This window comes from Neodiprion lecontei, chromosome 5 (genome assembly GCF_021901455.1).
Source record: "Neodiprion lecontei isolate iyNeoLeco1 chromosome 5, iyNeoLeco1.1, whole genome shotgun sequence".
Taxonomy (NCBI): domain Eukaryota; kingdom Metazoa; phylum Arthropoda; class Insecta; order Hymenoptera; family Diprionidae; genus Neodiprion; species Neodiprion lecontei.
Window position 1 is genome coordinate 29,300,098 of NC_060264.1, and position 267,364 is coordinate 29,567,461.

The 267,364-nt window shown below is 40.5% G+C and overlaps 8 protein-coding genes and 1 long non-coding RNA gene across 18 annotated transcripts; 7 read left to right on the forward strand and 2 right to left on the reverse strand.

Annotated features, from left to right (window-relative positions):
* Positions 1 to 214: 214 nt before the first annotated feature.
* On the reverse strand, positions 215 to 188,958 carry LOC107220350 (lachesin-like). Of its 3 annotated transcripts, none has more exons than XM_046739729.1 (10): positions 188,893 to 188,958; positions 155,433 to 155,573; positions 53,438 to 53,544; positions 41,420 to 41,627; positions 40,927 to 41,088; positions 33,804 to 33,932; positions 26,479 to 26,763; positions 25,831 to 25,893; positions 19,425 to 19,577; positions 215 to 3,817 (listed from the first exon to the last, which is right to left on the reverse strand). In XM_046739729.1, exons 2-10 carry the CDS (start codon positions 155,503 to 155,505, stop codon positions 3,708 to 3,710), a joined length of 1,290 nt encoding a protein of 429 aa, XP_046595685.1. In that variant the 5' UTR covers positions 155,506 to 155,573; positions 188,893 to 188,958; the 3' UTR covers positions 215 to 3,707. The 3 variants fall into 3 exon arrangements, with proteins under 3 accessions (XP_046595685.1, XP_046595684.1, XP_046595686.1); XM_046739728.1 differs by lacking the exon at positions 188,893 to 188,958 and adding an exon at positions 168,955 to 169,448; XM_046739730.1 differs by lacking the exons at positions 19,425 to 19,577; positions 188,893 to 188,958 and adding an exon at positions 168,955 to 169,448.
* On the forward strand, positions 54,795 to 58,800 carry LOC107220351 (alpha-(1,3)-fucosyltransferase C-like). 2 transcript variants are annotated; one of them, XM_046739731.1, is made up of 3 exons: positions 54,795 to 56,750; positions 56,844 to 57,242; positions 57,528 to 58,800. In XM_046739731.1, exons 1-3 carry the CDS (start codon positions 56,371 to 56,373, stop codon positions 57,880 to 57,882), a joined length of 1,134 nt encoding a protein of 377 aa, XP_046595687.1. In that variant the 5' UTR covers positions 54,795 to 56,370; the 3' UTR covers positions 57,883 to 58,800. The 2 variants fall into 2 exon arrangements, with proteins under 2 accessions (XP_046595687.1, XP_015514399.2); XM_015658913.2 differs by having other exon boundaries at positions 54,796 to 57,242.
* Positions 188,959 to 200,631: 11,673 nt separating the features above from the next.
* Positions 200,632 to 206,338, forward strand: LOC107224195 (major facilitator superfamily domain-containing protein 12). Of its 2 annotated transcripts, XM_046739478.1 has the most exons (8): positions 200,632 to 201,465; positions 203,056 to 203,442; positions 204,093 to 204,375; positions 204,611 to 204,725; positions 204,816 to 205,196; positions 205,279 to 205,532; positions 205,656 to 205,782; positions 206,048 to 206,338. In XM_046739478.1, the coding sequence occupies exons 2-8, from the start codon at positions 203,256 to 203,258 to the stop codon at positions 206,336 to 206,338; spliced, it is 1,638 nt and encodes a 545-aa protein (XP_046595434.1). In that variant the 5' UTR covers positions 200,632 to 201,465; positions 203,056 to 203,255. The 2 variants fall into 2 exon arrangements, with proteins under 2 accessions (XP_046595434.1, XP_015519650.1); XM_015664164.2 differs by lacking the exon at positions 205,656 to 205,782 and having other exon boundaries at positions 200,634 to 201,465; positions 206,048 to 206,185.
* LOC124294448 lies at positions 203,655 to 204,615 on the reverse strand. Its single transcript, XR_006904315.1, has 2 exons — positions 204,452 to 204,615; positions 203,655 to 204,361 (listed from the first exon to the last, which is right to left on the reverse strand). It is a non-coding gene; the product is annotated as an uncharacterized LOC124294448 (long non-coding RNA).
* A 2,055-nt stretch (positions 206,339 to 208,393) lies between the features above and the next one.
* LOC107224189 (tryptophan-rich protein TspO) lies at positions 208,394 to 210,604 on the forward strand. The gene is made up of 3 exons (XM_015664157.2): positions 208,394 to 209,112; positions 209,587 to 209,802; positions 209,950 to 210,604. Exons 1-3 carry the CDS (start codon positions 209,002 to 209,004, stop codon positions 210,112 to 210,114), a joined length of 492 nt encoding a protein of 163 aa, XP_015519643.1. The 5' UTR covers positions 208,394 to 209,001; the 3' UTR covers positions 210,115 to 210,604.
* Positions 210,605 to 212,626: 2,022 nt separating this feature from the next.
* On the forward strand, positions 212,627 to 215,222 carry LOC107224193 (tryptophan-rich sensory protein). Its single transcript, XM_015664159.2, has 3 exons — positions 212,627 to 212,784; positions 213,522 to 213,734; positions 214,890 to 215,222. Exons 1-3 carry the CDS (start codon positions 212,674 to 212,676, stop codon positions 215,052 to 215,054), a joined length of 489 nt encoding a protein of 162 aa, XP_015519645.1. The 5' UTR covers positions 212,627 to 212,673; the 3' UTR covers positions 215,055 to 215,222.
* Positions 215,223 to 216,614: 1,392 nt separating this feature from the next.
* On the forward strand, positions 216,615 to 217,714 carry LOC107224192 (tryptophan-rich protein TspO). Its single transcript, XM_015664158.2, has 3 exons — positions 216,615 to 216,746; positions 216,882 to 217,097; positions 217,340 to 217,714. The coding sequence occupies exons 1-3, from the start codon at positions 216,636 to 216,638 to the stop codon at positions 217,502 to 217,504; spliced, it is 492 nt and encodes a 163-aa protein (XP_015519644.2). The 5' UTR covers positions 216,615 to 216,635; the 3' UTR covers positions 217,505 to 217,714.
* A 948-nt stretch (positions 217,715 to 218,662) lies between these two features.
* Positions 218,663 to 237,419, forward strand: LOC107224194 (protein enabled). Of its 4 annotated transcripts, XM_046739477.1 has the most exons (10): positions 227,211 to 227,722; positions 228,055 to 228,376; positions 229,185 to 229,354; positions 230,486 to 230,740; positions 231,821 to 231,882; positions 232,108 to 232,423; positions 232,940 to 233,105; positions 233,488 to 233,676; positions 233,788 to 234,040; positions 234,211 to 237,419. In XM_046739477.1, the coding sequence occupies exons 1-10, from the start codon at positions 227,670 to 227,672 to the stop codon at positions 234,237 to 234,239; spliced, it is 1,815 nt and encodes a 604-aa protein (XP_046595433.1). In that variant the 5' UTR covers positions 227,211 to 227,669; the 3' UTR covers positions 234,240 to 237,419. The 4 variants fall into 4 exon arrangements, with proteins under 4 accessions (XP_046595432.1, XP_046595431.1, XP_015519646.2 ...); XM_046739476.1 differs by lacking the exon at positions 227,211 to 227,722 and adding an exon at positions 218,663 to 218,876 and having other exon boundaries at positions 232,108 to 233,105; XM_046739475.1 differs by having other exon boundaries at positions 227,205 to 227,722; positions 232,108 to 233,105.
* A 12,201-nt stretch (positions 237,420 to 249,620) lies between these two features.
* Positions 249,621 to 266,410, forward strand: LOC107224186 (protein stum). 3 transcript variants are annotated; one of them, XM_046740592.1, is made up of 10 exons: positions 249,621 to 250,032; positions 253,485 to 253,816; positions 255,372 to 255,780; positions 257,080 to 258,306; positions 258,624 to 259,077; positions 263,258 to 263,533; positions 264,373 to 264,589; positions 264,977 to 265,103; positions 265,200 to 265,394; positions 265,706 to 266,410. In XM_046740592.1, the coding sequence occupies exons 3-10, from the start codon at positions 255,426 to 255,428 to the stop codon at positions 265,834 to 265,836; spliced, it is 2,982 nt and encodes a 993-aa protein (XP_046596548.1). In that variant the 5' UTR covers positions 249,621 to 250,032; positions 253,485 to 253,816; positions 255,372 to 255,425; the 3' UTR covers positions 265,837 to 266,410. The 3 variants fall into 3 exon arrangements, with proteins under 3 accessions (XP_046596548.1, XP_046596547.1, XP_015519640.2); XM_046740591.1 differs by lacking the exon at positions 249,621 to 250,032 and adding an exon at positions 252,747 to 252,781; XM_015664154.2 differs by lacking the exon at positions 249,621 to 250,032 and adding an exon at positions 252,747 to 252,781 and having other exon boundaries at positions 255,398 to 255,780.
* Positions 266,411 to 267,364: the final 954 nt, after the last annotated feature.

Consider the following 267,364-nt stretch of genomic DNA (forward strand, 5'->3'; position numbering starts at 1 on the left):
TACGATTTATAAATGTTTGGTTTCAAACGTATAAAATTTGCATATGAACAACTATCGTAAGACGTCCACCAAAAACGTTTAATAAACCGAAATCACGGCGGACATTCTTCGCAATAAAATACGTAGGTGCTGCACGTTTATTCTACAGAATAAAACGTTCTTTTTTGACGAATTTCATACGCTTTATATACTGGCATTGTTTATTGGGTATTAACTCGGGGGTTGTGAAAAATAAAAACATAACGGTCTGTTATTATCTATCGCCAGTGTTTTACGAAACACACTGAGCTGGAAATTAATGATACTGGATTGTTTTGTTTTCATTTGCTTGCGTGGTTTTATTTTTGTTATTATTTTTCAAACGGTTATCCGTACAATATGTTTGAGCACCGAAGTCTTCTGTGTACATATCTTACATGCAATTTTTCTTATTAGGCAAAACATACTCTCACATTATTGTAATACGTTATAAAATATGTAGTAATACTTTCAACTTGTTTTCGTTTTGGCTTCGTTCACGCGGTTATATTATAGTTAATTTTCCTTACGTCTGTTTTTCAAAGTTTCAAAGTTGTTTTTTCCCATTCCTTCAATTTCCGTACATACACGCGATCGTAAATGACGCGCGTGGACAGATTTTTGCGCCCTTTATACACAGTCCATTGCACTTCACTTGAGAGTCTGTCGGGAACGATAATCAAACATGGCGCCGCGCAATAAGAACACAGAGAGTAAGGAGCGTGGAAACTTGTCGGCCAACCGACGACCGGGAACATGAACATATTTTGACTTTGTCAGTAACGCGCAAGCGGTTGAAGTCTGAATTTTCGCCAATTTGAAAGGCAGTCGATAGCACGATTGGACCAAAGTCGCGAGGTGGAGCGCGAACCGAGCAGCCGAGGCCGCCATGTTATCAGCTTGCATGCGCGCGATATTTGTTTTCCGTCAATTATCGGTGTTTGCACATCGAACTTCATGCACGGGAAAATAATTCCCCGATATTAAACGAACCTCGAGCAGCAGCGCAAACACCTGGAGAAACGGCAACACGATACCTGTCCAGCTATATCGCAGCTCTTGCAGTGTGGAAACGAGATTCCGACACTTGAAATGCGAATTTCTGGTGCAGTGCAGTGACGCGAAACGCCGGGGCGATTCATTAAGGACGTTATATCAATCGAGCGATTAATGCCCGGGGACACCTCGTGGATTGTCGGTAATTTTAACACTACCTGCGACACGGACAGTCGCTGCTCGCACACACAGGCGAACACAGATCCGCCATAACGCATAATGTCAAACCGGTTGTCAACGCTCGGAAACCGTCTCTGTAGTACGGTATTATATGCACTGTGTATTACGGCGCATAAACTGTCCGGAAACTTGGTATCGTCGTTCACGTTAGGCGGTGACAAAACTACGCCAGCCGTCAACGGTTACAAACGGCTGCCTCGCGTTCAACCAACCAGGAAAACCTCCCTTGCTGATGCAAGCTTTACCCCCCTCCCTGCACGCTACCCCGCATATCTATAGGCATGTTTGTAGCCGTCGGGAAACTTAGGGTGAATTCCATCCGGCTCTTATCCATAATCCATGATCCTTGTTTCTATGTTCAAGGACAAGTTCCTATACAAGCTGTGAATGTTGAAAAAATTTGATTGTTACAATTTCTACAAGTTTTTATGAAGGAGATAACAGAAAGAGAGGGACAGTGACGATAATTTATTCACCGTTACTATATACTATCATCGCAGCGTTGGTCTGCTAACCACGATAATTTTTCATTTCGTATATGGCGCGAGTACCAGATACACGTTATTTTATCTTATTCAGTTTGGTATGGTAATTAATATGCCGAGCGATGGAAACGGCATAAATGATTAGCGAATTCTCGTCACTGCTAATTCCCGGGAGACGGGTAAACGGTCGTTAGAACGAGAAGAGAAACCGAAAAATAAAACAAACGAGAGAAAGAGAGAGAAATGGCGAAGAGATGTGGAGGGGCGCGGCTAATTTCCCCCCGTTTTAACCCATCCCTCGGCCGTGTAAGGTTCTTTAGATTAGGGAAGAGCGATTATTAACGCGGGTGGGTGAATGTGTGCACCCTTGCCTGCAGGTGCCCCCTTCGTTACGATGTAATGTCGGTATAATACAGGCGCTACGTGGGCCCGGGTCCTTCGCATATTAATACACGCACACACAGGGTGTATAACCCGACAAAATTATCCGTTTTCCGCCGCTGTTCCCTCCGCTAAATTCTCCGCATGCAAAATAAGAAGGAAAACGAGAAATTCAACGCATTTACAGCGCCCAAACAAAAGCTGGATCGAACGGTGCGCCAACTAGCGGTGGCGTCCTGTATTATAGAGAGAAAGCTGCGGTCAGCTGACCACGCATCGATTGGCGCGCAATTTGAAACGGCTTTTGCTTGATTTTTGATCAGATGCCCATAGAACAGTTGAATATTGAAGCAACGAAGAAAGGTGTCAAGGTCAATGTTATCAAAAGTAAGACTCTAGTTGATTGAGTTCAGTCACAACCTTTGAACCTCTGAATTTAATTTAGCTTTTACTTTTGGATTCCTTTTGTGTACGAGTGTCTATAATAGAGACCATCAGAGCTGGAATTAACGGGTAATTACGGCCCACCGCCATGCGCGCAGGTCACATAGACGACACTCCTGTCTGTGCACGACGGTATAATATAATACACGCACGTGAGGCAGGGGCGTTAAATGATCTAATGACGTCACCAGCCAGTATCTCTCTCACGCTTCGGTTAACCGGAACTGTGGCGGATTCCTCACGCGTGGCTTAACATACCTGTATACCTTGCGCCACACCTCCACCCCCAGCTTTACCTCCACCTCCGGCCCCCGGCGGCGCGACGCAATCCTCAAAAGTTCGCGGACGATCATTCCGCGGTTTACAGCCGTTGATAAAATTGGCGTAGTACATTCTCTCACGTCACAACGGATTTTTTTGGGGATGTTTCTCCGCGGCTGCCCGAGGAGTGTAATTATCTTTGCTACTGTCTTCTCTTCCAACTCATTCCCGCACCTCTGACTAGTCTCGCAATCGTCCCTGCTTACGCATAGCTGGAACAGTGCGTATAACACGAACCCCCTGAAGAAGTTCGAAATGACTAGCAGAAAATTAACTTTCAACACTGCGGAGGGGTTAAACGGATTCCGGGGTGCTACAAAGGGTTACACAATAACGATTAGCGACAAGCTATTAGCTACGAGCGATTAGCCCGGTTGTGCAGGCTTCGCTCGGTTTCCGCCTTTCCCGAAAGCGGTTTCCCATACCGGAGGCATGCTTCTTGCCCCATGCCTCAAACACATATCCCCTTTCTTAACGCCCCGGTCATAACCCTTTGCGATTCCTGAATTAACTCGCACTAGTTTCAATAAACTACGGACTCCAATTTGCCCCAGTTTTTCATCCCTTATTCCTGCAGGCAGGTTGAGGTTCCCGAGGAACTTCAACCCCGACATCTTATCGGAGGTCACTCAGCGTTCGTCGTGTCTTTACATTAGCTAAACAATTTACAGTAGGTATATAATGGTATTCATTGTCCATCAACGTCAAAAGTTACTAGCCAGCCTTTCCACAGGGTAGTTCTTTTATTTACACGCACGGAGACGGTTCAAGTCTTGGCTCGATCAGGTGGTAGCTGCAGTTCCATTTATCCTCCGTTTCGTCCTAATTCCCGTTCTGCGGTATGTACGGCGGCATGTAGGGACCCGTCAATATGTACTGAACAGCGACTATCATCAGCTGCGGAGCACTCCATCTCACGATGTAGGCACTACCTGAAACCAGGAAGAAAAAAAGCACGACTTTAGAGAGAACAGCTGATCCCGCGGATCGTGTTCGGAGCAACGTTGGTACATCGTTCCTTAATTTGTTAGTTCTTCTACCGTACGGTCTTTCATCCTAATTTGTCTGATGTGCTTCTGAAGCATAAGTAAATCGTTGTGTCAACAGGGTTCTTTCGGTCCGATGGATCCTGACCATTCCGAGCTAGCGTTTTCCATTTTGGAAGTGGTCAGCACGATTCAGGCAAAATATCAGCTTATCGTGCAGTGTTCACGATTGGGACGATTGATTGAAAGGAGTCGCGAACGGTTCGATGCAGGTCTCGGGGAAATTTGATAGAATATTGAATGTCCGGTGGATGTTTTTCGACCGTGGTATTAATGAGATTTGGTAAGTTATTTGACGGGGGTCATAAGCCGATTGCGTGCCATACCGGCGTCATTAAATTTGCATAGCGTAGTGTGTTCATGGATATCCGTGTAGCCTGAACTCAGCTCTGTTTCTGGAAATCGAATATTGGAATCGTTTATTTCTCTCCGTTCTAACAATTCAGCGTTCTTTCTCAGCGGCGCAAAATTACAAGTCATTCGTTTGTCAGTAATTGGATCAACTATACTCTGTGCGTGTATACGACCATCCGGTATAAAATCCCGACTACTCCTGGAACGTGAAGAGAAAATGTCAATCCCGCACGTGTGTCTGCGTTATTTTTCCTTCTCTTCGTATCCTGCAGCAGGCGCGATATAAGAGAAGCCGTATTTTTTCCCTCAGTCAAATATCCCTGCAGTCTTAGAATCGCGATAAATTTTTTTTCTTCATCGATTCCCTCACGATCGGCGTGGCGGGCGGAATTATTATGGAGGGTTTGCTGTTCGGGCATCCCTTACGCACCCACATAATACGCAATGCGATACGTTTGTATATAATTTTTCGAAACTACAACGTATTTTACCCGACGACTACGCTGTATATCAACTGTAAAATATTCCCTTTCTATTGGCCAATATAATCCACGAGTTTTCCTCCCTTCTGCTGCTGTTGCCCAACGTGACTCTGGCGCTTGACTGACATATTGGCTCTGATAGAGCGTAATCTATTATGCCGATACCGGATGCTGCGTTTTTCAGCTCGGCCGACGGACGTCTCCATATTGAAAGTTTTAATATCACATGTATAACGCACCAACGGAAATTTTACACCTCTGAAAACGGTTCATCTCTTGTTCTCAAAATTTTCTCCAAAAAACACGTATCTTTTTACCAATCCACGAACTCAAGAAAAAAAGTCATTTAAATTTACGAATAATCATAAGCAGCTACTGTTTATCAAAATTGGACGAACAACGGAATAAAAAAATCAGTTAGTAAATGGTTTTTTGGATAAAAATTCATTCATCCAAAATTTTTTCCCTCGATCACAGGGATTTCCTATCAATTATATTCAACCTGAAGATGTACGGTCAGACTTTCGAAATCTTTGTTTAGTCTTGTTTTCGTTTCAATACATTTTTTAGCTGACTATATATCCTTGTAAGCTCTGCCGGCTCACAAGCACACTAACATATTACATGGAAGCTTTTTTGATCGTTCCACATATCGTGACGCGGAAGAATGTTGGACCACTCGAAAGATTTGATTGTATATGATGAAAATAAAAATAAGAGGGTTAAGAAGAAAAGAAAAAATGATAAAAAAAAAAACACGAACGAGTGGAAAAAAGCGCGTGGCAAGGGAAATGGATAAGGGCAGGTAGGGCTAGTGGCCAGATCAGCTATTTCCGGCACGTATCGCGTTCGCTTTATGTTATGGGGTAGACCGGGGCTGTTCCTATGGTTAACTGACTTTGCTGTTATTGAAAATGGATTTTCCCCTCACGCTTGCTTGCTATTTCTCGCGTCTGGCCTAACGACGCGTTCCTACGTCGTGAAAGCTCGTTCATTCCTCCGTTGAAACTTCCATGAACGACGTGGGGCTTGAGGGACCGAGAGGCTTGTGTAAACGCGTAATTGCGACAGAGTCGTCAAGCCGATCGCTGCCTTCAAAATGCCGATTTTCGTCGCTCCCCTTTACGCGGGGCGAATTTCAAAGAGCGTAAAGCGCGAAGCGGAACGCCGGATATAATCAGCCGTCAAAGGAAGCCAATCTCTTACTCTTCGCGTTGGAATCTCGATAACTTTCCGCAGCCGGGGTTGCGGGTGATGAAATTCGGGCGAAACGGGAACTGGAGTCCGGGTTTTTTACATCGCGTTTTTCTTCGCCCTACCGAGGTCTCTATAACCTATACTGGCAGGTGTTTTGCGGACGTTGGATTTATCAGCGCGAGAAGCATTTGTATTCGCGATATAAAAATTTATTTATATACCGATAAATTCACCCTACCGTTGGTCGCGTGGCCTAGCCTCAGACCTCGGCACCTCAGGACTCTTTTTTCCTTTCGTTTTCTCACCGAGGAAGGGTCCGCGACTTCGCGGGGAGAGACCAGCTGAGGTTTTTTCTTGAAACGATCTATAAATTGAAAGTAACAGCTCTATGCGCCCTCCGAGCTCGATCGAGACCGGATGAAAAACTTGTCTCCTTCCTATAAGGGTCGCTCGGTAAAATATATATTTCTCCTTCGATACACTTCCTCGATGCAGGTTTATTATCCCGGAAAAATGGGGATTGAAACAAAAATTGGATCCTGAATATCGGAACAACTGTATTCTTTATTTTTTAAAAGAGTTCGGAGTGAGAATGACCGGGCTGTTTGAAACAAAATTAAGGAAATACTGTTTCAGATATCTCCAGAACAAATTCGAACGGCGATTTTAGGAAAGGTTTAATTACTAAAAGGTATCCAATTATTGAATTCTGGTGTCTTTGATTCTATTCAAACGGTTTTGAGCTTATTTTATTGATCATAGACATCTCCAGGAATTGTTTACGGTACAACAGACGTTCGTTAGCAATTCTATTTTCGTGTTATAACTATTATTTGACAATTTGAGGTGTTCCAGTCAACGTGCAAAAACGGGTCCAAAAACGTCAGTATTGCATAAAAACCGTTAGAGTTCCTAATTGTAAAATCGTTTCTCAAGTTATTGACACATTACATTGCGTTATTCGAATTTGTTCAGATTTATTTCTTATAAAAAATAGGGATGTCGTTCCGATCGTATCGGTAACTATCATTATTGCAAATAACATTGCTGGAAAATTTTTAAGTGATTTCTTGTTCTCCTCGTTCATTCACAAATGTCCGACGCAACAAATCGAGACACTTTTCCATCCTGTACTATTTTCGTTTGGAAAAATTGCCCCAGCTCTAGTCAACCTGAAGAAAATTAAGTGCTGCAATAAATCTCAATGCAATGCGTGCTACGTCGACCAAAAATCAGAGCTTTCTTCCTCCACCCTCCACTAGTTCCCAACGTATTTCTATTACCGTGTCCCTCTCTTAATACATTCCGGAAGTTAGGTAGAAATCAGTCGACGGGGTTCCCCGATACTCCGTCGTTATATCTATATGAAACGACGTCGCGTGATGAGTGCTCGCTTTCCTAATGTCCTCATTAGGCTCTCGGGTGATTCGATTCCCTGACATAACGTTGGTTCATCGGTAAACAGAACAATATCGATGAAGCGCGGGGAAACGAGACGATAATAATGAGAATAAGAAAAAAAAAAAAAACAAAAAAGACCAAAAGAAAAAGGAAACGGAATAAATAATAGTGAAAAAAAACAAAAAAAAAAACAAAAACGTCGAAGACGACGAAAAGCTACAAATTTAGATAACGTCAAAAACCGCGGCTCATTTTCCCTTCGACCCTTCGCAACTTTTCACGCCGACGAATAACCGCCGTGTCGGCGTTCGCGGTTGCGTTACTTCTGGTCTGAACCAGTGGGGTCAAAGCAGTGATTAATCGAGGAGCGGCGGCGGGTACGAGGGCGTTAAAATCTCCCGCCCCCGTGTTTTTACTTCTTTCTTTTTTTCCGTTTCCCCCTCCTTCCCTCTCTCTATTCCGCTTCCCTCGGTAACCGAGGCGGGGAAAAACGGCTCTCGGAATTATTCCAATGACCGCAAATGTGTCGCACATGTGAATATGATATTTTTTCCTCGGCCAAAGGGGGAAACGAAGATGCGAAACGGTGCATGGACACGAGGACGTGGTGTTAAGTTTGGCGGTAGAATATTTTGCCGGAAGTAGCTCAAGTCAAGTGTCGCTGACTTAGGAGAGGCGCGGCTTATGTCAGGAACGGATTATATATACAAGTTCGCTAATTTTCTCGTTGGGAAAAAAGTGGAAGAGTAAAGGGATAAAGTGGAGAAAATAAATGAACAGACACGGAGGAAAAGGATACAGCCAGTTTAAACGCCTCGATTATTTGACGAGTGCATCGCTGCGACGAGATTTTAATCTCTCGTGTAGTGCGGCAGCTTAATTTCAGCTCCAGCATTTTTTTCCTCGACTACTTTTCTTGATACATACCGCGACTAAACTCGATCTAATTTCAGCACCGCCACCACTTGACCAATGTCGCATAAGTACTTGGGAATAGTTTTTACCGAGGGTTTTATTCCGGGTAAAGAATTCGAGGCTGAATTTTGGTCAACGTATTTTGGGGTAAAAATGCTCGAACACTCGATCCTTAATTGCATTCACTTCGTATAGTCTGTATGGTGTTTCTTAATTTTGAAATGGGGGAGTGTTGAATAGATTTAACTTCACTGCTTATATTACATTGGCAAAGTGTGCGGAGTGAATGAGGGTCTTATTAAGATAATTCAATGACTCGCAGATAATGAACTGTCGAATCGTATAAACTCGATAAAGCATGCTATTTCCTCTAACGATGTTATCGCATTCGGAATTTTTATTTTGTCCACAAGAAATTTCATTGACAATATTATTTCTGCCATTACTAGCAATCCTTTCATGTTTACACGGAAGCAAATTGGCTCTTTCGATTTCAGTAACCGACATGATAGCAAATAAATTACAACGTTATATTATATATACTTACAACGTTATATTACATCCTAATATACATGTACGTAAATCACTTTGACGTAAAAGCCAGCTTTCCAATATACAGGATCAATAAATAAGACCCATTACCGAATTGCAGTACTTTACGAATATTGATCGGCCAAATAAAATTCATAAGCTCTAAATTACTTGAAATCAGAAACGGCAGCAGGACAACGGATCGAAAAAAAAAAAATTTTCCCCCAATTTCTGGCGATAATTAACTTTCTGTCCCACCGTCGTTACGTTGCTGAATTTCTTGGACTCTCAATTTTTATATTCGTGACAATACAAAGATATTTGAAGTAAGCCTTCGCAGCTGAAATTTCCGGGTTGTGTAAAAACGTTTCGAGATTGCTAATCGACAACGGGTCTGGGCACAGCGTTTAGATGTCACGCACTTTGACATGGGGGTAAATTTTTCGTTTCACTTCAGGTGCGCACCTGGAGCTTGAAGTCGACGGATCGTTGTAACTTTTGCGCCAGATCCGGGTCTAATATCGACAGAGTGCTCGGCTGGCTGGTGCGTATCAAGGTTCCCAAATCAGAATAATTTATGTTTCTGTTCGCTAATGCACGCTTACTACCTTTCTCTCTCCCCTTCTCGCTCTCTTTCTCTCTCTCTCTCTCTCTCTCTCTACCTGTCTTTCTTCTTCCCTCCCTTGACTGACTAGATGAAGGTGCGATACTCTGTGTGTATCGCGGAGTGAACAGTGAAGCCTGCAAAAGGGCGTTGCGAGCCGGAGTTGTTTCTGTAATTAATGGCCAAGTGCCGCGCCGGGTTGTCTGTCATGTCTCACCCACAACGTGGCGCAGCTCCACGTCCCGGGGTATGCTGATGGCTGAATAAGAGCCCGATTTCACCCCAGCGCCACCTGACTTCTCCCTTGACGGAAACACGCCGGCTGGCTTTTGCATCAGCGACATCTCGCGGCAGTTCTTATGCACCTGGGATTCATGCGTTGCAGAGTTAACCTTGATGAATCGCAACTCGATATATCTCCGCTCGATATATTGCCTTTCGATATTTCTCCGCTAGATATATGGCCTGTGAATTTTCCCGCTATATATATGGCCGCTGGATTTTTCCGCTTGGTATATGGCCTCTGGATTTTTTCACCAGATGCATGGCCTTTGGATATTGCCGCTCGATATATCTCCGCTTGTTTTATGTCCATTCCTTCCAAGCCCCGAGTTCAAAGATCGCAGGTGCGTTTTAGCCTCGTGAGTGTTCCGTTTCAAGGATCAACTGCTTCGTCCGGATACTTCAAGGGGATTATGCTAAGCGGCATTGTGCTATTTTCTGTATCCATCTCGATCCGAACCGATATTTACAAGTCACAGAGTGTATAATATTCGAATGGCTCTACATTGCCGATCTCTCTTCGCATGCCGCTACCGCTTCAGACTCAACGAATTTTGATTTCGTTAGAGACACTCCGAACGGAGGAGAGTCCCGGAGGAGAGGTGAGTTTTGGGTGAAAATCCTGAGAGAGGATAGGGGACGAGATGTTTTTTCTCGTGTCTACCATCCGCTTATTTACTCATGTACTTTATGCATGATATATTGAATTTATCTATATATAAATATACGTATATACATACAGTCGCCGAACCATAGAGCAAAGCGAGCAAACAAAGTGGCTTTGTGAATGAGGAATGAAACAGAAGGGATGCTGCATGAATATAAAAATAAAGAAATTCGTTCGCCGAGAGTGAAAATTTGACAGTGCGAATAAAGCAAAATGAAAAACCATGGAAGAACATGAGAAGGAGAAAAAAGAAGAAGCGGATTTCACACGGTTTCGAGACAGCACGGCGCGTTTCATTTTTCGTCATCATTTATCTCTGAATCTCATGCACTGGCTAACCCTTTCATAAGTCTGTATACAGCTCTCTGCAGCTGTGATTTCAAAAGGGGTATAATATACGTACAATAACGTGCGAAGTTGATTTTACGTTTTTGTTTGCGACACTCGAGGCGTTGTCTGGTGAAATAACGGGGAATCTTTGACGAGAAAAATATGCAGATATCCGTGTCGGGCAATAATGAAGAACGACAAAAAAAAAAAAAAAAATCCAGTGTCAAATGAAAGATGTGCTATTTTCCCCCTTCCTCTTCTTCCTTTTCCTTATTTCCATCCTTTTCCAGAGTGTAAACGTATCTGAAACGCATTATTTCACGTCAACGAAGTTATAATTAGTTATAACTTATAACTTGTACCTCTTGTAAGTTATAACTGCAGGCTGTGGGGAGGAGAACCGTGAATATATAAGGGCTGGTAAAGAGCGACGAAAGTTCTCCGGCGATGTTGAAGCTGGATGGGAGGAGAGGCCTCGGCGTAAATTCCCAACAAACAGCGCCGGCACATCTCCTCCGAACTTTCTCAGTTGCCTGGGGACTGTCTTCTCACTAAGTATAGACATTAGCATACTGTTCGCTGTATTGCAATTTACTGCATTGCCAACTATATGTATATTATATGTATATTGTGCGCATTATATCGTCATATTTATACACCAGTGCAACGGACGATACGCACACAGTAGCCTGTATAATTGCGAGAGTGCTGCAGAACCCGAGTGCCTATAAGCTATACGACGGTACCTCGGTGAACTTGATATGGATGAACAGAGTTTGGTTCTAGGATTGAAACAATCGCAGTTATGATTATCATCGCGGGTACAAGGACAATGATATCGACGCACGAGGCGTCGCTGATGCTGGATTCTACTCGAGAGAATGTTCCAAGAAGGATAACCAGGCAGCACACTCGTCAAATTGTCGACCATAATTTGACTGATTAAAACCGAGATGATGGCAACAGATGAAAGATTTGACAAAGAATTGGCAGATGGTCGATAAGACGGTACTGTCACCACCTGAGAAGCGGACAATGACTGTCAATAAAACGAAAGTCGAAGATGAACCAACCAATGTCCTTAAAACCGTCAAGACCAAGCCAACGCCAAAGTGAATGATGGATATCGTATAGAACTCACCATGGTGAATGCGACAGAGTTCAAAGAATTTCTTGATCCTCCATATTTTAAACTTTTGCTTGACCATTTTTTGATGACAATGAGTCAATTTACAGTCGACTTGCACACTATTGACTAAACGTATGGTTGATGGGTAGTCAACTATTGGCTTCAGATACGACATTTTTATCAGTCTGCGATTGGTGGACTGCATTTTCTACTGGCAATAAGTCGAATGTAAGTCGAGCGTGACCTAGTTGAACATTATCCTGCAAGTTGAGGATCGAGCTTCTTCGCAAAATGATCCCCGTTTTTAGTTCAGTTCCTGGTCGCCTCGTCAACCCGACAAGTCGATCTTGCATCGCTTTTGCAACGCAGGAGCGAGTCGTTAGAGTCGTTGCAAATCCTTGGAAGATGCCCTTTTTGCTCCCCGAATATCCGCAACTCCCTGCAGAAAGCCCACAGCCGGCGCAGCACTAACTCAAGTGAAATCTACTTAAGTCCGTCTTGTTTTCACGCTGTCTTCAGTTAGTCGCCTAAGTCTTGGAAGCTTAACGGATACGGAGTGCAGCCCTGCGCTCCTCGCCGCCCGGACCGCTACCCGCTATCTGTATCCATAAAGGGTATCAAGCCGACCCCCGGCTTAGGCGACCCCGAACCCCTGCCGACCTCACCCCATATGCCTCCTGCGATATTTCGCCAAAATGAACCTCGAGGTACATGCGATTCAACCCAATGCGCCTGTAATGCGATTTCGACTTATCGCCGATCGATAAATGCACCGATCACAGGCGGTTAGTCGGTCGTTCATCACAAAAAAAACAGCAACCAATTTGATTTCTGATCTTCAAGTCATGGACATCTGAGGTTATTCACCATCCATGAAGTAGGAGATTCGGTCTGGACAGTTAGCATTTCTGTTGATGAAAATCTCTATTGGTAACATAACGTTGTTCTAAATTAGAACAGACCAGTGAAGATATGATTCGGTTAGTCAGCCATGTTTTTCAAACTTACGGTGCAAATGGACAACCCGGCGTGGATTCCACAGCGTCTCGTTGTTTCAGAACAAAAAGGTGATCAGTCGACCCTAAAAAAACGTAATTTCGACAGTGTAAATGCGGTAAATTTTCAATGTCTGCGTCTAAACTGCAAACAGGTTCTCTAAAATGATGTCTTGTAAGTCAGCACCGGTTTATCCTGTCACTCACGCCTTGACGATTGTCGAGCAATTATGGTGTACCGAGGTTCCATCTCAGAGTGCATACTCTTAAAGATCCTACACACTTGGGAGCAGCTGCAGGCGAACCCGCCCCTCTAAATCCTAGTCCATTCCTGAAAGTATCGGAGAAATTTCAAAGTATTAGCACAGAACTCTTATCTCGGTGGGGCACACCTGGCCGACTCCTCGAAGCGGGTAGTTTACTCGAGATGCTGTGGCGGGTTCTGGGGGCACTTGGCGGGTATCTATGGCCGCGGTGCATAGATACGTCTGTGTACCCCGAGCGAGTACATAGACGTAATGTACGACTCTGTTCGAGAAGAACCGTATGGGAACTCGCGAGATCCAGCAGCTTCGACCACCGTCAGTTATGGCGGGTGGTAAACCCGCTCAACCAGGGGATGCGGCGAAACCAAAAGGAGCATGGCTCCATGGTATATAGCCGATACGTGGATGGCGTTCAACCCGAAGCTGACTGTGCTCTCTCCTCTTCTCGTATCCTGGCAACCTATTGGTTTCACCTTATCCAAGCCTCACCCCCATGCAGGCTGTTTCTCTCTGAGCTCACCTGCCTCTACCTCCATCTGTTTTGCTCCCCTTTTGCGTTCTCGTTGTTGTCGTTGTCGCGTAACCGCATGCCTAAGCTCTGGCTTAGCTCGGGCGGATGCGGAATTCGCGTTAAAAAAACATTCAGCTGGTACCCCGGCTGACTTGAAGTTTCACCAAGGGATGGAGGAGGCGGCCCGTTGGAATTACGTATTCATTCGTCCACGTAGAATCCGAGCTAGCTGGAAGCGGCGCAGTGTTGGAATGACATGCGCGAACTTGCCGGATCAAAAGCTGCAGAGTCTTGGCAGCTATTAGGTACTTGACTTTCCAATTTCTTGGAAAACGGAGGTCGTAGTCTCATAATGCATTTGGAGATTTTCAGTAGCCTCTGCAGGAAAAATATTGAGAAGAGTCACGCACTGCGCATCTGTGCGTTATTGGCTCCGTGAAAATGACCTCGAATCTGTGTCAACCCTACACTTTTCTTCGCTAATGATTGTACGTTTTGTCGCGAGAATTCATTTTCGTACGTGCTTTCACCGGTGAACTACTTGGAATTGAACCTGGACACATTCCCTTATTTATTGATATGAACAAATGAATTGGTATACGAATCACGCCCGAACGGAAAAAAGCCAATTGTCGTTTTATTTTCCTTTTGACTTGCACGTCTGGTGCGGAGTAGTAAAAAAAAGGCGAAAAAATTCAAAATGTAATAGGGAAAGAGGAACAAAAAGGTGGATAGAAAGGTGACGCCAATCGATAACAGAGATGATGAACTGAACAAAATAACAGAGGTAACCGTAACCATTACAAATTTTCACTCGTCAACTCGCTTGCCATCTTCTCGTAGTTTGATCACCGCGTACTTGGAGATTCCAGTGTTAATCACGCTGGCTTAATGATCACGTAAATAAGGAAGACAGGTAGTTGGAAGCAGTTAACTCAGGTGAACCCAGACACGAACGCCGTAATTATTAAATTCCGAAGTCCGTCGACCACCGTCGGTTCAACATCGCAGCCGATTCTGAAAGCGAATTGCGAATCTCGTGACTAATTAAAGTCCCACACGCCTAGAGCGGGGAATTATAAATTCGACTGGCAACAGATAGGTATGGACAGAAATAGTGCCGAGGGGAGGGTTGTAGCTGCAGCTGCAGCATACGGAGCATCTTTGGGAGCGGGTAGTAGTTTACCGAGTTAACCGGGGCACCATCGTAACTCGAAAGCAACGACCATTGCCGTCTCTCTCTCGAGTCGACCTAGTCTAGCCTTCCAGTCACTTAGTGAGCGGCGGCAGGTGCAGCGAGGTTGAATCGTTATTCGGGGGCTCAGACAGCTCGCGGAAATCCGCCCTACCGGGCTTTGACGGCATGCTTTACCACAATTCTGGTGACAGCGGGGTGGGACGAAAGTGTTGGATGAGAGGGGAAAATTTATTCCTTACTCTGATCCTTCGCGGCGCCTATGATAGCGCCAATTTCCTCCGGGGACGACGACTCCGGCTTCTCTCCAACCTTCGGCCACTGTAAGCCGGGTCGACGATAACCCGGTTAACTCTTTGAACGCTCCGAATCACGTCGCAAATCGAGACTTCCGGCTCTAATTTACCGGCCCGCGACCCACGCGCCGCGCATTTCTCAGACCCACATGCTGCACACCGTCCGAGATAACTTGCCCTCGGCAATTGTTTTTCAGTTTTCTTACCTTCCGCAGTACTAGGTTCGACCGGTCGTTCAAGTCGATATTGGAAAGTATCCAGATACGAGTGTAACAAGAAAGGTATCCCGGATCGATCTCTCCGATTTGATTTGTTTTCTAATGTGTTATAGTAGACTAAAAACTATGTGATACGTATTCTTTTACACCATCTCGCCACCTTTTAAAAGTATGCTTCACCAACACCGTTTGAAGTACCCCGGTGAGTTCATTAGCTTCGGTTGGATTTTGTGTCCGGTGATTAGCTTAGCACTGAATTTCTCCTCACGCGTCGACGTTCAAACTGTTTTTTTACAATTTTAGTATCTCCCAGGAAACCATGATCCTCAATTTGGCTGCAACGTTGGGGTGAAAAAAAAAATGTCCAGAAGTAAGGGACGCTGTGGAGTTGTACAGTTTGAACCCGTTGTAGCAGTTGAGGTCGTCGAGGCCCGTGGACGGGTGACAAGGGAACGGTTGAAAACCGTTTCGACCCAAAGAAACTTGAGCCCGGAAATACCGCACCCAAATAGTCACACCTCAGGCCGCTTCTGTTGTGCCGGACTCCAGCAGCCGCATTGTTAGGCTTAACGTATTTCTCCAACCCTTATCCACACTCTAAAAAATTGGCCTCGGCTTGGCATCGTTCGATTGTTATCATGCTCCACAACTTCATCTGGAACTGCCCTTCGCCCTTGGCTTCGTGGGTTTATAATCAAGGCTGAGAAGAGGGGTGAAAGCAAACATCTGTCAGGCCTCCGATTGGCGTCTCAATCCTTCCGTTATCCGGATTCCAGGGCAGTTCTAGCGTTTGTTTGAGATCACGGGAACATTGAAATTGGTTCAATTGGAAACGAACCTCACAGCACTTTCCGTCATACCTTTTCATTATTTATACCGGATCTTCTTCGTTGACCTTGAGAATCGTCACCAAGGACTGACGTGTGATCCGAATGGCAGGAGAATCGGTTTGCTGGAAAGAAGACGTTTATGAAGCTCATAAATAAGCGCCGGGTGCCGGTTGAATCGTTCGGAGAGGGAGGCGCTCAGGGCTTCGGATGGTGAAAGTAGACTGTTCGCATCCACCTGGTCACACGAAGAAATGGCCTAAGGATCCTAAAACCAAGACGTGCACCGGGCGAACGGGGGTGCTTACTGTGTGTGTATGCGTACATATTGCCCACCTAAGGGCGGAGAGGCGGTTATTCCTTGCGAACCTTGAGCCGGCGAGCTGCGAGAGCATGGTAAGGAGAGGGAGGGTGGACGGCTACTGGTGGGTCGGCGGGTAATACTCGAGGGTTGTGTAGTTAATATTAACAGGCTGCTATACGGACCGCGCGTGGTACTCCTACGTAATTTCCTACTAAATGTACCGACGGCCTTGCCATACATATTTCAGCCTATGCAAATGTACGAAACTCAGCGACCAGTGTATTTAATATTTGCCGAGACTCGGTCCCGATCCAGGGTGCACCCCGACCCCAACCACATACCGAGATGCAGTCGACCGTCAGCTGAATGCCACTCTGAGAAATGCCTCGCCTTATATTATTCCACGTCCCATCACGCTCCAGGCATTGCTGAAAATGAGCGCGGGCAGTTTAGGCCGACCCGAGCTTTCAATTTTGAAGAAAGTTCGGAGCAATTGGAACGTCTGCAGGGATCAGAATCCAGTACTAAAATCGATTTACCGGTTTTCTTCATTCTGTGACGTGATGTAGTACATCAAAAAACGTCAGACACGTACCGTTTGTCACTTGCCAATTCAGCCGTTGAAGGGGTGAAAAATATGCCAAAATTTGGCCTCAAGAATTGATTTTTTGGGATTTAATGATAATGATGTAAGATTTTTTTATGAAACCAACTGGACATTATTCACCATCAACAAACGACGACATGCGCAGTGCTTTCACCATCCGGAGTTGCATTCCTTATTAATGACGGTAAACTTCAGGGTTGGTTTTGACCTCTCGCATGGCGCGATTGGCAGGTGAAAAAACATAAGTATCTCGTGTTTCTCGACGTACTAGAACATATCGCAGAACGAAGAAAATCGGGGAGGTACACCTCGGGTGGTTTCCCTTGTCAATAAAGATATCGAAACGCTCTATTATATTTATAATCCATAAGGTCTGAGTTTGCGAAAGTAATCAGCACTGCGGCGGCGGCGGCGGCGGCAGGGAGAAGGTGTCATCTTTTATTCGCCTTACCCCAGGAATAAGCCTTTGGGCTAAGGAGCCACGGTACTCTTGAATATTATATTTAATCCCTGGTAACAACACGTCTTGACACTAAACCAGGAGTGGATCAAGCGTAATGGAGACGCGAGCGAAGCAAGGAATGATGAGATTAATGAAAACGGAGACTGAGAGAGGGACGCGGACGCGAGTGAAGGGGAACGGAAACACGATCAGGGACTTCTGCGTCGCTGGCTTGTGCCTTCGGCGTTGTTGCAGCCCGTAGGGTCACCCCATGGGGCAGCGAAAACTGACCCATAACAGCGAACCCGCAAACAATGCCGACGGTCTTACACCCACTACTCGAGCACCTAAATCTCCCGTGCTATTTGCCCCTCGGCATTTCTGGCGACAGGCTTTAATTACTCGCTGAAAAATTCAATCGGTTTTTCAGTGATTGTGTTTCTTTTTCTTTTTTTTTCCGTTTTTTTTTTCGCCGAAACGAAATAGGAGGAATCACACCCGAATCGCGGTGAAGAGAGTTATTTGAAAAAAAAAAACAAATAAATAAATAAATAAAAATAATTTTTGTGTGAAAGATGAAACGCGGAATGGAAAGAGCGGTGTGTGGGCTAGGTCCCGGATGCTTTGATCTCGAATGAAGAATGAAATGAGAAAAAACTGCGTCACAATCAAAGCAATTTCAAACCGGTCAAAATACAGTCTGACTTCTGATTTCGTGTATTTGATATTTTTCTTCCATCGTTCATTCTCGACGTTTCTCATTTTTGTTTGACGTACTGCCCAATTGCTTGTGATCCCAGTTTTTGATGATACATTTTTGGAATAAAAAACTACGGTCAATTTGATCGAACGAGAATCCGCTCTAGCTAACTTACCAGTCTAATAGCCGGATGGTATATAATTAGTATAAAAGAAAGTCGGACGGTTGAAGAAGAATTCAAGTGAGTTTTGACAAAATATTGCGCATCTGACGTAAAGTATACCACGGTTGACCCGTAAACCGAATGGGATTGAAACGCGTGGGGACAAATGAATATTAAAGTGTATAAGCGAATGAATAAGTAAAGGAGCGAGTGGGTGGACGATAAAAGATACGGTCCTTTATATAGCGCGGTTCCGGAGTTGCCTCGCGGTCTTATGACTCGTGAAAACGTGCTTTCTTTTACCCTGAGAACATGAACGCGAAGCGAGTGGTCGTTGACGAAAAGCTGTAGGCGAGGATTGGATGGCGTATACGGTATGGATCCGGGAGCAAGAAGGAGAAGAACTGAGAGAGAACCAAGGGGTGAGACAGAGAGCGAGAGCGAGCGAGAGAGAGAGAGAGAGAGCGAGCGAGAGCGAGAGATACAGATGGAAAGGTAGATAAGTAGACACACAGACAGACAGACAGACGGACAGACGGATAGATAAATGGTGCATGGTGCGGAATAGCGAATAGATGTGTAACTGGCAGAGTATATTGACTGCAAAAATTTAGCTATATACATACGTATTTATATATATACATAAATATTTTGTACGTATTAGCTGGGCTTGGTGAAAAGAGGGGAAGACGCGCGTCGCGTATATCCAACTACCCTTGGATAAACGTGTATTTGGGAACATTCATTCGTTCATGAACAAGTTTTTCGAAAACAGTGGCGTCGGTGATAAAAATTGAAATGTCAAGCACGTTTGTCTCGCCGCGGCGAGAAGAGACACAAGGAAAAAGTATTCGAAAAAAAGGTTGTCACGTTCTAAATTGTTATTTTCTTTTCTTGTTTTTTTTTTTTTTGGTTTTTTTCATCCCTGTGATTCGCAGGGCTAAACAGGCGTGCGCGGAAAAGATGGATTTGGTATCTCCGGGGAAAAGAAAACGACGAAGGGTGCAAGCTGAAAGTTGAAAATTTGATTAAAAAGCGGCGCGTCATCCCCTCGCGGTGATGGAATCTCTCTCTCACCTGTGCTTGCGTCACCCCTGGGCTTCTGTTCGGCCCGTACGATCTGCTCCTCGTTGGTTGGCGGCCTCTCGGTTCGCCTTGGATACTGGGGGTTGTACGGTGCGGGCCATATAGTTGTCTGTCTTTTTGGCGGCGCGGGGGTGCTCTTACGTCCTGCAATTACACGAGGGCCTCATCCACTACGGGTTAACTAATTACTTAAGCTTCCCCAACCTCTACCCTCATATTATTGTACATTACAAACAACGCTTCTACGCCTATGCGTCTATACCTATACGTACGATACACATACAATTGCATTGCCCGTCCGGGCTCCGGACTCTTCAACCCTGAATCCTAATTACGGCCTCGTTTCTCATCTCCTCGTTTCTTTTCTTTTTTTTTGTTTTTGTTTTTTGTTTGTTTTTTTTTCTCTCTCTTTACGGCTCAACGCTCTACGTCTTTTCATCAAACGCAACGCGCCCCGGCTTACTCGCGCTATTCCACACCATACAACGAGAGACAGACGGATGGATGGATGGATGGATGGATGGATGGATGGATAGACAAAGGGTAAGTATAGAAAAAGGAAAATAGAAACTGTTGGAGAGAAATGTGACCATGGCAAGGCGGCTAGAGGATAGGATATTAGGCTAGTTGATATGAGGACGGCAGTTTGAACGATGCAGTTTTTTATTGTGGCTGCAAAATATATCTTTGCATACAGTAGAACCTTGATTATGCGAACCTCTGCTCAAAGAATGGATTTTTGGTGCGAAATATAGATGGTTGCTCGCTAAATAATGTGGAGCGGCTGTTCGTCAATTGGCAATAGATGACCATATAAAACGAAACTAATAAAATTATCGTTCGGTGTTTGAAAGAGGTTCAATGTGTATTTAAATGTTTAATGCTGACTGTTTTTCTATTTCAATTTTTTTTTTTCATAAATTATTAGATCTCAAGATAGTAATTGCATTTTGGTTATCCGAATTTATGATCATCCGACCTAGGCTTGGTCTCGGATTCATTCGGATAATCGAGGTTCTGCTGTACTTTTTCTTAAAAAATAGTGTTAGGAATTAGGTGTGATCGATTTAGAATCAATTTTCGCACAAGGTCGCGCATTCCGTCAGTTGACGTTACGACAAGTCGTAGTGAGCCTACAGCGCAGGCGCAAGCGCATGCGCGCGTACAAAATACAACATAACCTCAACTACAAAGTACAACAAGTCGATAAACCCATAAGCAAACATGGTGGGTTACGCATGGCGTTGACTCGCATCGTTAACGAATTCAAGAAAATATTTATTCTAATCTACCCCGGAATCTTTGAAAAGTTTTGAATTAACCGCTTGTCGTGACGTCAACTGGCGGAACTTTTCTATTGGTTCGTTTGGAAGGCTGCGCATTAGCGCACCTAATTCTTTACACTATGTCTGAAAATATACGTATATATCTTTCACTATGGCATGTTGTTACAAGTCGAAGCTCCCAAGTCTCTCTTTGTCGGTAGATAATCATAAAAACGATCAAACTACCATGAAAATACAAGTAAGGAATTAAATACCAACCGACCGAACACCATGTGGGGGGGTCAATTACGAATTGATACGGTCTTCGAAACTACGTTCAGAGAACTCTGAGTGGTCACGTCCACAATTACTATTCAGTAGTCAACAGTGTTAATAATTCCGGGATACTCTGTACCTATAATGGAAATTTTAGGCTCTGCCATTATACATATACCGGAGTCTCTAACAACTGTTCAACAATTGAATTTTTCATGAAGTGTGTGAGAATGAACTGTGATAATGGATAATGCGAACGCGATACCGAGAGCCTTAAAAATGGACAGCTGCCTCTAAGGATGGATGAATATCTTTGGACCCTTCATTCCAGTCAATTTTCTCTGACCGGAGCAAACATCCACGTGACTCAATCACTTTCATGCGTTTATTTAATTATTCAATATCAATCATTGGATTATAGTTTTCTGTCATATTTTGCTTCGCCGCAGGAAGGAAGTCGGGAGTTTCCGTTCGGACAAGTCGGCGAGAGTTATCTCGCATGTAATTCTCAACAGGGAGGCAAAATACATATCGCGGGGTTAAATTCGCGCCTGCCTCAAGATGGGTTGATACACGTTCCGTCGTTATGTGTACTCTTGTATAATATTTATTCCGCACGGTGCATGCCACGTAATTGCCGGGGCTTATAACGAGGTTGTTAAGAGTCGGATTACAAAATGTAAAAAAAAAAAATAAAGAATGTCTAAAATTTTAACACCATTCATCGCCGCCGGCTGTTTGTCTACCGGCGAAAAAATCCCCCTGTGGGCTCTTTCCTTTTTATCCAACCAGATTGAAAGTTTTCATCGCGATAATTCCGCACTCTCGACTCGGGTCTACTTTAACTTGACGCTCAACTTGGGGCCCATACCGCAATCTTTGTACCCCTGCAACTTTTGGCCCCCGAAATAACTGGGCATCAGTTTTTTTTTTTTTTATCTTATTTTGTCTCTTCAGCTTGTTCATTTTCTCGTACAGTCTATTTTTTTTATAACCGATACTTACGCAGAGTGAAGTAGGGGAAAAGTAAAGACCGAAAGAAACAGGTATGAAAAATGAAGATTGTACTTAAAGTCTAGACGTCACCATAAATTTTGAGCTTGATTTTATATGACGGTAAATATGTTCTTACGATTAATCCGCGAAATAATTTCACGTCAAGTTCTAGACTGAATTTCCGATCAGTCAAGTTTCATTCAAATCTAATTATCGTAGGGATGAAATTTTTTTGAAATATTTTCTATTTCTCTTACACCTTCGGACCACTCCGCGTTTCAGTTTATGACTCAAGTTCAGCAATAATCGGTCTCGATGAAATCTTTCACGATCGCAATATCGCAAACCAAATTTAAACGACGCAATGTTCCTTTCTAATCTTCTCTCAGCTTCCTAAAAAATTATTTTCACTCAGTCATTCCCCAATTCGTTTGAAACACAGCCCGTTTGCGTCGGCGTAAAATCGATGCAAACTAATTCATTCAGATTTCAATAATCTCTTAAGCACTCATGGGAAGTTCAGAGGGCCGTGTGGCGCTGGTTGACGAACGTATCGTAAATCGATTTCAGTCGACACGGCGGCAAACTAGCTAATTAGTTACGAATCGGGAATTACGAATACCGCATCAAAGGCAGCGACTCGAATTTTCCCGCAGCTAGGCGTGCCTGCACAAGGCCTCGTTTCGCACGTGGCCTAATTAGGTGCATTTAAAATTCAATTATCTCGAGATGCGGCCAACGGCACGCTGCCACGCGATAAACCAACGACTCGACTAGCTTTGCTCCGACATAGAGGCAACAGCCACTCGCGCCAACCAGTTATTACTGATCGTTGCATACTTTCGTCATGCACTCGTAGCACTTTCGCAATTCTGGCACACCAACGTATTGCACTCGTGCGTCTGAACGATATGGAAGGTTCTTCATAAATGCTGCTGCACCCCGTGCATGATACATTTCTGTTGTTCGGGAATTCATGAAATTTATATTTTTCGCTGATTACGTGTATATATATACATATATATGATTAATCGATCGTTTGTGATAAAGTTTCTTTTATTTTTCACGCACATTTCAGAGTCTGTATCAATTCCATTTGAATCATACGTTTTACAATTTATTGAATAGTAAATATATGTGAAACGATTAAATTGAGAGGAGAGAAAAAGAAGATATTACGTTCAAGGTAAGGGACTGAATTCAGAGGGAACAAAAAATGCGAAGAACATACTTTTATTACATTCTCTTTCGCTCTTATGGAGAGTCTGTACATTGTACAAAAATCGTCAAATCAAGAAGACAAAAAAGCGAGTAAAAAATAAAAAATAAAGAGAAGCAGAATAACCGAACGAGCTATGTGATACAGAAGGAGAAAACAAATGTCGTCGATCTTAACCCACCTGTTCCGCCGAGAAAGAGAGAGAGAGAGAGAGAGAGAGATAGATAGACAGATTGAGTTTATTGTGTGTGCATGTGTGTGAGAGATAGATAGATAGATAAAGAGGGAAAGCGGAGAGGGAGAGAGAGAAGCGGACAGCAGTGAATTATCACGCATATCTAAACTTGTGAACTAACCTCATCCAGCGAGCCGAAAGACAAAAGAGAGTGTGAAATATGGTTAGGTGTGATTGCTCGGCGGGCGAATGTAATATATTCACATATTCTTAGCCCGGTGCAGAGACAGAGAGGGTGGGGAAAACGGCATATTGTTGGGACTTGGTAAGCTCGGGGGTGGTTGCAGGACGCGGGGGGGGGGGGGAAAGACGGCTGCGTTGAACGCGAGGGTGGCATTATACGTGTATGGTTATATACACAACAAAGCAAAGTTTCACTGCCGTATTTAAACTTTTATTTGAAAACTTTTTAATACTTTCCTTTTACTGCGCGAGGGGTTAAGAGCCGGTTGTTTGTGACCGAGAGAAAAGCACGCGAGGTTTTCGTCGGTGGTTACAGGCATTAGCCAGCTAGCCGTACCGACACACAAGAACCGAGCCTAACTGCTCTGAGGGTCTCTTGGATTACAAATATTTCTTTCTCTCTATGTTCATTCAAATCCGATATATCGGAGGTGTATCGCCATCTCGTGGCGAAAACTAAGCAACTTCAAGATGGCTGCATATTTAATTTAAAAACTCGTTTTTTTCCCAGTTTTTTAGGCTCGATCGACTTGATGAGGGAAAATGGAAGCCTGATAGCTTGCACGGGGTTATCTGTTCTCTGGTAATCGCGTAATTGGCTTCAAACGATCAGCTGATTATTCTTTCGAAGCCATATTGATTCATCACGCCCAAACGGGTTCGGTTGTGGTGCATAAGTGTTTTATTTTTTAATCACAACGGTGGCAGTAACGAGTAACGAGCATCTAGAGGGGTTAAACTAAACTCGAAGAAATGAAGTTGGCTCCAAGTGTCTTTCCTGATGCGCGTCCGCGGACCTGCGACACTTTAAACTTTCGAGCAATAAACGGGAAATAAAACCGCCAGTTTCAGTCGATCACGTCTGTGCACATCGCGGGTTACTGTTCATCATTGAATTTTATATCTCACTGGAATGAATTTCTCTCCGTGACAGCTGTGTACTAAGAATTTAACCTCAGAAAATTCATTATTCAAACTGAATCAATATGCTGCGGTTCGGCGCACCGAAAATCCTAACTCTCGAATGAAAATCGACTGATCACGGGCATCGGCAAGAGGAAGGAATGAAATTTCGAGTTTGACACGATAAGAATTAAACAATGAAATCAAGTGTACGATTTGGTTTGAATGATGAAAAACTTAGTACTGACGAAAAATTACGAAACGAATGTCATTTATCGTTCACCGAATAATGCGACGCAACGGAAAAACTGGGATCCACTTTAACCGCGGAAAAATTCTATGAGGAAAATTTCATCAGAGAGAAGAGATAAAAATGCGAGGGAGTTGGGAGCCGCTGTACCAGAAATTGCAAAGCTGGCCTGCATGTAACGTATTAACAATGTACAATATTGAGATTGGTTTTCGGTCGGAGCGGCTGGCGAGAACCATTGGGACCTGACCTAGACTGGCTATCTACAACCCTTGTTCGTTCCCTAACAACACACTTGCATACTGCAGGCGAGAATAACGCGATCAGACCCGTCCTTTGTTCGCTGTTATGCATTTTCCTGCTCATTACTTAGTAATTCCCCTTTTCTCCTTTCTTTTCTCCGCGCGACTTCAGGCAATAGGGAAGAAGTTTTTTTTCCCTCCACTTCTTTGGATCGGAATTATTAATCTTTCTCGCGGCAAGCTCAAACCGAAAGTTTCATAACCAGAATATCCCCTTTTTGGGATATACCCAGCCTTTTTAGCGTGCGGGTGTATCAGGCATCATCCGCGAGAAAACAAACAAAGGCATTCGAAGCCACCCTCTGGTCTCTGGTCCGCGTTCTCATCCGGCTTGCTAGTCTTTCAAAATCTCAATATACGTCGAGGCATGGCCGAACGAGGCTAGGGCGAACCTGCAGTGAAAAGAAACTACGGAGTTTATACCGTTGTAACCATAACCGTAACCAAGTTTCTTTCTGAATTCTACTTGCGCTCTCTGCGGCCTCGCTGCAGTTCAGAAACTCAACTTTGCGTCTTCCTTTCAATTAATGGAAATGTTTACCGAGCTAATTTCAACGCCGGCGTTCTCTTCCTGCGGTTTAGCTAATTTTCTCGACTGTCGCGACATCCTTCCCGCATCTGCCACGCCCCCTGACTGCATCTGAAATACGGCGTGGAAAGGGGTGGGGGAAGCTCGAGTCTCAGTCATTCGCGAGACGCCGAACGATCATCATCTAACGCATCGCGCTGTAAAACGCGTACTCGCTGCAAACTATAAGCCTAGCTCACCTTCTTTATTCGCGCTGCTCTTTATCTCCGTTGCCTTTGGCGGTGCGGACGGCTTCGGTATCTCTGGAAAATTAAACGAAATATCGTGATAGTCGATTGTTTCGCATGTGTTCTCGAAAATTATAGAACTAGCTCTTTTTCAAGTTTTTAACAGTATACTTGAATAGTTCACAAGCCGTTGAAGAAATTTTTCATTCTATTCTACAGGTGAAATTTTTGTCTAATATTTTTTTCTACAAAGTCCTGCGAACTGAGACTGTATACAAAGCAATATTTGAAACGATATTCAGAAAATACTAGCTAATTTATAAGTTTCCCAAAGAGACTTGGCGTTCTGACGAAGAGTCGTGATTTCTCTGCCTTGTCTAAGAGAAGATTTCAAATTTTTTTACTCTTCTCTGTATACCATTGTATTAGACGAGAAGTTTGATAAAGTAAATTCAAAAGGACGAAAAACTGAAAATGAAAAAAACTCTAGCCAGGCAATAATCTCAATGAACCATTCGTCGCAGATTATTTCTTCTCCAATGACAGGAAATAAAAATCTGTAGACATTCGGAGTGAAAAAAATTTACCGGGTTTGTCAATTGCTTGATCGTGATTTCTTCGTCATCGTACATCCGCAGACATAAATTATGATCAACTTACCGTACAGCCTGATGGAGCCCTCGGTTTCTCCGAGTGAATTCTTGCTGATGCATCGATAGCTGCCAAAATCGCCAGGCTGAAGATTCCTGATGGTCAGTTTCATGTCGGCACGATAACTGTTCTCCGTTGTTTCGGTTGAGTATTTTTTCGTTGGCAATACCATCACGCTGTTAAAGACCCAGTAACTTATCGCCCTGGGGTGCGCCTCCGTTTGACAGTCGATAGTAACGTCCGTTCCAGCCGGCGCTCCGACCAACTGATTTGGCACCCATATCATCGGCGAAACTAAAAGCAACGAATAAAAATTGTTGAAAAATGGAGAGCGTGAGGAGCTTGAAATAATTGAAAAAGTGTAAAAAAACGAAAGAGTGTGTTTTTTTTTTTAAACCAAAATTGGGCTCAAATTTGATTATAGAAATTCGCAAATTTCATCTCTTTCGTCGTTGCCTATTTTTCTTACTGTTTTCTTTTTTGAGCATGCAGCACGAAATTCCGTAGAACGGAAGCGAAAGAACCGACGTGTTTTAATTTATTCAAAGAGACTGATTTCTTCGAGCCTCGAGGCCAGCGCTGCTGGATCGGGGAGAAGTATGCGTTAATTATGGGTCAGCACAGAGCCAATCTGCGAAACTGTGGCTCACCGTTGGCACGCCGCATACCATGGAGCTAATATACAGAGACGCATAGCTCGCGCGTTTGGCATATAGAGTCCTTCAAGTCACTAATCATCTCCTACGACTTGTATCTCTCTCTCTCTCTCTCTCTCTCTCTCTCTCTAGCTCTCAACCATTGTCTCTCGACGTCTTTTGTCTCTACCGCCACATTTCTCGTCTTGACTATGTCAAAGATTGATTAAACAAAGGAACGAAAGATCAAGAAGAGTTCCAATTTTCGAATTTCAATTTCATCGCGAGTTTAGTATCTAGTATTAATTTTGTTGTTTATTTTTTTTTTTTTTTTTTTGCCGATGTTTCATCGTCGTCAATATCCTTCCATCGAGACCAAGCGATTAACCCCTGGTGGGAAGATTATCGTTTTCACAACCCAGAAGGCCGATTTTTGCCGTTTAGTTTTTCACGAGTCCTTAACACCGTCTGACCCCGTGTATCAATTCAACTTCGCCTCTGGGTATCCGGAATATAATTTCCCAGAGGTCATTTCAGGGATATAAGAAAATCAGTTTCTCTTATCCCAAATACCACCCTTCTTCATACCTCTCTAAAAATTCTGCAAACGCGACTTCGGTAGAGATTTTTCTGGACTCAAACCACGTTCAAGAAATTGTACGAGGCTTTTTTTGGGTGCGGATATAAATTGACTCATAGTAATCAATGAATTTTGTCTCCAAAGCTTTTTCCACAAGGTCCGATTAAACAACAGATTCGCAAATGGTAGAAAACAATAAATTATAGAGTATCATATGGTTATGGAAAAAGGTATTCAAATGCCAAAATAACATGACTGATTGAATCGAAATGGAACTGAATCAATAAGTTATTGCGCCTTGGCGAAGTTCAACGAATCGTGAAACTTTTTACATGATACTCGGCAGGCTGACAATGAAAGAAAATCTTCTCACACGGATTTTCTCATTGAAAAGTCTTTTATCAATTACTCGCGAAACTTTGAATTCACCCGTTCATTGCACACATTGTTCCCATTATAAATCTATTATACATAAATAGACGACGATATCATTTTTACGTCAAGTTTCGTTACAACCCACGATAAAATACCGATAATTTTAAGCGTATGAAACGAGGCTGGGATGAAAAATTTATGACGAATCGTAAGAAAAATGCGAATAAAAAAAGACAAAGAGAAGAAGAAAAAAAAAAAAAAACAAAAAATCCACCAGGTCAGTAAAATTAGTTTCGTCGCCGAGTTTGATCAGATTTCATTCCAATTCCAGTATTCCTGTGATATGTTTGTTCGAACTCGTACCGACACGGTTCCCGTCATGTTTTTCCTGCTACTGCCGTTGAAATTGGTGTATTTATTTATATATATAGCTATCCTAGGTAATAGCTATGGCTGCCGGAGGAACGTCTAGATGCAGAAATACACGGAGGCGAATACAGTACACACGGTGATACAGCGCGATTATCTACTGCAAGCGTATTTGCATAATACGATAATAATCACGTAGCGTTGCGGGGGTGAGAGATTGAGAGAGAGAGAGAGAGAGACGGGGTTTAACGCCTGGAAAACTGGGCTAAGTGAGAGAGAGTCTGCGCCGGATATCTTGGAGGTAATCCGATGCACGTCGCATTTCGAGGATGCAGGCACCTCCTCCTCGGAGTGACGGTAGTCAGTTAGGCAGCTTATTTAGCGAGAGAGATCCTTACACAGCGCACCGTCTTCCCCAGGGACTTTCTGCACTTCCACAATTCCCGACGATCAAGAACACGTGTAATGAAAATTTGCATTTAATCACCCGCTGATGTTCAGTTTAAACAAAAGCATCGTTTCGCATTAATATCAATGAATCGGCGCAATCAAGCAATGAATTTATTCGATGATAACGGATCGTTTATCCGTTTACAAATATTTATACAACAAGATTTATCTCGAAATTCACAATAGGGAACCTGCATGCATCTGATATCTCTGTATTCCTCTATTGGACTCGAAAGTAGGATGAAAAATGATGAATTTTCCAATACAGTTTCTTTTTTCGAGCAACATTAACGCTGCAATAATTTTTTCTCTTACACTAATTTTTCTCGGTAAATTTGAACCGGCAACCATTTTTTCTGGACCCCTCTATCAGCGCCACCAGGTGACACGTTCGGGCACTATGCTCGGCTGTAAGCACCGTCTGCTCCGAGCAAGCCGGAATCCTAACCTGCAATATTAATATTTGAAGCTCTGAAGCATAGTTGGCGTTGTCGAAATTGTATTTATCTCTGTAAATAACTATTGGTTTGGTTAAAATAAAAAGACAACTATGGATCCATCAGCTCCGCAACCAAATTTAGATTGGTACATGTATTGTTTTGTACCATCTTGTAAAAATACAACAAGTTCAACTCCAGAAAAGATATTTATCCGAGTGCCAAATAATGTATTAAAACGGAAGGCTTGATGCGATTCAAACTACATTTACATGGTGTATAATAAAGTTAGGATTCCGGCCTGCTCGAAGCAGATAGTGTTTACAGCCGAGCATAGTTCCCGAACGTGACATCTGGGGGCGCTGATAGAGGGGTCCAGCAAAATGGCTGCCGATTCAAATTTGCCGAGAAAATTTAGCGGACAAAAAATAATTTTCTGGCGTTAATATGGCTCGTAAAAAAAAACTGTCTTGGGGAATTCATTATTTTTCAAATTTTTTTTTTCATAAGAAACAGAGAAAATTCTCTTACCCGTCGAACAAACTATTCGATTCTACCTGCGAGGTCTGTAAATAAATTTCGGACAAATTTTTTTGCCAAAGCTTAAGCAGCGTGGCGAGTTTATTTAATCACGTGCAATCGCTTCGCAAATCGGACGGTGCCGAGCGTGTCTCGTTTTTCGATCACATTTTTTATTTTATTTTATTTATTTTTTTTCCATCGCCGCAGACTGATTACATATGCAAATAAAGTGACGTTCGATGCAACCGCGGTACGAGATATAGGGCAGATAAAATCAGAGTAAAATGTTGAAAAAAGAAAAGAACCGAGCGTAATGCATGTGAGAATATTTTTCACCCCGACGACTGTACGCTTAATTCTTCGTTATTTGCGAGGCGTAGATTTTCACGTACAACTGAGTGTGCATAAAAGCGTGTAAAAAGTGTTTTCAAATATAGATTTATCACGCGTCTGTCGAGCGTTGTTATAAATCAATCATCGGCGTAAATGGTACCTGCAGGATGGAGGGATATCTTTCACAGAATCACCTGGACTGTGCAACACGATTTTTCCTCTCCATCTCGCTTCGGATCTCTCATTCTTCGCAATATTACACAAAGTGATACGTATGTTCTCGTTGAGCAAACTGTAGCAGCCATCAAGGGTGTAAAATTCGGAAGGGAGTTGGAACTCCTTGTGTAAAGAAATTAACACCGCAGAGTGTATAATTTTACCACACTGAGAAAAATTTAATTTGTTATAGTACCTAACTAAAAGAATTAAGTCAAACAAAAATTGCAACGCAAAATCAGTTTCTGAGGTTTACTCTACTTTTTCAGTTAAACAAAGCTGTAAGGTCAATTTATTCTTGGACAAGCGTTAAATTTTCGCAACAGTTGCAAGAAAATATAGCAACAGTGATCGTAATGAGAAAGAATAGTAACGAATAACAGAATAATTTTCGTGTATACATGCATGTATGTATATTACGACTATAACCTCAAAAATTTTGACAGTTGTCGGTGGCAGTTGTGCTCAACACGGACGGTTGTCAAAAATTCTTAGGTTAGATACATCGCGGCGTACTGTCATCTAAATTTACGACGGTTGGCCAGCCTGGAAAGCAGCCGCTTTCGAATTCTAGCGTGCGCGCATTGAATCTTAGCAAACGACGAATCGTGAGGTCGTTAAGAATTCACTCTGTATAATAAAACTTGGAACAATGATAAAACAAAAAATAAAAATATTCATTTATAAGTCCAAAACTACCGAACCAATTTTGATTTTTGTTTTTTCCATGATAACTGCAAAATTCTGGCCAGATTTTAGGTTAGGTTATATTTCGTTACAACTAGATCAATACTTTTAGAGATATAACGATATTTGCGAGCCAAGTCGTAACGCGATCACAAACCCTATTGCGAACGCTGACTGAACTCTTACGTATAGAGAAAAGTTACGTTGAAGAGTTTTCAAGGTCTCGACAAGCTTCGCGAAAAAGTTTTGCGAAAGTATACGGCTTGTGTCTAACAGTTTTTCCACAAGAATGATCGGGAAATATATAGTTTAGTGCAATAAAGTTTTTCATTTTGTTGTCGATTATACAAGAACGTGAATAGTTTTATGCAAAATATTACGCGTTACATATATTTCGAGGAAAAAAAAATTCAACGTAATATTCGTTCTTCGTAGGGTGCAAAAAAAAAATTTAAAAAAAAAAAAAAAAACTAGGAGAGTTTGGCTATTTCATTAACCCCTCTGCTACAAGGTTGGCCATATTCCGGTTCTCTTAATTCTTTGTTCATCCTTCTGGAAGCTCGGCAATATATCTTTCTCCGGGAATATGCTTTCTTCGCCCTGTTGATTAGCCCGAAGGATGAAGCGAGCGAGAGAGCGAGAGAGCGAGAGAGATAGGGAGAAAAGGGAGAAAAGCGTGGGCGAGAGTGCGTATAACGCGGGTATAACGGCGTCTGAGAATAGCGCTGGGGGGATGAACGTTGCGGAGAATAAACGAGGCTCTAACCGCTTCTATTCCGGCGCACTAGTAGGTATATACATACACACACACACACATATATATATATATATATATATATATATATATATAGGGTAAATAAAATATGCCTCGGCCCTCCTAAATATTCAAAGGGCGACGCCGCGCAGTCTCGGTGCCGGTGAACCAGAAGCAGAAGTAGAACCTGGAGCCGAAGTTGAAGCTGAAGCTGAAGGCGAAGCCGAAGCCGAAGCTACGGCCATCAGGGAGCGAGGGGGCAGCTCGTGACGCCCCGTATAAGAGATCCTACACCGCCTTTCACGCATTGTGTGTGCCGCAGTTACCACTGTCGGTGAGGGGTGTACGCGATACGTGTAAGCGAAGGAAGTGACGCGAACAAATGGAGGGCATAAGAGGGAAAAATGACCAAGAGCCTCGGGACCAGAGCCTGGGCTCTTGCCTGCGGGTCGTTCTGTATTTCCCTTGAGTATCAGGCGAGTGATCCGTGCCGCAGGAACTACGCACGCCTGCCTGCCTTCCGTATCGCTGGAAAGTGGATACATCCGAGGAACGGCCTCGGCGGGGATGCGAAATTTTTTTGCAATTTTTTTTATTTTTTATTTAATTTTTTTTTCAAGAGGAAAGAGGCGGAAACGACGAAAGCGTACCGGGGAAAAGTATCATTTTTTCACAGGTTTGAAAGATAATTTTGTGCAGAAATGGGGATCGTCGCGATGTGGTTCGAATGTTGTCCGAATGTTTTTTTTTGAAAATTTGTCTGTAGGAGAAAAAGGGCGAAAGCGACGAAAACATACTGAGAAAAATTTAATTTCTTTCATACGTGCGCAAGAAAATTTTACAACAAAGTGGGAATCGTTGTAATAATGCGATCGAAATATTGTCCGATCGTTTTTTTTTTTGAAATTTGTCTATACGAGGAAAAGACAAAAGTAATGAAAACATAGCGAGAAAAATTTCATAGTGAAATGGATATCGTTACAACAATGTGGTTCAAATGTTGTTCGAGGTTTTTTTTTTTTTAAGATTTGCATTTGCGAGTAAAAAGGCGAAAGCGATGAAAACATGCTGAGAAAAAATAATATTTTTTCATAGGTATGCAAGAAAATTTTATAGTGAAACGAGCATCGTGTAAAAAACGCGGTTCAAATATTATTCGAATTATGAGAAAAGGTGATGCTAGTTACTATATTCATCGTTAATGTGATTATAGTCGTCAATACTGCATTTTGAGGTTATTTTAATTTTTATATCCAATGGTTGATATTTTATTTTCGACAAGTCCATCATTTTCGACGTTCAAATTACTTTTAAGGACATATAGAATTTAATTATTTTTTTTTCAGCTAACCCTTATTTTTAAGACCTTTCAATTTTTTCATACAATTGCATAATGTTTATACGACACATTTACGTCTAATTTTTCGGACTCTTTGAATCATTTTTCAGATCGTTCAGAATTCTTGAAACGACTACGTTAACGTTTATGGACATATATTTCTCCAACATCATTGTGTTTTAATAGATTAATCACTTCTGAAACGCTCAAGAATTTGTCAAGTTTTCAAAAATTCTTCAAACCATCAGATACATATCTAATATACCGTCTAATTTTTAGAAATTTTTTATATCAACGATTTTGTTCCAGCCCCTGAAAATTCGAAAACATTCAATCAACGCGTCTAAAATTTCCAATAAAAATCTTCGATAAAATTCGTAAATACGAACGACGGAGTATTAATTCAACTAAAAAATAAAGAAATTTCTACGACTTTCGATACAGTGACGCGTGTTTCAAGCTCAATTTATGAACTCGTAACATTGATCCGCGAAACATGAGCGATCGGAGAAAGAAAAATATCCTATGTCTAAGAAAGGATGAAAATAAATGAATCGACAATAAAAAAAAAAAGATAATGAAACTGTTGCGTCGGTTAACCGACAAGGAGTTACAGATATTAATTAAAGGCACTTACATTCGACGTCGACTGTTATCCTTTTACTGACAGATGGAGGCACGCCATTTGTAGCGATGCAGAGATAAGCACCCATCTCGGTCCGCGAAATCCTCGTCAGATTCAGCTGCTCGCCTTCGTACGCCAACACTGTTTGACCAATAAAACGACACTTAAACATTAATTAACAAATAAATAAACCGGCACAAGCGACGCGTTAAATGTTACAGTTGGCTGTAATATTATCGCCCGGAGGAAAGTGTATATCCTGTTTGATTAAATTTATCACAAACCGCTGTAGGTAGATTATTATCTAACTGTTTTTTTTTTAATTATTGCCGCGCATTTGCTTTTTTTTTTTTTTTATCTAATTGTACGAAGTTCATTCAAAGACTCCGTGTAACACACGAGTCATTGAATTATTTCCCGATACTCGCAGACATTGCTCGAGAGTGAAGAAAAAGGCTTGGTGGAAAACAGTTTTGTGATTAAAACGAGTAATCGTAGAGTTATAGGTAATTTACAAACCTTCGTTTATAATTGACGAACAAATTAGAGGATGAGAAGAACGGAAATCTTGATTGACGAGGATGATCGACGTACGTCGTCAGGGATACAAATCGTTGGAAAAAAAAAAATAAATAAAAAATAAACTGCGACAGATTGCATCGTGCGATTGTGTAAACGATTATTTGTCGCGAATAAATATACGGGGGAGTTGAAATGGGGGGTGGGGGGTGAAATATTGAAGGAAATCGATTTTTTTCGCCGCTCACCTGTGTATACGCGTGTACGTAGAAATTGCACACTTTTACGCACACTCGCGTGGATCATAACGCGTATTTATACCGCAGGAGATATTAGATAGGTATAAATAGCCGTTGCGCCGCTAATGTCACCCACGAGGAAAGCCCCGCAGCTATCGCCTTGCAACAATGGTGTAACGAGCTTTTGATCGCGCATCTACTATACACTCGGCCTATCGATTTTCGATGGATATTTATGTACATGGTGGCAGGTATTGTATGTATATTGTACATAACGAAGTGCAGGGGCGGGGGTTAAAAACTAGTAGGGCTGAATGATGGAAAGAGTGAAACGTAATTGCGAACTTTCAAAAACGCGATAATCTGATTCGTAGAGTTATTGAAATGTGGAAAGTTCGAGTACGGTAAATTTGGAAATGTCAAGACACGGAAGGATCAAAATATCGAATTTTCAAAGGCGTGGAAATCTAATTGGTAGAATTATCGAAATTTAGAAAGTCCAAATGTGCAAAATTAAAAATGTGGAAATGTGAAAACAGAGAAGGGTTAAAGGATTAAAAAAATTATCGAATTTTCAAAGACGCGAAAGTCTAATTCGTAGAATTATTGAAATGTAGACAGTTTGAGAACAAAAAATGGAAAGTATAGAAATGTCAAAAAAGACAAGAACCAAAATATCGAACTTTGAAAAACGCGAAAATCTACCGATTCTACATTTTGGCATTGTCCTATCTTCTGACCGTTTAATTTTTTTTCTCCTCTCCATGCTTCGACTTTTCTGCATTTTCAAATTCTATAAAGAAAAAACTTTGTTCGATATCGCAGCAATTTTACTTTTTTCGAGTGAATGAAATAAATTTTCACCGGTAAAAATACGTGTAGCATAAAGTCAGGTGAGTATTTCTTCCATCGGGTGAATAATATTTTATTCTGTAGCAAGTTTATTTGTTAATAAGCAAAAGTTGACCAATCGATTTGTACTTGGGTGACGAAAGAAGTTTTTTCCAATCAATTTTTTCGAGTACAAAGCCGCGGGGATGTTGAAAAAAATCGTCGATGTAATAATAAAGTTTCTTTTTCGTCTGGTGGTGCATATTTCCATAATTCATAATCGAAGTATGAATAATTTTTCACTCGTAATTTTATCGTGAAAAATATTCCCCTTGACGAAAATTGGTCTTTCGTGAAAGTAGTCGAAAAATCGAGGACTCTATTCTCGTACCCTAAGCGTTCCTCCTATTCGTGCGATATTCGCACGTATAATTTTTCGGGAAGATTTTTATCCGGATTTTTTGCAGGAAATCGAAAAAAATTCCGTCAATACCAAGTATCGGAAATTAAAAAAATACCTGTGAAGAGTTGGATATGATTTTTTCCATATGGAATTTCCTCTTAGGATTGCACATATGGAATTTTCTTTGCTCGGAAAAAGTTAGCGAACCATCGTTATATACGTGTTATGTAAATGCGTTATATATTTGTTGAGAAAAATTTGCGCTAGTGACTTTCGAACTCATTATTTGCAATACTTCGTTCAATACAAAATTCAAAATAAAACTCCACTATGCAACGTTGCAATTTCCCAAGTTTCGCAAACTTTTACCAAGAAATTCATCTGCTATCGACACCCGATCAAAAACATTCAAGCTCGAGTATATAAATCAGCAATCCGGAGTTTGGGAGAAAATTGAAGGAAATCGATAATACTCGAGACAAAAAAAAAAAAAAAAGAAAACACTCGAATATGATTTTCGTATAATTTTAATCAAACGCAGATATCCGGAGTGTTTTTTTTCTCTCGGCGACGTTTCTTTCTCCTCTTCTTTCGGCGAAGCAGTGCCTTTCTAGAATTTTGTGATCCGTTATTCACAGCATCCGGAATTCAAAGTCGAATATATTCTACGACGCGACGGGCGGTGTAGCAAAGCTATTTGGCGCAAGACGCTGAAACCAATTAATCTAATGAAACGTTAGATGTAAGGGATGTACCTTCAGTCTGCAATTCTAGTCTGATTGTCTTGTCCTTCGCGTGTCTGTATCAACAGAATTCAACTACGAGTACAACTGACTGAAAGACGCCACGGGCCAACTTTAAACCTTTCAGAACTGAATTAAATCTGGCGATGGAAAAAATTCATTTTCAACGGAATTAGTTTCTGCATCTTTCGAGATATCTCATTTTTCCCAAATTTTATTACACTCATATCAAAAGTTGTACGTATATCCATTTAGAAGCATAAATGTTTTTTTTATAGGTAAAAAAATTAATTTATGTAGCCTATAAAATTATAAATTACACGCATTCTTTCATTTAAGAAGCATACTTGAATGAAAGGACAGACTTTGATATATTTTTTTTCAGATTGGTATTGGAATTGTTGACCAAACTAATTCCTTAAAAAAAAAAAATCCGACGAGTCAAACTTTTGCTATGAATTTTTTAAACGTATTCTCACTGGAATGGAACAACTCGCGGAACAAATTTTACCGATATGGAAAATGAAGAGTAATTGCGATCGATTGGGTCTGATATTTTTTCCAAATTTCAATCTCCGCGAAAGATATTTTACGTAGAAATAATTCTCTGTAAAAATTGATCGAAAAATTCTATTCAATTCTTTTTACGTAATTGCGTTTAAAAAGATTTTTTCTTCTTTACTCTCGTCGTTAAACAAGAAAAAGAAAAACAGTACGGAAAATTTGCAAACACGATTAGTTGATGTTCTGCGAAAATGAGCTGAAATATATAATAAAAAAAAAAAAAAAAAAACGGGTGAGTTACAAATAAAAGGCGCGCTAGAATTTGACCAAATTGCGAAAAACTTGATGAAATTTATCGAATTTCAGCACGCATTTAATTTGAAGTCAACTCACAGATTCTGGTTCGGCCTCGAATTATTCTAATTCATGAGAGAATTTAATAAAATTTTATAAAAATTGTACGAACGGTTTCGTACCGTGGTTTGAAAATTATGGACTATTTTTCAGATTTCAATGCTTGAGATAAAGTCCAAGACTCGCAGAAGGTATCATTAACGATAAGCCGTATGATCGTTGGCTATTTCCCGTATAAATAACAACTACTGACCACCGTCGATTCTTAAGGCGTTTATAATTTCACGGATAACGAACTTTTTCAGAATTTCTTTCCGTCTTCGTTTTTTCTCCATTACGACTTGAGTTTTATTGCTGCTATTTCAGGCATTTTCCTCTCTCACGCGAAAAACCACATACATAAATACGCGCGCACTTTCATGCTGTGAACGCCTACGTAACCGGCTTGTATAGGGCATTCCGTGAAAAATCGATCTGAATCTGACCTTTGACCTTTCCCGTTCGACTCGCGACTTTCCTATACGTTTATTTTTAGTGTCGAATGCCCTGATTTTTTTTTTGTATCGATTTAAATTATCAACAATTTTTTACAACGAATATATCGATCGATTCGATTTAAAAATCTGAAATACATCTGAAAAATCCCGTGCCGTACATAACATTTTTCAAGTTTTTTCGACCTTTCTTCAATTTTTTCTACAGTTTTTTGTAATCAGAAAGAAGAGCTTCAAAATTTTTACATCCGACACATGGCTTTTCAGCCATTAAAATTGTGTCTATCAATATGGTCGTATTAAGAAGTTGTAGATAAATTGAATAGATCAAAAAAATTAGTGCATTCGACACTGGAAATAATATAATAACATACCAAAATCAGGAGCCAATCGGAGAGGTCAAAGGTCAGTCCCAGGTCGATTTGGCAGGGAATACCCGATATACGTACGTACATGTATGCGCGTTTTCACGCAGCCATGAACCTCCCTCAGGAAATGCTTCACCGCATCTACTTCGCACGGCTCCGTAGCCAAGTACTAATTATATATTTAGAGCTCGCGGAAAATTAGGTTTTTGGACACCGGAGGAAGCGTCTGCTGTTGCTGTTGCTGTTGCTGTTGCTGCCTTGCCTCTCAATTTTCGGTCGCTCTTTTCCCTCCCGTTTCCCGGCTATACTTCTATAATAAACCCGGCCACCCCCCCCCCAACCCACCCCAACCCACCCCCCCATTCCATTTTCCGGAGCAATATATCAAACGGGAGAAACGCTTCGAGTCAAGTAAAATTCTGAGAATTCTTCGAAGAAAATTTGAATCTTCGTACCTGTTTACGAGGAAATTTGAAATCTTTCAAAATTTATCACAATCTTTTCAACGATCACTGAAATCGAGTTAAATTATTCCTTATAGCTACGTTAGACTTGTATTATTGCGAAAATTTGATTATACTCGTTATTTTACACAAAAATTCACCTGACTTGATCAACCCTGCGTAGTCAGGCTGGAGATGAAACGACATCCAAGTAAATCCTGACTCCAAGGCTTTCCGATGTATTTTTATTTTTGTTTATTTTTTTTCCTAACAAAAAATTGCTTCTGCAGAGTCTCAATCGAGTTGCCGAAATTGTGATAAAAAAAAGAAACAAAAAAAAAAAAAAAAAAAGAACGATCCGAAACACCTTGTATCGACGAATAATGCTGTAGGCTTGGGAATCGAATGGGGTGAAAAAAGAAACCCTAGATAGCAGCTACAGAGTGTTGAGAGTACATAATAAAATATTAACGCGATGGCTCGTAAAAATCGAAGTTAAGGTTCACCGGTGCGACAAGAGCAACGTGGTATCAGCTCGAGGTATCTTTTCCGGGCTTTTGCAGCACTTGCTGCTTCGCCGTTCCAGAAACGCCCCGAGATGTATCTGTATACAGGTTGACTTTTACGGCTACAAGGGAAATAAAATATCGGCAAATACGGAATCAGACTTGAAGCGGCTGCGGGGGAAAAAAAAGTCCCCAAAATCTTTCTCCGCAGTTACAAGAGAAATGAAAAGGCAAAAATTTGGTACTTCCGAAAATGTAAAGTGTGTAAGTTTGGAAAAGCTTTCGAGAAATTGGCGCGACTTTCTCGTAAACGTCGAGGGAGTGTTCAAAATATCGATAAATTTCGACGCCCTGTAATCGTGTTTCTGCAAAAAAGAAGCAGAGCTTGATTTTGTGTTTATTAGTCTGGTTAATCCTTTTAATCACGCATTTTTCAAATCGATATTTTGGCCTGAATTTTGTTACTCGGGGCTCTTCTTGGGACGCTAATCACGAATCTGAAGTATGTAGAAATTTGATCATTTTTAAATCCAAGATGGCGGATACGATATGGCGGATGTAAAATCGAAAAAACTATCACAAAATTCGATGATTCTGACCGAAGCCTGCTAGTCGAGGATTTTTCGGGTCGCTGATCACGAACCTGAAGTCAGATTTTGACAATTTCTGAATCCAAGATGGCGGATCCAATATGGCGGATTTAAAATCGAAAAACCTATCAAAATTCGATGATTCTGACCGAAATTTCTTACCAGATGAATTTTGGGGTTATACGAAGTAACAAAGATCATTTGAAATTGTAAATAAACTGTGACAAGGCTAGGACGTGGAAATTTTTGAGATGCGACGCTGAGCATCCCAGTGTGATTGAAATGGTTGAAACGCGCGTTGATCAGTTCGGCAGTCTTTCATTGCCTACCGTGAAGAAATGATGATTCGACGCCTCGAGTCGCGGCACAAACGATCCGTCTCGTTAAATAAATCCTTGCATAATTTGCTCAACCCCTTTGAATATTTTATCGCGTTATCGTGTGTGCGCATAATTTCGAGGAGACCCTTCCGCGTGTTTCAGGTACCCATAATATTCTCTTTTGTAGGGTGAGTTGCGCGGGTACAGGCACTCGTCAAACCCGGCTTGATTAACCCCTCTCAAATATTTAAGGAGGATGAAAAACTAAGGAAATGCTTCCGCCTTACGATTACTTTAACGCAGACTCTCCTCGTGAGATTGTCGAAATTTTCTGCTCCTCTCTCACACCCGAAATCGATTCGTTACTTTCGACTCGTGAAAGTCAGACCCCCAACCCCCCTCCAACCCCCTTACAATGTCATGACAACTGAATTACCAAGGCGATTAAATAAAACGTGATGATCCTGATCGTACAGCACCTTTTTAATCATAATAAATTCTGTTTAGGTAATCAAGATTCAAAGCATCGCGATACGCCGTTTCCTTGCAAAAAATTATACGCCGCATCCAACCAGGTCGTGTTTAATTATAAAACTTGTTTGTTATCGCATATTTTACCCAGCATCAACTCAGGGTAGCTAAATAATAGCCTCAATGCTTGCACGAAGATTGCAAGGACCAGACGCGCGTGAAATTTACTAAAAACGATCAGCTGATCACGGTTTTGCCGCCATGTTGCCTAAGTCATGACCGTATCTTGGATCTCAGTATTACAAACGATATGCTTATAATTTTCCTCCTTCGGTTTCCGGATTGCTCACCTTTTTTGCGCCGGTCTACGGATATCCCCTGCCCATCTTCTCGCTTCCACCTGAGCTTCGGTGTCGGAAATCCGTCCGCCTTGCACGTTAAGGTTATGTTCTGATTCTCCCGAACGGCAACCGTGCTCTGGGTGGACATGGAGTCCAAGATGTTGGGAGGAACTGCGAGGAAATAGTCGAATAATTGAGAAGAGAATGAAATACCTGTTCGCTTTATACATTCGTTTCGCAACTGTGTGATATAATTAAACGAAGTTGGAGAAACTCGCGAATGTTATCAATGTATAATACCTGCAAAAGATTGTCCCTAAATTTGAGGTTATGGTACCATACCCCGATATCTGAATCCGAAGTTATCCGTGTTTTTACATCAATCTTCCGAAGTTCCACGAAACAAAACACAAGCAGGACGTCAGACACTATCGTTTCAAAAAAACCTGAACCATGTTATTCCGGGAAGAAACAAAGAATAATACTGTGACTAGCGACTCACCGACGACCTGAAGATAGCCGACTTGGCTGATCATCGGATTGGTGTTGACCTGGCACATGTAGTAGCCCCTGTCCTGCTGCTGAACGCCATTGACATGAAGCAGCCAGGTTTTTTGATTGTCGTAGGAAACCGAGAATCTAGGAATCCTCGTTATCACGTGTCGATGAATCGTAACGATCATCTGACGGTCGATGTGGATCCACGCCACCTGAAATCAGTCAATTTCGCCATGAAGTCAGGGGATTAAAAAGTCGAAACTTCAACTTTCCCAAAGCCTTTCATAAGCTTTTCATCTTTACTCTGCGCATACAGAAGTAAAAAAACTTTCAGGTTAAACTCGGAGACAACTTCGACTCAATTCTTATTTACGCCTGTGTAGAATCTGCGTCGACGCTTTCAATAACTGGAAAAAGCTCAGCCTGACGTTTTCGGTCTTGTTACAATCCCAAAGCGCAATTGTGCCTAGGAATGCAAGAACGAGGTTATACGGAGGGTAGAGTAGTAAGGAACACCGTCTCGTATGGCTGTTTAACTCACAAAATGTCCACCGAAAAGCGTTGAAAAAACATTTCAGGATTGTGATATTAATTGGCGCGTAGCAATCAGGGTTCAATCGGGTTAAATCCGATTGTTCTTTTGCGGAATTTTTGCCGCGGCAACGCGATCTCAATTTCCCTCTACTTTACGGACAATTTCTATACACGAAGATAGTCATCCTAACCTCTACCATCCATAAACGAAGCGGAGACAAAGCGGGTTCTAATGGAGTTATACTCGCAATGTCGCTGGAACACTCAATCCAGCACAGTGTACAACTTAAGTCCTTCTCCGAAGACGAGGACGGTTGATATAATTGTCCAAGACACGCCTATGCCTTGGCTCAGGCTCAATTTAACACCTCCCTCGACTTCTTCCTCTCACGTATTTAAACACAACTTCTCCAGGTCTCGATTAGAGTTGGCTATTGGCGTCATTTCTCACCGTCACCATTAAGCTCTCCCTCATAATTTGAGTTCACTTCAATGCCTCCTTGTTCTTCAATTCCAGTTTTAAGTGTCACGGCATGAATTCCGTCGTCGTTATTGTGTTTTGAAAAATTAACGGACATGTTTTAAAGGCATAACGAATCACTCGATTCAACGTCTCGCATTCCGTTTATTAAGGTTAAAACCGTCTCCGTTCGAGTCTGGAATTTCAGTTGCATTAGCGATCAAGAAAGTGCAACACCGTCCAGTTTCCCGTACATCCGCTTGATATTGAATAATCGACGGTAATAATAAACATGATTCGACATTCCAGGCACTTAACAAGACCTCGCTACACGTTTATGACATAACGTGGATCACCGAGTTGCCTCTACTATATACACATTATAACGGGGAAAAGTTGAAGCTTGAATGAACTTTCAAAGTTCCGTACAAATAGGATAACGAAGATGGGGGTCAACGTTAGAAAACCGTTCCGTCAGAGGTTGAATAATTCGTTTCGGTCCTACTGCGATAATTTCCCTTGTCTACGTTTGCCAAAACTTTCTCCGTGAAAAGTTAATGTTTTGCGCATAGTTTACGCATGGAGTTAACGCCGAAATCTATTAACGACTTGCCTACTAGTAGAGTTCTATGTAAAGCAGGAGTACAATTGTTGATAGAAACGTCAGTTAAACTCCTGATTAATTAGCAATCTTGTACAGTTTGTCTTCTCTTTCGGTGTCATTAAGTATGTTCTTCAAAATTATTTATCAAACAAAAAATTAAGGATAACGAAGAATTAGCGACTAGAAATTGTAAGTTAACGAAAGTTTGAGAAATCGGTGTAATGATAATAATGGGTTGTAAAAAAAAAAAATAATAATAATAATAATAATAATAATAGTAACAAATAAGAGGCAGCACTGAGGCGGGGGAGAAAAATGAAACGAGCTACGCGTTTCTTATATTCAACCCTCTTGGTGAACGCGCACGTGGCGCCACCCGAGATTTTACCCCGTGGATAAAATTGCGACGAGGTGGGTTGGTTTATATAACGTGTATATATATATATGTGTGTGTGTGTGTGTGTGTGTGTGTGTGCGTGTGTGTATAATGTATATACACGTATATACACAACCAGAGTTAATGTGTGTTTAAGGACGAAAGTTAAAGGCACTGAACCGGATTTAATCAACTCCATGTGAATTTTCTATGGAAAACTACCGCCTTAAAGTAATCTTTTTACTCTGTCACCGAGTTCTTAGGTTAATAATAAGCCGTTATTAGGTTCACAGAAGTACCGTGCCGAGTTCAATGCGGTTAAAAATTGATAAGCTCTACGTAGATTGTGAAAATAAAATAGTTTGATTGATGATGGTAATTTAACTGAAAGTAAGCAATTTTTTGTCGAAAAATATCACAAAAGTATGTTATTTACTACTCATTTTTACAATCGTTGACTTATTTTTATATGTTTATCGTTTTCTTGAATTTTACAGGGTTTCACTTTCTTCGTTTTTTTTTTTTTTTTTTTTTTCTCTTTCGAGGAAAGAATAAAATCCGAGAGTGTCGTGGACGACTTGAGTGAAATTTTTCTGACACGTTTCTAGCTTCAGAAGAATACCGTTTAAGCAGTGACACATAAAAATGACGACTAGAATTGAAATTAAACATGGCTGGTAATTAGGTTTGATCAATTTTCACTATACGTAGCAGAGAAAAGCGAAGATCGATCGAACTTCCTTGACGGTATGATAATTTCATTCCAAGAACAAACGATTAAAAACTAACTATACCAAATTAAAAAAAGAACGCTCGAAGAAAAAAATAAAACAAATAATAAGCACGGTTGCACGATAGACATTATTTTTTAAACAATCTGTCTAAAACGGACGAAATTTACGTGTATACGAATTTCCATTACGAGGTGTTCAGTAAGAGTCCATGAAATCGGTGGTGAGAATTCTTTTGTCAAAATACAATATTCCGATTTTGTTTCTGTAACGTGTACCGGAAACGCGTCTTTACCCCGATTTTCGGAAGAAGCGAAGAGCGGTAGAAAGGTGAGAGTGAAAGAACAAAAAAAAAAAAAAAAACGAAAGAAGAAAAAAAAAAATATAACAATAAATAAAACCTCCGCTAAGAGATGGAGAAATAGCTCGGTGGGTGTGAGCAGTCGTCGTGAAAAGTGCGCGGGGGGGGGGGGGGGGGGGGCGGCTTTTTCCTGATAAAAGACAGCGGTAAATTCGAAGAACAATTTCACCCCCTCCGCCCCGCGTTGAAATCGGCGGGCGTGTAAACCGTGACGGTTTTACCCACCCTTTTTACATCGCGAATAACAAAAAGCTGCTTCTTCTTCTCCAATACAAGACACCGCGGAGGCATATCAGCAACGCGTTTTTCGCCGATTCTTACGTAGCTTCTGCAACACTTCGAGCCGCGATATATGTATAACAGCGGCGCGATTTCGCGTTACGAAAAATTCCGCGGCGAGGAGGCGGACCGGAAACTTGATATCTTTATGACCGCGTACGGTGCCGCGGGTGCGGAACAAATTTCAAACAAAGCTGACTCGAAGCCACGATTTTTTTTTTTTTACCCACTTTACTAATGTTTTTCTCCAACCTCAAGAGCAACTGGACCTCGACTCGTTTATGTATTTGAACAACAATGCGCGCGTTTTTCGCGTTTTCAGCATCAACCACCGCACGGTCACATTTTCGGGTCGAATAATTTGGAAGAATAAATTAAAAGCTCTTTTATACTTTTCTTCCTTTTCCCTTTTCCCTTGTCTTTTTTTTTTTTTTTTTTTTAATCCCCCCCCGCCACCTTTCTTTGTTATAATAACAAGAAAGAGGACCGCATTTTAAACTCAGGGAGCAATTTTAAATCCGACGCTTATCTCACGCCCCGGTGACTGTAAGGTCTAGATATTGGACGACTATGTACCGTGGCAAAAAGTAAATCCGTGCACAAAACTGCGCGATTAAATTTATCTGATTTTAACCCAACTGTGAATTGTATAGGCTTAATTTCGTTTAATCGTATCAAAGATTTTCTTATCCTTAAATAAACTGTTCAATCGAATCTGATGGAGTTGTTTCACCGAACGACGAATATTTGTCTGGCTGGTTGTGATGCAATTTTATTGATCGTAGTTTAAAGATTTTTTTTACTTTTAGAAATACAAGAAACAAAATGCCAATGACCGTTCATCCAATAATTTGACATTGCTGAATGGAGGATCGAAAATTTGATCCTTTATAATTGATCTGAACTAAAAAATATATTTGCGTTCGTAAAAATTAGTCGAATTTAGCCAGTCAAAAATAATATTGTTAAACAAATACGAGAATGTGTTAGAAAAATAGGTTCATGGATTTAACTAAAAACTGTTTAGGTGAATCAATTGGTGAACGCTTTTTTGTTTAGTATATTTGTAATTGGATAGAATTAATTTTTTTTTCTTTGTTTATTGCGTAACTCCATTTTTTTTAAGTTCTGTAAAAAATCAAGTTCTGTAATCGTTATATTATATTACTGACGATCGAAGAGGTGAAGCAGATTAATATATTACACCGAATGCGAAACGATTATATTGATTTTTTTCACAGATCGATTCTTCCACCGTCGTTTTTGAGTTTTTCCTTTTTCCAATCGCTTAGTTCCAACTTTTCCGCCAAAGAGAGACCAAGTTTCTAAGCGCGTCTGAGAACGAGCGAAGCAATTGACCTGGAATTTGAGAGAGGAATGCTTTTCACCCGTTTTCACCCGAGGCGTGAAACTGTCGGGTTAAAAAGTCAATCTTCTAATCCCGACTAAAAAAAGTTGTATAATTACAGCGACATTTCAAAATTTCTACATCAATTTTTATTCGCCTACAGATGATAAAAAGTAGGGAAAAATAGAAATCGTGAAGTTAGGTACGAGGAAAGAAAAATCGGGTAAAATCTCGAGTGTATATGTACGCACAGCTTTTTCAAATTGTCAATTCGCCGTGATAAAATCGAATGATGGAGAGTGATCTGCATCAGGTGCGACTTCCAATAACTCCTCACGTTATTATAACTTTCGCCCCGTCTCGATTTTTTTTTTTCTATTTTTCATCACACTTGCAAATTCGGATCAAAAACGCTTCGTCAAAAGGTTCCGAATTAATTTCACCAGTCGTGATGGCGATCGGTTTTGCAATTTGAAAAAAGAAAAGGGAGGGAGAAGAAGCGTTCTGTCGCAAATTCGGTGGACAATATTTTACAATTTATAAACGAAGCTGAAAAATATTTTGATATTACTTGCAGAAAGTTTACGATAATTTTTGCATCCTATTTATTTTACCCGTTATGTAAATCAGGGTGCTCCTTTCTCAGATCATTTTTGAATTTCGACTAGCTTACTTCTTAAATCTAGCTTCAAGTAATTCAAAAATAATTCCCTAATTTTTTCAAATTTTTTTCTCTGCTTTAACCCGTGCCCGCTAAACGGTGGAATTCCTTATTTGACCCTCTAGGCGGCACAATAAGTCCACCGAACAGATTTCGATCAAATTTGATACAGTTAGGTTTTTGAAACCGCCAATTACGAATCTGAACTCGAGATCTCAAAATTTGAAATAGCGGATTCAATATAGCGGACCGAAATCACAAGTCACTTGATGTTGCCTTATTGGATCCGCCATTTTGAAATTTATAATTTCAACTTTAGATTCGTAATCACCGACGTCAAAAACCCTCGAGTACCGAGTTTCGCCAAAATCGAATGATTTTTTGGATTTTGGTCCGCCATATTGGATCCGTGATTTTGAATTGTAAGATTTTGAGTTCAAATTCGAAACCAGCGACCCAAAAAACCTTCCTACACCAAATTTGATCTGATTTAATGTGAGCTTGAAAGTGTTAAATGGAAAAGTCCACCTTTTTGCAAGCACGGGTTAGAGTTGTGATAAAATTCTGAAAAAAATTAGGAAAACATATTTTAATTATTCGGAACCGATTCGTAGGTTGAGCCAGTCGAAATTAAAAAATAACTTTTTGAAGGACCAATTTAACGCACATACATACATTATATGAAATTCGACTGAATTCAAGTTTCACCCTGAAGCACAAATATAATTCGCGCCACGCGTATACAAGTCAGAAAATCGATCGACGCCGCGGCGAGGCGACCGCGGAATTTGATATTGAAGCAAAATTGCGGCAATCAAATAATTCCGTAAACCCCAGAGGTTTTGCCGGGGAGTTGGATAGGAAGCCGCAAAACTTCATTTGAATTAGTCTTTATCAAAGTCTAGGCTCTTTCCGAAGCTGCAAAAGCTCCTCTCCGCATTGTCCATCCCCTTTCCCCTTTCCCCTTCCAACCCCTCTTCAACGAGATGAAACTCCTCGTCTAGGATACGCTTTGAGAGGATAAAAAGCGCATCGTACCAAGGCAATAACAATGATAAAAACGACAGGGGAAGGGAGTTTGCAAAAAAAAAAAAAAAGCAAAAATGTTGTACGGGCGTATAAACAGTGTAAAAGGACAAACGAGACGTAAACGCGATGTAAAGTAATGTCGAGACAAGTCAAACATAGACGGAAGAAGTTTGTTGACGAAGCAATTAACTGGATTATTTTACATCAACGTTCTTTACACAATACCGTTTATATGAATCCATTGTTGTTCGATATAAAATGAATCAGATATTTGCAAAGGTGTTTGCGAATGAAAGAAGGTGATACATTAAACGTTGAAAGAATGTTCAAATCAATATTCGACAATTGAAAATAAATCGTTGATTTAGCTCGATTACTCAGTCAAACAATTTTTCTTTGCGATAATGCAAAAGAATGAAATTAAAACTGCGAATCCAAATTTGTATCCAATGTAATATAATGTAAAGATTTACGATTCAACATGAAAATCAATTTGACTAATTATTTCAACTGCGTCTTTGTTACGATTACGATTTATCAAGTTGGATCGAAAAATTGAATTTCACTTATGCTTCGCAATCCGCGATACTTTGCACGAATTGACAACGAAGAAAAAAATAAAATGTAACGCATTTCATGATGTTAAAAAAAAAAAAAAAAAGAACACAAATATTTCAGGGTGTTAAAATTTCACAGGAATCACAGCTCATTCCATTCGAATGTACAACCAATTACAAGTATAATTTATGACAGTATTTTATTCGACCGTGTAATTTTTCTCTCGCTGTTGTTCTTCCCCTCGCAGTAAAGAAGGAAAAGAGACACAAAAAAAAAAACCAAAAAACCAGCGGTTATCAATAACGGAGTGAAATTGTCACCGTTTCGGCCACACGATTTTCGACAGTATGTAGAGGGAAAGAGGGGAGGAAAATAGAGGAAAAAGAAATCGAAAGCAAAGGAAAAGGGGCAAAAAAAAAAAAAACGGAGAAAAGAGGGGTGAGAAATGAGTGTATTATCACACGGGGAGAAGGCGAGAGAGAGAGAGAGAGAGAGAGTTGGGGTAACGAAGGGGTTTGGAAGGACCGGGGGTTGGAAAAGCGTTCAACTCCCGGTGGTCCCCTTGGAATTACTTTCATCCCGTTTTATGATTCCTGTCTTTCCACCGCCTCGCCTGTGGCGACCGGAGTCGGAGTTTGAAGTGGAGGAGGGTGGAATTCTCTCTGGAAGATGACAATGTCTGCAGGGATTTAATGCCCGGTGAGCAGGGCAGTTTTCGCCCTGCGCGTTCCGCTCGCACCGACGGGATCCTTTTTGGCCTCGGAAAAACCCTTTCAACGCTACGCGATCGTCCCGATTACGATTAAAATTACTCGCAATTAGTACCTCGTACCTAAGCCTGACCCCTCGAGTCACTTATTAATTGCCAACGAATTTTCATCCCCTCAGGAATAAGAGAAACCAAGAGAAAAAAAAAGAAAAAAAGAAAGGAAACGAACCGCCGGAAATTATTTTGTGGGCAATTTGTACAACGTGTACGATGTGTAAACAAAATTATAAATTATAATAACGATAGATAAAAAATTTTTATATGTACACTTGGGGACAACGAATCTGATACGGCTAATTTCTCACACTAGACAGTTACGTTGGCTGCACACAGAAACCTACAGCGCCACAGTCGGCCGAGTGCGAAACTAAATCAATCTCAATAAATTTAACGTAACCCATGATCGTCGAATCTAACCTAAGAATTGACGTGTCAATCCAACAAGTCATTATGTGTCATTATCCCCGCGGTATTCTAAGGTTAGATTCGACGGTCATGTGTTACGTTACGTTTATTGAGATTGAATTAGTTTCGCCCTCGGCCGACTGTGGCGCTGTAGGTTTCTCAGCGTTGCCAACATAACTGTTTAGTGGAAAAAGTGAGCCGTCTCAGATTCGTTGTCCCTGAGTGTACGTACGCAGGTTATTCTAAACTTGAAGAAGAAAGAATCATACGTAGAAGAATTTCAGATCTAAACATTTCACCTGCACGTTATATTCTTACTGGTACTTGAAGAGACGAAAATTTCTCAACACATTAGTCATTCGACTTCGATGATGAGTGAATTTTAATCTGAAAATCACAACATGAACACAATTTTTTTAACGCGTTTAAGAAAAAAAGAAACTCTTGCCCTTTTGTTTGAATAATATTTGAATGAAGTTACGTAGTTTTTGGGTAACTCGTAAAATAATTTGTTGCACCGTTCGCCTGGAATTTCGACCGGGAAAACGGTATCGCTGTTCTAACAGCCTGCTGCGATCGTTTCGTCCCGTTTGTTTGAATGGAGAATTATTTGCATAAATGACGTAAAAAGGCTTACGGCAAAACGAGCGGAGTTCTTTCGGCGGTTGGCTGGATTCGCCGTTTCAGCAATTTATCCGTGCATAATGCGCAAGCCAACCAGGAAATCAACTTTTATGATGTATAAAGCGGTTGGCGATCTTTTTATTACGAGATGAAATTATACACGACGATGATGATGATGACGATGATGATGTTCGGGAGCGCTCCGACGGCAATTATTATGTACACGGGGGAATCCTCGTCAAAGGTAAAAGTCAAAGGCAATATTCATCCCCCTTTTCAGTCACCCGATGTATTATCCCCTTAAAATTAAAAGCAGCACGCCACTCGGACTTTGACTAACTGTATTACTCGCAACGACGCGGAGCGGCAGTCGAGTCGGAGATATTAATTATTAGCTTTGTGTAAATGAAAATTCGCCGAATTATTTCTACCCCTCAAAATTCCATCCCCCCCCCCCCCCCCCCTCCTTCCCTCCTTCCCTCCCTTCCCTCGACGAATTGGGACAATGAATTTATCACTGGCGTAGAATTGAGCCGACGGATTTTCACCCCCTCTTCATCCGCCACTCACCGCACCTCATTCTCTTATCTCGAACGATTATATTGTCGGGATTTCAAAGGCGGTTGTGCATTCTCTTCCCTTTGTGCTTCAGCCTCCGTTATTAATTATAAATAAATATAAATTGAAACGAATAAGGCGCTCCGCGATTTCTCCAATTATTTTAATAAACAATTTTTCCCTACTGCAGATTATTTCCGAGAGCATTTTTTTTTTTTTTTATCACCGAGAGAGATGCCGTATCGAATTAGTTATATATTTTTGCCGTTTTATTCCCGGATGTGGATCCTCAATAGAATTCCTTCTTCCTACGCCCGAGGAGAAATTTTTCAATTTTCATAACGCCAGGGAGAATGAGGGAGAGAAGGGAGATGACTCGGAGAGTTAACGTCAAAGAGGAACATCTCGAACTGAAGCTAAGCGACCGGCTTCATGTGCTCGGTAGAATTTTACCCGCGCCACAGCTGCAGCTGGACTGATGAACCGGAAGCCGATGCTCCACTTTTATCCAAAGACCAAAGGAACGACGAAAAAAATAATCATTACGTCGCTTGGTCACAGGTTTAAGACGGAAACTGAAATAAATTTCAATCTTCGGCTCGCTTTTATAGATCTTCAAAATGAACAAAATCGATTCGAAGTGCTTTTTTTTTTTCTTACTAATCTTGGCGGGAAATTGATTAGATCGTAACGAGTTGAAAATAAATTCAGCAACCACAAGTATGAAATTTGTATGTTTAAACATTCCATTCGTCAGTTTTCGTGGAAATACAAACCATCGATTTTCAATACGCCCAAGTTATTTTTCACCACTATTTAATTGCAGACTAGAGTTTTTCATCCACGTAGTAAAAAACTGTTCGAAGCGCAGTGTAATTTCTTTTTCGTTTTTTTTTTTTTTTTTTCAACCCTTCGAGTCAAATCTTATAACAAAATAGTATTCGATAGTTTTTGAGATCGCTGATTACGAATCTGAGATCTGATTTCAAAAATTCAAGACGAAAAAACTTTCAAATTTCATTGAATCTAGTCAAAAACTCTACGCAATGGTTTTCGGGGTCCCTGATTAGAAATCAGAAAACAAATTTTTTAAATTCAAGTTGGCGGACCCGATATGGTGGATTCAACATGGCGAACGAATATTTGATGGAATACGGTCAAAAAATTCCATGCAGTGGTTTTCGGGGTAAGCTGATTGGATTTGCCATACTGAAATTTCATCATCTGATTTCAGATTCGTAATCAGCGATCCCAATAACCTCCGTGCAGAGTTTTTTCTTCGGATTCGTTTGGAATTTGAAAATGGGTATAAAATAAATGACAAGAATACTTACCGGACTAACTCAAAGGGTTAACACGGCTTGGATTCAAATGAACGAAAATCCCTGTTTGAAGGATCGTATAAACATTGTTCAAACGAGAACACATATTTCCCAGGGTGCAACCGCATCGCGTTTTATTAACATTAAACGAAGGAATTGGAAATAACGTTGCACCCACGCCACGCCGGCGAGTATCGATTACAATCGACATCGCGCCGCGGGGCTTTTATACTTCCTACCCAAGCTCCGATTTTCGCACAGCAATGCAAGCGAATAAAGCTCGTCGTACAATTTATTTTTCTCAAAGAACCGCACTGATATCTTTGTCCCGATGTAACTTTGATCGGGCGTGATCTTCCCCCTCGTTTCTAAGGTAGTTGATGTCTTTCCAATACCACGTCAACCGAGAAGCGTCGCTGAGGGAATTCCCGCTCTGGTTACCCGCCCTCGCGAGCTGCGACAGACCTCCACATGTCCCTCGAATCGCCTACCCACATCCCTTTCGGATCCCGCAGACCACTCGACCTCCCTCCTCCTCTTCCCTCGCCCCGCTTTGAGCTACAGCCGAGACTTTGGGGAGCGTCTGTCTCGACCCCCGGAAGTAGGTAGGTTATGAAAATTTGATAAACCGGACAAAATTGTTGCTCGAACAAGGAAGAAAGTACTTTTTTCCGAAAATGGAATTTTATTTTTTTTTAAATGATATTCATTTTTTATTATAATAACTAGTCAACGTTCTATCGGGACAAACTTGCAAGGCGTTTACTTTGCAGAAAATAATCTCTTCCGAGTTGAATGAACTATCCGTTGAGTATAACAAAGACGATGGAATTTACGAGATTTTTGACTGTTTTGAAGCGATTTGAAACGAAGCATCGACATCCAAAGTTTCACTTGTAATTCTAATATTTTAGATTTTCATTCCCTCGAAGAGATTTGAATAGCTTAAGAATACAGTAACTCGTTAATACTGAGGAAAACTAATAAAGATTATTATTTTTCGACAATTGCGCGGTTGATTTTCAAGTTTCAAGAGATTGTCCCGGTATAAATGCGACAGGTTACGTATGAGCGTAACCACAACCTTCATGCTGGTCGTGTAACATTCTTCTCGAATTCAACGATATTGTAACGTACGAGTTCGAATCGCATTTCAGATTTCCCTTTTTCTCCGATTTTTCTCATTAGTTTCCATCTTTATTTCGTTGAAAAAGATATGGGGTTGGTCTATCGTACTCCTTGTTTGTCAGCACTATTTGTCAAAACTTTCAACCACTCGTATATATACCGACAAGATTCCTTATAGGCAAATATCTATAATCCATATGTACAACAGTTTTACCTGTGAGGGATCGTGAAAAAATTATCGTTAAAAAAAATGGGTAAAAAATTTATCCACTCACCTTGTGCTGTCCTAGGTTCTCCACGACGCAGGGGAGATTCGCGTCCCTCCCCAGGGCGACCGTAACATTTGGAATCGGCTCAGCGAACCTGGGCTCATCCGTCAGCGCTGCAAGCAAAAGCGTAAGAAAAAAAAAGAAAAAAAAAAACCAACTTTAGTCAGTGTGAAACGAGTGATTAAAAAACGAAAACTCTTCCAGTCTTTCATGGGAAACAGAATTTAAGGGGGGGAAGGGGGGGGGGGGGGTAGGATCGGAGTTTAATGGCGAGAAATGAAAATTGAGGGTAAAATTTGGTCGTTGCATGATTTTGGGAATGTATATATATATATATATATATATATATATGTATATTGTATTTCACGCGACTCTGGACCATATCCTAAATTTGAAAAACGGTTTAAATATTTTTTTTCACGCTTTTTCGTTTTTCGTATGAAAAACAAAAAAAAAAAAAGCATCTGAACCATGGTCGGCCGTACGTGGAAATTTCGTGTACGGATATTGTGTACTAGAATAGAAAAAAAGAAAAAATATATTTCTTCAAACACACACCACGTGTTGCAAGAATTTTGAAGTACCGTAAATATTATGCGAATTCCTTGACTGATTAAAAAATTTCGGGACGCTGATATGCGTTTCGTGGTGAAAAGACGCTACGGACTCTAGAAACTGCAACAGTGCAAAACTATGTGCAGAGTGCAAGGACGTCGCTATCTGTGTACCAGGATTACGTATGTGTATACATACATATATATATATATATATATATATATATAGCTAGGGACGGAGCGTGCCGGTGAATTATCGCGAGTGATAACGAGCCTGGACATACCTGGCTAACGAACCATGAATTTTAAAATAATTACCCAGCTGCAGCACTTGCACACCTACTGGAAGAGTATGCGACTGCGCCGTGAACGAGGCTACTCATGCAATGCCGTTAGCGAATGATAAAACAGCACGACTCCGACCCCGTTGTTTTGCTGATTGCTAATATTCCGTACAGTCTGGAACTCAATTGGTCTCGCTGAGAAGACGTTTCGCGTAGAACGCAGACGAAGATTTTTAGCTACAATCCGGTGCAGCCGTTAGTGAAAATGGGATTTTACGTTGAGTAAAAAAAAAAAAACAAAAAAAAAAAAACAAGTTGAATCAATCAAATGTGCGGTTACGGTCGGCGAAATTAATTTTCATTTGTGTCAGTTCAAAATCTGTAAGTCTAACGAAGTGTTTATAGGTGGACTTTTTGAGGTGTAGCAGTGGATATCGGATGGAGGTCGAAAGTGGAACGTCACAATAACTTTACGTTAACGTTTATGTTTTTTAATAAGGCTGAAGTGAGTAACGTTATTGTAACGATTATCGTTTCGAAAAATCGTTATTTCACAATTGCGATAAACTTGAAAATTAATATGATAACCGAAGTCAGAGCCCATTGATTGAGGATCAATTGCCTCAATTAAGATGGTGAAAAAACACAAAAATTTATCCAAGCGAGATATTTCCAGGTGATTTCATAGATAGGTCTCATTGGTTGGCATATCGAAAGCATTTTCTCATACTTATACACAAGGAACGGATATATAAATTATTTACAAGATTAGGATCTGTCTGGATATGAACCCTTTTGGTTATACGACAATTTCCTTGAAAATATGCTTTACGAGAATTATTAATAAATTTACAACCATTTTGTTTTTGCATCTTGCAAAGGCATTGTGAAATAATTAGACACAATAGATTGCCAAAAGTTGCCCGCACTTTTACAACCAACTATTCGAGTAACAGAGCAGGGAAATATGGTCCACATGCAAAGTTGACTGTTTTGAAGCTGCTCAATGTTTCTCATCCGACTGAAACCAACTCCTAGATCATAACACGTAACTGGTCAATGGCAGCGTTCTCGTTATCCTGAAGGAGATTCATCCGAGTTATTCGACGCGGGAGCATCTGGTTCTTCGTCATTGTCCTCGGGGATCAGGATACAGCAGTTCGAGCAGGCATGTGAAGGGAACTCGAGTAAGAGATGAGACAAGCCGATGCCCGTTGGGCGAAGGAGATCGATCACGTAGTCGACAGTGTGTCGAATTCCGTTTGACGTAACTTCTAACTCCAGAGTGACCCCGGAGATCACCCACACTCTCAGGCTTGGCAAAGTTTACATCGTTCCCCTGCAGACTAGACAAGAGTGTGTATAAGGCAGGTAGTTGGCTGCTCGGTGAACTGGAAGAATCCGAGGATCGATTCAACTTCAAGAAGCTGCTTTATCCACTGACCGAAAATGTACACACGGTGATTCATCTCGAGTCTGCTCGCTCGATTCGATTTTCGGTGTAAATTGCGCACGAGTTTTGATAACGCCGATTATACCACCGTGTCCATGATTTTTATTGTTGAACTACAACTTGGAACGGTTATCGGGGTGCGATGATTTCAACACTGCCTTGGTACCATTTCGGTTATCTTATCGGATTAATGACACCAATAGTCCAATAGTCACCCCCGGAATACACCTGACGAATAGTCTTCATCCAGTGTTCAAGCTAATCTTGTACTCTGAAGTCTGTACACACCGTTTGTATCGAATTTAAAATATCACCAAAACTTGAAGCTATTTGAAAACGAACCAATGATATGGTAACGGAGCTCAGTCGTACAGGCTCATTAAATTATTCTCGCGGTTGTAATTTTTTGGAAAAATGCTCAGACTTCAGTTGCCTCTAAGGATCAAGCGATTATGATATCATCTGTCAAATCAGTGGTGTAAAATTGAACGAAAAATGGACTAGAAGCATTACACAGAGTTTCAGGAATGAAAATTTATCTCCTGGTGTGTTTTGTTGAGGAAAGTTTCATCACAGTGAGCAATACGGTGAAATAGAATGACGAAGATTTTTAGAACGTGCTTTCAGTGATCCGAGAATGAAATCAAAATGTCGAGATCAAAACAATGGATGATGGTAGCTTTGTCAATAATTTCCCTCGCAGTGACAATGTGGAATTTAGAATCGCTATCAGCAGCGTTCGAAGAACACATGGTTGCCACAATTAGCGGCAGCTTGTTGAATTCGGAAGCCGCTCGAGGCGACGGAAGCACTAAACGACGTATTTTATTGTGGACAGAGTTGTTCGGTGACGAGTGGTTCTACATGGGTGAAACCGGCCACTTCGATGGATGTTCGAAAAGATACAAAAACTGCGAGTTAACGCGTTCGAGAAACTTCACCGAGGTGACTAAATTCGACGCGATACTCTTTCATGGCAACGAACTGCGCCTTGACGACCTTCCGGCATACAGGGAGCCCCACCAACGGTACGTGTACGTGAACCTCGAGAGTCCGGCCACGCGGACATTCCAATTTGATACCTTCTTCGAAGACTTTTTCAACACGACCATAACCTACAGACTCGACAGCGACATTCCTTGGCCGTACAAAGTGATGCGGAACATCGATACCGGCCAGGTGGTCGCCCCTCTTGAACATCCAGAATGGTCCCAACCTTCGGACGACCCGATGAGGCTCAGGCTCGACGTGACGTTTGAGGGGAAGATGAAACCCATCGCGTGGCTCGTCAGCAACTGCGACACTCCGGGCAAGCGCGAACGCTACGTCAACGAGCTCCGGAAGTACGTGCAGGTAGACGTAATCGGGAAATGTTCGAAAGTCTCCGATCATAGTCCCAAGTGTCCCAGGTCGAAGGACTGCTTCGCCGAATTTATTGAAAAGGACTACTTCTTCTATCTATCGTTCGAGAATTCCTTGTGCACGGATTACGTCACCGAAAAATTCTTCAACGCTTTCAGGTATGATCTTATCTTAATATCTGTCATTGGAACGAGTCGTGAATAATTGTTCAAGGTCAGCGGTGCTCGAAGTGCGATGCGAAATATTCCGTGATGCGTAGGATCGTTTCGAGTCTCGTGAATTAGTGATTCCATTACGTCCCACATAATCTTGGAAGGTCCGTTACTGATTGCCTCTGTGATGTATCAAGGTCTTCCGAAGTCCGTCGGTTCACAGATGCCATCAAATTTTCCATGATAACAATGAACGTCGGCATTTCAAATCCAGATTTAATTCTGTTTCAGTTACCACATCATCCCGGTGGTTTACGGCGGTGCAAATTACAGCAGATTCGCGCCGCCGCGTTCGTACATAGACGCCCTGGACTTCGAGAGTCCAAAAGAGCTTGCCGAATTTTTGACCAGCTTATCGAAGGACCGTGAAGAGTACCTGTCCTACTTTTGGTGGAAGAAGTTTTACGAAGTGGCTTCTCCGAACCATTGGACTCTCTGTAACATCTGTCGATTACTCAACGAGCCTGAGGGGAAATCAAAAACTTATTCGGGTATCAGCAGCTGGTATGCGGAGGATCAATGTCCGATTCAGGACAGGTTCAGCAACGAAAAGTTTGCGACGAAAGCGTCGAGAGCTCGTACATGAATGAAAAAGAAAAGCGGAGATGATGCAGATGCTAGAGGAAGATACGGAAAAGGTAAAGTCCAGCTTGACACTTGCACAGCTGGTCGGCGATATCGCGATTCGTTCGGAAATGGGTCTCAATTATCGATCATCAGAACAGTGATCATCGTAATGTCCGTCGACCGTTTGTCATACGTTCGAAATTTTCCTCTCGGACTTATTGTTGTTTGAGCAAGAATTCGATCACTTGAGATCCTGAACGCCCAGACTGCAGTTGAGTGTCACCTAATTACGTTAAAAGGAGTGCTTCAATTTTCGTTTGAGTTATGTCCCTCAGCTTCAAAGTGATCTAATGGTGAGAGCTCGTTCTCCGCTCCAAGAAATGCCAGAACCACCCGACTCTACGAGACGCGAAGCTTTCGTTTTGCACTAGGCAAACGTTACTTATGAACGCTTCAATTCTTGGTAGCGATTATTTATAGACTGTAAATTGATAGAACTTTCGCAACTGCATTTTTTTATTCGTTGCAAGTGCGCCAAGCTGCAAGGAATTGGACTTTATTAAAAATACGTTGCCACAGGTTTTTGATAACCGATAACACAGATGAGAGTTTAGTGGGATCAATAGTTCTGGAACTGAATAATGATTTTGAGTTTCCTACATAAAAATTGGTATAATTCTGTGCATACTACATATTTACGAATTCGTCGATCAAAGAAGGAATTAAAAATAGAAAAACGAAAAGTGCTAATAAGGATGAAAAACTTACATCGTTATCTTGGAAAAATAAAGTTTTCAGTATTATTACGAAGAGCAAAATAACTAACTGTACTCTAAGAAAATTGTCCAGATTTTCGAATGATGTTAATAAAATGTGACAAATAATAATATCCACGAACGAATGAATGAATGAATTAGAATAGTACACAATTATTTTACAACTGGATAAAAATAATTACTCACGACTAGTAAAGTAATAAGACGGAAGCTTTTTGATTCGGCCACTCCCACGCCCTGATAACGATTAAAATTTCGACCTCAGGGGTTGTAATGTCATTTGAAGATTCGCCGGATGAGATTTAACCTTTCAATTTGCACGGAGTTCGGAGGAACGAACGTCACGAAGCGAGTGCATGAAGGGATCGGATCGAGGATAAACTTTTCCACGGGGGTGTAAGGTGTGGGGGGTTGGCGAGCACAAGGGTGGCTGCGTGGCCAGGATGTTAACCCCGAGGCGCAACCGGCACGGCGAATAATCAGCCGTGTTTCACACGTTCTCGTCACGCTTTCAGAACAGCTTTGCCCCGCGAAAAGTGGCCAACCCCTCCTCGAATGTTATTTTTCAAAATATAATTCGCCCCTGACTCGGCTCAAAACACACATCGAGTCAATTTTCAAAACGCCCCGAGTGCTGCAGCTTTGCACCCTCCGCGTTTCTTGGAAGTGAAAAAAAAATCAGTAATAGAATAAAGAGAGAGAGAGAGAGAGCGAACGGGAGAAGATCAAATGAAATTCGAAAAACGACGTTTATGAGGGTAAAAATCCAGAAAATTCACATACGACCCTCAAAATTTGTGCCGAATTACTTATATCGGATCACGGATGATCGGATTTTATCAACCTACCAATGAAAAATGCCCTGGAACAAATTTTGCGAATGACAATCGTCACGAGAATCTACGTCTATGTATAGCCTGGAGCCTAGACCGAAAGTTACAGCAACGCGCACAACCGATGGAGAAAAGCTTTGCGCTCGTAGCTCTCTATTTAATCGCTATTTTACGTTCGTTCGTATATATACAGCCACCCATTTACGATTCTTCGGTTATTTCATCGGTCCCTGCCAAACTGAACGTGGCCAGTTTTTCCGAACGAAAGTCCGACCGGAAACTTAGCTAGTTTTTGTGTCCACAACCGTTAAAATATGCGTTATAGGAATTTTTCCATTTCATTACCGGGCTACAAATAGACCGGGAAATTCATGCGGATTTACCCAGGAATCTCAGTTACACCAACCCGAATTTTTGGCCAGTTTGTAAGAGTCTGAAAAACATGACAGGAGACTACGAAAGATTGGAAAATTTTTTGCAAAGCTTGGAGAATAAGGTAGCTTGATGGGTTTGGAAGTTATGAATTATTCACCAAATAGTGATGACTCGATTTATTCTTCTAGATTTTACAGGACGATCTAAATAGAGAATTATAGAAAATTCCAGGAAATATTGAAAAAATTTTCTAAACCCTGCAAAATATTGTAGCTTAATTAGCTTGCAAGTTGTGAGTTATTTACCGAATAGGGGTGACTCGATTTACTGTTCCAGATATTTCAGGACGATTTTAAAACAGAATTATAACAGATATCAGGAAAAATTGGAAAAATTTTCAGAGTCCAGCAAAAGTGATTTCTTCCTTGTTCAAAAGCTGTACAATTTTGATCCCAACTATTTATAATTGTTTTCTGATTCGTGTGGTATATGAAATAACACAAATCTATTATATTCGATTTTCCACCAAGGCTTGGCGGAAATGCGATCAAGGTGCTTCATTTTCTTGAAATTCAAAAACGCTGACGCGGAGGTGAGGCGAGGTGAGGCGACGCAACTCCGTCGAGAAAGGCGGTTCTTTTAGAGCTTCCGCGTCGTAATATCGGCTCCGTCCAACAAGTCTAGTTTCTCAAGGTAGAAAGATATCCTACGAAAACCCGAGAAGCTTTTTCTCGTACTATATGCATGATGCGCGAGTAACGTGTGCAGGGTAATGTGGAATACACACGGTCTGCGTTCGCTTATACAGAACCTGCCACTTCGACCGAGAACCGTCTTCGTTCCTCGAATTTCCGTTCCAGTTAACGTCAAATTCCCAGACATTTCCGCACTCCCTGAGAAACGAGATAAGCAAAATTTCATTCAACATTTTCGAAAAATCTTCAAGTGTAGCTTCACCTCCGATCGTGTTCGTGCAAATTTCACTTTGAGGAAAGAAAATTTTTGTGAGGATAAAACAGTCGATTCGTTAATCAATCGTTCATATATTAGCTTAGGTGTATCTGTACGAGTATTTTTTTAATCCAACCGACCGAAATTTTTGTTTTTAATAATAAACGTAGTATAGATATTACGAATACAATGGAAGTCGAATATCGTTTAACGCAACAGCTCATTAAACATTTTATTGATGATTCTTTTCCATCATTTTACTCTCGCATTAATAATTTTTCTCACCAGTGTTGGTTCAGTTGAAAATTGCGACGGTTTTTATTTTGTTGGCCAAATTTTTCGGGTAAGTAGTGTTTGCTACTAACCTCCTCCTCAACCTTCAATACCAGCTATAACTTCGGAGGCAAAATAGTTGGCGTCCAAATTCAGAGTCGATTCTGCGCCATTGAACGGATGCGATGAAAAAACGTCAGATTCAGAGTTAAAAGTCGATCAACAGCGAAAACTATTGGACGCCAATCGCTGGGCAGACAGTTTTTGGGTAGCTTTATATTTCGCTTTTATCCATCCGACGTCAACGAAGTACAATATTTTCATTACTGCAACATCCGGATTTTGAACTTGTATGTGAAAATCGGAGATTCCACTGTACACACTTTCCGAAGCAGATAAAGCTCCCGGGGATCGTTTCGATTTTCACTGGATTTAAAAAAAAAAAACTTTTTCAATACCCTATAATCAAGTTGCAGATTCGGTTCTCAAAGTCCGTATAAACGTGGAGCGTAAAAAGCAGATCAATCCGTGAGATTCCGGGTGTAAAGAAGAGCGTGAAACGAAAAGCGTTTCGTTTTTTTCGACATGTGCGTTACACTCAACGGTGGGTCAAACGTCGAGGGTGAAAGCTGTGAAAGCTGACCGTTCCAGTTTGAAGGGTGAGGAATAAAAGAAATAAAAAAAAAAAAAAAAAAACGTAAAAATAAACCCAACGAAATAGAAAATGGAGAGATCGAGAAAAGGGTGTCGAGGGATGAAAAAGCCACCGTCGGTGAGAGATCGCGTGTGCAGGATATTATAACGTCGTACGCAGAAGCTCAAATAGAGAGTCGAAACGAAGAGGGATGAGAGAGTAGAAAAAAAAAAAAAAAAAAAAAAAAAATAAGGGCTGGCCGCTTGCAGCAGTAAGTCAAAAAGCAATTGAGCCTCCGACAAACGGCTCTATCACCCCCTCCCTTCCTCCCCCCCCCCCCCCCCGCCGCTCCCTCCGCCAGGGGTGTTAGGTTAGGTATTTTTCAGATGAAACTCCATAAAGTACGTCGCGGCCAAATATCACCAGAATTTATCCGGCAGTCCTGTAGTAGTCGGACAATCTTATGCCGGCCTTAGGAAGGACGAAGGTTTCGGCTTTCCAAGGTATCCAATATACCCGAAGCGGGACGGTTTTGCCACATGTATGTACAGAAGCGTGGAGTCCGTGGTATATTTATATATATATATATATATATATATATATATATATGTAAGGTATAAGGTCTCAAGGATTCCATCCTTCACGCGAAGATGGGCCGATGGGTCCTGCGAAGGACATCTATAATTCAGGTTAAGAGCACGGCGGAGACGCATGGTACGAGAGGGGGGGGGGGGGGGGGGGGAGGTCGAGAAAAGTGGAAGGGTGACTGGTGAAGGGTGTTGGTAGGGGATTTCGAATGCCTCTACCCTCGGAGCCAAGAGAGCAAGAAGATACGCTGAGAATGATCCGGGGAGTCGAAGTGCGTCTGAGAGGCCTGTAATTTCTTTTTATCTTTATTCGCCCCGATTCGATACCACCCTCTGCTTCACCCCATATTTATTGCTTCGGAAAGTTGGGCACGTGTGCGTGCGTGTGTTCGCGGGGATGAGCAGCGGACCGGGGAGAAAGGTAGAGGAAGAGGAAGAGGAAGAGGAAAAGGAAAAGGAAAAGGAAAAGGAAAAGAGAGAAAAGGGAGGGGAAAAAGTGTGTGGGGGGGGGGGGGGGGAGGGGGGAAGAAGGGCGGAAAGGTGCCGCTGATGGAAACAAACTGCCCGTGTCCCACCGACCTCACCCAGGCAATCGTAGATATCTCCTTCCCCCTCCCCACCCTCCTCCCTCCCTCCCTCCCCCCCCCCCCAACACGTCTGTCTTCCTATCGTTACCAATAGCCTTCGAAAGCTGCGGCTCACGGTACGTCATTAGTGCCTTGTTTGTTTGGTTTCTCTTCTTCTTTTTTTTTTTTTTTTTTTTACTCATTTGCTTGATTTTGTTTATAATTTTTATTTTCATTTTTATTTTTTTTTTTATTTTGCGCGCGCGCGAAAAAATCGAGATTACGACCGACTGAATTATTATTCCTCCCGTGCAACATTCCGAAATGTTTTTTTTTTTTTTGCTCTTTCAATCTGGCGGACGTTTTTACGAATCGTTAGTTTTTACGGACGGTGAAATATCGTGTGCGAATGTCAAGGTTTGAGAGGAGAAAAAAAAGGGAAAAGAAGAAAAAAGAAAAAAAGAAAAAAATATTCCAAGCCGGATAACCAGTTTTTTTTCTCGATACTTCTTATCGACGTGAAAAGGAAAGATTCTGTCGGTCTGTCGGACAAACTTTCGGAATGATCTCAAAAAACGGACTCGGCGGGCGAATGAAAAAAGTTTTGAAAGCAAGATTGGAAGATAAAAAAAAAAAAAAAATGTTTTCTGAATATTAAAAAATTTCAATATTTTTTTTGTTTTTTTTTTTTTAAATAAATATGTAAATTGGGTAAAAAATAATCGTTTATTGAGAGAAAGTATTTAAGAGGAAAAAGTATAGGTTTTACGATAAAACATTGAGAATCGAATTCATTTCCGTTAGAATTGCAATGGTAGTTGAAATTGAATCGAATTGTTCAAAAGCACAAAACTTCGTTTCATAGAATTTCAAAGCGTGGTCACAGTCAAAATATATAACTAATTATATACCGTTGTAAATTTTCACTTTTCCATGTTTCGACTTCATGGATATTTTAAAATTCTATAAAACGTATTTTTAAAACGTAATCTATTTAATAATTAGAAAATAAAAAAATACACAACCGCTTCGCGACTCTCTTCTACTTGTTCCTTCAAAAAATTCTGCGAGAAAAACCCGCGAACAGGGGTAGTTGGAATAATTTCGAATTGCGGTGAGCCTGAATTTATATGAGAAAAATGTTTGCAGAATAGAGACTCGTGCTGTGTCTTCGAGGCGATAAACGTGGTCGTTTGAACGGACCATTTCGCGCGATGATAATACAGTCGCGTTGTAATAATACAAGGGTTGAAAATACCGGGCAGTTGTTACGGTGGAAAAATAGTAATCTTGAGGAAGTACCGACTTGCGCAAGGAGAATATGGTCATCGTATCGAGACCGTAAAACTTCTCGCTCGAACGGTCACCGATCCCGTGATTATGCGAAAGTGTGTCTGGAAAACAAGTTCGAGTCGTCAACCTGAGCTGAGTTTCTCATTTCTGTTTTCACATGGTCAAAAGTGTCGCTGCTGAATGGAAAATAAAAAACGAGGAATAACGCTGAGAAAAATTTTCGCAACAGTTGCAAGAAAATGTAGCAACAATGATCGTAATGAGAAAGAATAGTAACGGATATTAGACTTTCCGGTAACGGCTAGAAAATTAATTTTCATTTTCTACCTGGAACAATATTTTTCGATCGTGGTAAAGAATGAAAATATTTAAGGACTGACCGGTAATCGGAACTAAAAATTTCTCTCAGTGTGAAGCAAAATATTAACAACAATTTCACAATACTCGCATATTATTCGACGATTGCCGATCAAGTTTGTACAAGTTTGAAGAATTGTGTGAATAAATAAATTATCGACACATTACCAAGGACCTGCTGTTTGATAAGTATTTTCACTATCGTCGCAACGATTATTCGAGTTATTCATAATCTGTAAGACTTCTGCCGATACGCATTTTTCTATGATTGAAAAGAGAGAAAAAAATGTATGTAAAAATGTCAGACGATTTGTGTAAAATTAATTTCCACAAACTTGTCGCAAGATTTCCTGACAATTGTGTTTTGTTTGAAAAATTTTACCTTCCATGACAAAATAACGTTGCAGTAAATAAACCGAAGACGATGAATTTCGGTTAAAATTTTTGAATTCTGTTCGACAGTTTTTTCTTTTTGCCTTTTGTCTTTTTTTTTTTTTTTAAAGTCGATCGATCATTTCGGAAAAGCTTGGGCAGCGATCTTGTTCGAGACCGAGTTACCTGGGGATCATAAATGTCGGTGTCCGGCGTTCGGTTCAATTAGCAATAAACACGGAGCAATTGGCAGTCGACGAGGTTGTTTGCATCCAGACGCGTATGCAGCTGCAAGAGGAGCAGCTGTTAAATTCCATCCGGTCCTGATAACGGAATAGGAATTGGCCGAAGTCTATCGCTGCCAAGCAATACGATAACGGGAGGGAGTATCGGCCATGAGTCAGGAGCCGGAAGTGAGCTTTTCCAGGAATTCGATAGGGAGGCAAAGTTACGGATATCGCGTTCCACGCTCAAAGAAGAACCGGGGGAAGAATAAGTGACCGAAACTGCACTGGAACTGTTTTCGCTAACGGTTTGTTCACCGGAGCTTACGTTTTATCTGCGCAGAAAAGTCGAAGGATATCGACCCGGCAGTTCTTATATCCACGCTGAGAGAAATTTTTAGTAACGGTTATCGCTCGGTCCTTAACTATTTTCATATTTTACCAAAGTCGAAAAATATTGTTCTGGTTAGAAAATGAAAATTAGTTTTCTAGCTGTTACCGGAAACTCTGGTATCCGTTGCTATTCTTTATCATTACGATCATTGTTGCTATATTTTCTTGCAACTGTTGCGAAAATTTAATGCTCGTGCAACGATAAATTGACGTTAAAGCCTTGTTTAACTAAATAAGTGGAGTAAGCCGAACAAACTGATTCTGCGTTGCAATCACCAAAAAAGGATCGACGATAGCGCAAAATTACAAAATTACAAAATGAGTAATTAAACAACGCAGTTTCGACGCAACGGACAATTTGTATTGAAAAAAAATTATAAAATGACAAAGAAAAAAAAAAGAACGCGCACACGCGGTTGAATGATTGAATTCAAATATCGGCACGTTTTTTTATCCACATTTTCACGTGTCAGATATGTAATTTAAATATGGCTGACTGATATTTTCGTGAATTTTTGATCATTTGGATTAAAATATTAACAAAACTACAGGTGAAAATACATTTTTTTTTAAATTATTTTTTCGTAATTGACGAGAATTGATTATTACAAATTACAGTTTCCAGTATTTCATCCTTACGTTTCAAATGTCAATTTTTAAATAATCAGTTACACAAAAACATGTTAGATATATCTCAAAAAATTATTTTACACGTATTTATCATTTCACATACGTATCAAAAACTCAGATTATTATCTTTACGTTTCTCCGATATCCGAAGAACCTCAAGTTTCACTTCGACAACTGAAGTTCTTTTTCTGACAATTGTTTTCACATCGAATAAAACGATGCATTTCTATGAATGAAAAAAAAAAAAAAAAAAAAAAGAAGCAATCCTTTCCCCCATAATTGGTAAAATCAATAATATAAAACCATTTTCCCTTCACATAAAATATCGTTATATACTATACGTGTATATATGTATACGTGTGTAAGGTATTTATATGCAGACTGTTAGGAAATTTATCTGACGGATAAACGTGCCCGCCGAAGAGTTTATACGGAGGATTGAAGGAGGGGGAAAAGGGGAAGGGTGGAAGGAGGACGAGTGGGGATTTCAATAAAATCCCCGATTGTAAAATACGGATATACAGAGAGAGAGATAGAGAGAGAGAGGGAGAAAGACTGTTCGGACTTATCATGGGTCAGTGGATCTCAAAGTCGGGAGGGCCCGATTCACCTCTCTCGCCTGAACGGCTGTAAATTGAACCCCGGACGCCATTTTGATGCCTCCTGCACCGTGTTTATCTTGTCCCTGATCAAGCACCGTGTTCCTTAAACTCGCGGGATTTTCCTTTATTTTGTTTTTTTGTTTTTTTTTTTTTGTTTTCACATTTTATTTTCTTTTCTGCACTTTTCCAGTGCCCTTTCTTCTCCTCTTACACCGCTCACGGAATACCGTATGAAGCGATGGATATCCGTCTATACACATAACCGGCAAGGTGCTCCGATATCTGGAAACCATCGACGTCTATCTGTGACCCTGATTTCCGGTCCGTTGGTAAACTATCGACCGGCTAACTCGGCGTGCCCCGAGAATCATACGCGGCTTTTTTGTAATCCCTTTTCTCGAGTTGAAAGAAAAAAAAGCTCTGGTTGAAACGTTGGAATTATATTGACGAGACGAGGAATCGCTACTTGATTTAAAATCTGCGATTACTAAAGGGGGGGAAAATTTGATACGCTAGGTGTAATTTTGTAAGCTCGTGACTTTGTAGGATTTTAGATCAGGTTTCTAAATTGTAACACGCAAAGTCTGGCTTCGAACTAACGAATTATTCCAAGTATCGGAATGTAACGTGTATCAAATTTCATCGAAATCATAAACACACCGGTTTGAACTTATTGTTTTGAAAAGCGTTGAAAAAGCTCGTCGTGAACGAATATTTAATACAATTAAACAGTTATGGAACATTTTCAAATGTCAAAAGTGAAAACGAAGGTATAAGATTATACGTGTGGCATATTTCAGACGGTTCAAAGTCGGGTTAAAAGTCGAGCGTAAAAGGTCGACGACTCCCTGTAAAAAACCGTAGAAGGTGAAGACGAGAATTAGAAAAAAAAAAGGAAAATAAATAAATAAATAAAGATGAAAAAAAAAATTAATCCTCCTTCCCACTTTTCCAGGTGACTTGGATTATCGGGTGAGAGAAAAGGACGAAAGCAAAAAGGAAGAAGAGACGTCGAATCCTTGCGGAGCGAAGGTTTTCCATGGTTGGTAAATTCACCCCCGGCGTACCGTCGTGAGAATTTTCCGAGTTTCTTCGGCGCGTCGTCGCTCGGTTTCTCGAATAGAGTCGATGAGAGGGCACCTTTTGTAGGGGGAAAAGTAGTCGGCAATGCCGCGTTACCTGCCCGCCTACTTTACTGGCCGAAATGGAAGCGAAAGCACGAAAGGCGAAAGGCGAAAGGCGAGAAGCGAAGACGAGGGTGCGAGAGCTGGATGTTTCAGACTCCATTACTCGAATTGGGGTGGGAATTCCTCCCGGTCCCTAAGCATCCAGTTATATTTTGGTACCGAACTACCAAAGACGCCGAGGTCCGCTGAACGTTGCGTTTCTGTGTTTACCATCCACCCTGGAATATATATCGTCGGTATATTCCCGCTTATTCGCCTATGCACACGCAACACAAGCGTTAACAAGGTTGCATTGTTACCAGGCCCGAATTAAGGGGGCGCCGTATCCGAGGCTAAACTACAACAAAAAAAAGAAAAAAGAAGAAAGAAACAAAGAAAAGAAAAAAGAACTCGTGCAAGCTGGTTGAATAGGTTAAATTCAAAAAGTGGCGACAGAAAATCGAATTGACTAAGGTTGAGAAAAATATTTTTTTGTTACAATATTTCTGTCACGGAATTAAGTTTGTGTAAAATGGGATTACACAGGGAACAGATTTTATGTCACACTTTTTATCACGATATTGAGTATTGGGTTGAGTTGTGTTTCGTAGCTTTCCGTCCCCCCCCCCCCCGCCCCCCCCCCCCCCCCCCGCCGCATTAAAGCTGGTGAAATGAGCTTTTACATTTTTTGTGTTCCATAGTTTTGTGTTTCTTGCTCGAGGTCTGTTTAGTCTGGACGAGTGTTAATCGAGTTGTGGTTTGATAAAAGACGTCCTGTTTTGACGCGTACTCATTCGGACAAAATATCGCGAACTTTTGAAAACTGTTGTAACAACTGACAGCGCCAAAAATTAACCTTTCGTTCTTTTTTTTTTTTTTTTGCACCGTAAGGAGGCGTTTTCTGGGTACGAATTTAGAGCTAGTCCCGTCGATAGGGAAAAAATTTGGCGACTCGTGGTATTGATGACTTCTTATATCGGATACCAAAGAGAAGAAAAAAATAAATAAATAAGAAATAAAAATAATCGAAACAATAAATTGGGCTTCGTGATTTTTATTTTCTGCAATTGCGTATCAGGATCGAAAGCCCGAATGACATTTTTATGATGAATTGTGAGAACGTAAAGAAATTTTGTAGGTACCTCGATCACCTTCCAATTCCAACATCAATTAATGCTTGTAGATTAAGTTCGGTTTTTATACCGAATTCCAAAAAAAAAAATATATATATATATATAAATCATTTTCAACGACCTTGCGAATTTTTGCCCGAATGCAATTAACACTTGTGAAAGGTAAAAGACACGAGCTGTTCGTCAATTCAAGCGAAACGTGGTATGTATTTAGGAATTATCGCAGATTCCGTGTAATGAGTTGGTTATGTAATTAAAATTGAACCGTTCCATCAAGAGCCAAATATGATTAATTCTCTCGCGTCTAGTCCTTGTTTATTTGTTTACAAGCCCTCGAATCGGCTTATTTTTAATCACCGACATTATATATGTATATATTATATACATTATACAGGGTGTAGCATTATTGCCATCATTAGGTAATATCGACGTTGTTGTTCGATAGTTTAAATTTTCCCCGAGTCACTTATGCATGCCTATAGATCCAGCTTGTTCATCCCTGACTTCCCTTGTCTCTTCTTATCTCGCGCAGCGTTATGGGTGGATAGTTATAAGGTATAAGGTATAAGGTATAAGGTATATATGAGGTATATATCAGCGCGAGTCTCAAGTTTCTCTTTTTTCCTTACTCTCTCTCTCTCTCTCTCTCTCTCCTCCGCTTTTCTATCGGCAGCAGATGTTACCGCCATTGGACAATGACGGGGGAGACAAAGAACCCATGCAGCCGGGATATTCTAGACGTAAGTGAAGTCTGTAGAATATTCAGATGTCATCCCGTTACTTTCGAACAATGAAAACTGCCGATCAATTTCTGACGCGAACATCGTCGGGTAAAAAACATCGACGTTGTAGAAAAAGAAGAAATTAAAGGAAGGCAGGAGACAAGAACGTCCCTCCCTCCCTTTTACTCTCTCTCTCTCTCTCTCTCTCTCTCTTTGATTTCGACCAAATTATTCCTTGACGTTTCCACACACCTATCCCACATATAAACTTTCTCAAAATCAACATTATTACTCACCGATTATGCGGCAAAATTGGAATTGGATTTTTTTTTTTCTTTTCTTTTCGAGAGAAAATCTTTGTACAACTCACTTCGAAATTATTCGTTCTAATAATTTTTTTTTTTTTTTTCTTCTCGTTTCCAGTATCAGAGATTATTACCAGCCCTTGTTTGGTAAGAAATTTTTGTTTACTTTTCACTCTGTAAGATGTTGATTACTTATTTAAACAGGTTAAAATACAGAGATTACTTTACAGAAGGATTTGAGACGGAATTCGTTGCGTGTAGCGCTTTTTTTTACCTTTTTTCTCTTATATCACATAGTTTTTAAAAACGTCCGATATCTCCGGAAACAGGAATATTAATTGGTTGTTTAATTTCACTCTTTTCTAAACCCCACCCCTCCTCCTAAATTAATCTCTTCCACTGTTGCGCCTTGCGTGAGATTAATCTCTTTCGGTGAAAAAATTACCATCGACGCAAAAATATCCACCCACTTGAACAATGCACTTTGCGGTCTTATCGCTACCCCGGCATTTATTAAAAGGGCTTGAAGGGCGAGGGGGGGGGGGGGGGAAAGAAAGGCGTTTTGAAAAACGAAGAAATTACCATTCGCAGATGAGCGCGATGAATCTTGAGCGGAAACGCTGAGTGAAAAGAAGATTAAAAAAGGAATTGAAATATTCGTCTGCACCTCTGTACACACACATACATATATATATATATATACACGCGATGTGTCCTCGTATTATACTTACGGTATAAATTTCCTGCGGTATGGGGAATAAAATTGTTCAAAAACTGCAGGGAAAAGTAAACAATATATCTGAAATAGTATACATGAAACAGTACGGTATATATATCTGAAATATACATCTGACTTAAATCGGGAATATTCGTCTCGTTCCTGTCTTTTGCTTATACGTGCGTTTTCTTCTTTTTCTTTTTTTTTTTTTATTTTTATTCCCTCCTTTTTCTTCTCCCAACCGAGTTGTTTTGAGAGAAAATAACGCCTCTCGTAAAGCACGTTTTTATTTTTATTACAAAGTTCGATCACAGCGACGCTTGAGGAAAATATTCTTTCTCCCCGGGCGGAGAATATTGTCGACTTTTATACACACGATCGGTATATGTATGCAATAATACAGCGGGGTGTACATTATGCATGTCCGCATACAGCAGAGACGCTGCTCTAAATCGAGGAACTCGATCCTGACGCTCGAGTTTGAGTATCCGAAAGGCGTACGGTTCGGGAGAAAAATTTGACGGAACAAACTAACGATACAATTTGCAATTTTACTCGAGGAATCTTTCCTCGGGATTTAAATTAATCACGAGTCACGAATTTTAGCGTAGAATGATCGCGTTCTAGTTTAAAATTTTTAGTAATCCAATTTCTACAGATCGGGGTCAATTTTGCTCATCAATGAATTCTCCAGTGTTTGTATTCGTACATATGAAATCAATTCTTAATAAGATCAATGAAGTATAAATTCACCGATCTAAACATTCAACGATTTTGTACCATACTATTTTGTGATTTACGGAAGAGTTGAGTGAAAAATTCGTAGATCAGTTACAGTTTAACTACATTGGCAAATCGAATCGTTTCCATCGTTAAATTTTATAAAATTACTAATGGCTTGGGTTTCTTTTTTTTTTTTTTTTTAATAGAACGCGTTTAAACTAAATTTAACTCGACCTACTTCAGTCGGAATTTTTAAATCTTTGTTTCGCCCTGTTTACCATTTCAGCACTTTCGTATTCATGACTATGTAAGGAGCTTTTTCGAAACGATAAGTATACAGTGTATTGTATGTTCTTCCGTTATGCGAAATATTATGTTTGTCGTTAAATGTAACGTTATTTCACCCGCCATTAATACTGAACTGCGTAGGAACGCATAGCGACGATAAATGATACCGCTGCTGCTGCTGCTGCTGCTGCGATGATTTCAATGGTATACCGCTTCGTCCGCATAACTCGGTACCTTGGATTTTTATTCCGGCCAAATCCAATACCGTGGTGTAATATGAAAGCTTCAGAGATGAAGAGGCGAACCGCGCCGCAGAGAAATGAATAAATTTCGAAGCCGCAAGGCGCAGGAGTCATAAATAGTCCTTGTCTTGGAAAGGAAGTGGTAAGAACTGGGAAGAAACCATGCGTGGAAACGGTGTTAGGTGAAAATGTACCGTTCACTTATCGACAGTTATCAAAGATCCAATCAAGCTTGCTAGAACCAAAGAAACAACCAACCAGAGCAGCCCCAGATCGAAAGCAGAACTTCGCAGTAAAACATACGTTAGAATTATTTCTGAATATGTTGTACTACGGTAATCAGTCGAAACTAAAGTTTATTTATTGGGCCCTCAGGGTTATGAGAGTAAACAGAGATTCGTAGTGCGTTTACTTTTGGGTTTCGAGGTTCGCCGAGGGGAGATAGAGAAGCTGGGGAAGTGGAAGGATGAGAAAATATCGGCGAGCAATTGTAAAACAAAAGGAGTGAAAGTCTTTGAACTTCTCGCACTTCACCGACGAATCCAAATAATCACCCCACCACGGCGATGACGAGAGCTACCGAATTTCCTTAATTGGATGAAATCCTCCTCGTGGCCCTTCGGAGCTTTCAATTTTGTCCTATACACACCGCTCTCACCCTTTCGAAGTTCAAATCTTTACCCCGTGAAAATTGACAGCAACAAACACGATCCGGTGCTTATGAAAAGGCTTTTACAGGAATAGTTGGCTCACGGCATCGTCCGTAATTCACTGTACGATGTCGTTTCAGGGATCGATGTGGTGGGACGGTCGGAGTCCGAGCCTCTGGAATCGCAAGTGATCCATTGGAAATGAACGATAACTAATTATCCTGAACAGCGATATAAGCTGACTCTCCGAAAAGCCTAAGGACAGTACATCCATTAAAGGATCTTCGAAAGGATTGGACTCGTATTTTCTCTGAGTCTATTGAAATCTGAGAAGAGATTCTCAGAACTCGTTTCAATCCTTCGCGAAAACCCAATTCAGCCTAAGGAGAATCAGTGAAATCCTCGGAACAAGGATACAGTAAAATCGTCGGCTCACTGATCAACGGGCGAATTCGAAACTGGCCTGAAGAATGATCCGGCAGCAGGGTTTAAATCTCGAACGCTGGTTTGAATAAATGAAACCTTCTGTTTCCTGATTCCTTCCATCGGGATATCCGACAGGGACTCGCAAGGTCCGAGAATATGTTTCCAGTAATATCCGTGCGACGAGGCTGGTTAGAAGAGTGGATAATGGTGAGTAATATGACGCCTTCAAGGACTGGATAGTTTCTTTTATCGAGTACGACATTTAAATGCAAAGTATTATTCAAATGGCTCTCGAGTCTCTGCAGGCGCGAGGCGGTAGGATAGGATAGGATAGGTAGGAAGGGTGAGTCCTCCCGGGATCGGTGGCTTCATTTCCTGATATTCAAATGCGTTCAAACATCATCCAAGCAGCGCGGCGACGCCTGGATATATAGGCAAGGATTGTTCGTCTGTATATATACATAGGGAGAAACGTGGGCTCAATACATTTATCCGCACCTGTGCGAAGTAGCGAGCGCAAACGAAATCCGCACACCCAACCGCTTGGCGTGCCTTTCCGCACGGGAATACCAGCCGCCTCGGCGCGGGATGAGGATGCAAATTGACGTAATGCTCCCCTCTCGCGTACACTCACCCCTTCGAAAACCTGGTTATTGAATCGTATCAAACGAGAAAGAGAGCCGAGAGCCCGCGAAGACGAGAGAATGAGACATTTCAATTTATAAGGAGCCGCACCGTCACTCGATGGAACATTTTCAAGACATCGCCCATTATAATGTATCTACTCTAGGCCAAAAGTGGGACTCGAAGTGGAACTCTTCATTTCGAAACGACTTTGAACTTGGAAACGAAGTTCAACTACATCGTCACATCAATGGAGATGTTATCATTATACATCTCTACCGGTCCAGAAGTGGGACTCAAAATGGAACTCTTCATTTACAATCGACTTTGAACTTGGAAACGAAGTTCAACTACATCGTCACATCAATAGAGATGTTATCATTATGCATCTCTACCGGTCCAGAAGTGGGACTCAAAATGGAACTCTTCATTTGCAATCGACTCTGAACTTGGAAACAAAGTTCAACTTCATCGTCACATCAATACATATGTTATCATTATACATCTCTATTGATCCAAAAGTGGGACTCAAAATGGAATTCTTCATTTGCAACGACTTTGGACTCGGGAATGGAGTTCAACTATAGTGTTACCTCAACAGTGAAATCGTTATGTGTGTCTATACAACGTCCGTAAAATGTTTCCTACGTTGGCCACGATTTCCCGCAAACTTGAACATCAACCGTCCTCTGAGAATCACTAAGCATTATCGGAACACTTTCATTTCCTGCACGAATGCAGTTTGCAAAAAGTCCCAGATTCTCGAAGGGTTCCAAAGTCGCCGTCATCTTCAATGTCCAGAGTGACCTCAAATCGTTTGATATTCGTTTCTACACACAGCGATTATCGGTGTAGCGATGAAATTGTGGAAGCCCAGAAACCGTTATTTCTGAATAATAACATCATTCACGGAAGTTAGCATAGTATCAAGTTGGTGGACATACGTATAATACAGTGCATATAATGGACTTGTTTGCGAAAGTCCAGAAGCCGAGCTAACAAAGTGGGAAGAAACTTTTCACCCGCAAAGCAAACGTTTTGCCAGCTGACGCACACTTCCTCCAGTCCCTCTCCTCTCTTGGATCTTGAACGGTTGGAGGCTGAGCCTCGTGACTGGTTCGAGATTAGGTATCCCATTGAGATGGCTATAACTGCTCCTCGAAATATAACGAGACGGGAAAGTTTTTCCTTTCGAAACTGCAGCAAGGTTGTTGGCCAATAAAAATCCATAAACGGCGGAGCCGAAACTGTTCATGTACGTGAAGCTGTACACACGTGCAGCCAAGGTGTGCCGTAGTCGAACGCCTCTACCAGGTGTCATTAAAACTTTAGCTCGTAAAGGCTGGAAAGTGTCGCCTCGCGAGGCTCGTTCGGAAAATTCCTTCCAGGAACTTCCTAATTTTCAACATACACACACGCATCCACACACACACACACACACACAGGGAGCACGCGTCCGCCAATGCGCGTGCGGTTTGTCATTTGATTAAAATGCAAGGCTCATCGACGAGTCCCCCTCTCCCATTAACGGAGCACGCTCGTCCTTTAAGGTGGCGTGTTACTGGCAGAAAGTTTCAGGTCCGAAGTAAGTGCCCCCAGTTTCCACCTTGGTTCGCCTTAAAAGTACCGGCGCTACGAAGGACCCGAAACTGGCTCCTGTGGAGCTCATTAGACAGATAAAAGTCGTAAGGGAAGCGTCAATAAATCGATGCTCAATGATTCTACGAGGATAGAATGGGCCGCATCTTCTGAATCAAAAATTTAGGAGGGAGAAAAAAACGTTTACAGAATCTCGAATAGTACTATCGGTGTCACTCGTTGTGAATACAAATACTAACAGTATTCCTACTATCTAATATAGTAAAGTTGGAACACTTTAAACGTTTTAATTATACATCCTTGTGTCAAGATTCTTGTAGACAAGTGTTTTGAAAATTCCTTTTAACTCGGTCGTGCAATCTTGATGTTTGTGCTTCTCTTTTCCTCGTTATCTTTTCTTTTTATAATAGCGAGTAGATTGCGGTTAGCAAAACGTGGTGGGGCGAGATGAAAATTTTCTCTAAGCCATTTTTGCGAGTGTGTATCCTTTTGTGAAAAGGGTTAAACGACGTTGCGTTTTGGTGGTAAAAACATGAGGCGAGAGTCAGAGGGAAAGGGGGTGAATGTATTCGGAGAAAGGAGACAAGGAGAGTGTGAAAAATGCGGCCGGAGGCTGGCGAGAGAGGGAGTGAAATAGAGAATGAGAAAGAGCGAGGGAGAGCAAGGGGATGAAATAAGTTGGGAATGATAAATTGGCAACGAGAAGAAAGTGAGAACGCGTATTACGAGGTGCGAGGGAGAAAATATAACCGAGGGAGAAATAACGGTGAAGGTGGAGCGAGAAGGGAGGGGCAAGAAAAAAAAAAAAAAAAAAAAAAAGAAGACGGGTTGCTCTCCGGAGAGAGATGGGCTACCTGTTTAAAAATGCAAATTAAAATATTTTATTCCGTATAAATCTGCCGCCCGAGAACCTCCACGTACCAGGTACGTATAACCAACCTCTCACGCACCCCGGTTCCGAACTCTACGTCCTTCAACTCGTGTTTCAAACATCAGAATTCACCGTTTGAATGGTTTTAATCAAAGGGGCAAGGGGGTGGGGGGAGTGTTGTTATGGATACCAATTCAACGGCCTGCTCGGCCCAATTCACCATAGTTTTTCTTCTTTTTTCTTTATTCTTCCATCATGGCGCTTAGATACGTACGATACTTTTGTTTCGGTACTCTACCTTGTTAGTTTTTGACAGGCAATTTAGCCATTCATGCATTTTACTGTAGAAAAATTTTTCGAAGTTAAAATTCCGATGTTGAGTGACATGAACATTTCAACCTCCAGTCGCACACTAGGTTTCGAATAATGGTTGACTATCCTCGGTCTCTCACTGGAAAGGTTAATGAAATTTTGGTGTCTTACGATCGTTCATGTTGTTCTTCATGAAAAGTACTTGAACGATTTTCTCTGATCATATAACGAATTGAAATTACTACGAGTGGCTCAAGGCGAGTTGATTTTTGTGAAATGGTTGCTCATCAAGTGTGTAGATACTTGGTTGTCGAATATATGGCTCCTGCTTTTGATCCAACGACAATTTTGGCTCACAATCAGTTATCCCTCCATGATCCGACATTTCAGCTCAACCCTGCTATCTTATCTCATCATCGAGCTTGTATCAAGCGACGGTAGCTCGAACACGTCTTCATTAGATGCACTTAAATTTGACCCTGACGTTTAGTTGCGACCGAAGAGAATCGTTTGCAAGAATGTTACACGACCACCGGGAGGATCATAATGAACTACATAATGAATTTTCGAGTGGAAGATTGTTATTATCTCGGGGTTGTTAATTTTCCCGGTGGATTCAGCAGCCACGAGCCAACCCCGTACAGAGATTGTCCACCCTGCAGGTATACAACGGGGTGATGTACATGGACTGTATGTATATGTACATGTATATGTATATGTATATATTATGCATGACAGGGGGTTTATGTATCAGCACGGTGGGATGTACATACATAAACGGGTGTAATGCGAGATTAGGATAGTTTTGATAATTTATGCGTACCGCGAAAGGAAAACCGCTATCTTTTAATTTATGCGCAGTCGAGAATTTAATATTCTTCAAGCGTTGTCGGTGCGCGTGCCAGGAAGAAAGGAAAGACTTCGGTATCCCCCAAGAACGGAACGCCTCTCTCTCTCTCTCTCTCTCTCTCTCTCTCTCTCTCTCTCTCTCTCTGCCTCTCTCGTCTCCTCTGCATTTCAACAAGGTTTAACGACTACGCAGTCGACAGCATGACTTAGGAGAGTGACTCACTCACCCCGTTGCACATAACCGCAACCCTCTCTCTCTCGCAACTTCTTCCATCTTCAAGCCTCTCTCCTCATTCTTTCTCTCCTTATCTCTCTCTTCCTCCTCTTCTGATCGGTCTCTATCTCTCCGCCTCCCAGCTCCCTGGGTATTTCTTCCCGGATCGATCCTCGAGCCGGCGAACAGCACGCCCGACGTTAAACTGTATAGTATCAATAAATTCGCGAGTCTCCAAAGAGCGATTACAGTCGACGAAGGGCCACTGCAGTTGATTGGCCCGACGGCCTTAAAACAAACGTTATATCCCCACCGAGGTCTGTATCTGGGCCGGTTATACACCGTGCCGTTCGGGGGTATAGTTCGTGATTCGCAATCCCATAAACCGCCACTGATCGATGACGATTCGACCCTCCTTCGAAAGAGCCGGGGGGATGAAAAAAAAAAAAAAAAAAAAAACAACAACCCTAAGATGGCTGGGTGGTGATCATCGTTGTTACTACCGCTTAATATCGTCGCCAGGATAACTTCCTTATTACATAGTTATATGAAACTTCCATGGGTTCAAACGAACGGTCTGATATCCGTGCTGGAAAAACTCTATTTTATCCGTTAAGGTTCCGGTTTATGAAAATTTTGTTTCTCCTCCGAGACGGTAGAATGAAAGGACGGAGAAATTTCAAAACGTTAGGGAAAAAAAAAAAATATTAAAAACTCGCAAAACTTTTCGCTGGTAGCAATAATCCGGGATATTAAACAAACCTCTTCAGGATTCATTAGAAACTTGCGTTTCGACGGGGTTCAGAAAGTACTTCAACGAATTTTAGACGAATGTTTTCATCAAGCTCAAGAGTTGAGGGTCTGACAAACAGGCTTCACCGAATTTGCCCGTAGAGATTCAACAAAATTGTTACCAATTCTGCAAGGACAAAAGGCATGGATCAAGGATTCAAAGTACAGACATAGAGAGGTCGCCTCTTTTCGAGATTGTTTGTAAAAAAACATTAATACATCGGAGATCGCGTAATGAATTTATTTTGAAACATCATACTCGTCTCTTGTCCTGAATATTATATACTTTTGATGAGAACATTTCTAGAGATTGAAAATCTATGCGATCAATTTTACACTCCGTGAGTTTGAATTAACGTTCTTACGTAAAGGACTCGAAAATATGGTTTTGGTTTGAGTTCGATGAACGACGAGACTGGCAATAATTACAATAACCGTCTGGAGTAGATTTGATCGCGAAAATGCCCGACGAAACGTTGATAAGAAGTCGAGTGTTGGGAGAATGGTAAAATGGGGGTGTTCGCCTACACTGAGAGCGTGTAATAAAGGGTGAGCATCTCGGCATCTAGCATTGGCGCAATAGTCGTTCAATTAGGGTGCTGAGCGAGGAGCAGTGCTGGCCGAAGTGCTTTCACGGGGTGTGGGGAAGAGGGCGAGTTACTTAGTTAGACCCTTAATCAGCAAATTATGAACTCGTAATTAAAATGTACGAGCATGTACCCTGAGCAACGGGACCGAAGGGCAATGCACGCTGTATACGAGAGAGAGAGAGAGAGAGAGATAGAGCTTCCGAAAGATGCAGGATACCAAAATTGCGAATTCATCGTTCAAATTGAATTCAGGGGGTGAAATTTAGACCACCGTAGTTTTCTCTTCGTATGTTCGTCCGTTTGTTTCCACTGAATTCCTGTATTTTATACAGGTATATTTGATCAGAACGAACTCGCGTTTCAGAATTCAAGCTTTGTGTTTCGTGTTTCGAGTTTCAAGTTTCGTGTTTTGACCGGTGCTCAAGTTGGTGTATACGAAAAAAAAAAAAAAAAAACGAAAAATAAAGAGAGAGGAAAAGCAATCGGGAATCGGGGGGGGGGGGGGGGGGGGGGTTGGTGTTTTTCCTAAATTGTGTAGGGACAGTCTGCGCTGGAAGAGGAAAAGGCGAAAGAGTAAAGAGGAGAAAAAAAAAAGTGTGCTTGGGAAAATGAAATGAAATAAGGACGAGAAGGAGGAGGACAGCGGTATAGATATTGCATAGAGTGAGGCGACGGAGGTGGGAAATAGGGACGGGGAAAAATATAATAATAATAAAATTGCTAATAAACATCGCGAGGACACTTATAGCGCGTATAAAAGCAAATGCCCCGAGGGTTAGGCCGGCGATTGCGTCGCGCATCAGAGCGCCGCCTGGTGGTGTAAATTGAAAGTATAAATTACAGATAAGGGACGTCGCCTCCTCGCCCCCCCCCCCCCCCCCTGCCCTCTTGCGATCTGGACTTCGGACACCCGCCGTCCCTCGCAACTCCGTTATGCCGCCTGCGTGATCCTCCTGCCGATCAGCTATCTGTCCGCCATCCCCTCCGATATATAGCCGCCTGCAGGAAGGAAAGAGGAAAGGCCGCAGTCCAACTTTCGCCCCCTCTCCTCACCCAAGTTCATCGGCATCCCGTTTTCTCGATTTTCAAGTTCCTCGGTTTACATTTTTCATTTTTTTTTTTATCCAATATTTTCCTTTTTTCTTTTTGTATGCAGGAACTCTGAATTTATACATCTAAGACAAATGTTTACTGCACAGAGAGTCTGGGGAGACTTTCTAAATCTGTTCTACTTACGACAAATGATTGAGTACAATTTTTCATCAAATTTAGAGGTATTGTTGGAAAACGATAGATTTTCTGAAAAAATCGTTGTTTCACTATGAGATGTACGGTAAAACTTTTCTCAACAGTTCATTTTTTATACAAAATTTCAGTTGTACTTTTGAGGAGAGTTTTTCAATGATTCTCAATGATAAACTCCGAAAAAACCTAGTAATTGCAAAAATTTTTGGAACCTCGGGAGAATCTTAGAAAAAAAAGTATACAAATTTTCTCCGACAAACCTCTTAAATTACAATAGATGGTACAATAAAGATGGATTTACATGTTCGTTGAAAAAGTAGTATGTTTACGAAGTTCTGTTATATCTACAATGTTGCTTAGATTGAAAGAATTGACTCTACAAAAAAAAAAAAGGCCTCGATTTTAGTTCAACCGCAAAATCTACGCTAGGCTTCCACATTTCAGCGTGATTTTATCATCATCTGATTTTTTCCCCCACCAATTTTAGAATCGGTAGAAACGGTGGGATCGCTCGGCTCAAAATCCAGGCAAATAAGCAAACTTCAGGCCGAGGGATAATTAAAAATACAGAAATAAAGAATAAAAAAATATTCAAAACGTTGGACTTCTGTTGACTAGTACCTTAACCGTGTGTGTGAGTGAAAAATTTTCACTTGTGTATCGAGTTAATGGGAACCGAACGTTTTCTCATCCTCCTCTTCTTTCTCCCCTTCGTTTAACAGTGGTACGCACATACTACAGGCTTTTGATCTTGAGAGAGAACGGTGATTTGCACGTATTAATCACGGACCGCTGCAGACAGATCGTTTATATATATTTGAAACCGTTTCTACCATTGATCAGGACCCGTGTGATCAGCCCAATTGCGCAATTAACGAGAGTTACACAGGGGAAAAATCACAAACGCGAATGAGAACATACTTTGCCCCGCGAACATTTGGGGATGAAACACCGATTTTTTGGCTTCGAAAAATATGAAATCAGCCTACTTGAGACAAAATCCCCCAATAAAAGGAACGAGGTGAAAAGGTTTCAGTCATTCTTATAGTTCCGTACCACAAAACGGAAAAACGAAACCCTTATAGGATCACTTCGTTGTCCGTCCGTCCGTCTGTCAATACTCTTTTTCTCAAATACAAAGATCTACGATCCCTTGGAGGTGTAAAACAACTGAAACTTCTGAGTCACCGCAATAAAAAGATGGCCATTTATGTCACAAATTATGATACTTGGAAATTAACTCATCGAAACCTATAGCGTACTTCCCGTTGACATACGATCATGAAATTTGGAGAGAAGTTAAAAAAATGGGGTTTAAAAAACGGCTTGAAAACTCTTATAAAAAATTACGTCAAGTGCAGTAACTATGGAATCATAAAGTCGATGTAAAAACTTTGAGGAACAGTACACAGATTGAGTAGCTAACGATTTAATAGTCTAACGCGCATGCGCTAAAATTGTTTTGCCAGGTTGACCAACCGTCCCAAGTTCAGATGACAGGTCACCGCGATTTATGTAACCTGAAAATCGTTGGTAGTCGTGTTTTCAGCGCATGCGCGTCAGCGCATTCGACCATTAGCTATTAACTCTGTACAAAGCCCGTTTTGAAATATACCGTGTTTCAAATACGAATAATGCGAGAGGTTTGCGTGTGATCCGAGCACTTTAGAAGACACTCAGGGATCAAACGCAAAGGGGTGCCCGTGCACTTTTAGTTTCGCCTTGAATCGGCCGGCTTTCTCTCACCGCGTGATAGAAGGCTAGGATTATAATGGCGTGCAATTATCTCAGGGTTTCCGATTGAGACAGCATATCCTGATTCTCAGGGACCTAAGAGCCTGCGGAGGATTTCTCTTTCACGTGCCATTTCCCCGACGACATAATTGCCCGTATCTTCGCCGCCTCGTCGAGCAAGACAATTCGTGTAATAAGAGATGAAGATGAAAAGAAAATGGGGGCTGGAGGGCGGGGAAAAAAAAGAAGCTTGGGATTGAGGTGCGCGAAGTTTGAGGGATGCTGCGGTTCCGTGCTTTTCCTTTTTTCCTCCATGTATCATCGATTTCGAGCTAATTCATGACTGCCAGTGCCGAAATGAGACTAGCGTAAGTATTAAAGCGTTGGTTTCCACCCGATGTTTACTCTCGTTCAGCTGGGGGTGAAGAAAAAAAATTTGAGAGCCGAATTTGACGAAAAAAAAAAAAAAATACGTAAGAGAAGAAAAAATTACATCCAAACAAGCGACGGGAAAAAAAATATATTCACCCACGTTCACTTGTAAAAGGGGCAAAAAACATGCGACGATCGGGGATCCAGAGCGACAACTTCAAAGTCTCGATTTTCAATATACGTGCCTGCTGTTTGTATACCTATACATGTACATATAATGCGGCACCGAAATATTTGAATTCCTGAGAAAAATAATAAAAAAGAATAAATTCAAAGTATTTCGCACACTTCACAAAGGGTTTCGCGCCATTCCACCAATACCATGGCCATCAAAGGCACTCAATTTCCACTGCATACAGCTGCGTTACTTTTTACTCTCTCGCTTCGCGAACCTTTTCACGTAACGCAAAATTATCAATTACACAGCTGCTTACGGTATCGCTATTTCTCATCCGGCGATTTCAGTATACTGAATTCGTTTTCTGCTCCCGTCCGAATGTCTACGTGACCGAAAAATGGGGCTTGCAAGCTTACCTCGTTTGTTATATTCCTATTTCCTATCGGACTGATCGCTCAGCACGGAAAGCTTGACTGCAGTTTCTCAGTTTCACTGCAGCCAAATTACAAATCAACGAAAACGCTTCTGCACTAGAATTTATTTGATTTCAAATCAGAGATGAATTATCCTCGATTTCACATCGCTCTTTATTATTACACTGGAATTCTAAACGTTGAATAACACATTCTTCTTCATACAACAGTACACGGTAAATTCTCGATAGCTATTTGCGAATATTTGTGATCAAGGTAATATCGAATGCCAGATGATACGCAGGAAGGAAAATAAAATACACCCGTTGCGCAGATTCCAGGACCTTTGAAAAATATATTTCTTTCGACACGTCTTTTCCTCTCACTTGTCAATTGGTAATAAAACCGAGTTTTCTCTATAACCGATTTTCGCGGACGCAAAATGCCGAAGCTTGAAAGTAACGAATGAAAAATGTTCGCGCAATTCTATAAAAATAAAAAAAACCAAAAAAACTACACCATGTGGGTGGATAAAAAGTGGAAAAAAACCAAAAAAAATTCAGAAAGATGTGAAAAAAAAAACGTAACGTAGCGTTGCCGTCTCTCTCGCTAAGAAGCCGGCAATCAAACATGTCTCGGTGCACAGTATAACTCAAGTACCCACTTTGAATCCTGAAAAATCTCTTCTGAAAAATGTTGTACACGCGGCTGAAGCACGACGCTAGATACACGCGGAAAGATTTGCTTCTGCTGCACACAGCTGAGGATGCGATTTCCACCTCGCGAGGGAATACCGCCATCTTTTCTACGTTTTTTTTTTTGCCCCGACTCTTCCCCTCGTTCTTTATTTTTTTTTTTTTTATCTTTTTATGTCTTCGTTTCTTCTATCTTTTTGCTGAATCCACATACGAATCTTCAAGTAAACCTTCCGGCCGACTTCCCCGGAAAACTCTTCACTCCGTTTACTTCCCGACTCTAAAATCCACCTCGAATTCATGCATAAACTGCATTTCTCGATTTTACGTGGTCGAGATTCTCGTATTTCATAAGAAAATAAAGAAACAAATAAATGAATACAAAATAAAAAATAAAAATATGTATATATACAAATGTATATGTATACTAGGTTAATTAAAAAAAATTGTTGTGTTCTTCGCTCGTATACCTTCACATGTTACTGATCAATAGAAAAAAGATTTGCCCAAAAAATAAACTCTCCAGCTATCAAGTCCAGCGGGTCGCTCTTTTAATTTTTATTTACGATTGATTTAATACGGAAAAATTTCACTTTCACTTTTCATTAAAAGTTATAATATTCGTGAACCATTCAATATTTTTCGAATTCATGCATAGGTCCTTAAAGCTGATTTTTCAAGCTTTGTGAACCTGTGTAACAAAGCATAGTTATCATTATTAGAAGATTACCATTTTTCATTTTTTTTTTTTTGGTAAAAATCGTTAGCTTTCAAATGATTCTAATATGTGTTCTGATAATGATTACTATGCTATGTTACATGGGTTTGAAAATCTCGAAGAACCAGCACTAAGGATCTATCCATGAATTTAAAATACCATTCATTAGTTGAACGAGTACTTTGACTTTTGACGAAAAGTGAAATTTTCCCATATTAAACAAATAGGAAATAAAAATTGATAAAGCGATCTATTACAGATGAGCTTAGTAGAGAGCTCATCCGTTAAAAGGGTCTTTTGTCTACCAAAAACTAACATTTGATGGAGTTGGAATGTAAAAATAAAGTGTTTTCTTCCACCACCCTAAGACATATGAGTAAAAAATTAGTGATATATTTGTGATATGTATCCAAAATGTCTCGAGCGATTATTTCTGGTCGTGCTCGATACCTCGGGCGACGGATGAGACGGGAACTGAAAGGGCGAAGAGCTTCTGTCCGGGTAACGACGTTGCCGCGTTTCCGGTTGAAGCGGAGCTTTGTTCGACGTGGCGGAAGCGGATACCGCTCATCAGAGAACCATCGCTCGGCGATCGTGTTCTTTTTTTCTGGCAAAAATTCACTCCGCAGGGGCGGGCACCCTGCGCGTACAAGCGTCCTCATATCCACCTCTGGCTGCTACCATCCTCCACGAAGTCTTTCGGAACGCAAATCCCGCCTAACCACCTACGGGATTAGAATAGTTTGCACTCGCGTTCGGCGAGCCAGCGTGGAAAATTCAGAAAATGTCACCAAAGTCACCCGGCAGTTGCTGCTGGCTATAGACATTTATAGGATCAGTCATTTCGGTGCAAAAAACGCAGGATGAAAGCATAAAATAAAAGTACCAGCAGTACGAACGAAAAAGAGGAGAAAAACTTTTCTGCTTTTCTGCACAACTACGTCGGGATTCATTATTGCAAGAGTTGTTCATTTCGCTGTCGTATTATTTGTCGCCAATATTTGATCCTAATCGATCGACCTGTTACGCACTAAGCATGGTCGTCGTTAATCTGAAGTTGCAAAGTTACACGTCTCCTTTTGGCGATAGCTGACTGCGAGTAGAGCGCCAGTCCCTTAAACGAAAATGCAATTCGTTTGTGATCCGCGAAAGAAGATCACCTTAGGAAAGTCTGTTGCCAAGGTTTACCGATACTTGGATCGTCGTGTTCAGCCTGAACGATTCGGAGCGTCCATCCGTACCGGTGCAGTAGAGTATAAGGTATTCCATTCGGTGGGCAAAGCCCATTCGACTTCCGAGCCGTTACCCTCATTTGAATTCAATATCAACCGTACCCGCAAGAAAACTAGTGGTTTCTTATATCCAGGCTCTCAAAGGCTTGGCACTTCTGGAGGATTCACCGCGTTTTTTCAACTACCAACCGTACCCTTGATCCCACGAGATCCCGCGATTCCCGAATATTACTTGCACCTATATACCCTCTTATACACGGCACTGGTTCAGGATTAGGATGATGCCTCTATACAGCGGTTAACCAGTCTCAAGAACCCCCAAAAACCGCGTTAACTTCAAGTGGGTGTACATTCTTTGAAGACGTTTTTCTTTCTCTCCCTTTCGCCCACGCTACTTCACTCTCGAGGGGTTGACCATTCGGCCATCGAGTGCGCACTTCGGTTTAGGAGTTCAAGTGACTTTGCGAATTCAATGAAAACTTCAAAAAGACTCGGCAAAACATTTCGCGTGAAATTCGTACCTCGACTTCCATTGCTCGACTCACGTTTCGCGAATGCGGCTTCATCCGATGACCTCTTCACCTGACGTCGAAGAAAACTCAAGATTCGGATGAATTCAAGCCTCAAACCTTTAATTTGGCAAATGTGCAAACGAATACGGTGGGACTTCCGTCACGCCGGTTTTAAAACAAATTGTTCGAAACTGAAATTACGACAAAAAGGACAAAAATAACAACAACATCGCGGAGCGTGGAAACGAGAACGACAACGAAACTGCGAACCGAGGACCGAGGGATGATTGATGGATCGGGATGTTATCCGGGGCGTTAGGAAATTTTTGTCGCCAAAATCCGGTGCAGGTTCCCTCACGACTCGCTCAACTCGAACCCGGGACATTCGCCTGCCCCTTTCAACCCCGTTCCACCCGGGACGACAACGTTCACCCACGGGCTTCTCGAGGATTTGTACGCTTTTAGCGGTAATCCTTCCTCCGCCTTTCCCATCGCCCCTTTTATTTCCCCCGCCGCCGTGGCGCACCTGCGTTCCTCGCGTCTCTCATAACCTTCAGACAAGAGACTCTTCACCTGAGGGCGGATCGCACGAGGGTCTACACTGGGCCGGATTATCGGAGTCAGGAATTTAATTTAATTACTTTTCGCCCGAACCCAAAAGTTTGCACTTTTTGGGCTAACCCGTTCACCTTACGGACCGGTCAAAGGACTCCGGCTCAAAGCGTGACTGAAACTTCGATAAAGCTGCAGCCCATAATCGAGCAGGTACTACAGACGCGCGAGCCAAAGGTTCCTCGTATATTCAATTACAGCCTTAAAGAGAACCGAACGATTCGCGGAATCGTTCTACTACCCGAATTCTTGCTACTCGACCCAAGAGACCGGAGCCCAACCTCGATAGTCGCGCATGGGAATGTGAGGATATCAGAAGGATATCAGCAAGAACTGATCTAACTCTGGCGAAAAAAGTTTATCGCATTTATTCCTCCTGCTCATCTTCTTCTTCTTCTTCTTCTTCTTCTTCTTCTTATCCCTACTTATTTACATTTTTTTGAAGCCTCTCCAGAACCCTCGACGGGCTTTATGCCAACATTTTGGGACCCACTCCATCCCCCGATTCCTATATGCAGAATACAGATCAAGCACACTCTGACGAAATTGCTGAATTCAAGACGGCACAAACTCAATGTGCACCTTCAATGACTGGAACTCCTCTTACTCTTTGCGCCCCTCAGAGTTCACCGTTCAGAAAGTTTCGCAGAGTTTTCTCTCGTCTTTGCAATCTTCGCGCAATCCGATTTTTCGATCTGTGTATCACTCGTCGACTCGTTACCAGTTTTTCTCGATATATTATCGAAAGTGATGACTGTTGTAGCGTCTGATATACCGACACATTTTCCTCCTCCGAAGTGCGAGTTGCGTAAAAAGTTTTCATTATCATCAGGAACCTCTCCAGAAGAAAGTTTCGATCCATGGTCTGTTATTTATGGTATCGATATGTCCCAAATGAATACTTTTATCGTGCAGGGGTGAAAATTCCGCAATGTACGGTTCGACATTCCTATCCAACACAAGGAAGAAACGTCCGCGGCTGACGTTTATCATTATGGTTAGAAGGTTGTGTTTTCCCGAGGGATCGTGATAATGAGAGTGGCGAGGGATGCCACTGATTGTTTCTCAAATCCATAGCGGTGTGCCTGCTGACTCTTAAGGGTGCCTCGTCATCGGCGGAGCGTGGAGAAGTGGAACAGTAGAGGGTTGGAAAAGCGAGACTGAAGCGGATGAGACGATAGCAGCGTAGAAGACGGAACGACGACGCGACACGAAAGGACGCGAGGCGACGTCTGAATCCCGAGCTAAAGATAGAGTCTGGAACCTGGTACGAAGCTCCGAGACGTCACGTCACCCTACGACACCCGGGGATCGAGGAGGATAAGAGCTGACGAATGGAATGAAAGGTCCACGGTTCGAGAAAGTGGATATTTGCGTAAATAACAATGCATAAATAAACAGTCGCGAAGATCGCTCAAAGTTCGGTCGAGGGGCGAAACTTGTGAATTCCACAATTTTTAATCGGGTTATGAGAGTTTATGAACTCTCGAAGAAGAGACTCTTGACCGAGAAGCGCCCCGGCTTGAGTAATACATAAAATCCTTTTGTTTCAAAGAATTTTCTTACAAGGGTTGTACACCGGTCCTGAATAAACAATGATCCCGATATTTACTTATTCATGCCTCTTGAGCGATTCTTGTTGTTATCATTATTCCCCCAACGAGCCAAAAACCAGTCTGCGTATCGCATTAATTTATACATCTGGAAAATTCCCGAGTTATACGATTGACAATTGAATTACGTTCCACGTATAATTTACCCCGTTCAGCGTTTACAAGCAAAAACCCCTTTAGAGATTCCACGAGCACGAGCGATTACTGCTCATAATTAACAACAGTGAAGGAGATGACCCAAGAATGATGTTTCACTCGGCGTCATTAGATCGTCTCATTGACGGGGTCCTCCAGACTACCAAGAATTCTATGAAGTCCTGAGTAGCAAGATAATGTGAGATTGGACGATACCGTGTCAAAGTGAAACCAATGAATTTCTTGGAAAGCGCCAAAACGGGTACATGAGGGAGAGAATTAATCAACGGTCGACAGATTCCCTTATTATATTGCAGATATCGGCGACTCCTCAAAGAGAGTCTAATTTGGCAATGAACTTTCTTTCAGTGTCGGCAAAAAACCACGATTCCCACCGAAAAATGAAAGCGCAACTCTCTTCAAAGGAAGGTTACACGCGAAGGTAGGTACGCACATATAGCCGGGTTGTTGATGCGGGCAACTGTACGCAGTCCTACATACACAGGTGTATAGTGCCCACCAACGTAGGCACTAAACTGGTGCGTGGGTAAATTTTGGGGGATGACAAAGGTGGTCTGGTTCTTGGGATTCTAACTCCTACCAGCACCACCACCGCCACCATACCTCGGTGGTAATCTCAGAATTATACGGGTGTTCGGCGAGGCGTTCAGGGCGCAATATCCGCGGGGAAGAAGACGGGAACCGTGAATTTCGTTCGGTCCGGTACCCGGTTGGCCCTATTGCCACGGTCTGAGGAGAAACGGGGAGCGAGCTGGATGTTTCGCCGATAGATCGAAAAACTTTGGACATCCAGCGATCATCGTCCGTTGCTGTTTCCTTCGCCGAGCCGAAGATGGAGAAGAAGAGGAAGATGAAGGAAAAGAGGGTAGGAGCTCCGACTTATCCACCCCTTTCCCATTTCACCCATACTCGACGAGTGACAATAGCCATGGTCCGGTTGAGGAGCCGAGACGTCCTTCACGAATTTCCGGATTAAGTGTAAGCCCGCAAAATAAGTCGGCATCGATTTCCGGTACGTCTATTCTATACATTGCGAACCATTATTGCGACGTTCAAACTGAATCGGACATTAATCCGGTAACTTTTCAGACATTCATTTTCAATCGGGAATTTTCTTTTCACTCCTAAAACCGACTTTCATTGCACTGATATCACTATCGTTCTGTTCCACTACAGTTATCATGACTGTTACTGTAACGCTGAGTCAATCAATCGCTGTTCGGAACTCTTTTAAACTGATCAGATCGCGTGATTCTGACCAGTATCTGATCGAACGTACGGGTTCTTAACTAGAAGCGTAACGCAACTGTTCAAACGAGGTTCATACCCTCTCAGCCAAACCAGCAGTACCTTCACATGACGGCACATGCCGTTTTGGTAAGTACGTCCAGGTCTTGGTTGAAGTGCGTATTACGCAAGAAGGGTGCGATTCAGGGTTGCGCAATATACAGTTCATCGGGTAAGAAGGTGGCATCGCGTTCAACTGACGTCACGACGGACGGATGGTTCGGAGGATCCAGTAACGGAGAGCATCCAGAAAACGACTTTTGCGTTGACACCAGGGGTTGGAGTACCAGCCATCCCATTTACGAGTCCAGAAGTAACTCGGACGGATTGACGTCGGGCGAATTGGGGAGACATAGGTTTGTAACAATCCGTAATTTAGCGTCCCAAATGCGCCTCAAGTTTTCGGAGGATGCGAAACGATTTCGTAGCGCAATCCCAAGTATTCCATCTTGCGGTCATCCCACGTAAAGTTTTGACCAGCGAACAGCCGGGGGTTGTGAGCGAGTACAGAATGCCCCAAGTTTGTCCTGCGCGTTTGTCTCAGCGAATCGTATATTCATCACAACCCGGAAGTCGTCATCCCATATTCGTATAATCAAAGTTGTGCAAGAAAGGAGGACAACAGCTATGTTCAGCCGTGTGTGCGGAATTGGATGTTTGAATTACAGTACTGAAAAAAGGAAAGAAAAGAGGAAAAATGAAACCGCTGTGCTTCGCACCCCCGGTGAAACATGATGTTTAAAAGGGAGGGACCTACACAGCCTTTTGCATATTTAAGCGGGAGCGCAGCGAGGTTAAGACACGAGCTTTGTTTGGTGCGGCGTTTCTGCGCCAGCAGGTGTGGGGTGGGTGCCGTATACTTTCGCGGAAAAGTCCTAAATGCAAAACAGGCTCCCGAGATCCTCCAGCCGCGAGTTGTGACACCTACCGGCTCATCCAACCCCTTCTTCACTCGCCGAAAGCGCGTCCCCCTTCAAATTCAAACACCACCCGAAACTCTTGATCCCTTAGCTTTCAGCCTCGATTTATTTTCTTTCTTGCAAAGAGATGACGAAAAGAAAAAAAATAAAAAAAAAGAGGAGAAAGGTTGAGTGCATCAGGTTGGATCATTATTCCCAAAAGCTGAACGCTGTGAGAAGCTGTGTGTTATTTTGTTTCGCCGATGTCATTTGTTTCCAAGGAGCCAGACAAGAAGGGAGAGTAAATGGTGTCTTGAAACGTGAAAATAATATCATCAGGATGAGAGGAATGCGCGTGTTCGTCGTGTCGCAGTGCCGCCGAGGTGTCAGGGTGGTATTTTCGAGCTGGATGTACGATAACCAGAAATTCCTCCCTAACGACATCGAGATCCTCTACACGAGAGTCAAGAAACGTTACGTCAACCGCGTGATAATTACATGAAGGTTTATATACATGTGTACATATATACACGAAGACACACACATAATAATCTAGAGTACGTCAGACGACAGCCTAAATCCAATGTGTGAATGCCCCTATACGCGTACGTGATATAATCCAATCTGGCTTAACTACGATTCTGAGTAAGCTGTTTACTTCTCGCTATTCCCGAACATAACGTGATAATGAATCCAACTCCCAGTGATCGAATTTCGGGTTTCGAACAGCAGTACAAATATCATATATTGAATAACTGTCGATTATTATAGGCAAACATGATTGTGTAGTTTAGAATTTTAACGACGCCTTAATTGTCTTTAAGTGTCATGTACTGATTGTTAAATATCGACAATAGTCACGATGACAGAAACGAACGAAATGATCAGTTGTTAAAAGGATGTTTCAGTTGTTTTGAGGTTCAAGTAGCTACTCGTCCATTTCTCAATATCAATCCAAAATTCTGGTTCAATCTAAGCTTTTTTCTAATCTTCATAAGTTTTCTACAGTTTTAAATGATGGAGCATTCCTAAGCTCTTGCTTTGGTTTCGTTAAGTGTTTAATATGTTAATAAGAGTTGATTGACTTTTGTGTGTAGCGTAAAATAATTTGAGTCTTCACCCGTTAGTGGTTTGAATTTTGTACATCATGGTAAATAAATTTGTGTCCTGATGAGGGCCCACACCAAGAGCCAAACGGTTGACAAAAATGATGTTTCTGTTTAATCAAAACTTACAATTCCAAGATTCCGTTCTACATATAAAATCTAAGGTCAAGATGATTCCTTCATATGTTACGATTCGTTCATAGCTGTCCAACCATGACGGACTGCAGCTGAATATGGACAAACTACAACGAGTATGGATCCTTCATCGTGACACTTGTCTAAATTTGTCCAACCAAGATCATCGAAACTTGAAAATTTCCCCGAGTCTTTCCGTCATGACTTTTTGGACCGAGCTGTAGCTACCTTCCACACGAAATTCCCGAACGCATAAGACCGACTTCCACTTCCACCGCAGCTACGAGAGTGCACTGCATTTTTACCACCTCACGCGCAAGTCGTAAGGCGTCGTCTGCTCGTCCTGATCAGGAGCGAGCGTCTCGTTTTGACAGCTGCGGTGTGTCGACTCTAGGTGAAAATGACGCAGGCTTTCCGAGCCCTTGTCGTCTTCTTCTTCGTCTGCAGCTAGAGGTGCGTCTGTACCAGGTCGGGCACGTGCTACTCCGGCCATTCTGACAGGCCGGTCGATGCCGGGTTCTCGGTGAATATGTACATCGCGTTGCGCACTCGTAGGTAAGACGCGTAACGGTGGGACGGCGGGTTTTATCTCCGTGGACGTATGTAAGTCGGCGGTGCCATGACTGTCGGTTCTATGGCCGCGTGTTTCCAGCCGAAGATTGGATTGCCTCATTAAAGATTAAGAACTCGGGCCAACCCAGTCGACCGACCGTGGGTACCGCTTCGCGCTGCGTTTCAGCCTTGGCCCTGGGGAGGCAGACCCGTGATGTATTTTCGTATGTGCGAGCAGCCCCCTTCTCATATCCGTCCTACCGAGGAACCTCCAACCCCCTTCTTACATCTCCCCCACACGTGCCTCAGCTCGCCGGTAATTGATTCCTGACTCGATTTCATATCCAGTCTGGGTACACGCGTGCATTACCCCCAAGTGGAAGTTGACCACGAAAGAGAGAAAAAAAAGAAACAAATATGAGACTCAATGATCTACGCGACTCCAACTACTTTTGGTTCCGATACGAGCCATGCACTCGAAATTCGGAATCGGCATCCTCGAATGATATTTATTGTAAAAATTGTAGTGGTCAGTTCGGACATTCAACGTCGGATAGTGTTAGATTCACACGATACGATAGTCTACAGAAGTCCATATGTATGGTTTGAAAGTGATAGGATAAAATGGTTGAGATACAGTTACAATACCTTCGAAAACCGTCCTGTACATCGAGCTTTCGAAGCATATACGAGAGTTCGTGGAAAATCGGAGGTTTGAGTGACATGGATCAGCTTTTGAAACTGGTTTGATCGCAAGTCTTCATCACGACAAGTCGGTAAATTTTGAACGAACGAGTTCATTACACGATAAAATGAAAAAGAGGTAATAAATTTGATCCCTCGTCTTCCCAACGCCATCGAAATGACTCGAAGGTCTAATGAAAACTATACGTCAAGCTTGAATTTGACAGGTTTTGAAGCTTAGATCTGGCAGAGTGTTCGGAGGTGGAGGGCAAAGGTTGGCCCATACCAGATAATGTCAGTCTTCGACTAGCAATAAAGTTGGTCTCAAAAACGAGGGTCTATATCCAAGGTTGGCGTGTCGCGTCTGACTGTTTTACGTCCGACTGTCCGGTACCAGGCGGAGCGATCCGACTTCCAGGCTAATAAAGTGAAACGGAGCTCAGAGAAAGAGAGAGGGAGAGAGAGAGCGGCCTCGTCTGGCTTCGATGCTCGCCGAGTAAGCTCGGCGAACCCTGAAGAGTCCGTCGACTGAGGAAAGACGGGGCAGGGATCACGGAACGCACACTGAATTACTGAAAACACGGAGAACGGGGATGAGGAAGATATGCGAAGGAATGAGAGAGGGAGGTAAACCCTTGTGCGAGTCGCGAGGTGGTACCCGTTCCATTCCTCGCTTGCGTCACACATAAATTCGCCGTTTCCACGTATAATTCTGTGCGAAGAAACACAAGGCAACAGAGACAGCCGTCCCTGGTCTCACGGAAGTTATCTTTCATTGATAACCGCCGACCGACTCTTCAAGTGTCAAGTGGCAAATGGACGCCGAGGGCTTTCTCGCCCCAAACTGTTAGGTACAGTGGAAAATCCACTCGCTTTCGACCTCCGAGGGACTAACAAGACGAGGAAAGGCCGAATGTAAAAGACCTCACGACCCCGATAGAAACCAACTTGGAAGAGACAATCACTCTTGAAGCTGCTTATTTCTTTAGTGTCGCGGCGGGGCTTCGGCTCCCCAACCTTGACTCACATCAGCCCCACGCAGTGAGAAAACCCGCTTCTGCTGTCAATAAATTTTTGGAATCTCAAGTAATTTACTAATTCTTTTCTTTTCATAACTTCCTCGATTGGAATGATCAGATTTTCTAACGATCGGATACCTAGTCTGAATTCTTAAACCGTATCCAACAATAAGCATACATTTCCAAACAATGTTCCAAACGAGCAATGTGCACACATGTTATACTGTCAAAAATAAAATTGACCACAATTGATGTGAATTATTGGACAACGATTTTTATGATCAATTCGTAACTTTAACAACAGGTAGCGTTAGATTGACACCGAATTTTAGTGTAGAAAACTCTACTCGCTACATTTGTATCAGGTAAATAGGATATAACAAGAATACACGAACGGTGTTGGTTACGCGTGAATATATAATAACGTTTTTTGTTTTCATTTTGTTGACATTTGTCGCCCGAGAGAAGTACGTTTTTTGGTTGTATTTTTTTTTTCGTTTCCTTTTCAAGTAAAGAATGAAAAGTGTGCGTGTGAGAGTAATAAAGAGAGAGAGAGAGAGAGAGAGAGAGGGAAAGGGGATAAAAAACGGGGTAATAAATATTAATGGGATTTTTTGTTTCTTTCTTCTTCTTCTTCTTCTTCTTCTTCTTCCTCTTCCTCTTCTTCTTCTTCTTCTTCTTCTTCTTCTTCTTCTTCTTCTTCTTCTTCTTCTTCTTCTTCTTCTTCTTCTTCTTCTTCTTCTTCTTCTACTTTTTCTTAAACAGTTGTAAGGTGAGTAAGAAAAGTTTACAGCAAAGCCGTGGGGCTAGGCTACGCGGGTACGTGGATACATATACCAACTTATAAATGACAGTGCGTCTGGACGGTGCGAGAAACAAACAGGTAAAAAAAAACCGATCTAAATTCCCCCGAGGGAGAGGTGGCGGCAAACGTCTTATATACCTTGGCATTTTGCTTCCAAGTTTGCAAAAACTTTTCTCCCTTCTTTTCGCCCCTCCACTGCGTTTTTTTTTTTTTTATACCTTCCCTCCTTTTCTTTTCTATCTACTTACTTCATTCACAACCCGGCTCACCGAGTTCTACAGTAATACCTCGAAGCGGGCGAAAGTTTGGACTTTTAATAAAGCCACACCGACTAGTATTATAATAAACCCACACATCATACACCGCGCCTCTCATGCAGCTCGGGGTAAGGTGACTTCTTACATTATTATTCCAGTCCCGAAAATCCCCCAGGACATAATTTACTACCCCTACTTTTTTAACGAGGCAATAATAGTCGAGACGCCGGATGCGATGAAAAGAGGAAAACAAATGTCAGGTTTTTGACGATTGAAAAGCGATTTGGGTTTAATGGAAACAGGCGATAGGCACTCAAAAATCGTTATCACACCGACAATATTATTCATGTATGCGATCAATCGAACCTTCGCACGATTTATACGCGGCACTTGATCATGTAACATTTAAATAAAATTCACCAACCGCCACGTCATCTTTAAAAATGACTTTTCAACTGAAGAAATATGTAACATATTACCTAAATCGACGACCAGCACGAATCGTTTACCTCGTTCTACCGTCTCGTGGAGAAAAATGAACATGCACATTGACCCGCCGGTAAGAATAACGGGGGTACGGGAAGTGGTGTTATATTGCCCGGAAGTGAGGTGAATTTGGAAGTAAAATGTTAGCGGGGGGGGGGGGGGGGGGGGGGGGGTGAGAATATACAGCCAATAATCTAAACACGACCGAGGTATACGTAGGTACGGAAAAAGACGAGGATCCGTTCCTTACGCGGCTGGCCTTAGCGGGTATTTATCAACCCCGGGACTTTACAGTCACGTATGGTGAAAATGTTCGCATACATGTACCCACGTATGGTATTATATATACATGAATGCGGTATATGGCTGCCATTCCATAAGCCGAGGTAGCGCGAGTGGCCTCGTCACTCGTTGCAAAAACGAGAGTCTGCCGTGCAGCACCCTTCTTCATTCGCGTCTCAAACGCGATTTTATTTCGCTTGAAAACTGTAGGTAAGATATACCTCCGAGCCACGCGGTTTATATTCTGAAATATCCGTATTTCATTCCGGTTGCTTTGCATATGACGCGGTTTTCTGTTTCACGCTTTTTTGTTTGTTTCTTTCTTTTTTTTTTTTTTTTTATCTCTTTCGCCACCCCCCTCAATTCTTATTCCTCTATTTTTCTCCCCGTTTTTATCTTTTCTTTTTTTTATTCGCATATATTATATACATATACACATGTGTATATATATGTATATGTATATATATATACATATATGCGTGCTTCTACGAATACACTTGTCGACGTGGTCGTAAGTTCGTTCGGCGATCACCGCTACCGCAGGAATGCCGCGGGAAATGGCTAAAGAGTATTCCAAACACGTGTGGGAAATTTCGAAAAATGGCACGATTTGCAGGAATATAAAGGCGATCGGAATTTCCGACCCTCATCGCACGATATGCATTCGCGCATGCTTCCTGACGAGTATACGTATGCATGTGTGTATATATACATATATACTCGTATATATACACATTTGCGTACGTACATTTACCAGCTACAACGAAACACGTTACGGTGCACGCTCATGTCTCTATGTACTGTACGTATGTAGACATGTCATGACCAGCTTCTAGTTAACGCGTGACGTATTTCGCGGATGCAATTTCTCTGGCCCGTGTCGCACTCTTGCAATATATATATATACATACACATACCGCATATACATATATATGTATATGCCAGATTTCACGTAGTTACTTTTTTTTCACCTTTTTCATTTTTCCTCCATTCCACCGAGCGAAGCAGGGAAAAGTTAATAAACGAGGGGTAGGAAAACAAGCGTATAATCGGGATCGTTCAAATTCATTCGTGTAATATAAAGCCGCATTAGTTTTTGTTCCGCATTCTTATTTCGTGCGATAAGATAACGCGTTGTGGTTGGAAAGACGTTTGTCATACTGTATTTGTTGGAATATCTGGGACGAAGGGTGGAAAAAAAAAAGTCATTTCACCTGGTAATCGGTTACGGTTAGGTGTTTCATAGATCTATTCGAAATCTACGATTTGTAAAGTCTTGTTTTTGGGGGTTTAGATCCAGCTCAGTACCGGTAAAAGATTATTCTGCCATGTCTCTTACGCGAAAGCATACTGTAAAATTTTTCGCAAAGCTTCCATATCTGTACGATGTTTCAAGCCGTTATAACACCATGAGTCAGTGTACTACTGCAACTTTACTTTGTGGTTTCATACATTGCTGTATTCACACACCCATCGACTGACGATATACAATGGAAGGTAAAAGGTTCCGTGAGCGAACCGTGCGCTTTAGCCGACTTGTTTGATACCATTATTTACGATACCCCTTCAGTCTCGTTGTCAGTTTTAAGGCTGTGCAAAATCAGTCACCGGTTCTGATACTATAAAAGCCAACTACACAGTTGGCGATGTCAGTATAAAGAGGAGAGAACCATGGACCATAAAGCTTTGCACCGATTTAGATTCAGTTCAACTACATGCATTCTACAACGTAGCCATCGCATCCCCATAAAAAACAATTCATGGAAGCTTTAGTCCACAGTCAAAATTCTTTAATGTTCCATCGAACGTGTCTAACTGCGTTTGATCCGGCAACTTCAGAGATAGATAGGTATGACGATCAGTGGGTTCTTAAACCATGGTAATTAATTTTACCCAGATTTCATTCGCGTTGTTCACTTGTCAAGCTACCAGGTGGGTACGTGAAGTCCTTACTAACCCTGACCACATGCGGCTGCTTTCTATGTGTAAGCGTCTCATCAGCCCTCTGCAAAGCAGCACAAAGTGTGTTAACGCGAGTTTGTTTGCACGTCTATGTGTATAGGTACGTATATCATGTGTGTTTGCACTCCTTACATAACTCCCCGGGTCACCGTCGTGGTTTCGAGAAGATGAAGAGAGACAGGGAGAAAAGGAGAGAGAGAAACAGTGAGGACCTTGCACCACCTTGTCGGTAGTTTCATGAACGCCATCCGCGGTGCTTGATCAGTCCACAGATCTTGGTTTGCTACTCATCCAAATGCTGATGGTCTCCAAACTCATCGTTTGATCTTTCGTGAGAACCAACGAATCTTGAACAGTGAAGAGTTAGTTTCAAACGACAATCTGCACTATATGAGGTGTGAACCGTTCAATCGTTCGGGGCCTTGTACCGTCTCTGAACAACCAACGTAAGCGATCGCAACTTCTTGGCACATAACTGAGAAATGATAGGTTCGATCTTGACCCCAAATTCGAGTCCTTCTTGCAACCTGCAGGTCTTAAATTCTTCCCACATAACTTTCTCCGTACAGTGGTGGAGAGTTCATTTTACCGGGTTGAATACGTCCTCCGCAAGCTTGGTATATAAGAGGCGACGCCTCCTCCGTCATTTCTCGAACACCGGTGGCCCTTCGAAATGCAAATCTAGGAGGCGCCATAAGACTCGCCATCTGAATATATCCGGCGAGGATGCGGGGTTATAGGTTCCATATACGGGCAGAGAGATTTTAATAATGTGAGATATGACCCGGGGCACGATGTACGTAACACTCTAGGATCCCGTGATATGAGCTGATCCCGACCCTCGATGCGGGGGTGGGCCTCGGATTTCCTCGACATGTCCGAGAATAAAAGGGAATCAGCATTTCCCCGAATTCACTCGGCAGCGGGGCGCGGGAATCACCGGTTGACCAGAGTGGAAGTCCCTGATTCGCGTCAAGGAGTTCCTGGGGGATGAAAAGGGAAAATAAATCCCGGAGTAAAACGATCCGGGAATTTTCCAGAAATCGAACCACAATCGGTCCGATTGTGTCCGTGTTTTGCCTTCTTTTTCTACCGCGGTACTTCGGCTGCTCGTCTCTTCGGATTGCGCTTTCGAGCGAACTTTGAAGAGACGCGAGGAGATGAAGCACCTCATTCTTACGACGAGTCCTCGAGGTGTCTGAAACCTCAAGAGAGGATGAGGGATGGGGGGGGGGAGGGGTGAAACTGTACGTGTTTGTTTGCGTCCGTGTGCAAGAGGGTGGAGGAATCGTCGGACTGGGGAAAATAGGAAGACGAGAAGCGATCTCCAATTTCAGTTATTAGGTCCTAAAATCCCCGCCCATGGCCGGCGCTCCCGATCGAAATTGCTGTGCAGGACGGGCGATGCGGATCGCCTTCGGGAGAGCTTCGAATCATCCCTTCGAAAACACACATCGCCGCGGCAAAATTCGTCCCGTGACGCTGCAGCCTTGTTGAGAAAATCGGCAACGTTTAGTAGAAACGGCAAATCCCCATAGAATTTATACACCCCGTTTTTCATCCCTTTACAGTCATTCGAATAAACCTCGATTGCGGTATACCATGTACGCGTTACTGGAGCGTTGATTCTCAAGTGTGAATCCCAGAATTGGTGCGACGATTTATCGATTAAACTTAAACCTTCAAAGTTCGGTAACCGCAATTGTTCAAGCGCGGAAAATTCACCCTGTCAGTCAATGTTGCACGATTGGTGGGCAGGTGAAACTATTCATTCGCCACTCTGAAGCGGAATAATTACACCAGACGAATGGTTGCGAAATGGTAAGACGGGGGAAAATTTGCTGTCAACGGGTTTAGGGAAATAATCAATCCTAGTCTTTCATTCAACGTTAACGGCAACTGTTCCATCCAATTAGCAAAGCTCAAGTACAGCAACGAATCACTGGAAATGCAGGCTCTCACGCGTGTCCGGATGGTATGTTCCCGGCTTGAATGTACCTGGGTAAACATACGTTGCACGATGGAAACACAAACTGCAAAGAGAAAGAGAAAGAGAAAGAGAAGGGGGATGACAAAGACGGGAGAGAGAGAGAGAGAGAGAAAGGGATGAAATTCACATTACGCAACGTACTCGGCAAATGACGTTAACGCGAGTGCCTGCGAGTGACGCGAGTTCTCTTATACTCTCATCCCATTCTCCGTTCTCGGTAACATATCCATACGCAAACAAACATGCAGGCACACAGATGAGGAGGAACCTCTTTCTGCAGCGCGGAGTACCAAACCTGATGGGCACATGCGATCCATCCCACTTACAGTTCCTCTGCACTTTGTACATGTTGACAATTTACACCCACCCCTGCACCTTGACAATGCGAAAGTAGAGGTAAAAGAACGGAGGATATTGTAGACAGACGAGAGAGGAGATGATGGTAGAAAATACAGCAAGCGTGATATGAGGAAATGAGGATGGGAAAATTAAAGATTCATCAAACGAATGTTTTTTCAGGTCTTTCATTCTTGGAATACAGTTTTTTGGAAAAGCTGAACGTCGTTATCGGACAGTTTAAAAATCGATACTTTTTCGAAATGGTACTTTTCTAAATTTTTTTACTTCACAGCGCAGATTTTTTTCACTTTCTGCGTAACGATTTTCTACTCTTTATCACGATATGATGATACGAAAAATGTAGGTGTAATTGATTTCGGTTAAAAACGAAAGGGATGTCGCTTGTGAATTCTGCTGAAATCTTTTGAAATCCTTAAAAATATTTTGAAATCTGCGAAATCTTTTGAAACCTTCTCAATTTTGAAATCAGGTGTACATCAAATGGATGAGTGATCTCAAAAGACGTTGCATAAAATTATGAAATACACCGAATACAAATGAGAAAATCCGAAGAAAAAAATACATCAACGCCAAGAGATTTCGATCGTACTTATGACAGCACATTCGGTAATTCAGTTGGTTCCAAAGATGATGAAAAGTTTTGCAAAAATTACCGTTCTTATGTCTTGTTTTACGCCGATCTACCGCTTAAGAAAAAATCCAAAACTTTGTACCGGTAAATTTTCTTGGACGAAACGAACAGTCGAATTGTTATTTTCGGAAACGAAATTGCCCTAATTTCTTGCTTGGAAATTTTTAGGTTTCGTGGTGTAAGGGTAGTTCGGAAGAAATGAAAAAGAGTCGTTGAAATCATTGCCGCTAGAAAACTTCTGTTTGGTTTGGGTAAATGAGGATTCGGGGCTATATTTTCTCAGGGACAAATCGCGAATATTGATATTCCGTAAGCATCCGCAGCCGCAGCGAGAAACTGAATAATCTGCAGGCAACCGTGGTTCCTCGGTCGGTAACTTACACACAAACACACACATATATATATATCTATAAGAGGGAAACTTACGAAACTTTCCAGGCCATCTTCTTCCGCGGTCTCGCTGCTGGAGATTCTGGCAAAGTAGTTCGCGCGGGAAATTTTGAAAACCCTTTTGTCGCCGGGAAACGAAATTACGAGCAAGGCGACATTCCGATAAGAAATTCCACCCGCAATTACGGCGGTCGAGCGTGTTTTTTCGCATTTCTCTATTCCATGAGAAATCTACAGCATTGTGATACTGTAAAAAGCTGGTTGTGAAGGAGTCGCTCGTATTTTTTCAGGCTTCTCGTTTGTTCATTTACAATAGTACATATACGATTGTATTGTCGTATCAAAATCGTTTGATCGAAAAGCTCGTAAAATCATGTGTTACAGAGTGTTAAAAAATTTCTAAAATTTCTGTTAGCAAGAAATCATAATGGAAGTGAGAAGATATAACCGGTTCTCTGTGGCTTCTAACGTTTCGTGAAGTTTGTCTGATAAAGTCTTACGAAATTCTACGAAATCTCAACAAAGCCAATAAAGTCCACCGAAATCCTATAAAATTCCGTCGATCAGGCTTCATCTATATCAAATACCGCGAAGTTCGAAAAGTTCTATGAATTGTTTCGCGAAGCATGTTCTCTTACCTTGTAAAAAAAAAAAATACCAAATCTTCTCAACGAATCTCACGAATTTCTTGATTTCTCCGAATTCCGACGTACGTGGTAAATAAATTTCAAACCGGTTAATAAGGGCGAAAACGAATGGCGATAATTTGCGATGCGAAATCGTGATCGGAGGGGGCGAAGGGTGGGTGAAAGGTGAGCTCGTGAGCTCGCGAGCAATAATATAAGAGGGTTGATCGAAATCTCGCGGTATAGGTTGGTCGGTTGGCAGGCAAACAGCGCTCTCCTTTCCTGAGTTATGGCCCAATGCCTATATACTTAAGGTTAAGGTGCGATCTAAATGATCTGTAACGCTCGGCTCCCATGTTTCATCGATCAGACCGTAAAACCAACACACTGAGCCCGACGAATTTCACCCCCGCTTCTCTAACGTCGGGCTTTCAACCCCCCCAAAGCAGCAGCAGCATTCAGACGTAATAATGTGCGATATTACCAGCGATTTGACGATCCGAAATCATACGACAAGTCACGTGCTCGATCACGTTTTTCTGCACAGGGTGGCCCGAAAATTTCGTTAGCGATATTTTTATGTCCTCTTCCGTTCCTTTCTTTTCTCAATTTTTGAGAAAATTAGTTACAGAATTTCTTTCCATTACGAATTTAGTGTTGTGTTGTGCAAGTTTTTGGTAAAAATGAAATTTCATCAAACTTCTCATTTATTCTTACTTTTTTTTTTTTTTTTTTTATTCGAACCGCTATTTCTTGAAACTGGCTTGCTTCCAATTCCAGATCTACAAGTAATAGATAATAAAGAATCATCCGAATTTCAAGTGAAATTTGACATCTATCATCGTCGGCGATATTCCATACATCTGTCGAAATTCAGGATCCAAATTATTATTCGCATTCATAAAAGGATTGTCTATAAATTTTGAAAAAAAAAAAAAAAAACAGTCAAAAATCATTTTATGTTGTACGTTTTTATATATGATGACATTACGATCGTGTTTATTTCTTGATTCGTTGCTGTCTCTGCAAAAGGGTTTACCCCTGTTGAACTTTTAAATAAATAAATAAATAAATAAATAAAAACAGTCATACGCACAGTAATAAAACGTTTCTAATTAGCTAAAAGAACCATTCGCCCGTTCCTCTCGCGAAGTGAAGTAGGTGCAGCGTTATAAAGCCTCGTGCAGCCGGTTAGATAAAAGATCTCGCGAGAAAGCGAGAGCTGCTGAAAAAGAAGCAGCTGCCGAGTAAAAAGAGGAGAGAATGAAAAATGAAAAAGAATCAGAGCAGCCTACCGAGGTTCCTGCTTCCTCATTGTTTCAGCTGTACAGTCACGGTATTTGTTAGCCCCTCTTGTGCGCATGTTGTACAAAGTCAAAGCTGAAGCTAAAGAGGGCTGCGCTACGAGCAGCCAAGGATCTCTGTCTAGAAGAGTTGGTGATAAGAGTTGGGTCCAGGTTGAAAAAGTTCCTGGCTCACGAAAATTTAAATTCAAGCATCGCGAGCTGGTCATTATGCGATATTCAAAGAGGGGACGAAACGCCAACAATTTTTTCACCCCTCAAGGTCCGTGGGCTTGAAAGTCACGAAAAGAGATAAATTTGCGCGAAGAATCGACGCAAAAATCAAATTCATGATCACAATCTGGTTAAAGGGGCAAAATTGCAGCTTTCATTTTGTACTAAACACTGCATTTTTCGGTTATGCTAAAACATGAGGACTGTGCAGTAAACCGAACTAGAAATTTTCTTCGGCCCAGCAACGAATTTTTTTTTTAATATGTAACAAAGGGTTCGAATTTTGGTACGGAAACTGAGGAAAACCGAAAGAGGTGGAAAGTTTCACGCACGTCGACTCGACTGGATCATCCGAGTCTATATTGTAAACTAAAACAACTGTGCGTTAAGGAGAGTTTAACGCTGTGTTCAGACTTAGCTGAGACACCTGTTGGGCATCATCAGACACGCGTCATGTGGGGTTAATTGCCACAAGGTTTCATTTTGTTCCCCTTGGAGTAAGCTGTGAAATATTTTTATTCGGACTCGGTTTGAAATTTAGACGTTAAATTTTCTCGTTGTTGAAAATTGAAAATAATGGACAGAAATTATACAGGTCTGCAACCAAAATACTTCACAGGTTTCTTATACCGCTCCTTATAAATTTTTACTCATTGCAACAGGGAAAAATACGAAATAATTTAGATCGCGTGAAATTTTTTCTTCAACTCCTGTTTGCAGTTTCACGTAGAGCGAAACTCCCGTTCAATTAGAAATCTACTATTCTATTATTGATTCTAAAAATCCTATGCAAAACTGATTTCTTATGAAAAATGGAAAGCGGAACAGTGTTCGGAGGTGTATCAAAGAGAACAAGAGAAAAAACTTTCATAGACAAAAATAATGAACACGGAATGTTGAGTACATTTCACGAAGAAATTGTTTGTTCAATTTTATACAAAATGTTGTTTAGTTCGTTGTAACAATATGGTGTTTTTCTTTCATTATTTTTATGCACTTTCTCAACATCTGAATTCGAGTGAATTTTTTTCGCCAACGGATTTTTTCGCCGTAGGCGCTGATTCGTAGTCTATCCAATGCAATAACGAGATAACAACGAGACGCTGACTGCAAATAACCGGCTCATATCTGAGTCCTGATTCACGTATATAAACCTACGTATAATGACAACAGCTGTTCAACAAAGTTGGATACATGTATATACATGTATAATAAATATAATCATACATACCAACGGTGAATATAAACTTTTGCATAGAAATAATGAGTAAAGTTTGCATTTACCGACTTAATCACACAGAGGTAAATTATTTCCACGCACCTCTCTCCGTTTTCCATATTTATTTTCCATTCCATTTCTTACCAGGTCAATCTCATCGTTATCATCACTGTTATTGCTTGAGACAGCTGAGAGACAGCAAAAATTTCACATACAGTCAGATTTCCTGACGGTTGCCTGAGTTTGATTGTCGAATATATTTTTAAAGACCAAAAAAAAAAAAAAAAAAAATTGACAATAGCGAAACAAAATAAATAAACAAAACGCAATGGGGGGGGGGAGGGGGGGGGGGGGGGAGGACGAACGAGAAGAAATTTGAAATCCACAATGGTACGACGAATAACTCAATAACCACAGCTGCGAACAGTGACTATATTGCTCATTTCATATTCATTGTACTTTCCTCTGCTTTTTCCCCGCACTTGCATTCGTGCGAATGATAGGTGAACAGATCTCGATGATTTATACATGGTATATGACATGTATATTGTATGTACGGGCGTGCTTTTCCTGCTCGTCATGGGTTGATGTTTTTTTCATAAAGTGAAATATCGGACGAAGGTATACGTGTATAAGTGTAATTACCGTCTCCCCCCATGGAGTTGTAATTAACGAGAATGTATATCGTTGTCTCTCTCTTTCTCTCTCTCTTTCTCTCTCTCTCTCTCTCTGTACATTGACAATTCAAATCACCGTCAACGATATTAATGCAGTTATTCGATTCACGGCCCGACGCACACTATAATCGAACAATAAAATTCCACCTGTCTGGAATTTTTTTTTTTATAATAAATCAAGCAAAATTGACGATTGCCCTCGATTAGAAAAAAAAAAAAAAAAGAAGTAAAATGTTTAATGAAATTGAAATAAAATTTTAAGTTTACACAAAAACCGATGCAATCTTACAAATTGTACATCAATGAACGTAGTGGCGATTTTTCAAGAATTTTAAAATCATTGCAAGCCCTTCGTATCGTTAATTATAGACGCGTTAATTGTACTGCATTAATTGAATTTCATCGTGTTCGGGTGTCTTAAAAATCGAGAAAATAATTGAGAAGGGTCGCCTTGAGGAAAATCAGAGATGATAGGAAACAAAGACGACGAAGAGACGTCTTCTTCGACTAACCTTAGAATTGATTCCTCGGCGGATTGTTTGTAAATTTATAATCAAAGTACAAGTTCGACATTGCGGCTGAGGATCGGTTGATAAAAGATTAATTCGAGGTTCGCGGTGATTTTAAATTCTGTATCTGCAGTAGGCGTAACGGTGAGTCTGAATACTAGAGTCTAGACGTATTTTAGCGGCTTCTCGTTACATCAATTTCCGTCAAATTGACGTGACGACGATCGGACCTGTAGCATTGAATTTTTAAAATCCATCTCACGAAGTGGCCCGCGGCCCTTGCCAACTCTCGTTTTTTATACCTCAGCCACGATTTTTCGGGACCACTTTCTTTCTTTCTTTCTTTCTTTCTTGTTTTCTTACTTCCTTTTCTTTCTTTCTTTATTGCCCATGGCTGATGTACCAAAACGAAATTTATACCGGGGATAAATTCAGGATGGAACGTTGCGAGAAACGTCTGTATTAAAATTTATTATTGTCCTTTTACATGTACGTACAGACGTATGAATACTGCGGCATAAGAGCGAAAGAGAGAGATAGATGGTTGTTAGATAAGATAGATAAATAGATAGATAGATGGATGGATGGATAGATGGTTAGACGGACGGGCAAGCTAATAGACGGATAAACCAAACGATATAAAGACAGACAAACCGATAGACAGACAGTCAAACCGATAGACAAACAGGCGAACCGATAGGCAAACAGGTAAACCGATAGACAAACCGATAGACAAGCAGGCAAGCCGATAGACAGACGGATAGACAAACCGATAGACAAACAGGCAAACTGATAGACAAACAGGCAAACTGATAGACAGACAGTCTGTCAGTCTGATAGATAGGCAGACAGATAGATACGTATAAAAACAGTCACTGGAAATAAAAAGGAGTAAAATGTGAAAATAGAAGTATGAAGGTGAAAAGAAGAATGGAATGATAATACAATGGAAGATTAGAATTACGCATGGAATAAATTAAAATATAATGAAACATTATAACGAATAAAGAGAGAGAAAGTTAGTGAAACGTAAATCCATTAATCAACATTCGCTTACATTTAGAATCGCTATCTTTGAATTTAATGCATGAACGCATTTGTTTCGTTATCTGCGTGTTTTGCGTTTAGAATACGGAAACGTGGCGGCATGTTAAAATATACTTGTAACGTAAAAAAATTACTATAACGCGACGAATTGATTCTCCTCCGCTTCTAGCGTCATCGCATCCTCTCACATACCTCCTCCTCGGTGAGAAATTGATCAAATCATTGAGAAGATGTTTGTACATAGCGAGGATCTCAAGATACAAATTGTTCGATAAATAATTTGGAACGAAACGAAAATTATTCTGATTCTCTTCAATTATCTTATTTATGACCTTACGTAATCAGAACGATTGAAATACCTAAAAGCTGGTGTTGTGTATCGTTTTGAAAATGATTTTGACAGGAAAGATCGTAAGTTTTCCCTACAATGCTGTACCGTCCTTATTAATAAAAGTGAGAAAATCAATACATATAATATCGATCAGTGAAATCGATAAGGATTTTCGAAAATCGAACATGCAAACGAGAATGAATGTTGAATTGAACATGAAAATTGTCTGCTGCATGCGCAGTTTTGCGCTCCTGGTCATTGTAACTGTTTTACCTGCATTCGAACTGAAAACAAAAAACGCCGTGAAAAGGTAAACAAAAGGAAAAAGAGAAAAAAAAATAAAAAAATAAAAATGCACAAAGCCGGCTCGCCGGAAACTGCAGTGTATACACAATATTGAACAAAAGTGTATAATACTCGCATCACACAGAGTATACGCGGCATACGTATCGTTGTTTTATCAACTTCAATATACGTATCGTAACAACAAAATGGGTAACTGAAAGCCTCATCTATTATCCAATTATGAGAATAATTATCGCGCATTGTTTTATCCGGAGATAGAATATAAATATAATCGTACGATGAAAATAGGTGATTAGAAAAACAAGGATTAATCGTAATATCTGGGCAATGCGAACACCGATGGAATTCTACGATACGTGATCGAGTGTGTATCAATCGCTGGTTACATCGGTTGAATGAATTTGAAATGAGAAAGACCGTGCCGGTTATCGATAAAAAAAAAAAAGTTAAAAAGAAAAAAAAAAGAAAAAAACGAATAAAATGAAATGAAATATACCCTATGGATAATATTCATTTCAAAGCTTTTGCAGGAAGCGGGTTATAGTTCGGCGGTATAATGCAGGGTAAACGATCCGGGATGCTGGAGCGTTGGTTAAGTACGGTAAAGCGGTGTGGAAAAAAAAAATAAAAAAAAAAAAAAAAAAGTAAAAGAGGGAAGAAAAGGGGAAAGCTGCCCGCCGAGGGACCGAGCTGACCGCACGAAACGGGAGCGGTTAGAAATCGGCGAATTTCGCATTTTCTTGCCTCTGCAATGCAGAATTATATAGTAACACGGGGCGTGGAATTGAGACGGGTGGGTTTTTTTTTTTAAAAATTCATCCACTATAGCCGGGGAATTTTTCACCCTCAATTATTCACCCGATCAGCCTGCATACGGGTATATACGACCAACCTCGCGATAAACTCGGACCACTGCATTTCGGCTGTCTGAATAGCGTAACGAGATAAATTTTTATCTGCGCCGTTACACCGTGGATTACTAAATTATTTTCAATTTTTTCAACGTCATGGAAAATCAGTTTTCCAGCTGTAGATGGAAAATCTATTCCTTCTCATTGCGATCACCGGTTGTTTTATGTTTTTTTTTTTTTTTTTTTTTTTTCTAACTGATCGAATGATTTAAATTTTTTCCTAATCCACCCGCGGTACCAACAATGAATCGACATCGAGGCGTGGAAGCGAACGGAAAAAAATGATCGAAACTTGTACAATGAACAGAAAATTTAGTTATACTTACGAATATAATTACAGAATTGTAAAGTTATCACGGTTTTTCACAAATTATCCGATAATTTGAAAGGTGTTCAATAACCGGTATAATTTTAGAAGAGACAATCATTTTAGTATAAAAATTTATTGCAAATGATGATATTTTTCTCATCGGAGCGGTGGAAAGAAGGGCAATCGGGTGGATAAATATGGACGCCACAACTGCAAACAACGGAGAATCAATTTAAACTCAGATATCTGTAATCAAGGGGCCGTCGACCATCTGCGGATGATGGGGGAAAGAGAGTAGATGGTTATATCGGAATGGGGAGGCAGTTATAGTTTCACAGCGGACGCAAAGCTTGCCAGAGAAAATGAGAAACTGTTGAGAAAATCAAAACCCGACCGAGCGGCTTTCGGACCCTTCGCAAATATTGGAAATACGATCCGTGTGATCGCTAGGCTCGAATGGAATGCCAACGATCCGTGTTCGAAAAAACAGGGAAAAGTTTTTTCATGCACATTTGAAATCGCTAAACACTGTAGCAATAATAATACGATTTATCCGCACGCCGATTCTGCTGATAATCGTGTAACTTGTATGATTTCTAACACTGTGACCTTTTTTTTTTACAGAAGAAACAAAAAAAGAAGAATTGTGAAAGATTGAACCTGGCGATGAATTATTATGAATCGTATAATTTTTTTCAAGCATTGGCATTCGTTTGTAACCAGTGATTTGAAAAAGGTCGATGCGAAGTTCATTTATGCTTATTTTCGAAATCGTACGAGACGGGAGATGATTTTTGAAATTTTTTAAAAGAAACAAAAATCTCAATACATCGTCGAGTAAAACAACAGTGAATTCGCAAAAATATACGACGGTCGAGAAATAAGAAGAGAAAACTAAAAAAGTAGTTACAGAAAAAAAAGAGAAAAAAATTGTAGCACAACCGCAGGAAAAAATGGGTTTGAAAAATGTGACGAGGTACCCGTAAAAAATTGGAGAACATATTGTGCATACTTCCATACGTATTTACATTTTTTTTTTTTTTAGGGTTCGCTGCAGTAATTATACGGTAGGATATTCGCGAGCGAAGGTATAAGGGTGGGAGGGTCATAACGGGACACCCTATAGGGAAAGCCTGAACCCCGAGAGGGCTTGCGAAGGTAATATTCAGCGAAGCGAAGCGAAGAGGTATATAGGTAGATAGGTATTCGTAAGATTAATAATATAATGAAAAGCGCAAACGATCGTGCGGCGCGAATGTTAATTGCGAAAGAAAAAAAGCCGAGGGAAGAAGCGAGAAGTAAAGAAGGAAGGGCGAGGAGAATGCGAGAGAGAGAGAGAGAGAGAGAGAGGTGAGAAAAACTGTAGAAAATAAAATTGAAAGTTTGCACGACGCGTGCCTCCCAAAGAATTGAATTCCGTATTGAAAAATGGAGAAATTATAACCCCGTGAAGATTTCGCTCTTATATATACCTGCGTATGTATGTCCATATATATATACACACACTGATGTTATATCAAACCCCAGTGTGAATGATTATACACTTACATTTTTTACCAGCTCAGGGGAACTCGAAGTGTTGGTTACGGGGTGGAAAAATAACGCTTAGAGGAATCATTTACATACAGACTACTTTTGCGAAATATCTTCGCAGAGTGAAATTGAATTCCTTAGTTTCAAAAAATTTACACTTGAGAAACTATCGCCACGTTCCGTTATGTAGTACCTGTAAACTTTCAAGCTTGCGACGCGTATTATGCTAAGTTTTGCGACCGAAGAAAAGAAAATCTAGATTTCATCCAACCACGGAGACAACTTCTTCACCGCCTCAGACTCCGAAAAATCCCTGAATTTCAGGAGGTGGGGATAAGAAGAAAAAAAATCGCGTCAAGATTTTTCAAAGATTTTCCTTTTCTCTTCGTGTTTCTTCTTCCACGTGAATTTTTTTCGTGAACATTCATTGATAATCGTGAAATTTTTCGAAGAATGTTTAGCAGCCGTATTGTTTTGCAAACGGAAGTCGTGATAAGTTAAAAAAAACTGAGTTGGTATGCATTTCCACCAAGTCTTCGATTTTTTAATCTCTGGACATTTTTCTTTTTTTTTTCTCTCATACGAACCGAGGATGCATAATTTTTTTCAAATATTTCTTTCCCGCAAATCATTGTTTCTTTTTTATTCAATTTGAACGATAATCGTATCTAAAAATTAACTCTTACACGCCTGGTGAAAAATTCTATACATAACTTATAACGAATGTTTCACAAACTTTTTGAATATGGCGGGGAAGAAAAGGCCGCTCGCGATCACTTAACGAGCGCATATTAAATTGGCGAGGTAGAAATTAGCAAATTTTGAAGAAAAAAATTAATAACAAATAAATGAATTAAGGAGAATAACCGTCAAACACGATTCAGCCTAATGAAAACTTATTGGCTTATTCAGGGGCGGCAAAAAGGCCGGTTATACAATTCAGGAGGCCGGGCGGTGGGTGGCATGCCTTGAAAAAAGTGTTCGTGTAGACGATAAATCCACCGTCGCAGGTTCCGCAGTCTTGTCATAGAATACAGCGAGTGGAATCGATATCTGAAGATATCTCTCGAGCTCTCACTCTCATCCGCTTCCGCCCCACCCACTCTTTCTCTCACTCTGTACGACAAACTGCAATATTCTTGGAATGGGTTTCTCAAGAAGGTAAATATCTATATCAGGACATAGTCGAGGACTCGTCACTGTCGTTAAACTTTGCCTGCCGAGAAAATTCGAGATGTTCAGACATTTCGAAATTTTTGTCGGATAAGGAAGAAAAAAAAATCACACGTCTTTTTCAAGTATTCTTCTCACACCTTCGACGAATTTTTGCACGTTATAGGCGAGGGAAGTTTTATCCGGCTGCGAATCGGTCGATTAATATAGTCATAAAGAGAGAGAGAGAGAGAGAGAGAGAGAGAGAGAGAGGGAGGGAGGGAGGGAGGGAGGGAGGGAGGGAGGGAGGGAGGGAGGGAGGGAGGGAGGGAGGGAGGGAGGGAGGGAGGGAGGGAGGGAGGGAGGGAGGGAGGGAGGGAGGGAGGGAGGGAGGGAGGGAGGGAGGGAGGGAGGGAGGGAGGGAGGGAGGGAGGGAGGGAGGGAGGGAGGGAGGGAGGGAGGGAGGGAGGGAGGGAGGGAGGGAGGGAGGGAGGGAGGGAGGGAGGGAGGGAGGGAGGGAGGGAGGGAGGGAGGGAGGGAGGGAGGGAGGGAGGGAGGGAGGGAGGGAGGGAGGGAGGGAGGGAGGGAGGGAGGGAGGGAGGGAGGGAGGGAGGGAGGGAGGGAGGGAGGGAGAGAGGGAGGGAGAGAGAGAGAGAGAGAGAGAGAGAGAGAGAGAGAGAGAGAGAGAGAGAGAGAGAGAGAGAGAGAGAGAGAGAGAGAGAGAGAGAGAGAAAGAGAGAGAGAGAGAGAGAGAGAGAGAGAGAGAATTCTTCGCTACGATTTTAATATTTTTTTCTCACGAGGAGGAAATAACTTTGCACACAATGCTTTGAAAAATTTTTTTTCCACTCCATTTTTCGACCCTCCTTTATGTATAGTTCCGATGGAGACGAGCCACATATTAATATCCGGCGATGCATACATCCCAGTTATACCTATAGATATGTATATTATACGAAGGTATGTTGGTACCGAATGTGATAAATTCACAGCCCTACGAGGCTTCGAATCGAAAGCTCGTTTAGCGTTGAAATTCCGCGCTATTTTTTTTTTTTTTCAACCGTCGCGAGCCTTAGAATTCCGGTGAACTTTCAAGATGAGAATAGGTAGCGGTTCTCTTGCGGAGATCGAGCAAAATCGCCCGGAACGGGATTGCAAAAACCTAAACAAGGGCAATCGGGGACGATAAAAAGAACGCTCCTTGAGTGCGCGACCACTCGGACCAGATAGCCACTCGGAAGAAGAGTTCTGGATACAGATTCCATCACTGGCATTTCACTTACAAGGAATCCCAGGTCAGTCGACTCCTTCGAGTTTTATCTAGTTCATGTGTGTTGCAGTGCATCGAAAAATAAGGAACAGTTTTTTTTTTACCTGCTTATAAATAAACGGCTCAAAGGGGTGAAAACGACCCCTAAAGACGGACACTCAAGGAGCGGTTTCTTGATGCGGTTGATTAACTTGGATGAAGTCAACGCTGAATCGTTTTTATTGATTGATTTCATTAAAACATAACTGGTGCTTTTATTCGAAACTGAGAAACAACCCCATTGGGTGCCCATCCTTGGTGGGTTATTTTCACCCCTTTAAACCGTTTATGAGGACATGAAAAAATTAGGTATCTGTTAGTTTTAATTACACTACACATCATCGGTCAATTGGTTCGAAAAAGGTTTGTGTCTCGGCTAAGTGTCGGTAATGGGATCTGTAACCGTTAGAACTCTCCTTACCTATCTACTACTCGGTCTGTACCAGTCCCAAATCTCTCCAAACTACCAACGTTATAAACAGTGTTGCGAAAGTTGAAGCAAACTTCGAGTGAAAAGACACTCTGGATGCTATTTCACCTGCAGGCATGTGCCCAGAGTGCAGGACACCTGGTGCTTTTGGAAGCAGAATACGGGAGGACGATAGAAATGAGCTTTCCAAGCAGCGACTGACAGGTAAATGAATAACCGGAAATAAAAAACCCCGGGGCTTGTTCGAGAAGTTTCATTACCTGACCCCCTTCCACCCCTCAGCCGGTATCAGCTAGCTCTCTAACGATAAAGAGCTCTCCCAACTTCTTGCATCGTTTGAGCACTCTTTTTCTCCTTATCTATTTCACCCCGGGTATTCTTACCGAGTGAGGCGAAGTGGCGGTGGGATTACTCGGTGAAATAGTTCGATCTATCCCGTCAGCAGATCGGCTGTGTGCAAGGATGTCGTTAAAACTTTATTATTCAATCCCTTATTAGGGAGATTGGTCGGCCAAACAAGATTGCTGTTGCATTGAGTATACTTTATCAAATTGTTAGATTTCGCAACTGCGAAGATCTCTTCAAGAATGCAACGAGGCTATAAAACTTAGCTTGGGCATCGATGCTTCGTATGAAATTTTATCAAAAATGGTAAAAATCTTGTAATTTCGTTCGATTTTACTGCTTATGACGATCGCTAATTTTATGCAGAAAACTGTTTCCTACGAATCCGTTGAAGTACTTTTTCATCACCGTGTTGGGGTCGTTTAATATCAAAATTTATAATGTTGCATCGAATTGACGGGTGGTAAAAAAAATTAGTAGAAAAATGTCATTCCTCGCAAACGGTTATCACGCAGCATCGTATAGTTCGAAAATTATATGAAAAGCGGAGCTTTTGAACCGACGACGGTTCAAAATTTGACGAAACAGTTTCTCTTTCATTGATTAATAGCAATCAGGTATGACAATAGGTAGAAAACAAAAATGAGAAATCCAAAATTCATAGCAGAAAATGGCAAAAAGCATGCAAGTCCTTACGAAACATACTGAGTAACAGTCTGATAAGCCTTGTTACTGCATTGTTACTTTTATTATTTAAAAAAATAAAAAAAAAAAAAAACGTTCCTCGATATTTTTCAGCAAGCAAATAAGTACGAATAATAATATCCCGACTTATAATCGAGAAGAGAGAAACGCGCGGATATTGCTACGGTACCGCATGGCGAGTGTAATAAAAAAAATAAAGCTGCATGTTCGTTGGAGGTAAGCAGTGGTATAATTATTCCAGAGGAAGAAAGATAATTATTCTTTTCCGCGTTTACGTTTCATACCGTATGTGTTTGTTTGTCTTTTTCTTTTTAATAATAACGTTGATTATGCAAATAGGGAAAAGCCGCGTTACGGAACGGTATTAAAAACTGTGACGTGGAGATTTAACTCGGCCCACCCGCTTTTACCACCCCTGAACGAGTTCGGCGCGGCGTGTTATACCCTACTTTGAGTGGGGTACATACTCGCATACATGACCCGTGTAAGTGCTCTGCTCCGCGGATATTTCGCTGTAATTTTAATTATTATGTTGGAGGGCCTTAATCTCCGTCCATTAGTTTGAGAGGCAGAGCGGCGTGAGGCGTGGGAAGAGGGGTGAGGGGCTTGAAGGAGGGAATAAAAAGCCTGAATTATGTGATAAGCAAGAAAAAATGTTTGAAAAAGGGGTCGAAAACAAATTGGTGTAGACTTGAGCGAAAATTAAGGGGGGGGAGGGGGGGGATAACTCCGATATCAAATCGCATGTAGCGTCTGGCGAGACGAATTACCCTATACTTTTATAACGACAGAACTTTATCGGATAATCGATGCCGAAACACCGATTTTCGACAAGTACATAAATAAATCATGCAACTCGTAACGCAGACAGGTTCGTCCAACTACAGAATTCTGTTCTTTGTTGATAAAACATCGGAGAATAATTAACCGGAGTGCATCATGATGCACCAACGATTACTGAAAAGAATTGTGGGAAATTAAATTTGAAATTTTAATTCTGTCCAGTCGAAATAGGTAAATATTACAAGAAATTCAAGCGTACTCGATAATGCATTTTTGTTCCTGATGTAGAATAATATATTGCGTAAGTCGGGATAAATAACAACGATATCTTCTAAAAGTGACAAAATTCATTTTCACCTACTAGTTTTTTTAATCAAATATTGTTCTAGTTTAGACTGATTAAATTATCGAATGATTTCCCTTCCATGGTCAAATATTCATTGAAATTCGGAAATGTTCCTTAAAATTATGTAAATATTTTAAGGATTCAAGATTAATGTGAAATAAAATAGTGAATTAAATATTAATAGCTGTACGATCGAAATGAATTTTAATAGAAATTATCAAACAATGATAAAAGGTTGTCTGTAATTAGAGAGTTTATAATTTGCATTTTTTACGATGATGATGTTTTGAAACAGATCTTTACCGATGCTTTTTTGAAAAGGTAGGTACAAGATTGTAGATCACTAAAGATCAGCGTTGCAGAGATTAATCGCGATCTATTTTTCTTGCATGTGCCAATTAATCTACGACGGCAAGAATTTGCACGCGAATATATTGCGCGGCTTGATGTTGCCGCGCGTTAGTTAGGCAGACGAGTAAAAGCCGAGCTAATATATTCGGTGAGCTGATAACGCACAAACGCCACGTAATTCGTCTGCCTCTGGAAAAGGAGAGAAAAAAAGAATGACTACGGAAAAATAATAGAACTACAAAAACGGCGTTAAAAGTATGAATATTATACACGTATGTACGAGAAAAGTTTAACAACGATTTGTGAAACGGACAGAGGAAAAATTTCAAATGCAACTTAAGTTCATCGAGATGAATTTTATTGAAAAAATATTATAATAAAAAACATCAGTTTCAATTGCAATAGCTTGATCATTGACGACACCGAAGAGATTCCAGTGTTTAATCATTTCTACAATGAAAAAATTGCATCGTTTGAAAGATTTTAATGAAGTAAGGATCATTTGGATCATAAATGAATGTTATGTTTCCTATTTGGCTTTTCGGTCGATCAAAAAAGCATGATCGGTGAAATCATTACACGTGTCGAATAGTAGACCAACGTTTTAATTAAGAGTATTCCACTCTTGTCCAAAATCTGATCTTGTAGGTTTGTGGAGAATTTATTGAGCACTAGTTCATTAAAATTAGTCGGAAGGTGCGATTTTTTCATTGTCGAAATGACTGGATAATTGGATCTCTTCAAAGTCGAAACAGGCTCGATGTTTGTAGGATAAGATAACTCATGATCGTCGAATTTTTTATTTTTTAGGTTAGATTCAACGGTCATGGGTTATGTTACGTTTTGCAAAGATAGAGCCTGTTTTGCATCCGGCCGACAGTGGCGCTGCGGGCTTATTCTGCATTGCCAACGTAACCGATTTGACCAAAACATCAGTCATCTCAGAATCACATTCCGCAAGTATATATTAAAGTGTGGTATCTTTTAAGAGATTACTCGCGAGTCCGGTCCAAATGAAATCCCACAGGATTTTATATCATAATGAATATAATATTTGTTAATGAATAACAAGCTTTTAAATTTCTTCACGTTACGCGTCTCATTACAAACTGACGCCGGTTGGCATCGGCCATAGAAAGTTGGTTATTTAGAGGGGACGTCATACGCATACATTTGTGTCCGATTTGTCCATCGAACCTTAACCTAACTATTCTGCATTCAGTTTACAACAATAGATAGATCCTTAATCAGAACGTGGAGTTTCGGGAAAATTTGTTCACCGGTTTGACAAACTGCGATGAAAACGGGCCGGGAAACGATCCGTCGACGATGTTTGACGCATATCCATATAACGAGGATAGAAGCTAGGCGTTAACCGCGAGCGGAATAATACCTGTCAGGGTTTTGTCCTGGCGTTTGCGGCGCCCTGACTGAGTCGTACCATTCACATCCAGGATTCCTGGACCGCTGGTGTTGTCACGTTGCTGCTCCTGCTGCTCCTGCTGCCGAATCGCCCGAGGGCGAATTCTGGAAGCTCAGGACGACCGTCGCGGTGAGCATTTGGGGCTTGTTGCCACCGCGACAGAACATTCATTTCCCAAGTGAACCATGACTCAACTGCTACTGCACCTCCTCTCGTTTATTCTGCCAGTTATGTTTCCTCCCTACTTCTCTCTCTCTCTCTCTCTCTCTCTCTCTCTCTCTCTCTCTCTCTCTCTTGCTATCTCTTTCTTCTCTCCTACGTTCAAAACCTAGCCTATGGTCTCATCTAGGCAACGAGACGATCACCAATGATCAATATTTTCGTCGTGACGGACGATTGAAGGGTTTTTAATAATTCAAAGCTTTGGATGGATTTTATTCGATTGACACGATTCTTCTTTTGTTTTCTCTCTTTCCAACGATTCTAGAACACTTTCCAGATATTTCAAGGATTGCAAAAGGTCTCACAGAACTGCTTCTTCAGAATATAATTAAATGGAAAATTTTCTGTCTTGTATCGTTTTAGAAGATTCTAATTCGTAATTCTTACAATTTTATAATCGCGTGAATACTTGATCGAAAACGTGTCGGACCCCGGAGCACGACGGTAATTTTTTCCGTGTATAATACAATACAAAAGATGTTGGTTATTTCAATGAATTTGAACCGTTCCAGAAACGTCGAAAAATTCTCCAAAACTTGATTCTAATTATCGCGTATCAAATTTCACGGATAAATAACCTTTCCACGGTGTGTGAAAAAAAAAAAAAATGTAGAAAAACAAAATCTCCTCTGTTGGCAAAACAGTCTGGCTACACTGCTGAAGCAAAACTCCCTAGAATGAAAATTCTTCGGTAAAACAGTGACCCTGCAATAACTCCATAATCGGTGTAACGTTTCGCGGCAGGCTCAAGCTTGACGGTTCTTTGGTTGAAAAAAATTCCTGGAGAGCCAAAACCACCATCCCTCAGCCTCCCCGATCCTTGCAGAGTCTCTCCGTTTATCTCATCTAGGCTGCGAACCCCTTTTGGTGCACGAAAGAATCCCCGCGCGCGTTTATACTTTAATCTATTCATGACGTCGGTATTACCGCGCCTGAGATATACATATGCCTATATATATATATACATGTATATATGTACGCGTGCATATACAAATACATGTATTATATGAATATGCCCGATTCTACGCGTTGGCATATATAGCCGTCTATGTATACGAGTCTGAGAATAAGGCTGCATGTCATGGGGGTGAAAGGGGGAGAAATGGGGGCTCGTTTGCGCGGCAGTAGCTGCCTCGTTTCCTTTCTCTCTTTTTTTTACTTATTTATTTATTTATTTATTTATTTATATGTATACATGTTTTTTTTTTGTTCCTCCTCCCCTTTCTCCTTTTACTCTTCGTCTTCTTTTTAATATCATGGATTATATATCTCTCCGTTCCGTTTTTCTTTGCTTATATATCTGTTGTTGCGGTTGTATGTGTGTGTCTGTGTGTTTTTTTTTTTATTATATTAGCTCTACTTTTTTGATTCTTTTTTTTTTCTTTACGTCACATTTCTCCTCCAAATTTCTCCGTAGAAAAAAAGCGAAGGATATGTATTGTTACATCGCATACATACATCTATGTTTGTACAGAGCAAAGCAATTTTTCATCCGATTGTACCGACTCTCGAAAACACTTGGTTTTTTTCTCAAAATTTCTCGAACCGTTCATAAATTGTATAAAATTTTTAAAAACGAACACATTCATTGACACGATTCAAAAATTTGAAAAAAATCACGTATCGTATATTACAATTTTTAAGCTTTTATCCAGCCCGTGGCTAAGCTGATTCTTACTTGAAACTTTTAAATTTGTTTCATTAGTAAAAGATCGGGCCCAGGTTTTAAATTGGCATGGAATACCCCATACATTTCGTTGGGTGAAAATTTCATTGGGCAAAAAGCAGAGGAGATCTTCTGCTTGTGTCATTATACCTCTATACGTAGTTACGTTGTACGTGTGTATATATATATATACATCCCGCGCAGCTTCTAAGTTATATTATATTTCACACAACCGCCGCACATCCAGTATACAGAATTTTGTATAAATGCTATATGCAGGTATACGTATTCATGCATACGTAATTTGCCGGTGCCATTAATTTTTGCGTATACCCCATTCCCACACCCCGTTCCCCAACCGCAACAAACTTTTCCAATTAACATCTTACGCATGTATAATATATATATATATATACATATAGTACGAACTATATACTCACACACACATATATATATGTATATATATATATATACCAACCTCGGATTTTTTTTAACCTGTTTTTCCCTCCTTTTTTTAATGTTTTTACGGTGTACAAATCCGCTATGTTTCAACCTAGATTGTCCACATCAACTGTTCACTTATGCATACATGTTGTACTCATTTTTTGCATTTTTTAAAACGAATCGATGAATTCGGTGATTCTGCAACTCAAGCATATTAGCGATGAAATTTTTTTGAAATTTACGCCGTAGATTTTTTTTTTTTTTTTTGAATAGTTAGTATCTCGTGGTTTCCAAATTTTCCTGAAGCTATTGGGATTCGTGCAATTAACTTTGTCACGCGATTTCCTTGACTGGATTTCGCCGTTTCCGTTTAAAATTGTTCCGAGATAATAATTCGTGAATTTCTATTCTTTTTTTTTTTTTTCTTACAAATACCGAGAAGCTGGAAATTTTTGTTTGAAGACCAGCAGCGTTTCTTCTCTCTGACAAATTGTCACTGTTACCAATTGTTTGCTTTCCATAGTTCGAAATACGTATTACAATCTTACCCTAAAAATAAACGTGACATATTTTGAAACACTATGAAAAACGTGCAAAAATCTTGTGAAAATAAGCGATTGAAATTCACAGAAATATTCTAGTACAAATATACGGAGTTATATAGTGCGATGTAATTGCAAATTTTTTCATTCCTGCTGCAGGGAAGAATATACGGAGACTGTTATAGGAAAAGTATGCATGTATGAAAAATTCTTGAGAATATATGTATATATATATATCTGCTCAATTTCTTTCTTCCGCAGAATCTCGATTCACTGCAGAATGCAGCGATAGGAAAAGAATTATATATTATCACAGAAGATATGCGGAGATATTTGCAGATAAAAATTTTATGAAAAATCTCACAATCGTTTCGTCCATATTTTCTCTGCTCTTTTAGGATAATAACAGCAAGATAATTATTGCGTGTTACTTTCGAGAATGAATCATTTGTTTTAATCCGATTACCTATCATTTGCGGTAAAAAAATATCTTGAAGAAAAGAATCTATTTTTACGACGCGCGACGGTGAGAAAAAGAGCATCGGCGATAAACATCTTATTCAATTTTAAGCTCCCAACTCGAGGGCAGTATTTAAGTGACTTTCTTAAGTATCGCCACCCCGTCGCTCTCTCTCTCTCTCTCTCTTTCCTCCTCTAGCCGGTGAGAAAGCCGAGCCAACTTCCGGTTCGTATAAAATCCAGCTCTCGAACACTATCGCTTTAAAGAAATCCTGATCGTTTATTAGCAGCTGCGCGTCCGCCGGTAAGTTATCGACCGAGTTTAATCAGGCCTCCGCATATTGCATTTGCTTAGGGAGGAAAAACGTCACCGCGTTTCCATTCCCGGCGATCAAAAGCTCGTCTCGAATATCCGACGTCGCGCGTTCTCTGCCTATCTGTTTAAATTACACACCGAAGGGGTTATTTACCGTATAGCCGGAGCAAAAGCTATCGAATTTCCCCGAAACGCTGCTCATAATTTTGTTCCAGGTATCTAAAAGGGTCTCTAATAACTGCGAGCATCCTTTTCAGAGAACGGATGGAAGCCTGTCTCAGCCAGAAATTTGCCAATTTCTGTGCTCGGTGAGTGACGTCAAAAGCCCTCATCGTTCAGTTCCGAATGATCGAATAAATATTTTTTCCATGATTAATCAAAGCGTCGCTTAATAATTTATTCGGATGATTCGTGACGTGAACGGAACGTACGAACTTTCCGTACGATTGCAAGTTTTTTTTTTTTTTTTTTTTTCAACTACAACGTGATCTTGCCCGATTAATTTTGATACATCCAACCGTTTCGAATCGACTGTGCGTCGAAACAATTATCGACGTGATCGAGAATCGATCGGATTTTGAAAACCCGTCGAAGAAAGCAGCCGGAAAACGAGGAAAGAAGCGGAACAACGAATCGTTAGAGAGGTCAGGGAGCGAAGCGAGGAGAAAATTAAGAGAGCAGTCGGTCCTGGTACTTTCTCACTTCCAATCTTCTGCCAATTAACGTTCCACCATTTCTCAGTTAGGGAGTTTGTGCGTCGAGGGCTTACCTCCTTCGGCTCCATTACTCAATCTATCTCGAACTTGAAAAACTACCCGCAACGATGAGTTTCGGTTAAGAAGGCGATATTGCGATATCCGCCGAACTTCACCCCTCCGCGTAAATTCCTCAAAGTTGGCTGAAATATTCGTTGAATCGATTTTCTTTCCTTCTCTCTTTTTTTTTTCTGAATCCTTTGCTATCGATCTATATCGAATATTTAATAACGAGTCGATCAAAATTGAAGAAAATCTCCGTTCAACTAGATTTTACCGACTTTGATTCATTACGAATTGATCGAAAAATACGCATTTTCAAAAATTATGATGAAAAAAAAAAAAAAAAAAAGGCTAGCTTACGCGATCCGCAATTCAGTAATATCTCAAGACTGAAAATAATTAGGAAACAGAAAATAAATACAGATAATAAACGCCAAGTGTGTTTTGACTTTTTTCTTTTTTTTTTTTGTTCTCGTCACAGAGACGAAAAGGGTCCGAACGATCGTCGTTTAACGAGCCAGCTCTGAAAGTGATCGAGAAAAGTGAAATTAGAATTCTTCAGTCTTAAGAATCGCTTAGTGAAATATTCGATCGAGACGAAATTAAATGAAATTAAATGAAATTAAAACCATCAGCGTGTATATTAAGGAAGTATGTCGATAATAAGGCGTCCGAACGGCGAAAGTATATCGTCCGTAATTTTATTGAGAATTTCATCCGGTATAAACGGTCCAAATTCTATCCTCCGTAGTAAAACGGCGAGCGAATCTTCGGATCTTGAAGATCAATCGTCGCCGCCAAGCGCTTTTGGTGATCGGAAGCCCCGACATTATAGGAGGGCGAATATGCAAAGCGAATTTCTCTGCCTGCCTCATTTTTTTTTTCTCTCTCTCTCTCTCTCTCTCTTTTCTTTCCCCGCTTTGATTCTGTTCCTCGAGTCATTTTTCGTTCTCACAAAGAGCGGGATGCTTTCTTCTCTACTCGTTATAACGGCTGGAATTTCATTGAATCGATAAATTCGATCATTATCGTTGTAATTTTCTTTCAACGATTCACGTCTGCGCTTGATTTTTGTTCGTTCGTTAAAAAAATTCAACGAACGAATTCGAAGCGTGCAACAAAATGTTTTCGCGGTTATATCGCGCAAGGCTGATCCTACGTCCCTTTCCATTTTTTCATCGATTCTTCGGACGGTCGAGCAGAGCGTGTAAATCTCACAATCGCATAAATGTACGAGGATGAGGATGAAGACGAAGGAGATAAAAGAAGAGAAAGAAAAGAATACCGGCTTATCTTGACACCTAGCGCGGATAAGTGACAGACGTTTTTGTTTTTCACGTTGACCAGATCCGATCGTTTCTTCCCAGCAAATTTCCACCGTATCAGCTGTTACCCGAAATGCATATAACACGACATGTATCTCTGTCCAAGATTCGATCCGGCTTGATTCTCTCTCTGGACGAGTTGGATATGATGATATCGAGTCTTTGCAATTTTTTTATCCTCAGTTTTTCTGCCTTTTTCTGTTCTCTACGATTTTTCGCCGTTAAACTTTGAGAGTTTCTCAAACGCTTTTGCGTTTCGTTTTCTAGGAATAAATTTAAGGAAAAGGTATATTATGGTAGGTAAAAGAGAAGAGAAATAAGGACGAGAAAGAGTGGAAAAACAAAGACGATTTATTGTCGAGCAATGTTTGCAAAAAATCCTCCGATTTCTTATCTCTTCTCACCTCTCGTCCCTCGAGTAAAAAGCTCTTTCTAGTATACATGTATTGTGTATATAATCATAGAAAAGAAGCTTTCCAGTTTCAGAAAGTTGTGTTGTAATTTCTGATCATGCACCTGCGTTTTTTGATCAAGCAAAATACTGAGACCAAAATTTGGATCTCGATTAACTTTAAAAATGTCTTTTAACGTGTACTGTAAACGTTTTGTATCAATTACCTTTATTTAAACATTATTTGTCGAGTATGAACCGGATTTCTGAGATGTAGCGTGAAATTTTGCAATCCCAGGAGTCGAATTTTAGAGAAAATGTAACTAATTAGATTAGCTGAAAATCTGTAATTTTTGTTAATCAAATCATAAGACAGTTGTACATTGAATATTCATCAGATTGTTATTTTTTAAAGCTATGATCTTTTTAAAAATACAAGTATAGGAAATACTGGAATTACGAACGAAAGTTTAAATATAATTAAATATCAATGGTTTATTGATAATCGCTTCAAAACCGATAAAACTCCGTAATATGTTCCTTCAGTTTCAAATTACGATGTAAGATTTTATTTTGAAAACTATTAACTACAAATTCAATGAAACTTTTCCTTCGTCGTGACAACATCATCGAGTATAAATTTTTAAAACATTGTTTCAACATTAATTGCAATCAATACAACGGTAATATTGAATCGATTACGAAAACAAAATACGAGCCAATGTTTCAGTGATTTTCTTGTACACGTAATAATATTCCGAGTAAAATAAATCATGGTGGGAAAAAATCTGTTGTATTTCGGGAAAAATTTTTAAGCGATTTGAAACGAAGCGTAGACGTACAATCCGTACTTTAAATAACGTTATTTGTATTGTATTTTTTTATTTTCACAGATATCACCGTAGCGACGATAGCGAATACGATATAATCTGATATAAATAAATGTAACGTAACGAAATAGATTGGCAGATTTTAACGAGATTAATGCAAAGTGTCGATTTTCGGCTAACCAGCCTCCTCGCTTAACGTTACACGCTACGTCGTCTATGGCTAACCATAAAAGCAAGCATAATACAGACACTCAATAATACAGGGACCAGGCAGGCGCGCTTTTGTATTTCAAAACTTGATATTACACTCTGATATTCATGTTCGCCGGGTAAAACAGCCCCTTCCCCTCCTTCTCCTTCCTCCCTCGACGCCCTTATGCGAGATCCATTAAGGCCCACGACTAATTTACAAGCACGGCAAGATTATCGTTTGGATTTAGAGTTTCAACCCCCGAAACGACTGCAAATACAACCCGTGTATTGCAACTCCCCCTCTTGTATACCTAATTTACTCACCCTTCGCTCGCCTTCGTCTTAAAGCTTGAAAATCATGCTCGACTAGATTTGTTTTTTTCTTTTTTAAACGGCTAATCGTCCAACGTAACCAACCTGTACAGTTTCCTTTTTTAAACTTAATTCTTTCAATACCATCTCAACAACGATTCCAACCAAGTTTGAAATTTACAAACGAAACGGTGCCCAATAATTGACTCACGTTCAAACTTTTTTCTTCATTTCAAGACAGTTCGTAAAATTTAAATGTAAACGCGTGATTTTACCATTTTTTTTTTTTTAAAGAAAAACAGAAAAGCACAAATATTTGATCTCAATCTTTAAACGAAATTTTTTGTATCTCGAAAGTTTTTAAATCGGAAACACGAGAAAAAAAAAAAAAAAAAAAAACGCGATTCGTTGATACACAATATTTCAAAATTTCGAAAGGGTAAATTATTTAAACGGTGCTTCATGACTCGAAATGCTCGCCAACTTTCGCATTTGAAAATATTACGTCTCTGCGCGGAGCCACGAGATGCAGGTTAATCAGCTTTACCGAGCTTTTCTCCCCCGAGTCTGAGTCTCGGTAGCTGGTAACAGGCGGAGCTTTGCAGGTGTGAAAAATTGGCGTACCCAGAAACGACGTGCAGGAGAGAAAAATATGCACGCGGTGGATAATTGTCCATTAAATCATTCTGTATTGTTTCGTTTTTGTTTTTTTATTTTTATTTTTATTTTTTTTGTTTCTTCTCATTTTTTACTTTTTTCCTCCCATTAAAAACAACGCCAATTTCACCGCGCGTCGCTTCGATTAGTGGTCCCGTTGTTTCGCAATGAAAAAACTCGACTTGCGAACAGATTTGAAAAAATTACATATATATTTTGATAATAGTAAGTTCTTCGTTTTGGAAATGACCGAATAAGATGTAATCAAAAATTTCTTGCGCGTAGACTTTCATCGTGATAGATTCATGTTTTTTTTTTTTTTTCGTACACACATAGCGTAGATCTTGTTTAAAGGAATTTTTCATTACATACATTCCGGTCAGTTCGAAAACGAAGAACTCAGTGTTATCGAAATTTTCCAGTTATTTTTAGTAACCGAGCTTAATATACCGGGTAAAAATAACTCATACTAAAATAACCCATCATCAATAACCTGAATTTGAATAACCTGGCACAAAAATAACCCACGACAATAGACGAGAATAAAAAAAAAATAACTGACAAAATTGACAAAGTATTGAATCACGTTAAATTGGATTGAATTGGATTTCAAATGTGATATTTTTGTCGCATGTTATTTTGTGTGAGTTGTTTTTGTTTCGGTTATTTCTTGTGGGTTATTTTTGTCGTGTGTTACTTCTGTCGTAGATTACTTTTGTCACGGGTTATTTCTGTAATTCGTTATTTTTGTGATGAGTTATTTTTATTTGGGTTAGTTTTGTGATGAGTCATTATTCTGTGGGTTATTTTTGTTTTTGCTTATCCTCGTCGTGAGCTGTTTTTTTTTTTTTTTTTGTACGGGTTATTTTCATCGTGTGTTACTTTTTGTGCACGTTAGTGTTATTTTGGTTATTTTGGTCGTGAATTTCTTTTTTTTTTTTTTTCGTTTTCTCGGGTTGTTTTTGTAGCGCGTTACTTTTTCGCGTAGGTCAGTATTCTTCTGGTTATTCTGGTAACGAGTTATTTTTGCAAGGGGTTATTTTTGTTCTTGTTTATTGCGGTGGTGAGTTTTTCTTTATTTATTTTTCTTTCAGTGTTGATTGGTTTTATCGCGGTTTTTTTTTTTTTTTTTTTTTTCTGCGGCATTCCGTCCCAGCGCCGTTGTCAATGGCGTCGCGTGGATCGCTGGTCGGAAATTTATCACGTATCGTATTATTCGTCACTCTTGGTGCACTGTTAGAGGGTGTTTGGCGCTGCCGTGAATTATGAATTCTATTCCCAGACCGCGGTGTGGGAAGGCTCTATCCGCGCTTCGCTCGCGTCTTTAGCTCGCGAAATATAACAAGCTTATGCGGTAAAGTGCGGAGTTAGCAGCTGCGGAGTGTTGCGGGGAACTCAATAATGCAAACAAGCGTTAATGCCGAAACACCGAAATCCATTAGTCAACAGCGCGTTTCTGCAAGGATATTGCGCCGTTTGCCCCTTACGTGTTATCCAGGCAATCTAGCGGCGAACAGTTTTTCAAGAGATGCGAAAAAATCCCCGAAGGAAATCGCCTGTATTCGATAGAAAGCAGGGTCATTACATGTCAGATCGACCAATTATTGGAATCGACCCCCTTCGATTTGGCTGAATTTTGGTCACGAGTTTTCTTTTATCCTATGTTTAAATATCATATTAACGTTTTTCAGGTTAAGAATAAGAAAAGAAGCAACAATGGTACAAAAAGGAATGAAGAAAAAACGACTTTCGCGATCCAAAGTGAATTGACTTGCATTTAAATCAATTTTTTAAATAAATAAATATAAACATGTGTCATCAATATTCTTATTGCTCGTCATTTATACCACTAATTAAAATTTTAATTGTTCAAAATTATAAACTGACACGATTTACCGAACACATTTAAGATAAAAATGAAAAAAAAAATTTTCTTTTAATAAAATTCGAAAATTCATATCTTGGAAAAATCAAAAAACACAGTTTCAAAAATTTTAGGATCTCTTAAGATTGGTTCAAGGTAGTATACAAAAAAATTTGAGTAAAAAATTTATTGTCGAGCGTCAATTTTGAAAACTATTAAAAATTCAAAATTTCACAAATTTGAGATTTTTCAAAATTTTTTTTCGAGAATTTTTTTTTCACAGTCCCAAGTATCCCCTTTGAAATTAACCATTGATCATTTCTTAATTTGCAATAGTTTTCAAGATATTTAAAATATAAGTTTAAAAACAGGAAAAATTGTGAAATTTTGAGTTCTTCATATCTTTTGGAAAAAATTTTTTAAATTTTTTCCCTTTGGCAGAACTTCGTAATAGGATAAAAGAAAACTCCTCACCAAAATTCGGTCAAATCGAAGGGGGTCGATTCCAGCTATTGGTCGATTTGACATGGAATGACCCAGCAATTAAACCTTCTTCGAAACATACTTTCCCAATTTTTCTTTCCCTGAGAACTTGTGGTTGTTTTATTTCTCAAACACGATAAAATTTACTAGTTATTCGAAATTTCAAACGAAAATTTACGAAAAATTGATCAAATTGATTATTGGTGTATTTTTTATCTTATACATCGATGAAAGGTATCCGATAGGAAAATTTTTAAGGTCGTAGAAAAGAAAAAAAAATAAATAAAATAAAACTTATTAAATCGAATCATGTTCATAGATTTTCACTCGCCGGTAACAAATCAGCCGGGTTTCATGTATAATCGATGGCATGGAAGAAAAAATAAAATGAACAGAATCAACAAAAAACAAAGGGTTAAAAATCCCACGTATCGTTAATATTCAGATGTTAAAATTTGAATTAATACATCTACCGCAGAATTAAGAAATTCAGCCAAGACGTGGATGAGATTTTTTTTTTTTTTTTCAAAACTGTCATCTCAGACAATATTTTATCAATGACCAGCAAAAAGGTATACAATATCATACCGTACAACGTCGCACAAAGGGTAATTCGCAGACGAGTTAATTCGGCGTAACAGTCCCTTCCCTCCCCTTTTCATCCCTTCTCCTCTCAGCCTTCCTTCGTTCCTCTTTTATACTCCGTTCTCTGCAGTTGCGCGGGATGAGAAACTTTGACAATTATATTTAATACGAATCTCGGTGCACGGCAGCTATCCCTGCACCCTGCAACCCCTTAATCCCCCTCTTCCTTCCACCCCTTCCTCCTTCTTCCCTCGGGTCCGGGATCGAGGCTGCTGGATGGAGAGCCGGTCGCAGGGGTGGAAAGCCGGAGAGTTCTGCCACGGAAAGTCCGCACTCCTCCTCCCCCCCCCCCCCCACCTTTTTCATCCCCCCACCCGTTTTCTACCACCCCTCCAGTCCGCGGCACGGACGTTGTGCCGCATAGCGGCACACGGTCTAATCAAATTTAATAACTTTTCCTCCACGGGATTTGGTCTCGGTATCTCGGCAGATTGTGTCTCTATGCACCCCTTTGCATTTCGTATAATAATATATTTCGCATGATTTTTCTTTTTTTTTTTTTCACGAGTACGCCCGCGTTACAGGAGATGAAACAAATCCTTGATTCGACTGATTTTTTGGCGAGGCGGGAAATCAGGGACTCGTTTTTACAGTCTTCCTAAGTTCTTTTTTTGGTCGACGGTTGAACAACGGGCTGAGTTGAAATAAATTACTTTCAAATCACGTATCGTAAGCCGTGAAATCGCACAAGATCATCAAAAGGATTGTCATGGAATTATTTCAAATCGTTTACAATAAAACCAGAATCCGATACGGAGCTTCTCAATCAGAATTTTTGGACAAAAATTTGTTTCGCTCATTAAGGAGTTTGAAATATTGAACTTGAACTGTGGTTGGGTTTGTGAGAAAGCAATACCGAAAAATTCATTTCCGGTTCAGTAAAATCATCTTTTGACTCTGACGATCTTCTGTTGGTAATAATTCACTTTTTATGAATAATTATAACTGATTAATCTGTCTATTAGATTTTATCCAATTTCCCTCCGTCAGAACTATAATTTGCTAGGTACCTTGAGACACTCTTTTGACAGCTGAATTAAATCACGATCCATTCATTTCGGTGTTTATTATGTTTTATTTTCAAAAGGATACGTCGGTCAAACTGCAAACTTTTTTTTCATCAACGTGAAATTTCAACTCTATGTGAGAACAAAAGTTGCTATCCAATTATGAATTAATTATTTGACGATTAACCATAAAACTATACTGCTTGTTTGAACAAAGAAAAAAGAAGTTCAACCAACATATGTTTTATAAACATGATTAAACTTTATATCAAAACAATTTGTGAAATGAAATTTTTACACAGATAAAATAACGTCGTAAACTGTTTTTGAGTAAAAGTTTTTTGACGAAAACTAACTTCTTAAAAGCTCTCTGCATGCAAACGTAAAAAAAAATATCGATGGATCAGATTGAAATTTTTTGGAAAATTATATTCCTCAGAATTGGAAAGCGATTTTCTACAAAAATTGGTTTTCTGAAGATTTTCGAAATCGATCTTCATTTGTGTGGAAAATTAATTAGAATCGAACTGAGGGGAAAAATGATTAGTTTCTAATTCATACGCCGCTCGAATTAATCTGTTATTCAATACAGCATGTGTGTTGGCTTTCCGTTTAAGTCAGTGTACCAAAAAACAATTTCAAAAGCGCTGCTATTTTACTAGCAAGAGCACAATTTCAACTAAACTTGGTAGCTGGAAATCAAATTATATAGAGTCGTTTCTCTTCTGTATTTTATAAAAAGTTTCTGTGTTATTGAAAAAATTACAAAAAAAACATTTTTAGATCTTTTTATTTTCAAGTTTGCTGAATCGAAAAATGAAAGACAATATTCCACCGAAATGCGTAAAATTCGATTTTGCGTACCCAAACACGTGCGTAAAATATCACACTTGTTTGGGTACGCAAAATCGAATTCTGCGGACCTTGTTAGGAAAAATAGTATGCAGAACACGTGCGCGTATGTATTTTGCGCATCGGTTGCGTAATATACTATTTCAAAACCCAGCAAATTTATTTTCTCTGTGCATCTGTCAATGTGAACAACGAAAACGATATGAAATTTAAATCATTTGCCAACATCGTTCTAAAACCATCGATAAATGATAATTGTGTATAAAGTGAAAGAGGGTATAAACCCAAGAGGATCTATTTAGGAATTCTTGACAATCCACGCCTCTTTACGCAACAGACTCGCTATGAGTTTTCTGAACAAGGATTACACAACTTCGTATACCCGACTCGATCTCTGACTCGCTTTGACACAAGATTGGAAATTCCGTCCTTTCGCGATTCGACGTTTCTTCACCAACACCCTCTCTCACTCTAGCTTGTCACCGAGGTTGTTTTCCCGCATTCGATGCCTGTTCTATTACGTGTGAGCACACACACGCCGATGTTTTCGTCTATATTACTCGTATTTGCGACGGGGAATTGTGCCTGGCGGTGAAAACGTTTTGCCCGAAAGGCCTCGATGATCGTCAATTTCATCTTTAAAGGTGTATCGGTTGTACAGGCTGAGAAAAACAGTATCAGCAGAGTACCAAAATTTCAACTGCTGGAATACGCGTTTTATTCAACGGAGAAGTTGTCTTTTTCAACTCCACCATAAACACCAATGTGAAATACAAATAAACGAACAATAGTATGTTGTGTAAGAAAGAGGCGAAGTCGGTCTTTTCGGGCCCAACGTAAGTTTGCAATACGAGTCGTAGGTGAAGTCGAAAACGAATGCGGCAAATATGCGAGGCAAAAAGACCGTTGCTTCCTTGTTGCGCACGATACTTTGTACAGCAAGATCATGTTACGCGTTTTTTCACAAAATATGAGGTTAGGGTCGCGTGATGTCAGATTTTGTTCGCAACAGCGCATGCGCATTAACTCCTAGGACTTAAAAGTGGACTTTTCCGTACTCCACGCACGCGCATTCTCAGACTCACTCTACCGTCATAGAAACGAGTACTTTGTGTGCGGAAAACACGCATGGACAACGTGTAAAACATGCTCCTGTTATATAAAATTAAATACATCACAGAATAAATCGTTCCTCATACAATATCGTAAGGGTGGATAAGATTTGCATCAATATCAAAGAGTGAATTGCTTTTGACCAGGAGCATGTGTATCGAAGAAAAATTTAGCGTATCAACTGCGTCACCCCCTTTTATAGAGTAAATTTTTTTTTTTTTTTACTATCAATTTTGAGTTTTCTATTCCGTCATCCAACATTCCAACTCCATTCAAGTGAAACAAAAATGATGCGGAATGACGAAAGATGGTGAAAAAATAATAATCACGAAGACACTTGTGAAGAACATCTGGTACGTTCCGATTATTTTTCAAGTACGACGAGACACGTATGCGGTACTTAACCTAAGGGCTTTCCTGAGACGGTAGAGACACGTAAATGAATCCTCGCGACTTCACTAACGATCATCACGAACACGGGCCTCTTCGCTGAAAAGCAGAACGGAATGCAGATCCTCGTTGTTGATTTTCTGAAAGTAATTCAAAACTTCCCCCTAATGACTCGCGTAAATTTTTCAACTATTTTACCCCGCCGGTCAATGATAGTTGAAGAGTAGAACTAAAAAAGTTTTCAAGTCCCATTTTGGGAGAAAAAAAAAAAAAAAAAATTTCTCCCAAAAGTACGTATGCGTGTCACAGCCTTTTTCAGTTCTTCCCTTAAATTCAGGCTTCTCGCACGATCCGTCGTAAGAACTAAAATCCCTAAAAACTAGGGAATTGAACGATACAAAATCCCTAGGTTCCTTCCTCTTTGATCTCGTGCGATTAAATATATTGAAAATAAAAGGTGAAGTTGAAAGAAACTGCGGACTGTTCTCTTTTGGCACTTTTTCCGCCATTTCCTTTACCAATTTTCAGGATTCCCAGCGCCTTTCTCTTACGTTCGTTTATTTATTTTTCGTTTATTTATTTCTTTCTCTCTTCTTTTTTCCTATTTTTTCCTCCGTTCTTTCTCGGGGTCGAGAAACACTCGCCCCTCGATTTTCGCAGGGCTATTCGTTTTCGCACTGTGCACAGGGCCGTGCGGATAAGAAGCCCCCTTCCTGGTTTCCGGCTCGAGGCGCTAACGCTCCCCCCGCAACACACAAACGGCGTCCGTGTGATTAACGCCTCCCGCGACGCCGAGAAATTACGCGAAGACTCCCTAGGCTTCATCCCTCTCCTAACTTCCACCTCGAGACTTGTGGTTACCAGTTGCCAACCATGCTCTCTCTCTTCTCTCTCTCTCTCTCTCTCTCTCTCTCTCTCTCTCATCCCCCCATCTCGGTCAACCAGCAGGAACTGGACCGAACAAATGAAAATCTGCACACAGGGGGAGCCAGCAGCGCTCTACATTTTGGGACAGGAACTTCCCTCGCCGCAACAACTCCGTGTTACTTATACACCGAGGAATTTCTCTTCCATTTCCAAAACGAAGAAAAGGGGTGGAAATAAATTCTTCAGGTTTCTCGTAAAATTTAACCATTTCGGTCTTAAGGGTCAATGAACAATTGCTTTTTTTGCAATAAACAAATATACAATCGAAAGCTCGAATGTTTTTAGGAATCTCTTGCTGATGCAATGTATCATCGATTGTACTGTAAGTATTTCTTTTTTTTTTAACACTTGTGAACTTATCTTCCATTTACTATGTCACCAATTTTGTCACCAATTATTACATCGGTTTATTAAAACGTTTGGCGAGTTGAAATTCAATAACGTTTTGCTTATTCCAATGTCATCACGTAGCTTTAAGATAGTTTAAAATATAGGACAATCGTTCGATTTCACGTTTTCACATCGGTTTTCTTTTTTCACTGTACGACGAAAAGTGAATTTGAAATGACTTTTTTCTTTTCTTTTTTTTTCTTTCCTTTAACAATCGTTACTAGTAAAATTAAGCAAAGTTCAACGTTCACAGATATGAAGTAATAAATGATAAAGAGAATGTCTTGGGATCACTAAGAAATATCTTCACAACGAAATAAACCGTCGTACCGCATTTTAAAATAATTTGAAATGAGAACTCGATATTTATAATAAGGCTCTGGTTCAATATTTTTTCTTTCCAGCGTTTCTATTAAAATCTCTGTAGTTCACGAATAGAATAACGACCAAACCAACCTCCTGACAGAATCGAATAAAATTGTGGGTGTTTAATACATCTCGGTTGAAAAAAATTAGCCTGTATCTACCAGCGGAATGTAAAAACGAGGGGGAAATTAAAGAGAAATAAAATAAAGAACGAAAGAAGAATAAATAAGAAGAGTATAAGAGTATATGACCGAAAAGAGAGAGGAAATAAGCGTTGAAGAAATTCCCCCGAACGTAAATAATCTCCGAAATACTCTCTCGAAGCAGTTGAGGTACCTGGGATAAAATTTTATGGGGTGCGATTTATCCGCGATCACAGCGCCTGAGCTGTTCTCACGTTCGTCGCCTTCATCCCCTCGCGTAATCTCGCGCTTATAAGCACTGATCGGTAGAGCAGCGCGAGCGAACTGAAACGAATATAAAGTACCAGCAACCCACCCTGAGCGGAGGTTTTTATCACCCTTGGATAGCCTGTTGCAGCCGTGGAGGAAGGCCTCGTTAATCGGGCAATGCAGACCGGCCAGCCGTACATTCGTCACTCCGGCGTGAGGTTTTGAAAAAAATTTTTTTAACACCCACGCCGCCGCAGGTTGGCAATTTTTTGAATTTATTTTCGTTTTTCTCTCCTGCGCGGTTTAAAAATTCCACAATGTTTCCCGTGATTTATCACACCGAGGAAAGCGGCGAGCTTCGTCCTGCGACGATGTTAAATTCGCTTTCGCAGCGCACCGTTCAGACCGCTTTTTATGAATTATACAAAAACTACACCAGGGTCGACGCAAAAAGCCTTGCACTTTTTTGCAGTCGAGACATCGGCTGCCTTCGGGTCTATTAAAGGTTGACTAGTTTTCCCAAATCCCGTGATAACGATAACAAATTTTTGATACGGAGTAAACGCGGTCTCAAATTTTTTCAAAAATCTTACAGAACATAGAAATCATACATCCCTGAACATTTTCACAGTTGAAACGAATCTGTCATACTCTGGCAAAGTTTAAGAATAATAATAGCGAGGAACGGTTTGTTCGTATATATCAACAAGTTGAAAACAATCAGAATTTAATTTCGATACAGATTTCTTTTTTTTTTTTTTTTTTTTTGAATTTTTTATTCTGCGATAACTAATCCAAGCCCATAAGAGACGGGACTTTCCGAAATTGTGATGGGGAAATACATCATGGATTTACATTCGGCGTTGCACTGACTGCTGCCAGCTGCACTTGTATCCCGATAAAACATACTAGCAAAGCGTTGTTGTGGACGCAGGGTTGAACACTTGTAAAACAGCGCAACTGGATCGAACACAATTGAAGCTGGTCAGTTGGTGAAACACGGCGTGACATTTGCTACGCAAGCTGCCGCAAGTTCGCGGCTTCGGTGAAAATCCACAATCCGTCTAAACGCGGATTTCGCTAATTTTTTTTTTTTTTTTTTTTTTCTGGAAACACCACCGATTTATTCTCTCTCTCTCTCCCTCTCTCTCTCTCTCTCTTAATTCCTGCGAGACGAGGATTTGTTTTTGTCGCGAATTGCTGACGGGTGAAGCTGCCCGGCTAGCGGACGCATGAGGACTAATAAATTAATTAGGATGGCGTTTGGTTTTCCGGGTGGATTGTACGCGGGTCGCACAGCGAGACAATCACGATCTATGAGAAAGACAAACCCCCGCCACCCGAGCTAAGACGCGTGATTAGAAATACGGATCGAAGCTCTGCTTTTTTGGAAAACATTTCGCTTTTACGTCTACACGGATGAACATTTTTCAGTCAACGATATTAATTCAACTATATTGAGAGCGAATTTTTAACCTCTGCTGAAATTTAACGCGCATGCGCTACAATCCGGAAGCAATTATTCATCAGGGTGACCAACCATCACGGATGACAGTTGATCGCGAGGTATGTAACCTCGAAAAGTTGTGAACGACAACGAAAACTGTTAAAATTTTTGAGGTTAGAGACAGTTGGTCATCCTGAAAAACAGTCACCTTTAGATTTCAGAGCGTGCGCATTAAATTTTAGCGTAATACGGACCATGCAGTCGTTAGGAATTCACTCTGCATAGTGGCTTAATATTAATCAGTCAATTACTAAATAATAAGGATCAAATTGCCGACAAAATTTGTACACCAAATGCAATCGGTGTCATAAAATTGTTGTACAATGACAAAAGGATTTTGAAACTCGGTTCTCAGCAGCGAATCCAATGACGCAACCAGCTTGGAGTTCGAGCTTCTTAAAATTCAATTCAACTCTATTTCCAACGATAGGTTCTTGTTCTCAAGATCGGAGAGCAGAATTTTTTAGTTTTTATTTGTCATTTCTTTCTTCTTACAATTCTTTCAATTCATCATCAGTTTGATCAGACGTTTCCAAAGCTCGCACGAGTCGATAAGCGAAAATTAATAATTCCTCATTACGCACAGGAATCACGAACGTGGCGAGAACATTCTCGTCTGGAACAAGACCAGAAACCTCTAAGCGTTGGAGCCGCTCCAAATGAGCTTATTAAATTAACGCGCTTCTAGGAAAGCTTGGCAGAGCTCTTTGTCCGACGAAATAGGTACAGGCTGCGCCCACGAACTCAACCCCGAAAATTCCCTCCAGGTTTCCCCGCAGTACCGTTCCTACTCATTTTTCGAGACGGGTAATTTAGCCTCAGTCAAAACATTGCGATAAAAAATAATTTAAACAATTGCTTCTAAAGTTTCAATTGCGCAAGCACAAGTACCAATAACTTTGAGGGAATTAAATTTTTCTCTCGTTAGTCGATAGATAGTATCGTCGTAAAGTGAAACTGACAAAATTTCTTACCACTTTTGAATCGATTTGAAACAAAGCATTGATATCTGAGCTTTTCTTTGCATTCCAATATTTTGAACAAGTGAATTTTTAAATATGTTTCATTAGCTTACGATCATAATAATTTGACGAATACTCAATTTACGACTGTCTGGTACAAATGAAATCAATGAAAAGTATTGACCAACTATCTCAAGCGAAAAAAATGTAAAAATTTTGTTCCCAAAGGGTTGATGACCATTAAATTCAATCGCACCCTTGGAGCCTTCTTTCCATCAAATATTGAAAACTTTGTAGCTTTTTGCCTGGAGCGCGTACAACGCGCTTTATAAATTCTCAAAATGTGTCACGCGGAACATCAGGGGTGAATTTCCGATGTGAAAAGGTTCGTGAAGGGTGCGTGTGTTAAAAATCTGTTTAAGCTTGCGTGTTTTGCTACGAAATATTGAAAGGCGGTGTACAGAAATCCTCCGTTTGATTTTCCCAAATATTTGGACGCGGTTGCGGAAATCGTTGGGGGTCGTCGTCCGAGTATTTGCGGCGGTCGTGATTGGGGGACAAAAAGAGCTGTCCGACTCCTGAGTGAGGAAAAAAAGGGAGGCGCTCGGGGCGCGAAGCTTGAAACGGGGATAAAATACCCCGCCAATAATAGGGCAAACAAAGGGGGCACCCGGCCTCCGTCGACGCGGTCGGGCCGCTTACATCGGAAACAACTCTCAACGATATTCCCCTGATGAGGGTGCTCGAAACGAGCCGGTTTATAGCGCGCATTTGCGTGTCAACGTTTCACCCCCCTCCCCCACTCACCCTCCTTTCCATACGCGCACACCCTTCTCGACGTTTACCTGTTGCATAAATGATTCCCGTGTTCCCATCCATCTTTCCTCAAAATTGCTTCCTCGGTTCTGGTTCGTATTCCAACCGATTGGAATCGGTAAATGGTGGAACTCGATTGTACAGTTCAAGGTTGTTATAATTTTCTATTTGGATTGTAAACAATAACGATCGCACGATAATTTGATTCCCTTGTTTGGACAATTTTTCAAGGTAGTGCACAGACTGTTTAGTTTGTTATTATTTTGTTACTGTAAAAAGTTTTCATAAACTACGAGACAACCTGATACGAGTTACTGTATAGTATTGATTATAGCTTTATCAATACTAGTTTGTCTGGCTTTTACAAATCGGTTTATTCCGTTGACCACGCTTTTTCAGTTAACCCTTTTAGTCACAGAAGCCATTATAGTGGCACCTTTTTTTTCAAGGGTATACGTACAATTTTTATACTTTTGACAAAAAAAAAAAAAAAAGAAGAAGAATAGACGAGTTCCATTATAGCGGTTTCTATGCACAAAAGGGTTAAACAAAACCTAGACATCAAATTTCTGTCGCGATAACATCAAATTATCACAAGCCTCGCAATAACATGTTGCGGAAATGAATGACTATAATAAAAATTGATAGCAAAACCAACTATATCTACTGGATTTCCTGATTATAGCTACAAAACTGATTTTAATTTGGTACCCAGAGCTTTAATTTGTCCGCAATTATGATAAACATTGAAAACATGTAAGGAGAGTACAGTTAATTGATTGCCTTCTCAGTTGAAAATTGGTTTTGGTCTTTCAGCTGCATTATTCCCAAGAAACTCTAATTTGCATTGAGTTTTTTGAAGCAGTTCCGTCGAAAAAGTGGGCGAAATTTGCTCTTGAACAAAAAATTAACTTGTGCACAATAACAGCGTGTACGAGAATATCTTTTGTTTTGCTTGCGCGGAGTTTTTGGTGCGGCATCGTCGTTTTTGGCGAAGCGGAGGAAACTTGAGGAGTTTCCTTCTCACTCGAGAAACTGACGAGACGGCGATATTGCCGCCAGAGATTATTTATCGGGAGCCAGAGACGGGGATGCTGCGAAACCGGCTTCGGTGCAGTCTGTTGTTTTAGCCCTGTGAATCGACGGTATGCCCCCGATTCGAGCCAGCTCCATCTCCTCCCCTCGCTCCAACCACCCCCGGAAGATAAACAAAATTCTGCATAATAAAACACCGGCTAAAATCGCACCGGGGGAACAAATCCTTCCCGCAAATATTGCTTCAATAGGTGTTACGAAACTGTTTCGAAAGAACCGCCGGGTTCGTCATGTTGATGGAGTGCGTTGAGGCTTGATCGGAGAAAATCAGGGCTCAACTAACCCTAAAGTCTAACACATACCAGTCGGTGGATATTTTCCCAAGGATTTTGCGACATTTTTGAAGCCGTTCAGGGGTTTAAAATGCAAGTATTGAAAAATTTTGAAATTCATGAAGTACGAAAAAACTTTTTAAGTTTCGAAATCGAATATACACACAAATTGTCAAAATTGATTAAACACAAACCCTTTGTATAATTCGTATTACTGTAAAACAATTTGAAATCTGTTTCGACACCCGGAAAAACCCTGCATTTCAGATTCATCGTATGCAAATAAAAACCCCTGCCTGTTTTACCGTAAGGCCCCCACCTGTTTTATCATGAGGCACTGTACCTGTTTTACCTACAAGCTATAAGCTTACGCAGGAAAATGGACTGAAAAAATTCTTAGAGTAATGGAAAATCAGTGAAAACACGGGCATTTTTTTTTCCTTTCCGTAAAGTAGGATCGAAATCTCGAAGAGATTGACGAACGATGGAACGCATGGATCCGGATCATAGGGATGATAATCGCTCGCAATGATACGTCTCTGAGGATGGATCTTAATTCAAGTTAGCAGTGGCGAGGACGGGTGTTATCAGCCAACAAATCAGCCCTCGGCGGTCGCGAATCGAGTGTCGCACCCTCGGAGGCCACACTGAGAGCGACTCGGTCCCTGAGCGCGACCCTAAATAGCCCGACTCTAAACACTGGCCGCCTGTTCCGAGCCCAACTACAAATCATCGAGGGGTAAGTTCTTCGGTGGCTCGACGAGAAAAAACCAGCCGAGCTTGCTCGCCTCGATCGAGTGTTAGATTGCAGCGACTCCTCGTCGCGTTCTTGATTTTATCCGGTTTTCCACTATTTTCCTGCAGGAGTGCCTCAGGCGAAATTTGCATTGCTAATTTTCATTTTTTGACTCGAAAGATTTGTAAAAATCTGTTCATTTTTAATTTTTTATTTGTTTCCTATTCATAGCGGCTTTGAATTACACTATATTTAAAAAACGATCAGTTCTGCATCGCAAATTTTTAAGATTCTTCATCACCTTTTCTGAAGGTTTGCAGTATTAAAAATCTGCAAAAATCCCGTCGAGCTCAAAATTTGTAACTATATTACAACCGCGAAATGATTGATTAATTTTTGCTGCATGATTTCAACGGTAATAATTGACAACCAATTAGCTTTGGTTATTAGATTCTTTTCTTGATTCAGTGTTGTACAATATTCTTCGTAACGAATTCATTTTAGACTTCTGATTACGTACGTGTACGTTCTGATTACGTTGATTCATTGTAATTTCCTGTTACCTGAAAATTTTTAAGCCGCTTTGTAAACTCTTAATCCACGGAGGCTGCTAACCTGAAAAATTCAGGCCTTCGGAGGACTTGGAAAAGCCAGGAATAATTCAGAGATTGCTGATTCGAGCATGGTCTTAATATAATTTTAATCCCTTCGAGCGACCATCTTACTTATACCGCGTTCAATTAATTAATCTTGTTTCATTGGTGACGCTTTTCCAAGATTGATTCTCACAAAAATTACAACTAACTCCGATCAACAAGAATTGTTCAGCTAGATATTATCCGTAAATCTCTTTTTGAGACTTCAAATTTTTCTGTATGCAAAGACGATATATATTTTATTTTTGCGAATCCTCCATTTTTCAAAGTCATTTAATGTCGCTTGTTGGAATCTGAATGCAAAATTCCTATTGTTGTGTTCCTAAATTTCAGGTGAAATCAGCATACGTGAAAGGAAAAAATTCGTTTTTTTTTTTGAAAACATAATTAAGAAACCATTGTTAACTTTCAAAAAAACTCCCAAAAATCCCAATTGTTTAACCTCCTACAATTATACCTGCATATTGAAAAACTAATCAGCTCGCGTATTATTATCCTAATGAAATAAATCTCTCAGACGTTCGATTAAAAGATTGAGTTTGCAGAAGTCTGGCAAACGATTTCACCGTGAAACATTTTTCCCCGCGATAAAAGTAAGCAGGGCCAGCAGAATGCAGTTGTGCCCCGACCGTGTTGGTTGTGTGGTACATTTAACAACGATCATAGGCAGGACGCGATGCAAAGACGGGGGTGGAAATGGGGATGAAGAGGGGGTGAGGGTTGAATAATAAAGGGGCAACCCGGGGTGGAATCGATTGATTGTGAACGGAGGCAACGTCGGATGACGGTATAACAAAACGTGTATGATGTCAGAGAGGGAGAAAGCGCGGTGACAATTTCCTGACAAATCGCATTTCAACGAGCGTTCTCCAAACACACATACACGAATATGTATATACACGTACACATATACTTTGGTATGCACAAATGCAAAGGTGTAAAAAAAGCGTTTCACCGAGACGGCGGTGAGATTACAAAAATGCGTCGAGAACGACGAAAAAAGGCGACGACGTCCTTCTCGTCGTTATGATAAAGGAATACTCGAGTCGCACTGTGATGTTACTACAATATTCTAATGGAGAGGTGAAAAAATTTTAATATCCAAATTGCCGAGCAAGAATCCCGGAAAATGGAACGCGTATGTATTTATCCGCACAGTTACACACGGTGTGGAAATACGCCATGTGTCATATTCGGAATACATTATATGCACACACACACGTATATATGTACATATACACTTGCTGGTGGATATTAGAAGAGAGATCCCGGAGAGAAGAGTTTACTTTGTGTTTGGACCAGTCTGTGCAGACTCCTTGGGAACTTATGACCAACGAAAATCAGTGGCAAGGGGCTAGGGCGAGGGGGGGGGGGGGGGGGGGTGGAGAGAACGAGGGGAGATAAAACTAGAGGCGAACGGCGTAATGAAATGGAAAAGTTTCTCCGGAAGGCTCGCCGCGTTAATGGGCGGTAAGCGAATTAAAGAATCAAGCATCTCGCAAACGAGAACTAGCGCCAACTTCTCACCGAGATGGAAGATACGATAGGTAGATGGATGTATCTGAGAGATACTCCGCAGCGGAGAAGTACTTTCTGATGTAAAAGTACGCCGCGTTGAAATTCTCGCTGAATGATCGGTAAACGGTGTGTGGAATCCACGGGACTCACACTCTGTGAAACCGTTTATCTCGAATCATCACGTTTCGAACACCAGAATCACGTCCTTTTTCAATGGGTCCTGAGAATTATCACATCACGAAGTTTTTGTGTCAGATACCCATGATGCATCGGAAGTGTAGTCCGACGGTAACGATATTCGAGTTATGCGTAAAACGAATAAATATCTGAACTGTGGGAGGAGAGGGGAAATCGGTTGAAATATGGGGTCTTGAACGTCGAGCACCCCGATCCATGTGATCGAAAATACTTTGGAATGGTTATTCGATGTGGGTATTGAGAAGCGTTGATGTCGAGTACACTCGTTGTATCGGAATAATTTGAACGTCAAGAAGAGATTTGTGGCTTTTTCGAAATTGCAGTTGTTAAAAATTGGCTGCACTAGAGAACTTGCTTTCGTTCAGTCGTAAAACGAGTGCAAAGCGGTGTTATGGTGGTCGTTTTACGAGAGTATATATATGGGATGAAATTTTTCTCCCCGCAGGTTTTATGCGTCAGGGCCATCAAAGCGAGGTGTACGTTCCCAGGTTCTGTATTCCAAACGCGTAAAAACTCTCCGTGTATAATAAATCCCGATTCGGTAGTCGGCGGTTCAAGCCTTGGACGGAAGTTGGTGGAAAGGAAGTATAAACAGGCAGAACTAAATCAAACGAAACGGTGAAAAATTGGAAAAAAATTTTTACACGTACGGTTTTGCAAGTAGCTGCGGCATCAGCATCACCCACCAGGCTACAGATGCTGCAGACTCGACATTTCACCGGGTGCAAGTGTCGCGGAGCGTGACGATATATCCTGCCGAGTTTAATTGCATTTTGAGTGGCCTGCCTAAAAGTAATGGCCGGTGTGTGAACAAAAACGCCTCGACGCCGATTTTCGCTCCCATCTGCCATCGCGAATCGTCCATTCGTAGGTATTTACCGACAGCTGTGCGCGAAATCGGATCACCGATCGATTTTTACCTCATGCGAACAGAAGCCGGGTGAACGATCGGTGGGTTCCGGAAAATACCCGCGAGGCGAATTTCCGGGTGTCGCATTTTGTGTACGTTTGCGAAGGCGGACATCTCGTTCTGGGGCCTAACGACGGGCTGCGTCGAGTGTCGAGTGACGTTGACGGAGTGGCACTACCGACTCTAATTGCAGGACGAGGCTCGATCCTGCAGGACCGCTAAGAAAATTCAACGAAGCAAACAGGCGAGCCTTGTTCCGGGTTTCCTGGACCCTAGGAGAAGGCCTAAATTAATATTTGTTACGCCGTTATTCAAATTAGTTGGGACGTGACTCTGGGTGGTAAAGTGCCGCTGCCAAACCCACGGCCGACCCTCCTTGTCTCCTCACCATCGTGCAACCGCTGCGTATCTTCCAACTTGGGATGGAACCCTTCGTGGTCAGATCATTCCTTGGAATCGGTTTAATCAAATGAAGACACGAGGCGACGACCAAGTCTCAGCGCACCGCCTTTTCGTCCTGGAATCAGTCTGTCGAAGACCACGGTTGAAAAGGAGTTTACGGATTGACCAGAATTTACAGAGCGTCCCGTAACTCGTGGATAGTAAGCCCAAAGCGATGTTGCGCATAAATAATAATTAGGACAGTATAAGAGTATAAGCGAACTTTCTCCATCGCGTATATTGACGAATTTATCGTGCAACAATTAAGAAGGCATTTCGTAACCATTTAGGATGTACGTTTTTCCTTGCCTAAGATTGATTCAAATCATCGAAATACGGGATTTTGGAGGTGGCTGATTACGAGTCCGGAATCAAAATTCTCTTCGTTGCATCAAAATGAGGCATTTTCTCACAGTTATGAGTGAAATGCGAAGCTACTATTTTGAATTTCAAAAATTTTGACTTCATATTCATGATCAGCGGCCACCGAAACCACCCATTTCCAAATATCAAACAAATGAGGGGCGAGACAAAACCTACACTCCAAACCTTTATTGAGTTTCCGGCGAGAGAGAAATCTCACTCATACTCTACAATCCTCACTTTCTATGAACACTCTGCATGATCTTATAATTCCAAATAATACGAGCTCCGAATGGTTCAACTTTCCAAAAGTTTCTGGGGTGCGTCACAATTCAATGCCTCAAAAGATCGTTTCATATTTAATCCGACACCTCGGTTTTCCGACTTGCATCTCATTCATCGACGTTTTTTTATCGGATTCCAAAATTTCCCACACATCCCACTTCCCTAACAATATCGATAGCGATATCGGTGTTGATTGTAACATGCTGGGAGTATAACAACGCTCAACGACACGTGGAACACACTTTCATCGAGAGGCCGATGATTCGTTCACGCCATTTATAGATCGTTCTTTTTTCCGACTCATTCATAAAGCGGCAACTAACCCGAGGATCAGTTCTCGACGCCATTTCGTATAGTTAGAATTCGGTGTCAGTGCTACCAGCGTCGATCGAATCATGACATGACTGTCCGGCTGATCGCCAGTTGCACTCGGTTCGACCATTCGCTCGTTCATTTTGGATCACGAATCCTCACTCAATATTTCGCGGAGTGCTTTACGAGTTGACTACTCGAGTTCCGAATGGAGCATAACTTGGAGTTGGTGGCCTTTGGACAGCGTAGCGCATGCATGGATGATTAGACGGGGCGAAGAGTGGTCAACACAATGGACGACCCATGCTTGACGTCGGTGACGTCGCTTAGTAATTTGAATAATGCATCGACACCCGTACAATGTTGATGTTCAAACGCCGTTCGACCAATTGTACGAAAATCAACCGCGTCGATCTCAGGATTAGGTATCGATTACTACTCACGCGAATTGCTTCGAGTATCAGTACGCAAAATTATTTACCGATAGTTCAGAGACAACGTTGCAGATTTGTATCGTGAAATTGGTCGAAATGAAGCGGGAAACGCAATGTTCGGACGTACTTTTTTTTAACGACTCGCATCGCGATTCACGATCAGTCCCTTCAAATGATCCAAGTTCTTGGCACACATGCGACGAATTTGTTTTTTAAACTTTTTGTACCGTTCAGGTTCCGGATACAACAACTGCAGGAATAAGGGGAACAGGGTAAAAACTTTTCAACGACCATTTCCCTCGGTGGCAATCCGCACAGTGTAATGTATACGCTCGACTACGAATACAAATGATCCTTTCAAAATCTGAAAACAACGAGTCAATTCGAGTAAGGCCCTGGTGGACCCAAGAAGTCGACGAACCGTTTCTAACTTCATTCATGCGACAATTTCACTGCCGGGACGTTTCGTTATCCTCCAAGAGAGTCATCGAGATGGTCCCGCAGGGTTTTCTCAAGAGCTTCAAGCACTCCGGGTTCAATGGACACAATGGAGCTCGACAGATGCTCACACCGCGTTAAACGTGTGGTTAACACTGACGACTGGAGGACTCTTTTGAACCCCCATCATTCGTAGCTCGTCCACTCGAAAGTTCGAGAGCTGGACTTCACATGCATCCATGCGCTCACCGTGAATGGGCAACAATGGACGGATCGAAAGTGAGCCTAACAAAAATGAAATTACGACCCCAATAAACGGAGATACTGTTACTTATGGATGCGTGAAATCTACAGTTGCGAGTTGAAAGATCCAACATTCCACTCGTGGGGAGTGAAATGCTGCAGTGTGTAGAAGCGAGCGGACCATCTATTATGACGAAAAGTCGTCCATTGACGTAATGGCAAAGCTTGGCAGCTGATCGTTTATGATAATGGGATATTTGCCATTCCATTATACCGAACGATAGCTATCGAATTCCGATTCAATTTATATCACTAATCGACGCGATATAACACGGGCAACAATACTGCCTAATCTTCCCAGACACGATACAAACTGCAGACATTACCCATACCTAGTATAACACTTATGGTTATATCGCGAAGAATTACTCATTCGTGGGATACTTTATGCATCGATTGATCGACTACAATGTTTTTTAGTTGTTGGTATTACAACGAGAGGGGCAAGTATTCGTCTTCCAGTTATTTCAAAATTCAAATCTTTGACGGAACTGAGAGATTCACGAATCTATATAGGAGCATAAAAAGATCGCCATTCGCGATTTTGGCTTGAAATCCCGTCGGACTACGTGGAGGAAAATTTTCCCAGAGTGCAAGGGTATCTTCGGATTTGATACGCAGCCAAGAATGGAGAGATCAGCAGGAAGGAAGTAGACGATAACGATCTTCGAGTCTCGCGAGATTTCATCCAATTAAGATATATCTCTAGTAGGTATAGTATATGCGATTCCGATCGGGAAGTGGAAGGAATCGTTTTATTTTATCGACTCTTATTCCGGATCCAAAGCCGTGTACGGTTGTTCTTTTGCGGAGGTACGACGATGATGATGATGATGATGATGATGATGATTACGATTATGAAGGTATCGCGTCTCGATGAACGATCGAGACAAGTATCAAGAGTAGTTGTAAAATCACAATCAAAATTGAATGCAAACGATGCAGGAAAGAGCCACGGAAATTGCTTCAGCTCAGTTACGACAGAGCGTTCAAGCAGAATGAAAGAGGAAGACAAAGAGCCCAAGACACGGAAAAAAGAGGAGGACTAGAGAGGAAGGCGCAGCTAATTACGAGTAACTCGTCTAGTGAATGCGGCGAAGCGCTCATTCAATTCCGGAGAAAATTGCAGGAAATCTTTGCTCTTCACGGAATCAAATGCCTCGCCTACTCTGCCTGATATCTTTTATAAATTTATTACCTCATCGTCGACACACTCAATCTTCGTTTATGCACGTGTATGCAGTTGCCATGTATTATCGAAATTACAGATTTCAGAATAGTTATTTGTGGGTCGGTGATATAATACTTGAATTACGGGATCTTGTTCCATTCTTGTGTTTCCGATTGACACTCATCTCATTCATCTAATATAAAGCAGTTCCGTATTTCTGATCCCTGGTGCTTCGGTACAATTCTTGGAAGACTTGAAGGTAAACGAGAGAGAAAGATAAGAACCTTTCGTACGAAAACCTGCCGACTAAACTTTAAGTTCTTTGAAAGCTTCTAGAAACGACTGCCCTATTGTGACCGGATGTGATGGGAATTCGGAAAGTTTTGTGGAACATCTTCACCGAATACCCGCTTGACTTACCAGCTTGATTTCGTCCCTGCACTTGGTAGAACCGTTTCTAAGAAATTCCCTACGCAAGATTGACTGAAATTTCCTACCCTCGGCATTAAAGCGTGTAGATGTAAAATTTTTCAGTATCAGAGGTGCAAGAAATGAAGTACGCACGCAGGTAAAATCTTTACCACATCGACTGCACGTACAGTTATTAAGGGCGAGAAAACACACGGAGGTATAAATTTCCGGAGCCCCGAGGCCATTCGGGATATCGAAACAGGGAGCGCGATAGCAGCTAAGGGATGAATCGGTGTTTCTTTTTTGCCGAAAGAACAATTCCATCCGCCCTATTATCGCCAGGGCTCTTTCCGGGCTCTCGGGGTTTCTTTTTGCGACGGTGCGATATTTCCGGAAATTCCTTCACCCGGTCGCTGCAAAAAGCATAATTGCCCCATGGTACAAGCAAGGGTAGGTGGACGTTGCGTCTCAACCATAGAGAGCAGACGCGAATAGGAAAAGCTGAATTCCGATGCACTTTGCGCTGCAGCCTTGGCTGCAGAAGTGGGTGAATTTAAGTGGAGGGTGCCTGAGTAATGCAGCCCATGCCTGCGTATTCCGTAATATCCGTGTCTCGACTTCAGCTCTCGCATATCCTGAACCGACCAACACACGCGCGCAGTTTCACTCCCGGACGAAAAATCCCCTGAGAACATCAGGATGATACGAGGGAAAGTCGGAGGCGTTTTACCCCCTGTGTGCAATGCGCGGATATGGATGTGGATACGGGACACTCGCTCTACGAGGATGCAAAGAGAACCAACTCCGCAAACCTCTCACGCGGTGCCGCTTTACCTTGTATCTAGTACTTGGAGGATAAAACCTTACACGCAGAGAAGAGGAAAATGAACTGTATTCTACTTCGCGAACGGATCCACTCTCCCAATGGCTTTGTGCATGCGATCCCTTCAGACCCGCGTGTCGCCTCTCTCCAGCCATATGTAGGGTATACAAATCGGAAATCACACGTAGGAGCTATGTGTAACTTTCACCGTACCTACCGCATTCAGGCGGAATTGGAATTCGTCGAGTGCGATTTGGATGCTTTATCTGGTCTAGTAAGTATACAAGGCTGGTTCTAGATACAGATTCCCGTACCGACATTAACCGATACTTAGCCAAGACACGAACTTTTTTCTAGAATATTCGATAGTGAGGGATATGCCAGCTCTGATTGACTTGAATTCTAAAAAAATGGTTTTCGTCTTGGCTAAGTATCGGTAAATGTCGGTATGGGAATCTGTAGCGATGACACGGAAAGAAGAGGTAGGCGCTTTCCTCCACCTCCTCCACAGCTCTTCATACACTTGTCTCTCGGTTATTCTTTTTCCCTTCTCACATGAAATCCGATCGGGCCTTTCCGTCCCGGGGAAGCTTTGACTTTCTGGAGGACCTTTATTCTCGCAGGAAGACGGTGCGACGGTGTGGCGAAGATACATATTCCCCGTGAAATGCCGGGCGTCAAATTCTTCGCCGGGTGGATGTGTTCATGTATAAGACGCGCGGACCTAAGCTCTGGGGAAAATATCCAGGAGTGGAAAGTTCGCTATTCCTCGTCCCTCGCCCAGCCCCTGCACGAGGATTCGAATCCTTCGGATATTTCTCATCGCGGTGGTGCTTCTACCTAAGAACCAGTAGCTGCACCGGGAAGTCGAGTGGTCGAAAATAGTTCAGACGGGTCGAAATACTTTTCAACTACACGATCGGGCCTCTCGCCTATATCCGCTATGCTTATGATCAGCTCCTGATATTAAATTCCTGCAAATTTACTCACGCCCCGATGACTCTGGTTCGCCATCGTGGCTTGCGAATACTATGTGGATCTATTTGTGTGTGTGGCTGTGCTAGGCGGAGCATAAAAGTAATCGAGCAAGATCAAAGAGTCTTGAGAAGAAGACAAAGAAAAAGAGGAACCTTGTAAGACCATTTTTAAGTATCGCAATAGGTTGTTAATTGGCTCTGTAGAAGCAATCGCCGTCCGCGTTTAAAGCGTCTGCGTTCCGGTGTATCTGCAATAAATCAGGGTGACTTGAGCGGGTAATGAATTTGACAGGGAAACCGGGCGCAAGCTGTGGGGTCCCCCTCCACCTCCCCCCGCCTGACTTAACTGCGTATAATCTGCCTATTAACGTGCATTAATTATATTTAATTAACGAGTACTCTAGACGGGAAATTTCGGGCCTAGCCGAAGCTCGCAAGCTCCCGGAGTTCCGCCTGTGTCTCGAGACTTGACGCTTTTAAAGATTATCAAATCGCACGGTGCACGTCATTGGCGCGAGTTCTCGCGAAATGATTTTGCGCCCATCGTTCGAAAGGTGTTTCAGAAAATTCGACCGAACAATTTCTGGTTAGAAATTTAATATCTTACAAATAACGGATGCGCGAAGAGGCGAAGTCTTTGAAGCGTATATTCAACTTTGAAGTTGTTGGATCGAGCCATCCTGCTTCGCAAACTGTATACATATAATACCGATTCAATTTATACGTATATCTTTGGAAAGAGGAAAGCCGTAGAAGGGGGTGAAAAGTTTTCACCTCATTTCACGGCGCGAAAATTATTGCCTAGACGCTAGGAATCCAGGCACATTCGAGAGCTGATAATGTCAGAGGAGAGGAGGAGGCATCGTCGAGTATGTGGATACTGCAGTCGCGCTTGCGGATACTGGCTTTCTCTTCCGGTTGATTCAGTTCAATTTTGGCGCCTCTCTATGTCAGCGCTGGGCGGATATGCTGTGCATGCATGCATGCATGCGTGTAATCGGTTTTAACTCGATATAACGATTCGCGGAAGACATAGAAAGCCGCTTAACTCTCGTTAGATTCCAGTTTAAAATGGGAAATAAGAGGATCGCATGTCTGTAGGCACAGGCGCCTCCGCTCACTCACTTCATCGATCAATCTTAAAACCTATTTTGCCTCCCCGCTCCGTAAGATCTCTACAGATGAAAAGGAAATGCCTGTAGCGCGGATACCTTTTTACGTTCCATCGAAATCGCTCTCGACCTTTAGACATCAGCTTCTTTGATCGACAATTTCACCATTAATATTTACTGGATATTACACACGTATTTTCAACGATTCAGCCTGTCTTCGTGCTCGAGTCATTACATCGACATGCACATCCACATCCACATTTTGCAGTTTGATGAAAACGAGGAAGTTACGGTCGCTGCGTCAAAGGACGTCGGGAAATCAAATAAAGTTCAAAAGCTACGGTGGGGGAATTCGAAAGTGGTGGTGGTGATTCTCCGTCTGCTGGCAGAGGCGACAGAGTTTGAGGCTTATTGTTCGTTCGTTCGCTCGTCGAAGCGCGAATCCCGGTGGCGAATGTATATATATACATATATTCGGAAGCAGGGGAGAGAAATAGAGCTTGAAAGTTTGTCTGCGTCGTCCCTGTCGAGGAAGGAGACCTTCGTCAGGAACTTTCCGTACGGTTTTACTTATTGATTCTGTTAATCATCGGGATTTCCCCTGCGGTGATACCGCGGAGCATAGCCAAGATTTTCGTAGCCGAAGGGTGTCTCTGCCGTACCGGTCGAGATAAGCGACCGCGATCGTCAAACGCGAACTTGAAAGCTGCTTTCCGCGCCAAAGAAGAGGAAGAGGAAGAGGAATCAGGAGAGTACGAGAAATGAGAGGTCAGCTTTAAACGATGGCTGATATTCGAGCGGTGGAGGCAAGACTTACGATTAGTTAGACACGCGAATTACTTCCGTCAGTTGCCAGGAGATAGGGAAATTATGTAGAACTCGACTATAAATGTTCGCGAAACCGTATTTCAGCCGGATGTGTGTTCCCGGTGCAAAAGAGGGTCGTTTCAGCGCCACCCTGGGAATCAAAGTTCTTTCGCTCGAGTGGGAGGCGGAAAGAACAGCAGAAACTAGCGCTGGATACTCAGCTGTTCCCGACGAGTTACTTCGTTGTAAAAACAACAAGAAGTAGAAAAAAAAAGGAAAGAAAAAGGAAACCCCGTTGTTTAGCTTTGAGTCGGAGACTCGCGAGAGCAAACTGGCGGGATCATAATTTGAGAGTACAGAAAAAAAAAATGTTAGAGAAACAAAAAAGCAGAAAAGAATATAATAGAAAAGAGAAATTACACCGAAGAGCTACGGGAAGCGTGCCAAAGAAGAAAAACTTACTTTTGTTACTGCAGCGAGCCAAAAGGTGGAAAGAATTACAAAGAAAAGAACGAACAAAGTTTCTAAGGGTGCAGTTTAACCTTCTCTCTTAAAATTTAAAAAATACCCAATTTTTCGGACATCGCTAACGATGAATTCGTTCGCTACTCGTGCCGAGTGGCGTTTGCTCATCGGGTGCTTTTTACAACGGATAAATTATACCTGCAGAAACGGAGGGTGTGGAAAATGCTTAAAATTAATCAATCCAGCAAACTTTTTCAGTCCAGTTTGGGGGCGCAAAAAACTGCGGACCAGAGGGGGGTGCACAGGTGTATATATACGCGAATGAATCTACGTAACGATAGAGCTAACATATCGTAAATTAAAATGGTCACCACTTTAGCGCTTCGGCCAGGTTGCCCCAGCGAATCAATATTCCTTCACGTATGTATGGAAACACATCGATAGATACACCGGCACTACACTATACAAATATACCCATACAGGTACGTTGTACATACCTACATGTGCATTGCGGATTGTTACGATCTGCCGAAATCGTTGTTATTTCTATCGAGTATTGACAATAAGTGAGCCCACTGCCACCCTCCGTTACATCGATCGACGTCAATGGTTAACGAGGGTGTCGAAGAACCCGAAGCACACTGCCGGAGGCGGACACCGATAATCTGTTTCAGACATTTATTCCGTAGGCTCCATTGGGCCCTTGATTGGAATCCCATTCGCAGGGTGTTAAGGTGAAGAATAAAACAGGCCCAGATCAGGAAGCCCTGCAACTGGGACCACTTACATGCTTTGATATTTGATATTTTGATATGGGTTGAGGATCTATGAGTCGGAAATCACTGTTTAATGAAAGCTAAATTGTAATTTGTATTTTATGGTTGTGATGGAAATCAAAAAATGGACTTCAAACAACCAGAAACAAAATTGACTCGGTCTAAACCTTGAGTAAGTTTCGAACTGTACGGTTAGTCCATCAAGTAGGGGAAAGTTTTGTACCTCAAGACGCTTTTTCGATTTTAGGCTATAGAATCGAAAGCTTTCAACATTACGATGTGAAATTGGTATCATCTGAAAGAGCAGTCTGTCCATAACGAAACATTTCTACGCCCGTTTATTTGTTCAAACAGCTTGACTTTTTTGTAACCAAGTTTGAAAGAGGAATTGAAATGTGCACCAAGGTACAACACCGTCGTGTAACTTGAAACATACCCTCGTGTACCTTGATTACCTTGAAACACGACGCGTCAAGTGAGATTTAATGCAAACTAATTCTTGTGAAAGCAGCAATTATTATCTGACAAGATTTTACGATATACTCAATAGGTGTACTATGCGACTCATCGCATAAATGGATCTCCGAGAAAGTCATTCATAGACCTCACTATTCACAGCGTTCTTTTTTAAACTAACATCACTACGCGTCGAAATCGTCGACATGTTTCAAGGTACAACACATTCCCCAACCATGTTCCTCAAACTAGATCACAACTGTGACGGCGATATCGTTTTCTCAAACACCGAGAACTTGCAAATGGCGTTCTTCTCTTCCAACGATTCGCAACCTCTTGACAAAAAAAAAAAAGAAATCGAAAACGATGAGATCATCACGGGGAGGTGAACATAGTCCGGACACCCTGTTACAGCTGACACGTTCCGCTCTAGGTATCTGACATCTCTCAGTCTCCTCTTGTCACGTTCTATAATGTATGTCTTGAAGAATCCCGACAACCGCGGCCTTTTTTTATTATGCTGCAAGCGCGCGTTCGGCGTTCCTGATAACTGGGAAGGAGGGTTATTGTGTTTCATCCAGTTTCAGTTATACGGAGCACGCCGTACGCGACGAGCACCCGTATCCAGTGTACGGAGTATCCACTACCCAGTATCCAGTATCCAGTATCCAGTATCCAAGATCCATTAGAAGGGAGGGCAGGCACCCAACGTTCGCCCCCGAGACACGTGTGTGACGAGCTCGTTTGTATGCATGGAGCGTGACGCTGATTGGCTACGCTACACACGGGCGAAAGTCCGCGCATGCGCAACGTTTCGCGGCGAGCTTGCGGGAGTCCCGCTGCACGTCAGGCCGAGCTACACGTGTCGCACATTAATATGTATTTAAATTAGCGAGGTTCAAAGTGAACCGAAATTACGGAGACATCGCACACAGAAACGGCCTCCTTTACCCCCTCGTCTCGACGCGATACACTCCGAACGGTACGTCATGCATATCAAGGTGACTTCACGCTCTTTTGACAAAGCGAGAAACACCGCGGGACCCTTGTACAATATTTTACAACCATCCTGGAGACCTCGGAGCGGGTGAATTTTTCAAATTTATATCTCGAAAGTCAATTGTTCGACTTCATTCCGGTTTCTTTTATTCAAAAGTATCGAGACCTATCTTTGTTTCAACATTTTTTTTTAATTTAAATAAATTCGCAGGACTCATTGTTATTGACAATAACGTCAACTATTTCCCTAGGTGAAATGTTTCGCGATGCCAAGAATAACTCGAATATGACCCAACCGATTCACTTCACATTTCGAGACAGTGTTTTTTGGACAATTTATACTCTTTCTCTGGCTAATAAATTACCGTTACATGTCTAAATAACACACGACAAATACAACACTCACACATTCAACATAATTCATCTGAACACACGTGAAATCAACGTATACACAAATCAACAACGTTCAATTATAAATGCTATTGTAGTTTCGAACACATTTTCTTCTAGAATAATAATAATCCGTTGTATTGATTCTGTGCAACACAATGAGTGAGTCGATAAATTTGAAATGTTGATAATAATGTGTGTTCTGCGAATGTTATCATTTACTTGCGATATTTAGACTCGATACCATAAATTACATATAAAATGTCGATCACACCAAGGGTATCTTCAATATCCCATAGACGAGGTTTTCGTTTGAAAATTCAACAAAGTATTTGGAAAATTGACAACATCTTTCGAAGACATCAGAGAACGATTCTCAACTTCCGAGACCAATAATCTTGAATTTCTGGTTCTCGATGAAACCGTAACCACGAAAGGAGGGTGAGAGTGTAAATAATTCTTTGCACGACGAAGCTTAAGTGCAGCTCGAAGCGTGCTCGTCAAGAGTAGAATCGTACAGAGGATGGTTTTTAAATTAAGCACGACCCTAGCAATAATTGAAGAATTAATCATTGCCACCGTTGTACTTTTAATTGGTACATTACGAAGTTATCAACCGACGTAGATTAAGTTTAATACAGATATTTCAAGGCACCTCGAGGTGATTCCACCGGAGCGAGAAGGGGTGACGCCGGATCCCGTGGGGGTTCAAGCAGAGGGTGGCCGGATCATTTAAAACTTCCCGAATGGCGAGCTATATATACAGTATAAGACGGGTGGCTACTCCGAGGTTGCTTCGCAGCCGCGTTATATTTTGCTTCGTAATTTCTTATTTAGTGATAATTACAACTTTTACGCGTAAACTTCCTCCGCCCATTTAATAACCGTTGTGGAACTTTTGATTTCAGTTAGACCAAACCCAACCCCCCCGCCCCCCGCAGTTTCACCGAGGCTGCGAAGCCCCGATCGATAACATTATTCAAATTTCACCCCCGCGAGGATCTGAGAAATTCGGTAATTCCTTAGAAGAAGAAGAAGAAGAAGAAGAAGAGGAGACAAAAAAAAAGTAAAAAAAGCACACATGCAAAAAAAATTTATAAAAAAAAAAAAAAACGGGGGAATCTCAATTTTAAATTCCCCTCTCGCCTTAGCTCCGTCCCCCTTTCGACGCGGCTTTACTTCCCGATAACGTCCCTCGATTCTACTTTCAATCCCGCGTCCGACGCGAGTTGGGGAAATCTCATCCGGTGTAACAAGTGCGTCACGTCGCTTAAGGCGGTGGTTACTTTAACGCTGTATCAAGTTACGACGATCCGAGATTGGCGTTGCACCTCATTTAATGAGCATATGGGATGAATAATTCAGACCTACCGAGAAAAATTTCGTTTCTAATGGTTATTGGATAATTCTAGCAAAAAGAGGATCGTTACAATAACGGTTTAAACATGGCTGCATGGTGTAACGATAAAATTTGATTACAGATAACCGTTTGGTCCATTTCACGGTTGGAAAAAAAAAAAATATCCCAGCAGGTTCACTAAAATTTTTGACTTGATTTGACCATTTTTTAATCGAATATTCAGCACAAAAAAAAAAGGAACAACTACGAATTAAACGTTGATATGATAACTTGAATGATAAAAATGAAAAAATTTCTGTCTTTACTATAACAGAACATAATATGATATAAATAATGATATAAATGTAACAAATAACGCAAATATCAAGTCGATCTGCTGGAACATTATATTTAGTTAAATTTTTGTAACGGTGTAATTATGCTTGTTGATACTACGTTTTCTGACTATCGCAGCATGAACATCTGTTTGCTTAGCTTGTTCGTACATTTTTTTTTCGGCCCGACAAGACCTTGACCTTAATTTATTGTTTCACCAACATGAAATTATCGCAGAAGTTACGAGAAGATGAAGTACAAGTCGTTCTAATCAAAAAGAATAGCAACGTGTAGTAGATTTTTATGAACACAGCTGCAAAACTTATTTTCACTTTGTTTTTGTAACTAAATGTTTCGATTACGATAGAAAATTAAAACAGTCAAAATTTCTAGTAATCACAGTAAGAAAAAATGTAAGGGAATAAAATCTGGGACATCAAAGTTGATTATATCAGTATAAGAATTCACGTTACCTTGACACATTATCATTATAATGTGCAGAACGCTGATCGTCAGGTATCGGCTCCTTCTTCTTCTGTCAGCCATGTTTTTCCCGCTTTTTCCACGATATTATTATCGCCTCTTCGTCTCTGTCGCTAGACTCCGAAATGCATCTGCAACAACAGAAGGAAACCGAGTTAGATCTCGGATATATTCCATTCAGCAGTGACTCTTCGACGGAGGGATGATATAAAAAGGGGGAAAAAGAACCTCTCCGATATCCAACTACAGGAAGTCCTTCACCGAGACGTCGTCCATCGATACTCGAGTAAAATCACGGCGTCGTTTATTAACCGTAAGAAATCGAGCCGAGAAATCGACAGGTACAAATATCAGTTCCCCGAAAAAAGTTTTTCTTTTCCGTATCTCTCGACACAAAAAATTAATCGCCACTGCAATCGCTCGTAGTGAAAATGTGACGCCGTGGCATCTGATGGTAAAGAAGTACACTGCAATATAACCTCACCGTATTTAATTTTAAACGACTTCTTTCGTCGCATTTTTTGCGCTCCACTTAATCCATGTGATAAAACTAAAGCTTGGCAGCTTGCGCAAAGTTCTCCGTACTTTTATAATCGCACAATTGAACGTCAGCTGATTCATCCGTGATATCAGCGTGCCATATTGGTCAGGTAAATTCTGTGGAAAAAAAAAAATTTGAATAACGTCGGTATAAAACAGGATTGACTCGGTATTTACCGCATTGATACGGCGAACGGGACGACAATATTGATCATCGATACCGCGTCAATATCGAGATGATAATTGAAGCTGATTTAATTGCAATGCACGTGTGAACGATTCGGGGTCAGATCGAATTTCTGTGTTTCAAACGCGGTTGGATATAATGTACAGTGTGGCGATGTAGTATACGATTTGATTATCTTCTGTCAATTCAGATACATTACTCGAGGATGATTTTCCCGGTATTTAGTTTACCCCCATAATTCACGCAGCGATTGACCCGATCGTCCCGCGAATCATAGAATTACAATCCGCATCTGCAGCCGGAACGGCATTCGTACAACACATAGGTGGGTGAATGGTGTATGAAGATTTGCTCGTTTTCCAATTATTTCACTCGGTTTGTTGCGCATTCGCCTATGATTCCGCATCGCGACTGAGCCGATATATTGGAACGTTGCCGTTCGGTTCTGTCAACATTTGTTTTAATTGCACATATATCCGATCCTCTCCCATTTATACCTGCCACCCTCACCCCCCGCGCCGCTCTCCTTCAGCCACCGATAGGATCGCAATTAAATGCCCGCGACCCTCGATTATTTGCACGCTTGATTATGCCGAACCGATCATATGTTTACCATCGCCGTCCAAAGCTCAACGCCGTGGTTTTAATTTCCCTTCAATGTAACCCCCCCTCAAACTATTCGATGAAACATAATTTCGCACCTTGGAATTCGTTACCGATTTTTGATTTTTGGGTTTTTCCTTTTTTTTTTCGTTTTTTTTTTCTATCTCTCTCTCCTTTTTTGATACAGCTGTTTCAGCCAGGAAGAATTGGAAAATCGTGAAATTGTGGTAAAAAATTAATCAACGGTGAAACTGAATTATCATTGCATAATTAACTCTTCTCGAGGAGAGAAGAATAAAATGTTGAAACAGCAGAATTTGAGAGAAAATGTATAAACTAACGTCAAATAACGTTGAAATTTTATCGTGACCAGTTATGAAACCCGTAAACTGATTGTGAGAAATTTTCATTACCGTGGAGTAAAATTCGCCTCGATTTTTTTTTTTGTACGAATTTGAGTCTGATTTTAAGCTCAGATGAACATGGTCAAAAGTAGTGAAAATCGCGAGAACCGAAAATCTTATGAATCTCCGAATATTCAACGACAGGAAAAAGAAAAAAAAAAATTTGGGACTCAAATTCAGAAGACTGAACGTTATACTAAGTAAACTTTTCACCGATAGCTGCCGTAGATCGTTGGATTTTATCTTCTAGCGCGAATTTTCGCCAGATTCTAATAATTTCACTACACTCGGGGAAAGGTTGCACACTGAGAAAAATTTCATTTGTTAAAGTAACTGAAAGAATTACGAAAAACGAGGTACGCGTAAACATTTTGCGCTATCGTCGATCCTTTTTTGGTAATTGCAGCGCAAAATAATTTTGTTCGGTTTACTCTACTTTTTCAGTTAACCAAGGCCTTAACGTCAATTTATTCTCGCACAAGCATTAAAATTTCGCAACAATTGCGAGAAAACACAGCGACAGCGATCGTAACGAGAAAGAATATCAACGGATACTAAACTTTCCGTCAACAGCTATAAAACTAATTTTCATTTTCTACCTGGAACTAAATTTTTCGATCGTGGTAAAAAATGAAGAAAAAAAAAGTTAAGGACCGAGCGGTAACCGGAAATAAAAATTTCTCTCGGTGCAGCCGATTTGTACAAACGGCGTGAACCAGTGTAATTTTCAATAAAACGCCACGGACATCTCGTGACCATTGTTCGTAATTACGAATCGTTTTACCAGCAATCACCGTAAAAGTCACTCGACCATTTCGAATTTCGAGTTTTGTATAAACTGTTTGCCAATTGTTTAATCCAATCTGGCAAATGGATTTCTCTGCTCTTTCCTCCTGCGCGCATATATATATATATATATACATACATACATAAATATACACTTGTGTGTGGGTGTGTGTGTGTGTGGATACACCATACATATAGACGTCCATATCGTACGCGCACAATGGGGGCGCGTCCCTGCACCAGGCGTCGGTTCAGATTTACGATTCGATTCGCAAATTAGCGGTTATTGCTTCATTCCGATGCGCCAGCGCCTCGAAACTCGTATACATTTCCCCGACTCGGGACTGCAGTTGGAAAATCGCGGTGCATGGATGGATCGTTCTCCCGAAATTCGGATCACTTTTCGTTCGCGAGTTCTACCTGATTTCATTTGGAAATTTGAAATACCTTGCAGTTCGCATCGATCAACATCTGGCGCAATTTTTTAACATTATTGAACATTCTTGAACTCGCTTGTTCGCAACTGTCAATGGAATTTTAGGAGGCGTTCATAAATTGCGTCATCGAATTTTTAGGGTTTTTTATATACCACCTTTCCCCCCTTTCGTGCATCGTATGTCAGATTTAAAAATACCTGAATTTAAGGTATGCGATACAATTTTTTTTTTTTGTTTTTTCTCAAATCAGCTTAACAAAAGGAAGCACACGCGTCGCAGAAATTTTATGTATTCCTCGAAATGTTCGTATCGAATAATTGTGTTACTTTTATCTATTTACGTGAATTTATTTAAGTAGGATCGAAAAATTTATTTCTAAATTTCACTTTCTGCGTACCACGTCACAATTTCCGCCTCCCCCTCGAATCGACGACGTAATTCATAGGCTTCCCCTCTTATAGTACGTCGCGATTTTTCAAAAAGTGACGTTAAATATCACCGACCAGTTTCGAAATTGAACGATTCTTCGTATATTCCTGGTACGTGACATTTTTTCATATAATCAATAATATTTCGTCGATGTCTACTTTTAAGAAGCATGTCTGTAATTTCCACATAATTACAATCCAACGAAAATCTTTGGAAACTTCAACATTTTTTTGCTATACATTATTTGGTCGGTGACTACTCGGTCGAAAATTACGGGTACGTAAAAAAAAAAAATCGTCAGTTTGAATATATATATATATATAAATGTAGCATATGAATAGAGTCAATTAATACGTCAAACGGTTTTTCGTGCGCAGCTGTACAAGTGGTGGAAAAAAAAAAAACAGAAAACTTAATTAATTATCGTCCAAGTGCGATGTGTACTATACACGTATACCTGTATATATATATATGTATATGTATGTATACAATATGCATATATGCATAAACGTGCGATATGAAAATATCATTAGGAAAATTAGCGGAGGGTAGAATTTGAAAACGGAGATCGTCAAGTATTTCGTTGCAACGACGGCGAAGACCAGGGGCCGAATATAATAAACGTACATAAATATATATTAACTCGGACGCCCATTTTGTTTTCAGAATTAATTGTTTCGTGGTGCCGAGGTGCTGCAGCCGCCATTCTGAGCACGGCGGTAGCCGCCGTGCTTCTTAATTCAAATTATCAAGCCCGTTTGCGCATTGCGTACAAACATTTATCCGTATTATGGATACAGGTCCAGGTGGATCCGGCCGGCGATATGTTTCAGGGGTTGCTTCTCGATTTTCGGTGCCACCCGAAGAGGCGAAAGATTTATTGAGAGTAATAAAAATTTTCCCATTTCAGTATTTTTTTTTTTTTTGTCAAACGTTTCTAATTTCTTCCCCGTTAATTATATTGTCGTTATCGCGATTATTTTCTCACGCATGATGTGTGAAACGTGCGATGTGAGGTATCGAAAATCAAAAGATTGCACACGAGAGACATTTTTTGTTCCGGTCACCGCTCAGTCTTTGACTATTTTTGACTTCAAATTTTCCTCTTTCTTGATTGTCGTTGAATTTTCTTTTTCCTTACAGACTCGGGAAATGAATTTTAAAAAACAGTACAGCGACAAAAATCGAATAAGACCGCCGAGAGTAGATATTTAATTTCTCAATCATTTCCCTCGGAAGAATTTTCGTTGCAGTTTTCTCCCTTGAAAATTTCATTCAAAGAGCTTTTCCAAAGGGGTTTATTATTCCCCCGAAGCACGAGACAGAGAGTCGAGAAGCGGGGAGAGGTGGGCAAAAATTCCGTGAGAGATAAGACGGGTATCTAACTAAGCATGACATTCAAAATTGAGAGGGTAGCCTCGCGTCGCGGAAGAGAAGAAGAAGCCAACTTCCGTTTGACGATACCGCAAAGCTCGGGCAGGTTTTCCACTGCGGAAACTCCGGAGAATCGGCCCGAGGCGTTGAACATCGGGCAAAGCTTTTGACGCCCATTATTTCCCCAGGATAGTTTCGTCTCGTAGCAACTCTTTCGCCCCGGACTTTATAAGAACCCAGCATTACGGTCGGGGCAGCGAGTGCATTCCGCGAAAGGAAATAACGCGACGGATTCTCCGCACCTCCGTTACATAGCCGATGATGCGAATTCACTCCCCAGATGGTGATGGAAGGTAAATTAAAGAAGATCCACCTCCGATTTGTTCCCCGATGGGACGGCGGATGAAAAAAAATTTCGGAAAAATTTGCACGGATGGAAAAACAAAATGCCTGTTCGCCTCTGAGAAAGCTAATTCGAAGAATAGTTATTGAAATTATGAAGAGCGAGAATATTTTATCCATTAACTGGTTATGGAATAATTCTGCTGAGAACCATGAAGTTACGAAACAACGTGATTTCGACAATTTACATGCGTCTTTTTTTTTTTTTTTTTTAAATTAGCCGCGGGCAATTTAAATGTATGAATAATTTTCATTCGAAATTTCTTTTCGAAAAGCACAACAATATTCAAACAGTTTTTTTTTAACGATACCTGTTTCACTCAATTTTTCTAGCTACTGTAACAAATAAAATTTTCCTCAGCGCGGCGGGAAAAAGAGAAGTGAAAGGGTGTCTGGATAAAACTCGACAGTTTTGTATCTCGCTTCTTCGCTGTTAAATTGCACGAGTTCGAAAACGAGGCGCAACCCCTTCAGACCGCGATTGCGATTTAGTGTACGAAGAGAACGAACGGTAAATATTGAGAAATTAGATGTCGAGTGAGTTCGCTGAGAACCGTTTTCCGCCTCTCTTTCCCCACCGTTTCCTCTAAACGAGTGAAAAAGAATGAGGAAAGGAGAATGAAAGGAGGACAAGAGGAGGGGGTAAAAAAAAAAAAAAAAAAAAAAAAAAAAAAACGGTGTGTGCGGAAAAACAGAAAAAAAAACTAGGGGAAGAAATTGGCCTTTCGGTTGCTCGCACTTGTCGAGACGGAAGAAGAAGCTGTTTTTATCTCAGAATCGCAATACCGCGGCCCTCTATTTTACCTCCAGGTATATATGCCATTCGTTGCTCTCTTCCCTCTCTCTCTCTCTCTCTCTCTCTCTCTCTCTCTCCCTCTACCTCTACATTTGTCTCTGTTCTATCCCTTCTTACTGCTTTGTGTATGTAACTTCTTTTTGTCCACCATTGCCATTGGCATAATAAATCTCTCTATCTATCTATCTATCCATCTATCTATCCGTCTAACTATCGATCTACCTATCTATCTGCAATCTCTCTGTCTATCTATGTGCCTATCTGAACTTATCTATCTAATTCTATTCATCCACTTGTCTAACTATGTATCTAAGTATCGAAACATGTCTATCTATTCAAATCTATCCACATGTCCAACTGTGTATCTAACTATCTAATTCCTCCTATCTATTCAAGTTTTTCCACCTATTTAACTATGTATTTATCGATCTAAATCTATCTATCTATCTATCTATCTATCTATCTATCCGTCTAACTATCGATCTACCTATCTATCTGCAATCTCTCTGTCTATCTATGTGCCTATCTGAACTTATCTATCTAATTCTATCCATCCGCTTGTCTAACTATGTATCTAAGTATCGAAATATATCTATCTATTCAAATCTATCCACATGTCTAACTGTGTATCTAACTATCTAATTCCTCCTATCTATTCAAGTTTTTCCACCTATTTAACTATGTATCTATCTATATAAATCTATCTATCTATCTATCTATCTATCCGTCTAACTATCGATCTACCTATCTATCTGCAATCTCTCTGTCTATCTATGTGCCTATCTGAACTTATCTATCTAATTCTATCCATCCGCTTGTCTAACTATGTATCTAAGTATCGAAATATATCTATCTATTCAAATCTATCCACATGTCTAACTGTGTATCTAACTATCTAATTCCTCCTATCTATTCAAGTTTTTCCACCTATTTAACTATGTATCTATCTATATAAATCTATCTATCTATCTATCTGTGTATCCATTTTCGTCTCTCTTACTTTCTCAGTTCATAACCGATAAATTGGCAGCGAACAAATAACGTATCGAACGACATATTGAAAATCGACCAAGCCGGTATTTTTCGATTGATTTATAAGCAAGCATCAAAGTGTCCACGATGTTTAAAAATGTTCATTTTTCAAAATTTAGCCCAATTGCAGTTTTTTGTTTATCGAACGAACGTATCGCGACTGGATGTATGGAAAATGGAACAGTGAGTAAAAATGAAAAATATTATCACATTTTTGGGGGGGAGTTTGACTGTCGAGAAAAAAATATCTAATACAAGATTTCCCAGCGTGATTTAGCTGTCAAAAACTAGAGCCGAGAAACCTGATTTATAAGGTCCATACATGGAGAGGCAATCTTTTCCGCTAGACAATTCACGTGAATATCAGACACGCTCCCGCTCACATATGTTCGATATCGCGAGACGAAGAGTCCTGTTTCACTATCTCCAGACTCTCTGAAGTTATCGCAAAAACTTTCAAAGATGGATAAGGTCGTAAGGGGATCACAAGAAAGAGTAAACAAACAAGTATAAGAACGAATAAACTATGTTACAACCGAATAAAATTATTTCCGAAAATGTGAGAAACTCATTTATTTCCTTCAGATGAGAAATTATATTTGCATTAAATAATTTTCTATTTAATTAAGTGACAGATTTATTTTCGTCATATTTATCGGGTGATCAATGACTATTTAAACAGCTTTCGTTTACTTACAAATTCCAATACTTCTTCTAATTGAACAAATATTGTACAAGCTGATCAATGATCCGTACGTTTAATCGAGGGAAAGAAAATAAAATAAATGAAGTAAGAAATTCGTTCGATTCGACAAAATCAAATCATCCATCAACTTTTTATTCGCAAGTGGTTGCGTACTAATCGATTTGACGGATGAACCGATTAAACCGATCAAACATAAGCAAATTTCTTGATAATCGTGGAACGATTAAAATATCACGCGATTAGGAAAAACTGAATCCAACCGACGGTTAAATATTCGAGGTATAATTCTGTATGAAATGAATTTTCATTCGATCCTGTCATATTTATCATTTTTTCGTCATTGCTTTCAATCGGTTTCATGAAACCTGTTCATCCGTAATTGGATACGTTGAATTCGGAGAATAGGACGGTAAATAATTCTCTTTACATTCGTCCTGCGCACCGATCGATCGATTTGATAATGGTAATAACAATATAGCAATAAAAGCGCCCTAAACTCACGACTCTTAAAACTATATTGTGCATGTAGCCATAATTTAATTGACGAAGTTGAAAAAGTTAACAATCGCGATAGCGGACGATGGTTATAATAAAATAATCGAGGAAGGCTGAACCGCCTTAAATTCGTCATTTGTACACACATGCAAAATAAGTCTGGAGAGTGAACTTAACGAACAATTACAGACGTATGGAAAAAACATCATGATAAAAAGTAACATTTCGTAGAGAGATAAAAAAAGCCCCATTGACATTGTTCGGCAGCAAAGCGAGAAGCGGTATAAAAATGTAAATAATTAAATAAATATACAATACTTTAGATGAACACACTGAGGAAAAGTTTCATTTGTTACGGTAACTGGAAACATTGAGTTAAAACAGGTATCGTTAGAAAAAAAACTGTTTGAACGTTGTTGGAATTACGAAAAATGAGGTACGCCTACCCAGTGAACACAATTGTGTCAAACTGATGTCAGAATGACGTCGTGTCACGTCGTGATTTACGTAAGATGTGAGTCATGTATGAGTCACATATGACTCATAATTTCCCACTTCCTGACGTTAAGATTCTTACGTAAGATAAACGACGTAAATATGACCTCCAATTGACATCATTATGACTTGACTGGCGTCAAAACGACATGACTCTGATGTCATAGAGAAGTAAAGTCGGTACCGGAAGCTTACAAAAATATGACGTCCAGCTGACGAACTTGTTACTTGGCCGACGTCAAGATGACTTTAATTTTGAGGTAAAATAGTGATGTAAAGTTGCGTCCAATGTAAAATTGTGACGTCTGGCTGACACGATTATAACTCACCTGACGTCTCGATGACATAACTCTGATGTCATAGTGATAAAAAGTATTTAAGAATGCTTGTAATAATATAACTGTTACAACAGACCTTGTAAAGTCAAAATATTTGTATTTTTCATTTACAAATAGTGATTATTTTGTTAATGTACCTCTATTACAATATAATAGTTGATTTTGAAATTAGTTTGTATATTTTATTCGTGACAATATCCTAATATTTTCAATGTTAAAGATACATTTAATGTTTGCATTTGAAGAGAATTTGCGGTAAGTTAAATTTTGACACTAAGTATGTAAAAGAATGACCGGAAGCTGATGCTTAACGTTCGTCGTACATCAATTTTACGTAAAAATATGAGTTGTTTCTTACGTAAGCATATGACGGTATTATGATATCCTTTTGACGTCAGAATATGACTTGAAATTTATGTAAATGTATGATTTATTTCTTACGTAAATGATATACAAATTTGTGACTTAGATGTGACGTCACACATATGACAGGGATAAGACATAATATTCACGTAATATTCGAGTCACAATCATGACGTCGTGTAAAAGTCAAATTTTATGTCAGTACTATGTCATAATGATGTCATACAACATGACATCATATCAGAGTCATCAGTAAAGTCATTTTTATGTCATACCTATGTAAGAAAAGAAAATATTTAAGAACCGAGTGGTAACCGAAACTAAAACTTTCAGTGTCGTATTACTATTAATTAAGCTTCGACTTTCTCGCTCCCGTAATTCGACACTTGACTGGCAATAATTAATTTTGTAAATCTAATGAAACTCAAGAGGGGTCGAATTATCAACTAGCGTATTGCGTATCGAATTTTGTCGAGAAATTTCAGTAATTTCATTTACTCGGAGTCGCGTAACATTTTTCCCTTATTTCACCGAGTTCTCAAAGATCTTCCGATCGATCGCTGCGCGTGCAGTTCGAGTCGGATTCCGTAATTGAGCTTGCACAGTCATAGTTTCGCCCCGTTTTACCCCGCGGCTTGTTTACCGCGGTTGAGAATTCGCCCCACGGCCATGCGGGTACTCTCAGCCACTTTCTAGTAATTTTCAAACGAGGTAATACACGTATATAACAGAATTTGCGGAAACGTCAACCGGAAGGTCGTAACGCTGCGAGGCATGGTTTTGCGACCGCTAACATCAGAGATCGTTATTTTTAATTAGTATAACTTGCCTCGTGTTTTATATATATATATATATATAATAAATACAAATATACGTTATATTTACGCGAACCACCCGGAACGATTCTCATCTCTAATTCCCTGCCACTTTTACCGCCGTCTGTCCTGATAAATGACGAGAAATTTTTAAACGAACGGTGTCGAAGGAAAACGAAAAAAAAAAAAAAAAGATATGATAAAAAAAAAAAAAAAGAAGAAAAAAAAGAAACAAACACACTGAAAATGATAAGGTAAAATCGACGAGGACGATAATTGAATGGAAGTAGGTGTACGATAAATTACAAAAGTCCGAAATTATTTCCGGCTTGCGATTTCATCGCGGCTCTAACCTCGTTTGCTGTTTGCCATAGAACCGAAATGGCATAGGCGTTGTATTATTATATAAGTTATGAAGCGCCGATAATCATACGGATGTGTATCAGATACCCGGAAGCAATAAACTTCGCTGGGTGAAATAACGACTCGGCAGTTATGGGTTAACGCCTGCTTTAAGGTGGGCTTAACGATTGTACGTTGCTGGTTCGTACGTGTGAAAAGAGAGAGAGGGAGAGAAACGCGAAACCGAAATTTTTAACTATCGATAAAAATCCAACACCGTACATCAAATTTTTTCAATATTCTTTCACCGTTCTAATTTTTCCAATTCTTTCATTTTCATACAATTGATATAATCATCAGTTTCATCAATTTCACACAATTTGACTGATTGTAAGTTGAATACTGTTCAACTAAATGAAAAATTTTGAAAAGCTCTGTCATTGTTCCGGTTTTTTTTTTTTTTGTCTTAAACCGAGCTTTTTTTCTTGAGCTTACCTCAAGAACGAACTCTTTCAAATTTAAAAAGTTGACTTCGATCGGAGCTTGCAGGCTTTTACTTAATGTTCAGACTGTAAATCCGATATGCATCCTCAACTTTTGCTCGCAGAAATTTAACGAATTACAAAAACAGGTCCGTAAATTTTGGAATTTTTCATTCCAAGTCGACATTATTCTCGAGGTGAGAGGATAAAGCATGAAAGAATTTTTTCTCCTTTTCTTTTTTCGTTTTTTTTTTTTTTTTTTTTATTGTCTGTCAAACGAGACTCCTTGCTTAACAGAATAATTTTTGGCAAACACTGCGGAATCGTAGACGCGAATTGACGCACGAAAGGCGTATTATGATCGTGATTCGACGGAGTTGAGGAATGCCTTTCGCTTTTCACACTCTACTGCCGTCGTCGCCCTTCACCTTCGCCCATTTTCCTTCGCTCGAAAACCTCCCAGATTACACGTCGGATGTTTCTCGCGATAGAAGAACGTCAAAGTTACAACGATATCGTTGTTTTATAAACGATACACGTACGATACAGATCGTGAAAAGATCCTGATGAAAGATTGAGTGTAAACTCGGAGAGAAAAATTCTTTTGAATTAGTTTAAAAATAAAACATTACTTTCTAATGAGAACCGATAGCTTGACTGAATAATTCAGTTGATGTAAAGCAAAAAAATTCATTTCTTAAATCCGGCAATTTTTGCATCGAACTTGCAAATTTTCTAATCATAAACTCGGGTTGGATTTAACGCGCAATAAATAATCACAAAATTGATTGGGTAAAGTTCATTGTATTACATTAAAATTTTTCACAATTTATCAATAGTTTTTCTCAACCCTTCTTTGTCCGACGTACACGAATCGGTCTTTTGTTTTTACACTAGGTACGGCAATTATTTTTACATCGTTCCAAACCAGACAAAATTATCATCGCTAATTTGAGATAATTTTATGCTGCTTGATCTTGAACGAAGGAACTTGAAAAAGATACTAAAGAGTTTTGTTACAGTAAACAACTTTGTTCCCAATGTGGCAAAATTTGTTTCGGCTTTTGTCCAAAATCCCATCGACGAGGATTTCTTCCTATACGACAGATTTTCGCTGAAATAAAGAATTTTCTGCCCTTAGCTTAGTCGCAAACGAGCTTTAATTAATGTTTGCCACAGAGTGCAATGCCGTGTCGAGGAAAAGCGGGAGGAGGACAAACAGTATCCGGAAATTTGAGCCAGATTTACAGGAGCGTCAAAATACGTTGGAGCTTGATCGTTAAAATTCCGCAATTGCGGTTGGAACGAAAATACTGCCGAATATTTGTCGTTTTTTTGTTTTTTTTTTTCAAGTTTATATTTGAATAAATAAATTTCAATTTTATACATCGAATAACAACCGATATCTTCATTTGTCACTTACAAAGTTTGCGTAATGAGAAAGAATAGTAACGGATACTAGACTTTGTGGTAACAACTACAAAACTAATTTTTATTTTTTACCTAGATTTATATTTTTCGATCGTAGTAAAAAATGAAAATAGTTAAGGACTGAGCCGTAACCGGAACGAAAAATTTCTCTCAATGCATATTATGGTTGTCTATTCAGAAGAACAGGGAAAATGTGTTTCATAAAAATGAGATTAAGTAAACTTTATTTATCAATTCTTTTACATTTGTAGTTTATTATTGATTAGTGACGAGTGATTGAGAAAATAGGTAATTTTTTTTTAAAAACTGAAATATCGTTCCGGTTTCTACAAAACCAAACTCTGTCCAATAAAATCATTTTTTCTTTCATCAGTTACGCGGAAGAAATCAAAATTTGGCGTCTTGATACCAGCGACTCAAAATTCTTGTTGACCGGTGTTATTAAATACCGTTGAAAATTAAACCGCGCGTCATTTATTCAAACCTGCAGGGTGCAGTGTTCCTGTATCCTGCAGGATATCCTCCGATTCCGCAGAGTCCGCGAGCGAAGCTAGCCGCGGCTTAATTTAACTTTTAATTGGCGTGCTGCGGATTGTCATTCCGGTAAATGGCGGGGGTTGTTTGTTCAACCGAGAGAAGGTATAATTCCAACGATTCGGAAGACGAAACGATCGGCATTGCAGTTGGCATGTGTGCCGGATTAACCCGTTCACTTTGAAATGAAACTTATCGCTCAAAATGCCTTTATTGGCGTAATAAAAAAATTGAAAAAAAAAAAACAAAAAACATTTTTAGAACGATTTTGCGAAGTTTTTTTTTTTTTTTTTTTTTCCATGTTCGCGTTTTTCCAGCAATGAGGGGATAATTGTAGAAACTAAATATCGGCAATAGATTTTTCAGAAAATTTTACCCCTATTTCGTATACTTGACAATTATTTAACGTCTATTATATCTCGAGAAAATCGTAAAAAACGAAAATCAAGATCGTACACCTTAGGGTAAAAAAAAAAAAAAAAGCTAAAGCAAAGTGGTTGATTAGTAATTGCAATACGTACCGAGGTGGTGAAATTTTTCTCCAAATTTCTTTCTCCCCGTTTCCAGCACAGCAAAAATTCACTGTAAATCGTCGCACCGATAATCGTTCTCAAACTTATTCATCCCTTGACGTGTCTAATCTTGTACCATATCATCAAAATTTCATTCAACTATTTCCTCCCCGCACATTCACCACCACCGTATTCATCCCCTGTTATTATTATTCACACACGCGGTAATTACCCACGTGCCCATAAACTGCGGAATTACTGCCTCAAATAGTTCACCGTGTTTTCTCATCGCGTTAAAAATTCCACGCGACGACGACACGGTGGGTGACTTTTTTGTTTTATTTCTTTTCTTTTTTTTTTTTTTTTTGTAATTTTTGTAACTTTTTTGTCAAAGGATTGCGGAGAGGGAGAAAAACGGCGAGCAAAAAATTATTCAAAAATAACCGATCCTCCGCAAAGACCGGATCAACATCGAGAGCGAAAGAAAGGACAAAAACGAACCGCTTCGATCCGAAGAACACGAAAAATTCACCCCCTCCCCACCCCACCCCCCCAGATTTTTATTTATTTAATTTTTTTATTTCGCGATCCGTTTCTTTCTTATATTATTTTTTGACACTGTTCACTCGCGCCCATTTATTCGTCTGTTCGAAATTTCTTTTACCCTAGCAAAATTTTTTTCAAGGCCAGCCCTACCGCACCCTGCAAATCAACGGTGGCGAAAGCTCACTGTCACCACGGCCTATTTTACCGGGGGGGTTGCTGCAACTCGCCGACGACGTTTGCACGTCACGGATTTTCCCGCGCGTCTTGCGTCCTCTTTCCGGAGGCGGTCGGCGGCTGACTAAACGCGACAGTTTCAATCCCGAAGCGCAGAGGGTTCGAAATGTTCCGAGATGCGCGCCGCGGCGGCGCTCTGAACTTTATTTCACCCTCATGCGAGCCCGTATCGTAACGGATTCTTCGTCTTATTAGCAGAACCGATAGCCGCGTGCGGTTCGGCGATATGGTGGATAAAAAAAAAAAAAAAAAAGAACAAAGAATATTGAACAAACAGAAACAAAAAAAAAAAAAAAAAAAACAACTCGCCCTTTTATTGGAGGCGCTTCTGATGGAAGGACGAGGATGTTTCTTTCTTTTCTTTTTTTTTTTTTTTTCAATTTTTTACCGATCGATGCCAATTTTCTGACGCTCTTCGCTGCCCTAGATTAATTTTCCATCCAAAGTCTTGTCGACACTCTGCCAGGGAAAAGAATTTTCTTTCAACGATCGTTTGACATTCGAAATTTGACACGGAAATTAGAATAGCTTGTTATTCGATTTGAAACGAGAAAATAATAATAATAATAATAATAATAAAATTCTCGATATTTAGATCTCAGGGAATTTCCTACATTTTCTCTCATCGCTAGGACATGTATAAATGTGTAAGAATTACAAGACAGACTTGAAGAACTAAAATATATGGACAAAAAAATATGGAGAATACAAACTTCATTTTTCACCCTTAATCATTTGCTTTCTTTTTAAATCATTTGCGAGCCTCTGGTGTTCAAAGAATGGATTTTTAGAAATACATCGAGTAAAGGTAGATCTTAGAAAAGATTTTCATCCGATACAAAAAATTTTGGATCTGCAAAACTTGATATTTACTTGCTAAGATGATGAAAAGTACTTTAAAAATACTGTTCTTGCAGTTTGCTTTCATTAATTTCTGTGGGGTCAGATTTACCCCGATACGTTTGACTGTTTTCATTAAATTTTAAAAAATACAGGCAAGGTGCGTATAGTCAAAAAATTGATGCAAAAAATAACCTGAACTTTGCATTTTTTTTTTTTTTTCAGTGCAGACATCTAGCTTTACTTTCTCGTATATTGTGCGGAGATGTGACAATTATAGATACTGGATCGTTGACGTGGGATCCGCGAATTATTGATCGATGATGGCGGGATGATGATTACAAATTGATTCTTTTTAACTATCAACAGAGGATAATTTATTGATACGATACAAAGAGAGAAGAGAACGATAACTGACGAGTTACAGGCGAGAATACACGCAGATGATAAACAGATATGCTTTTGCGGATCAGATTTGTTTTGACTCGCGACACGGATTTGAAGTAGAGACGGACAGGTATTATAAACATTGCACGCGATTGTGATTACATTGGTGAGGATGATTTGAAATAGTGGGTGAAATGAGAATGTCACGAGTGTGAAATACTTTTGTTTAAACTTACAAGTCGCTACTTTACCGAAACATATATGGAGAGACATTTTTTTTTTTTCGTATCATAAGAAATGTACATAAATTTGATGAAAATAGTGACGGAGGATTTTTTACAATGCGGTACTTTTGCAATTATATGCGTGAAATTTTTCGAATACATCAGCGTGATGATTATATTCCGGAAATCTGATGAAATCCCAAAATCTATACTGATTAAAATCTCCACTCGTTACAGTCAAATCACTGGAAAATCCTGCGTAGGAAGAGTATCGTTACAACAAGAATTCAAATATTTTTAAAACTCATATTATGTCTGATAATAGTTGAAAAAAAAAAAAATAGTAATAAACGTATACTAGATATTTTCAGATCACCGCTAAAAATATTTTACAGTTATTTTTTACCGGGAACTACACTGAGAAAAATTTCATTTGTTACAGTAACTAGAAAAATTCAGCAAAACAGGTATCGTTAATAAAAACTGTTCGAATGTTGTTGAAATTACGAAAAACGAGGTATGCGTAACTATTTTTTTTGGTAATTGAGACGCAAAACCAGTTTCTGAGGTTTACTCTACTTTTTTGGCTGAACAAGGCTTTAACGTCAATTTATTTAATAAATTTTCGCAACGGTTACAAGAAAATATAGTAACAACGATCTCAATAAGAAAGAACAGTAACGGTTTTCCGGTAACAGCTATAAAACGAATTTTCATTTTCTACCTAGAACTATATTTTTCGATCGTGGTAAAAAATGAAAATAGTTAAGGACTGGGCGATAAACGGAACTAAAAATTTCTCTCAGTGTGCGAAATTCATTTGTTACGGTAAAAAATAGAGATATGTCAAGGAATTCATGCCTCTACCTGCATAGCTGGAACATCCTCTCCGTACAATGACAAACGGAAGAAGAATTGGAAGAGGAAAAGAAAAAGAGGGAGAAGAAAATTGACGGGTAGTTAATTGACCCCAAACCAATAGACAATTAGTGAATATTCATGGGAGAGTGGCGTGTAATTAGATACGCAACATCCATGACGAGCTGTTATCCGTGAGCAACAACGCCTCCGCGCTTCTCGACGACGGTTCGAAGGGTGAGGCATCTCGTTTCGTCTATAGCCGCCCCTAGCTATCAGTTCTTTTCCCCCCTAATTCGGCACAAATGAACGAATTAGCAATAAAACCCACCCCCGTATTTCGCCGAGCCCGGCTTGCAGCGTAGCTTTGGCATTAGGTTAATAAACTCGAAACTATTGGCCGCGGGAGATGGGATTGCGGGCGGATATCCGGGGGCGGGTGAAATATTTCTGCAGGGGCATCCTTGTGGTGGGTGACTATTTTGGAGAACGTCGCGAAAGAATGCGGATCCCGAGATCGAGGAACTTGCCGAAGGCTCAGTTCTCTCGAAATTACTTTATCTATGTTCTTCCGAGTCTCAGCCTCTTCGTCTGCTCGCAGGATTTTTCTAACCCTAACTACAGTTGAATTCATTAATTTTCCTCAACGAGGGCGCAAAATAGAATATTTCCGCACTAGTACGGGAATTCAATTGAATCACTTAATTACACTGCAAGAATAGTACGTTATGTAACAAGGGAGTAAAGTCAACTTTTATTCCTGTGTTGAATATAGGACTTTATTTCTCAGACTGAACTCTGGCCGCAAGATTTGTTTGAAAATTGGGACTTTTGAATTACGCTCATATTTCCCGCAATAGCGTTTTAGGGAAAAATATGCGACTTTCGTCCCGCCTTTGAGGTAAAAAAAGTTAACCTCATGGTTGAGTCAGGAACAAGAGATATTTTTATTCAATTCTTGGGTACGCAAAGTAGAGTTTGCTGCCCTCATTCAGCCAAAATATTATGCGCAACAAGCGCAGGAATCACGTATTTTGCGCACTGCAATGAAACTTCAGTTGTAGGGTTTTCAAGGGTTATGGCAACATTGACGTGTATAAACGAGATTGACGTTAGAGTCGAATACCTGAATATTCCAAACTTTCGTGATTGGTAGATGAAAAATGATTGATTTTTAGTGGTTTTATTTGTTTCATCTCGTCATTTTATTCATCCCTAGCGAAATCGACTAATGTTATTAATTAGAACATTTTACCGCAGCACGCGCTAGGTTAGCCCTTCAAAAACGTACTGAGTCATTCTTGCCCATACCGTTTGCTTCCAAAACTGTAATTCTTCAAAATTTCCCATTGTACAGATTTTTTTTTTTATACTTATGATTCATATTTATACTTCTAAACTACACTATCCCATTCTAAGATAGTGAAAGTACACCTCTAAATTTTTTCAGTTAAATCGTACTCGCACATTTGAAATGGTAACTCGTCAGAAATGGGAAAGGGTAATTTAGACCCGGAGTATTCTGCATAATCGAAAAACTACGTTTATTCTCGAAGGGTTAGCATTAATCCAGCGACGGTAAGTAAAGATCGTCTTTCCGTAGACGAGGCGCTGACCTGAACTTGCCGGAACGTGTTTGGGACAGGAAAAGGCACGTTTGTCAAGCTACGCCATCCAGCGGTAGAAAAGTTCACGAAACACGAAAACGCGCTCGCCATCTAGCGGTAAGCAAGTTGAACGTCAAATCGAAAGCTTCGACTCACAAGTCAGCTGTAATAACGTATAACCGAACAGAGAACAGCGCTGGAGGACGGAATACGCGGCGTATAAGTGGGAAAAACGTGTAAACGAGAAACGTACAAGTGAAATATTTTCGCATCATTTGTAGGAAGAAATTGCCAGGACCGAGAAAATTTAACGTATAAACGAGAAAAACGCACAAATGCGAAACGTATAACTAAAGTATCACTATAGTTCCGGTTTAATAATCAGCCGAGGCTTTTTTGTCTAAATTCTTAACTCCCACAACTGCTCCTGCATGCTACTCGGATTGAATAAACCAACCAAAATTGGCAACCGTTCGTTCAATCCACCTCCATCCCCCACCGCGTTCACAAGGGTCAGCCTAATTCTGACCACTCATATGTTTCGATAATCTCCCACCGCCTGCTGTGACAGGAAAAATCCTCGCGATCACCCCGTTTTTTTTTTTTTTTTTTTTTTTTCTTTACAAATCCTCGATCGAATTTTTTATCATATCTTTTGTGTTCTCATTTTTTTTTTGTTGATTTTTTTTTTTTTATATCTCTAATAAAAAAATTCAACCGAACGTTCGTGAAAAATGTGTGGAAATATTTGGGGGAATAACTGCATGTCACTTAGAAGTATCACAAACATTTAAACTATGTATAAGATTAACTAAAAGATTTCTAAAAATTCTCTCACATTTTACAGAATTTTGATGGGTTTCAAAGATTAGAGAAAAGATTCTATACAAGGTTTCGTGATGTATGAAAAATCAGTAGAGTTTATACATTTATTTAAATGTTTAAAACATTTTTTAAAATACATACTTGAAAAATAGCTTCAGATTTCAGGGATTATACGAAACAAATCGGATTTCGAATATTTCAGAGTATTTTTTATACAAAATTCCTGTAAAGAGTATCGAGAATCAAGAATTCAATTCAGGACTCGCCCGAAATTTTATCCGTCCCCCAAAAATACAACAGTTTGTTTATTACACGGTATAATTTTCCGATTACAAAGCAAGACTTTCACCGCGAGTCCTATTTATCAATCGGAAATAAGCCGCGTAGCGTGTATACGGAAGAAGGGATGAAACCACGGAAGGATTAGAATGAGGAGGATAAAAAAAAAAAAAAAAAAAAAAAACGAAAACAAAAAAAGTAAAGGAGAGAGAAAAACTGTGGCTTTAATAGGAACGCCAGAGGAGAATGAAGTGCTTAACATTCTTTTGTCTCGCGGAGAGACGGCGTTATCTTTCCAGATCATATCAGCTAATTATTTCACCGAGAAAATATTGCCAATTTCGTATTCGCGCAGAGCACAATGGGCTTCCTGGTTTACCGGACAAAATTTTCTCCCCTTTCTTTCTTCCCTTTTACGCCGTTGCAGAATGCACTGCAAACGGGCTGAAGGATTGTTTTGCATCCTTATTATTTTGCTTAGTTTTGCAATTTGGTTGTTTTTTTTTTTTCTTTTTAATTATTTCTGTTCCTTTCTAGTTTCGTGTCGATAATCTTTGGCAAAATTGTTCACGAACGACTTATTTTCAAACCGGCTTCAATTTCGTCTGGTTCAGAAATCATTGTTATTATTGTTATTATTGTACAGCTCGATCTCGCTTCACCGAACGAAAACTTTATAATCCTTTCAAATTTTTCTCAATTATGGCGATATTTATCGAGTAAAGACGCGATCGGCGTCGCTCAGTTTTTTGTAAACAAAAATTTGCCGACGTTATTTACCGATCTTTCATTTTTCCTAACAGCTTGTTATAATTAAGCTCATCCTTCAAACCTTGTTATAATCGATTATAATACGCGTCGTTCATCTTTCCCATCCCCTTTAACGAGCGAAAACATTTCGCAATGCCTGCAGGGGGCAAAAAAAAAAAAAAATTCCAATCTGTTTTTCCCAGCAAACAGTTAGAAACTTTGTTTCAATTTGAAATATATTCAAGGGTTGAACCTCTTTTTCCCGACGATCATACTTACCTGAAATCGTAAAGCGTCGATAATTATAAAAAGCGTAATAAATTTTCCTTGTGAAAAAAAAAAAAATATGCATACGTTTCACACAAGTTTGACAAATCGTTCAAGAGAAGAATCTTATTACGATATGAATGCGGCAAAATATAACATCGAATATCCGTAATTGAACGGAATGATTTTCGAAGCAAATATTTCTGCAGCAGGCTATTTGAATTAAGAAAAATTAAAACCTCGAAAGGAGCGTGCCTTGTGTGAAAAAAGCAAAGCTCTGTGCTTCGTTGTTTAAGTCACTATTTTCGGGTCAGAACAGGTTCGCATAAAATTCGACGCTCCTTTCCCCATCCATTAAAAAAATGTGAAACAAAAAGAAACGTAATGAAACTCGAGAAAATGAAACCTTCTGGTCTTTGATCTCGACCGTTTGTCAAAATCGAAAAGAGCCGTTCCGTGCGTTTGAGTTTACCGAAAGTATGTAAAAGAAGGAAGGAGAAAGTGACGACTGTACGACAGAGAAGGATAAGAAATGTGCTGTTATGTATGTATACATAATATATGTACAAAATAAAACGCGCGGGGTGTAAAAACGGGGGCTGCTGTGCCGGACAGTGAACTGATTTAATTTCAGCTTTGTTATGAGTTGTGTCGCTGTGCGAACTTGAAGTACAATTAATTGCAAAAGCGAGTTTTCCGTAACTTTGCAGCGTTTTCGCATTCTCGCTTAGAGGAAAAGGGATCGATTATACGAAGCAACGACAAAAGGCAGTGTGTTATAAAACGGAAAAGTCGAGACCTCTGGCCTTGGATGAAATTTAAAAGGTAAGTGAAAACAAAAAATAGAAAAAAACAAACAAACAAAAAGCAACAACCAAAATCGTCTGCAAGTACGTGTACGGAAGTGAGGAAAATAGAAAAAAGAAATACCCATGTCCCGTTGAAAATTAATTAATGATAAACGTAAAGCTCTTCTCCCTTTTCACCTCTGGAAGCAAAGCTATGAGCTAATTAAGAGTTATAAAACCGGTAAAATGTTTTATCGTGTTATTTAGACAAGAAACTTTATCAAAATATTATTTCCCCTTTCCTGCTGAATTTATATTTATACATATATATACAGCCACGAATCCCCGAGTCGCTCCCCTGTCGCGATGTAAGATTGTGGCTATATTTTTTAATTAAAAAGGAGTAAAAAAAAAAAAAAAAAACGAAACCACCCTTTTCACGCTGCATAAATCTTAACTTCTCAGGCTTCTGATATTATTTTTTTTTTCTCTCTCTCGTCTTCTGACCTTTTTTTTCAACTCCCTCCGGCATCCCGTGATTTCATCTCTAATTACCTACGGTCGTTGCCTTGATTTCGATTCCGGCTGAGGATGTCATTTGTCTCGTCGAACGATCGCTCGACGTTTTGAAATTAAGACAAATTGAATTTTTTCTTCCTAATTACCCAGCACTCGTCCGAGTCTCTTGCTTTGTTTCTTGTTTGTTACAGTCACATAGTTGTTTTTTTTTTTTTTACTGACAGAGAGTAAAAGCCTAAGGTGTCGATGTTTTGTTGAAAAAAAGCATTGTCAATCACCTTCTTTATATTTAATGTCATTAAGTCTACCATTGCAGTGAAACCTCAGTTATACGTTTCGAACTTGTACGTTTTTCTCGTTTATACGTTGAATTTTCTCCGTCCTGGCAATTTCTTCCTACAAATGATGCGAAAATATTTCACTTGTACGTTTCTCGTTTACACGTTTTTCCCACTTATACGCCACGTATTCCGTCCTCCAGCGCTGTTCTCTGTTCGGTTATACGTTATTACAGCTGACTTGTAAGTAGAAGCTTTCGATTTGACGTTCAACTTGCCCACCGCTAGATGGCGAGCGCGTTTTCGTGTTTCGTGTACTTTTCTACCGCTGGATGGCGTAGCTTGACAAACGTGCCTTTTCCTGTCCCAAACACGTTCCGGCAAGTTCAGGTCAGCGCCTCGTCTACGGAAAGACGATCTTTACTTACCGTCGCTGGATTAATGCTAACCCTTCGAGAATAAACGTAGTTTTTCGATTATGGAGAATACTCCGGGTCTAAATTACCCTTTCCCATTTCTGACGAGTTACCATTTCAAATGTGCGAGTACGATTTAACTGAAAAAATTCAGAGGTACACTTTCACTATCTTAGAATGCGATAGTGTAGTTTAGAAGTATAAATATGAATCATAAATATGAAAAAAAATCTATACAATGAGAAATTTTGAAGAATTACAGTTTTGGAAGCAAATGGTATGGGCAAGAATGACTCGATACGTTCTTGAAGGGCTAACCTAGCGCGTGCGGCGGTAAAATGCTCTAATTAATAACATTAGTCGATTTCGCTAGGGATGAAAAAAATGACGAGATGATACAAATAAAACCACTCAAAATCAATCATTATTCATCTTCCAATCACAAAGGTTTGGAATGTTCAGGTATTTCGCTTCAACGTTATTCTCGTTTATACACTTCAGTACTGTCATATCCCTTTGAAAACATGTCACTAAAGTTTCACTGTACATATATTTGTGTGGTCCAAACGCATTCGGTAAACTGGATAAACGGCTATAATGATAATTACAGCTGCGATCAATAAATGAGGCATTAGTTATTCTGCGGAAGTGGGTGTATAGAAGCGTAAGTGTCGCAAATGCGGACTCGATTTAGTTCGCGGCTTTTAAATTCCGCCACTAAAATACCCCTGGTCTAATAGTGGTGCCCTCCACCTATATCGGCCGAGTGGTTGGCTCATGTTCCGTAATCTATATCCCATCTTTATCGGAAACGGATAAAACGACCTGGGTAACAAAACGACATCACCGAAGACACTTTCCAGGTTACGTTATTAAAAACAAACGAGGCTTTCGAACCTCGCTGGAATTTCTTTTCGCGCACCTGCGAACACTGAACTTCAGGCTTTCCGAGGACTTTTATTCAACGAATTCGTTAGCAAATTTGGATAGCACAAGCTAAGATTTCAAGAATTCGAATAAACTACGTTTTACAATTATAGAACGTTGAAAGTTGTTTAAATCTGAGCTTTTCGATCCGATTCCACTACTTTCGGCTTCAGCTTGTTCACCTCAGAGATTCCCAGAGACAACGCGAAGAAAGTTAATTATTTCCAGAGTGGTTAGAAATGGATTCGTGTCTCCGATAACCAATTACATTTCCGCGTTACAAACATATCACAATGTGAGACTTCTAAAATGTTTTCCAGACAAAACGTGTAAAAAAAGTGTAGTAAAAACGTGCATATTTCAAATGTCAAACCTCACATCCCTTTCGCGAAGCTTCGGAGTTGCAGAAGTACAGATCACTGCTTCGAACAAGATTAACGTTTATTTATTTAGAAGCAATCCGAGCGATGGCCGAGTCAAGAATCGAAAAAGTAAGAAAAAAAAAACCACCCTAGCCAACACTTCTCTAATCGGATGCGTCAAAGGATTCGAAAGCGCTCTGCGCGCGTCGCGATTTATTATTCAGCGTTGATGTGTATAAAACACCTGATTTGTCGAATGAAAGGAGTCGAGGCAGAGCCGAGCAGAAGCTAGACGCAAGGGTTTCGAGACGGGGGTGACCCTTCCTTTGAAATCTGTTTAGAAGGACGGCGAACATATTGCGCCCTCCTTCCCTATTTCTCGTAGCTCGCCTTATTTAACCCAACACGCGTTCCCCACGTGAAGCGTAGACGAGCACACGAACCCACGTCGCGTTAAAAAATCACCCCCATCCGCGCCATTAGTCCAGCACCTCTCGCGCACCCTCTTCTGGTAGGATTTCTGGTCGCGACGTACGAGCAGCGAGCGTAGCGGTGACGTCGCGCAACGTGGAAATAGCTCTATACACCATTTGACGAAGAGGCATAGCGGGCTTCGCGGGGTGGGGGTTTTGGGGTTTTGGGGTTTGCGAAGTTGGGGGGGGGGGGGGGGGGAGTACGTCGCACTTCGCCACGAACAAAACTTCCCCCCCCCTCCCCCTCTCCCGCCCCGTCTCTCGAGATGTAGACCCCCAAGAGAAATGGAGGCGCTGGATGAGGCCGCGGAGAAAAAGGATCGCGCTAAAAAATGTCATACGACAGTCGGTATGAGGCACAACCCCCTTTTGTATAATATGCCAAAGTGCAAAGAGAGGAGGTCGAGTAAAAGAGTGAGAGAGGAGAAAGAGAGAGAGAGAGGTGGATGAGGGTGAGACGGAGACTGGCGCGAGTTAAATGTGTGTTATATAAGAAAAAACTTTTTTCAACCCCCTTTCGCACCCCCTGTGATATGGATGTGTATATATATATATATATATTTATGTATACACGTCTCAACTTGGTACATTACTTGGAATATAATAACACTTTTGAGTATAAGACGGTTTCATTAATTCCAACACCCATTCTTCGCCCCCGTTCTGAGTTTTGGGGTGAAAGGTGAGCTTTTTTTGGTGAATAATGCGTGCAATAATTCTAGGATTTTATGCACCGGTCTGATTATATACGACGGATTTTATTTGAGAGTATAAATTTTTCGTAACCAAACGAAGGGTTGAGGGTACGTAATTGGACGAAGGGGTTAACCCCTATTGCATATCACTCGGTAAGTCTTACGTGAAATTGTCGGAAGTCATTGGAATTGCTTGTATTTTCGTCAAATCAAACGAATCTCCGAAATGTTTATTAACGCGTGAAATTCCTGCAATTTTTTGAATTCTGAATCCGTTTCTACTTTAAAACCTGTGAAATTTCGGAAAATTGCTTGAAATCATTTGAAATCTATTGATATTCTACAATTTTGAGAACTGTTTGAGACGGAATTTTTCTTGATCTTGTTAGTTGACGAAAACAAGAAAAAAAAAAAAACAAAATGGACGTGTACAGGCATGTGATTCTAGAAAAATTGACGATGAATTGAATGACAAATGAAACGAAATATCGCTCATCTGCAGAATCGTACATGCGCTGTAAAGCTATTAAGTTTTTTATAATGAAATAGTAGAATAACACGAATTTATCTATGGGAATTGTCACTTTGCAATGCGCCACCTGGTGGAAAAAAATGTAACTAATGCAACGAGCTGATCATTGATCGTGTTTTTTCGCGTGAGAATGGTTTGACAAGTGTATTATTGATGATATTCCATTAATGTATATGACTTGAGTAATTTTAAGTCCCAAGAATTACGATTTGCCTCCATTAAAATTAAAAACTTTGGTTATGTGGTGATAAAACGGCGCTGACAATCAGGTTCCGACGTCATGAGGATATTTTCCAATAATCGTTGTAATGGCGAGGTGTTCACGGTTTGAATTCGGTGTATTATAAAATTTCGACTGCGTATCGTGTGAAGCTTTTTAGTCAGACCTAACAAGATTAGCTTTATACTCACACTATTTGAAGCTTTGTTACATGAGGTTTTATCCCGTCAACCCCGCAAGACGGAGAGAAGTGAACCGGCTGAGAGACACCGAGTTTGCTGGAACCCGTTTCGAGTCTCTCAGTCACTAATTACTCAATCTTGGTTTCCGCTTCCGCTAAATCCCGCGCCATGTTCATCATAACTCACAAGGCGCGTAGCTCCGCGGAGCGAAACTCGAATAACAGAATAATCCATTCTCTTGAGGATTAGCCTTCAGGCATACGCGAATGCCAATTCTACGTTAGAAATCGCGAGTCTTGCCGAGCTCTGTATAATACATTTGCATTATGCTCGTGCAAGTGCAGGTGACTTAGAGCTTGCAGCGCTAGACAACGTCTGTTGTCGATTCGACTCACCGAATTCTCTATGCAAAGCTGAAATCTACACCCCGTAATTCCGATATTACGCAACCCAATTATCAGTGACTAATTAGGGTGACATCTGTCCGATGCATTGTGTCGATACGAACATTGTGTTTCTACTGCCAGACTGTTGCTGAAAATTATCGAGGCGTGGCTAGAGAAAAACAAGTTCAAAGTTAACCTTAACAACTGCGCAGAAGGATTGCTGATCCTTCGGCACGTAAAGAAAGCTAGATAATTAATTCAAGACAATCGCTCGGGTGAACGCGTTCTTGAATAACATCTCTTACTGTTCCTCGGGCAATAATTATAAACTGTAGATATGAACTCTAGAATAGAATTATGAAGTCGAGTTTGCGGAGTGCGCAATGATTTATTTACGTTTTTTTGCTGTCAAATCCGTAATTCTACTAATTTTTGAAAAATAAAAAAGCCAAATACGCAGAAAGGATGCCGCTTTGGAAAGAAAAAAAAAAAATAACAATTTTTCGACGCTCTAGTCCCCCCAATTTCTTGACGATGATCTTGAGCAACGTAAGAATTCTTTTTCGCTTTAATCTCTGTGAAGATTTGTTGTCTTCTCGTTTATTTTTTGCACAATATGCGCAGATTGATTTGAGGATCGATAGCGACGTTTTGAGATTAAGTCGACTGTAGAGGCTCGTGATTTTGAAAGCTTGTGCGACTTTGATTGTTTATAACAATGATACAAATTAATGTAATCGGCTCATAGCTCATAGTTTCAGGGGTGTTCATTAGCATATTTGTGAATAATAATATTGTACGACATGGTTCCCAGGTCAATAATATGGACGGTCCAACGTAATTAGTCCAACAAGGTTAAATTGGGTTTTACCACAATTCCGACCGAACGGGTCCGGTCCAATCCGGAGTTTCTTTGTCTGTATATCGTTATTGATTCCCTCTCTATAGATCCCCCCTTAAATATAATCCCTAGAAAAAATGTTGTCGCGATTTTACTATAACAAATTTCCCGATTTCTTCTTAATTTTACGTTTGTTGATCGTCGTTATTCCTAATCTTCATCCAATTTAAATTTTTCAAGGTAGAGGGGCGGGGGGGGGGTGGTTGACAGAGAGAGGTCAAATGAAGAGATCGAGACAAAGAGACTCCGTTTAAAGATCGATCTCCGCATTTAAGAACCGTTGGAGTGATTTGTAGCGACAGTATATATTGTGCGAACCGTAGCGTCTGTCGGATGACGAGAAATAAAACGGCGAGGATGAGATTCGCAAGGGCTCTTACAGGGGCGGAGGCGAAGTCTAGGCGCGAGCCATTGTTAAACGCGTAACAAAAGGTCTTCACTTCTGTGCGGATGTATAACGGCAGAGACGGTAATGGATACAAAACGGGACTAGGCAAGAGCGGATAGTATAACTGATGCGTTGCACGGTTTATAGTCAGATGTTAGTGTCACGACGAATTGTGTGAGTAACCTCCCGGAGATTTCACCCGCCCCGAGTAACGTGTCAAGTTCAGAGCCTCGCCTCGCCCCGAGCCGTCATGTTTTGCTCCATCGCGTGCTTGAATCCAGGAGGTCCTTGCCGTTTTTGCAAGAAATTCCAGGGCCTAATCCAACGGGATTACAAGGCGCTCTGCGTTTTTGGCCGAAAAAGGTCTCCCGGTCTTCAGATTTCCACCATATCGCTTCCGTATTCCGGATTTTGGAACTCGGCCTCCGAAAGCTTCGGGCTTCCACCTTCCGATCGCTTAATCTTCCGTCTGGTCCTCGATTTTTGGAAAAAAAAATAGACATGGAACACGTCGCGCCAGCACCACCTTGCAGTTCGCCGTAGCGGATTAAAACGACTCGACGGTCAATTTCCACCCCTTTATTCCTCCAGGAGTGCGGGGATCGTTAGCGCGTCGCGTGCGGCTTTTTGCGACCCGCCAACGAAGTCGCGTCCCGAGTCTGCAGAGGGTAACGGAAACTCTTTAGCGCCCCGGAGATCCATCGCTGGGGTTGTTATCGTTCCGCGTCATCGCCGCCCAAACTTGACTCCAGGGAATTTTCCTCTCTCCCTCTCTCTCTCTCTCTTTCCACTTTGCGAACCACCCCCGCTCCGCGAAAAAAGAAATAAAAGAGAAACGCACTGGCTGCAATATTTCCGAAACCTTTTGCCATCAGGGCGTCTACGGTGACACCCTTCGAATCTAGGCGACGTGCGGATGACTGGAAGTTCGAACTACTCATCGCCGTTAAAAGCTGCAGAGGTGGAAATTTTTGCCAAGTGAATTTTGATACGTGTCTCATACGGTGCAGTAGCGAATCACCTTTCACCTACAACCGCGTAAGTCATCGGATAAACGGGGACCTTTTACCCCCCCCCCCCCCCCCCCCCCGACATGCATTCGAAGGTATGTTTCTAGCGTGTGTGAGTTGAACAGATCTTAACTCAAGGGGATTGTTAGTTTCTCTGCGGGATGGGACTGCCGGATAATCCTTTGATCGCGCAGCTGATGCCCTCACGGTTTGTGTTTAATCAAGGGATGATAACATTTGCTGTACCGGAAAATGAATTGTTTCTGTATCCTTTGACTTTCCTAATTTCCCCGTGCAAGTGTACTCACCTATGTATTATATTATATCTTCTGCAAGGATTCCACCGAGTTTTTTCATCGATTATGCTTGAAATTAAAATCCGGCCGCCACTCGTTTAGACCAAGTGCTTAAACTCACCCGTAGGTTGCCGTCATGCTTCGAAGGCGCCGTTTCCGTCAGGGATGAAGAGGAAAAAAGAATCCCGTCTCGCAAATTAAATCTCGTTCCCGAATCTACTCGACTTTTAATCCATCAAAGAATGATCCTGCGATAAACAAACAATTCACGCGATTTTCAAAAACAACAAGATTCATCCCCGGATCGCCCGATTCGGAATTTGTCGAACACTCTGCTAATCGGTGAAATTGACTCCAGTCAACCCTTCTCTTCAACTTTTTCCTCGCAATAACCAAAGAGTTTTTCTCCTCACCCTGTGAGCCAAGCGTCGCGTTGTTTCTTGCCTTGTGACACAGCCGAGCAGACGTACGACTGGTTGCACCTTCTCCTCCTCTCGCGGCGTGAAATGGGGGTGGGATGAGTAATGAGAGCAGCTCTCGCTAGCAGAGGTCCTCCGGTGATCCTGAGGGAGGTAAGAAAAGCACTCGAAAGAAGATCAGGAAGAAAATTCCCTGGAGTCAAATGACAGGGGCGGGGATAGAAGAAGGTTCTGGAACGATACAGGCGCGGATAGCGAGCCTGACAACTTGTTCGATGCTCGGGGAAAGTTTTTACATTTTCCCAGGTCAAATATCGCTCTCCCCTCTTCAAGAGCCTTCTAGTTCTCCCGCGGGACCGAACACACGGCTGAGATCCCACCCGGCTGTCACCGGTTTTTGGTTCGAGTTTTGACAACACGTAGCGTCCGTGTCACCCGGAATCCTCTCCCGACAAAGCGATTGACACTATCAGAATGAGCCCACTCGTCCAGGACTCGACTGGTTAACGGAAAACCCTTTAGCCTCGCGCTTTTCCGCCCTTGACAAATGACAAGCGGACCCTATGCCGTGGATCTTATCAAGCCTTTGAGCCGTCAGAAGTCACGGCATGTAGATTAATCGCCTCTTGATGGGGGTTGCAGGTATTTTTCCCGAAAAACCCAGAGACGATATTTTGGACCTCATTATTGGACTTTAAGAAAATTTTCAGGTACTCCGGACTTACGTAATTCCTGGTACTTAGATAGGGAAATATCGTGTCAAAAATACCTCGTTTCAACGTAAAAATTGCACAAATTAAACAGTCCTTGAGATTTACTTTTCTCGAGTGACGCATATTCGAGGTTCTATCTCCAAGGATCTGGAAGGCCAGTAAAACTTTATAATTTGTTGATTGGCTTAAAATTTGAACTTATAATAATTCTTCGTATAAGAAGTGGTTTTCACCCAACTCAATAAATTATGCCCCATACGTGTTCAGATATTGCTTAAAACAACGTCGAAAAATGGTGCTCATCAAAAAGCAAGATTTCTGTTGCAACAATTCCAAAAAAAATTCATAGTTATAATCGTAGGAGAGATACGACAAAATTTGTATAACAACTTTTGTTCCCACTCGGTACCAAAGTACTATGTCGAAAGCCCCGCTCTCGAGCCTCTACAAGGTCCACCACGTCACTTCCTCAAAATGTGACCTACCCAGAAAACAATGGGCCCAGAAATTTCGTAGGATTGAACACCGGCCTGACGCGCCCTTTGCCTTTTCCTCGGTTCTTCGCCACTGATTGAATTAGTTCTCTTCGGGCATGCAGTCGAGGGACTTTTAGTCAATTCAATCCCTCCATACGCCCGTAAAAACTTTCGTTTGACCCGTACACTCCGCGTATTAAACCTACTTCAGTCACTGACGAAGACGTCTCACCACGTAAAACTGAGTGAAAAACCGAAAGGTTCTTTGCGCTGATTACAAGCTTCACCATCTTCTCAGTTACCCTTTACGTTGGTCTAAGGTACTCTTGTTTTGATCTTCCCAAAGCAAGCTGCTATTTCGCCTTTGGTGGCCACCTCTAGCGCCATCCCTTCCATTTAACATCTCTGCAAATTCATCCCTGTATTTAGTCTGCTTCCACAAAATTAAGCTTCGCGGTGGTGAAACCCTGAGCAACGATCTGAAATGCACATCACATACGGATTGACACAGCATTCCCGGAAATTTGGAAAATACCCAAACTGCTCGTCTCTGAGCGTGAATTGAAAGTGATATACTAGGTGTTTCCGACTAAACACCGCGGTATGTTGAGTTGCCTACCACCGAAGGGAGCAAATATCGGTAAAACAGACCTACCAAGTTATCGATAGATACGAAACGAGCATGTTCAAAGTCCTCCCGAGTGAACTGGAACTGTCTGTGTTGCCAAGTTGTGTGGATTTGGCCAAGCGGCTGCTTCGTTGTTTATAAAGTAATTACATGACTCGACTTGACTTAAGTGACTGTATTATTTTATCACGATAGGTCTGTTTTACCGATATTTGTCCTCCTCAGCAGTAGGCAACACAACATACCGCGGCGTTTCCTCTGAAACACCCCGTATATCTCGTTGCAGAATGCCGGCTTTCAGGATGCTCGGAAATTTCTTATCAATTCTTAATCATTTCAAAACTACGCCCCCATTAGCGGATATTTATCCAGAGGCAGCTGTAATTAGGGTCGAAAAATGGCGCATTGCTGAAACTTAGCTCACTTATTTACAGAGTCTTTCACCCAACGTTCGGTAAATCTCTCGAGCGCGAAATTTGAACGAAATTCCCGGCATCGAACAGAGACTGAAGCAGAGATCGCAAGGAAGTATATATGCATAGGGTAATGTACGCGCGGCCTGTTTGATCGCCAGGGGTTTTCGAATGCCCGGTTTGGGACGCTCGGCGTCAGCCTACAAGGCAATATAATATTGAAATAAGCTCTGCCCCGTGCTTCCGGCAAAGCTCTCCGGCCAACACACGCCTTCATCCCCGTCAAACACCGCGGCCTGTAGTTCGTGCTGTAAGCCGTTTTCGGTGAGAGTGCGCGCGAGTGAGCGGGACAAGGTCTATCAAACGAAAATTGGGTGAAATATTCATCGGCGGGGGGGGGGGGGGGGGAGAAGGAGCATATATACCGGGCCAAGGTATTAGTTTGAAGTAAAAGTTTACCCGCGCTTTTCACAACCGCAGTAGGAAAACCCACCCTTTTACATCCAGCCACCCACTGGCGCGAGAATATAAACGGATCAAGAAATTTTCACCGCTACCCGCTTCGGAGGTGTGTGTAACAACGATTGTGTTATTAACACCTCGGGAACCCCTCCATTTTACGAAACTGTTTGCACTCATTAATTATTATTCCCGGCGTTATTTATATACTCGGTCGAATTTCATTCCTCGCTCAAGCGAACGCACCTCGGACAACTTTCATTCGTTCTTCCTTCACCGCCCACACGTGGCCAACAGTGTATACTTTTCTTTATTGATTTTTTAAAGATGAAATATTCCAATTTATATATTCGTGAGCAACGAAGATCAGCTCTTTCAAAATACAAGGACAGAAAATTTCAGAACTGCGGTGAAAGAAATAAATGCTCAGATATCGAGGCTTTGCTTTGAATCGCTACGGATTTGTAGTGAGATCTAGTAGATTTGCTCGATTTCGCTCGATATGGGATGGCTCGTTTTATTCGGAAGACTACATATCAACTGAAAAACTTTATTGCTTTCTTTATGATCGCGTCGTTATGTACATGCAAGCTTACAATATATAATATCGATATTGATTACGTACAACAAAGAGCGATATTGATTTGACTACTGATAAAAAAACATTGATTTTTGGCCAACCAACCGTAGCGAAGGTAAAAACGTCGAAAGACAAAAAAGAAAAACAATAGCAGAATTCTGACGTTCTTCGTTTTAAGATTTTCCAAAATACATGTCCATTCTCAAAGCTGATCCTTCCACTTTCTCATCTTTCAATATTTTCACCTCCGAAAATTTGAGTTCGTACATTTGACATTCATCTCCAAGAAAACAACCAAGTTCATCGTACCAACAAGAAAAGTATCTCATATCGGTCTCTCCGATTTGATTTCTTTTCTGATATGTTATAGTAGACTAAAAACTTATTTTTATCTGTCATTAAACACTTTAAGGGGGTGAAACCACCCTCCAAAGCAAGGCATGTCAAGGGTTGATTTGACAGTGTGTTCTTTTAAACGAGAATATTACACGTTCCATTTCTCGTTATGAGAAAACTTGCCCAGTTGGATTGGAAACTGCCAAATTGCCATTTGACATGCCCTACTTTGGAGGGTGGTTTTACCCCCTCAAAGTGTTTAATTGCATTTACAAAAAAAAAAAAAAAACAAATACGTATCGCTCAGTTTTTAGTCTACTATAACAAATTACAAAAGAGATCAGCCTTGGACACTTTTCTTGCGAGGCCAAGAATCACCTTTCACATTTTACGTTCATCAGAAACCTCCACCGGGTCAGCGAAGGGCGGGGCCTTGGTTCAGGGGGTATTAAACCGATCTGCATCGAGTGTTCCGTCCCCATCGTCAGGGATGACGGCCCCGACAAACAACATGTAAATCTAACGGAGAGGCGAGTCCCCGCGCCAAAAACAGCAAGGGCCGAGTAATTAGACGGCTCGTTTCGGGGGCTAACCTTTGAACCCGATATAACCGTGCCCGAGTCGTGCAGCCGTGCATATCGGACGACAAACGCCCCGATACCCTGTATAATTTATTCCCAGGTGTGTGTATATGCGCGACAGCAAATGCCGTCTATGTACGTCGACGTATTACGTTTGCCCAACGTCGTCGTCGCCTCGTCGCTGACGGCAAGGCCTTGCAGCTCTTCCTCGCGTCCACTTCAAAGGCTCCCGATGCTACCGATCGACGCCCCTGATGTCGACGAGAGATCCTCATCCCCTTCGGCCGAAACTTCTTGAAGATTCGTTCACCGCCAATATCTACGGGAACCGATTTCTGCACCGAAAGCACTGATTTCGAACCGATTTAACGCAGGTATTCCAAAGTTTGAACCACCGATATTAGGATATTAGTGTATCCGGAAGGTTCAACGATTATAGAGGCTCTTATTCGTAGATTTTTGATCGATTCCAAAATCAACCATCTTCGATTATTCATCCAATCAATTTCATCGGAGTCCAAACTTGATACTAAAAAATTTGATTTACGTATACTTTCGGCATTGAAATTTGAAATTCAGTATCTTAATAATTTATCATCAACAAACACAGCCGTCATTTCACCACCTGCAGTTAACCGACGAATCGTTATTGTTACATTTCAGAAATGAATGAGTTATCGAGCATCGTGTATTATATACCTAGATGTGTAATGGAAATGCATAAAGGAGGAGCAGTGAATGGAACAGTAAAATTGAAGCTAACAACGGTTTGTTGGAGCATTCCATAGCATGGGATAAACGACTTATAAGATATAATCTTGGCTTCTCCAATTTCGGGCTGTGTTTAGATTATGTATATGTATGTAAAGATATTTGGCAGGCATTGTTATACCCGCAAGCTGCTAATAAAATCTCCCCAACCCCTGCATTTCATCTCGCCAACCTAATTTGACAGATTTATTGAATGCCGTCCCATAATATATCAGCAAATCCACTTCGCTCCAGGTTTAGGGAAATTTTTCGGGGATGAGAAAGAAAAGAAAAAAAAAAAAAAGTTACGTTGTAGCACGACGGACGCGCCACGGAAGCTTCCGGCCGTCAATAAATCGAGTCAGGGTAAGGAAATAAGGGAAAACGGGACTGAATGGGACGGAAAAACATCAACAATGCTGTACGGTGATCGCTGAAAATATCCCGGTGAAAACTATAACTCTGTGGCATTCATAAATTAATCAAGGTGAAGGAATTGTTTACAAGTAAATTTTACCCTTTGTTTTCACAGAAAGGTCCGATTATCCCCCAAAACTTACCACTCGATCTTAATAATCTGAAAATCATTCAGATTTCCATGAAAATGAATGCAAAGAGAGTGATATTTTTAGTCTGCAACATTTCGAAATTCTTTATCAAATGCTTCCTCGTCGTAATAAAAAACGAGGAAAACTTCTATATTTGCGATCCTTGGAAAGGATAAATTTCTTCGCAATTCTTCCCGGATTACCTAAAGGAACGAACTTAACTCGTCGCAGATCTATTTCCTACGTTTTAGGGTGGTATTGGGTTTAAGGGTTGTGTTTATCGGCTCCAAGTTGACAGGGCAGATCGACTGCGAGGAATTATCGGCAAATCGCACAGTTATAGCCGGGGTGACAAGGGAATTTCGGGTGTTTTATCCCGTGGGAAAATACGCCGGGTACGGTACATGTGTGGAGGGGTTGAGAAGCGATGAGACGCCCGTTTTCTACCGTGTTGTTCGGCCCGCGAGGCGTCGCGACGCCATTCCTCCGCTCTGTTTTATCGACTCTTTATCTTTTAACCGCGCTCGTACATAACGAGCCCTCCCCAACGCAAAGAAACGATGTCTACTGAAGCCCTCGAGCTATTCGAAGGAGCTTTGACGGGAAGCTGCGTGGGCTCGGCAAAAATCACGGCTCTTTCTTCTCTCCCTGAATTCAAAAAGAATGCGAAAATTGGTTTATCGAACAAACAAACACCTTTTTGTGAGCCTAATCTTTCAGTCGTAAAGTCCATGGATAGTTTCCAACGATTTCCGAGCGTTTTGAACGATTTTCAGTGATTCCTGGATCGAATGGAATCACAACGAATCACTCAACATCGCATAGAACGTTCGAAAATCATCGAAGATCGATGAAAGTCATTTAATTCACTGTAAATCAACCAGAGCACGTGACAAAATTAAAGTCTATAAAAACCATTTCGCGTTTACGACAAACTTGCAACGATTTCTCGAGCAATATCTTCACCGCTATCATGTGATTTCAAGCGATTCATATCGACTTCGGTTGTCTCGATTGACTTCTGGCTCCTTCAAAGAATCATTCAGTCATACAAGTTCCTTTGATTTACAAATTGATTTCCAACCGTTAAATTGATGGTTTCTTCGATTGAATGGTTCCTCCAATTTTCCTTCAAGACAGAAGCTGAACAAATACATGAAAGGTTAACTTCCAGCGATCGGAAAGCTCTGCGTAAAAATTCATTCGAATGATTAACATCGAGAGGCAAAAATTGCAAAGCGAAATTTCAACCCGTTCCAATATCCGCCGCCATGGCTGTGGAACAAATCAATAAAAGCTGGAGCAGGGGCTCCAATTGTTCGGCAGTAATTACTCAAAATTGAGTAACGCGAAGAGGAAATTTTACGAACGAATTCGTGAGCGGCATGAAGAACAAAAAAATAACCGCGGCAAATGGAATTGAGATAATTGATTCTAACGCTGGTTTCTAGTGGGTTCTCGAAGGCCTTGAAGCCGGCCGATAACCCCGAGACTCGACGTCACAGTCCAGGGGGACTCTCGAGTGATTCCTCTCACAGTCACGTACGAGCTGGAAACCTCAAAGTTAAGCGTTGCATGAACCGGACGAACCGATCGTGTCAACCCTTGAATATCTACAGGTGATTTGACACGGACCGAATCGGTACTTAAAGTGCATTTCTCTAAAGAATTGGAAACTTTTCTGAAGATTTGGAGGATGAAATTTGTCACCGAGTCTCTCTTTGTTGGAAATGACTGCATTCCAAAAAGTCAGTATATGGTGTAAATTTTGACGGTTTCGAAAAATCCATGTTTCACGTTATCTGCTTGAACATCAAAAACCACATTTCACATCATTGATTCATCGCCAGCGCATGTCTTCATTTTCCAGTAAAACCTTTTTGCTGTAAGCTTGAAGGTAAACGGTTAGTCCAATTTGACTTCACCAGGCAGATTTTCCTTCAGAAAATCGGATGTCTGCGACAAAAAAATTGAGTTGCAAAGCCTCGTCTATTCGCTCAACTTTGAGGAGAATTGCAAAAAATGTACGTGATTATTTGGTGTGTTACTCGTTGCCACCAAGTAATGAAGAGGAATAAAATCACTGGACTCGAACGAAAATGGATTGTCATGTGAAGAGAACGGTGTCTTACCATTTAAGAATGGACTAACGGTTTTGTGTCTTCAACCTGCCGAAAAATCAGCTTCTGGATTCAGGAACAGCGAACGTGAACTTATAAACCTTGAAAATCTTCCAGAAGTTATAGTAACCGTTAAGAAGATCGGTATCCTTGCATCCTGCAGCAATCTGCAGTTTCAGCGATATAACGGTCCTCTTAAGGATCCCAAAAATGCGAAACGAGCAGTTCCATCGATAGTTGATCAATTGACGAACACTTTGACCCTCCTTCATTCTTCGCCAAGCGATGAGGGATAGATGGAAAGCGATGTGGATTTGGGGACGTGCGTTGTCGAGCTTTGCAGTACGGTTTCACAGCGAGGGATGAATATCGCCCATTACGGAGAAGTTTAAACGAGGTCAGTGGCAATAGAGGAAGAGGAAGGCTGCGGGGGTGTTCTGGTAGCCTGATACTGTTTTTGCAAACAGCAGTTTGCCGGTGCCGATGCGAGATTGAGCACCGTGTCGCGGGGTCACGCAGCAGACGCGATATGTAATTGGTTCACTCAGGGTGAAACACGTTTTGCCCGCACCAGCAACATCCGCCCCTCTTTCAATCCCGCAATTCAACTTGCACCCGAGTCGAACCCCTTCCTTCCCTCCCTCCACTTTCCCCGTTAGGTATCATATTAGCCTTTGTTTTCAGCGTCGACGCCTGTGCCAGGAATACCTTCTCCAAGTCCCAAATCCAAATTACGAAAAGGTCGAACGCGCTCGAAAACACGGTCGAAAAAGTTCAAATCATCTCGATAACGTTCCTCGAGTGTCCTCGGCACATTTTACATGATGATTTTGAGTAACTTCGCGTGGCTTCGTCATTAGCGAGACAGATTATAGTTTCGGTATCTTTTTTTCGATTAGTGTACCAAGCCACGAACTAAGTGACCACATTCGCAAGTCCATTGATCAACGAGCTAGCTCAAACAGCGTGGAAATGTTATAAATCCATGGTTGTGAGTTTCTGATGTACGAGGAGGATCGTGGGCTGAGATTTGAGGTGATCCAAAGAACAGTAAAGTCGAATCTGTGGCCGAGCTTGTGGCTGTTTGTGATTTAAGCCGCTGCACGTGAGACCGAACGTTCAGGTAGGCGAAAATTATTTCTGGAAGGATTTGTGTCGCCCTTCGTCTATGATCGCCGATGTGGTCGAGAAACTGGGCCACAAATCCGGCCAAAGGGGTTTCGATGAATCGAATTTCAATGGTAAACTTTTGTCGTAATGGTGTAGTTCGTCATGCGTCGTAGACGGGCGGATAGCTAGTTAAGCTAATAATGCGAATTAGGATTCAAAGGGTGTTTCCTCCGCGCGAGTCTCCCACGTATATATCTGCAACCGCCTCCTCGCCAACCAACCGTGCCTTCATATAATACCAGGTACCACGAGGGTGAACCTGACGCGCCTACTAAAACCGCGACTTAGGGGTGGCCGCGGCCTGAAACTCGTTGCCGAGTCCCATTCCTCTGAAAAGCTCGAAAACATTAAGCAAGATCAGTCAACCTCATAACGAGAAATTACCGGTGATTTAAATTTCAGGCATCGCTGCGGGGCGCGATTCGCCCTTGCTGCCATTTCCTCCCCCCCCCCCCCCCCGACTTGGCCGCATCGATCTCGCATTGTTTGATCTGAAACAGTTTTAATTGGCTTTTTCCTCCTTCTTATTTCTCATTATCAGCTATCGGGAAGCGGGAATAAATCAAGGAATGAATCACCCCCCTCTGACTGATTCAAACGGTGTCCGGTAATATCGCGCTGAAGCCAGGGACTAATCGTTTTATTAAAACTTTTCATTTCGGTTAAGTGATCACTCCGAATAAGCGAAGACGTCACGAGCAGATTCGTTTGAAAAAGTGTGCGATTGTTTGTACAGAGTGAATTACTAACCTCTGCACTTTTCGTCGTCTGATAAAATTTAATGCCCATGTGCTTCGTTTCGAAACTATCTGTTTGCCAGGGCTACCAACTCTCATAAATTTATACGACAGTTTGCCGCGATGAAACTAAGCTCAAAAATTTTGACACTTGTCGTTGGCACTTGTACTCAACTCACAAATGTCAAAATTTTTTAGTTTAGAGACAGTTGGTCGTCCTGACAAACAATTGTTCTCGGATTTCAGCGCGTGCGCTTCAAATTTTAGCAGACGACGGACCGTGCGGTCTTTAGGAATTCACTCCGTACACACCATTCAAAAAATGAACTGAATCTGCGTAACGAAATGATATTTCTGTGCTCTCAGGGAAGCGATTATTTACGATCTATCAGAGTCTAGGGAAAGGTCACTGTTGAGGCAAAAAAAAAAAAAAAAAAACGTGTATAAACTTTCAGCCATAAACGGGATCCACTTAATTGTTTCAACAACTTCCGAAGTGCTAGCGAGTAGCAAAAGTTCAAGTTCTTCGCCTAACGCGATGCTCAGCTAGGCGATCCAACAGCCTTCGAATTTATACAAGAAAACGTTCGGCGCATGATTAGATTCGTTTTAAACGAATCTTGAAAACGACGGTCGCTGACGGTAATTGTTGAAATGTATTGTAAATAGAGATGAAGTTATGGCGGAAAATTTCAAAATTTGTCAGACTAGTTACATTGGAATTGAACAATGTTGGAATAAAGATGGCTTGAATTTTGAATGTCAGTTCTTTTGTCGACGGTCTTGTTTTTGGAAATGTAAGACATCTCCTTGATTAAACCTTCTCTGCCAGTCCTTATCATTATCTATAATTCTAACAATATGAAAGTCAAGTGTGTGCCTTTGCATTATTGAGTGATAAGCTAAAGCAGACTTGTCTGGGTCTCGAGACTTCAAATCGTATTTTGATTGGCTACGCGTTTTTGAAGATGTCGAGATGATTGGCCAATATAACATTCGTCACAGTCGTTGCAGTCAATTTTGTATACACTATCAATTTGATCAAGAGTAGAAATTTTAGATTTCGAAGGAGTGAACAGATTGTTAAAAGTATTGGTGATCTTATAAGTCACATTGATGTCTTCTTTGTTCAAAATCCTTTTTATTAAGATCCAAAATACTTGATATTCCATTTTCCAAAAACCTCAAAACCTCGATACCCCGGCTACTGAGTTTCCAAACAGACCGGTTGCAGATAAAGTGTTTCCAGAAAATCAGAGACAACGGAATCGGCGTGATACACAATTGAAGAGTTCGCAGGTTGTGCGTAGAAAAAAAAAAAACAAGGATAAAAAAATAGGGGCATCCGGTTCGATCGGGAAAAAGATAGGCGCCCGACGATCATTCAATTGGGAATTCACGTCCCAGAGCAGCAATCAACGCCACAGCTACCCTGTGAAGATTAATTATCGAAGAAGGTCGTATCTAAATGCCATCGTCAACAGGGTCAGAATCGAGTGATAAATGGCTAGCGATTTTTTCTCCTCTCCTCTCCTTCCTTATTCCTGCTAGTTTTCACCGTTTCTTTCTCCTCTCCTTATCCCGGGAAGCCTTCTCCTCGTCCAAGGTGCTTTTCGTTCCCGTTAACACGTCGAGGCATTCAGTTGCCTTATTGAGTTCTTGAAGGATATCCTGCGTCGACAAGGAGCACGACGAGTTTTTTTCACCACCTCGTGACGGAGACTCTTTCACCGATCAATATTGCCTCTTCCTATTTGTCGTCAACACGGGCTGATCAATGTTCAACTGACGTTTTACCCTTCAGCAATTATTGTCTGCACACTGCCGTAAACGTCGAGCAATTACTCAATTTTATATCCCATCGTTAAAGCCCGATGATAATTCAACGTTTTTTAACACATTGTATTCGATTCCAAATACGTTTCATTATTCTGCGGACATTAAAATGTCCAACGATCAATCACGCATCGTGAAATATTTTCTATATGCATTATAATCCACGGTCATTAGGGTCAGCCTGTTACATTACAGCCGATAACTACACAGAGTGAGTAGCTAACGATCGAATGATCTAACGCGCATGCGCTGAAACTGTAGAGCAAAAGCAGTTGTTTCCTCAGGTTGACCAACAGTCATAAAAGTTCAAATTACAGGTCACCGCGATGCATGTAACCTCAAAAATATTTATCTTCCTGACAAAGAAACTGTTCTTGCCACGGAGATCAGATAAGGAGCACCAACTCAATCGCGAGAATTGATCAAATCTGCCCACTAAAAAAGTACACGTTAGGTTAATTTTTTTTTTTTTTTTTTGCCACTAGCGTCGCTGGTGTTGCTTTTGCACCGAAGTCCCATTTGTTTCCATGTAGTTGGTACTCCTTATCTAGTCTCCACGGCTTTGGCACTAGAATTTTAGCGCATGCGCGTCAAAACACTCAATCGTTAGCTATACTCGCTCTGTATACAGTAAGATGATGCAGATATTTTGGCGTAAATTTGAAAAGATCGTAGATACGCGGCGACTAGGTCGTTCGGTTTAAAATCTCGTTAAGCGATTAGGGATTCTAGAAGAGATAGGGGGAGGAAGAGGAAAAAGGAGTAGCAGGTGGGGGGTCGAAGTAGTCGATCTCTGGGGTAATTATGTCGGAAAGGAAAGTTCGCCGGTTGATGCATGGGTCACACTTGGTGTCCCGGTTCCGTACAACTTCGCTAAAACAGCTGCTCCAACTTTTTAACGGCTTCGCGTACAACGTTTGCTCCATAGATCACTCCGCACCTCAGTTAAGTATTTCGCCAGCGTCAAACCCGGGGACTTGATAGACTTCGCGAATTTCATTATAACTATACCGGCGGTCCAGTTTCCCTGCATAAAACCACCGTTCACGTACACCCTCTGACAACCCTCCAGCTTCCTCGAACTGGACCAGACATTTCGCCATTTTTCCACACCTTGAGCATCGAAAATGATTTTGTAACAAAAATGAGGAAATTTTAATTTTTACAAATCGTCCGTTAGGAACAGGTAATATTTTGAAAAGAACTTTTATACTACAATGTAACTGGAATTATAGTTTCGGCTGACGGTAAAATTACTGCTTGAACTTCATCTGTACCTATATTTGAACTTACAGTACGGTGTTTTATACACGAAGAGTTAGAAGGGAGCGATTTTAAACGAGCCAGCCATAAATTTGGAAATATGTGAAATAAAAAAAAAAACAGAATTAATTTGTTCATAGTATTTTGAATCGATAATGCAATTGATTTCAAACCTTGACAACAATGCCGATGGAACTTGGAACAATGAATCTTAAATAGAAAATCGATAAATGCAATGAGAAATCTTATACATAGACTGTTCATTTTATTTTCTATCACTTTTTTCATTCGAATTTTAAATTCAAACTCGACGGGTATAGGTCACGTGCATATATTTGATAAGTCTCATCGTATCGACGAACACAAGGTACTGACAGCTCTCAAGATAGATAAACTTGACCCTATAACATTCGAGGAGGGTAAAAAGGTTGAAGAGGAAAGGCGGTGCTAGATATAGGTATATACGATGCATTCTACGTCAAACCAACCCATGTGCCTCACCCCCTTCGATTTTGATAATTTTTTAGTATGATGTTGCAACCGACCCAAAAGAGCCTCGAAATTTTTTTTAGATTTTTTTTTAGTCACCACGACGGCACTTGATTCAACATATCGTGTTACTCGCAAAGATTTTTTCCCCATTTTTGTCTTCGCTTTTCGCCACATTAGTAATCAAGTTTCTTTGGTTTCTGCCTCATTCACATGGCAATGACATTCATAATAATTCGCCGAAGACGAAAAATCACGACTGAAGGAACTACGTTTTTTTTACAGGCGGTGGTGAAAATTTGTACATTTTTGTGTCGAGCAATTTCACAAACATGCCGATTTTTATCTCTGAAACATTATAAACACACCTCGCTACGACTGTGCGAGATTGACAAAGTTTCTAAAAATTTTCGTCAAAGTTGTATCACACAATTTGTTCACATTATTGTACCGATCAAGTTCGCGACTCTTTGGAACTTATACTTTTCAATATTGATTAAAAACGTATATGATCTTTGTTCCCTGCTTCGATCTTCCTGGAAAAAATTTATTGCCATACTCACTATTCATAACGACTTATTGTCGACAAGGTATAATCAATATTTAATAAACTGCATCTTTGCAATGTTCATTGCACAGTGATGAAGTTATTAATTATACTTGTGAAGAATTAAAAATTGTATCAAAAATGCGAGGTGCACGATTTAAAGTTCGACGCCTCTTCAGCTTCATCTGAACTTTCGTCAACTCGCAAACTCTGGAAAGTTATTAATGAGAAATTACAGATTATTACAGAAAGAGAGATAGAGAGAGAGAGAGAGAGAGAGAGAGAGAGAGAGAGAGAGACAGAAAAGAAGACAAAGCAAGGGAGAAGAAGGCTGCTTGCACCATTGTTACGGTCCGACAAACTCGCTCAGCGAACTGTGAATGCAGGATCTCGAGATCTTGTTTCTATTTGAACCCTCGGCGAGTAACTGAGCTCAATATCGTCAAGATGCGTCTGTCTTTACAGGTTTATATTACGGAAACTCGGTGCTACTATCACCCTTTACCTACCTCTGTAGCAAGACTATGAATTGACGTTATTGTTCGTCTGCTGCGCTCGAAGATGTAATAATTAATAGTAATCATTTAATTTTCATACACTTTACTTTTATACAAGTTTGCGTTTTATTCAGACGATACCTTACAGCTCTACTGTACGAACGTTTCGTTTCACTGTTAAAAATAAATTTTCAGTTGATACAAGTGTCGCGAACGTTCTGTTAACAACTATTACGTTATAGACATAGTTATTTTCCACACTGCTTGCCGCTTTGATAATTACCATAATTTTACACTAGATCAATATACGGTGTAATATCTGTCTACATCAAAGCTCCCAGTATCGATTCAATCGTTTCACTTGTGGGTCCGGTTTTCTCCCTGGAATTTCATCATCGTCATCGGTAGGACTACGATCGCAGCTGGTTATCAGCACGAGTATAAAGTACGAGTGGAACGAGGTGGGCTGGAAGGTTTTTAATATCGGTTTGTTCTTTTTTTTTTTTTTTTTTTTTTTTATCCACTTTTTTAATAAACATTTTTTTCGAAAGCAAACGCCTTCCGACCTTTGATCCCCCGTAGTTCTACTTCGAGCCGATACATTTTGTAGATGTTGAAAAAAAATAAAAAACGGGGAGATAATTGTTTCTCAGAATCAGCTTATTACACCTTATACCTTATACTTTATACCCTTTGTCCGGTTCTGAAACTTGAGATTATAAAGACACTTGGAGAAACTTTTCCACACGAGAATTCACCTGAAATGAAAAAGAAAAAAACGTTGATTCAAAGCCAATCGTCGAATATTGGTCAAAGGTATCGATACATTTCACAAGTTCTAGAAAATGGAAACAAATGTCACAAATGTTGTAATATTATTGAGTAATGAAAGTTTTAAAAGCTCCGTTTTTTTTTTTTTTTTTTTTTTTTTTTTTTGCACCACCCCGTTCGAATAAACCGACCGAGAATTTTAGCTCGTGGGCTTTTTCCTCTTTATCGACTTACGCGTCTCTGATGATAACAAGCAACATTTGATCACACGTACCGATGGAAAATTAAACTCTAGACGTGTATGAAAATTAAATTCATACGCTTTTTCTATCCATCGTGTTCCCAATTTTTTTTCTGTAATATCATGATAAACCTACTCATGATCAGGTTTTTTTCATTTGTTTCTACTTACCAACAGAGCTCGTACCGACTGAGTCGTGTGTAACAGCGGCAAGTAAGACGTACCAGTGAACTACGTAGGTACTCGATTTACAAAAGATAACTTGTCAAGGCGATAAGATGGAGGTTGATCACGTTTCAGAAACCGCAGGAAACCGTTCAATTCAAACATATCATTACTCAGCGTAGTTTTAGTGAATTGCGATTTCCAGATGCAAATAATACGTTAAATCAGTAAAATGCTCCTGACTTTCGGGCTAATGAAAATACTCATACGATATTCGTCTGAGCAGTAAACGATTATGCAGATTATTAAGAAATATATATAAAAAAAAAAAAAAAATCAGTGCGGATAATTTTACGTAATTTGTTACTTTTGAAGTATGCAAGCGGTTCAAAGCTTGTGAGAAAACTCAAATCTGTATCAAATTTGGAAATGAAATAATGAAAAAATTTGATCGATTGTACAAATCATCGTCATCATAATTTAGATTAATATTGAAAAAAAATCTTTCGGAGTCTTGTCGAATTTCTTTTCGTCGAACATATTTGACCCGATTTTTTGAAATCTCACCCCGCGTTGTTTCTTCCCATAATTACTTGCTGTGTTTTGTCCCTGTGAGTGTCTTTTATGGGAAATTTTCGACTCGCATACCTCAAAGAATTCTCACCAAGTAGCCGGAGCTCGTCTGGCCGCTGGCCGAGTGTTCGACTCGTCCCGTTGAAACCTTATAGCAGCGAATAGAAGCATCGCATCGCATCGGGAGGGTATCGACTCGCAAGACGTCGCGTTGTGTGGTTCGGTTTGGTTCTCGTGTATTTTTCATTGTAATCTCAGGTTACAGAGCGGCTCGCCCTGTGTTACGTTATTACACCGGACTTCCATAGATCGGTCTGAACAAGGCGCCGGTGCGGTTCGGTCAAGCCCTCTTTTTCCCTGTCGCAGAATCAGGACGCTCCGCGAATTCTGGCCGTCAAAAATCCCCGGAATCATCGACGTGGATTAGCGAGCCGATATTGAACCCGACGCCATTTTGGATAACTTGGAATCGATCTTGAAGCAAGCCGCGCAGAAAAGATCGTGGAAAATAATCCGAAAATATTGTTTTTATCGAAAACCAACGGACTGTGTGACAGTTTCGAAATTAGAATTGATTAACGATTCGATATCGCGGTTGATCTGATAGATTCATCTTTTATACTCTGTGCAAAGAATCGTGGGGCTTGAGAAGGCTGTTTTAAATTTTGACAAATTTTGGGAATCTCCAATTCCTGCAAGGAATTTAACGTAAACTCGTTTTTATTGATGGTTTGAGGAACACTTACGTCAGCTTATAAATTCGCCCACGATCTGACTTAACACGCGAGACTGTAATTCCTGATTTGGGATACCGAATACTCCTCGAAAGATCTGTTCATCGAGTGAAAGCGGCTGGCGAACCGTTCGCAGGAACTCGGATATCTCCGGACACACACGCTGAAAAATTCAGTAACGGGAGGAAAAAATCCGCGACACGTATCGTTCGCGTTTCCTGTATGATAAAATTGTAAAAATATACGAATCACCGTGTTCGCGGGAAATATTCGTCAGAGCAAAGGTGAGTCGCCGCTGTGTGAAGAAGCCTCTTAAAAATCTGTCGTACTAAAAAGTGTGTGTAATGATGACGAGACATTCTGACTCTAGGAATATATTGTGCGCAATAAAGATAGGAATAATAATTATTGAATACGGTAAAAACTGAACAAGATTTCAATTTTTAATTTTTTTTTTCTTCTTCTTCTCTTTTAGTCGCTAAATCTACAACATTCTTGACTGAAATGTTTATTTTAAACCCACCTGCAAATTCCTAGCTGCGTTTTATTTACTATACTTATCGACCGGAAATTTACTGTACGGTGATTTTGTTTCCCGTTAAATACTCGATTACTATTTTGTTTCTTTTTTTTTTTTTTTTGTTTCGTCCTCGAGAGAAGAGCGGTGAATTTTTTTGAAACGCATAATTGAAGTTTTCCGTCGATTATTCACGCGTTAATCGGATATTTTCAAAAATTCTTTTACCAATTCAACGAGTTTGTTATTCCAACAAGAAAATACATCCGTTACCTCTGATTTAGATTTTGAAATGTGACCACGTATTGGAAAGAAAGAAGAATGAATTCGTTTTACCGTTTTCTTTCGTTATTTCGTTGGAAAAAGTTTCTATCCAACTGAATCAGCAGAAAATTATACACCCAGCTACGTGTTCGAAAGAATTGAAGATGTTGGCGTTCAACGATTAAAAATCTGTGTCCTACGTATTTAGAATCTCGACGCTGATGTTGCGGAAGAATCGAATAATCGCGAACCATTCCATTGGGAAAAAAAAAAAAAAAACCGAGTATTCGTTGCAATCGCAAGAGGAAATAAAAACTCGTTGGTTATATTTTTTGTACCGAGCAACGGGTTTTCAAAAACAAAATCGGACCTCAAGACGGACGTCCGTCTGTTGATATCAAGTAAAACGATAGCGTAAACAATCGATGAGGACAGCTGTGGTTGAAACGATGTCATATTACATACGTGTGTGCATGTATCGCGTATATGTGCACCATTCACTTCCGGCGAGAAAGTAAACAGTCGCGTTATTCAACTCCTGCAACAATATATCTTACCCGTTGTACGAGTATCCATGAACGTATCAGTCGATAAAATCCCCGCGATTAAACATTAGCTTGTACAACACGATACTGATTGTAAAACAGGTTGCGGACACCGTTCAACACAAAATTGACGGTAATTCGAAGTGCTCAAATCCGGCGATTAATCCGGGAACTGTAACGTTACTTTTTTTTTTTTTTTTTCTTCTTGTTTGTAACTATTCCGGTAACGGGGGTGAAAAAACTCCCCAATCTTGTAAATTCCATCTATCCGGTACATCGAACGTCGAAGGTCCTACGTAGTGTCTCATATTCTTAGTTTTTTGGTAAAGAATCACGTGGGTGAAAAAAAAAACCTTTTTGTTTTTTTTACTTACGAATAACGAAATTGAATTACGGTCGATGTATCGAGACAAAAACGTGAGCTGTTACCTTGCGGGGGGAAATTTGAATTCGTTTGGGATGTTTTTTCACTCCCGGTTGCGGAAATTGGAATACCTTGAAATTTATTTAGTTGCACGTTATACTAAATGTGCATAAAAACGTTTCAGCGAGAGTTTCGAAATCATCGAAAAAGAGAAGAAGTAGAGGAAATAGAAAGGGAACCGAATCGTTTGTCTTCAGCAGCAATGCGTCAATCGTCATCCACGAGTTCCGGTTCCGGTGTGAGATTCGTTTGAGGAAAATTAAGTCATGAGATGAACCCTGAGATGCGGAAGTACACGAAATTCTTTCATTGAAACCGTCAGCCATGGACATTAGCGGTGAGCGGATACCTTTGGTGGAGGGAAAGATGTCGAGGACAGTCAGGGTGTCTTACGCCCTCGGTCACGTATTCAATGACCTGGCAGCCGCGATGTGGTTCTCATACACGCTCCTCTATCTCCAGAGGATAGTTCTTTTCGAGCCGGTAACTGCGGGCGCGATGCTTTTGCTGGGTGAGTTTCAAGCTGGTCCGGAACTTGACTTCGGCCATAGATTTAACCAATTTATGTTGTGAACAAAACGATATGGAAAATAAGAAAAAATACTAATACAGAGATTGATATTTGAGCTATGAGGGTGAAGACGACACTGTTGAATTCGATTGAAATTGTAGATTATCTTTGCAACGCGTGGAAGGAAATAAAAAATGAAATCGATACGTGAATTCGAAGTGAAAGAAAAACCAAAGTTTTAATAAGCTGAGACCAATAATTTGCTGTTTTATGAGCTTTTTTCATTAATGGAAACCTGTCAATTCTCCCGATTTCACGAGGTTTGTTGGTCAATTAATAATTTATAAATAAAATCATGCGAATAACACAAACAATGGCTACGATTTTGGTATTACAAAATCAGAAGGAGACTGAGATTTTTCCAGATTTGCAAAAAAATTGTATAAACTTTTTGTACTTAAAACAGTGGCATTCGAAATTATTTTTCCCAAGGTAATCAGTTGAGATTCTTTCAACAAAGTTCAATTCCAACAACTTTAGTTCCACCGTTTAGACCTTGGTTCCATATTGTTTTTGTGTACTTTAAATATAACCATTTCTGAACTGTGAAAAAAATATCTCATCACCGATCGGACTTCTTCATTCTTCAGGGCAAATCGTGGACGCACTTATGACACCGGTCTTCGGCATCCTGGTAGATCGCTACGGCAGTAAAAAAGCTTGGCACGTGTTGGGCTCGGTCTTGGTCAGCCTGAGCTTCCCCGTGATCTTCGGGACGTTCTTGGACGTAAGAAATCCATCCGCGACCTTCGTCTACGTTGCCAGTATATCCGTATTTCAAACCGGATGGGCCGCCGTTCAGATATCGCACCTTTCGATGATCCCTGCTCTCGCCAGATCTCAGCTGGCCAGAACCGATCTAACAGCAATAAGGCAATTATCATTTTACTCGCCAATCGGCATCGGCCACAAGTCGATGTGTACAACGTACAATCTTAATTATTTTAACCTCTTTTTAACCCAGTCGACATCGTGTGGTACGAAAAAATTCGAGGCTTCTTAAAGTGCTGCCTAATCGTTCGAGTACGCGGAGAAAATTCTTTACGTCTTCCATTTTTGTGGATATGATTACTTTTATCGACCATCACTTTCGGCTTCTGGTTTTCAGATACTCGGCCCAGGTTGGCGCGGCTGTAACAGTCTTCGTGGTGACCTGGATAATCCTTCCAACCCAGGGTGACTCGGTTGTCCAGGTGACGATAAACGACGCGTACAAATTTCGGGTGAGTTTCGATGCTCGCATACGTGAACACCAAGACGAAGTCGTGAGCCTGGAAAAACATCAATTGATCCGTACAATTACCGATTTACAGAACATCGTGATAATCTGCACTGTGATCGGAGTGACGGCGAGTGTCTGCTTCCACGTCTTCCTCAAGGCGAGACACCTGGAGGACGGCTGCATCCCGCAGAGTCTGCAGAGTGACAAGAACGGCGATCGATCACCGCTGAGGAACGCGTCCTTGGCTAGTCGAAGGTACTGGTCAGGAACTACCCTCCTTTTAAGGGTGGCCCTCCTCTACGTCGCGAGCCGGCTATTCATCACCCTCGCGATGGTCTACCTGCCACTTTACATCGAGGAGTCCGCCGTTGGTGGAAAAGAAGCTCTGGCCACCGTTCCATTGGCTTCATATCTCGCCTCCTTCGTCGCGGCGCTTTGCCTGAAGCACATGAACAGGTCCTGCGGCACTAAGGTTCAGACCGCAGTTTGATAAGTGATCGGAAATTAAGAATGACGATGATTGGTTCCAAAAATTAATCGGCAGATTTTTTAAGGCCTGTTATCTCATCGGAGCACTGATCGGTATCCTGGCCTCCTTGATCATAGAATTCGCCGGAAGCAGCACGGGGGTCGTTTACCTTGTGGCCGTTTTGATTGGGAGCGGAAGTTCCATCACCATGGTCACGTCTCTCAGCGTGACCGCTGAACTGATCGGACCACGAACGGAACGCAGTGCTCTTGTCTACTCGGTAGTGACGTTCTTGGACAAAGTGGTCACTGGGCTGGTGGTGATACTCATCGAGAAATTGTGAGTCATACCTACACGCGTTATGCTACAAGAATGTCAACAACTACTGTTCATGTCACTATGAGAAAAAAACATTGCTCGTTTCTTGGTACCTGCCACATGATCGTAATGTTTTGTGATCAGATACTGTCAAGAATATTTCAAATTATGGTCTGTGGAAATTCACATTGCATTTTTACTGGATACCTCCCACATGATTACGATGTTTTGTGATGAAATACTGTTGGGACGACTCCAAATTATGGTCTGTGTACGTCCGCATTGAATTTTTTCTGGATACCTCCTACATGATTACGATGTTTTATGATCAGACACTGTTAGGATCACTCCAAATTGTGGTCTGTGGAAGTCGATGTCGCATTCTTGCTGGATACTTCCTAGATGAACACATTTTTTTGTGATCAGATACCGTTGGGATGACTTCAAACGATGGTTTATGGAATTTCACATCGCCTTTTTCCTTACACCGTACGATTGCGATTTTACTGACTTATGTTCTCCCTCCGCATTAACAGGAGATGCTTGGACAAGGGTTTGTGCCCCAGCTACTACCGGGACACCTTGTCAGTCGTTTGTGCAGCCTCGATGCTCCTGGGACTTCTCGCGTTAGCGTCTGTCGCGAGATGTCTGACTTGACGGCCAAGCTTCCTTCCAATTATGCACAACCCCTGAGAGTCAGCCCTCTGCGTTATTACCGAATTCAGCACCAATTACCTGGCCAAGTCCTCCGTGTCAAAAGCCTGCCAGGGAATCAACTACTCGACGACAATTACAACTGCACCCCGAATTTATTATTAGAAAATTGATAATCTTCATGGCGATTTTGTTTCGGCCTTAGCAGAAACCGTAAGTTTAATCGTATTTGAGATTGGATTTCCAAGATAAATTATACCGACAACGATAAATGTGTAATGATAAAATCTGCAGCGATTATATGACAATTTATACCACACAAAATACATAGAATTTTAACGGAATTTCAACTCTGGTTCGATTCTAAACTTACCAGAAAGAAAAAAAATATTAATTCAAATCTGTCTCCTTTCGTGCTGCCTCCCTCCATTTTTCGAAATTTTAGGAAAAATTCTACGTCATGATGAATCGCGAGATGTTTTCAAGCCTGGATTTCATTTCAGAAGAACAGTCGGCGAATCCATGAAGGAAATCGGCATTGTTCGAGTCAACAAACATTAATCATACTTGCTATACTTGTTATTGCGATTCAACTTAACACTCAACACTCGCTGGTATTTCCATTCTTCAAATCTAAGTGATTCACTGATAAAAACGTTGGCTAATCGCGGCAATTTTTTTAACTCTTTTTATCTCCGAGAACAGATTCTGTAATCGATTGTCGACCACAAAAGAGACTAATTGGAGAAGATTTCAGAGAAAACAGTGAAAAAAACAAGTTATATTTCTTAAAAATTGAGGAGCGCGTAGATTCAAATATGGCATTGTGCAATTCCCCATCGATGTTAAATCTTTTTCTTTTTTTTTTTTATTCTATATAGAATATATTGAAGGACAATACCATGTTTGACGTAGGATCGTTATAATCTTCATTTTATTATTACTAATTCACATATTCGTTATGTCGGATTTGGCACTTACGTAACTCAGGTGCCAGTCGTTATACCGAAGCTTTGTCAGCCACAGAGGAATTTTTATCTACACAGACAGATCGGAATATACTTGTGCACATTTGTATCGGTTAAAAATCGCTCATATGCCAGTCATTACAATCTGTTACCGCATCACCAAAGGTCGCGATTAGTCTATCAACAACCACGGTCTTCTCCGATGAGTACATAATCATGATCTAAAATATTTCTATGTACACACTGAGAAAAATTTCATTTGTTACAGTAACTAGAAAATTAATTTCCATTTTGTACCTGGAACTATATTTTTCGATTGTGGTGAAAAATGAAAATAGTTAAGGACTGACCGGTAACCGGAACTAAAAGTTTCTCTCAGTGCGGTGACAAAGTTCCAACAGTTTTTTTTTTTTTTTTCTCTACAGGATGGATGTACAAGAATTTCACGAAGAATTGCGTAGTTAGGATTTTGCGTCGATGTCAATACGTCGACTTGGAGCTAATGCAGTCGATCGATTTTCAAACCGTTCCAAAAATAATACCCCAAGTCCTAATCGATGTCCGTGATAAAATGTAGCAAAGCATTATACACACGGTATTCGTTTCCAACTCAACGTTTCGCGTGTTGCCGCAGTTTTTTTCTATTATCTTTGTTTGCGCAAGCGGAAAACGTGTATAACGAGTTAAACGGTATCTCGTACATTTGATTCATCATCCGCGAAAATTCCGCTGACATGCCTGTTGAATAATGCGCGAAGTTATGTTAAATTTCGCAATGCTTCTTTGTTCTTTCCCTGATATGAATATTGCGATTTTTCCCCCATCGAGTTGGGCGGAAAATGGGGAACATATCAAAGTTAGGAAAAGAAATGTCAGGATGAAGCGAGAAGTTGGAAAAAAGGAAAAAGCTGAACTCATATCGAACGTAAGATTAAAAAAGAAACTTTAAAAAATGAGAAGAAAAAAAAAAAAAACGGGGAATAAAATTATACAGAGCCAAAAATAATTTTATTCCCACTCGCTTTTCGAAATGAGATATATTTTTTATTTTTTTTTTTTTTTTTTTGCCCCGTAACATTTTTGTACAGTATCTGTTTATCGTACGATATTTGACCATTCTACTAAAAATGTGACACGCTGTGAATGTTTTAATCCTGCATACGTAAGTATGATTTGATACGTGTGGATATATGACGAGCTGATCCGAATTGGTTTCAATTTTGCGACAACTTAAAGCGGATCTTAATCAGCCTAGGACTTTCTATAATCACGTATGATTACGTGTCTATTCCTGACGTAACCGGCAAGTGTCACAGAACGCCTTGGACCATAGTACATATTTACGTTACGTAAACAATACCACGTTACGTAAACAATACAACATTACGTAAACAATACCACGTTTCGTACTTATCAAATACTTGATTCTCAGGCAAGTACACTTGTGCAAATGGATTCTGAAATAGTGGCCAACTTTTTCGAAAAGTTACTTTTTTCAATCGTCCAAAATTTCCGTTAGCCGTTGATTTTGTTTTTTTAAACGTAAAAAGTTTTAATCAAAAAATTAAATTTAATTGTCAATGTATTATTTTTTCATTAGAAACCTGGGCCGAATCTGCATTGCCAACGTAAGTACCTTGTCGAAAAAGTTAGTCGTCTCATATTCCATTTCCCCTAATATACAAACAGTACGTTATGCAATGTTCCAGACGTTTTTGAACAAATCCGCCCAATACTGTCAAAATTTTATCAATTTATGATGCTGAGATAATCTCGGTCAAGCATCAGATACGGGTGATCGTGTTGTTATAACTACGAGGTTCTGTCGAAAAAACGACTAGTTACACGCTTGTTCTCACGAACTCAACATGGGCGAGTCGAAGCCGCACAAAATTTGGCTGCTCATAGTTGCCATTATCTTGCCAAACGCTGGCGGATGGGTCGGAGCTGCTCTATGGCAAGACAAGGACTGGTTCGAGGTAAGCTCAACCTTATTCACTTACACCTATGGAAACTTTGACATCACTTACACGCCAGCTTTGGAACGTTGTTACTTGAACAAAATGATGAGAGAAAATTTAGCAAATTCAACACTTCAGACATAGAATCCAATCTTAGTCTTAGCGAAAAATGATGGAGGATGTGGGTGAAATTCTTTCAAGCAAAAAAAGCAAAACAACATTAAATACGTGTACGGGGTCTCTGAGAACCCAAAGTTTTTTCAATCATTCTTCATTTCACTTGCACAAAAAACCCTGATCCAAGCACGCGCACTTTAAAATTTTACGTAAAAGTCGGTTCTGGATTAAACTCCGCTTGCTCACTGATATTTTTTCCAATTTCCACTTCCGTAGACAACAATGGTCTAATTTTTAGCGTTCCGACTTTTCTTAGAGTTTGAATAGATTTAATAATCGAACACTGAAACGTTCGATAATTTTTACACGCTGTAGAACGAGGTTGTGCAACCGTCATGGAGGCCACCAAACTGGCTTTTCCCAGTCGCTTGGACGATAATTTACACATTGATGGGCATCGCTTCTTACTATGTATGGAAAGAATCGCCGAGTAAGGAGAAGCTTTACCTTCCGCTCGGAGTTTACTGTCTACAACTGATCTTCAACTGGTTCTGGACGCCGTTCTTTTTCATCTGGCATCTCATCCTCGTGGTGAGTGGAATTCTAGGGACCAGATTTCCTCGTCGCGTTTTTCATTTTTTTTTTTTTTTGCGAAGTCCGTTTCAATTCACTTGCAATAACAGATATCTGATTTCCGTATCCGTGACTTGTTATTTAAAAACAAACTTTTCTCCTCAGTCGCTGATCGACATCGTGATCCTGTGGGTGCTGATCGTTGTCATGATCTACCTGTTCTTCAGGGTTTCAAAGAAGTCAGCGTTAATGCTGGCCCCGTACATCATTTGGGTAACGATCGCGACTGCTCTGAACGCGAACTATTATCACCTTAACAAGGATCTCTAAGCCTTAGCTGTGATAATTGTGCAATTTATTGTACCTGTTCATAATTATATACTCATGTAACTGCGTTAGAGTAATACACGCGTGCGTAAAGAGTGAATTTTTAACGCACTGCATGGTCCACCGTCTGCTAAAATTTAATGCGCATGCGCTGCGATCCGAGAGCAACCATTTGCCAGGGTGACCAACTGTCTCCAGACTCAAAAATTTTCACAGTTGTAAATCGAACACAACTGACATCGACGACTGTGAAAATTTTTCAAGTCAAACATCGCGGCGAAATGTCGTATAAATTTGTAACGTTTGGTAGCCCTGGCAAACGGTTGCTCTCGGATTACAGCGCATGCGGTAATTAGAAATTCACTCTGTATAATGCTATATGACAAGAGTATGTGAAAAAGGAAAGGGAGCGGACAAACGATTAAGTGACAATCAAATTTTATATGATACTTGTAGGTTTGGTGATAATAAAATTAATTACTGACAAATCAAATTGCGACTAATGAAAACCCAATTCACCAATTACTATAATATTAATCCGCTTATGGTGAGCAGGAATTATATTAACAAGTCTGAATAGCGAATTTTTTAAACAAGCAATCTCGTCATCGTCAGTGGCACGAATGGAATCTTTAGAAACTTTGCACTTACGTAATATAATCACCGGAAACTTCTCTAGGCGGTCAAACACTTTTTGTGTCAACAAATGATAAAGGGTGGGTGGGGGGGGGGGGGGGGGGGGGGAACTGAGAAGACGTTTCAGCAAAGTCATCGACAAGCATCACATAACATTTCGATACGGTTTACCTCCAGAGAGCCGGTGCAAAGTTTGCTTGAAAATTCTGATGAGATCATTGACTCTTTGTCGAAGTGTCGTCATAAGTCCTTCTTTTCATCTTACCGTATTACAAGACTTATTCCGATGCTCTGATAGATTACTTCAACTACACTTGTACGCACATTTAGGGCTGCCCTAATGATTATTGAATAAAGTTTCCGAGGTTAATCATGTTTTACGCTTATCTGACACGGTAAATATTGTGAATCATCTTACTGTAATCGAGGGCACACATGACAACGCCGATAATGTAACGTCAGCTGATATCGATTAATATTTTAAGGTTCCGCGTTACTGTGTTCTTATCAAAATTTATTCCGACATCGCGATACTTTGAAAACGAGAACCGCTGAACGCCGACTGACATCTCGTGGCTGTTGCCAGAACCTCGATTGATTGTTCAATTTATTTATAAAGGCTTATCGTCAGAGTTATGCTTTCGTTGCATTGTCATATGAAATTAAACTGGTTGATTTTCTCTCTAATTCGATGTTATCGCAACGATACGGATGTTGAAAATTATTTTCAACCATGCGCCATTTCTATCTAAATACGAAGCAGTTATATATAGGTGTATATATATACATATACATATACGCTAGGGGGTACAATTATGGGGTATGCTAGTACAGGTATTAAAAGGTAGTAAAAATTACATACGTATAATACGTATTTCAAAGGGTTAAATATTCATAGCCATAAAGGCATAAGCGTAGGATGAAGGGTTGAATCTGCATGGGTATAAATTTGGTTATAGTGAAGGGAAGGTGGTGGAAGGAATTAGATATCTTTATAGTATAGAGAGATGTATAAGAATGTATAACGTTGTAATTTATTAGCTATCATGTTGGTTATTGAAATCGGAAGCCCCGATTTGTATAAACATGAAAGGATTGCTAGTAACGGCAGAAATAATGTTATCAATCCAATTTTTTGTTGACAAAATAAAAATCCCGAATGCGATAACATCGTTAAAGGAAATATCACACTTTATCGAGTTTGTACGATTTCACGGTTCATTATCCGCTAGGCATTGAATTATCCTAATAAGACCCTCATTTTTCCGATTAGATCTTGAAAATAAATGAGAATAAAAGAAAATACTTGAACGTCGCTTTTATATTTTCACGTAAAATTTTCTGTACATAACGTAAACAGAACTTGTAGTTTGTGAAACAACGCCTTGTTTTCAGAGCAACAAAATACAGTTGGGCGTAATTTGTCAGTCCCAATGAATTGAAAAAAGAGGAGTTAAAGATTGTTGAAAAATTAGTGGAAAGTTACTAAATCGTCGGTGAATCAGCTTGTGTCGTATTTGAAATCTGAGAAACAGTCTTATAAGGATTTTTGGTGATCTTGCTCAGCAGAGCTCAAACTGTACTTACGGAGAAAATGACGGGTAAATCGTCTTCTTCTTTTTCTTCTTCTTCTTCTTCTTCGCCGTCGAATCAATTATATTAATAAACCGTACACATCTATGTTATGTAAGCAATCCCACGTTTCGCACTTATCGAATGCCCCTGGATTTCTGCATGTAAGTATTACGCCTGTAACGTACTTTCATCTTTTCGACTAATGCATCATACAGTGTCAAAATATTATCAATTAGCGATTTAGAGATTACCTCTGTCTAACTAAAATCAGCCCTGGGGGCTCGTTGCGTTATAACTAGATCGTATCGCCGTAAGGACGTCCAGTTCAACGTCAATTCTCACTGACTAAGGATGGGCGAAAAGAAACCGGACAACATTTGGATATTCCTCGTTGCCGTTGTGCTACCAAATGCCGGCGGATTGGTTGGAGCCTCTCTCTGGCAGGACAGAGATTGGTTTGAGGTAAGCATTTCGCAAATTTTATCCACCTCTACACATTTTCTTCTTTTTTTTTTTTTTTCTCTCTTTTCTCTACTCCGTACGTGAACTGCGGAGCGTGAATCCATCATTTATAGACATTCCGTTGTCAAACCGAAAGAGTCGAAAATACTCACCGTCTTAAATATTTCCTGAAATCTTTAAGAACTTGGTCAAATTTTTTCATCGTTTCATATTTCAGCGCTAATTTTAGTTTATCGGTACAGTAACTACTTGATTCACATTTCTTTTTTTTTTATTTATCTGTTGCTCATCTATTATCTTATGGTATTTCATTTCACCTTCGTAGTAATTCTTCGTAAAAAAATCTGCAAACGGTTGTTATTAAATCGTTTAGCAAAATATCTAAGGTGCTATGCTTTGGTTATATAATTCTTGAAAAATTACGCACCGTGTGAAATGAAAATTTTTCTAGATCTTAGCACGACATTCAGCGAACCTGTTACAGAATTGGCTTTACTCTTTATGCATTTGAACATGTTCAATTTCACCGTGATTCGAAATTGACTTGAATAATCACAAAATCACACTATTTTCTACTTCTTCAATGTCGATTCAACAAATCACATTCCTACCATCACGGATGATTCTTTCGCAGATCATATATGAGTGAATTTTGCTGAAAAGTGACCTTTATTGAAAATAAAACTCTCTCGAACGGATTATGGGATTTATTATCGGTGTAAAATTTTTCCCACCAGAACGAAGTAACGCACCCGTCATGGAGGCCACCAAACTGGCTTTTCCCAGTCGCTTGGACGTTGATATACTCTCTAATGGGGATCGGATCGTACTACGTCTGGAAGCATGGCGAGGGTAAAAACCTCTGGATCGCGCTCGGAGTTTACTGCGTTCAGCTGATCCTCAACTGGTTCTGGACGCCGTTCTTCTTCGTCTGGCATCTTTTGCTCTGGGTTGGTATAATTCTCAGGATCGGACCTCTCCGATTCGTTACTTTCGTATCGAATTAATGCTCGTTTACAAATATTTTTCAACTACATTATCTGTAAATAATTATTCTTCGTGATTTCCCTTCCCCATTCTATAATTCTCCCCAGTGCTAGATCCACTTGCCGTATTGAAAATACGCTTTTCCGCACTTTTGACCAATTGCACAGATCTACGATGAAAAAGTTTTCCGGATACTTGCACATGATATATTCAATTTTTGGTCTACCGATACAAAACATCAACTCCGTTTTTACATATCACATAATGATTTTATTATTTTATTATATTATACACGGAGAGATACATTTCTCAGGATAACTCTGGCAAAATGAATATTTTTCAATAAGATTCAAAGGAGTGAGCAATCTAGTCAATTCATGTTTACTTCGTTGGTATGAAAATTCAGAGTTTGATAATGCGGCAAGCTCAGAAAAAAATGCCTGGAATTCTTTCAAAACTGTTGTTTCTAAATTTTTAGGCAACGTAAAATATCCTAATTGTTAAAATATTGACCAAGAAGTGTTCAGCAACTATGAAAGTTAGCGTATAATATGAGCTTGAAAGTTCACTGTATATTATATTGGCCCTAGTTTTTATATTATTGTAGTATTGTTAAAGTTTCTAATATAATCCTGATTTTATACCTAAATTCTACGTTTTCAAACACGTAAAGTCACGGAAAATTGAGTCGATAAGAAAAAAAAAAAAAAACAAGTTTGTAGCTTTGTAGTATTATGTGAAAATGTCGATAAAATAGGTAGTTAAAAACAATTTCAAAAAAACTGCGCTTACACCCAGGGTCGTTGAGATCAAATCTTACTAAGACTATTCAAATATCAAGGGCAAGAAGACGACTGTTAACCAGTGTAATCAAAACTTTAGATACAGGTAGTTTTATTCGATTTGACCTGCAGTTTACACCTATTTTTTATATAACAAAGTTTCAGCTAAATGTGACATGTGTGTATGTGACGTGGTATATATCAAACGAATCTCGTTTTATATTACATTCAGGACTACTTTCACGTATAGTAACAATCCGGTAAAAGAACTTTTAGAAAAAGAATAAATAAATAAATAAACGCAGGCCTGTTCTATTTAACAATTTTCCTCCACAGTCGCTGGTCGTGATCGTGATCCTGTGGGTGCTGATCGCCCTTACGATCTACGTGTTCTACAGGGTGAACGTAAAAGCGGCGTGCTTCCTGATTCCCTACATCGCCTGGGTCACAGTGGCTACCGGTCTCAACTCTCATTATTATCACCTCAATAAGGACCTCTGAAGCAAATTTTTTTATTATGTAATTTACCGTACCTGTACACGTGCCTGTATGACCAGTTGAAACGATATGTATGTTACGTAAATGAAAAACACGCGAGCCTTGGTTTTTATACCTATATGATGTATAATAGATCCAGTGATAATAAAGAAAAGTTACGTAAAAAATGAATAATCGATTTGAACGTGAACGTTGATTACAGGCGGAATTTTATCTTCCTACATTTGACACTGCCGGATTAATCCCGTTAGTGAGTCATTGATGAACGAGTAATGATGAATCCTCAAAATTTAAACAACAGTCTTCGAAGCAGCGGCTTGTTTCGCAATTATACATAGTTGATAATTCATCGGAACATCATTTAGCGACGTAGATTCTATTTTTTCACTATGCTGTCATGAAAAACGTCGGATTTATCAGTTATACCCACATTTGCGTGAATAAATATCACTATTACGCAGCGTTTCATTCTTTATCGTAATAAATCACAGTGCGAACGTACAAAATCATTGCCGTTTTTCAACCGTATTGGAAATTTGCACAGTATACAAAATCTGCGTCCAATTGTACTGCGCTGATCATACGTAATTATATTACGTTGAATTCATAGTCAAGCGAATCAAGTTTCAGAAGTCGGAAGCTTTGCGAAAACTTGCATGCACACGGTAATAAACAACTGAAACAATGGCGTTTATGACATTGCACGACGCTTGCAGATCGCAGGCAACCCGACAGGCTGCGATGTTCACGCATCGTTGGATTGATTTGGCTAACAAGACGTAGGGGTAAATTTCACGGACTAAATTCTCGGTTTCTTAGGTGTTACCCAAGAGTGCGGTCACTGATCAGCAATTCTTGCCACAATTTTCTTTGGCCTGAAATAGCGTTCGACATCAAGCGAGTGCTGAAAATAATTGCAGAGCCAAAATAGAACTCGAAGCGTGCAATTGCAACATGGCCGACTGCACTGACGTCGCTGCAATTTTATTTCGGCTTTGTGATTATTTCCAGGAGTCTACAAGTTTTGAATGACAATAGTTATAGCTAAAAGATGATTTTACCCTTATTGTTTTCAATTAGCTCTGTGCGGAAATACCTGTATGAAAATTAAATAAGGTTTGGCTTGAATGCGTCGTATAACAGCAGAAATTTCATTAGTTCTATAAAACGAGAAGTCGCTGAAATTTTCTTCCACAAATTTCACGAAAAATTCGACCAAATTTTGCGAATTGGGAGGTTTTCGTAACCATTCTTCAAAACCCGCAGAGTAAAATAATGAGAAAATTTTCGATTTTCACTGCAAATACAGGCAATACGTATTTGTCCGTGAAAATCATGCGAAAAAATTGGGGTAAAATACCCGAAATATTAAATTTCGCAGGATTTTCCCAAGAATCAGTTGACACCAGACTAGAAAGGATCTGGAAGGTATAAGGGGGTGCGACTCTATCTGACCATGACCGATGACGCGTTGATTAACGCACCGGAGTGATCTAATCGTGAGATACGAAGGTTCGTGATATTATAACTAGATAGTAACGCAGGTAGGATGATCAGTTTAACTGGGATTTTCGCGCATTCAATATGGAAGAGAAAAGAGCCGATAATGTCTGGATTTTCCTTGCCGCCATTGTGGTGCCGAATCTTGGTGGTTGGGTCGGCTTTTCCTTCTGGACGGAAAATGAACAGTTTGAGGTAGCCCTTCAATTATGGTCCAGTTATTAATCAAGCCTCAAAAGGCTTAACCCGAGTCCAGTACGCTGTGTGCCGAACAAAATGTTTCGGTACAGTCGATATGAGTAGAAAAAAAAAAAAATTGTTTCCTACTAGAATCGCATCGGTCATCCATCATGGAGGTTTCCAAATTGGATATTCCCCATAGTTTGGACGGTCATGTACACGCTGATGGGAATTGCGTCGTATTACGTGTGGAAGGAAGGACAGGATAGGAAAAAGCTCTGGATACCTTTCGCAGCGTACACTTGTCAACTGATCGTCAACTGGTTTTGGACCCCGCTCTTTTTTATCTGGGTTTTAGTACTTGCGGTGAGTATAAGTTAATTGCAGGTTATTCATCTACCGTTTTTTTTTTAATTCAGCCTCACGAGCCGTGCAAGATTGATGTTGTAGCGTTATGTATTGAACACAAAGAAGTCTTTCCATAAACGCGCAATGTCTTATCATTAGCTGGATAAATTATGGTGTTATAAGATAATGTTTGCCTTCTTTTTCAGTGTTTACAAGCATTCTCAATTTCCTACAATGTTCCACATTTTTTTTTTCCTCAGGCCCTGATCAATATCGTTATCCTGTGGGTCATAGTCTTCGTTACGATCGTTCTATTCTACAGGGTTACAAGGAAGGCAGCGCTTTTCATGATACCTTATCTCGTTTGGGTCACGATTCTCATAGCGCAAACTTCGCACTACCATTACATCAACCCGGAACTATGAGCCATTTATTAATTGTGTAATTTATACCGTACCGTTGGCATATTTTTTAATGCTTAATACATATCACACGAATATGAATCAGTATGCCGGACTAATTTTTGATATGATAATAATGTGTAATGCGAGAGAATAAATTTGAGGTAATGCAATACCAGTTGAAACTTGTCTTTATAATATTTTTCGATAAAAAAGAAACTGAAACTTAATAAAACCTTTTACTAATTGTGTGCAAAAATCCGACCTTGTAATCTATAAATACCCGCGTGCACGAAAAAAAAAAAAATAAATTAATAAACAAACGTTAAAGATTTACACATCTTACTTACTAAAGTGTTTTGAGCGTGCCGTCACGTGACAGATTTAAGAGTTTTCACGAGGATCTATTTCATTCTTTTGCAAAACTTTAAATCCATTTAAACGTTGTCGTAAAATGGTCGTGCTATTGTCGTTAATTGCGGTCTGGTCATCTCACAATCCGTCCGAATAAATATGGGATAGATTTTTCGTCTTTTTATTTCACCGCAAGGCAGGCTTTGTGGTTATATTTAATAGATTATTCCATTATTAATTAAGATGATGATTTATCGGTGCTAGCTGACCAGAGCACACTTCGTAATATCAAAACGGTCGTACCAGAAAAATTTTCAAATCGATCGGGTGTTTTCCGAAGAAATGAGATGGATTTCATTTCAGAGATATCACTTGCTTTGACCATTATCTACACTTACGCATCGCTAACAAAAAAAAAGCCACCGATAGCGCCATTGCACATACATTACTTAATAAGAATACATGAAAAAAGTTTTATTTTACGCAACAACAATGCCAGGAAATTTATTGTTCCAATTAATTCACTTCTTATTTGCAGAAATACATTTCTCGGCGTTATTCTCGCATGAAACTAACAAGCTTTTTTCGCGCAATAGCAATGCGTAAGCGTAACGGTGAAATTCAGCGATATTTCACTCGGTCGATAAGGACGGACTACAGCATCCTCTTAATGGAGCGATAAGTAGCGAGCTGATGCGAGAATCGATTTCTCCGCTCCGTCAATTGTTTTGAAAAGTTCGAACGGCGACCGTTAGACGGCAGGCGAGTCGGTGCCGAGCGTCGAGGGCGAGTCGAGTTTCCATTCTCGGTCATTCGTGTTGCGCTAAATCGAAGCCCTCGGTTCCTCGGAGTCGGCAATATGGCCGCTTGGAAGTATAATAGGGTGTTACTGTGGTGTTAGTGGTTCGGTTTTATTTATGTCGAATTACCGTAAATCCTGTCCAAATCTCGCTTGTTTTCATGGGATCAGTGAAATACTGTGCAAACGAAGACATTCGCCCTGTACGAGAGCATAGCAGTTACCAATAACCGGGAACATGAAGTAAGTACAGCGGTTAACGTCGCGTACGTACCATTGCGAAGAATCGAAAGAAACCGAATACACCGAACGAGCCGTTGCGTTGCCCTCATCGATGATTAAAACGGCTCGCTCCGCGTCATTTTGAATGATCCCCGAAACACGGTGACTCATTTCGCTCCTTCCGCCAGACTCGCCACCCTTCGTCTCTCTCTCTCTCACTCTCACTCACTCACTCACTCGCTCACTCTCTCTCTCTCTCTCTCTGTCTCTCTTTGCGTCAACTGTTTTCCTCCCTTCGCCCACCTCGATTCTTTTTCCAACAACACGTTCGCTCGTCCGGCCTGCCAGCGATCGTCGTTTGTTTACGGCAGAAACCGCGGAGCGATAAGTAATTCGAGGAGAGAAGAAAAGCGAGAAACCTGAGGAACCCTCGACCGATTGACAAAGGAACAACGCTCGTCTCACGACTTACTCACACGCTCATTGGTCGGGCAACGTCGAATCTCCCCTAATTTAACGCGAAAACGCAACCCGCCTGACAGGGGAAGTACAAACGGGAAACAAACGAAAGCCTGCAAGGCGCGAACGGGCCCAAAACTACCCTCGATCCGCATGCACGCGTGTCTGTCACAACACGCCTGTGTGTCGCATACGCACGCCGGCATCCCCCGCAGCGTGTGCAGCGTTCTAGATCCTGGAAGTCGGACTTTCGCCGCCTCCTCGTCGAAGTGCGGAGAAACCCGCCGCCTCCCACTCGTGTAACGATTTTTGACAGAAGTTAACGTTTCGCCGGGGTGCGGAGATCCCTACGAAACGACGTGCTTCGGCTTCCGGACGGGTTTCGTTTCGTTTCAATTCTCGAAATCGGTAAAATATTAGTAAGTAGTTGGTCACGGGAGCGATGCGATATATTTTTAGGGAAAATTCGATGTTATGCAGTTTCAGGAGGGTCCGACGCTACCAAATATAACATTCCAATCGGTTATTGTTGTAATGATGCTTCTTTAGAAAGAGTCGTTATTTTACAACTTTGGGATTAAGTGGAATTTGTATAAGCCGATGATACAGCGACAGCAAACTCAGATTTTGTACATTCAACTTCTTCAGTTATTCCAGAGGTGCGAAATAGTAAATTTTTGTTTCAACATTTTCGATACGTTTATGTTACTAACTTGGGCCTAGTACGTTCTGAAAACCCAAACGCATGTTCAAATATACGTATCGTCAAGTTAAAAATTGATCATTTTACTTCAATCTATCTACACTCGTTTAAAGTTACCAACTTCAAGCTCGTTCGAAATTCGCTTGAAATCGCATTAAATTGAGTGAAATTATTGAGTGTCGTATAAACTCATTGAAACCTTGCATTCGTTTGTTACCTGATCCGGAAGCGAATGGCCTCTCGTGAAAACGTGATTGGGCCGAGAATTGGGCTGATACCGTTTGTACGCACATGCCATGCTGGTTTTTTCACGAGGTTGAAGTTGGTAACGTTATAGCAACGAAACATCGGGGAAAAATCGTTATTTTCTCAAGTTTGAAATCATTTTGAAGAAAACAAGATTTCGAAATATGAGTGTGTTTTGTTTTACGACGATCTACCGAACTCTTCAGACAGTTCCAAAAGGGAATAGATAACGGTTTTTCCTCAACATGAATCATCACGATAACGTGACTAACTTCAATTCGATGGTTTTTCCCAAAACCATTTTACCCTGCATTCTCATTCTTCGATGTTCTGTTTCTATTTACTCATCTTTCTCTTTTCGATGTATAAGTAGGTGTTTTTTCTCGTTACTAATCCCTCAAAAATTCACGAAACGTGTTTTTCGTGAGGTTCAAGTTACGTGTAGTGACGTTACTGTAACGTTGCATGTTTAAGAAACATCGTTCCTTCGCACCTTTAGAATTGTCTGAAATTTAACGAAGCATAATAGACAAAACGTACTCGCAACACGAATGCACAATAACGAACTTTTCTTTCATGTCTCGTTGCGTTAACGCTGCTAAATTCAACCTCGTTTTTTTCATCATATTGAAGTTAGTAGCGTTATCGTAACGATTAATGCTGAGGATAAAACCTTTATTTCGCTGTTTTGGAACCGTCTGAAATTCAGTCAACCGTAATAAAAAAGCACACACTCATATTTCGAAATCTTAGTTCATTAAAAATCGTTGTAATATTGAAAAAACAGTGATTTCTTCTTCTACGTTATATAATTTATGATTCCTACGCATCACGTTCACTTGCTTCTAATCATCTTCTCGTATTTTCTTCACTCTGTATTACATGGCGTATGCGTGTATTGGAAAAATGTGGTGGGCGAAAACCAAAGTTCCTCAATAGACTGTCTTTTCAACGGCCGTTGCGGTAATTTCGTATCAATCTGTTCCGAGTTCCTGACCACAGACGACAATGCTTGCAGCGGGTTGTTCAAGATGCTGCTGGAAAAATTACACTATTCGAAAATTCATCATTTTTCACAATAGATACGTTCGTTCTCACTTGAGGCAATAGATTTTCAACGTAAATATGATTTCGGAGATAATGAATCACCGTTACTTCTTTCAATTACTATTCGCGTATAATCGCCTCGTTAAAAAAATTTCTTATTATTACAATTGGCGCGATGACACATCGTTTCTCGGATCTAATGGTATACCCGATGATAATAACGGAAAAACCGCGAGTTAATACACGCCTTAAAAGATCACAGAATGTAACGAGAGGGTGAAGAAGTAATGAAAGCAATTAAGAAAATCGAAAAAAAAAAAAAACGTCAAGTCGATGAGATAATTGGAATAACGAATGGCGAAGAAGCAGCAGAAGCATCAGCAGCAGACCGGTTTGCGTAAACACCTCACACCCCGAACAGACTTGCTTTAAGGGTAAGTTTCAAGCCATTCCCAAAAAAAAAAAAAATTGTAAAAACGCTGTAACAATAACAACGTTGCGGACCAATGCGCATGTATAATTAACATCTGCGGGGAAAAAAGGGGGACGAAGAACAAGAGGAATAAGAAGAAAAGCCGCGGGGAGGTGGGGGGGGGGGGGGGGGGGGAGAGGCCTCCAAGCCGGCTTAGGTTCGGTTAGGCCGGTTAAATTTGCACGGGTACGTAAATGTAAATCGCAGGACGATGACTTCTCCTCCTTCCCAGCTTCTTCTGCTTCTTATATTCCGCTGTTCTGAAACGTCAGTCGCGAATCCCCCCCACGTGCGTTTTTGCGATCGCCCAAGGCGTTAAACTGCGGGATCTAATTTTAAGAATATCGGTCTCGTTGTTCGACTTTGTTATATATATGTATATATATACGTATACATATATATATCCACGATTGCACTCGCCTACATTGTACGCCCTGCGGCATTTCGATCTAAACTATGTATAAATAGGTATAACCTGCGCCTCGAGACCCTGTCTCTGCAAAATTCCTTCGAATATGCACGCAGCTTTATTACACTGAGAGAAATTTTTAGTTCATGTTACCGCTCAGTCCTCGGATATTTTCATATTTTACCACAAACGAAAATTATAGTTCCAGGTAGAAAATGAAAATTAGTTTTACAGGTCTTACCGGAAAATTTAACGCTCGTGCAAGAATAAATTGACGTTAAAGCCTTGTTCAACTAAAAAAAAAAATAGAGTAAACCGAAGAAACTGATTTTGCGTTGCAATAACCAAAAAAGGATCGGCGATAGCGCAAAACGGTTAGGCGTACCTAGTTTTTCGTAATTCCAACAATATTCGAACAGTTTTTTTTTTTTTTATAACGATACCTGTTTTACTCAATTTTTCCAGTTATTGTAACAAATGAAATTTTTCACCGTTCAAAATTTATTTCTGCAGTTGTCTCAACTCTGAAACATTACCCTGAGTGTTTTTTTTTTTTTTTTTTTCTTGTTTTTAGATTTTTTATTCAACTACCCACGTGTCAACACGACGAATCAATTTCAAATCGTCGATCCGCCAGCGATGAATAATTTTTCATTCGTAAAATAAACTGCGATCAATCGAAAGCGTTTTAGTCACCCTTCAAACTCACCGCAGCGATGACGAATTACAACGTCTACTCGGCTCGACAATTGTCAGGATTCAGGTAAATTGCCGTCGAGTAACGGACACTCGTCGGTGTTGTTGGTATATATATATATATATAATAAAATCGTTTAAGTTACCGCGAGTCAGATTCAGCTGAACGTAATTAGCTCGACACGACGAACAGGTGAATCATCGAGGTGATCGAGGAACCGAGTTACCTGGCTAACAACTCGTGTCTCATCGCGTTCCCATTACCGCGACTATGTAAGATAAAACCGGCTTGTCTCGGTATTCGTTGTCGTCGTCGTCATCATCATCGTCATCATCATCATCATCATCATCATCATCATCATCATCATCGCCATCATCATCATGATCGGCATCGTTACGGACAAGGTGGTGCGAGCCAATTCGGAAGCCGGCTCCTCCTTTCACCGAGCAGGTGACTGAAGCTCGGGTTTTTTTTTCTTTCTTTTTTTTTTTTTTTTTACTCCCCTGCGGATGACGAACGGCGAAAATGAAGAAAAAGAATAACGAGAAGGGGAATGAAAAGGAGGGATGCGATTGTGCCGCGGCGTGTGCAGTCTGCAGAAATACGGCCAATGTTAGTCCTTGGATCGGTACACTGTTGGGTATAACGATCATCGGCCCCTTCTCGTCTTCGTTGTCGTCGGCATTGTGATCGCAGCTAATCAAGTCCGCTGAAACGTCACGAGTTGTTACAAGGGGGAAGGAAGGGGGAGAAGAAGAAGAAGAAAAAAAAAAAACGAAAAATTAAGTAAAAAATAAAAATACCGGGAAACTGATGCTCGTACAACGGTGTTAAAAAATTCTTCCACCCGCGTATTTTTTTTTTTTTTTTTTTATACGTCCGACACGTTCGTGTCAGTCATTGGTGGTTCTACGTTTCGGCCGACGTATGCCGTCATTGTTTAACACTGAAACGTAAAACGAATATGCATAGTATTTTCTAAACGAACTGACACGTGCTACGTGGTATTGAAATTGGAACAAATGATGTCACTAGAGATTGAGATAGAGATAGAGATAGATATGTACACTTACAGAGGGATTAACACTCACGTACTTATCGAGTATACTTCTTATCGGGTTCAATCGCGGCTGCTTTGCGAAGGATGAAAGGAACGCTTTCATCGATCAACAAATATCACCGCGGACTTTTACCGCTCCACGTATCTCGTAAGTGTAATGCACGCTTATTTGCTCTTTCTCGCTCTCTCCGTTGCGTCGGGATGACAAAAGTCCTCGTCCACCTGGATGAATGAACCAGAAACAGGGAAGTTGGTTTTCACTTTTCTCTTTTTCTCGTTTTTTTTTTTTTTCCCTTCTATTTCTCTTGTTCCGTTGTGCGCAGTCTTTTTAGTGAAGCTTTTCTCTCACTTTTTGAACGTCCCGAATACGGGTAGTAGTTTGCTCATTTAGAGCTTAAGCGTTGAGGGAATATTCGGGGAATTCAGTTTTGTGGAATAGAATTAAATTTTTTAAAGTCTGGAATGGGGTGGGGGACAAAAGAGTCAGGTTATACGAATGTGTCTGATAAAAAATAATAATAATTATCAGCCACGTTATCGTCAGCAGCAGCAACAGCAGCAGAAGTTGTTTACTTTCTAACGATATCTAGAAAATGTTAACCGTCACCGTGGGGTTAGAGAGAATTCCAAGGAATTTCATGCACTCGTCGTGAGCTTGTTCAATCCAGAGTCCTAATCTCGAGTCCTAAGTCGAGTGGCCGGGCGTTAGAGTTGCAACCCAATGGCAAGGAGAGAAGGTGTACGCTAAGAGAAATTTTCTTATTCCGGTTACCGCTCAGTCCTTGACTATTTTCATTTTTTACCACAATCGAAAAATATAGTTCCAGGTAGAAAATGAAAATTAGTTTTCTAGTATCCGTTGCTATTCTTTCTCATTACGATCGCTGTTGCTAGATTTTCTTGCAACTGTTGCGAAAATTTAACGCTCGTGCAACGATAAATTGACGTTAAAGCCTTGTTCAACTTAAAAAAGTAGAGTAAACCTCGGAAACTGATTTTGCGTTGCAATAACCAAAAAAGGATCGACGATAGCGCAAAATGTTTAGGCGTACCTCGTTTTTCGTAATTCCAACGATATTCAAACAGTTTTTTTTTAACGATACCGGTTTTACTGAATTTCTCTAGTTACTGTAACAAATGAAATTATTCTCAGTGTAGAGTTTCACGGTTATAGGTATAAAGAAGCAAGGAACCGTGCCTTGCACCATGCACACCATCTAGATCCGGGTATTCGCGTAACGCGGAAGAAGGATGCGAGAAGTTGAAACGTGATAGCGATCCGTCGTCGTCTCGTGATCTGCAAGTATAAACCTGAGAATCACGCTCTTGTTTTGCATTCTGTTAAGCTGCGGTACGCGGAACCTCCGGACGATGGTTTCTCCGGATGACCGGAAGTGTGGAGAGAAAACCCTTCCCGCCGATCGATTTCCAAAGCACCGATTACGATTGTCGGCATCGCGATCAACCTCCGTTAATCAGTAATCGCGTTAATCGTCCGTGTAATTGAGAAGGTCATCGGCGACTATTCATGTTTCTTCGCTGCAGGCACACGTGTCTGACTTTCGTTTCACTCGGTCGATAATGTCGGATGCTATCAAATGTGGCAATTGTACCAAGTCAATGTTACGAGTTTGGGAATCTAGTGGTGTGGTGTAGATTAAAGATCATCCATTCGTATTTGCAGCAACAGTTTCAAGCGGTAACAGGAACAACGCATTGTTTTTCTGCACCATTCCTACAGCAATGATGATGGGATTTTTTTAATACTCCTTTTCGGATGTTTTCGCGAATCTGCCAGCTATGAAGCGAGAATGGTTAAAAATACCCTGGAATATGTGTCACGTAGGATAGGAAATGCGCGCACGATTGTTGTTATCAGGAGGAATGTGTACTGCAGCCGGAAGTGGTCGGCAACATCCTGCAGTGAAACATTTCATCCGGAGACTTCAGTCTGAACAATCAAGTTGTCCGAAGCGTTGGACGTTACGGGATCACCGCAGATCATAACGTCTTGAAGGACCAGAACCGGGTTCGCGAATATCTGTCGGAAGTTGGAAAGACATAACGTGATCGGTGAACTTCTTTCTCCTTGGGATTCGTGACAGTGTTTCATTTGTGTAGTGCAGAAAGTTTTTTTTTTAACGACTTCGGTATTAACCCGAGATACGGTTTCTTATGATTTTTATCGAAAGCTGAAAAATATTAGACTGTCAAGGAGAAGCGGAACGGTGGTAAAAGATATGCAGTTCGCTCGATTGAATTTCATTCCTAGTATCCTACGTAACCGTCATGGTGGCGATGTATTTACGATACTCGACATATCGGCTGATATATTATCAGATGTTATGTAACGATATTCTTCAATAAATTTTAGTTTGTTCAACAACGGCGTAACTCTTCTACTGCGATTTATATACTTCATTTCACAATACTCAAGGGCAAAAAAGTTTCTTCGTAGAAACCATTTTTTATCACCCTTGTTCCAAGGAGAATCGAATCCGCAACCCGAGGAGAAAAAAGGTTAAGGGATTCAGGGGACGAGTATGAGTTGACTTTGACGTATGGGGATAAAATGTATATATACGTGTTCAGTCGTGTGGAATAAAGAACATTTTTTATCGAAATTATTCGTCCGAGTTGCGATGTCGGTCCGATTTCAATTGCCAGGACTACTAACTTTTTAAGAGACAAGAGAACGTCGAAAATATACCGTCGCCAAAGATATTTCAACTTTATTTGTAAAGTTATTTCTGAAAGAAGATCACATCGTTAGCGAATGAAATTAGATGAAAAAAAAAATCGAAATCAAACCAATACTATCAGGTACTCGTTTAACCGCAATGAATCATTCTGAGCGAATTTCATCCCAAAAATTTATCAAACTCCTCGTAGATTTCAGGAATAGACTTTGACAGTCGTTCGTTTTGCTGGAAATCAATTCTGTATCTAATCGAAAAAAAAATTCCTTAAAATTTTTTTTTCCACTTTACCTCAACTTTGCCGATGTCTTACGATATTTAAACAATGAATTGTGGTTAGGAAAACTGAATCGAGCCTCTTCTCCGATCCTTAAACAATACCTAGATATTTTTTGTTGCGATTTTTAGAACAAATCGTCGAAGCAGGATATCGCTTTTTTGGAACTGGAAAACCGTTATTCGATTCTGCCGCGGTGTGACGAATTAGGGTTAACGTGTAATTTTACACCGCAAGGACGAGGCAATTATTTACCGGAAAAAGTTGTTCGTTTTTCAGTGATGTATCGCTGAAAAGAAGTTTGAGAATGCTCGAACACTGCTCATTATCGTCGATGATAAAACTTTCCGGGTAGCGGTGTGAAAAAGGGTGCTCACCACGAAACAACGAGGGCAACATGCTGCAGACGTAATTGAATCCCCGCGTTTTCCCCGTTTCGCAAAAGTCAACCGATACCCCGGAGGCACAGCAGAGGCAACACCGTAAAGCGAATCCTTGAAAGACTCGCGCAGTGAGGTGTCACGAAAATGGCATCGTTTACCTGCAAAGCTGGCGGGGAGCTTGCGGCGATGAAGTAATCGTCTTAGCCGGCTTCCTCCTTCGGACAGTGTTGTAAAAATAAACAAGGTGACAGGGTGACTTCCTCTGTCCTTGGCTCGGGCCAACTCCTAACGGTACCCCGGAACAAGGGTAAAGTACAACCCAAGGACGACACGTACCCTTCATCGGCAAGACCATCGCCGACATGACAACCGCTAATCACAAACGTTGGTCCGACTGGAATACCTACTGGGCATGGTATTGAATGCTAACTAATTCCATTCGCTTCCAAGCCGTTTGTTACCGTCTGTTCCATTTCTGTTTTCGGCTCGCCCCTAAGCCAACGCACACGTGGCAGCGTCTCTAATGACGAATAACAATGATCTCTTACCACTTGGCGAGTATGGTGGATCTTTGCATCGAATCTCACTTCCGAAACACGCGATGTTCCTACGTCATATTACCGAATCCGTGTCACAATGTCGATGAATCCATTATTGTTCCATTTATCGTTTATCGACATACCGACTTCGTTCTGGTACTTGGTGTGTACCGTACTTAACGAAACAATGTCATTATCCATTTCGCAGTGAGGTAAGCATATCATCAGCACGGGCGTCGGTGATGGTGTACGACGACGTGAACAAGAAATGGGTGCCGAGCGGAAGTTCGTCCGGCTTATCGAAGGTGCAGCTGTACCATCACCAGGTGAACAACACCTTCAGAGTGGTCGGTCGGAAGCTCCAGGACCATGAGATAGTGATAAACTGCGCTATCCTCAAAGGACTGAAGTACAATCAGGCTACGGTTACGTTTCACCAATGGCGGGACAACAAACAAGTTTACGGGCTGAACTTCTCGAGTAAAGATGACGCCGACGCTTTCGCCAAGGCCATGCTGCAGGCCCTCGACGTAAGTGTTGTGTATACTTTTTATTTCCCTCTTTCTGTCTCTTCGCCGAGTCGAAATTCTTTCTTTTATCAACCATTCCCGTCTTGGAACTATGCACCTTGGAGAAAGGTCCCCGTATCTTTTCACTTCTTGTATTATATATTACACTTGTTTACCCTGCGGAGATGATATGCGGACGTCAAAAATGGGGCGGCTTTCTTACCTTTATACGTATACTATCTTCGATATACTTTACACAGCTGTACCTGGAGAGATACGGATATGTATTGAATTACTTCATTGTCAGGCTGGTCGCACACGAAATCAACCGGACGCTTGCGTGGGAGAAAGAAAAGAAGATAAAGAGAAAGAAAGAGAGGGAGAGAGAGAGAGAGAAGGCAACGTGCAGAGTGCATCGAGCCACATGCCGTGTAATTGGATAACTTCTCCCGGCCACACGAATATTATATCCGATGCAAAAAATTACGTCAACGCGTCAGCCTTCGCTTTTTCACTCCAATAATTCACAAACGAGATTCAACTCGGTTATTAAGACCATTTACCAAAACCCTGACTCGAATATATCAGTCGCTCCATTTCCCGAATCTGACTCACTGCGTGAGGTTATGCAGTTTTTTTTTCCTCCTTACCTTTCGTTACAGATCAACGACGATTATCCAATAACCGTGACAATTGGCAGTGTCTATCAATTTAGAAACCTTTAACTTTATAATGAAGTAAATTGAGCTCGCGGCGTATTATGATACATCAGTAGCCATTGAAAGATCGAACTTTAACCCGTACTAATCCGTCTGAATTTTCATCCCAGGTCCTCAGCAACGGCAGCAATATCTCGAGGAGTTTGGGTCCGGCAGTCGCTTCCACAGCACCGGCGAATTACCAGCAACAGCAACAGTCCCAACAACAACAACAACAGCAACAACAACAGCAACAGCCTCTTGGTATCACCCAGCAGTACGAAGAGGACATGGGATACAGGTCAGTCCCTAGATTCGTTTTTCTTATCCAATTTTACTTGATTTTTTTTTTTGCGGTTTTACCTTTCACCTCGATTCACGTTCTGGGTTCCATTTCTCGAGTGCTCTCTTTGTCCCCGATGTTTTCATTTCTGTCCAATACGTGACGGGAGTATGTTATCTGCAATAATATGGTAAACAGGATAAGACGACGATTACGGCGTTTCAGGACGATTCGAGAACCCGAATAGCGGCACTTTGCCAACGATTATATGTAAATGTTCCTGCAAGGATCCATCGACTCAGATTTCTGAAGAGGACTAATAGACCCTGACTATTCTTAAACTCACAGTGTACATACCTGCTCCGTCTCTTTCATTCTTGTCACTATATAATTTATGACTGGTATAATATTAGTAGAACCATATTATTAGAAATACCGAACATGAGGTAAGGAGGCTCTTTGGGTGCTAATTAGCTGCTAATTACGTGCTATTTTGAAAAATGCGATGCATAATTTTACTCGAATGATACTTCGGTTATATTGTACATTGCTTTGACGGGATTCTCCGAAATAAATTGAATAAGGAAAAATTTACGGCATTGTTTAGACCGCAGGTGCAATTCCAAAGTCCCTGAACTCTGCAGGACATATGCTCCGTGCAATCAGGCCGCCTGGAAACTTTGATCGAGTTACTCATTATTCCAACTGACTAAATGACACCTGGTAATTGAATAAATCACTCCGTGTCGCCTGCGAACAAGAGGATAACTGAGTATAAATCGCGACAATTAAGTTACTGCGTATTGAATTAACGAATTAATTTAACGAAACAGTTGGATAGATAAAGATAATATATCTACTGCGAAGAAGTGACTTAATAGCAGCGATGACAAGTGTCTATAAATAGATGGATAACCGAATCAATGCAGGATAAGGAGACAACTCACGATCAACTGTATCTTGTATGCTCAGTCAAGATAACAACTGACAAAGTACAATCCAGATAACCGAAATGACTGTAGAAATAACTTCATCGATGTAGAAACTACTGAGAATGAGTTACCAACCGTTTGAATGCCTCAATGATCCCATGCAAATAGCAGGTACCTACTTATCGTCACTGGTCAATGATGTGTTGGGTGCTTCCAGTCAGAGTCAGAGTCAAAGCCAAAGCCAGGCCCAAAGCGGATCTGGTCCCGTTCAGGGGGGCCTGGGGATGGTAGGAAGCATAGGGAGCGTAGGGAGCGTGTCGAGAGTTTCCTTGTCCCTGGGGCACCTCGGTGGAAGCCCTGCCCCCCCATCGGCAACCGCCGCTCCGATAGCGAGCGGCATCACAACCGTCATTCAGGTCGGGGGTGGAGTTGCGAGTCGGGGATCACCGGCTGATCGCGAGAACGTCATGAGGTGACTTACGACTGCCGGATATCATTGTCTCTGCTTACATCCATGTTATAGATATGCGGTATAACATGTAAAGCCGGTGCTGGAAATAATATTTCTCAAATAACATTGTCACGTTACTCAAATACCGCTGACCTTTCAACTCACACTTCGCTTTTCTTTGTTTCTTTATCTGTTTATTTGGATTTACGAATCTTGTCACTTTTTTTTTCCGTACTGGTGAATTATCACTCGCATCTTATCGATCGGAAAAATTCTAGAATTTTGAGTACCCACTCGGGTGGGCGGACATACGTTTTGGAAAATCAAATGGCCTTTAGGTAGAGAAAAAACGAAATTTCGGAGTGATCTGAGTATTCCTCAAGTTGATATAAAAAATTATCAACTGCTACAACTATTGTTATTCGTCAAGTGATTTCACAAAATTGATGATCCTCGTTCAGTTAGAGCGATTGGGAATAGATCGAAGATCCAAGTGAAGAGGTTCTCACCAATAACGATACAGCGCGCATGTTCTTCAGCGTTGGTGCCCTGAATAATACAATGACAAATCATCAATGCGATGTGATCGCTTGATCAGTTTTAGAGATTATGAATTAATTGTAGTTATATGTCTTTCCGCTATGCATAATGTAGTTATAAAATCTTTTGAATAACAAAATATATTTATAATAAGGAAATGAAAAATTGGATTGTAGCGATCGTCACAGCGGGCGACTCTACAACCTTAACCTACATCGAAATTATATTTCATTTTGCCTCTATGCATATACGCCAGTTAATACGGACTGAACTGGTTCTACTATACTACCCACTAATATCAATAATGTTTCAAATTTTACTAGCATCCTTTCTAGGTAGCTGGTTTCTAGAGGTATAACCAAATATCCTAATTTTTCTAATCATGTTAGTCTAGCTGGCTGACTAATACGCTTTGCTCTAACCTCAAATACATATATTTAAGAATAAATTATTTTTCACGCAAGCTTAAAGGAGAAAAATCTTTTATTAAGAGGAAAGAATTTCGAAACAAAAAATCAACTTCAGACCTCCTAATTCACGTAAAAATTTTACCACACACAGAACCATGACCAGAGAAGACGTGGCGATAATTCAAGAGCGACGGATGTCTCAGCAGAACCAAGGTACAGTGGAAAAAAATTCCATTCAAAACACGTTGAACGTTGCAATTTTCAAAACAAATAATCATTTCTTGCGTAATCATTGCCTCGGCGTCGGCAGCGCCCCGGCCGCGTTCGTGGCCACGGATCGAGAGGTCCTGGGTTCGAATCCCGATGGGGCCGTGGTTTTTTCATCAACATTTTCCGTCCCATTGGCGTTCCTAGCTAATGATGATGGTTTCTTCGCAGTAATGAGCAGCCCAAGCGCTGCGGTTCCACCGGGGTGTCCGCCAGCGGCGCAACAACAGTCCGGCCATCATCGGACTTCGTCAGCACCCCCGGCGCCTCAACCGCCGGTAATGCCGGGCCCTATAAACCCGGCACAATCACAAATAGGGGGCGGTGGTCCGCCGGTACCGCCGCCACAACCACCGGCAGCACCCCCACCACCCTGCCCGCCGTGTCCGCCGTGTCCACCGTGTCCACCAGCGACGATAAGCTACCAACAGCAACAGCCTCCGAGCGTCAGCACCGCACCCGTACCGCCCCCGATGATGATGAACCAGTACGCATCATCCTCCCAAAATCCCAACCAGTCACAATCCCAGCCAATATATGGTACCAATCAGGGGAATCAGTACGGTGTTGTTGGTCAAAACAGTATTTACGGTGTCGGTGGTAGTATGAGTCAGAGTAACGGTGCTAACCAATACTGCACTGGTAGTCAGAACAGTCTGTACGGTTCGACGACGATTCAAGGCGGTCACTTTGGTAGTAATCCGAGCATTCAGAACGGCCAACAACAGCAACAGTACGGTAGTAATAATTCCATAAACCAGTACGCGACCACCGGTCATAATCAACAGTCACAGTACGCGGTTGTTGGGAACGGTTCCCAGACTCAGTCACAGTCGCAGTATGCGGTAGTTGGCAATGGTACTCAGCAGTATGGGTCGACCACCGCTACCCAGTTGAGTAGTAATAATTCGACAAACCCGTACGGTACCCCTTCAAATTTGGTCAATCAGTACGGCTCTCATTCCATTTTGAATTCTAACACTTATGCTCCTCCGGTTGGCAGCAACGGCCCACCGCCACCCCCCATGGGCCCACCTGGTGGCCCTGCTGCCCCACCCCCACCTCCACCTCCGCCCGCACCCAACGCTAACTCAAACAGCTCAGATGCACCGCCCGATACCAATTCGTTAGCTGCTGCCCTCCAGGCTGCGCGTCTTAAAAAGAAACAGGTAAGTTCCGAACAGCAAATATACTTTGTCCAGAATTTTCAGTTGTAACAATTTCCATGCTCCGATATTACATGATCCAAATTTGTTTGGTATCTCAATGAATGTGATTTTATGTATCTTAATACAACTGAAGATCTTTGCTCCGAAGCACGTTTGTACAACAACTCCATCGATGAAATCGATCTTTTTCTATGCGCATTTTTAATCAACAATTAGGAAATCACATGCTGAGTCCTGACTGGACACCCTGGATTTCTAGCGCAGAGAAGATAATGGCTTACATGCAGACCGATGGCTTTCATCCGTTCATTTTCATCAATCACCATTGTCGTTTTTTCTTGTTTCGTTTTTTGCTTCTTTCTCCTCATGTTGTACTTTTTAGCAATCCCAGCCAATCGAGAACAGCGGCTCGAGCACAAGCAGTAGTGGTAGCGCCACTGGAGGGGGCGGCAACTATGGAACACTTGGACGTGGCGGAGGCGGAGGAATAGCTTCTATGATGGATGAGATGGCTAAAACACTTGCACGCAGGCGCGCAGCTGTTGAAAAGAAACAGCCAGAACAGCCTCCGGTATGTACCAAGAAGTAACAGAGTCGCGCTTACTTTATTCTGAGAAAAATTGTAAGATCAGCCTTGAATTCACTTGTCGAGATTGACCAGATGGTGAAATTTTCTTTTCAGGAGCCAGAGAATTCGCCGGGAAAGGGTACCTGGGATAAGAACAATTCTTCGAATAACAAATTCGCGAATGGCGCCGAATCCCCAAAGTCAGCTCGCAAGAGGTTCGGCTCCGCGTCGGAAGACACATTGCTCAAGGTGAACGGAGTCAACGAAGGTACGCCGTTGTCCGCCCAAGAAATGGAGGCATTTAAGGCTGAAATAATCAAGGACGTTCGTAGAGAGTTTCAAAAGATGAAACAGGAGATAATCGAAGGTATGTTTCAAATTTTAGGCATTCTCGACGTGTACGGAAAGAGATAAGGATATTACAACAATATCTATATTTATCATCAATCTTTTCTTCGCTAAAAATTAAGGAATTTCATTTTATTCTGTATATATGAAGGAATTCGATGAATGTGGGACTTTTATTGTATTTTTCAGCACTCAGGTCGGAATTGAGCAGAAGGTAAAGTCAGCCTGATTTATCTTAAGGTTCATTTTCTACGGTATATTTATAAATGGATTCTACTGAAGTAAAAAAAAAAAGAAAAAAAAAAAAACTAAAAACTAAAACAGAAAAAAAACCACATAAGAAACGAAGAAAAAAAAATAAGTTAAAAGTAAGAAATTCATCATCGACAAGCGCGGAAGACACGGATTTTCATCAGACTTACATTGGGGGGGAAAAAAAAATAAACGAAGAAAATCAGAATAGAAGCTACAGAACTAAACAACGGAGAAAGTAACCAATAGAAGATATTGTTGGAAGAACAAAGCAAATGAACGGGAATAGAATAGAAAAGAAAAGAAGAGAGAGATACATACACGATGTAGTAATATCCATGTATATCAGCCATTTGTATGTATAAGTACCTTGAATTAACTTAAATTAACTTAACTTAAATTAAATTAAATTATAATTAGTATATTACGTCTCTTACATTATACATATACATAACTACACGTATGTATGTATATTGCCTTTACGGTCGATATAACAAAATAGGTATCTACCTACCTATAATAATTAACGATACACTTATAATCGTCGCAATAACGCGTGCTGCTCATTGTCGTCCATTATTTTGGGCCTGAAACACCTTCTGTCGCGTCTAAAACGAAGGTTTTTCTTTTCGTAAACAACGTGTACCGTGATCACCATATTTATCTAGCACAAATTTTTTTTCTCCTTAATTCGATCACCGACACTTCAAAAATCTACGGTTTCACGTAATTGTCCTCCTCGCCCCCCCCCCCCCCCCCCCCAAAAAGACAAAAAAAAGAAAAATAAGTCTGGACTCGATTGCTTTTGGTAACTATATTCTTATTTTATCGTAAGTTTCGTATTATGAAATCAATTGTCACCGACTTGGGTATACAAGCGCGTATTAAAATTTGTGCGTTCGTGTAAACTCGTGAAAGAATTCAAAATCGGGAACGTCAATGGTTGATATATTTGAGAACTAAATCCTTTTTTTTTTCCTTCACGCTCAGGATGAACGGCGTTCGGTCTACTTAAACTTGTCTTGCTGATTGAAGGATATCGATTAGTTCCTCAATTTATCTCTTCGTTTAGAATTTGAAAAAAAAAAAAAACAGAAAGAAAGAAATAAATTAAAACAAACAAAATATATATCAACCAGACACGTCGAATTTTACGCACGTTTTAGATATCAATTCGAGATCGTTAAATGATACTTGATGATAAAAAAAAAAGGATAATAAAAATAACGCACACGTAGGCGCATAATTTTTTGAATTACCTAATCGCTACAAGCGCTGTCATATCCTCCGCCCGCCCTTCCACGACGTAATCGAGCTGTGAACATTTGACGTACATTTAATAGGGATCAAAGTCAGTAAAGATCTGTGGTATCTGTGATATACTTCAGAAATAATGACATTTCGAAAATTATTTTATCTCTTTATATTGATTTTAAATCTACTTTCTAAGCCGCGATACATTTGCAATTTTATCCTTAACCGAGATGGCAAGATGTACACTTGTCGCAGTCATACTCCGAGTGTTTTTATTACCCGTGTTTCATTATTTTATTCAATATCTTTCGTTTTTCAAAGGTTTTCCTATTTTCCATGTTTCAAGCCTCTAATCGCAGTTTCATTTGTCGCTAATTCCGCGTAGATTCCTAGAATTGATACGACACCACAGATTTGCTGGATGCAAAGTTTAAAAAAAAAAAAAAAAAGTATTGAGGAGAAAAAATTAACGTATTTCTTCTTCGAATAACGATGATAATAATTCGTTGCAATGAAACGCAAGTTTTGACTGATACAATATACATATAATTCAATTGTATTGATACGTGTATAAAAATATATACACATATATATATATATAAAATATATACACGTACATATATGTATATGTATGTATATATGTATATATATACGTATGTATAATTTACGACTAGACGATAAATAATCCCTGCCTTGGGTTACGCATTATATTATAATAGTCAAATTGTTTATAGACGTAATTTTATCGATGACTGAAAAAATAACAATGACCGTTGGATGATGTGAGAAAATCGCAGGTGAAACGAAATTCCGACAAAAAAAATAAATAAATAAATAAATAAATAAAGAAAAAAGAGAAGAAAAGTTTTTTCTAAACAATTAAGAAATGTAAGAAAACCAAACGTAACAAGTCGGTTGTACAATTGTATCGTGAAAATTAAATACGCGCCATACGTTAGTAATAATAATGACCTATTGACATTCGTAAGATTAAAAAAAAAAAACAAAAAAAGAATACAAAACAACAAAAAACGATTATAACAGCACCCGTTCAACTCTTCGGTAATCATATAAGTTATTACCTACCGATTGGCAGTTTTTGTAATTGAGAACAATCATAAATCGTGATGCTGTAATAATTATAACAACAACAACAACAACAACAACAACAACAACAATAATAATAATAATAATAATAATAATAATAATAATGATAATAGTTGTAATGATAATGGTAACATTAATCGCGAATAGTTCTTTAATCTATTCGCTAATCAATTTTTAGCAATTGTTTTTCTTAAATCTTCTTTCAATTCTCATTTTCTCATTTAACCAAAAGTACCTATACCCACAAAAAAAAAAAATGCACGTGACGCGCGATTACTTGATACAGTGTGTTACCGTGTCTTGTAGTGTGTGTGTATATATATATATATATATATTTTCTTTCTCTTACAATACGCGGTTTTAATCGGGCATCTAAATTATTATCGTGTGAAATTTTACGACACAACAGTTTTATCATGATCATGTGAAACTGACCGTTCGGTTGAAAGTTTATATAGATATTTTATCGCTGTATATTATTGTGATGTGAGTAACGTTGAAGCGACGGGAGGTGGACAAAAAGGACAATGCCGTAGTGTGATAATACACTCTGCATACGTGAGATCGTACGTATGAGCGAAAAATTTGCTGTAATCATTCCGCCGATTTTATTGACAAAAGATTTTTCAACCTTGATACTTTTATAAATCCTAACTGATAATATCATAATTAGTTTTATTATCGTACTTTCGTACGTGTTTGCCGTTTTGTCCTGAAAAAAAAAAAAAACGAAAAGAAAAACAACAAAAAAAAAAAAAATAAAAAGTGAAAAAGAAAGTAAATTATATTCCACGATAATTATATGTATAGTAAATTCCACGACAAGAGTGTCAAACGAACAAACGAACTCAAAGGCTGGTCGGCTTGTTGGTGAGAATGTTGTATGATTAGTTTCTTTTTTTTTTTTTTTCTTTCTTTCTTTCTTTCTTTTTTTCTCCTTTCCTCAGCAATTGCCATTTTTCCATAAGTTTTGCTGGACTGTGCGTTGAAAAGAGATTGAAAATAAAAAAAAAAAAAAAAAAAAAAAAGAGAAAAAAGAAAAGAAAACTTCCTATATTTAATTAGTTAACAATAAGTATTGTAATTGCTAGATCGCGTCAGCTGCCATTGAATTGATACGCGCGTTGCGGTTATTATGTTTGTATAATAAAAAAAAAAAAAAAAACAAATAACAACAACAACCGTAATAATATTGTACGTTAGCTTTTAAGAGAATTTAAAATATCGATCGACTGTAAATACCATTGTTTTTTTTTTTTTTTTTTTTTTTTCCTCATCAACTCAACCTATTTCTTATCGTTTGGTGATTCAAAAACGTTTCTAGTCCGAGGTGTAAAATGGTATTTAGTTAAATCCAGTAAATCTATGGCGATTCGGTATCTCTCGACCATCTCAAACCCCCGAGCTGTATCGTTAATGAAATTACGTTTTTAACTTATCCTAATTTGTATTAACCCTGAATGCAATGACTATGTTAAATTTGTAATACGGCAATATTAAGAAATTATTTTATAATTAGTTGTTTAACGCAGCGCAGCGTTACGGGCGATAAGTGATACAACTTTTTATTGCTAAAACTTTCATTATGTTATTTTTATTTTTTTTTTTTTTGTCATTTTGTTCTCTATTTCTTTTCTCGACATTTTTATACAACGCATATATTATACTGAATTATCATTGATTTAATTCTCTTGTAAATACATACTAGGATTATACATATATGTATATCTATTGTACTAATCTTCCACTGTAATGTATAAATTTTAATTTTTTTTTTTTTTTTTTTTTTTTTAACTTCAATCACTTCGAAATAACGAAATTTCCGTTCGTCTAGTGTTTTTGAACGAGAAACCTGATTTCACACTTTTACGAAACAAGAGTCTCGAATTTTGCGAATATTTGCGCCCTGAAACGAAAACGGGGTGAAATAAATTGAAAACAACACTGAAAAGCAATATCGTCGAAAGTTGAAGGATACTCGTTATTTTCGATCAAATTTGAACAAAGTTATTCCATTTCGTATAAATCGAAGAATATCACATCTCTCTTTTACTGTATTCTATCTAAACTTATGCATATTTCCGCAACGAGGCAAAATATGTATTAATTTTATGCACACATAGACATGCATATGTTTACATTATAAATATATCATAACGATTATTATTTTATACAAACGGCAGAAATTCGTCTAGAATTTTAAATAGCACTGTTTTGTTTCGCAATTTTTTGTAATTATAATGATAATAATAATAATTATTATAATAACAACAACAACAATGACAATAACGATAATAGTAATAGCAACGATAACGATGATATTTTATATTTCAGCATCGTTGCCGGATTGGGTATGAAATCCGTAATTAAAACCGTTTCATTCCATGCTAGAATACAAATGGATTTAATTTATATGTACGCCTTCCTGCGATAATCTATGAATATTTATAATTCGATCGACCGATCGTTATTGTAATTGTTGTTGCTATTATTATTATTATTGTTGTTGTTGTTGTTGTTATTGTAACTATTACTACTACTATTAATACTACTACTGCTACTACTAACAATATCACATCTTAAGAATACAAAAGTCTGTTGCGTAAAGTATTTCTCCAGTTTGCCATTATACGCACATTTTTTATACTGGCATTCGATTTTTTTTATTTTTGTATTTTTTTGTTTTTTCTTTCTTTACACAACAGCGAAAGGCCCAGCTAGTATTAGAAGGCATTTATATACACTATAAATATTACGTATACAATACAATACATACAATTATATTGTGATTAATTGTTAAGTATAATAACCACACACACACACACACGCACACACGCACGCACGCAAACCCAAACACACGTAACACATAAAGTGGACCTACGAGTATTAAGAATGTTTTTAATATTTAACGACAAATTAAATAAATGAAAATACATTATACATGTATAATATAAATATTTAGTGTTCCACGGTGAACGATGGTTGAAAATCTTAGTTTTATTTAAGATATATGATATGAAAATATACCTAGAACGTAGAGATTAAGACCAACAACTTTGCATTATCCTATTATTTCAAAATTCTAATTATTCTCATCGTCATTATTATTATTATTATTATTATTATTATTATTATTATTATTACTATTACTATTAATAAAAATTATGAATACATTATACAGAAAATTCAAAATTTGTCGCGAGCCGCGGTCGGAGACAATGAGCCTGCAGTTTTTTGCTTTCTTTGTTTTGTTTTTTTTTTTTATTTTTTTTTTATTTTTACTTTTTTTTTATATAACATACCGAAAGATCGGTTTATGATTACGGTTAAAAACGAAAGAGAAAAAAAAATGTGGAACAAAAGTGGAACGTAAGATGAAAAATCGCCAAAAAAATATTTACCCTCCCAGCGATTATACGTACGCATATCTACAGCTTTTTGGAAGAAATTTTTTTCATTGTTTTCCAATATCGTTTCAACGACAAACGTATTATAGATATTATAAATATATATATATTGAAAATCGCTGCCATTTTTTTTTTTTTTTTTTATTTGAATTATTATTATTATTATTATTATTGTCGTAATATGAAGTATATATATATATATATGTGTGTGTGTGTGCGTGTGTGTGTAGAAATAAAAAAAAAATGAAAATACAAAATTTGGTATATGTGAAAAGTGAAACAACAAAAAAACAACTTTAAAAAAAAAAAAAATGGCTACTCATCGTTGTAAAATTATTTAATCAATGGACGAATTGCCAAGGAGCGTATTTCGAGTCGTAACTGGCTGACGTTTAAATCACACTGCCGTTTGTTGTGCTTGCTCGGTATGTTAAATATGTGAATGAAACCGCGTGCGTACAAAAGATACTATATATACATACATATATAATATACTTGTAACTGTAAAATTTGATATCGCCGGTGTAGTAAGAAAATTAATACCGTAATTCGTGAATCGAATTGTGGTTTCGTCTCATTCAAGACTCGTATAAATACAAAATATGGAAATCGACCTAAATCAGCTTTACTTACCGTGGGGCTTAAGTTTATTTTACGGACGGAACGAGAGAGAGAGAGACAGAGAGAGAGAAAGAAAAAAAGAAAGGACGCAGTACACGCGTGGATATGTTATTATTGTTTATTTTTTATTGTATTTTGGACGACGGATGAAGGATTTGATTTTTCGGCTTCTTATTTTTTTTTTTTTTTTTTTTATTTTACCCCCAAATTTCTCGTGGCATACATCGAATTAATTCGGATCTTGGTTGACGGAGAAAATTGACAGACGATAACATGAAAAATAAAGTAAGGATTTATTCTGTTGATGATGAAATAAGATTCCGTTAACCGAGAATCACGGTAAAGAAGAAATAATTAAATAAATAAATAAACACCTTTAGCGTATAGCGTGATAAGAAAGATAAACTGATTATTAGATTCTGAAGAGAACGTGATGGCGAATCACGATGTAAATAATGACGAAATCTTGATCGAACAGAGTATTTAATTTTTCAATATTTTTTTTTTTTTTTCAATTTTCACGCCCTATTTTATAATCTCAAGTCGGGAAAAATATCTGAAAACAGGAATCACGCGTGAATTAAATTCTGTCAGAGGATAAAAATTATATGAACTTTCGTTCGTGATTTGTAACTGTACACGAATTGTTGTTCACTTTTTTTTCCGATCAAATTGCGTTGATAAATAATGTAATTTAAGATTCAGGGCGCGGTTAAAAATTTTTACAAAATTTCGTAACGAACGATAGCGATATTTATAAACAATCACAATCTTCAATAGCCGTATGTACGATATTCCAATTAATTAGCAAATAACTTTTTTCTCCGGGATCATAGTCCAACATTCACCACGGTGATTTAAATATTTCCTCCATACATGTATAGTAACGATAAACAATATCATAATTGAATAAAATTTTCACATATTTTTCGTAACGTGGGCGTGAAAAAAATTATTTCGTGTAACGATGTTACAATTATCGTGTAATTAACAATAATTAAGTATAATAAGAGAATGTGTATATACATATATACATGTATACATGAAATATATAATGTACATGTATACGTATAAATTATATGCTGCAAGGTTTCGATGTGTGTATAAACTATATTATCAACGCAAACTATACATAAATTAATTAACAAGGTGATAATATTAATGACGAAATATCGTCTTTTTGCGAGACCGGAAATCATGGCGGAGCCCGCAAAAGCCGCGCATATATACACGTTACAATATTATACCTATATAATACAACATATACATATAATAGTAATAACGACGTATTGCGTAATAGTGATGATTTCTATTATTATTATTATTATTATTATTATCGCGCTCGGTGCGTATAAATATTTCGTACCTTGTACTTGGATGTCCACCGCAAAAAGTGAAAACAATATTATAATTAATATTATAATTATTACTACTACTATTATTATTATTATCATTATTACTAATATTATTGAAAATGCGCGCGAGCGTTGCTGACTATTGTTTCACTTGGCAAGGATGGATACCTATACATATGCTATACATATACCTATAAGATATTTGTATGTAAATGAAAGATAAACAATAATAAAAAAAAAAAAAATACAAACAATATATGCACAATGTGAATGTAAAACAAATAATCTCAAACACTCCTTGCGATAATTGAAGAAAAAATTTATAGGATTCGTGGAAAAGTTGTCGAAGTTTTCGCTATTTTTCTTCTTTTTTTTGTTTTTTTGTTTGTTAATATATAAAACCAGCAAAAAAAAGGTAAACTGTTCAAAATTTGTAGACGCAGTGCTTGTAATCGTTGATGTTTCGAATGAGGAAAATAATGGAAGTTAAATAAATAAAACTGTGCTTTATATAACTCGAGCATGTTTTACGCATTTTTCCATGCGTGATTTCCGTGAACAAAGTATCCGTTTCTGTGACGGTAGAGCGAGACTGCGAATGCGCATGCGCGGTGTGCAGAAAAGATCACTTTTCAGTCCTAGGAGTTGATGCGCATGCGCCGTCGCGAACTAATCTGACATTACGCGAACCTAACCTCAATTTCGTGCTTAGACAAAGGAGGCGACGATCTTTTCGCCTCGCGTATTTGCAATATTCATCTTCGACTTAACGTACGTTTCGTATCGCAAACTTACGCTCGGGCCGAAAAAACCGAGTTTGCCTTCTTGTTAAAAAATAAACGGTACTGATTATGCCGGATAATCAGAACGAGGATACATTTGTAACGAGTGGATTGTTAATTATGGGTGATTAGCGAGGAAACGGCGGGGTTTCGTGCGGTGGAATAAATTGAGGATAGTATCGAATTGTGTGGTTATAAGAGGAATATCGGTTGATATCACACGGAATGCGGCAAGAAGCGAGGAGAGCCGAGGGCCGAGCCCATCGTACTCCAATCAGGCTAATGTTCCAATAATTCGGAGTCAGCAAACAGCCTTCGAAGGCGTAATGAATGGAGGAATGAATACGGCCTTGCCCTCTTAAGCAGCAGCTAAACCCTGAATCTACTCATAACTGCGCGTATATCTTTTATACTCTGCACAAAGTATGAAAAGTACCGATGGAACGGAATAATTCAAGAGGAGAAATGAAAAAGGCTGTCTCTGCCATTTTTGTTTTTTTAAAGTTTAAAAAAAAAAAAAAAAAAAAATTGCTCTTTAAACCTTTTTCAATTCATCAGGTTTTTCAACTACCGTGGATCTTTTTTTTTTTTTTTAACAAAAATTATTTCTGTATAAACATAAAAATTTCGAATTTGATCGGGACACGATTCGACCAAATTTTCGTAACAAGTTTCGTATTTGCACGCATTACTTTGGCACGTATGTTACAAGAACGTATTTCTGGATCCCGAATTTCAGCAGTGCGATGACTAGACTGTTTTTCTTGGCTTAAATTTGGTGAAAAATCGAGCCCCGTTTTCATTATGACGACGAAACTGTATAAACTTGTAATTTCCGGTACCTAAATTGCCCTTCGCACAGCTCAATAATATAGCTATACGTATAACGTATTTATATATCCAGTAACTTTACAAAATGATTAATATGTTGTACAATTTCGTTATTAATTTTAAGTGTATCCGTATATCTTGCAATTGACTAAGTTTAATACACGCATCAAAATTAATTCCTCCAAAATTCTTCACCTTTTGCAAATTATGTAAAAAAAAAAAAAAAACGTTTCCATGAATGAATAAATTCAAAACTTTCAATCGTATAACCACGCGACTCGTATTCTACACACGGAGAACAACAAAAAAGCAAACATTCCCACATGACATGATAAAAAAAGTTAATTTCACGCCCCTGCAAAATTTTCTTTACAAATAGCTAAATGAATTAGTTATATTAAGCTTATTAAATGATTGAGAACATATTTAAAAAAAAGTGTATATGTCATATCGTATAATAATGAGAGGCATATTCATTGCAGTTATAACAACGGGTTAAAAGTTACACCACTTTGAGCTGTTATTTGAGTTGAATCTAAATACCCTTCTGATATTGAAATTACCTTGGATGAAGCGTTAAGTACGTGGAAAAATACGTAAATCTTGACAAACGCGAAAAGCATGAAATTTTCTTTACGTTCATTTTAGGTGTGATAAAATTTTTTTAAAAATATCACATCATTCTACAGGTTATAAGACGTAACATACATTTTTTTCACCGTACTTTACGAAGCGGTTTGGTAAATAATACACGAGAAAACTGCGATCTTCATTTTAAACAAGATCCTGATTTCAATAATCTGAAACGTTAGAATTTTCTGACACTTCGCGGAATTCGTCGTCACTCCGTGAATAATGGACGAAAATCAACGTCTGAGGCAAATTTCGACGCAGGATGTTTAACTCTACAACTTTTACGGAAAACAGCGCTAAAAATTGCTCCGTTTTTTTTTTTTTTTTTTTTGGTTTTTTTTTTCACCACCCTCACGATTTCCCGGATGTCCTTTTACCCCGAAAATTATTGTACGATATCTTCGTACGTAAAACGAAGATAAAAATCAGTTTCGCAGCCGCTTCTAAATTTTCGAAGCTCGCCGCTCGTGGTTTTCCACCCTTGAGGGTGAACGTGTTGAATAATTATACATTCTCTTGCCTCGTGTTATACCTATGTTGAACCCGAATGTAGGGATTATTCGCGCGGCGTCCGAGGACCTTATCATTTTGGCCTGAATCTAGTTTCGCGTGTTTTCTCCAAGCCGAGCATGAATTTCGCGCGATCCATCCTGCGAACCGAGTTTTAAACCCGAGTGGAGGGATGGAAGGGTGGAAGGGTGGGGGGGGGGATGAAGGAGAAGGGGTGTAAACCACTAAACGGAGCGTCGCGTCGCTAAATACTCACCTGTTTTCTATTTGCGTGTACGTGCGTGCCCTTTGCACATGAAATGATTCTTCCTAACCCGCACGCACTCAAAAATTCAACGGGGTCGCCTTTTAAACCCCCTCCAACAAACCTCGCTCAACTTCTTCAAATAACATCCCTTGCATATATTTGGTATATTATAATTAAACCGAGCTGTCCTACTTTAACCACTGGGAAATAATTTCTTAGTAAATGTTCGGCGCGGGCGTCGATTTTTACTATTGTTTAGATAATATGGGGCAGGGTTGAAATTTTGAATTTGAAAAGGAGCGAAAAAGTCTAATTTCGAATTTCTTGTGGCGTATCTTGAAGTACGGAAATCAGACTTTTACGAAACAACAGAGGTTCAGTTGGTCGGAAACACGACGGCTCAGAGTTGAAATGAAAAGCTCAGGGTTCAAATTCCGAATTTGAAAAGTTTTGAAAGAGCCTAATTTCGAATTTTTTATTGCGGATCTCGAAGTATGGAAATCAAACATTCATTAAATAACAAAGTTTTAATTGGTCGGAAACACGACGGCTCAGAGTTGAAATGAAAAGCACAGGGTTCAAATTCCGAATTTGAAAAGATCCGAAAGAGCCTAATTGCGAATTTTTTATGCCGAATCTTGAAGCGCGGAAACCAAACTCTGACGAAACATCCAAGTATTGAATGGTCCGAAACTCGACCCTCAAAGTTTCGAAAGGGCAAAATTCCGGAAGAACAAAATGCCGAAAGAGCATAACTCCGAAAAATCAAAGCTCCGAAAGTGCAAAAATGAGAAGATTTAAAAATCTGCGACATCGAAATTCCGGATCATCGGAGATTTTTGAACTTTTGGCTTGCTGAAATTTCAACACTTTGATCTTTCTTCGTTTTGGAATATCGACAATTTTATTCTCGGAATCCTGGTCATTCCCGATTTTTGGTTTTCCGGATTTCTTCACTACGCTGTGTGAGTGTATTTTAATTATCGAAGTCTCACTTTATCGAAACTTTATTTTTCGGGAATTTGCACCCTCGGAACGTTACTTTTTCAAACTTTGTTCTATCGCAACTTGATTTTTCCGACCAATTAAAACTTTGTTGTTTCGTAAAAGTTTGACATCTTTGCTTCAAGTTTCGTCACCAAATAACTCAGAATTAGGCGTTTCCAGAATTTCAACCTCCCCCCAAAATTTTAAAGGAAAAAATTGACGTCACTCACGTATGCTCGTTTCATTTTTAGGATATCAGTAAAAGTTTTAACTGTCAATCTGTCGCGTCAAATTTCAAACGATTTCATCCAGAATCCGTAATTTTCACATTGCAATAGGTACAACATTTCCATCGGACAATTCTAAATTGCAATAAATTTTCAACGCTAATTTTCAAAATTCTCGTGAAAACAAAAAAAATCATCGCTGTCAACAGAAGTTATTATTCTTTATTCACCGTTATTCCCTGTCTAATAAAGGATCGAATCGACGTTGAACGGTAGCTTTTAAAATCACGAAGAAAAAAAGCAAAAAAAAAAAAAAAAAAACTCGAGCAGTGAGAATTTGAGCTCGGAAATTGGAAAACTAAAACGCGAAAAGTGTTGAAAGCACTTATACTTATGGCTGGCCGAATGAGATATTCTACGAGGATAAGGGGTGCAGGTGTAGGTCAAAGTCCTTCAGCGGTCACCCCAATTTTCGCAAAGCTCCGATCTGCACGCATCAAGGATACTATAGTGAATATTATTCGGGTACGTAAAGACGGCGAAAGTAAAACGATAGGATTGTAATAACGTGAAAAAGATTTCGAGGTCATAAATGTCGGGAGAAAAATTGAGAAGATCAGTTTAATTCGAAAATTTCGTCATTATCGATACGATTTTCACAAATCTGAGGAGATTGTTTGGACAAGAATCAACGTTTGCTATCAATTTTACTGTGAGAAAGTCGATCGTTCGGTACTTGGCCAATTATTACATTCGCAAGCTTTACGAATATCTCATTGAAAATACAAAGATCAAAGGTACTGGAGTTATAAAATAAACGATTAGATATCGACACTTTGTTCCAAATCGTTTCCAAATAGTTTTTAAAATCTATTAAATTCGTAAGCCAAAAATAATCGATCCATCGATTGATCGAGTCCAAAAAATAATCGAACACGACTCGATTGAATCGTTAAAAATTAGCCGATTGATCGAATACTTCGCAATTTTTTAAAACGTTGCATACGAAACCAAAATTTCGTAAATTTCACTATACAGTCTTAATCGCGGAAATTTTTTTTGACAATTAATAATTTCATTTAAAAATATTGTTCAATTTCAGATGAAAAAAATTCATTCATCTTTCACTTATTACATCAAACAGGTGCTTAGTAAGTAAAACAATGATAATAATTAATAATAATCCAATCGCGTAAATTGATATTTTGTCGCATCGTTCATGGAAGTAAAAAGGAAAAACCGATTGCGGTGAAATACAATCGATTTCACTCGATAAATCGTGAAAAATTGATCGACCATTTCTGGTAAATCTTACACTGCGTTTCTCGTCTTCTTTATTTCGCTTCTTCTGCTATAAAAACCGGACGCGAGTGTGAGAGAGGCAGAAAAAAGGGGCGCGATCGGGGGCTGCAGATACGCAAACCGCCTTCTTTTCCGCGACCTACATCCCTTGTCCTCTTTCGAAGGACCTTCGTTATTTTCTCGCCCCTCGCTCCCCCCTCGCAACCAGTCGCCAATTATTTACGCAAACAGCCCGTTACCGCCGATTAGTATATCGGATAGAAACCGTTAATAATTCGGTTTGATTCTCTCCCTTAATTCCTATCCCCGCAAAATTTCACCCCGTGATTTTACAACAATTTACCAAATCGACTTTCTACTTCTCGTCGTTTACTTTTTGCTATTTTCCTCGTGCTTTTCATCGCTAGCTTTGTGATTATTACGAACGAGGGGCGGCTGCGACGTCGGTAGATTCGGAAAAGCGGAAGCGCTCGGTTCGGGGGAAAAAAGTTGCTTTTAAAAATAACCCAAGTTGCTTTAAATTAAGACTTTAAGGCTGCACGATGGCGCCGAGTGCCGCCGGGGAAGAAAGCTGCATGCTGCATAATATACTCGCATTTCAGTTCTTCGACGAACTCGCCGCGCTGCTTATCCCATGACGAAACGTTCGGGTGTGTACGAGCGAGCTGTAACCTGACTTCGAAATAAACCCTGATCTTTATCTCACCTACGCGATATATATCGGTGAGTGAATCAATCTTGTGTGTGTATGTATATTAATATGCGAAATAGAGTCTCGGCTATACGGTCTACGCCATTTCAAGACCTGTGTTACACTGAGAAAAATTTCACTTGGCACAGTAATTGGAAAAATTGAGTGGAACGAGTATCGTTGAAAAAAAAAAAACTGTTTGAATATCGTTGGAATTACGAAAAACGAGGTACCGCGTAAAAAATTTTGCTCTGTCGTCGATCCTTTTTTCGTTATTGCAACGCAAAATCAGTTTGCGAGGTTTACTCTATTTTTTTATTAGGTTCCAAGTCTAGAAGTTCGTCTAACGTCATGTTTTATCACAATTTATACATCTCTGCGATAAAAAAAAAAAAAAAAAAAACTGAAACATTATTAATCCTGGGATTGGTTGAAATTTTTATGAAAGTTTTACATTCTTTGTCGGCGATAGGATAGAAAAATTAAAAGTAGAACAGTTTTTTTCTTTTCTACGGTAGCGACTCTTGTTCCGTAAAGTTAAAGAACCTCTAAACTGAAAATGAGACTGGATTTATTTTAGTGAAAACTGAGAAACAGATTATCGATGAGAATACGTGACTCTAATGATCAATTAATGACCGTGGGTTGTTTGAAAAAAAAATTTTGACCAGACGAAGTACGAAAGAAAAAAGACCAAGAAACATCGAATTGAAAAACGACAAACTAGCCCCGCACCTTACAATTAGTGATAATTTTCACATCCATAACCCTGTAGCGAAAAAATATATGTCGCCGTTCGATTTGAAGTCGAAGAATCCTAATCGCCAATATTTCAAAAAAAGGTAAGATTTCGTGGAGGGTGGTAGAAAAAAAAACTTGGGTAAAACCGTTTCAAGAACGTGTCGAGCTCTGCTTTTTAACACGTGAAAAAATCTTCACCCCAAGTTCAAGAAAATATCTGCACGACAATCCCGAAGCTTGCAATATCGGAAGGCGTGCATAGAGGTTCACGAATTGATCCCGAGGGTGGGATTAATTAAGGTATGTGTTGTATCGAGGGCGCGGGGTTAAAGAGGGGTGGTTTTCAGAACTGGACACAAAAGGAAAAGAAATCACTCGACAATATCGCCTCTGTTATACCCGCTTCACTCACGGAACGTGCAGAAGGTACGCGGCGCTGTCGGCGCGAAAGCTCACGGCTTTCTGGGTGCGGATGAAAAGGGGGAGAAAAGTTTTAACACGGGGTGAAACTCTCAGTAAGACCGGAGACCGCGGACCGAGAAGTCAGTCGCTCGATCATTCTGCCTTTACATTTTCCATCACCTTAGCGCGATCCTCGCCTCGTGAACGAGAGCTTATTTTCGGAAGATCTTTGATTTCCGTCCGCCACTGATCGAGTGACGTGCGAAAGCTTTTTCACGGGGTTGAAACGTCGTTTCGGAAACCGATCGCGTGTATGCGATGCTTTCGGGCTTTAAACAGTTCGACTCCGGTACAGTGAAATTGAAAGCTTTCGTCGCTCGGAGAACTTATTCTTCCAGCTTTCACTGTTTTTTAATAATTCATAACCACGTGATTACGTGGGAAATATTCACGGTACAGATAAAAGTCCAAACCGATTAGTGCAAGGTTAAATATCGTCGGTGTAAATCGTTCGATTATTGACACCGAGTGGTATTAAAATCTACGATAAAATTGTCTGGACTTCTGTAGAATGTTTTCGGTGTTTGATTTAACACCGCGTTTCTAACAACGTGCAATCTTCGTTACCTTTGCGATTGAAAGAAGCGAGATTTTTTTTACTGGTAATTATATTTGTACGATCATTTTTAGTATCGTTGTGTTTGAGTGTGGAAATGTTTTTTTTATTTTTCATCCCTGGTTCGATGTGTTGTTCGTATGTGGGCAAAAGTGTCGACTGGTTTTGTTTGCGGATTATATGCGTGTGAAAGATATTGTACTTTGCAATTCCTGCGGAACGTCGGTGTCGAAAATAATTTTTAACACCACGGGAATCGGACGTTCGATTTACAAATTGGATGATATTTGTTGCATAAATTATTCAAGAACGTACCCGTGAATTTGCAATTCTAAACAAAGAATCGGCTCGCAGTATTTATCGAGTGAATCAATTGCTGGAAACGGAAGTGCCGACAGCATTTTCTGTTACATTCGTAACGTACTGAAAATAAAAGTGAAAACTGTAAAAAATTACACGTGGTTTGAGGTTACGGGTAATAAAAGAAGCCGTTAAATGTACTTATTAAGTAAGCATAATTTGTGAAAATTTGCATTAGACGTAGAAGTTGTAACGCGTGTGTAAAAGTGGAGCAACTTTATCCCCGCGTGTGTTGCATTATAGCCGAGTGTGAAAAATGAATTTTTCCTTGTACGGCAGGCGTAACGTCTATACGAAGAAAAATGAAATTCAAATCCACGATAAGATCTGCGCGATCCAAGCTAGACACGAAATCCAGTATTTATAAATTGTAATACGCACAATTAGCGTGCGGCTGTAATTTATTCCAGCGATACAGAATTACAAAAGCAAAGGTGGTTTCGTAAATATATATAGAAAATAGAAATCGCTGCAGGTACATCCAATTAGGCGATAATTAATGCACCGATTGCATATGCAATTTTCGTTGAGCCGTCTTTTCTTTCTCCTGAATAAACGTACGATTTGCACAATTATTTGTAAACTGCAACGTGAAGACGATTCCAATAGTCTTAAAATAATAAAAAAAAAAAAAAAAAAAAGAAAACAGACGACATGTACAGGAATGCACCCAAAAGCAGAGAGACTCCAGTCTGGGAATGACTGAGTGCCGAACAGCTGCACCGATTTTTTTATAAAATTAGCTTAAACTTGACTTTAACACAGAAATATAAACGCCACTTGGACGGAAATAGAGCCGACGATACTACGTCCGGTAAAACGAGGCGGAAATTCTTTCGCCTTTCTTATTTCTTTTCTAGTCCAAACGCATCGAGAAAAATCGATGCTTAATAACGACGGATGGAACACGGATACGGAGTGAATTTCTAACGAATGCACGCTCCGTCGTCTGCTGAAGTTCAATGCGCATGCTCTAAAATCTGAGAGCAACCGTTTACCAGTGTGACCAACCGTCTCTAACCTAAAAATTTTTCTACGTACGCGAATACGCGAGAACTGTGAAAATTTTTGAGGCTAGAGACAGTTGGTCACCCTGGTAAACATTTGCTCTCGAATTTCAGCGCACGCGCATTAAATTTTAGCAAACGACTTAAGAATTTACGTTTTCTATTATATAATTATTCAACGAAGAATTTCGACGAGGCTTTTACGCGATTCAAAAAACTTTCAACGAGTTACGAGCTTAAAGAAACTCACTAATTGCCAAATGTTTATCACGGCGATAAGGGGATGAATGCGATAATGCCAATTCCGTGTTTGCGCGTGTATTTACGGTATTATGACAGCTATCACGCAGGTACGTGTAAAATTATTCTCTGGTTTTCACCTCTGATTCGACACGCGCAAAGCCGCATGACTACGGCGTAACTTACAATTAGCATCCTCACAAAAATCGGACAAAAAACTAATCAGAAGAGCAATATCTCTAATTAATTTGATGCCCGGAATTTAAGCCGTTATCTCAGTGTGAAAAATCCAGCTGAAAACCAATCTCAGATCTGATTCCGAGTCTACATTGTCTTCTCAATCAAAGTATCGAATAAGTAAAATTTTCTCTATCGAGTTTCTTGCGCAATGATTTCGCCGCTTGACTCTGGTCTTTAACGATATATTTTTGTCTCAAAAACTGTAACCGATTTCTGTGAAAATTTAGAGAAAATTTTTACTTACCAAATATTTTTCGGTGACTAATTAATGGCACCGGTATTACAGAAATAAGTGAAATGGCGTTTCGCGGATCAGAATTCCGCATTTTTGGCCTGCGAATAACGGACTCAGACGACTGTTCAATTATTCAATTCTCCGATTTCAATAAAATTATCATCGCTGTAAGGTCGAATGGAAAATGCCCAGAACCCTGTACTTTTTGCCAATAAATCACGCGAGTATCGCGAACGCGTGTAACGTGAATTTGCGATAAACTGACGTCTGTGAAACATACACGCGCTTTGGTAATAATTAAGAACCAAAATGCGGCCGTGAATATACGCAGAACTCCGCGACTATGATAATAATTACCAAATATAATAACGACAACGATAATGACAATGACGAATGACGAAATAAGCATTGCAATGAATTATTAATGAATAATCATTCCGCGTATACGCGCGCAGGATGAGTTTTGTGTTCGTACGTGTGTGTATAAAGAGCTGTGTAAGTGTATTCGGAGTATAACAGGCACTGGGTCCGAATCGTTGTGTGTACCTTAAGTTTTCGTGTCGAAGTTGTTTGTAGCGTTTGATACTTAATTGCGAATAAAAAGTCACGCGAGCTGCACGATTTCCTTGCAAATCTGTTCTAGCTGCTTATAATACTTATAACATAAGACGTCGTTGCAACAACGGTGTAAAACTTTACAAGATTACATATTTGTGCGTGTAAATATTAGAGTGGTTATTATTTTAGATTTTTTCAAATTTTTATTCGACCGCCCCGCAGATCAAACGAATGAAAATCTTCTTCAAACCGCAGATCTCGATTTCTGCAACTCTGAACTCTCCCGCAAGAGCTGTCAAGTTTCCCAATTAAAATACACACGTTTTTACAACAATTTCAGTATATATTTCCTCGCAGGAACAATCGTTGGCAAAAAAAAATAAAAAAAAAAATCTGTCAATCTAAGAAATCATTTAGCATTTATTCTAATATTCGGTGAAAATATTAGCATTCCGTGTCAGCTGTAACGAATTAGAATTCAAATTTTTTTACGAGTTTCATATCAGCGGACAATTGACGTAAAACATTGAATCGACGATGCTGATATTTTTATCAACCAGTAGCATCAATGCCGATTGATTTCTTACGCTTATAAGATTCTTCGTAAATAATTAGTCCTGCGAAAATTGAGTAAAAATTTGTATACCTTGAACGAGAAACTTCATTCATTTTTCGAGAGTTTTTAGAATTAAAATATGCGTATCCCTTTCATTTCGAGGAGAATTGTATTCATCTGTTGAAAAATAATTTGGGGGTCGTGTCTCGATGGAATTTCGAAAAAGTTTTCAACAAAAACCACCCTCGTACACACGGCTCGATAGTTTCGCAACAGTTGACACTTGGATCGACTTTTTTTAGATTGGAAATGAAAATCGAACGAAAGAACGCACCTTTTTGAAAAAGACGCAAAGTAAATAAGGTAGGAAGAAATTGAACCGTTAAACTTTCTCTCCACGCACGCGTGCAGGAAGAAGAAGCCTGGCCGAAGGGATAATGAGCTGGTCTTGGTCGGCGGAGTTATTACGGCCTATGAAGGCTGATCCGGAGGCACTCGAGCGTTCATCGTCGCGGCGGTCACCCCGGCTATGAGAGCGTGAATGTCATGCCTTGCGGATCTGTTCTTGTCAGCGTGACGTTGCCTGCAGAAGGATCAGCTCGACTCCTTCCGCGGAAGAGCTACGCAGCCTTCGGTAAGTCTGCACCCTCCTCGAACCGCGTTGACGTGGAAATTTTCACAAGTTTTTTTCAAATTTCGCATCTCTCTAGCTCACGTCGAAATAATAATTTATCGGTTCTTGTCTTCTTTTTCATTTGAAACAAAGTCGAAGCAAATTATCGGCAGATTGTAAAAGGCACGAAAATACGCAATATATCTGTATTGTGTAAATTGGAAAGGGTGAAATTCAGTTAGATATTGCACTTTTGCAATTGTAATTATCGTTCGTATAATAAACGGAAATGGAGAAATATGAATTAATTATTTTGAAATGCTGTATTTTTTTTTTTTTTTTTTACACATAGGAAAACATTGCAGGTTTTTATTCGACAAAAATTTTCCGTTGTAAGTATCGTATACGTAAAAGTACGTGAAATTGAAAAACCGATGAAAAAAACTATTGTTCGGGTTTATATTACATATTTACATATTTTTAGTGATAATTTAATCATCGTTCTTAAATGATTATCAATACCTTTTTTTTTTTGTAAGTTGTTGTATTCGTTTTCAACCACTTTAATAGCACCTCAATTTTTTAAATTAGGCATAACAGCAATCACAATAAAATTGAAAGAGAAGAGAAAACGAGGTTTTTAAAATTCACCGTTACAATACATACCTAGTCAATTTTTCTTAAAAATGATTACAATCTTTTCATCGATCTAAAATTCATAAAATCTATTACAACATACTGGATTGTTTTTCCTCAATTTTCGACGTTTAAAAAATATACTTTATTATTTTGTCACTTGATTAAGGTGAGAGTTCGGTACAATTCAAAGTTATCTCATCTTTTAACGAATATTTCTGTCCGATAAATTTGGTCTATTCGTCAAAACTCCGAAATAGACTTTGATTAAAATTTGAACCCAATAAGTCGAGCGATTTGAAAGTTGCGAATATTTTTCCAAGATTTCTTCAAAACGTTCCCATTATACGTACAATCGCACGATGCATTATCTTACAATTGTAGAAGACTAAATTTTTTTCATCGACGCACTTGCTACCATGAATTAAAAATTGTTGCAAGAATTCATGGATTCCAGTTTTCTAAGTAAAGTTTTTTTTCACCGCTATATTCGACGTGAACACCAAAATCCCTCGTCAATAATACAGGATATTTTCAAGTAAATTCTGCTATGTTGGGTTGCCTACCACTAAGGAGTAAAAACATCGGTAATACAAACCTACCTAGTTATCGGCAAGTAGCGCGTTTAAATCCCTCGAAATTGAGCCGGAACTGCCCGTGCTGCAAGGTTGTGTGGATTTGGCCAAGCCATTGTTCGTTTGTTTATAACCTATGCCGAAGCGGTCTGCAATCGCGTTCCGTATTAACGTTAAAGTGATTGTACGACTTGACTCGACAAAGGTAATAATGACTCGGTATGTCTGTTTTACCGATATTTGTTCCCCTCAATGGTAGGCAATCCAACATACCGCGATGTTTACTTGACACCGCCCTGTAAAACCTCGATAAAATTTCCCCGGCAAATTTTCTTTCCTCGGCAATGTATTTCCTCCTTCGGTAGGTGAGACGGTTTTTCCTGGATACGAGAGGCGAGACGAGATAACAGCGGACAGCGATGAGGCGGACGGAAGGTGATGCCATGCGGGCCGCGCCACCCTTCCGGGTCCTCGGGGACGGGGGCGAAGTCTTCAGGGTTGCCTCACCACCCCCGGCGCTGGCTCCGGAACCCTACAAGGTCGCGGTATCCTCGATGTCGACGAACAGGGCGCGCAGAAGGTCAAGCTTCGTCATAATCGCCGAGGCCAGACCAGCGACTCCGACCTCCAGGAGCCCTTCGCCCGGTCTCACATCCGGCAGAGCCTCGCCCTTCAGGGGGCGCGGATTTAAGGGCCCGTTACCCCACGCGCAGTCGAGACCGCAGACCCCGGAGGCCAAGGACACGCGGCGTCCTAGTCGGCCGGATCGGAGAAGTGCGTGCAATTCAATTTATCACACCCCTGACGGATTTAAAAATGCAAATTCGCGCCTTAATTACGGTCTAGACCTTGTGACATAAGCGTGTAAATTTTTTTCTTTTTTCATTCAGTTTTCTGAACGCGCCAAAACCTTCCAGTGAATCGTTGAACTTTTCTCGATATTTTTTAGTAACGCAGCGGGGCTTCCACTCTGTCAGGAAACCTGAAAATCCTGAAATGATCAGGGAATTTAGTCGATTTTTTTTTTTGAAAAACCGAAATTTCAAACTCAGGACCTTCTGGAATAGGCGTGTGATTGTTTTTTTTTCTGTTTTCTGCTCCGTTTACTTATGAATTTTCTGAATGCATTGAAACTGTCTAGTAAATCGTGAATTTTTTTTTCTCGCTATATTTTAGTAACTCAGCAGGGATGACACTCTATCTGAAAAACCTGGAAGGATCAGGAAATTTTCGTCATTCTGTTTTAGTGATTTATTTAAATCTGAATATTTTGGAGTCTATAATTTGAAACTTTTGACTAATTTTTTCTGGACGTTGTTGTACGTTTGAAAGAGACAAGACGTATTTGGAAAACTGTAATTTTAGAAGTGGAGTAAAAAATATTCGTTTGAAGCTTTTGACCAGAATACGTTAAAAACATAAATAGACATTCTGTATAATTATGAGACTTAACGAAAGAGGTTTTTGTAAAACGGCCCAGGCTTTAGCTCTTCGAATTTTCCACGTCAACTGCATTAAGTCGTGAGTCAGAAAAGTTTCAATGAAGGTTCTAAGATTACGGCTGAATAACTGCAGACCACGAAAACCGCGAGTAGTAAAATTAGATATCGCATTAATTTGCGTTCCCTGCTTGCATGCCTCGCTGTTGTACGATACTCTGCTCGTTTTTTCTTTTGTCGCATTCCCGAGGTAGGTATATTAATACTCCGAAGAGACTCCGCGTACGGATTGATTCGGAAACAAGTTTTCACTACCGAAAAATAATTTCAATGCCAAATTCTCAGAATTTCTTTCGATAAAAGTTATAAAAAGAACAATCCGATATAAGGATAATTGCTTTTATTAATGCTCAAGTAACGCAAACTATAAAATAACTGGTTTCAAGTATCTTTTGGTATTTCAAGATGTCGGTAAAAGTAGAATACTAAATCTTTGTTCGATTTCATCGTCAGTTGGTATTTTGAAAAAATTCATTTGGCCCGCTGGTTATCTTGATTCTTTAATTTAATCGTAAATACGTAAATCTGTCGTCGAATTTACGAACTCGAATAATTTCTGACTGCATATTTCTAGTGTCGGCATCGCAGCAAAATAGCCCGAAACGCAGCCTGATTCCGCAGCCTGCGCGACGCCGTTCCGTGTCGTTGACGAAGACGGAGAACGTTCGAGGGTCGCCGAAGTACGGACGCCGAGCTGGTGCGTCGATGACGGCAAAGAACTACTTGGAAGTGACGCCGGCGGCCGCGGGTAGACGAGGATCACTGAAGGTGCCGGGTCTCTCTCCGATCCAGGGAACGCCGACGAAGCCACCGGAGAGAAGGGGCCAGCAGAACGTCGGCGGGAAGAAACCATCTCCCGTAAAATCGCGGCGGAATTCGGTGGCGCCACCACCGGCGAAAAGTGGCGTCAAGGTAGCGCCAACGACGCGATCGAAGCCGCCGAGCAAACCGACGAAGAGCAAACCGCAACCGGATACTTCGCCGTCAAAGATTCCCGTGAAAAAGAACTCAATCTCGGAAGCTAAGAGCCCGAAAAAGGCGCCTCAGATGTCCCAGACCTCGCGGCGTGGCTCGGTGGCCAAACTTGTAGTTACAAAGACCGCCGAAAGGGGGGATAAAACGTCGCGGGAAAAACCGGTGGAGCCAAAACAGGAGGCGGAAAAACCCCAGAAAAAGACTGAAAAGAAGGCGACTTCCGTAGCTGAAAACGCGTCAGGAAACACCGTTGGGAACGTGGAGGATTCTGTGAAACAGTCGGAGGCCAAGGCCGAAGAACCGAGCCTCGTTGAGCTGCTTAAACAGTCCTCGGGGGCCAGTGGAACCTCCAGCGTCGTAAACACGACAACGGTTACCGCTGCTCAGCCTCTCAAAATCGACGCGGCGGCGCTGCTCGACGGTGAGATCGGCAAGGCTTCGGAAAAGGAGTCTGAAGTGAAGCGGCGCAACCCAGACAGCGGGAAAAAAGCTCCTGCCGTTAGGCCCTCCGCCATAAGCGTTCCGCCCCCCACTTTGCCCCCGAAAATCAACGGGGCCCAGAAAACATCCGCTGCGATGACGAAGCCTGAAGTAGCGTCTGATTCTCCCATCCGAGAGCCAAAACATGAGACCCCAAAGAACCTGCATCAGATTGCCGACAAGCCCAATGGTCACAATGCCGATGGGAATAAAACGCATAATGGACAGGCTGTGAATGCAAGTGGAAAAAATGCCAACGTGGAACACAGCGAGGTGACTTTGACGCCGGATATGAACCGTGGACGACATCCTATGGGCAGTGCTCAGAACCGCGTCAACGCTGATGGTAAGGTTTTTGTTCGTTGCAGAGCTGATTCGTTTTTGGCATTTGAAGAGAGTCTATTTTATCGAACTTATACATGGTCTTCCAGCTAGTGCTTTACCTTAATCGCACCCATAATCAATTTTCTAGTATGTGATGTACCCCTTTTTGTTGGTTTTCTATGTTCCCGCATACGCGACAAAATCATCCCGTCACCTTGCCAGCATCTTCACCAGAATTCCGATCATCTTCCACGAAGGACATCCTTAGCTGATGTTACTAATCTTAGCTACATCACCTTACAATGCAACTTCTAATGACTGTTAAAAAATTGCCAACAGTGAAAGGGACCAAGGAGAATGCTGACCTGACTGCGGAACCGCCTGCGGAACCGCCTGCGGGAGAAGATCTCCACGCCGCGTCTAAAACCGGCAGTGTTAAGAGCTCGGACGAAAGTGTAAGAAGTTCGGCGCGGACAGTTAAGAGTGACGGTATAAGAGCAGCGATGGACGTGTCGGGGAGTGTAGGAAGTAACAGTTCAAGTGTGGTGATTAATCATCAGGGTAGTGCGATTAGACGATCGGAGGACATCCACGGAATGATGGGCAGTGCGGTGTCGCTCAGGTCGACCGCGGGTTTGTCGACTGGTTCAACGGACACTGGTGTAAGCGTTAACACGATACGCGGGGTGTCTTCCGCGAGGGAGAAACGTGGCATGCACATGGTAAAGCAGCCCCAAGGCATCGAGACTCTGAGCGGAAACGTGGTTCACCTGGAGCAGAACGGAGAACCCATGTAAGTTTGCTGTTGCCCTGTAAATTTATGCGCGGAACCTAAGGGCCTAGCCGGACCGGAAGTCGGGGTTCCTTAACCCCGGGACAGTGTCTGCCCACTAGGTACACACACTCAGGTGGGGAAAGCATTTCGCTTCCGAGGACGAGCGGGCAAGCTGCTTATCGATCCCTGACCAGATTTGCATCGACGCGGGGAGAGACAGAGAGAGAGAGAGAGAAAGAGTGGGGGGGATGAGGATGGGGTCGAGCCGGGGTGTCAAAGGGTTAATAAATTTGATCGCGAGATCGGTTGACCTCGGGATTATTCTTTCTACCTGTGATACATTAGCTGAGCGAAGGTCGTTGCTTTTGGAACGAATCGTTGCCGTCTTTAGCACACGCGGTCGCGAGCGCTAATTAGAATCATCACTGTTTAGCTGGAACAGACTCGCAAATCTGCGAGATACAAGTTATGAACAAGAAAGGGGAAGGGAAAATTTTTGGTAGAAGTATAAAACGTCTTTTCTTCAAATGCCGACAGGCCACAAACTTGGCTGTGATTTTTTCCAGGGCGAGGTTTCATGAATTTCCCCCCCAGTATTGCACACACATACACACAAACGCACGGATGTTATACACTAACACAATGTCGAGTGGAAATACCGTTATGCATAAGGAGCTGAAGTAATAAGTAGCGCGAATTAGCGCCTACCTTATCGAGCGATCTACCGTAGGGATCCCGATTGCTAATCTCCGAGAGACTTGCCTACCTTCACAAAATGTATACCCTATACCTCGCACTTCTGGCTACCCGCCCTTCTGCATATACATACTTGACTATGTACTCGGTGTCGCAAAAATACTCTATGCCATGATTCTTCTTGGTCGTTTACCAAACCCAGTTGCTTATTTTTTGTCAACTGTCGACTAAACAGTTCGGGTGTGTCGTACAGACTTGAATTTTTTACCTGATGTATAAAAAAAAACTTGAGAAATACAATTCCGAAAAAGAGCGAACGCTTAGCCCGGAATTGAGCACCGTTGGAAATGAATAATACGTAGCAGACACTTGCGGACAGCGAGGGATCATGGCGTCCATAAATCTTCGCGTTTAGTCCACCTCGCGACTTTGAACCACGCTTTCTCGTCACCAACGTACAAGATATTCAAAACTGAGTTTTAGATCACTTCTTTAGTCCTGATAGAATGAAAAACCGCTCATAATGTCCCATTGAAAAACTTATCCCAAACATTATTTGCAAATGAAAATTGCTGGCCAGTTTCATCTCGATACCATATCTGCATGTGTGTCGCAATCTACGCCATCTTAGCCTGAATACCAAAATCTTGAAAAACATCACGATTATAAGTGGTCAAACTATTCCCTGTCCCTTGGATCTTGTAATACCAAAGTCTCGGTCAGCTCCGTGACCTCTGTTCGAACGACACCCTGTACACATCGGGTGTCACGCAGTCCCGCGAACTTAGTTGTGCCCGGCGATCACCTAGAGCCTCGCCACGTGAGTCGATGGTGTGTAAAAGTGTGTTATAGGCACCGAAGTGGATGGCGGTGAGGCACATAGCCGAAAATCGACGCAGTACGTAAGAGAGTGACCCAAGCAAAGTCGCGTGCGGCCAAGGTCGAATATCGCGCCGTATTTTACTGTGTCTTTGAAGGTGTGCCTGGCTTTCCTTCGTCCCGTCGCCTTCCTCCTCTGCAGCTTATGGTTGGCCCCCTGCAGCCTATCGCCATCCCAGAAGCCGCCCTGCGACGTCTGCGGTCCCGTTTTACCTCGGTATCAACATACATCATGTCCTCTCGACACAAACCACCCGCGACTGCCGAGGGTGGGCTTATTAACAATTCACTATAAATTTCACGCGTTGCTGATGTCGGTTAGCTGCGGATCCAACATGCATCCGTTACACACTGCAATTACCGTTAAATACGTTGTTAAAGCTGAAGGCGTTCGCGTTTAACCGGCCTCTCCAATACCCCTGCACATCCAGACCATGGACTGATGAATTGAAGTAAATTCTTGTGCCACGATTTTCACTCGTGATAGAAGATTCGAAATAATCTCAAGGTCCATGTCACCCAATTTTGTTCACCCAATTGATTGAAGAAAACCTTTGTAGGCCCGCCGTAGAAAGTATCATGTGCGCGAACTTGGCCGTTGATAATCGCGAATCGATAGCGGTGTCAAGTTTAAGCCTCGGGTGACTTTATTGGTATTTAAAAAACTACGTTAAGGGGAGGTGACCGCCGTTCGTCGTCGCGGGAACGATAATTATCAAGCTGAAAAATCAATCCTCGCGTATTGCGTACTGTGCAAACATATCGACCACAGTCATTCAATTCATCGGAATTGCGAGGTGCAGCGGATAATGAAGGGTGAAGGGTGAAGGGGGCGAGGATCGAATGGACGTTCCGTCATCGCGAGGGTGTAATTTTTGGCTTGCCTACTCATTCGCGGATTCTCGAGTGGTCAGCGTAGAGCGCAGCGAGTAGTATCGATTGCAAGACGTATGCAAGCAAGAAACCAAGCAAGGAAGGAGTTAGGCACCAGCGAGAAATCTTTGCGTGACTTAAACTTGGGAGGGAAAATGAGCCGGCAGGTTGCGCGCCCACCGACTGACCAACCGCTGACCACGGCGACCTGCAATCCCTGACTCGCAATCAATCCAAACTCGCTTATCGTCGCACTCGGACGAAACCGAGAGAGTCGAAATACGCGCTCAGATACTGATTTTTCTGCATTCGTACTATATTCCAACGTCATTTTTCGCGGCACGGCATGACGTAGCCGAACCTCCAAAGAGCAAAGACGCTTCTTTTAGAGACGGCGAAGGCGCGGGGCGGAGGAAAGGGGTGAAAAAATTAGGAGGATCATCGTCCTTTCGCCGTGCTGCATTAATATTCAGGAATTAAACTTGTTCGTCATGACTGCATGAATTACTTTTTAAAGAGTGTCGAAAATCGTCCGGCGATTTTAGCGGTCTGCGTCTGAGAAGAGGTAAATTTTTGACATTTTTTTACCTTGATCCTACTAATTCCTGCAATTTCACGCTTCTACAAATATTGTGCACAACGTTATCCATTATTACAGTAGATCTTTTTCGTTTGCCAGGCTAAATGCTGCGGAATAAATGTTTTTCTTTCAAATTACTCGCCGTTTTACCCAGATCACGATTTAAAAACAAAAATCTCTTCGACGCTTTTGTTCATAGTATTATGGATATGCGAAGACTGAATCAATCAGCCTTTACGTTGATAATTACACAACTTTATTCAAGATTTAAATATATTATAACTTACCCGCTGATTAGCGTAATCGACGTATGATAACATGTTGCAATGCGCACGATTTAGCGCAGTGTAGCGTATACGCAACGCAAGACTGCATGATATGAATTTTCAAATCCGCATTCTTTGTTTGAAAATAAGCTGTTACGCGTCGCGTAGGAAAATTATACAAGAATGCTCATACCCGGCCATTTTACGCTTTCGATTAGGAAAATATACCTACGTGCATATTTATTATACGCGACGTGGGCAAAACTGGGACGTAATAATTGGCGAAAGTGCAAAGTGTGCATAAGACGCGGACAATACGTGATGCGATATTATTTCATTCCCTCTATATTATTACACGCTTTCCCAAAATTATCTTTAATCAGTTTTTACTCGTTAGTCAACAGTCGTGATTTACACTGGGGGTGAAAAATATTGATCCGTCCGTTGAACGACGCTGCGTTACAGCATTATAATTTCCATGATATGTATACACATATTCAGAAACGTGTATTCCTGAAAGGTTTATATATATACATAAAACCGTTGTAACAATCCCTATACCGCTAATCGTTATTATAACGACGACGAGGAAAATCAAATCAATAGGGAATTAGCTTGATGGTTGAAAGAAAATTGACTGCCAAGAATTTCAGGTGATCGTTCGCAACGTTGCTTTAACTTACCCGATTTACACAAAATTTTCGAAAACTGCAAATCGTTTCAAAATGACGGTGATAAATTTTTCGCGGTAACACGCCGAGCCGCACAATCGATAAAAAAGGGTTGCAGGTGAATTGAGGAACGTGAACGGAAGTTCAGGGTGTCATGTATACGTCTGTATCGACGAGCACAACTCGAGGAGCTTAATAACGCTAACAGGTTTACAGACACGCCTTGCTTTCAGGCTGCCAGGTGCCAGGACATCAGATCCTCATAGAAAGGACCAGGATCAAGACTTGCGCGGTGTTCCCGACGAACCCGAGAGCCGTTTTAAAAGGATATTTGACCGCTGCTGCGGGTGCTGCAAGTGCAAGTGCAACTGTTTCGATCTTGGAAAAAGCATGAGGTGTCTCGCCTGCCGAAGAGGCTTCAAGCCTCAAATGAACCAACCCTCGATGTTCCCGGGGACCAATACCAACCCACCGACGGGCTGTTTGTCCAAGATGAAAGCTTCGAGCAGGTAAAATGCCCTTGTCTTCTTTTGTCTTTATTTGAACCTTACGCTGCACACCTCCTGGGTATAACACTTAAGGCGATCCTTGAAAAGGTCATTTTTGAATTTCTAATGTCTCACCCCCGTGATCGAATCCAGATAATTAAAAAAATAGTCTGTTCGAAACCAGTCTGAAGTCGACATTTTGAAATTCAAAATAACTGATTCAATATAGCAGTAGGTACCAAGTGATTTTTGGCATGTTTGTCCGCCATATTGGAGCGGCCATATTGAATTTCAAAATTTCGAGTTCAGATTCGTAATTAGTAACCCAAGGAAATCCCCTAGATGAACTTTTATCGAAATCCGTTTTATAGATTTACTGTCTCCTTGAAAAGGGTTAAATGGAGAAATCAACCCTCTGACAGCACGAGTTTGAGTTGAGATAAAATTCTAAAAAAACATTGAGGAATTATTTTTTAATTATTTGTATTTTCTTATAGAAGAAATGATTTCTTAGAAACGTACTGAATTTTGTATAGAGTTTCATTGCATCTGTAATTAATAACTCAGAAAGGCTAGTTCGGACATGAACAATTTTAATTTTTTCAAAAACGTCGCTTCAGAATAGAATGTCTATCAAATTTCATCGAAATCGTACGAAAAGGTTCGAAACCATATCGTACAAAAAATTTTGAATTACGTCGATTCGAATAAATCGAATGCAGTTGAAGAACAAGGGATGATTTTTCAAATTTCAGAGCTTGGAACTATTTAAAGTGAACTCAAAATTAAAACGTGAAAGGTTGAACTGACACAGTTAATTTTTACTGCTGTCTACCTGAAAAATTTATACTCGTGTACAGGTGTTGCCGTCTGCCGAAATGGAAGGGATGTTCTCGAGGAAGTCGCGTCGCTCCTGCAGAGGATGCTGGCTGTTGCCCGCCGGAAAGAAGGTGCGGAGCAGTATTCAGGAGGCTCTGCAACCGCTGTTCCTGCAAGCGTCAAGACTCTACCCAACAGACGAGGAGCCTTCAGGCCAAGCAGAGCCTTACCAGCGTCACCGCCCCGGTTCTTCCGGAGGTAAACTTGGGGGATAAATTCGTCACGGAATTCGGTTGCGTTTATTAATCTGCGATTCCGATCCGCGTTTTGGTCACGCGTAACGACAGCTTGACCGGTCGCAACCCCGATTTTGACCTTTTCGCAAACCTCACCGAGACCTTTGATAAGAAATCTCGGAGTATGTATTTAAGTTGCGATCTCGTGAGATATAAAATTTTCGATAGTTTTCTGGTTCAACTCTTAAAAAAAAAAAAATAACTCTCTGACTCCTGTTAAAAGACTTTTTCCATGATTATATCAGGGATTTTATCAAGGAATTGAAAACGAAGGGGAATAATTGGAAGTGAAAATAATCCGTTTACCAATTGAGAATTGTTGGAAAAATTAATCGAGGTATTTTTTCAGGAACCGAAGAGTAAGATACCGGAAGTGTTGGTCGAACACAACGCGATAATGCGAGGAGCGATTCCCTGTCTTCCAATACCATTGGCCTGGTTTTGCCTCGTGTGCAATGTTCTGATACCGGGAACAGGTGCGAATTACTGATCCCACGTTTCCGAATTTACAAAATCTACGACCACGTACGTGTCTGCGGAAATATCCAGATGAATCTTCTGGCTCATTTCAGGCACATTTTGGAGTGGATTGTTCAATCTGTGCGTGGGACAGCCGAGGTTCTCCACTGTGGCCAGTCCGAGAGCAAGATTCGGTGCATTCTTGGTGAATACGGTAGTCGGCGTGGGACAATTGTTCACTGTGTTATTCTGCCTCGTTGGATGGGGATGGAGCATCTGGTGGGGAGTCATGATGGTGCGATTGGCCAGTAAGTATCGAGCCTTGATCGATCATGTCGGGAACAATTGAGGAAATGGAATAAAAATGATGGTGAACCGTTCTTGTATCGACAGGAAGCGCGTGTCAAAGTGGGAAAAAATCATTCAAAGTCGATGAAATTTCATCGAGTGCTTTAATTCGAACGATATTCAAACTTGTGAGAAAAGCAGATCAAAGTTATGGTTCGAAATGCAGTTAATGGAGAAAACGAGCTTTTCCGATAAATTTACCGAGTTTTTCTACATGCATACTGTGGGTGAAATTGACGCGCATATTAATTGGCATTCGAATTTTCATCAGGAAAGTACAAGCGGTACCGAGATTCGGAAGCAGCTAACAACGACGTCGAAGCTCAGGGTGGTAACGACGTGTCGACGCTTCCTCCAGGAGTTCCAAGTCAGGCACTACGGGGTATAGAGAGGGCGCGTTGAATCGATATTTTGGTAGTAATATTTTTTACCGCCTGTAACAATTACTTCGTACTTTGTATCATAATAAACATAAAGAAACACATGTCAAACGAGTACATAAGCTGTATGCATTATTGTTATGCTATGAAATTTGTTACTATTTCTTAGACATGTAACAATATAAATTACAAATGGAAGGATTTTCTCAAAATGACTATACAGTGGAAGCTACCTGGCCTCTGTCTGTAAAAAGTTTCTAGATTTGTTTTTTCTTTCGTTTTTTTTAAAATTATTCCAGAAAATACATTAAGTTGTATACTGACCATGTATTTGTAAATATACCTGTGTAATCAGTGATACTCCATATATACATAATCCACATTCTGAATTAGCATGTCATGTAGTTATACATACGGAGACACATTTTTTTATACGTTTATTATACATAGTTATAATAATAACAATAACAGTAAGAATAAAAGAATTTCTGTAAACTAAAAGTATAATATATACATATCCCATTGTTATACAGAAGCAATTGCAATTTACGATATATTGATTAAACTTTGCTTATGTAAGATATAAAAAATAAAAACATATACGGCTATAAATGTACGAATTTGTAACGTCATTCATCAATCTGAACATACGTATTCACGATCATACATGTATTTTCTTTTAAATTTGTACATAATTTTCGCAACGTTTGGTCCGGGAAGGTTTGCATGTTACACAGATTCGAACGTCCGAAGATCTCCGAACGCAGCCGAAGGCGTTCGACGGCGTCTTGTGACCATTTGTGACCACCAGACGAGTGATGGCCAATCAGGAGTCATGATCGGGAGAATTCGGCGTCCGTCAAGCTATCAAGACGTGCGCGTTCCGCGGATGAGTCTAGTTAGTCAATATTCGAGGAGTTATGATCGTTGTTGCGTTGCTGAAGATATACCTACATTTTCATCTACGTTCTATACAAGTATGTAGATCTATTCCACCTCTCACTAATATACTTTTATTCAATAAGCCAATTTAGAATTCATTCTCTATCAAGTTCAACTCCTATTATTTTCTGTGCTAATTGGTCTGGAAGTATCGGTTCCGACAGTCATCAAACCTCAGAAACAATTTTCTACGAATAACAATTTCACACTCAACTGTGTTTTCTTGAACGTTAAAGGCAGATCACTGATATCAATTTTAACTAATATTTCCCTTTGATACTAGTTCTTTTTCCGACCTTCCATTCCCTGCGTAGAGTATTGAAAACTAAAAACCTTTTGTTCAAAAAAGTAAAGCTAACCCCTTTGGATTCTTTCAGTCAAAATTTGGCTAGTTTTCAAAAATAGTCGTATGAATTCTTTGTTATATACATATATAAATTTCTGAACAGAAACGAGATCCTTTACCGTATGGAAATACTGATCAATACAGAAAAATGAATAATTTCATCACTGTTTTCCTCCGGGGTAAGATTGCTATCTTCGCTTCTTAATCATGTATTCACGATGGCCTAATCGATGAGAAAAATTCCTCGACTAATATGCCATTT

Bases quoted from the DNA above. Each gene is read 5' to 3' on its own strand.
- LOC107220351 (XM_015658913.2), top strand. From the start codon at position 56,371: ATGTCGAGATCAAAACAATGGATGATGGTAGCTTTGTCAATAATTTCC. The intron at 57,243-57,527 runs GTATGATCTTAT...ATTCTGTTTCAG, and splicing joins AAATTCTTCAACGCTTTCAG to TTACCACATCATCCCGGTGG.
- LOC107220350 (XM_046739729.1), bottom strand. From the start codon at position 155,505: ATGGCTGACAGAAGAAGAAGGAGCCGATACCTGACGATCAGCGTTCTG. The intron at 53,545-155,432 runs GTAACGTGAATT...TTTTGCTTGCAG, and splicing joins TATAATGATAATGTGTCAAG to CGCTGACGGATGAGCCCAGG. The intron at 41,089-41,419 runs GTGAGTCGCTAG...ATTTCCTCGCAG, and splicing joins CGGCTATCTTCAGGTCGTCG to TTCCTCCCAACATCTTGGAC.
- LOC107224195 (XM_046739478.1), top strand. From the start codon at position 203,256: ATGGACATTAGCGGTGAGCGGATACCTTTGGTGGAGGGAAAGATGTCG. The intron at 203,443-204,092 runs GTGAGTTTCAAG...TTCATTCTTCAG, and splicing joins GGGCGCGATGCTTTTGCTGG to GGCAAATCGTGGACGCACTT. The intron at 204,376-204,610 runs GCAATTATCATT...TCTGGTTTTCAG, and splicing joins ACCGATCTAACAGCAATAAG to ATACTCGGCCCAGGTTGGCG.
- LOC107224189 (XM_015664157.2), top strand. From the start codon at position 209,002: ATGGGCGAGTCGAAGCCGCACAAAATTTGGCTGCTCATAGTTGCCATT. The intron at 209,113-209,586 runs GTAAGCTCAACC...TACACGCTGTAG, and splicing joins AAGACAAGGACTGGTTCGAG to AACGAGGTTGTGCAACCGTC. The intron at 209,803-209,949 runs GTGAGTGGAATT...TTTTCTCCTCAG, and splicing joins TCTGGCATCTCATCCTCGTG to TCGCTGATCGACATCGTGAT.
- LOC107224193 (XM_015664159.2), top strand. From the start codon at position 212,674: ATGGGCGAAAAGAAACCGGACAACATTTGGATATTCCTCGTTGCCGTT. The intron at 212,785-213,521 runs GTAAGCATTTCG...TTTTCCCACCAG, and splicing joins AGGACAGAGATTGGTTTGAG to AACGAAGTAACGCACCCGTC. The intron at 213,735-214,889 runs GTTGGTATAATT...TTTCCTCCACAG, and splicing joins TCTGGCATCTTTTGCTCTGG to TCGCTGGTCGTGATCGTGAT.
- LOC107224192 (XM_015664158.2), top strand. From the start codon at position 216,636: ATGGAAGAGAAAAGAGCCGATAATGTCTGGATTTTCCTTGCCGCCATT. The intron at 216,747-216,881 runs GTAGCCCTTCAA...GTTTCCTACTAG, and splicing joins CGGAAAATGAACAGTTTGAG to AATCGCATCGGTCATCCATC. The intron at 217,098-217,339 runs GTGAGTATAAGT...TTTTTTCCTCAG, and splicing joins TCTGGGTTTTAGTACTTGCG to GCCCTGATCAATATCGTTAT.
- LOC107224194 (XM_046739475.1), top strand. From the start codon at position 227,670: ATGACAACCGCTAATCACAAACGTTGGTCCGACTGGAATACCTACTGG. The intron at 229,355-230,485 runs GTCAGTCCCTAG...GGGTGCTTCCAG, and splicing joins GAAGAGGACATGGGATACAG to TCAGAGTCAGAGTCAAAGCC. The intron at 234,041-234,210 runs GTATGTTTCAAA...TGTATTTTTCAG, and splicing joins GAAACAGGAGATAATCGAAG to CACTCAGGTCGGAATTGAGC.
- LOC107224186 (XM_046740592.1), top strand. From the start codon at position 255,426: ATGAGGCGGACGGAAGGTGATGCCATGCGGGCCGCGCCACCCTTCCGG. The intron at 258,307-258,623 runs GTAAGGTTTTTG...AATTGCCAACAG, and splicing joins GAACCGCGTCAACGCTGATG to TGAAAGGGACCAAGGAGAAT. The intron at 265,395-265,705 runs GTAAGTATCGAG...AATTTTCATCAG, and splicing joins CATGATGGTGCGATTGGCCA to GAAAGTACAAGCGGTACCGA.